The sequence below is a fragment of the Urocitellus parryii genome, chromosome 15 (genome assembly GCF_045843805.1).
Source record: "Urocitellus parryii isolate mUroPar1 chromosome 15, mUroPar1.hap1, whole genome shotgun sequence".
Taxonomy (NCBI): Eukaryota; Metazoa; Chordata; class Mammalia; order Rodentia; family Sciuridae; genus Urocitellus; species Urocitellus parryii.
In genome coordinates, this window is record NC_135545.1 from 6,913,866 (window position 1) to 7,144,825 (window position 230,960).

Sequence of the window (230,960 nt, forward strand, 5' to 3'; positions counted from 1 at the left end):
AATAAAAATAAAATTGGCACATTCGATTTGAAATATTACTGTGAGGAATGTATTCCATAGGAATGCCTGCTCAAGTGAGCAAACACACACACACATACACACACACACATCCCTGCTCACACCCACACTCCTCCTTTGGAGCATTCTGGAGAATATGAGGAATTGCACAGCCACCTGGCTGTCACAAATGATGTGGCAAGCAGTCTGAAGGATGGCTGCCTCTGGGACCAACCCCCACCAAGATAACTGTGCTTTTGTATCATCCTCTCCGCTCGAGTGGGCCACATCTAGTAATTTATAATGAACAGAATATGGCAGAGGCAATGGGCTAGATTAAGGTACAAAAAGACTGCAGCTTCCACCACAGGCACCCTCTCTTGTGTCTAGAGAAACTGGTCACCACATACTGAGCTGCCCTAGAAGAGGCTTAATAATGGTAAGAAACCAGAGATCCCAACCCTCAGCAAGCATGGGACTGGACTCCTGGCCCACAGCAAGTGTGGGACAAGGAATGCCTGTTCTCCACCAAGGGCTTGTGGTGGGGTTTGTCATAAATCAACAGATAACCTACAAAAGTAGGTTGGTTGTAGACTTGCAATTCAGCCATGTAATGGACTATTAATGGCAATCACTTGAAAACAGGACACAGAGCCACAGGTAATGATGTGGACAGGTGACCATTACTTAAGTGGGCCAGGTTGGGGGTGGGGAGCTGAAGAAGAGCATATAGACGACACCACCTATGTAAAAAGATTAAGAAACTATCACATGTGAAATGGTGATACGCCTGTAATCCCAGCAACTCAGGAGGCTGAGGGAGGAGGATCACATGTTTTAGGCCAGCCTCAGCAACTGTCTCAAACTTAAAAAAAAAAAAAAAAAATTAAAGAGGTTGGGGATGTAGCTTGGTGGTAGAGCACCCCTGGGTTCAATCTCCTGTGTCACACACATACACAAAATTATGATGAAAAACAAATTATGATGAATATTTCCATAATTGCATGCATGTAAATTCAATTTCATATTAGTATGTCTCCTCTGGGGAGGAAAAAAGAACCCCTCCCTATGATGCTGGGAGGGAACCCAAGGCCTCCAGTATGCTAAGCACAGCTCTACCAGAGCTACAGCCCACGTCTTTGTTTTTGAGACAGTCTTTCTAAATTGCTGAGGCTGGCCTCATTGAGTATCCTCCTGCCTCAACCTCTGGAGTCCCTGGGAGTACATGTGTACACCACCATGCCTGGCTGTAACTCAGTTATGTTTTAAAAACCAAGACTGTGAAAACACGTACTAGTGACTTTTGTGTACCTCAAAACAAATACTCCTACCTGCTCTTCTTAGGTGTAATTTTTCCTCATAATTTTTCTTTGGGGATGGTGAGTGGGCAGTCATTCACCTGAGATAGACTTAAAAGGATTAATGAGCCAATGTTTTACCATTTTTACCTCAGACTGTTTTCTTTCTAATCATGCCCAGCCACTCTTGCCAGACCTACTCCTTTGGGAGTTTCATGAGTTCCCAGCCTTGCCTTCAGCCACAGGCACATGAACCCACAAGAAAACTGGTCAAATTGGTCAAAAATGAAATGTTTCCAATCAGTCACAAACTCTGTTCTAACCTTCACAGGCCCAACAGTGATTTCTTCTTTTTTTCAACGCTGGTGATCAAACCCAGGGTCAGGCACATGTTAGGCAAACGCTCTACCACTCTACCATCCCCAGGCTCTTTAAAATTTTCAAACAGCGTCTTGGTAAGTTGCCCACTTGGCCTCAAACTTGCCATTCTCCTGCCTCAGCCTCCCAAGTTGCTGGAGTCACAGGCCTGCCACTGCACCTGGCTGTTATACAGATTTCGGTGTGTTGCGGGTAGTGTGGCCCACGTTTTGCTTCTAAGAGTGATTCTGGCTAATGTTAACAATGGCTGCCACCACCTCTCCTGTCAGGGACTGGGGCAGGCCAGAAAATTTGTTTCTTGGGATAATTCTAGGAGATACTCACAATTTGATATATGGGAAAAGTGAGGCTCAGAGAGAGACAGGTCTGAGTTCATGGGTGCAGAAACTGGGGGTCAAGTCCAACTGTTCTATTTCTTCTATACTCACATAGCTTCAGTGGTTCCTTGTGTTCTGAGAACTGCTTCCCCCACAGACCTGTTGCCTCAGTGCTGGCCGGTTTTCAGGGGCTCACTGACACCTGCATGGTGACATGGGGAGAGGAGATCCACATCTGGATCCGCTCTGCAGGTGTTCTTCTGCCTTCAGGGCACAATCAGGCTACAATATCCCTGTGGCTCATCTGAGTGTTAAGGTCAGGAAGGCCTCACTGGCCAGAGATGGCCAAACTGGCAACCGGAAACATTTCTTTTTGACCAAGTTGTTTTGGATCTAATCCCAGGTTTCCCCGCAGGGATTCCACCTCTAAGAAGCAGCACAGGCTGCTTCCAACCCCTCCTCTTTTCCCCTTCCAGCAGATTCTGACACAACAGATCACTCCCTCCTCAGAAAACCGCTCGGCTTCCACAACACCACACTTGCCTGGTTCTCCTTCTGTCTTCTGGCTCCCTGCCCACCCTTACACGTGGGTCTTTCTCAGGGTTCTGCCCTTGTCCTGGGGTCTTCTTCTTCCAGAGGTCGCAAAATGGTGGCCCAATGGCCTCATGAGACCCACAAACAGATTTTGTTTGGTCCTCAGTGTTTTTGTTTTTAATTTGAAGGCCATTAGGCAGGGCAAGCACTCTCCAAGTTCGCCACAGTCCCCATCATTCCCTATTGTCTTACACCCGTCCACGTCACACATTTTCATCACCTGCCTGGTCCCTTAAGTCATCTGAGTTACTATACAGACTGCCTGGGAAGTCTCACCACCTTCATGTCTTAGAGTGTCTCCTACTCCATCTTTCTTATGCATCAGAATCACCTTGGGAGCTTGTATCAAATGTGGGTTCCCAGCCCCCTCAAGGCCCCAGATTCAATCCAGCTGCTCTGGAGCAGGGATTTGGGAAGCTCAAATGCCTCCAGGGCCAGGCGGGTCACAGAAATGAGTGAACTGTCAGGCATAAGAAAAGTCGATGGCCAGAAATATAATCAAATTGGATCTTTACTGAACTATGGTGAAGGCATGGAACAGAATACAAACACGTATGATACTGGAGTTTATATTTTAAATTCAAAATTGAAAAAATACAAATTGAAAAATAGAAATATTTAATTATTAAATTTTTTTTCTCTTTTGTTATTCTTTTGCTCCTTTGAGCTGAGGCTGGGGGGCTGACATCTTCCCTTCCACACCAAGTTGTCGGTGTCAGGCGAGGGTGATGGCACAGTGGGACAGCAGTTAGGAATTCAACCTTGAATCCTTCAACTGGAAGCGGTAGTTTTTTCAGGTTCATAACGGAAGCAGCTGGCTTTTCACACATGTGGGTACCCCAAATATGGACATTCGGGTCAACTTCTAGACAGTGGCAGAATCTCCCAATCTTCCAAAACAACTGCATCTAGGAACCAGTGCCCATCGCACTGCAGTTTAGAAACTACTACCCGATCCACACCCACCAACAAACGCAAACCAGACGGTGTGATTTCATTTTCACAAAGTGTGGATGCAGGAAGCCTCTGGGGACTTGATTTCTGACCCCACAATCTGGGGGGATGCAGTCCGGGCCACCACTTTCAAGAAACCAACTGTAGCAAAGGAAAAGGTGCCAAATTATTCTTTGCCAATGGCTTCCCCCTTTTTGCAGGACTGGGCCAGTACAATCATACATTCAAGGAGTGGTTTGTGAATGTTTCTACAGACACACATTCAGTGTTCAAAGGGTTGTAACCTTGACCAGAAGTCTCCAACTGACCTTATCAGGAGGTGTGGCTTTTGTATAACCTGAAATGAACCCAGGTGATGAACTTCAGCAGTTGGCGTGTTCTTCCACACCCAGGTTGTGGCGCTTCTGTGAAACACACCTGGTCAAGCCACCATCAACCCACCGGTGGCCAAACAGAGGCTCTAAGTGTCAAGGACCTCCGTGGTGGGCTCTACTGAGCTTCTCGGAACTATTCAATGCCTGGTGATTGAGGCAAGGACCTGACCTCTATGTCCTTGCCAAATGCTGCCACTTTGGATCAAGGCACCTGGACACATCGCCCAGTGACAGCTTTACTACAACTGTCTATAGTTGTGCTTAAGAATTCTGACCAGGACATACGAAACTCTTCAATTCTCTCTTTACACAAAAAGTAAGCCATCCCCCAGGGCTGGGCCTGCCTCGGCACCACATCACAGACTTCTTCGGTCACATCAAAATTCTCAACACCACAAATAAATAAAGCTAACTGGATGGTGATAGTTTATGAGCAGCGATAGGAAAAGGCCACAATTGATTCAACTCTTTCAGGCAACTGGACTTGTAAAGCCTTTTGATTTATCTTCAATTCACTGTGCGACAAAAATGCCCATTAGACTCGAGCAACAGTTGGCACAGCGGTGCTGCTGTCCTGGACACTAGCCTGCTCCTCTTTACCAACTCACGATCCGCTGCAGGTTTTAATGCCCAGGTCGTTCTTCTCATGTCATTTCAGAACTGCTCCTGGCAGCCGTCTGCTTCTATTCTTCACTCTCCAAAGCAAACCCTACTGACACTTGAGTCCCTTTTTCAGTTCGCTGAGGATTGCGTCCCGGGTCTGCTCCGTGTACTGGTCGAAGCTCTTACTGTGCCGGGACTCGTAATGGCGTTTCAGGTTGTACTCTTTCAACACAGACATGATTTTTTTGCATATTAAACACGTAGGCATGCTCTTCACTTCCACAAAGAAATAGTCTCGTTCCCATTTTTCTCGAAACACGCGGCCCTCTCCTTCTCTCTTTCGTTTTGCCGCTTTTGACAGAGACATGGGTACAAGAAAGATTTCACTTTTCTCTGAACACTACCACAGAACAACCACAGTGCCAGCCCAGTGACAAAGGCAGTGCCCTGCTGCCTCCTGGTGGGGGAGGAAGAGGGAGTGGTGGGGACTTTGGCGAACTGGAGAGCACACGCCCCACTGAAAGGGGCAGCTCCAGCCAGCTATTGCCGGGCAGAAGGGTGGGCCCCAGGGTGCCAGATCTTCCAACTTATCAAGAGGAGCCAAGACTGCAGATTGTTTGAGTATGTGTGTGTGTGAGAGAGAGAGAGAGAGTGTGTGTAAGAGAGAATTATTCCAATTTTTACAACTAACTCGTAAGAAAAAAAAAGTGCCACATTTGCTAACACAAAGAAGGCCAAACAAAACTCATCTGCAGAGTGGCCCAAGGGCCACCAGATTGCAACCTCTCTCCTGGGACAACCCGTGAACCTGCCTTGCTATGCAGCACTCCAAAGCTGGGTGGCTGTGGTCCAGGCGCGGACCACAATGAACAATTAGCTTCTGGAGTCTGACGATGGACAGCTTGCTCTGCACCAGGGAGACGGCCTGTGCCCCAGACCCTCCTGCATCCAGCTGCCCCCGACAGCTGACATTCTTCAAGACCCTCGCCTCACCAAGTCTCACTCAGCCCTGTTCCTTGTCAGGTCTTCCACTCAGGGATGGCCCCACTTTCTGCCTCATCCGTAACCACAGCAGGTTGGTCTCTGACTGGGGTCCAGGGCCTGCCCTCTCTTCCCATGCAATCTTACAGACTCCTTTTGTGTCAACCACCAAGCACACACTGTCCCTAAAGACATGTACTGAGCTTCCACCATGGCATCTGTCACTTTGACGTCCCTTGGACTACTGACACTCACCACCTGACATCACCCAGGCCTGGCCCTGAGAGCTGACCTTGCCCCTACCCCACCTTCTCAGTTTCAACCTTCCTGGCCTCCTGTCCTACCTCAACACGCTTCGTAGCCCAGAGGGATCTGACAACAGGACCGGCCCAGACTTGCCCCTGGCTCAGAGCCTCTCATGGCCTGGTGTCCCGAGACAAACCTCAAGCTGCCCAGTTTGGAATCTGAGACTCTCAAGTTCTGTCACGTGCCTAGTACTCTAGCTCCTCCCTCCCTCCCTCACACTCACAAACCAGAAGCATCCACTGTCCGGCTCTGCCCCTGCTTCCTCCTACCGCCATATGTGTCCCCTTCTGCTACTCTCATACCGAGGTCCCCCCTAGCCTTGCTAATTGCTGCTTCTCTTTCCAGACTCCACAGGGGCCTGGCTAGGTCAGATGTTCTCCTGAGTGTCTTCTACAACCTCCCCAAGAGCACGTGCTGCCAAGTGCTGCCTGCCTCCAAGTCTCCCCCAGAACCCAGCTGCACCAGACCGTCTCGGACTCACTGCCGAGACAAGACCGGGCATCATCCAGCCCAGGGCCCAGGAAGTCTGCTGAAGTGAGAACAAGGACAGAGATGTCTCCCCAGGTCTCTTCCTGCCCAGTCCTGGGGGACGTCAGTGACGGGAGCCGGGGTGTGTGTTAAAAGGAACTTTATTGGGTGATGGGGGTTCAGATGAGATCCATGAGGATGTCGTCCTCCATGACGCTGGGCTGCAGGCCCGGTTGGGGAACCGGGCCCCGGGGACCCCCGCTCAGCAGCATCTGACCTGGGGGGCAGTGGGGAAGGGACTGCATCTCCCAGTAGACCCTGGGCCGTGGAGGGCCCTGGGCCTGCTTCCTCCCTCCTCCTTTGGGAGCCCAAGGTACTAAAGTATCTAGGAAGTCCTGAGGGACCAATCAGAAGCACCTTCTGACCCCTTCTGGTTGCAAATACACTATTTCCCATAAGCCTTTGGGAGCCCGTCCCCTAAACTACTTCTCTGGCCCCAAGATCATGTTTTCCAGCACCCCCAGGACACTTGAGAGAAGAGCAGGGAAAGAGTTCTCCTCCCATTAGGGCCTTGGTCCCATTGGCTACACTTCCCAGTCGCCCTCAGAGCCCCCAAGGGCCACAGGGTATTGGCGTTCTTGCACAGGGGATGCTGGGACACTCGGTCCAGACCCCTGCCCTCCCCCGGAACCCCCTTACCTGGCAGTGGTGCCCGTGGGGGAAGCTGTGTGGGCCAGGACTGGGTGGGTGGTGGATGCAGAAGTGGTGGCCCCAGTTGGGGCTGCCCCAGGCTCTGATGCGGTGGGGGCAGCAGTGCAGGAGCCCCTGGTGGCTGGAGGTGATGGAGGGAGGCCTGGGGTGGGGGCACCCCTGTCTGGGGCTAGGGGAACACAGAGTGGCTCAGAGGCCCCGGGTGGAAAGCTGCCACCTCCCACCATCCTGCCTCTGCCTGAAAGGCTGCTCGGAGGAGTCTCAGTCTGCAGTCTGGGAGGTCTTTGTCCTGCTGGGAGCCCTCTTGGGTCTCAAACCCTGACCAAAGTCAAAGTTCCTCCTCCCAGAGGAAAGCCCCAAACCACTGGGGCCAGGATCTACAGACCCCGGCTATCCCCACCCCCAAATCTCACCGGTGGTGGGTTGAGGAGGAGGCTCCGTAGCTGAGGGTTGGCCCCAGGGTTCTGGGGTCGAAGAATGGGTCCAGGAGGGGGTGGGCCAGGGGCTGCTCCAGGAGGGCCTTGGGGAGCCCCTGGGGGCGCCTGGGTGGTACCCTGGGGCTGGGGTTGCCCTGTGGCCCCAGAGGCCCCGACAGTACCCTGAGGCTGGGGCTGAGGTGGGCGGAGCTGGAGCTGGTGGGAAAAGAGATGGGGGTGAGGGAGAAGAGCAAAGTCCCCAGACCCTGGGCCTGGGAACCAGTGGCATCCTGTGGGGCCATCCTAACCCACCCCTACCAGCCCTGTCCTCACCAGATTCTGTGAGGGCCTCGCCTGGTCCTCCAGAATGGGGCCCAGACCAGGGGGTGCCTGCTGTCCCCCCATCTGCACGGGGAGAAAGAGAGCAGATCAGTGACAGGGAAGGAGTGGTCCTGAACCAAGCTGGGGAAGATCTGAGCACACATGGAGGTGGGAACTTTCTCTTGGAGCACAGCAGTCTGACAGCAAGTCACACACTCCCAGGTCCCTGAGAGGACACCAGGCACGAGGGGTTTCGTGTGGACGTGGAAGATGTGGGAGGACCGCCAGGAAAGGTGAGCGTGTCCTGGAACTTGGGGGCCATGTCTTGGCAAAAGGACCACTGAGTTCTGGGGCCCGAGCAGAAAGGGGCAGGATGCTGGGTGAAGATGCTGCTCACCCCTCGCTGCTGCTCCAGCTTCTGCTGCTGGACCTGTTTGTGGTTAGTGATGACCTGCCGGATGCCGTTGACGAAGCCGCTCTGGTCATAGGGGATGAGGCCCATGAAGATCTTCTTCTTGGACGAGTACAGGAGCATGAGCACGCGCACCTCACAGGGGGCCGTGTGAGGGAAGTGCACGCAGCCCGCCTGCAGACAGAGGCTCTTCAGAACTGTTCGACCCTCGGGAGGCAGCACCCCATCCCTCCCCATTCTAGAAGGTGCTAGAAGTAGTGAGGTTTCTACCATACATCTGAGGAGGGGTCTGCTGTGGGGTGGCTCCAGGAGGACTTAAGGGGTGAACTGGGTACTCAAAGGGCAAAGCAAGACTGGGGTTCCTGTCAAGTGCTAAGAAGTCATGAAAGAAAGGACCCAGATACAAGATAGGATCCAGCACTCTGACCTTAACCCAGTCACCATGTATGTCTCATTTCCTTGGCCACAAAATGCCAGGGCTGCCTCCTCACAGGGCTTCTGGAAGGAGGCCCAGTGATGAGTGAAGGGCCCGAAGGCGTGTTATGGTAAAGGCAAACCCAAGAGAGCTCAGCGGGCGGTCATGCTGCGCTCTGCCTTGGTATCTGCCAGTGCAAAACAAGGCAAGTGACACTGACATGTCAGGGACATCTGGTACACATCAGGCTCCCTGCCCACCGCTCACCCCAGAGGAAGCACACAGCAAACACTCCTGTCCTCAGTGCTGGCAATCACACTGAGTGTTCCCAGCAGGGCTCTTAGGTTGGAACTGGCCTTAACAGCCTCAGCCTCCTCCTGAGGCAGGCCTGCTCATGCCTACCCAGTGGCCATGGGTCCCCCTTCCCCACAAAGCCCAGTGCTATTCAGGGAAACAATGTGCCCTTCCCCCACTCCTGCCTCCTCTGCAACTAGGGGTCTGGCCCCAGAGATGGAAAGGAGGCCTGCCAGAGGTTCTAGAACATTTTCTGGTTTCCTGAAGAATGGGAAGTACACAGTCGAGGCTCCTCCCCTTGCCTTCCTTCATCAAGTATACAGGATGCCTAGAAACGAGAACCAACCTGTGACCATGAGGGAGAGGCCAAGAGAACCACAGAAACCCTGGTCTTGGTGTCACAGAGCTGCAGAACTAACCCCCAAAGCTGCCCATTTCCAAGGTTCCTATTCTGTGACAAAAATGAACACTTGCTCTTGGAACACTCCCTCTCCAAACCCAGTTGCCACACTGTGAGGAAGACTAAGCCACACACTTGGGCCACGTGCAGATGTACTGACTGATGATTCCAGAGGACAGCCAGGAGCAGGTCAGTGGGCCAGTGTGAACACCCAGCCCAGTTCAGCTTCCAGATGATCAAGTCTCGGCTGCCATGGGATGGCAACCACATGAAGAACCCCCAAGCCTGACCCACAAAATCGTGAAAGGTAACATGTTCGTGAGCCAATGATTTATTTCTTGGGAAAACTATAGCTGAAAGTGTTCCTAGCTCTCACAAACATCATCTTCATGGTTTTTGTGTATGTGGTACTGTGGGATGATCCCAGTGGGTTTGTTTTTGTTTTTGAGATAGCTCTCAATAGCTGCCAAGGCTAGCCTCCAACTTGCAAACCTCTGCCTCAGCCTCCCAAGTTACTAGAACCATAGGCATACACCTCCACACTTGGAGCCTTGGTGGTTTCTGAGAGGCTTCCATGAGGTAGTCCATCTAAAGGCCTCGCTCCTAGGAAGTGACAGTGCATAGGAAGTCACTGGATTTGCTCCTATACAAAAAGGCCCTCCTCCGTGTTAGGACTTGTTGAAGTCCTAATCTTCTAGCACCTCTGAAGGTGACCCTATTTGGAAACAGGTTTTTTGCAGATGCAACCAGATGGGGTCATTAGGGTAGGCCCCAATCCAATATGGCTAATGTCCTGATAAGAAGACAGGCCGAGGGGGTGCAGTCAGTAATACAGTACTTGCCTAACATGTATGAGGCCTTGGGTTCAATCTCTGAAGAAAAAAAAAAAAAAAAAAAAAGGACACAGACACACTTCAAAGCCATGTGAAACATGAAGACAGGCCTGAGTTTGGACAGAATGATGCTGCCTGATGCCAGGGGTTCCCAGCTGGAGGAGCAGTAAGAGGGTTCCCTAGAACCTTCAGAGAGTACGGCCCTGCCTCCCGCTCATCTGCAGCTTCTGGTCTCCAAAACCACTAGACAATAAGTTGCTGTTCTAAGTCCCTCAATTTGGGACCATGTGTTACAGCAGCCAGAGGAAACAAACATAGCCAACGAGCCTCTCAGAATCAATGGCATCCTCCTAACTGATCCTGTCACACCATGGTCACACTGTCACTACGGGATTTATCTCAATCTATAATATAAATATGACAAAAGTGAAGAGTCTGGGAGAAAGGGGGAGCCCAAGCTCACTAAGCCCATCACCCTCAAACACGGCTGCAGGCTGGGGTACACCAGAGGTAGAGCAGCACTTGCCTACCATGTGCAAGATCTGCATTCCATCCCCAGCACCACAAAAAGAGAAGAGCTCCTAGGCCCAGCACCCTGAGGGTCCCTGTCAAAGGCCAGAAGCTGACCGGGGAGCCAGGGCTCAACGTCCCTGCTGAGGACTCACAAAGCCATTGCCCATAATGCGGTAGAGGCCTTTGAGGGACTCCAGGTCCTTGTTGGTGAAGTGGAACTGGACCATCCTCGAGTTCCGGAACAGAGGGCCCAGGGTGGTCTGGGGGACACAGAAGTCAGCGTGTGGGGAGTGAGGAGGGGGTAAGGAGGCAGGGAAGAGATGGGGAACAGGGTGGGTGCCAACCAACAGCTGGGCAGTCCCCTCCTCCACCACTCACCAGCAGTTGCTGGGGGATAAGCTGCATGATCAGCTTCTGGGGCCACTGCTCAGTCTTCCTGGGGGCAAGGCCAAAGAGGGGTCAGAAGGGTGCAAACCCCAGCTGCGCCCCACCCCCACCAACAGTCACCTACAGGTTCTCTCCATGATTCACATAGACCTGGCAGGGCAGTGACCGTGTCAGCTTGGTGTTGGCATCCACCGAGGCAGGCTTGGGTTTCTGCGGGGAGAAGGATGTCACAGTAAAAAGGGCCAGAGCCTCAGTTATTTCCCCCTTCTGTGCCACTCTGGTAGTTCCAAAGCTCAAGTTGTCCCTCAGTTTAGCCCCCACAAACCCTGCGCTCCTCCACCACCCATCCCATGCTCCTCTAACCTCTAAATTCCACAAATGTTAGGGCTCCTCCTCTGGCCCAAACCCCATCATCTATTTTCCTGCAACGTCACACTGCCTGGGGCATCTCTCTGGACCCCAGATCCTAGGCTTTCCTGGGTTCTCCACTTCAGTACAACTCTTAAACTCCCCCAGTTCTAAACTCTGAGCCACAAATCCCATGTTTCCTTGGGACCCTCCGCTGGCCACAGGTCCCCAGGCCTGACCCTCCATTCCACATGCACAATGGACCTGCAAGCCCACTTACCTCCTGCCACTCGAGAACCCCACTCCAGGCCAGGAGTTTATTAGAGACCGACTGTTGCCCACCGAGGGCTGGAGCCCCAAGCTGCGCTGGTGAAGGGCCACTTACTCCACCTGGGGCCACGGTGCCTGCCTGCAAAGGAAAACAGAGGCAAGGAGTGGGGCCAGACCATCTCCTGGGGGGAAAGGCAAGGTGAGTGGGACAAAGGTCTCTTCCTCTACACATGTCCAACAGCACATGGCCACTCATTCTCCAAGCCTGCAGCACACGAGGACTCTCTGGTTCCATGATGCCTGGCCTCCTCCGAACAGTTCTCACACACGTGAAACCTCTCGCCTCACAGCACATAGGACATGCTCCTTGAACCCCAGCAGCCCTAAGCTACAAGGCCATGTCCCTGGACACTATTCAGAAGGTAAATGGCTCCTCTCATCATCCTCACCCTATGCAGCCAAGAGAAATAGAGCGGCGAAGTAGGCACCTGGACACCTACCATGGATGGCGCCCCAGGCTGTGCCGGAGGGGCCAGGCCGGGGCCAGGAGCCACAGTGGAGACCAGGCTGGGCTGGGAAGCAGGAGGTGGCTTGGGAGCACCAGGGGGTCCTGGGGGTAGCGGAGGGGCCGGGGCCTGGCTGAAGGGGGGCCCCACTCCTGAAGCTGCTTGCTGAAGCGGATTGATGGGCGAGACTGTGGGAGAGATCAAGGGAGCAAGTGGAGAACAGAGGCGCAGAAAAGGGCCTGCCCACCCCCTGCCACCATCTTCACCCCACCACTCACAGCGCGGGCCCAGCCCAGCCTTCTGGTTCTTAGCAGCCTCCACTGCGTTCTGGGCAGCCACCTGAGCCGCACTCAGATTCCCAGGGACCTGGGAACAGAGGGGAAGGGGCTGGAGAGGACCACACACCCAGTCCTTGTGGGCCAACAGCCCCACAGAGCACACCACCCTAGCTACAGTGTCTCCTAGGAGCTCAGAACTCCCATCACCAGCCCCAACAACCTCACCCTCTCAATGTCCCAGGCTTGTCCCACCCCACACGCCCCACCATTCAATTAGGTCTATCCCACGAGGCCCTGGCTCCTGCAAAGCCCCAGGAGCAGGCCTGTCCTGGCGACATCCATACCTGGTACTGTGGTGGGACTGGGGGCAGGGACTGCTGGGGTGCAGCGGACAGTGTGGCACCCGAAGGGGCAGCAGGAGGCAGAGGGACCGGCTGCTTGGGCTGGAGGGGGCCTGGGGCTGAGCCACCCCCAACTGTGAGCAGGAAGCAGGATCAGGCCCCCAAGAGAAAAAGTTGTGGAGGTGAAAAGGGGGAAGAGAAATCCAAAATCCCAGTCAGAGTGAGCTGAGAAAAGCTCCCAAGCCCCCACCCTACCACCCTGGGCCTCACCAGGCAGCACCAGCCCCCGAACCAGCACCATGTGCCTCGGGTCCTGGCTCACGTCTGTCGGAGGCTGCAGAGGCTCCAGCAAGGCTGGGGGAGCCGCCTTCTCAAATAGGAGCCGCAGGGCAGGCAGCTTTCGAGGAGACACAATGGAGAAATGGATCCCGCGCTGCAGGAAGAGGGATGGGTCAAGACAGGGCCCCACCACAAGGCTGCAGGAGCCAGCGCCCATGGAACCACACCACGGTGACTAGATGACCTGGGCCCTAGAATTATTAATTCCCACAGGGCTATGAGACAGAAGGTGAGGAGATCTGGTATTAGTTGCCCCAGGGGACTCTGGGATATAATTCTTTCAACAAGCCTAAGTAAATAGCTGGCCAAAGAGTCCCCAACGGTCCTGTGAGCCCAGACCCCAGCCCTGCTCCCTCAGGCCAGAGGTCCTCACCTCCCCAATCTGCTGGACGAGGCTCTCAGTCGTGTACCCCGAGTATGTGGTGCTCTCAACAGCAGGCAGCAGATATGGGGGTGAGTTGCAGATAAGGAGACATACTCGGTGTGTCTGGCCACTACCAGGGACAAGACAAGACATGGAGCAGGCCACAACAGGGGCTCTGAGACGGGACCCAGACCTAGCACCAGCAAGGTTCATACACTCCACCCCAAGAAACCGAAAGTAATACTACCTTACAACTGATGACACTGTGGCTCTGGGAGGTTCAGGAACTGAGACACCCCAGAAAAGGCAGGCAGGAGGAACTCAGAGCTGAGGCCTCCTCTTGATAAGGGGACACATTTCCTCCCTCCCTCCTCCCCAGGGTGAGGCTAGAGGTGGAGTCATGGGACATGCTATGTACAAACAGATGAGGAGGGGCTAGCAGGGGTCAACAGGAGGACTCACATCTGCTCCCGCATCTTCTTGAAGTCATCAAACAGCTGCAGGGCTGTGCTGAGGCCTTCTGCGATGAGGCTACAGCTCTCTCCGCCCCCACCCATGAACCTGCAGGGTGCCAGGCAGTCAGCCCCAGGGTGCCCCCGACACCTGAAGCTGCTAGCATCCCAGCCCTGCACACAGGACTGTGCACCTTGGGACAATGGGACACAGTTCTCTGCTCCATCCCTGGTGCTGGTGGGGTCCCAGGCTGAGAAGAACAGGAGACACTTGACCTTTTAATTATGAGGCCTGGGAAGGAGACCTTCAGTATAGGAAATCATAAAGCACCCAGGTAACCATGCCTGGGCCTCTATGCTGTGTCCCAGTCCCAGTGTGACTAAACCCTATCCGTGTCCTGCCATCCCTCTCTAGGCCATGTGCCTCATCATTAAAGCAGCCCTGGCTTCACTTCTCCTTCCCAACCAAGTGAGGGGGGCTTCCTGTCCACCTAGTCTATGGGTTGAAATGTGTCTCCCCAATGACAGGCTGAGGTCCTAACCCACAGAGCCTCAGCACGTGACCTTATCGGAAACAGGGCTTTTTTGTTTATTTTTTTGTGCTGTGGTTGGAACTCGGTATCGGACATGTTGGGCCAGGGCTCTCCCACTGAGCTATATCCTCACCCTGGAGAAAGGGTGGTGTTGGAGGGAAGTGAAGATCGTCAGGGGACCCTAATCCAATATGACTAGTGTCTATGAAAAGGAAAAGGTTGGACAGACACACAGAGAGACGACGGGTAGACACAGGAGGAGGTGGTACGAAGACTGGGTGGCGCTGAAGCAAGGCAAGACATGCCTGGAAGCAGCAAGGACGGACCCTTGCCCTACAGATTTCAGAGGGAGCTTGGCCCTGCTGGCACCTTGATCTTGACTTCCATCTTTTACAGCCTCAGACAATTCTAACTCAGCAGCCTAGGAAACTCACACACACACTATAGAGTTCCATGCACCTAGACTGCCCCCATATTGGGGTGGCCCAGGGAAGCATCCCACCCAGCACAGCTACTGCAGCCACCATTCTTCAGGCTGACTTTGCCTCAGAGAACATGTGTGCAGACCAGAGGGCACCAGCCCCTGAACTGTGGTCTCGACATCCGTGTCTGCTCCCATGTTCCCCACAGGCAGGAACGGGGTGTCTGAATCTTCGCTTTTCCCCAGCCCTATCCACCACAGCCTGGCATGTGGAGACCTCTGGGAAATGTGTTAAATAAACGAATGGTTACCCAGCCAACAGGGCCTGCCAAGGCTGGATCAGTTGCGCGCCTTCAGCCAAGCACCTAGAGGCCTACATGCCCCGACCCGCCTAGCCCTGCCTTTCCACGTCCTCTGCCTGTGCAGCCTCCAGACCTCTCACACTCCGAGGTCCCCACTCCTGCTCCACCTGCACTAGCTCAGACTCTAGCCTCAACAGAACCCTAATTCATGTATTCTGTGACACTCCGCCCAGCATGCTCTCCTCCAGGAAGCTTGCCAGCTGCCATCTCAATCACATTACAAGTCACCTGACACTATGGCTGCCCTGCTTCCTTCCACAGCCACCCCCTGCCATACCTGGACTGTGCAGTCCTCAGTGAGGGAGTCCACGTCATATGAGCCATCTCTACAAAAATGCACCCCAGAGGATACAGGCTTTGAACAATCCCACCAGCGGCCTGCTGTTCCCCACCCACCTTCACAGGCTGATTTCTTTCCAGTCTCACTTGGCCTGGGAGCTCCGGACCTCAGGTCCTTTCTCCCCATCTCAGGACCCTTGGCCCCCACTGTTGCTCCTTCCCACCCACTCCCTGGCCTCCTCTTCCTCACCTGCAAGGCTGTTTTCCACAGGAATTTTAAGGCCACAGATAGGGGTGGACCTCACCCAAAGAACCAATCCTAGAGTTTGCTGTCTGGATTCCCGCCATGCAAGAAAGCAAACCATGGGGTCAGACGCAGTCACGCCTGTAATCCCAGAAGCTGGGAGGCTCAGGCAGGAGGATCACAAATTCAAGGCTAGCCTCAACAACTTAGCCAGTTCCTGTGTCAAAATAAAAAATAAAAACGGGCCTGGAGGGGCTGGGTTGTGGCTAAGCAGTAGATGCTTGCCTAGCACGTGCGAGACACTGGGTTCCATCTTTAGTACCACATGGGATTGTGGCTCAGCAGTAGAGAGCTCGCCTAGCATGTTCGAGGCCCTGGGTCGATGGTTCGATCCTCAGCACCACATAAAAATAAACAAAGATATTGTGTACAATTACAACTAAAAAATAAATATTTAAAATAAATAAATAAAAAGTATTATGTCCAACTACAACTAAAAAATATACATATTTTTTAAAAAAAGGGTTCTGGGGTTGTAGCTCAGTGGTAGAGTCTTGCATGCCTGAGGCACTGAATTCAATCCTCATCAACACAGACAGATTAGATATAGATAGACAGACATAGATTGATAGGGCTGGGTTGTGGCTCAGCGGTAGAGCACTCGCCTAGCACAGGTGCAGGGTTGATCCCCAGCACCACATAAAAATAAATAAACAAAATAAAGGTGTGTGCCTAACTACAACTAAAATAAATAAATAAAAATATTTTTTAAATAATCTTTTTTTAATATTTATTTTTTAGGTGTAGATGGACACAACACAATGCCTTTATTTTTATGTGGCACTGAGGATCGAACCCAAGTCCGTCCCCGTTCCCATCCGTCCGTGTCGTGTCTCCCCCCCCCCCCCCCGCCCCCCGTGCTAGGAGAGTGCTCTACTGCTGAGCCATAATCCCAGCCCAACTAAAAATATTCTTGAAAAAGGGCTGGGGTGGTGGCTCAGTGAAGGAGCACTTGCCTAGCATGTGTGAGGCACTAGGTTTGATTCTCAGCACCGCATATAAATAAATAAAGGTCCATTAACAACTAAAAAATATCTTTAAAAAATAAATAAAATGAACCCTAGTTTGGTGGTACATGCCTGTAATCCCAGCATCTCAGGAGGCTCAGACAGGAAGATCACAAGTTCAAAGCCAGCCTCAGCAAAAAGTGAGGCACTAAGCAACTCAAGGAGACCCTGCCTCTAATAAAATACAAAATTGGACTGGGGATGTGGCTCAGTGGTTGAGTGTCCCTGAGTTCAATCCCTGATACCTAAAAAAATTACTTAATTAATTAAAATAAATAAAAATTGTGGGATATAGCTTAGTGGTGAAGCATCACTGGGTTCAATTCACAGTACAAAAAAAAAAAAATCAAACAATAACTTTGGGGGAGCCTTTTTAGACTTGAGCCAAGTGCCTTGTCAGGGGCTGGGAGGAATGAGGAGCAATTTTCTCATGCATGTGTTATCTCCTTTTGGGTGATGAAAACATTTTGGATTGAGACAGAGGTGAGAGGTGCACAACATTGTAACAGTCCCAAATGCTGCCAAATCATACTCCTTTAGATTTTTGCTTTGTTTTGTTGAGATACTGGGGATTGAACCCACAGCACTTAACCACTGAGCCACATTCCCAGCCCTTTTTTCTTATATTTTAGAGACAGGATCTTGCTGAGTTTCTTGGGGTCTTGCTAAGTTGCTGAGGCTGGCTTTAAACTCACAAACCTCATGCCTCAGCCTCCCAGGTCGCTAGGATTACAGGCATGCGCTACCATGCCTGGCTAAAATCTGCTTTTGCTTTTTTTCCCAAGAGAATGAAAGAGGCAGAAGTGCCTTTTTTTTTTTTAAGTAGTTGTAGATGGACAGCATGCTTTATTTTATTTATTTATGTGGTGCTGAGGGTTGAACCCAGTGCCTCACACATGCTAGGCAAGTGCTCTGACACTGAACCACAACTCAGCCCCTAAAACCTGCTTTTTCTTAATGAACATTGAGAAGAAATTATGTTACCAGCTCCAAGAGACTGCCAAGCACAAGGAAAACTTGAAAATGGGGAGCAAAATTATGACCAGTTGTAAAATGTGACTTAAATACTGTCAAATTTATGATAAATCTTATTCCCATATAAATCCAAACAGAAAACAGAAAGAGGCTGAAGGTGTAACTTGGTGGTAGAGCCCAAGTTCAATACACAGCACCAAAAAAATAAAATCAAATAAAGGCACCTCTGGACATTGTGGCACTTGCCTAGAATCCCAGCAGCTCGGGAGGTTGATGCAGGAGAATTCTAAGTTTGAGGTCAGCCTCTGCAATTTAGCAAGAGCCTGTCTCAAGATGAAAAATAAAAAGGCTGGGAATATAGCTCAATGTTAGAGCCTCTCTGAATTCAACCTCCAATATCACAAAAAACAACAAAAAAACGAATACTAGCTCCACAAGAGCCAGAACCTGGCCTGTCTTGTGCCATGTGTGCCACAAACATTTGTTCAATTAATGAACAAATGAGCTGCCACAATCCTTCAGGGAGGATATTCAGGTGTACTTTCCTTCTACCTCTATTTTTTCTGACTCTAGGTCAGATTTATTTTTCCTAGGAGAGGGAAAAAACTGTCCTCTTATAAGAATGTTTTTTGGTTTTGTTTTTTTGGTGCTGAGGATTGAACCCAGGGCCTTGTGCATGCAAGAAAAGCACTCTACCAACTGAGCTATACCCCCAGCCCCCCACTTATAAAAATATAACATCAAAAAACAATTTTCCCGAAAAAAAAAAAAAAAAGAAAAAACAATTTTCCCGGTCTGGGGATGTGGCTCAAGCGGTAGCGCAATCGCCTGGCATGCGTGCGGCCCGGGTTCAATCCTCAGCACCACATACAAACAAAGATGTTGTGTCCGCCGAAAACTAAAAAAAATAAATAAATATTAAAAAAAAAAAAAAAACAATTTTCCCAAAGCAAGGACATTTGAAAACTTTCACTGTACCCCTATTCCTTCGGTATCAGACATGCTGGGAGAAGGTACGATTTCTCCAAGTTAGAACAAAACAGGCTGAATTTCTTGTGTTGCCTGTTCTGAACCCACCTGGAATGTCACAGAAAATGAATTCAGTTGATTAAATAGGAGCGATCAAAACAATGGCCATTGGAAACATTAAAAAATGGCTTAAGGGGCTGGGTTATGGCTCAGTGGTAGAGTGCTTGCCTTGCATGTGTGAGGCCCTGGGTTCAAACCTCAGCACCACATAAATGAATAAAATAAAGCTATTAAAAAAAAATGGCTTGGGGCTGGGGTTGTGGCTCAGCAGTAGAGTGTTCACCTCGCATATTGGAGACCCTGGGTTGGGCCTCAGCACCACATAAAAAGGTATTGTGTCCAACTACAACTAAAAAATAAAGATTTTTTTAAAAAATATTTTTTAAAAAATAAAAAATAATTACTTAAGCCAGTTGGGCATGATGGCACATGCCTGAAATCCAGCAATTCTAGAAGGCAGGAGGATTTGAATGTCTGAGGCCAGCCTCCATAAATTAGCAAGATGTGATCTCAAAATGAAAAATAAAAAGGGCTGACCAGGGCTGGGGATGTGGCTCAAGCGGTAGCTTGCTCACCTGGCATGTGTGCGGCCCGGGTTCAATCCTCAGCACCACATACAAAGATGTTGTGTCTGCTGAAAACTGAAAAATGTTAAATAAATTCTCTCTCTCTCTCTCTTAAAAAAAAAAAAAAAAAAAAAAAAAAAAGGGCTAACCAGGTGTGGTGGTGAACACCTGTAATCCCAGAGTCTTGAGAGGCTGAGGCAGAAGGATTGTGAGTTCAAAGCCAGTCTCAGCAAAAACGAGGCACTGAGCAATTCAGTGAGACCCTGTAATGAGTCCTACAAAGTAGGACTGCGGACATGGCTCAGTGGTCAAGTGCCCCTGAGTTGAAGCCCTGGTACTCCACACTCTCCCCCACCAAAAAAAAAGAAAGAAAGAAAAAGGGCTGGGGTTGTGGCTGTATGGTAGAGCACTTACCTTGCACATGTGAGGCCCTGCATTTGATCCTCAGCACCACATAAAAAGAATAATAAAAGTATTGTGTCCATCTACAACTAAAATTTTTTTAATTAAATTAAAAGGGGAGGGGCTGGGTATGGCCCTCAGGGGTAAAGAGTCCCTGGGTTCAATCCCCAGTAAGTATTTACAAAGATGATGATGGGGGCTGGGGATGTGGCTCAAGCGGTAGCGCGCTCGCCTGGCATGCGTGCGGCCCGGGTTCAATCCTCAGCACCACATACCAACAAAGATGTGTCCGCCAATAACTAATAAATAAATAAATATTTTTTTAAAAAAAAGATGATGGTGATGACAATGTCAATGATAATAATAATGGCTTAAAATGTTTACCAGCTGATTAGGGGCCCCTTTGGTAAGAACACATAGTTTTATTTGGTTCTAGGTACAGTGCATTCTGAACAAGCAGGGTGGACATGTGATTAAGGCATTCAGATAGCAGTTCCTGCTTATCTTGCCAATGCCCTTGGGGTTTTCTTTCTTCCTTATTTTGACACAAGATCTCAAAAGGTTGCCCAGGCTGGTCTTGAACTTGGGATCCTCCTGCCTTAGCATCACTGGGATCTCGGGTATGAGCCACCATGCCCAAACAGAATTTTCTAATAAGGAAGTCTGGCTGCTTTTCCTAATACTCCACACCTGTGGAAGGTTTGGTTTCTTGATGATTAACCTACCTGTAGCTTTTACTTATTCATTTACCCAGTGAAAGTCTGCTAGGTCTTTTGGGTGCCAGATGGAAGCAAACCACATGAGAAATACTCAGGGACACTCACAGTCCAGAAGCATGGGGCTGTACAGGGGAACACAGGAGGGCACAAGAGACTGCTTGCAAAAATCAAGGTAGGGGGTCGTTGTGGCTCAGTGGTAGAGCGCTTGCTTTGCATGCCTGAGGCACTGGGTTTGATCCTCAGCATCATATAAAAGTAAATGAATAAAATAAAGGTATTGTGAAAAAATTTTTTTTAAAAATCAAGGACAGTTTCTTAGGCAGGAAGACACTTAAGCTAGTCTGGAAGGCGATGTGGGAATTTCCTGGGGCCATGAGCATGCAGTGTGCTGTGGGCATTCACTCCTTGACTCAAAGTTTTCCTGAGGGCTCCTGTACTGGGAGCTCCAGGTCACAGGGACTCCAGATGCACCAGACCTGATCTTGGTCTCAAGGAGCCTGTGTATAGTATTATCAAGTCTTAACACAATCTAGCCCAGTGGTTCTCAACTGGGTTGGGTTTTGCCCCCAGGGGACATCTGATAATGCCTGGAAACATGTTGGTTGTCCCAACTTTGGAAGGGATGCTGCTGGCATCTAATGGGGAGGAGCTAGGGATGGTGTTCGACATCATACAAAGACTGGGAGGTAGCTCAGTGATAGAACACTTGCCTAGCATGCTCAAGGCCCTGGGTTCCATCCCCAGGACCACAATACAACAAAGGTGCAGCAAACCAGGCAAGTCTCAGCTACTCAGAGGTAGTAAGACACTTACTAGGTGCGGACCATGTAAAACAGTCATGAACTCATTTAACTGCCAAAACATCCCATGATGAGGTTGTGGTAGCCTGCCCCCAAGAGGGCTCCCAAAGATCCTGACTCCTCATATTCACAACCATGGCTGTCGCCCTCTCCATGAGAAACAGTACACACTTGTCAACCAAACAGAAACTGATGCCAGATGCAGTGGTGCAGGCCTGTAATCCCAGCTGAGGCTGAGGCAGGAGGATTATAAATTCAAAGCCAGTCTCAGTAATGGCGAGGCACTAAGCAGGGTGAGACCCTGTCTCTAAATCAAATACAAAATAAGAGTGGGGATGTGGCTCAGTGGTCGAGTGCCCCTGAGTTCAATCCTTGGTAATGACCACCCTCCCAAAAGCCAGCACCTGGCAGAAGTGATGATACATGCCTTGCAAGACTTATTAAGGGGTATGGCGTAGCTTCCTTTTTCATCTCCATACTGAATCACTCACTGTGAAGAAAGGCAGGTTCTCCAATAGGCAAGTCAAGCAGCCTCATGGAAAAGACTTATGGCTAACAGCCAGCAAGGAACTGATGTCTCTAGCCATAGAATGATGGCTGGTGGAAGCAGATCCTCCTGCATAGCCCAACACTGGGATGATTCCAACACCATGAAAGACCCCAGGCAAAACCTTGCAGCTAAGCACTGGTGAATTTCTCACAGACATGCTTAAGATAACAATATTTCTATTTTTTCCTTTACTTTTATCTTTTCATGCTGTACTGGGAATTAAAATTAAACTCAGGGGTGCTCTACTACTACTAAACTACAACCCTAGCTCTTTATTTTTATTCATTAAAATGGGAATTGACTGCGAATATTCTCGCTGTTCTGATTTTTGTAATAATCAGGGCAGGCTAAACATTCGCTATATTAAGACCATGCATGGTGTCCCCAGACCTAGTTCTTTCCCTGGGTCTGGTTTTATAAATGCTGGTGATAAACCCAATCTGATTTACAATATGATCATTTTGTATGACCATATTATGACGATGATCTTGATCCACCTTTTGAAAAATGATAGTACAGCTAGTGGGGTAACTTGCAAATAATCAATACTAAGTTGCAGACTTGTCTAAAAGAACATGTAAACAAAATACAGAAATTTTGTTACTACCAGTTGTCATTAAATGTAATGTAAAATTACTGTTTTTATTTTCTAGGTGATTCTGATATCATTAGAAGCATGCCAGAACAGACTGGTGAAAAGTAAAACGTGTAAAATTTTTCTTTAATAAAACTTGGCAGAGTGTGTTTTAAAAAAAAAAAAAAAAAAAAAAATGGGAATTGAAACCAGAGACGCTTAACCACTGAGTCACAACTTCACCCCTTTTTATTTTTTATTTTAAAACAGGGTCTCTCTCACTAAGTTGTTGAAATGTTGGCTTGGAACTTGTGATTCTCCTGCTTCAGCCTCCTGAGTCTCTGGGTCTGGAGGCATGTGCCACTGGCAACGGGGGTGACCATTTTGCAGGAATAGATAATTAATAGAAAAGAACTAATGCAAGTATTAACATCCCCACATGCAAAATGAGCACGTAGGATCCAGGGACTCTTGTTGTGTAGGGGAGTATATCTATGATGTGACCCCCAGCTATCTGACTCCAGAGTTCACAATATGAACTATCAAAGCACAGTACAATCTCTCTAATGTACCCATCAGAAGGACAGGAGGGGACAGGGAAAGGGTTTAAGGCAGGGAATCACATATGGATTGCTTGGCAGCTGTGGTGATCAACAACACATCCCTGAATGGTAAGTTTTCTCTGTGCCTAAACCAGATGACTACACTGCTGAGTTCTTCCAAGGCCCAGCCTTCTTCCCACAGCCCAAGAGTCCAGGCCCTGGACAAGAGATTTATGGACTAAAACACATCAACCTTCCAAAACACCATTTTCATAGTGCCTCACAGGACCCTAACCCACCACAGTAGGGGGAAAAGCTCACTTAATGCCATCCAGCCAGGTGACAAACTCATAGGCGCTGCTGGTGGGAGCGTGACATTGCACATAAGACTCTGGGGCGCAGTCCACAGTGTTGAAAACCACGAGGCTGTACTGGGTCCCTCCATACTAGGCGGGAAAGGCAGAGAAAAGTTTAATCAGGGAACCCAATTCCTTTTCCCTCAGAAAAAAATAAGGATCTCAGCTTCCTTCTCTTCCCTCAGACCAGGGAGTCCTGGATCCCAAGCCTCCCTCCACAGACCCAAGAATCCTGACCCCAACCCTCCTTCCTTAGACCCAGGGACCCAAACCTCAAGCCTGCTCCCTCAGACCCAGGATCCAGACCTTGCCCTCCTTCCTCAAGATCAGGGATCAGACTCCTGCCCTCCTCCCTCAGACCTGAGAGTCCTGATTCCCAGCCCTCCTCCCTCAGATCCAGGGGTCCAGGACCAGCCTCCTCCCTCACATCCAGGGGTCCAGGCCCAGCCTCCTCCCTCAGACCCAGGGTCCAGCCCCAGCCTCCTCCTTCACATCCAGGGGTCCAGGCCCAGCCTCCTCCCTCAGACCCAGGGTCCAGACCCAGCCTCCTCCCTCAGACCCAGGGTCCAGGCCCAGCCTCCTCCCTCAGACCCAGGGTCCAGGCCCAGCCTCCTCCCTCACATCCAGGGGTCCAGGCCCAGCCTCCTCCCTCAGACCCAGGGTCCAGGCCCAGCCTCCTCCCTCAGACCCAGGGTCCAGGCCCAGCCTCCTCCCTCAGACCCAGGGTCCAGGCCCAGCCTCCTCCCTCCCACCCGGGGTCCAGGCCCAGCCTCCTCCCTCAGACCCAGGGGTCCAGGCCCAGCCTCCTCCCTCAGACCCAGGGTCCAGGCCCAGCCTCCTCCCTCAGACCCAGGGTCCAGGCCCAGCCTCCTCCCTCAGACCCAGGGTCCAGGTCCCAGCTCCTCCCTCCTCCCTCCTCCTCCTCCTCCTCCTCCTCCTCCTCCTCCTCCTCCTCCTCCCAAGACTCACGTCTCCCCCGAAGTCCGTCTCGGCCGGAGGACCACCATTAAAATACCTGCGAGGACCGGAGGGTAAAGGTGGGGTCAGGCAAGAGGCTGTGGAAAACAAGTCGGAGAGCGGGCTGAGTCCCGAAACCGCACTCACTCGATAGCCGGGAGCAGGTAATGCTTACGAAGCCCTTCGAAGTAGGGCCCTAGGTTGGCTGTGCCCTCGATCACAAACACCACGTCGGCCACCAGGCCCCCGGCGCGGGCCGGGCCCTCCGACCCGGGCACCATACCCCGACCAGCCGCCGCCACGGTCGCCGCAGCCGCCCCGGGATGAGCGGAAGTGGCCCGGGCTGCGCGCGCACCTTCCCCGGACCGCAGGTGGCCGCCAATGAAGCTCCGGCGGCCATGTTCGTGCGGGGCACCCAGCGCGTGTTGGTTTTATCTCCTTCCTTGTCTACACCCACAGCGTGAGAGACTCATACAGGACAGAGTGAGCCACTGAGAGGGCTCAGGGGAAGACTGAATTATTGTCAGCACTATCCAGAGCTAAAGAAATTAAAAGCGGCACAGCCGGCCGCCATCTTTGAGCGGGGCGCCTCTTTTGACTCTGGTCTCCAGCGATGCAGGAGACCTGGTTGCTAAGCAACGCGTACGCTGCTTCTGTTTTCTAACCTAGGGATTAAGTTTCTGTTCTTTCTGGCTAGGGGAGAGTGGGGGAAGGACTCGTAAAGGGCCCAATCACGTCGTCCGAGATGAGTTACTAGGCAACATTTTAAGGTTGAGGTCAACTTGGAAGAGAGTGCAGCTGTTTTCTCTTGAAAAGAAACTGAACTCCTACCCAGTGGAGGTTGCTAGGCAACTCCATAGTTGTTTTCTGGAAGAGAAGCCAGGAACTGGCCCAGAACATAAATACACTCCATGTGGAATATTAATGTATTGTTATGAAACTATAATACTATCAGAAGGAAAAAGAAATACATTGTATATAATCCTTAAAACTGGAATAATCTTCATTATAGCAAAGGCATAAAAGGTTAATAAAATTTGCCCGTTAGAGACTCCAAAAACCAAGTTGAAAATTCATACAGTAAACTGGAAAAGTTTTGTAACATACGGACGGACAGAAATTTACTCTGCAAACAAATCTTACTCATTAACAATTTAGAAAAATAGAATCAAAACATTTTAAAAATAAAAGATTCTCAGGGGGGCTTCACATACTAATGTTTCCAGCAAAAAAAAAAAAAAATTATAAAGTAAGTGATAGATATTTCAGTTAGGCTGCTCTGATCATTACACATTGTATACATTGAAATGGCACGCTGTGGCCCATAAATATATACAATTGTGTCAAAATTTTTAAATGAGGGCTGGGGTTGTAACTCAGTGGTAGAGGCTTGCCTTGCACGTGTGAGGCCCTTGCACTTGATTCCCAACACCACAAAAATTGATAATAATATAAAATCATAGCCCGGTGTGGTGATCCATGCCTGCAATTCCAGCAACTAGGAAGTCTGAGGCAAAAGGATCTCAAATTCAAAGCCAGCCTTAGTAATTTAGGGAGACCCTGTCACAAAACAAAAATGAAAATGTGTGAGTTGTAACTCACCACGCTCAATTCAAAATAATTTGCTCCGCAGCTGGGGCTGTAGCTCAGCGGTAGAGTGCTTACCTCGCACATGAGAGGCACTGAGTTCGACCCTCAGATGACATAAAAAATAAAATTAGCAGGTCTTGGTGGCATATGATGTAATTCCAGCGGCTGGGAAGGCTAAGGCAAAAGGATCATGAGTTACAAGCCATCAGCAAAAGTGAGGCACTAAGCAACTCAGTGAGACCCTGTCTCTAAATAAATGCAAAAAAATAGGGCTGGAGATTGGGGCTGGGGATGTGTCTCAAGTGGTAGCGGCTCGCCTGGCATGCTGCGGCCCGGGTTCGATCCTCAGCACCACATATAAACAAAGATGTTGTGTCCGCTGAAAACTAAAAAAATAAATATTAAAAAACTTTCTTTCTCTCTTTAAAAAAAAAAAAATAGGGCTGAGGATATCACTCCATGGCCGAGTGCCCTGAGTTCAATCCCCCATACCCAAAATCAAAGTAAATTAAATTAATAAACAAAGACATTGTGTGTCCGTCCATCAACAACTACAAAATATTTTTTTAAATAATTTGCTCCAGGGGCTGGGACTGTAGCTCAGCAGTAGAGCACTTGCCTTGCATGTGTAAGGTACTGGGTTCCATCCTCTGCACCACATAAAAATAAATAAATAAAGATATTGTACCAACTACAACTAAAAAAATTTTTAAATATAATAATTGCTCCAATACAGTTCAGCACTATATTTTAAGGCAAAAGTGTGCATTCCCTTCAAACACAGCAGCACTGAAACCACTGGAGTTTTGAGGTGAGACTAGATTCCCAACTTCACTAATTTCCTCTGGGTTCTTGTCTAAGAAATTTTGAAGAATAAAAGCCACAATCATGGAAGGGAAGAGTAAACAGAGCAGGATTTATTTAATTAGAAGAGACAGAATGCCTGCCAAGCTGGTGCAGGAGGGCACTGGATAGCAGAAAAACCCATTTTGGTGTGCCAGCTTAGGAATTGGCATAGGATTCTGGGTAGGGCATGGTGCAAATGTATGTAAAGTAGGAACTGAAAAGGTATTCAGGCTATTGCCTTCCGGTAACTTCCATCCAGTTTCACCCCCAGTTTCAGTTTTCCAGGGCTTTTGAAACAGGCCTGGTTGGTGCTGGTGAATATGTCTACAGGCTAGCCTCCGCATGGGAGGCTTGTGTTTGAATAAGACTGACCACTGATATATATATATAAATTTTTAGTTGTAGTTGGACACAATACCTTTATTTTTATTTATTTATTTTTATGTGGTGCTGAGGATTGAACTCAGGGCCTCACACATGTTAGGCAATCGCTCTTCCACTGAGCCACAACCCCAGCCCACCATCGATGTCCTTATTCAGCATCAAAGTATTTTGATATCAAAGCCGTATCACCACTTCTCCCATTTATTTTATCCATAATTCCTTTTGTCTTTCGTTTTCTTTGCAGAAACCTTTTAAAGAAAATTCCTAAAATCATGTAATTTTACCTCCACATGGTTGTCAGGCGTCTTTCAGAATTCAAGGACACTTTCTTATGTAACCACTGTGCCACTATCACCCATTAAGTTGGCAAAACCAGACCCAGTTGTAAAATTAAATTACAAGGGGCTAGGGATATGGCTCAAGCGGTAGCGCGCTCGCCTGGCATGCGTGGGGTCCGGGTTCGATCCTCAGCACCACATACCAACAAAGATGTTGTGTCCGCCAAAAACTAAAAAATTCTCTTTCTCTCTCTTTAAACAGTCTTAAAAAAAAAAATAAATTACAAGAACTTTATCTTGAGAAACCTAATTAACCTAATTAACTTTGGGTCCCCCCACCTTTTGGATTGTAAATAACTATCTCTAGGAGTCTTCCTACTCCTTTTTGAAATGTAAGCAGCCCTGTCTTGTGGCTCTGGAGAGATTTAGCAGGTGCCTGTGAAAAAAAAAAAGTGAGTTTCTCTTACTGCTTTTTGTTTTGTAAACAGGCTTCCCAATAGAAACCCCCAGGGAAGGCCTTCTGTCATGCAGACTAGAAATTATAGGGCACCAAATAGCGGTTAAGTATTGTTTGGAAAGTGGTGCGGATTTAGTTTGTTTTCCTCTGGGCCCACCAACATAAAATAAAGTTTGGAGTTCTTCTCTCCAAGTGCTGCTTCTCAACCAGTCTGTTGCCCGCAGCACTGTAACAAAAATATTTCTTAGTATCATCTAAGGCTAAGTCCATAATCAAATGTTCCCAACTATCTCTTTTTTTTTAAGAGAGAGAGAGAGAGAGAGAGAATTTCAATATTTATTTTTCAGTTTTCGGCGGACACAACATCTTTGTTGGTATGTGGTGCTGAGGATCGAACCCGGGCCTCACGGGCCTCACGCATGCCAGGCAGCCCGCTACCGCGTGAGCCACATCCCCAGCCCCCCAACTATCTCAAAATATCTTTGTTAGAACAAAGAGACCCACTGAATGCAAACTTCACAGATCATTTCAGCTTTTATTCAGGAAGGGGACTACACCTATGGGAATGGACCCACTTTCCTGGTGGAAAATGAGCCACTGAACAAAGGAAGGGACTGGACTTAAGTAGGTTTTCCTGAGAGGCGGTCATATCGGTTTTCTTGGTCACGCAGGAATTTGGGGTTTGTCCTACCAATCTTGAAAGATCAGTTTGAGCTGAGCGTTTAGGAATTTGAGCTCTTGGGTCAGGGGTTTGTGTTCAGCATCTGGAGAGGACTGGCTCCGAGGAAGGTCAATGCCCTTCAGAGGCTATCACTTGAGGTGTGATGAGACACCTCCTTCCTGCCTGCAGCTAGCACCAGGAAAGCATTTGTTCACAGTGTTCTTTTTCACTTTCTTTTCTCAGGCCACATTATCTTGGGGATTTTTCATTTTCTATATCTATTAGTCTTTTTATAATTGTTCTACTTGAATTAGTATCCAATTTTTTTGAGAATTTTTTAATATTTATTTTTTAGTTTTTTTTGGCGGACACAACATCTTTGTTTATACGTGGTGCTGAGGATCGAACCTGGAACCCACACATGCCAGGCGAGCACGCTACCACTTGAGCCACATCCCCAGCCCCTAGTATCCAAATTAACCAAAAATAAGATAAAATTAAAATTAAAATAATCAGGACTATTAATAAGAGACCACAGAAACCAAAGTCAATGGAGCTAGACACGCCCCCCCCCCCAAGTAATACAATAGGAATGGACCTGACCTGCTCCCCCTCCCCCACACACACACACCAAGTTTTCTCCCTTAACACAACCTGCTTTTCTGGGAATTAAACCCAGGGAAACTTTGCCACTGAGCTACTTTCCCAGCCCTCACCAAATTGCTGAAGCTGGCCTTGAATTTGTGATCCTCCTGCCTCAGCCTCCAGGCTCTGGGTGAGCTAATTGCTTATAATGCTAAGGGCTGCAAAAAAAGATTCCAAAGTGCTGGAAATCTTAGGTTCACATTGTGCAAAAGTGGCAGGGAAAATTGTCTTAATTATCTTGTGCCACGTAGCAGATTACTCCCAAGCTCAATGTGCAATACAATAACATTGTTTCAAGGTTTCTGTAGACCAGATGTCCAGCCATGGCTTATCTGGGTCCTGTGCTTCAGGGGTTCTTCCAGGCTGTAGCTGAAATGGTGGCCAGGGTTGCAATCAAACAGAACAAACCACATTCACTCACACAGTTGTTGGCAGAATTCAGTTCACAGGCTATTGGCCAGAGGCCAACCTTGATCTGAGTCTTGACTAAGCTGGTCACAACCCAGCAGCTTGCTGCATAACAGCAAAGGAGAGTGCATTCAAGCCAGACAGAAGGCGACTTTATAACCCACTCTCAAAAGCGACCTCCCATCACTTTTACCATATCCCATTTGTGAAAAATAGATTACATTTATTAAAAATCTGTTCACAAACAAGAAAAGAGGAGAGGGAGTGAATACCAGAGGGTGGACATCACTGCGATCCATTTTAGAAGCAGCTTACTGAAGACACAATCGCAAAACTCAGCCAACAGCAAGAAAATATCAAGAAGTCAGATGCAGGGACCCACCCATACAGTCCCAATTATTGAACGTCTCAAGTGTGAAATTCCATCTCAAAACAAAACAAAAGCCAGGCTAGGTGGTGCAGGCCTGTAATCCCAGAGGCTCAGGAAACTGAGGCATGAGGATCACAAGTTCAAAGCCAGCTTCTGCAATTTAGTAAGGCACTACGCAACTCAGTGAGACCCTGTCTCTAAATAAAATACAAAATAAGGCTGGAGATGTGGTTCAGTGGTTGAGTGCGCCTGAGTTCAATCCCCCCTTACCAAATCAAACAAACAAACAAAACAAAAAAATACATATTGGGCTGGGGATGCAGCTCAATGGTAGGGTGCTTGCCTTGCACATATGTGGCCCTAGATTCAATGTCCAGTATAGAAAAAATAATACACATACAAACACACACACACACACACACACACACACACACACATCTGTATTACTAAAAATGTAAAATTAGGAAGTGAAAAATAGCTTTAAAATTTTAAAAACAGGTCGGGCATGGTGGTGCACACTTGTAATTCCAGCAACTCAGAAGGCTGAGGCAGGAGGATTGCAAGTTTGAGGCCAGCCTTGGCAACTTTGTGAGACCCTGTCTCAAAATTAAAAATAATGGCTTGGACTATAACTCAGTCCCACTGGGCTCTATCCTTAGTGCCACATAAAAATAAATAAATAAAATAAAAGTAATTTTAAATATTAAAAAAAAATAAAAAGGAAACAAAATTGGGCCTATGGGGCTGGGGATGTGGCTCAAGTGGTAGCGCGCTCGCCTGGCATGCGTGCGGCCCGGGTTCGATTCTCAGCACCACATACCAACAAAGATGTTGTGTCCGCCGAGAACTAAAAAATAAATATTAAAAATTCTCTCTCTCTCTCTCTCTCTCTCTCTCTCTCTCTCTCTCTCTCTCCCTCCTCTCTCACTCTCTCTTTAAAAAAAAAAAATTGGGCCTATGGAAAGAAACATTTTATTTATTTATTTATAGCTGTAGTTGGTAGTTGGACACAATACATTTATTTATTTATTTATTTGTTTGTTTATTTATTTATTTATTTATATTTATGTGGTGCTGAGGGTCGAACCCAGGGATTCTCATGTGCTAGGCAAGCACTCTACCCCTGAGCCACAGCCCCAGCCTGGAAGGAAACATTTTATTTAGCAAACTATTTCTTGTAGAAGTTTGTTGCAATTTAATGTGCAGGATAAAGATCTTAACTTTTTATTCCTTAATAAAAATCAAATCCAGAATGAAAACAAAATATTTGTAAAGAAACAAATGTTGCTTATTGGTGCTTTCCTGTAATCCCAGTCACTCCGGAGATGGAGGCAGGAGGTTCACCAGTTCAAGGCCAGTGTCAGCAATTTTGCAAGACCCTCAGCAATTTAGTGAGACCCTATCTCAAAATAAAAAATAAAAAGAGCTGGGGATGTAGCTCAGTGTAGATTATCCCTGAGTTCAATTGCCAATACCATAAAAAGAAAAGAAACAAATTATTTAAAATTTATTGTATGTTTTCAATATGCTTGCATAAATAAAGGCAACTATTACCACAAAGAAAGAAACAAACTGGTGCTGGGGATATAACTCAGTTGTTAGAGTGCTTGCTTCGCATGCAGAAGGCCCTAGGTTCTAATCCCCAACACCACCAAAAAAAAAAAAAAAAAGAGAGAAGAATAAACTGCTAAGTCAATGGAGATTTAACATATCACTTTAAACACACACAGGAAAGAATCTACTATGTGTCAATAGAGGATTGTTCAAATCAATTTTTTACATCCATAAAATTGATTTTAAGACAAAAAACATGAAGCATACATAATTTTTGAAGAGAAAAGACATGAAAATGTTGGTATAATGATCACATTTGTGGAAACATGTATGCATTCTGTACATTTTTTGTTGTTTATTTTAGAGAAAGAATTTGGGAAGTAGCATTTTCTTATTTTACATTGTACACTGTCATATATAAATGTGTTATGAAAGTAATGTAATTTTGATGATTCGGGAGAATAAAGAATTCCCTTTTTCTATTAACAAAAACAACTATCTCCTTCGGTGGTTACTAGGCAACGCTTCCCGGACCAAACCACTTTCAAAAGTGTGTGGGGGTTTTTTTCGATATTGCCCGAAGGAGGGTGCTGGGACTTGGACAAGCAGCCATCTTTGAGCCGGGCTCGGCTGTTTTTCCTTTCACAATGGAAATTAGAGTGCATGGTGGTTACTAGGCAACAGCTTGCCCGGTCGCCATCTTTAAGTGGGGCACAATGTTTATCACCACGAAATGGAAATCCAGACGGAATGTGGTTGCTAGGCAACACCCTACCACCGTCGCCATCTTTGATCGGGGCAAGTTTTGTTTTAATTAGAATATAAGTTATTAGAGCCCGTAGGATAGTTGCTAGGCAACACTTTGGCACTATCACCATCTTCACGAAATCCACTTCATTCTTCTCGTTACATAAGTGAACAACCGCGTCAGGAAGAAAGTACAAAACTTTGCCATACAATTAGCCGTCATCTTTGTTGGGGGTAATGTGACTTCCGGCTGAGGCGGAAGAGGAGCTGAGTTGGATGGAAGGCGGGAATTCAGTCGTCTACTCATTAGCTTCCCATCTCGCCCTCTGGCGGCTCCGGACGGCAGGCCGACTTAGTGTGATTACCACCAAGCTCCCAGACCAGCACTGGGGGCCCCAGGGGGTGATCGCGCGCCACGCCGCCGGGGGGTGGGTCCAAATGGGAGAGGAGGGGACCGGCGGCTCCGTGCATCTGCTGTGCCTCGCGGCCTCCAGCGGGGTCCCCCTGTTCTGCAGGAGCAGCCGCGGCGGCGCCCCCTCCCGTCAGCAGGTGGGATTTAAATAGAAGGGGGTGAGGGTGTGTTAGACTCCAAATCTTCAAGGGAGAGGGTTTGGGGAAACTTCCGGTCTGAGTTCAGATATCCAAGGGGGACAATAAGCCTGGCTCCTGGAAGAGGGGCTACCGGGAGATATGGAAAGGGAGGGGCTCGGGAGCACAGACACTTGGGTATCTAGGAGGAGTCTTGGGGTGCTCTTGTCTAATGCCTCCAACTCTCCCCCAGCTCCCGTTCTCTGTCATTGGCTCCCTCAATGGAGTTCATATGTTCGGGCAGAATTTGGAGGTACAGCTGAGCTCTGCAAGGACCAAGGACACAACCGTGGTGTGGAAAAGCTTCCATGACAGGTCTTAGGAGGGAGCTTGGGGTGGGTACGGGCCTGGGTGATGACAGCCCATGTTGAAGAAGACCCCAGAGGCCTTGCGGCTGTTCCTCTGGCTGTGGGTCCTTGACAATCTAGTTACTCGTGGATACCTGACTGGCTGAGGGAGGATGTAACTAATATTCTAGGATCAAGGATCAGACTCTACCTATTGTCCTGTTTCCCAAGCCTGGACTCATTTTTCCTTCTCATCTTCGGTTCCCACAGCATCACCCTCATTGTTCTGTCATCTGAGGAGGGCACCTCGGAGCTGAAGCTGGAGAGACTACTCCAGATGGTATTCGGGGCCATGGTGAGAATCCCCAGTTCTCTTCTAAACCCAGAGCTTTGAGCTCTTAGCATCCTTCTCCCTCAGACCTCGAAGTCCAAGCTCCCAACTTCCTCCTTCCCCAGAACCCAGGAATTCTGGTCGTTAGTACCAGTTGTCTCTCAGACTGGGGAGTTCAGGTACTGACTCCTCTAGTAGGACTGTTGTCAAGGATTTCCTGCTCTCCTATGTGGTTCTTCTAGGTTCTTTTTGTGGGACTTGAAGAACTGACCAACATCCGCAACGTAGAGAGGCTGAAGAAGGAGTTGAGGGTGAGGCTATAGGACAGGATGGGAAGCTAAGTTGCCTATGTCCTGCCATTTGGGGACTACACTCCAGCAGCCTCTGGAGCAGCAAGACCCCATCGTTTTGGGGGCAACTTGGTTATCTGACCTTGGAGCTAGGCCCAGCATTGCCAGTTTTCTCTGGAGGAAGTAGCAGATCTGGGACCCACTTGGGTCCAGTTTCTCCCTTCTCCCTCTGCCAGGCCAGTTATCACCTCATCGACAGCTTCTTGGGGGACTCAGAACTCATCGGAGACCTGACCCAGTGTGTAGACTGCGTGATTCCTCCAGAGGGGCCTATCCTGCAGGTATTGGCAAGGCATGGAAACTCCTAAATCTGTCCCTGTGGCTCTGGTTCAGTTTCATCCTCTTTCCCTGGACCATTGTCCAAACTCCTATATTTCTGACCCTCAGTCCAGCCCCTGCTTGGCTCCGGAAGAATCTTTATGCACTGAAAATCAGCTCTGCCCCTTCCCTGCCCACAGCTCCTCCATGGCTTCCACTTGGGACAAGCTGCCAGCCCTTCAGCCTGGTTTTTAGGGCTTGTAGAATCTGGTACCTGCCAAGCTGTTACAAAATCCACAAACTATCTTTCCACCTGTCTCTCCAGCCCCACAAAATCCAACATCTTTCCAGCTTCCCAACCTTGGAACATGTTCTTCCTTCACTTGGTGAATTTCTATCTACCTTTCCCCAAATACTGCTTTTGTTCATTTACCTGGTGTGGCCACCTTCTAGCAGTGTGACTTTCCTCTGGTGACTTGACCTCTCTGAGCTTCAATAGTTCATTGATTGTGTCTACTTGGCCCATAATAGGAATCATCAGATGTTAGCTACTGCTGTTAAAAGCATCAGCTTCAGCATGCACAGGTCAGGCTGGTCAGTTTAAACAAGCCTCACAGTGTGAGTTGTGGATTGTGACTGCACAAGAAAGGTGAAGGAACTCAGAGAGGGTGAGACATAAGCTTGGCCACTCAGCAGTCTCTGAACAGTTATGTGGGCCTCCTTCCCCTCCTTGCACGTCGGGGGGTCACTGCTGCCCCTGCTCTTGACTCCTGACTTCCCGTCTGCCTCCCTTCCCAGGAAGCTCTCTCTGGGTTCGCTGAAGCCATGGGAATAGGCTTTGTCAGTCTGATGGTGTCAGGCCGGGTGGTGTCAGCGACAGAGGGATGGTGGCGGCTGGGGACACCGGAGGCCGTGCTGCTCCCCTGGTTGGTGGGATCCCTGCCACCACAGGCCGCTCGGGACTACCCAGTGTACCTGCCCCACGGGAGTCCCACGGTGAGTAGGCAGGACAGCAGGATCTGTGCCCTGGGGCAAGTGCGCCAGGGGTGGCCCCTAGAGCCCTCACCCTATCACCTGCTTCAGGTCCCGCATCGGCTCCTGACCCTCACGTTGCTACCGGGTTTGGAGCTGTGTCTGCTCTGCGGTCCGCGCCCGCCCCTCAGCCAGTTGGATCCTCAGGTGAATCAGGAGGCCGTTGAGGCTCCCCACCTGGTGACACTCTCTACCTGAGCCCCCTCCAGCGGCTTCTTCCCTCCGGGCCCGCCCTCTTCCCAGTGCTCACCAATCATTTTCGCCCTAGCTTTCCCACGCCCCCTTTCCCGGTCCCTGCCTCGCCCCTCAGGGTCGTCCTGCGCTCCTTTCCTCTTCTGTCGCCCCCCACCTGACCACGCCCCCGCCTGACCACGCCCCCTGCAGCTTCTGGAGCGCTGGTGGCAGCCAGTGTTGGACCCGCTGCGGGCCTGCCTGCCGCTGGGCCCCCGAGGGCTGCCCGACGGCTTCCCCCTGCACAAGGACATCCTCGGGTAGGGCTTGGCGGGGAGTGGGGTGGCGGTCCTCATTCCCTCTCTTCTGGCCCTGACATCTCCTTTCCCCCAGACTGCTGCTCCTCCACCTGGAACTGAAACGTTGCCTCTTTACCGTGGAGCCTTTGCGGGATAAAGGTGACCGAGGGAGGACGAGGGCTGATGGGGAGGGCGGGGGGCCCGGGAGGGGCCCCCCATCACCGGCTCTTCAACCCCTCAGGACCTTCTCCAGAACAGCGCAGGCGCCTCCTCCGCCATTTCTACGCCTTAGTCACGAGCACACACTTCCCGCCAGGTGAGAGGCGATGCTAGGGGACACTGGAGAGACGGAGGAAAACCCAGCCCTGCTGGCCGCGGTTCCCCTGGAGCAGAGCATTGACACAGGCAGAAGGGAGGGTGTGGAGCCTCCCTGGCTTCAGACTTTCTTGGCTAATCCTACTAGTTGATGATAATGACCACAAGGCCTTTTCTCTAGTCAGTATTTTTAAATGTAAGGACCCACTCTAGGTGAGGGTCACCTGTTCTGTCATTGTTCCCATGTTGAAGGGCAGGAGGTTGAAGCTCAGCTGGGAAGGGGCCAAGCCATGATTCAGACCCTAGTGGTCAGGCTCCCCTATCCACAGGCTGCGGACACTGCACACTACAGCTAAAAGCACAGCTTTGCCCAGTGTGGGGAGTGGGGCTTCTGCAGACTCGGGTTAGAAAGAAAAGGTCGTCATAGAATCCATGAGGCCCCAGAGAAGGAAGGGACCAGATGACAGTGTAGCCCTGAAGACCCAATTAACTTAGCACATCTGTGCAGGGTCATCTGAGGCTAGACCCCTTCTGAGCTCTACAGCGCCATCTCCCCCGTCAGCTGCTCCATGAAGCTCCAGCCTGGGTGTCACAACCTACTGTCTAGCTGTGGTATCACCTGCACGTTGCTATTTGTGTTACCAAGAGGACTGCCTAGTGCCACACACAGGATTCCTGGGAAAACAAGGACCAAGACTGGGCGGGAAGAGTGTGAGCAGAGGGAGGAAGCCACTGGCCCTCTTCAGGTTAAGGACAGCCAGCTGAGCTGGAAGGCCTGCTCTGGAAGGAGGCCCCAAAGCCTGCGCCGGGGAGTCCACGCAGACTCCAAACCTGGGCCTAGGGTGGGGAGTGGCTTTCAAGGTTAGCACCCTTGCTGAGTCCCACTGGTCGCCTCAGTTCTCCCTGTCCTTCCCCAGAGCCACTGGACAAGGTGGAGGATGATGTCAGCCGGGCCCAGCTGCCTCGAGCCTGCTACCTTGTGTTGGGTCCCGAGGAGCCAGGCACGGGCTTGCGACTGATAGCTCTGCAGCTGGGGCTGCGGCTGCTGCTGCTGCTGCTGGCTCCTCAGAGCCCCACCCATGGGCTGCGAAGCCTGGCCACCCACACACTGCACACCCTCAGCCCGCTCCTTTGAACCACCCAGGACGGACAGCCAGCAAAGACGGACAGCCAGCAAAGACGCAGGGCTGTTAGCGTCTCTCTGTTTATTCGCTCACAATAATACACAGCCCCTGGACGGGGAGGGGTTGGAGGGGCAACGGTGGGGAGGGGTGGGAGGGGAGGAGGCGCCCACTTCCCTGGCCCCTCTCCCCTCTGTGCTTGGGGGGGAAGGGAGGGAGGGGCTCCCCCTTGCCCCCCCAGAATGTAAACAGCAGCAGATGAACAAAAATAAAAATACAAAAGGCCGGAGGAAGGTCCCAGGCATCCCCCTACCCCTGGGGTCTTCCCTGTCGCCAGTGGAGGTCCCCTCACTGCCCCACCCACCACAGCTGCCTCAGTTCTAGGGCTGCCTGGTGATGGCCACATCCCCCGGGCGGGGTCCAGGGCTCAAAACTGCTGGGCCAGCAGCTCACACAGGTGGCGGGAGACAGGCTCCTTGCTGGTGCGCAGGGTCAGCCGATACATCTGGATGGGGACATTGGGGAAGGACTCAGAGGAAACAGAAGCCAGAGGGGAGAGAGCCCAGGAGAGGGTGACACAGGGAAGATGAGAAATGAGGGAAGGATAAAGGAACAAGAAAGGTGGGGAAGACATGGAGAGGCAGAAATCGGGTAAGGAAGAGCAGAGTGTGGAGGAAGATGGAGGAAGCAGGAACACAGGCCGGGTCAAAGAGGGGGATGGGATTAAAACAGCAAGGCTAAGGAGACTGGGGTACAGGATGCACCCAGACTGAGGGTACAGGTCAGCCTAGGAGTCAGCCCCCCTCAGCAAAACGCACCTGAGCCTGCGCATTGGGCTCCAGCCGCAGCAGACAGCCCACCTGCAGGGCTTTCGTCTGGATGATTCCAGCTCCCACAAAGTTCTCAGGGTTGGGGTCCACATTGTCCAGGAGAGCTGAGCCAAACCCCAGAAGCTGTGTGGGGGAGTGGCTGTCAGTGCCAGAGCTCTGCAAGCTCCCAACAACATCCCTGTCTCCCAAATCCTTGTTTAAGGGAACTGATCCCCGTACAGGTGGCAGAACAGGCTCAAGGAAGTCAAGCAGTCACTTTGCGGCAAACGCGTGCCCCCTCCTCACCTTGGCCTTGGTAACTTCCGCATCCATGGGGTGGTTGGCTTTGAAGATTTTCTGAGCCTCCTGCAGCGGGCTGGGAGGCGGGGGAGGCAGAGTCAGGGACCTGGCACCCCCCCAACGCGCCCCCAGCTAAGGCCAGCCGCTCTGCCCCTGCTGCTCACAGGCTCAGCTGCTTCCAGCGCTGGAAGAAGTCCTGGGCCGCCATCTCCGTGGGCTGGAAGAACTTGTTGATGGTCACCGGGAGCTTTAGGGTGAGGGACTGCGGGGCGCCACCATACCTGGCAGAAGAGGAAGGGCTCCGTCAGGCCCGGCACACTCACCCTGGAAGCCCTGCCTTCCTGGGAGCGCTGTGCCAGTGCCGAGCAACTCACCGGAAGCGAACCGACAGCAGGGGTGGCGTCAGGAAGTCCCGCAGACACTCGATGTTGAGCACTTGCTGCACCTGCGCTCCGCCGTCCACCTGCGCGGCCACGCGCTTGGTCTGCACAGCCAGCTGTGTCCCCCAAAGGTCAAGGAAGCCAGGGGTACTGGTGGGATGCCCTAAGGGGATCTTGGCCACAACCCTGGATTTCTGGCCTTTGAGGAGCCCCGAAGGCAAGAACCAGCTCCTAGGCAGAAGCCTTGGAGCCACCTAGCTGCCTCTCTGGACTGGAGGCCTTTATTGTGGCTCTATTACTGGCTGGGACGTGGGGACCCGCGCTGACTCCCTGCTCTCACCAGTTGGTGACTGTGGGCAAACTACTTAATCTCTCTTGTCCTCATCTGCAAGATGGACATGTGTACAATGTCCTCAGGAGTCACTGAGAAAATTTTTCTCAAGTATTTGTCTGTTACACACAGATGGTGGCCATTAGTGTGGTCACTGTGTCATTCACACCTGCCATCATGTCATCTACCCACCTACAAGGCCGGGTCACAGCACTCCCACCCTAACCCATATGCTGCACAGAGCTGCCCCCAGATTAATGAAGCACAAAACTGAAAAGGTGGGCTGGGGATGTGGCTCAAGCGGTAGCGCGCTCGCCTGGCATGCGTGCGGCCCTGGTTCGATCCCCAGCACCACATACAGACAAAGATGCTGTGTCCGCCGAGAACTAAAAAATAAATATTAAAAATTCTCTCTCTCTCCTCTCTCACTCTCTCTTAAAAAAAAAAAAAAACTGAAAACGTGCTCTGAGTTTAGGGGTCTAGCCCCTCTAATTTCACAGAAGGGGGAGAAGACTGGCACCGCCAGACACGCTTCCAGAGTGTTTCAACTGCTCTGATCTTCCAGAGCAGCCCTATGAGAAGGAAGAGGAAGACCTATGCCTTCAGATGGGTTAGGAAGGCTAGGAGAGGCAAAGTGACTCGGCCCAAGTTCCACAGAGAAGTCCCTGCGGGGGGACCTAGAGCCAGCTGTGGCTCCAAGTGCTGGAGGCACTGGCAGTGCAGGCATGAAGCCTGACACAGGACCACATCAGGGCATGGGAGGCCTCATAGGGACAAAATAAGGACGAGGGCAGCTGCAATTCTGAAAGTCATGTCTCCTGCACATCATTCATTATCATCTGTCCCTGGGGGAAGAGATCCAGAAGCCCAACTTACAGATGATGACACCAAATCTCAAGAGATGTAACCACATGCCCAAGGTCTCACAGTACTAGGGCTAAACAAGTCTGGACGTCGGTCTCTCGGTTTCCTAGTGGGCCAGGCCTGACAGGATATGAGTCTGGAGGTCTCCCGGGTGGACAACGGTGGGCGAGAAGTTTTGGAACTGCACTGAGGTCTTGTTGCCATAGAAGAGATACATGCGGCCTGGGGTGGGTGGGGAAGCGGGGCTCCATCTGAGTTCTGACCTCATCCCTGGCACCAGCCAAGTTCTCCCACCAACCCTTTCCCTATAGGGCAGTGGAACATACCCAGGTTCTGCCGGAACTCAGACTTGACTCCAATCTGCAGTAGCTGGTTCTCAAACAGGACCCCGTTATTCTTGCACACAAACCTGGACGGGATGGTGGGGAGTTTAGGATGGCAGGGTGCCTGGCCTGGACTCCCCACTTGTCCCTGTCACCCTTGCCCACCTCTCCTGGGACTCACTTATTCAGCAGTTCATCAGCTTCGGGGATGGGAGGGCCGATGTCCTCAGGACCTGGGCTGGGGATGGGGAAAGGAGTGAGACATGAAGGAAATTGGGGGGCTGGAGGAAGAGGGTACAAGACACAAGCCCGAGAAGGTCAGAACCCCAGAATTCACATGCCCAGCCTCTCCAAAGAACCTCAGAGAACTCTAGAATCAGACCAGCAGCTGCCACCAATGCAAATGGGACCCTGGCAAATGCCTGCGCCCCACCAGGGGGCCTCAAGTTTCACTTTCCTCCAATCCCTGCCTCCGCTGATCATCAGAAACCCCTTGACCAGAGTGCCCAGTCCCCAACCCACCCTGGGACCACCAGAGTCTGCCCCCACCCGGAGTCCACCCCTTACTCAGCAGCTGGAGCTGGGTCGGCCAGCAAAGCCATGGGGCTCTCAGGGGCAGGCGGCTCCAGCTCGCTGGGCCATCCAATCCCAGAGCAGACAGAGAAGACAGGTGCGGCAGGCAGCCAATCCCAGAGAGGCAGCAAAAGGGTCAAGAGAGAGAGAAAGGGAGAGGGAAGGAGAAAAGGAAGAGCAGACTAAGAAATGGTGATGGGAAAGAGAACACAGGGTGGCCAGAGGGAGGCAGCATGGGGCTGGCAAAGGCATCAGGGACAGAGGAGTGTGGGGAGGGGCTGAGCAGAAACGGGGCAGAAGCCGAGGGGCCAGCCCTGGGAGGGGAGAGGGGAGACAGGCAGCAGTACCTGAGGAAGGCCTGCTCAGGGGTGGGCCCCAGGCTGGGCTGGGCAGTCGGGCCATCAGAGAAGACGTCCACCAGGAGGTTCCCAGCACCTGCAGGAGCTGGGGGTGCCGCTGGGGGAGGGGCTGCCCGCAGCCCCAGGAGGTCGGCAGAGGGCGAAGGCGTGGACTGTAAGAGGTGGGGGTGAAGCTGAGCCCAGGCGGCCACTGCAGGACCCAGCCCCAGCCAAGCATGTGGGCCTCTCTGTGGGGCTCACCACGGTACTGGGCGTGGGCTCCACACCCCCATTGATGTCATTGCTGCTGGCGTCCCTTCGGCCATCATCCAGAGCGCTGCCGGCCCCTGGCCCCTTCTTGCGCTTCAGCTTGGCCAGGATGGAGGACTCGCGCTCAGGGAAGGGTGGCATCTCCTCCAGCACTGTGGCCTGCGGGGGGGATGGGCGGGTCAGGCAGGGGCCCTCAGTCCTAAGAAGAGGGAGGACCCGTGGAGGTGGGCAGACGCTGACCAGGACGTCCGTGCTGGCCACCGAACTGAGGGTGAGGTACTCCACGGCGCGCTGCTGCAGCTCCACGTCGGCGTTGCGCAGCTGGGAGCCGGCTCTCAGCACGCCCTGGATGGTGGCCTTGGTCTCGGGGAAGAGGTTGATGAACTTGATGTAGGTGGACAGCAGCAGGGCTCGTGTGGCCACGCTGCACAGGTGGAACTTGGAGTGGAGCAGGGAGAACTGCACTGGGGGGCTGAGCAAGGGGCTGGGTCAGCAGCAGCTGGGCACCACCACCCTGCACAAACCCCTCAGGAGCTGCCTCCCCCGGGAGCCCTCTCCAGGACCACGGGCTGGCCCAAGGGGCAGACACTCCCCAGGCCAGCGGTCACTGCATCATCCTGTCCCAGACTCCTGGGACTTGGGTTCTCTCTTACCGGGTCAGGCGGTTGGAGTGAAAGGCCAAGGGAATTCCTGGCGACCCATCATTATCAGCCCTGAGACTCCTAGAGGTTCCCCAAGCTCTGGACCCCTCAGAAGCTCAGGTGTTCACCCCCCAGCCTGAGGCTCCCTCACCTGGAGCGGGGGTCTCCAGCAATTAGGTTCCCAAACTCCCCGAGGATGTAGCCACCAACCTTCACCATATTCTCATGACAGGCTGGGGCCTGGAGGGCCTGGGGGGAGGAGGCCAAGATAAGAAGGAGAGGGTCAGTGGCTTTGTGCACTGCATGCACCAGGCACAGGACTAGGCCCCGCGTGCTGTTAACAGGTGGAACCTTTGTAACACAGGTGGGACTACAGATAGGGCGACAGGCACAGAAAGGTTAAGGACTGGCCCATGCTTACACAGGGAGGAAAATGGGGCAGCACTGGGCCTCCTTCCCTGGGCACAGGAAATGGAAACTACCAAGACCCATGGATGGAACACTACATGCTGGGCAGCCACAACCATGCCCTGTGGACTCTCTATCAGGCTCAAGAAGCCACAGGTCCTGTGCCTTGGGTAGTCCAGAGGGGCAAAGGCACGGAGCTGGGGGCACAGTGCAGGGGCAGCAGCAGGATGTTGGCCTGGGTCCCACAGCCCAGCTGTCCTTGTTCAGCATCTGTCCTGACATGGGGGTCGCAGTGAAGGATGCTGACCTCAAAAACAGTCTTGGCGGCGTAGCCCTGGACGTCGTCACGATTGGTGACAATCTGCAGCACACGGTACCACACCTCCTCACTCACATAGTCACCAGCAATGCGGATGAGGTTGAGGATGGTGTCCACGTACCAGCTGTAGTCCACCGCATACTTCTCAGCCAGGATGGCCACCTTCAGTACCTGCCACAGGAAGGGAGCAGGAGAGGCTTTTGGTTGACCAGGCGGGAGCAGCTTGGACTCACCTGGGTCTTGGCTCACCACTGTCCTCATCTGGAGACCCAGGAGTCTAGGTCCCGGGCCTTCTCTCTGACCCAGAAGTCCAGGCTCCAGTCCACTTCAGACTCACAATCTCTTCGCGGATGGCGTAGTCAGCCGTCTCCAGGTACCGCAGCATCTCTGACACAATCTGCTTGGCGTTGCTCCGGTCACACATGGCATACAGGAGGTCGGCTGCCCGCTGCCGAACACTGACATCCCGCTCCGTCTGAGGGAAGACAGCAGGGTCAGGCTGGGTTCTAAGCTCCCTTGGGGCACAGCGCTGGCCACTCAAGGGCCACTGAGGTGGGTCAAGGGCCCAGGGCAGGCTTTGCAAGGCCAAACCTTGAGAGCATTGATGACCGTGTCGATGTGGGTCTTGACAGCCTCGTGGGAGAACTCGGAGCTGGCCAGTGTGCACATGCTCTCCAGGGCCAGGTAGCGCAGGTTGGTCTCTCGATGCTGCAGGAACTGGCCCAGCTGGTTGCAGGCCCGCACCAGGAGGTTGGGCTCGCTGGCATCGCAGGCAGAGCATGAGGGAGGATTGGCAGGGGAGGAACGGAGATGGGACGTGAGGCAGAAGTCGTGGATTCTAGGCCTCACTGCTCCCCCAGGATCCAGGTCTTAACTTCTGCCCACCCCTACATCCTGGTCCTGACCTTCCTAGGGACCCTGATGAGTCCAAATAAAGGCCAACAGCAATTCTGCCTCCTAGGCAGAGCCCCAGCATAAATTCTGTGGGGTAACATTTGATACCTCCATCCTTGTCTTACCAGGTTCCAGCCCTCCTCCCTTAGGCCCAGGGGTCCAGGCCCAGCCTCCCCCCTCAGACCCAGAGTCCAGGCCCAGCCTCCTCCCTCGGACCCAGGGTCCAGGCCTCCAGTCTCAGCAGCCCGGTGGACACCTGTCATAGTGGATGATGAGGCTGATGGTCTCAAAGAGGATGGCATTCTTGGCATTGGAGTGCTGCACCTTCTTGGACTTGGGAGGCTCCTGGGCCTTGTTGAGCACGGTCTCTAGACATTCCACCAGCCGTCCCTTCACAGCCGCATCCTCTGGGAAACAGGGGACACACCACACAAAGCTGGTCCTCCTAGTGAGGCAGCAGCCCTGCCATTGCTCTCCTCTTCAGGGGAAGAGCTCAGGCTGTTCTGAGCCTGGGGATCCCTGCAGCTCCAGGCCAGGGCCTTTGCTTCCTCAACACTTCTCAAGTCTCCAGCCCAGCAGGGGAAGGGACAGAAGGCACCCCTGGGACAGAGAATCCATCTCTAGACTTGAGATCAAGCTCTCAGCCCCTCTGCCATGACTCCACTGGGCAAGAGGCTCCACCCCTGCGAGCCTTACTTTTCCCTTGTGCAGCCCGGTGCTCATTAGAATTCTCCCGGGACTAAGAAAGCACTCCCAACCCTAGAGCTTCCCAAGGATCATCTGCGTGCCCAGCAGAAAGCACTGGCCCTCAGCCGCTGGCCTAGAAGACCATGGTGTGCATGCCCAGGCTGTGCTCCTCTCCGGGGGCTAGGAGTTCAACAGTGGGAAAGTGCCCCAGTGCCCCAGAGCTCCCCCTCTGCTGAGACTGAGGGATGCCAGCCAGAAGCCCACAGGAACTCCAGTCACTGATATATCCTGACATGTGATGTGCTCTCAAGTGCACAGAATCACTGTCCGGTGTTCTAGCAAAAACATCAGCCCCAAATCTATTGGGAAATTTACAGAACAGCTAAAAGTCACCCAAAGGCCAATTGGCCAAATGTAAAATGTGGGACACAGAGGGACACAATTGTCCTGGTTTCTCCCAAAAGGGGTCTGTGTGGCAGTGGGGATTAAGAGTAAAAGAAAAGTGGTAGCCAGGCACAACGAGCGGCACAGGCCTGTAATCCCAGCAGCTGGGGAGGCCGAGACAGGAGGATTGCAAGTTCAAAGCCAGCCTCAGCAAAGGCAAGGCATTAAGCAACTCAGTGAGCCTGTCTCTAAATATTAAAGTCCAAAATAGGGCTGGAGATGTGGCTCAGTGATTGAGTGCCCCTGAATAAAATCCCCAGTATCAAAACAAACAAACAAACAAAAAACCCACCCAGGGTCTCACAAATGCTAGGCAAGTAAGTACAGGGAAGTATTCTATCACTGCGCAACATTCTCCAGCCCATTTTACTTCTTTCTTTCTTTCTGTATTTATTTATTTTTGTGATGCTGGAAATTGAACCCAGGGCCTTGAACTCTCAAGGCAAGCACTTTACCAATTGAGCTATATCCCCCTCCTTCCCTCCCTCCCTCCCTCCCTCCCTCCCTCCTTCCTTCCTTCCTTCCTCCTTCCTTCCTTTCTCTCTCTCTCTCTCTCTCTCTCTCTCTCTCTTTCTTTCTTTCCTTATTTTTTTGGTACTGGGAGTTGAACTCAGGGGCACTCAATCACTGAGCCACATCCCCAGCCCTTTTTTGTATTTTATTTAGAGACAGGGCCTCACTGAGTTGCTTAGTGCCTTCCTTTCTGCTAAGGCTAGCTTTAAACTCATGATCCTCCTGCCTCAGCCTCCTGAGTGGCTGAGATTACAGATGTGTGCCACCGCTCCCAGGTACTTCTTTATTTTGAGACAGGTTCTTGCTAAGTTGCTAAGGCCAGCCTCAAACTGGCAATCCTCCTGCCTGAGCCTCCCCAGTAGCCAGGATTGTAGGCATGCGCCACAGACCTGGCTTTTGCAAATCTATTTTCACAGTCGTTTGGCAAGTGTGTGTCTTAGAGCAAAGAGGGGTACAAACAGAGCAGTGCTCTAATGGCCACTGAATCTGGATGGCTGTGCTTGGTGTTTGTGACACTGTTCTCCGAAGCTATCTTTAAGTTCAAAAAGTTTTCATAATAGTAAGGACAAAAGTTAATGTTATGCAATAAATTAGGCAACTCTTTCAGGTAAAAAGTGGGAAATAATACTCAAATTCAACCTTAGGCCTTGATAAGATTCTGCTTTACATCAACTCTGAAAGACATTATGGGGAAAATTAAGTAAACAGTAGAGAATCAGCCTGACGTGTGACAACAGACTTGTAGCTGTGACTGAAAATGCCCACATAGTTTTAACAAATATGTAACAAAACATTTAAAGATAAAACTGTTATTTATTTATGCTTTTTTTTTGGTACTGGGGATTGAACTCAGGGGCACTCGACCACTGAGCCACATCCCCAGCCTATTTTGTATTTTAATATTTAGAGACAGGCTCACTGAGTTGCTTAGTGCCTCGCCTTTGCTGAGGCTGGCTTTGAACTCACCATCCTCCTGTCTCAGCCTCCCAAGCCACTGGGATCACAGGTGTGTACCACCACACCTGGCTATTTCTACTTTTTTTTTAATATTTATTTTTTAGTTGTAGTTGGATACAATACCTTTACTTAATTTATTTATTTTTATGTGCTGCTGAGGGTTGAACCCTGGGCCTCACATGTGCTAGGTGAGTGCTCTACCGCTGAGCCCAACCCCAGCCCCCTATTTCTACTTTTAAGTATTTCAGAAAAATAATTTTTTTCCAGTGCTGGGGATGAAACCTGGGGCCTCAAACATGCTTGGCAAGAGCTCTCTCCCCATTCAGAACAAAACAGAACAGAACCAGATGTAGAGACACAGCAAAATATGAAGTCTGTGTAATGGGATTTTTTCTCTTGGGAAACTTTTCATAACACATTGGAAATAAACTGCAGGTAGCCCAGTGCCACCTGGTGGAAGAGTTGGCACCGGATGGGATTCCTCCAGCCCCATGTAGGGGCAGGGCCACGTGTGCAATTCCTGGAACACAGAGAAGGCAGGAGACCCCAGACAATATTTATCACTGGCCTCACTGCTGGGAAGGGCCTTTGGTGTCACCTGCATCATATGTTCAGTTAGTGACTAACACACACATACACAGGGACGCACATGGACACAGGTGTGCATGTACACAGGTATTCACACACACATGTAGACAGACGTGTGCACACACAATACAGATGCTGATGTGCTCACACCCAGTCATGCACACGCAGGCACGGGCAGATACACACGGGTGCCTCGTGCACACCTGGCCGTGGAGACTGCACACAGCAGCCCTGGCCTGCAGCAGGTGCTGGGCACCAGCTGACTCAAGGGAACTTGTTCTGTGACACCGCCTGTGTGCAAGCACCTCAGCACAGGGTCCCCCCACACTGCCTCTCGAGGCCACGTGGCTGAGGCACTGAAAGCTTGGAGGAGCCTGGCCAGGGGTCCAGGGAGGGGTCAGACTCTGCCTGGGATGGCCACGTATTACCACCAGGCCTCAGTCTCCCTGTTTATATAACATGGACTCTTCTCCCAGACAAGTATTCCTCACAGCTCTACTGGGGAGGTGTGGAGGAGCCCTGCCCAGCACCTGGCTCACTGCCAGGAGTTCCATACAGGACAGCTGTCATGGCTGTGGGCAGTGGGAGAAGGTCCCCCCTACCAGAGGTGAAAACCTCAACAGACCAGCCAGGAACTGTCCTCTGACCCAGTTGTGCGACCCTGGGCCAGGAGCCCTCTAACCCTTGGTCTCCTCCCGTGTAGAACAGGCCTGCTAACAGCCCCTGGCCGCGGCGCTGTAGGGAGCCCAGCCAGGGCAGGAAGCACTGGGGTCTGAGCCGCCCCTCACCCCTGCAGCAGCACAAGAGCTAGAGGTGTCCACCCAGCTCAAGAGAAAGCCCGGGCAGCATTCCAAGCCATGGACAGCAGGCCGCAGTGTTACCTGGAGGAGGGTAGCACTGCAGCAGCCGCAGGAGCTTCACGGACAGCCAGGGCGCGGGCACAAAGTAGTAGGTGTAGTCCTGGAGGTCGGTGGAGGCTGAAGAGACGATCTGCAGGGAGGAGGCCAGGGGTGGGCACAGGCCGGGGTGGGGGTTAGTGATGGGGCTGTCAGCACCGTGCTCTGGGGCAAGTGCCGCCCTCCAGGGGATGCTGAAGGAGCAAAGGTTCTACTGAGTCCCTTGAGCACATGCTAAGACAGTGGGACAGGGACCGCCCAGGCTGTCTGATTTTTCCAAGCAATGCTGGCTCCAGGGGGACAGAAGTCTCTGCTGGTTTCCTTCTGTGACAGTCCCCAGGCTCAGGCATCTCACTCTTGACTCTGAGACTCCCCTGCCCAGAACTCCTCTACTAGTGCCCGTGCCACCTGGCACTACTCAGGGACCATAACTGGGTCCCACACTTCCCTGGGTTCCTGGGCTTGACACAGGGGCAGGATGGAGGAGGCTGGAGGAAGGGCGCAGGGAATGGGTGAAACATCAGACCCTGTGACTTTTTCCTCATGGCGAACTCCTACTCGACCCTGAAAACCCTGTCTCCGGGAAGCACTCTCACAGTGCTCTGAGCCACCCCTATGACAGCATGTGCCCCATCCCGTCTCTGACTTGTGTCTCTCACAGGGGCCTGGCACAGATGTGTGGTGAATGAATGAAAGAAACAGGAGCAGAACGAATGAGTGGTCTGCATCCTTTGCTCAAAAATCCAGCCTTGCTGGGCCTGGTGGCGCATCCCTGTAATCCCAGTGGCTCAGGAGGCTGAGGTAGGAGGATCACAAGTTCTAGACAAGCCTCAGCAACTTAGAGAGGCCTTAAGCAACTCAGTGAGACCCTTTCTCAAAAAATATAAAAAAAGGCTGGGGATGTGGCTGAGGGGTTATGTACCCCTGGTTCAATCCCCATAAAAAAAAAGGGGGGGGGCGTTTGTAGCTCAGTGGTAGAGCGCTCACCTCACATGTGCAAGGCCCTGGGTTCGATCCTCAGCACTACATAAAAACAAACAAATAAAATAAGGGTATTGTGTCCAACTACAACTAAAAAATAAAAATAAATATTAAAAAAAAAAAAATCCAGGCCTCCGCCTATGGGCACAGGGAATAGTTTTTTTAGGAATCACTCATATACTTCAAGCATCAATTCAGAACTACCTCCCCCGGGAAGCCCTCCTGGGCTCCTCAGCAGGTTACGTGCCTCCACCGGGCACCTCCAATACCCTGAGCTCCCTCCATGATGATACAGAGCACCCCTTATGCACAGTCTGACTGAGTCACCTCCCCTGCCACACGCCCTTCTCCCAGCAGGACAGGGAGCTCTTCGAGGTCTGACAGTCTGACTCATACATGTCCCTGATGTCACGCCACAAAGAACCAGGCACATAGGAGGCCTTGGGGTCCTTCAAGGACAGAAGCAAAGGTGGTGAGAGGGACAGGAGAGGCACAAGGGAAAAGCAGCATAGTCAGCAGAGGCAGAAGAGGAGGCAAGGAGCGGAGGAGGGGGGGTAGGGGCAGGGGAGGGGAGGCGGGGGGCATCAGGTGGGCGGCTCTCGCTTGGCAGGCCCCATTCTGGGTGCTTCGTCTACAGCAGCTGTGCTAGGAGGCAGCACTGCTATTCCCACTGAACCTATGGGGCAACCAGGCCCAGAGAGGCAACCACTTTGCCCAGCACCACAGAGCCAAGAAGTGGCCACACTGGTCTGAACCCAGATCAGGGCCTAAAACTGTGACCACAGACAGGGCTGGGCTGCCTCTCAGGGAGGAAGGGAACCAGAGGGCTGTCGGAGGCCCCGGACCCCTCTGCAGCCAGCACGGAGCCCACACCTACCCGGCTCAGGCGAGACACCGCCAGGGAGACACAGGTCTTGAAGTCGTCAGGGTTCTTCTTGCAGAGGCAGGTGATGAGGCTGACAGCGGCTGTGACCACGCCCTGTGGACGGGGAGGGGGCCGGTTGGGATCTGGGGAGGGTCCCCCCAGGCTGGGGCCCTGCGGAGGACCTAAGGGCAGAGGCTCCACAGCAGGGAGGGAGGGTGTGACAGGAGGATGTGAGGCAGTGGGGTCTGCACACGTCATTATGTGGGGTTTTCTACAGGGGGATAAGGAGGCTATGGGGCCTCAGGAACCGCGGCCCACACAGACCTCAGTGTCCGGGTGCCCCTGGGAAGGTCCCCGACATCTCTGTGAGGAGCCTGGAGGGCTGGAGACCAGGGAGGGGCTGGGAGCCCTGGGGTGGTGAGGAGTGGGGTCTCTGCAGGTAGGGCTTGCTGGGGGTCTCTGGGAGTCGGAAACAGGCTGACATTTCCTGAGGGGTTGGGTCAGGGATGGGTGTTGGGTGACAGGGTCATAGGACATGATCCCTGGGTAGCCAGGGGATGTTGGGATGGAGGTGAGAGGGTTTCTGGACAGGTGGGTGGGTAGTGCATACTAGGGACACCAGATCAGGGTCTCCAGTCCCTGGGTGATATCAGGGAAGAGGAGGGGGCTCAGGCATCCAGGTGGGCTGGGGCTTCAGGGCAGCTGGGAGGGGCCGGGTCTTGGGGCAGTAGCCAGGGCCTCACCATGTGCTGGTCATTGAGCAAGTGTACCACACGGGCCGTCCACTCGCCCATGGGCACCAGGTCAGGCGAGGCCTTGTAGAGCCGCAGCAGACACAGGGCCGCACTCTGCTTCACGCTGTCCATGCTGTCCCTGTGGGGACACAGCACAGGGCAGGTGGGGGAGCGGTCAGTGCAACCTGGCTCCCCACATTCCTCCTCTCCTGCTCCTCCCCTGAGGCTGCCGATGGCCAGCAAGGGATGCAGGAAGTCAGGCGGACAGGGATCCAACCTGCGCTGCCCTAACAGGGACTCAGTTTCTCCATCTGCAAAGTGGCTGCTCCTCAGTAACCTCCTAGGTCCCTGCCAGGACTAAGCAAAGTGCCCAGCCTGGCGCTGCGCCTTCTTCCATCCACCACACCTCCAAAGCACCTCCCAAGACACAGGCACTGCTGCAGGCCCGGTGGACAGTGGGGCCACCTCAGTGCACGTCTGTCCTCCTAAGACTTCCCTCCAGCGGGTGGCCCACTGCACCTGGACACAGAAGAGGTGGGCGGCATTCGGGGTGTGCACAGCACAGAGGCAAGTGGGAGCACGAGGCACAGGGATGATTTTGGAGGAGCCTCTCTGCTCCGACAACAGAGGTACAGAAAACCAAGTCAGGGAGGAAAGACAGAAAAACATCTGCAGTGCACCGGGGCGCGGCTGTGCTCCCAGCAGCTCAGGAGGCTGAGCGGGGAGGACCACAGTGCTGGGCCAGCCTGAGCAACTTATCGAAATAAGAGGCTAAAAGGGCCGGGGGGGGGGCATAGCTCAGTGGGAGATTGCCCCTGGTTCAGTCCCACGAGGGTGGGCGGAGGGCTGTGTGGGGGGAGAAGCAGGAAGGGCCAGAGGCTGCAGCCCAGTGAGCGATGGAGGGAGCGCTAAAGACCCCAGACAGGTGACGAGGGAGCTGCTGGGGGTGGTGAGCGAGAAGCAGTGGGATCCCAGCCTGACAGCAGCCAGTCACCGCATGGCCCTTCCGACATGGGGGGCGCTACCCTGTGCGGAAGAACTTGTTATTTCATCTTCTCGATAAACTAAGAAATAAGTACTATTATCGAGCGTGGATCCCCAGATCTGCCATTTGCTCAAAGGTCCCTCTGGCTGCCATGTGGAGAAGAGGACGTGGGAGGCGAGAGCAGAAGCAGGGAGGCCGGAGGAGGGCGCACACCCATCTGGAGGGGAAGGTGCTCAGACCAGCAGGCAGGGATGCAGAGGGCATGGCGGCCCGCTGGGGATCTGCTTCTGACCCAAGGGACGTATGTGGTAAGTGGTGACACCGTGACATGAGTGTGGGGGGGCCTGGGCAGGAGGAGGGCTCTGAGTGGGAACCCAAGTTCAATTCTAGAAGGGTACTGACCCCTGGGAGGACGCTGAGTGGATAGGTGGCACTGGAATCCAGAGAGGCCAGGGAGGGCCCAAGCTGTGTGACATCCATAAGTCCATTTCTCTCTCTGAGCCTCCATATTATCCTCTGAAATGTGGGACCCTGTTCCCCACCTATCAATTACTGTATTAAGCGGAATAATGGTCTCCAAAGGTGCCAACTCCTAATCCCAGAACGTGTGAACAAGCTCCCTTACATTCAGAAGGGTCTCAGGAGCAGGGATGTGGCTCAAAGTGGCAGAGCACATGCCTAGCATGCATGAGGCCCTGGTTCAATCCCCAGCACTGAATAAAACAAACTAACGGCTGAGTGCGGTGGCACACTCCTATAATACCAGCAGCTTAGGAGGTGAGGCAGGATGACCACAAGTTCAAAGCCAGCCTCAGAAACAGCAAGGCTCTAAGCACCTTAGTGAGACCCTGTCTTAAAAGAACAAGGGCCGGGGATGTGGCTCAGGGTAATGCACCCTGGGGTTCAAGGTCAAGTATCAATAAATGAATAAATGGATGGATGGGTGGGTGAATAACAGGGGACATGGAAGATGTGACTAAGAACCCCGAGACAGGGAGGGGATCCTGGATTCTGCCCTTAGAAGAGGGAAAGATGAGGGTCCGAGTCAGAGAGAGACCAGGCGTGAGGGTGGAAGCAGAGGCCACAGGAGGAGAGGCCGCCGCTGGCTCTTTCTATGACTCTGGGGATGAAGCCAGGCCTGGCACGTGCCAGGCGAGCACTGGGCTACTCCCCCGCCTGCTGAAGTTGGCTTTAAAGATGGAGGAAGGGGCCAGGAGCCGGGGAATGAGGCGGCCTCTGGAAGCTGGAAAAGGCAGGCAAATGGCTTCTCCCCTGGAGCCTCTGGAAGGATCAGCCCTGCCCTCAGGTTGCTTTCAGCTCCGGGAGGCTGGGACTTCGGACTTGACTCTAGAACTGAGAGAGAATCAGCTCGGTTTAAGCCACCACCTCGGGGGCTGACTCTGTGTTGGACTATTACCCAGTCCTGAGCAAGACTAAGAAAATGGTGCTGTTCCAGAAGGTTCTCCAAGGCTCTGAGGTCAGACACACCTGCTGGACATTCTGGCTGTGGTGTGTGATCCCGGGGAAAACCACGGACCCTATGATGGGCAAGCTGGTTTCCTCCGCAGGGAAAGAGGACTCCCAGAAGGACTGAGGGTGAAGAGGGCTGGAGTCTAGGAAGCTGGTATGGCCGAGCACAGGGGAGGTGCTTGGGCCTCTGGGGCCTTCAGTAAAGGGTTTCTCCCCAGAAAGGACCCAATAGGTGGCAGAGGCACGCGGCAGAGTCCTAGGAGGGGAGACTGACCCGAGCCAAAGGCTGGGACCCAGCTGCTTCCCCAGATGTGCAGGAGAAACATGCACAGCACAGCAGCGCCCTCCAGGCCCCACGTCTGCAAGGCAGGGAGACGGGCCTCAAGCCTACAGCTAAGGGTGGCCACAGGACTGGCACTCTGAGGAGCTGGGCCACCTCTGGTAAGGGACCACCACCCTGGAGCATTGGGTTAAAACCAGAAGCCAGCTGAAGGTGGGCCCCAGACACCGCGGTCAGTGGTCAGTGTGCTTCCCACCAGCGGCCGGCTCCACCCCAGCGCTTGCTCTGGGGACTCTGCTCCAAGGGCCTCCCTATGTTAACCGCAGCCTCCAAGGAGGCAGTCCTGCATTTACAGGTCAGGAAGTAAATGCAGTTGAAAGCAAATAAAGGAGTAAGAGCTACTCATCAATGCTGTGCTGTTTCGGTCAAGTTTCCACCCAGGGAGGCAGAGCAAATCCCAGGGCAGAAACCCCTGAATTCATGGGCACAGGGAAGGAGGGTGGAGAAGCAAGGGATTCTGTGAGGGACGGAAGGGAGAATGTGGCTCACTGATTTCCCTTTTCAAAAAGGTGTTGATACCAAATACCAGCAATTCCCCTCTTAGGCACTGACCCTGGAGAAGGGAGACAAAGGGACACAGACCAAAGGGGACACAGAGGAGCACATCATGTATAGAAGCCAAAAGGTGCCACCTTTCTGATGCACAGATAAGATACTCTCTTGCTGTGGAGTATTACTTGGCCTGAAAAAGGAACAGATGTTGGCATAAGTGCCACCTGGGTGAAGCACATGATGCCGAGAGGATGAAGCCAGGCAGAGGCACCCTGGTCTGGGACAGGCAAAGCCACGGAGGCAAAAAGACAGGGGCTGAAGGGGTGGGAGGATGGGGTGACTGTCAACAGGAAGGGGGTCTCTTGGTAGAGGTGAGGAATTGATGGTTGTGAAGGATGGACAACATCTTAATTATACATGCTAAGATAGGGAATTGTGTCTCAACTTTTTAAAAAGTTTACCCTTAAAAAAAGTTCCTTCAGGGGCTGGGGTTGTAGCTCTGTGGTTGAGCACTTGCCTCGCAGCACTGGGTTCGATCCTCAGCACCACATAAAAAAATGAGTAAATTGGAGCTGGGGTTGTGGCTCAGTGGTAGAGCACTTGCCTGTGTGAGGCACAGGGTTCAATTCCCAGCACCGCATGTAAATAAGTAAAATAAAGGTCCACTGACAACTTAAAAAATATTTTTAAAAAAATGAATAAATAACATAAAAATATTGTGTCTAACTATCTCTCTCTCTCTCTCTCTTATATATATATATATATATATATATATATATATATATATATATTTCAATGTCCTTCAGTACACGCCTGTAATCCCAGTGGCTTAGGAGGTGGAGGCAGGAGGATTGCAAGTTCAAAGCCAGCCTCAGCAAAAGCGAGGCACTGAGAAACAGGGAGAACCTGTCTCTAAGTAAAACACAAAATAGGGCTGGGGATGTGGCTCAGTGATCAAGTGCCCCTGGTACCCACCCCCCCCAAAAAGAAGTTCCTTCACACCCCAGGTGCTGCAAGGCCAAGCTTCTAGTGCCCAGAGGTCAGTGGAGAGCCAGGTTACCCCACCCTGGCCCCTGACCCTGGCAGGACACTGCCCCTTGCTCACACTGGCCTCTGCCCTTCTCAGGTAGCAGGTGACCTGCTGACTGCCTGTCCTTACCTTATAGAAACTATTAGTAGCAGCTGCCACCACCAACCACTCCTTCCTCCACCAAAGCTCCTAGTGTCCTGTGTCACCGCCTGTGCTTCCTCTTTGTCTCCACCCCACAGCTCAGCCTTCAGGTCACTTCTATTTCCTGTCACATCCCCTGCTCCCAGGGACTTCATCCAGGCTGTGACTTTAATTACCATCTATTCCTAGGTTGCCCAGTGCAGTAGCCCCCAGTCACGTGTCACCTCTGAGCACTTAAACTGAGGCTAGTTCAAAAGGAGACGTGATGCATGTGTACACTACATGCCAGGTTCCAAAGACCCAGCGACAAAACAGGATGTCCAGAAAATGGCTCATGAATAATTTTTTATGTTGATTCAGTGTCAAAATGACATTGTGGAAGGATGAGGTTAAACTGAAGTGTTAAACAGCAGGGCAGGGGTAAGCACATTGGTGGCTGCCACTCACTCTCCCACTCTGGCCCTGACTCCTCAGGCTCCAGCAGCCCATGGACATCTCTGTGCAGATGCCCAACCCAACACTGGTGCTCCCAGCTCAAGGCTCCTCCTCTCCAGGGCCAGGCTCTTCCCCAGTCTCCGTCATCCCAATGCCAGTCTGCTGTCACCCACCTACCAGTTCACCTCCCTCCTCTCCTGTCACTGTTCCAGAGCACACCTGTCTCTAACCGCCACACTGCTACAGGGCTGATCCACCCGCCCCAGCTCCAACACAGCCTCGGTGCCTGGCTGTCTCCTGCTTCCCCCACCCACCCGCTGGACTTCCGTCTATGATTTCCTGTGCTACTGGAATTTGGGGATCAGCATCTTTCACTGATTCTGAAATAGTCTTGGCCATTATCTCCTCAAACAGTGCCTCTGCCACACTCTCCCCTCCTCATTCCAGAATTCCAAATGGCAGTATGTTAACCTCTGTCTTCTAGAACTCTCTTTATGGTGCTGGGGATTGATCCCAAGGGAGCTTTCCACTGAACTACATCCCTAGTCTTTTTTTTTTAATTTTTAATTTTTTATTTTGAGACAGGGGCTAAGGGTTTCACAAGTTGCTGAGGCTGGCCTTGAACTTGCAATCCTCCGCGTCAGCCTCCCCAGTTGCTGGAATGACAGGTGAGTATCACTGTCTGTTTTCTATGACTCTTATCTTTACTAAAAAATAAATACTATAACTCTCTCTCTCTCTCTCAAAAAAAAATTTAAAAAAAACTTTATTCTATTTATTTATTTAAATTTTACGTGGTGCTGAGGATGGAACCCAGTGCCTCACATGTGCGAGGCAAGCGCTCTGCCACTGAGCCACAACCCCAGCCCCTCTTTTTTATTTTTTTTTAATATTTATTTTTTATTTTTATTTTTTTAAAATCTTAATATTTATTTTTAGTTCTTGGCGGACACATCCTCTTTGTTTGTATGTGGTGCTGAGGATCGAACCCGGGCCGCACACATGCCAGGCGAGCGCGCTACCGCTTGAGCCACATCCCAGCCCCAATATTTATTTTTTAGTTGTAGTTGGAAACAACACCTTTATTTCACTTATTTATTTATTTTTTATGTGGTGCTGAGATCGAACTCAGGGTCTCTCACACACTCTCCGCTGAGCCACAACCCCAGCCCCTCTTTTTATTTTTAACAGTGCTGGGGATCAAACACAGATCAAGCACATGCTAGGCAAGCACTCAACCACTTTACCACTGAGCTATAGCCTCAGCCCAACCTCTCTCTCCCTCTCTTTGTGTGTGTGTACTAGTAATCGAACCTAGGGGCACTGTACCACTGAGCTACAGCCAGCCTTTTTAATTTTGAGACAGGGTCTTGCTAAATGCTGAGACTGCCTCAAACTGATGAGCAATTAGTGGCTTATGCTGGAACTGACCTCCTCACACCTCAACACCAAATGAAGCTGGCCCCAGAGTCACTAGCCATTGGTACCTCGCGAGATACATGAAGATCTCCCCGTCTCCTGCCACCATGTGACACAACTACTGCCATGGTCTGGGGACACATCTATCAAAGACAGAAAAAAAAAAAAAAGGCATCCTCCTGCCTCAGCCTCCCAAGTCACTGGGATTATAGGCATGCAGCACTACCTAGCTCCAATTTCTTTCTTTCTTTTTTTATTTTTGGGGTGCTGGGGATTGAACCCAGGGCCTTGTGCATGCAAGGCAAGCACTCTACCTCAGCTCCAATTTCTTTTTAAAAAAATCTCTATTTTGAATTGTAATGGATTCTGCTGTCATATGTAAATAAAAAAAACACATACAACCAGAGATATGAAAAATTGTGCTTTATATGTATAATAAGAATTGTAATGCATCCTGCTGTCATAAATAAAATAAATAAAAAATTCAATCAATCAATCAACCAATCAATCAATCAATCTCCGTTTCAGCGACATGCAATGGCACACAACTGTAATCCCAGCAACTTGGGGAGCTCCTGAGGCAAGAGGATCACAAGTTCAAGGTTAGCCTCAGCAAATTGGCAAAACCCTCAGCTACTGAGAAAGACTTTATCTCAAAATAAAAGTAAAAAGAACTGGGAATATAGCTCAGTGGTAAAGTGCCTCTGCTGGATTCAATCCCCAGTATGTATGTAAGCACATATGTGTATAAAAAGTAAAAATAAATCTCCATCTCTTGATTTTTCTGGGCTATATTCTGATTACTTTAAATCCTTAGTTTTACTCTCTGTTCACTAATTCTTGCTTTGGTTACATCTGCTCTGCTGTTAAACTGGATCACTTATTTTAATGACATTTTTCATTTCTTTTTAAATCTGCTTAGTACTTAGTTCTCTTAATTTCTTGAAACACATTAAGTATATTTATGTTCCTTTCTGGTATTATTTTCTAGTTTTACTGTAGTGTTCTCCTTCACGGTGTCTCATGTCCTGTGTTTGGTGATTTTGTGAATGTGAGCTAATCATGTGACCTGGAGCTTCATCTGTGGAAATCCCTGAGGCCTGGGCTGAAGATAGGATCACTTTAAACTAAAAGTTAACTAAGGGATGTTTGGACTACCAAGGTCATACAAAATCAGGCTAAAAGCCAGTCTCAGGGATGCTCTGGGCCAAGGTTTGAGACAGGTGATTTTACATACAGTCCCCAAGGGGATTTATTTCTAGGTCACTCTCACTTTGAAGTGTGGCCTTCTGGAGTCTCCTCTTGGACAAGCTTGGTCCAGGAGGCTGCAGGGTCCTCAAACCAACACTCAGACCAGCGAAATCTGGCTTTTGCACTCTGTTCATCCCCCTGTGCATGGGGTCTTATGTGTCCCTTATTTTCTGGCTACTTCACGGATCTATTAAAGAATATTTTGGGGGGCTGGGGCTGTGGCTCAGTGGTAGAGCGCTCGCCTAGCACACATGAGACACTGAGGTCGATCCTCAGCACCATATTACAAAAAAAAAAATGAAATAAAGATATTGTGTCCACCTACAACTAAAAAATAAATATTAAAAAAAGAATATTTTCTTCTGGGTGCAATGGCACATGCCTGTAACCCAAGCAACTCCAGAAGCAGAAGGATCATAAGTTTGAAGCCAGCCTCAGAAACTTAGTGAAGCCCTAAGCAACTTACTGAGATTCTGTCTTAAAAGTTGGGTGAGGGTGGGGGGTGCTAGGAATGTAGCTCAGAGGCAGAATACTCCTGGTTCAATCCCTAGCATGCAAAAGGGGGCACACAGAGATAGATAGATGCCACTTCCTCTAGGAAGCCCTCCCTGATCTCCCGCTGTTAGATACATATATATGCCCCTGCACCCCACAGTTTGAAAGATGAATACCACATTTCATTCTGCAATGATTTCACCAATATTCATTTCCACTCTGGCCTGTGAAACTGGGAGAGCAGTGACCATGTTCTGGTCATGTTGATATCAACCACCCATCAGTATGGTGCCTGGCACAAAGTAGTTGTTCAATACATGTTTCTTAAATCAATGGAGAAGCAGCAGGAGTAAGATTATAACCATTTTTATACTAGATGCTAAAGCTCCATATATCAAAGAAAAAGCCCCGTGATTCTGTGGAGAAGCCACCTCATACCTTCCCGTCAGCTTGGTGAGAGAAGAGATAATACAGGGGTACTGCTGGAACCTCTGAGGTTCCAGCCTACTGGCGGTCCACAGCCTGGCTGAGAGACCTCAGACAGGTGACACAACTTCCTTGGCTGCACCTCATGGCACCCAGCCCTCCTCCCCCATGGATCCTCAGTGCCTCACCCAGCCACCAGGATGCGGGGGATGTCAGCAGCGAAGGCTTCGCCCATCTCACGACTGCCCACGTTGGCGATGCAGTGCAGGGCCAGGCACATGAAGGTGGGGTTGCGGCTGGCCAGGTCATTCTTGATGGCGTTGTTGATGAGCCGGATCAGCTCAGAGTTTGAGTTCACCAGCACAGAGATGAACAGGTAACCCTGGGCCGGGAGGAAAATGAAAGGTTGGGAACCTTGTGACCAAGTGGCCCCAGAGCCAACCCTCAGACCCTGGAACTGTACTTCCAGCCCCTCCTCCCTCAGACTCAGGGGTCCAGACCCCTGCCCTCCTCCCCGGACTCACTATCTGCTTCTCTGTGTACTTATTGGAGCTAAGCAGGTTCACAGCTTCCATGTGTCCAAAGTCAATGTCATGGCCAAGCAGGAAGATGAAGAGCAATTTGCACACATATTTTTTCTTACTGTAGCCATCCAAGGCCTTGTCCCCTGGGGCAGAGGAAGGAGTAAAGGAGAGCTGACAGTGAGGATCTCAGGACACATCCCCACACCCCCAGCTCCCAGCTCCTTCCTCCCTCACAGCCAAGGGGTCAACCTACCTTTGAACTTGGAGCGAATGTTGGCCAGTTCCTTGTTGATCCTCTTAATCTCAGCCTCTTTGCTCTTACCTGGGGAGAGGAGAAGGAGGCTGGTTAGGGCAGAGTTTGGCCACCTGCCCTCACTTCTCTTGCTTCTCTGGCCTCTGGGTTATAAGAACCAAATCTCTGCCTGGGGGTCTCTACCTCAGAGGTTTGGAGGGAATGGAGGCTGGCTGATCACCCCGCTGGGCAGCTGTGACTGCCACCCTCTCTTCCTCCTGCTGTCGCCCCTACAACTTGGGGCTCCCTGGTTGGCTTCTCAGGTTCTGAATGCCCAATGGCAGCTCCCCTTCTGATGCTAGCACTGACAGGTCCCAGAGTGGCACCCAACAGACACATGACGGAGAGCTTAGCCACCCTGCAGCAGTCCCACAGCCCTGAATCAGAGGGGCCTCCTGGAGGAGGGCTATCTGAAGTGGGGCTTGTGGGAGCGTCTCCAGGAGTTGGGAGTGGGGCGAGGCAGAATTTCTAGAGAAGAATGGCACATGTGCTCACTCGCTCCTTCCTTCCTTCCTTCATTCATTCACACCTGAGCCGCCTGGGGGCCAGGCATAGGTGGCCCAGATACGGGTCAGAGCAGGTTTCTGCCCTTTAAATAACCAGAGATTTACAGAGCGCCTGCTCATTAAAATGTTAAAATATCAGGCTAGGGTGTAGCTCAGTGGTGGAGTGCTGGCCTAGCACGAATAGGACCCTGAGTTCAATCTCCAGCACCACAAAATAAATAAATAAGTAAAAATAAAGTTACAATATTCATTACATGTTGAAATGATACTATTTCAGATGCACTGGGTTACAGAAACAGTATTAAAGTTAATTTTGTCCCCTTCTTTCTAATGAAACACAGGGCTACTGGGGAAGACATACAGGTCATGGCTATTTGCACCCGCCTCTGTCTCCCAGGCCAGCCTCAAGGGCAGCAGCTCCATGTGCCAAGGGGCAGTAAAGTCCATCAAAAGGTGAATGATGAGCAGGGCGCAGTGGCTACACCTCAGGAGGCTGAGGCAGGAGGATCACAAGTTCAAGGCCAGCCTGGGCAACTCTTTGAGACCAAGTTGTAAAATAAAAATTAAAAAAAAGAGCTGGGGATATAGCTTAGTAGTAAAGCACCACTGGATTCAATCCCCAGTAAAAGAAAAAAGATGTGAATGATGGGTCTTGGGAAGTGCAATGTAGTGATCCGTTCCCCACACTTGAGAAAGGGTGGACAGGCCAGTGCGGTGTGGGCTTGGCTCAGCTCAGGGGGCTGAGGCAGGAGGACTGTGAGTTCAAAGCCACCCTCAGCAATGGCAAGATGCTAAGCAACTCAGTGAGACCCTGTCTCTAAATAAAATTCAAAATAGGGCTGGGGATGTGGCTCAGTGATTGAGAGCCCTGAGTTCAATTCCCAGTACCCTTCCCCCACCACCAAAAACATGGGTAGATGGTTGGGACCAGGGTGAGAGTTCTCTGGGGCCCAATCAAGAAAACCACTACTTCACCACGAGCCTCATGAGGCCACCTGATCCTTTTAACTTATTAATTATAAGTTTCCTGTAGTCTCACAGGCCAGACTGGAATAGGATGACGCCGGGAGCCCTGGTCTAGGCAGGGCCCTGGGCAGTGCTGGCCCGTGAGGGCAAGCATGCAACATGTCAGTCAACCTCAGTAAGACACACAGGGACAGAAGCTGCCCAGGCGCGGCCTGGGGCCTGGGTGGAAGCTTCCAGGGGAGAGGACATTTGAGGAGGCCTTGAAAGATGAGGAGGGCTCCGCAGCAGTCACCAGAGGGGCACGGAACAGATCCTGGCAGGGTGTGCCAACAAGGGTGGCCAGAGTTAGCAACACCTCCCTCGGGGCAGGACAGAGCAGGTGACAGAGGAGGCACACTGGTCACCAGTGTGCCTGCTCTGGTCTATTCCTGCCTCAAGTATGACCACACATCCACTTTGATGGCTTGCCTGAAAATTATTCTGTAGGGCAAGAAAATCGACACGTGTTATAGTTGGGCCACACAGCATAAGATGCTTAGACTCTGCCACCTGGAGATTGGCACAGCAGGAGTGTCCCAGGTTAAGCCCTCTCTGGCTTGTGTCGAAACCACTTTCAAAAGCTTCTCAAGGGGGGCTGGGGCTGGGGCTCAGTGGTAGACGCCTGCCTCACACATGTGAGGCACTGGGTTCGAGCCTCAGCACCACATACAAAATAAATAAATAAATAATGTGTCCATCTACAACTTTAAAAAAAATATATATTAAGAAAAAAAAGGGCTGGGGTTGTAGCTGAGTGGTTGAGCGTTTGCCTCGCATGCATGAGACATTGGGTTCGATCTTCAGCAACACATAAAATAAATTAAGAAAAAAATAAAGATTAAATAAATTCCTTAAGTTCATCTAATTAAAGTGGGTTTAAATATATCTACAAATATGTGTATGTACGTATAGTCTTTTAATATTCCTCAAGTGATACATACTTTAAAGAAATTCTCCAGCGGCCCTCCAGGACCCCTCAGACACCAAACCCAAGGATCCACAAGTCCTTCACACGATGGCGCAGCGTATCCTCTGAATGATTCCGCCTTCTCTACCTGACTTAGAATACTTAAGCTGCTGAACAGGCTTTACTGAGATTTGCTCCCGGGAGAGACCCTCCAGTGCAACAGAACAGAATGGGCCGGGGAATCGCGCCCAGGCTCAGCCAGATTGGAATTGGATTGGACTTAGGGAGGAAGGGAGGGCTTGGGACAGGAAAGGGAGGTTTTAAGGGTCCCTTGTCCTCCTGGGTTGGTCGGGGGATCTTGCTGAGATCCATGCCCTTCCAGGATTAGTCAGGAGAAGCGACTGATTGACAGGTGGCTATCACTGCTTGTCTGTGGGCACCTGGGGCTTTGTTCCCTTCGCCACCTCAAACCGACCTAACAGTAAAAATTACAAAACAGCTGCTAGGCTGCAGTGTTAAGGGAACAGTATCGAGAGAAAAGGCTGTACCTGTTCAGTACCCCACAATTTCTTTTTCAAATATTTTTGGTCCGCAGCTGGTTGAATCCAGATGAGACACTCATGAACAGAGGGCCTGTGTGTGTGTGTGATTTTCTTTAAATTGTCCCATCTATTTGGTACCATCTTCTGCATAACTGACATACTTTGCTGTGAAAATAATCTAGAGGAAGCAAAAGCACAAGGCCTCCCAAACAGAAGACACGGCCTAGGTAAAGATCTAGGGGACCCAGGGACAGCATACTGGGGCTGGTGAGTGACACATGGCAAGATGGGGCTGAACAGAGCTACAATGGACTAGGCTAAATGACAAGGAGGTCTACCCAGCACCCAGGACCAGCCAGCAACAGGGAATGAGCTCCCCATCCTAGGCAGCATGCAAACATGCCAGGGAGATTTAAAGGGATCCTCTCACTCATGAAGAGATTTGTTTTCTCTTTTTGGTACCAGGGACTGACCCAGGGGCACTTAACCACTGAGAAACATCCCCAGGCCTTTTTTATATTTTATTTAGAGAGAGGGTCTCACTAAGTTCCTGAGGCTGGCTTTGAACTCAGATCCTCCTCATATGTGTACTGCGCACCGGGAGCCCCTGGCCCGGAGGGGAGGAGACAGGAACAGGGGGCAATGTTTTGAGGTAAGAACAATGGAGGCTGGGCGGCAGGAATCAAACAGGGGAGGAAGCTTCCTGGTACAGCTCCCGGGGCTCGAGGGTCAGAAGGGGAGGCTGGAATGGACCCAACGAGCCAGGTGTGCTCTGGGAGGAGGACCAGCATGCACCCCGGCCTGGAGGCGAAGGGGAGGCGGAGGTCCGGAGGCACAGCACTCACACCACCGCACTGGGAGTGAGGACAGAGGGGTGGCCAGAGGCCGGCCAGACTGCGGAGCCTCTGCTCTTCCAGTGGGTGCTGGGGAACCACGGGAGGAGCGGCATCTCTAGAGCCTGCGGCTGTCGCTGTGATGGGCGTGCAGCGACAAGGAGGCCACCCCGCCACCACTGGCTGGAGCCGGCAGAGTGGAGGGCGCTGCTGATGCCTGGCGTGGGGCTCCTGGTCAGGGGAGATAAAGCCACCCCGAGCACGTGGGCCACAGCATCTGCGGCATCAGGGTGGGACTGTCACTACCACCGAAGACATCCCGACAAGCTGGCCCCGGCCCTGGAGGAACCAACGTGCTCTGAAGGAGGAAACCCGGGCATCCAGCAGCGCAGCACCACAGAGCCCCTGAAGTCCCCTCGGGGACTGCACTCCACGAGGCCCCGCACGAACCTCAAGGGCCCTGGGTTCTGGGAGATGCTTAGACCCTGGTGACATTTTGGCCTTTCCATCCCCAAAATGGAAGCCACCAACAACAAGAGGCTACTGGGCATCTGAAACGTGGCCAATGCAACCAAGGGACTCAATTCCTCATTTTATTTCATTTTAATTTATTAAAAACTGATCCTAAATTTGGTAACTGAAAAAGTGTATCTAGAACCACTTGGGAACTTTGTGAATCTACATTTTCAACTATACTTTTTAAAAAGTCTTTTTTTTTTCCTAAATGAAGGATTTGTCAGTAACTTTTTTTTTAATATTTATTTTTTATTTTTAGGTGGACACAATATCTTTATTTTATTTTTATGTGGTGCTGAAGATCAAACCCAGTGCCTCATGCATGTGAGGCGAGCACTCTACCACTTGAGCCACATCCCCAGCCCAGTAACTTTTTTTTAATATACCTTTATTTTGTTTATTTTTATGTGGTGCTGAGGATCGAACCCAGTGCCTCACATGTGCAAGGCGAGCACTCCACTGCTGAGTCACAGCCCCAGCCCCAAGAAATCTTTTTTTTTTTTTTTTAAAAGAGAGAGTGAGAGAGGAGAGAGAGAGAGAGAGAATTTTTAATATTTATTTTTTAGTTCTCGGCAGACACAACATCTTTGTTGGTATGTGGTGCTGAGGATCGAACCCGGGCCGCACGCATGCCAGGCGAGCGCGCTACCGCTTGAGCCACATCCCCAGCCCAACCCCAAGAAATCTTAATCCAAAGAAATTGATTCTGTTGTGACTACAGGTCCCCAAATGAGATTCACTGTGAGTATGAAATACACACTAGATTTTGAAGACTTAGTATAAGAAAGGAACATAAACCACAATCAGTAAATCTAGGGTTGGAAGTGAAGCTCAGTGGTATTATGCTTGCTTAGTTAGCATATACAAGGCCTTGGGTTTGATCCCCGGTACAGAAAAATTAATAATAAAAACTAATAAGCTAGGGATGAAGCTCAGTGGTAGAGTGCTTGCCCAGCATGCACAGGCCCTGAGTTCAATCCTCAGCACTGCAAAATAATTAAAATAAAATAAAATAAATTGATCCTAGATAGGCACAGTGGCACACGCCTGTAATCCCAGTGGCTCAGGAGGCTGAGACAGGAAGATCGTGAATTCAAAGCCAGCCTCAGCAAAAGCAAGATGCTAAGAAACTCAGTGAGTCACTGTCTCCAAATAATACAAAATAGGGCTGGGGATGTGGCTCAGTGGCCTAGTGCTCCTGAGTTCAATCCCTGGTACATAAAAAAATAAAATAAAATAAATAGATCCCACATTGAAACAATATTTGGATAAATTTCATTGGGAGTTTTGATTTTTAAACGTGGTGAGAAAACTTAAAACATACATGTGGCTTGCATTACAGCTCTGGATCACACATTGCTCACATTGTCAACGAAGTTGCCATCCCTGAGTGAGGAAATATATTCTCCTTAAACAAGGCCGCGCCCTGTCACTCCCTGCCTAAGCCAAGCTCAAAGTGTGAGGATGCGAGGGTGCTGATGTGCAGACCCTCCCCTCCAGGACGTGGACACCAGCGCCCTGACAGCAGGGATGTATGTGCTGCCTCTGTCCTGGCATGTCCTCAGGGTCTACGCCGCTTGGCACAGACGAGGTGCTGAACTCTGATCTGTGGACCAAGGCCATGAGACAACACCCAGGCGGTGGGGGCGGTGGGGGTTGGGGTTCAGACTCAGATCTCTCTAGTTCCTTGAAGTGCAGACCTGGGGTTGGGTCACCCCAAAGGCTCACTAATGCTGAAGCACCATCAAAGTGGCACTTAGTATCTCTCTGCCCTCTCCACAGTGGCCAGGGGAGCCTGTGAAAACTTGAATGAGCTCTCATGCCCTCCATGTTCCAAACCCCTCTGCAGGGCTCCCAGGGGTTCAGCGTAAAAATAAAGTCCTCTCCACAGCTCATAAGGGCCTGCACCTCTGCACTGGTCCCTCTGTGGCCGAATGTCCTGTTCTGCCACCCATGCCTCTTTCTCCTCATCTGAGCTCTTTCTATACCCAGGCACAGTCCAGCCTCAGATTTTGCACAGATCTAGGCCTGCCTGACTCACCTACCAAGCTGATTCCCTGCTCTAAGACCACCCTTTCAACCAGACTCTGACCAGCCCAGATAAGAACAGGGTACCCAAATTCAGCCCTGCTGCATGCTTAGTCTCCTCCCAACACCTACTGCTACCCATCTGGACACCTCAGAGTTCCTCGAAAACTCGTCCACCTCCGTCCTCCAGTGTGAGCACCACTGCGCCCCTGTTCCCTGCTGGAACCATCCCCAAGCCCGTGCCTGGTGCCAGCTGGTGCTCAGTGAAGGCTGGTTCTTGAAGCCTCCCAAGGGCCAGGACTGCAGAGGGCAGAACTGGGGACCCGGGGAGGGGGGTGGGTGAGACCAGGTCCTGAGCTCCAGGGTCAGGAGAGATGTCACAACACAATGGATCACGACCGGGCTCTGCCTCACAGAGGAGCTCAGGACACGGTGGCATCAGCACTCCACTCGCGTCACTCGCTTGACGCTCAGCAAACTCTCCCGGCCCCTCCAGAGCCAGACTCTGCTCTGGGGAAAGTGGGGCCCTGGATAGGAGGCGGCCTCAGCCCTGGCCCCAGCAGCTCCCTGTCAGATAAAGGACTTCAGCTGATTCCCGCTCAAGGCAGGACAGAACCACGCCCTCAGGCTGGGCTGGCCTCAATCTCTCCCTCTTATCAGCAGAACAAGTATTCCCTCCTCTCCTCAAAGGCAGCCTTTCAGCCCTCCAGAGCCCAGGGCGCCCGCCCTCAGGATGGCTCTGCGCTCTTCCTCCTGCTCCTCTTCTTCCTGCTTCTCTTCCTCCTGCTCCCCACCCTTGGATGGCTCCATGCTCTTCCTCCTGCTCCCTAACGCATACTCCTAGTCCCTTCTCCTCCCTCACACCTGCTTTGGACTTCCCCACTCCCCTGTACCCTCCAAGAGAAACACCAGCCTGGCCTCTGCCCATCTCCCCAAAGTCAAAGCTATCCCTCTCCGTACCAGCTCCACAGGCCTTTCCTCACAGCCTCAAATGGACCTCAGGACCTTTGCACTTGCCACCTCTGCTTTCACAGCTCTTCTCCACTGCCCTTGGCCTGGCTCATTCCTCCACATCCTGCCTACGTGGCTTTCAGTGTCTTGCAAAGCAAGTCCTGGCCTGAGCCCTGCAATCCATCAGAGTCCCGGCTTCTCAACACTGTGGCCCTCTCCTCCCTGATGGGGTTATAACAGTTGCAGTCACAGATGTTCTTCATTTTTTTTGGCCCTGGGGATTGAACCCAGGAGCATCAACCACACCACTGAGCCACATCCCCAGCCCTTCTTATATTTCATTTAGAGACAAGGTCTTGGTAAGTTGCTGAGGTTGGCTTTAAACTCATGATCCTCCTGCCTCAGACTCCTGAACTGCTGGGATCTCCACTTTGTAACTTATTTAACTTTAGTTTTGCACTACTGGGGTTTGAACCTAGGGGCACTCTACCTCTGAATTTCAAATGCTATCCTTTTTATTTTTCATTTTGAGTCAGGGTCTTGCTAAGTTAGTTGCCCAAGTGGGCTCTGAACTTATGGTCACCCTGCCTCAGCCTCCTAGGTAGCTGGGATCACTGGCGTGGGCCACCACACCCAGATGTTTCCCACTTTTTAGAAACCATGTCTACTGTGAAATTCAGTAGTCTGTATATTCACAATGTCGTGCAAACATCACCGCTAATTCCAGAACGTTTCATTAACCCTAAGACTGTACTCTGGAGCTGTCACTCTCTACCACACCCCTGCCACCATGCTGGGCAGTCACCAATCTTCTTTCTTTTTTTGGTACCGGGGACTGAACTCAAGGGCACTTGGCCACTGAGCCCCATCCCCAGCCCTATTTTGTATTTTATTTAGAGACAGGGTGGGTCTCACTGAGCAGCTTAGCACCTCGCTGTTGCTGAGGCTGGCTTGAACTCACAATCCCCATGCCTCAGTCTCCCAAGCAGCGGGGATTACAGGTGTGCGCCACCAAGCCCAGCTCCTTCTTCTTTATGTCTCTGTGGATTTCCTATTCAGGACATTTCAGCTACAGGGAGTCACACACGTATGGCCTTCTGCTTCTGGCTTCCTCCACTTGGCTAAATCATGAAGGCCCACCTGTGCTGTGGCACGTCAGTGCTGTGTTCCTTTATATGGCTCAGTAATATTCCACAGTGGAGACAGGCCACCTTTTGTCTATCTGTTCATCAGCTGCTAGACATTCGGGTTGCTTCCACTTTTTGGCTATCAGGAATCATGCCATGAGCATCCATGCATGAGTCTGTGAGGACAGCTGCCATCTGTTCACAGCATCTTCTCCCATGGGGCTGGTAGCTTCACAGGGGCATGAACACAACTGTCCTATTTGCCACTGTGTCCCCAACGCCAGGATAAGACTGGAAACCTATCAGCCCCTCCACATACACTTGCTGATAAGAGGACAGGAGCGACCCTGACCTTCCAGTAGCTCAAGCACTTCCACTTCTGGAGCCCACACCCAAGCCTCCCTCCAGCCTCAGCCTCAGGTGAGCTCAGGGCTCTCTTCCTTCCTGACTCCCACCTCCAGGACCTGGCAGATCCCCTCAGCTCTTCCTTCACAATGTACCCCAAGCCCAGTGCTTCTCGCCATCCAGCCTACCTCTCTCATACACTCTCCTTGGCTCATGGTGTCACTCCAAACCGCGACAATTTTTCTCACAGCAGTCAGAGAAATTATTTTAAAACATCATTCAGCCACATCCCTCCTCTGCTCACAATCTTCCCGTGGCTCCCAATTCACCAACAGCAAGGCCAAGTTATCCCACAGTCCACAAAGCACTACTGGCGGCTCACCCCTCTGTCCTCATCTCTTCCCCCTCTCCCTTGCTTGGCTCCAGCCACACTGGTCTCCTCCTTCTTATTTTATTTTTTTGGGGTAGTGGATATTGAACTCAGGGGCCCTTGACCACTGAGCCACATCCCCAGCCCTATTTTGTATTTTATTTAGAGACAGGGTCTCACTAAACAGCTTAGCACCTCACTTTTGCTGAGGCTGGCTTTGAACTCACAATTCTCCTGCCTCAGAGGCAATGGGATTAAAGGCAAGCGCCACCGTGCCCAGCTCATCCCTCTTATTTGAACACACACTGACCATGCTGTAACCTCAGGACCTTTGAACACATGGTTTCCCTGCCTGGACCCTCTCCCTCCAAAACCACAGGAACTGCTCCCTCATGTTGGTCATCTCCACTGAGATGTCACCTCTGTATCACAGCCTGTGCTCAGCACCCTCTCCTCCTCGCTTACTTTTTCTTCACAGTACCAGTCGTCATCTGACTTTATATCATTTATTGCCTTCTCTGTTTATTATCTATCTCCCCCAGAGAATGGAAGCTTCCAAGAACAGAGGTTCTTGTTCCCAGCCACAGCCCCAGTGTTGAGAACAGGGCTCAGTACACTGTGGGGATCTCAAGTATTTGCTGAGCGAATGAATGAATGAGCTTTTAGGGAAAAGAAGCTATTATTAATGGAGTTTGCAGACAAAAAGGCTGAGCCTAAAAAAAAAGGTTTGCAGGTTTGCCGAGAGACACAGCAATGGTAGGTACTGAAGCAAGGCACACCTCCCTTTAACAGCTGTCCCACCCCCCAGTCTACCATGCCTTACAGCTCCAACCCTTTTCATAATAACCACATCATCATTCCTCCAAATGAAACCCAAGTTTCCACCCCTCCTGTTCACTGAGCACTTACTAAATGCCAGGTCCCTCCATGACTACTGAATGCTAAAACAATAAGCAGGTACCTCACAAAATCCCCCTTTAAGATCCAGCCGAATAACACAGCCAAGATCCACGGAGAGCCTGACACGTGGAAGATCTCACATGTTACTGCAGTTACCCTCAGGAAGGTGTGATCAGCAGTCCCCCCTGACAGATGAAGAAACTGAGAGCCAAAGTCCCTCATTCAAGGTCACACAGCTATGGGGTGGCAGAGCTCAGACTCAAAGCCAGGTCGGGCTGAGCCCAAAGCCCATGGATGTAGCTCTGAAGACTCCCAGCAGCTCCACACACCAACAGCTGCTTCCAGGAGTTGGAGCTGACTTGCTGCCAGCCGTCCCACTGACCCGGCCACCCTTCCTGGTGCGGATCACTGTCTCCATAGTGCTGTGATCAGACAGGGAAGGGTCCAGACGCAGGCCTGTCCTGCTCCCTGACCTCTGGCCTCCCTCTGAAACGAGGCTTCCCCTACCTGGGTTTGACAGATCTCTCCTCCACAAACCCCTCAGGCTCCCTGACCTGTTCCTTGAGGTCCAAGCTCTCCTGCCTCTGGCACATCCCCCCCAGCTCCCACATGCCTTTTTAGGCCCCTGTGCCAGGTCTCAGGATCTCTCAAGACTCTACGACTAAGATTCTAAAGGGTCCCTCCCTTCTGCACTCCCTGGGCCCCTCCTTTTCCCTCAGTCAAGCCTGCTCCCCACTGTCCTCCATATCTCCTAAGCAATTCCCCATTCTGGAGGCTCTTTATCCCTCACCAAGGCCCCTCCATAGTCCCCCCCACTTCCCATCTCTGCGACGGAAGTCCATGGACTTCCAGCCACTCCTATGCTTCGTTGATGCCACTCACCAGGAGCCTCGATGACCTATCTAGCCCCTTCCCCTCTGTGACACCCCCTTTCCCGGACCCTCAAGCCCTGGCGCATTAGGCTGCCTGTGTTCCACTTCCTCTGGGTCCCCTCTGGCCGTCTCCCATTCCACCAGCCCACAGGGTACCCCCACCGAGCACCCCCTTCCATTTCTGTCTCCATCAGGGATCCCTCCAACCCCGCGGTTTGTAGGAGCCAACAGCTTTTTCATCACTCCCGGGGAACGCCTCTAGGGCCCTATCCCGGGACCTCACTTGCCTCCTGCCCTCCGAGACCCGGCGGACCCCGATAGCCACTCCGTGTCGTCACCCCAGGAGGCACTCTATGACACCCCAAGCCCCTGGATCTCCCCCACCCTAAAGTTCCCACCAGGACTCTCCTATTCTCCCTCTCTTCGACGCAGAGGCTTTCCATGCCCCGGGTCCCTGTGTGACCCCCAAACTCCTCGGTTCCACGCTGCCCCCTCCCCCGCGTCTTCTGTGTCCCCCGGCCGCGAGCTCACAGTTCCGGATGTCGGAGATGAATACCGCAAGCCCCCGCATCCCATCGCCCTTGGACACGGCCGGCATGATGGCGGTGGTGTCGGCTCCAGGCCTGGCCGGACAGGGCACAGCACGGCGGGGGCTGGCAGGCGGGCACTGGGCGGAAAGGACCCCAGGCGCGCCGAGGAGCCCAGCCGGCCGAGGGGGAGGGCGGACTGGGAGCGGGCGGGCTGGGCAGGCCGTGGACCGCCCTCGGTCCCTCCCCCCGCACAGCCGTCAGGGGCCTTCAGCCGGCCATTGGCTGTTCTTTCTGTCTGTCAGGCCCGTCGTCGCCCCTGCTCCCTCGTTCACTGGTCGCAACGCCAAGGCACACCGTTACGATTGGTCCAGTGCCCTGCTATTTCCGTTCGGGAGCGGAGGAGGGGGCGTTGCCCGAGAGACGGGCGGGGTTCGATTACGCACCATGGGACCGCCTCCTCGGAGCGGCCGAGGCCAACACTGATTGGATGTGGCCCCCTCTCCAAGAAGCGAGGGAGGGACGTGAAAGAAGGTGGGGGAACGGGCCTTGGGGGGCGGGACTTGGATTGAACGGGACCAATGGATGGGTAGAACGCCCCCGCAGGCGTCACGAATTCGCAGGACCTGTCCTACTTCCGCCCTCGATTGGGCGGTTGTGGGGGCGGGCGGAGGGCGACGACCCGTAGAGAAGGAAGGAGAAGGGGAGGGTGTCGCTTAGCCGGGCTGGGATAGGTGGAGCGACGCCTGCAATTCCCTGCTGCAGAGAAGGATCTGGGCGGGGCAAGAGAGCGTGAGGAGTCTACTGCGCAAGCGCTCCTCTGTTCCTTTCTCCTTCCATTCCCCCTCCTTCCCTCCTTAAATCCTCTTCCAGGAAGGCTTCCCCTTCATCCCACCCCTTGCAACCTACACGTTCGGACTTGATTTGTCAAGAGACCTAGCATCCCAGAGGGGAGGAACTGTGTTAGGAGACCTAGAATCCCAGAGGGGCGGAGCTTTAATTCAAAGCCATTAAGTAGAGGTTAAAACGAAGGTTCAGAGAGGTTGAGTGACTCGAACAAGGCCACACAGCTCGGAAGTGGAATCTATTTGTTTTTAAGCACTTTTCAATATATATTGCCGCCCCTCATCATCACAATGCTTCTCGCAATTTCCATTATAGAAGATATTGAGTCAAAATTGATTCTCTCCTCCACAGTCTCTGAACCATCCCAGTCAAGAAAGGAACCTGGTACTGACAACTCAGATGCTGTTTAAGAAAGGAATGAGTGGGCTGGGGTTGTAGCTCAGAGGTAGAGCGCTTTCCTTGCCCGAGTGAGGAATGAGTTCGATCCTCAGCGCCACATAAAGACATGGAATAAAGGTATTGTGTCCATCTACAACTAAAAATATTTAAAAAGAGAAAGAAAGAAAGAAAGAAAGAAAGAAAGAAAGAAAGAAGGAAGGAAGGAAGGAAGGAAGGAAGGAAGGAAGGAAGGAAGGAAGGAAGGAAGGAAGGAAGGAAGAAAGAAAGAAAGAAAGAAAGAAAGAAAGAAAGAAAGAAAGAAAGAAAGAAAGAAAGAAAGAAAGAAAGAAAAGAAAAGAAAAGAAAGGGCAGATTTGCTTGGCCTTGGCCCCTCCCCCGCCGTGGGCTCCCCGGAGGCTTTTTGCTTGACTGGCTGCTGGGAAAGCCCAGCCGCCAGACCTCCAACGCCCCAGGCGATTGAGAAATTTGGGGCAAAGGGAACTGGAAGAGTCCATTGGTGTCGCCTAGAGGAACAAAAGGGCCCCCCGCCGGTCTTTCCGAATCTCGGTGGCGAGGCAATCCTGGAGTGGACCGAGGGGGCGTGTCGTGGGTTTGGGAAGGTCCACTCGGACTCGGGGGACGGGAGGAGGTTGAGAGGAGCCTCCTTCCAGATTCAGTGGACCCTTCCTGTGGGTTCCAGGAATGGGGCTCGGGAAAGTCCATCTGGAGTCCGGGAGAACAGACGTGTCTTAGCTGTTTCAAGGACAGGGAGAGGCCTTTCTGTTTCTTTTCTCTCTTCCTTTTCTCCCCCTACTCCCCCTGCCCGCCCCCCCCCCTTGGTACAGAGAACTGAGCCCAGAGCGCTCTACCACCGAGCTACACCCCTAGCCCTTTCCATTTTTTGTCTTGAAACAGGGTCTTGCTGAGTTGCTGAGGTTGAGCTCCAGCTTGAGATCCTCGCGCCTCGACCTCCTGCGTCCCTGGGATCCCAGGCAGCTCGCCCAGCACAGCCCAGTCCTTTTCTAAAAGGGGGTGCGCGGGGCGGGGCTCGTGGGTCCCTAAACACCGTAGACCTGTTACAAACCAAGCACACTGGACCTGAAAAAGTGTTTTTTTTTTTTTTTTTTTTTTTTTTTGCATGAATACAAAAGCTTTCCAAGCACCAGAGACATCCCGTGGTGACCTGGAAAGAAGTACTTTCCCCCGAAGATAGGGCCCTCATCGATCTGTGTTAACCGTGAACGTGAAACTCTTTTTGAGGGGTGTGAAGTAGGGATACCGAGTATTTCAACAGGGAAATTCTAACCCACAACGGGACAGAAAAGCATTTATATCCTGCCTCCATCTTCGCCTGCCCCCCTTCAGCCGGAGTCTGGGATTAACTCTGAGTTCTTGGTGGGGAAAAGGGATATCTGGCCTCTGGGTCAAGGGCAGGTAGGAGAAGCTGGGCACAGTGGCACATGCCTGTAATCCCAGGGATCCAGCCTCAGCAAATTAGCGAGGCCCTAGGCAATTTAGCTAGATCCTGTATCAAAATAATAAAAAGGACTGGGGATGTGGTTCATGGTCAGGCACTGCTGGATTCAATCCCTGAGACCAAAAAAAGGGAGCAGGGGGCAGTTGGAGGAACTCTGTGCTTCTGCCAAACACCCCAGAGCCCACGAATTAGCCACCAATTAAAATTTTTCTTTTTCTTTCTTTCTTTTTTTTTTTTTTTTTTTTTGCGGTGCTGGGAATTGAACCCAGAAGCTCCCAGAATGCTAGGCAAGCACTGTACCTCTGACCCATATCCCCAGCGGCCCATTTTCTTACATTTTTTTAAATATATATTTTTAGATGTTGATGGACTTTTGTTTTATTCATTTATTTATACGTGGTGCTGAGAATTGAACCCAGAGTCTCACATATGCCAGGCAAGTGCGCTACCACTGAGCCACAACTCCAGCCCTCTTATGTTTTAATTTGAAAGGCTGGCCTCAAATTTGCAGTCTCCTGCCTCAGTGGCCCGAGTAGCAGATGAGAGGCCTGTTCCACCACTCCTGGCTAATTTTACACTTAGCCCTAAAACAAAGCCTTCTGAGATCTACCGGGGTTCAGGCTGGGGCCAACCCGGTCTTCTGCAGAACACTGGCACTGTCTGATCCTGGGCCAGGGCCTCATGACACTGCCCACGGGGCTCACAGGCTGACCCCTGTGGAGGGACAGCGGCATTGTCCAATGGAAACCCAATGGGAGCCATTTAGGGACTTTTCCATGTGCTCTAGCCACCTTGGTAAACAAATGAAAAAGGAAATGATGGCTTTGATGGCGTTTAGTAATAGAATGCCCTTACTTACGGTGGGGCCTGAAAATATCAGAACTGAAAATGCACGGAATCCACTCAATCTACCAAACATCAGCACCTAGCTACACAGAGCACCTGGAGTCCAGGTTGTTTCTAAGTCTTGGCCACAGGACTGACAGGGAGCTGTGCCCGCCCAGCCCCGCAAGAGAGGGTCTTATGCTTGGGAAAAGATCCAAATTCAAAACTCACTTTTGAAGAAAGTGATGGTTTCTCCTGTCACTTTCACACCACCGTAAAGTTAAATGTGTGTGTGTGTGTGTGTGTGTGTGTGTGTGTGTGAGAGAGAGAGAGAGAGAGAGAGAGAGAGAAACCATTGTAAGACGAGAATCATCTGAACATTTTCTTTAACTCCGTTATATAGAGATATCAGTTCAGCATCTTGTGTGCTCTGATTTTCCAAAGTCTTTGGAATCTGGTGTTTTATGCCCACAGCACATCTCACTTTTGACTGGAGACTTTGCAAGTGCTCACAGACATGAGTTGCTTTACTTTTTTAAAAAATTAATTTATTTATTCTAATTTGTGAAATATGATGGCATAATGCAATTCATTTCATATTACACATATAGAGCACATTTTTTTCAAGTCACTGGTTGTACACAAAGTATTTTCACACCATTCGTCTCTTCATACATGTACTTAGGGTAATGATGTCTAACTCATTCCACCTTCTTTCTTACTCCCTTGCTCCCTCCCTTCCCCTCCCTCCCCTTTGCCCTATCTAAAGTTCCTCTATTCCTCCCATGCTCCCCCCCCCCATCGCTATTATGAGTCAGCATCCTCATATCAAAGAAAACATTCAGCCTTTGGTTTTTTGGGATTGGCTAACTTCACTTAGCATGATATTCTCTAACTCTATCCATTTGCCTGCAAATGCCATGATTTTATTCTCTTTTAATGGTGAGTAATATTCCATTGTGTATATATATCAAAGTTTCCCTATCCATTCATGTACTGAGGCACTTGTGAATTGAGCTGCTGTAAACATTGATGTGGCTGGGTCCCTGTAGTATGCTGTTTTTAAGTCCTTTGGGTATAAACCAAGGAGTGAGATATCTGGGTCAAATGGTGGTTCCATTCCAAGTTTTCCAAAGATTCTCCATATTGCTTTCCAGATGGGCTGCACCACAACCACGGGCTTCTGACAGTAACTGATCTGACAGTGACCATCAGGTTGAACAGCAAAGAACTAGAGACCTGGATTTGAGTGAGCCACTCGGGTTGGTATACCAAGGTACTCCAAGCGCTGGATGCAACCACTGCTCATGTGGGATTCATCTGGCCCTCCACCAAGGGAAAGCAACTCGTGAGCAGGTTTTAAGACCACACCATGAACAAGTCCACATTTTCAAGTTCTAGATGAGGCCTGGGCAAGTTCTTATTGATTTTAAGATGTCGGGAGCCCCTCCAGGGAATCTTGGGTTGAACTACCAATAGGTTCTAAGATTTGTACCTAGGCAAGTCGACTCTTGATTGCTTCTAGAAGAAGCAGACTCACCCCAAGTCTTTCCATTTTGGCAAAGGGACCCTACACCAATCACCCAGGCAGTCCTACCAGACCCTTCCCCATCCCTTGCCTGTGACCTAAGCCAGAACATATCCTAGAGCTGGCCACTTCCCTCCATGCCACCACCTCCGTGGAGGCCTGCAGTGCTGCCATCTCTTAACGTGGATCACCAAAGAGACACATCCAGTTTCCCTGCCTCTCTCAGCCTGGCCTCCCATAGTCTGTCCTCCATCCACACCCAGTGTCCTTTAGAAATAGCCACCAGGCCAGATGTATGTGGCAGTGCACGCCTATTGACAGTAAGTAATCCCAGCAATTCAGGAGGCTGAGGCAGGAGGATTACAAATTCAAGGTCAGCCTCAGCAACTTAGTGAGGCTCTAAGCAATTTTATGAGATGAGACCCTTTCTCAAAATTAAAAAGAGCCTGGGGATGTGGCGCAGTGGTTAAGTACTCCTGGCACACCGCCCCACCCCACCCCCCCCCCAAAAAAAAAGACAAGAAATTGGAATCAACACAACTCTTACCACTTCAATGAGGACATTCTGCCTGGACATTTTGCTGAAATCATTGTCATCCATGTCCTTGAATTCTGCATCCTCAGACACAACTAACCTCTGGTAGAAAATATTCAGAAAAAAATTATGTCTAGAGTACAGACTTTTCTTTTTTTTTTGTCATTACTTCCTAAATAATATATTGTAACAAGTGTACACATAGCATTTATGTTGCATTATGTATTATACATCATCTAGAGATGATCTAAAGCAGGGCTAGGGATAGAGCTCAGTTGGGAGAGTCTTGCCTTGCATGCACAAGGCCCTGAGCTTGATCCTCAGCACCACAAAAGAGGGGGGGGGATCTAAAGTATACAGGAAGACATGCACAGATTATATGCAAATACCATGACTTTATCACTTTATCTTCCTTTCTTCTCTCTCTTGCTCTTTTTGAATGTTTTTTAGTTGTCAATGGATCTTCTATTTTGTTTATTTATTTATTTATATGTGGCACTGAGGATCAAACCCAGGGCTTCACACATGCCAGGCAAGCATGAGCCACTGAGCTACAACCCCAGCCCCTCTCTCGTTTTTTATTTTAAATTTTTTTTGGCACTGAGGGTTTAACCCAGGTAAAATTTACCACTAAGCTACAGCCATTTCTTCTTCTCCTTCTTCTTCTTCTTCTTCTTCTTCTTCTTCTTCTTCTTCTTCTTCTTCTTCTTCTTCTTCTTCTTTTTGGTACCAGGGGCACTTGATCACTGAGCCAAATTTCCAAATCCCCAGCTCTATTTTGTATCTTATTTAGAGACAGGATCTCACTCAGTTGCTTAGCACTTTGCTTTTGCTGAGGCTGGCCTCAAACTCACAATCCCCCTGCCTCAGCCTCTGAGTCACTGGGATTCCAAGCATGAACCATTGTGCCCAGATATGTGCCATTTTATGTAAGAGACTTGAGCATCCACAGACTTTCATATCTGTGGGGAATTTTGGAATCCATCCTCCATGGGTAATGGAGGACCGCTCTACTTGCTTTGTCACACATTTATGAATTGTGATCAAGTGCAGTGGCAGAAGCCTGGAATCCCAAGGACTCAGGAAGCTGAGTCAGGAGGGTCTTAAGTTCAAGGCCAGCCTGGGCAATTTGGCAAGGACTCTGCAAAAAAAAAAAAAAAAAAATTACAAATTGTGGCTATCAGTATCCTTTACCTCTGTCATGAGTTGAACTGCATCTCTTAAAACGTCATTGAAATTCCAGCCTCCAGCATTTGAGGATGTGACTTTATTTGGAAATGAATTTTTGCTGATGGTCAAGTTAAGGTGAGGTCATTTGAGCTGGCCTGAACCCAACTCACTGGAGCCATTAAAAAAGGGGAGCTGGGCTGGGGACGTGGCTCAGCGGTAGCGCGCTCGCCTGGCATGCGTGCGGCCCGGGTTCGATCCTCAGCACCACATACAAACAAAGATGTTGTGTCCGCAGAGAACTAAAAAATAAATATTAAAAAAAATTCTCTCTCTCTCTCTCTCTCTCTCTCTCTCTCTCTCTCTCCTCTCTCTTAAAAAAAAAGGGGGGGGAGCTGGGCATGATGGTACAAGCAAGTCAGGAAGCTGAGACAAGAATATCACAAGTTCAAGGCAGTCTCAGCCATGTAGTAAGGCCCTCAGTAACTTAGTGAGACCATGTCTCAAAATACATAATAAAAAGGACCAGAAATGTAGAACAGTGGTAAAGTACCCTTGTGTCTAATCCATAGTACCAAATAAATAAACGAAAACAAACAAACAAACAAAAAAACCCAGGGATGTAGCTCTGTAGCTCAGTGGTAGAAGTATACCTGACCAGCATGTATGAGACCTAGGGTTTGAGCCAGGTGCAGTGGCACAAGCCTGTAATCCCAGTGGCTTGGGAGGCTGAGACAGGAGGATGGCGAGTTCAAAGCCAGCTTCAACAAAGGCGAGGCGCTAAGCAACTCAGTGAGACCCTGCCTCTAAAAAAGAATACAAAAGAGGGCCGGGGGTGTGGCTCAGTGGTCAAGTGCCCCTGAGTTCAATTTCTGGTACTGAAAAAAAAAAAAAAAAAGAGGGAGAGAGAGAAAGACCCAGGGTTCGATCCCTAGCACCACAAAAAAGGAGGAAGGGGCTGTGATTTGGACACGGACAGGCAGAGAGACGGTCACGTGAGGATATGGGGAGAAGATGTCTGTCTGCAAGCCAGGGAGTGACTAAAGCCATCAGAAGCTGGGAGAGGAGAGAGGCCTGGAGCTGAGGCCCACCGTCCTCAGAGGGAACCATCCTACCCACACTTGATCTTGGACTTCTGGCCTCTGGACCTGGTAAACATCTGTGCTTTACGGCCCTGGGCCTGGCGCTGTGTCCCTGCAGGCTCAGGAAACCGACGCAACCCCAGACACTTCAACATGCGTGTCCTGACTGCGGGTCAGCGTTTGTGGGGATCCTTTCTTAACAGGCAGCATTCTGGACCGGGGTGAGGAGTGCCATCTGATGTAGATCTAGAATCCTGGACCAGAAGAGTCCACTGTGACCTCCTAGGGGATGCCTTGGGGAGGCAGCTCTCCGTACTCCCTGCCCCCCACTGGGGCCCAGTGGTTGAGTCCTTTGTGAGGCAGGCCGAGGGGACAGGGGACTCTGAGGGCCAGTGGTCAGAGTAGGTGGTGAGTCTCCCCCTGGGAGCAGGCCTCCGATGCCATGGCGAGTGTGGTTGTGAAGACGATCTGGCAGTCCAAGGAGATCCATGAGGCCGGAGACCCCCCTGCAGGTGTCGAGAGCCGATCCCAGCTGGTCCCAGAGGCTCCCGGGGGGTGACCAACCCAGCCAAGGGGATCACGAAGAAAAAGAAAGCCGTGTCGTTCCACGGGTGGGTTTGAAGCACCCTATTGTGCATGATCCTAGTGCTGGCACTGCCTCCAACATGGCACAAGTCCCACTGCGGGTGCTAGAGAGGAGGGGACAGAGGAGAAGAGGAGGGGGGACAGGCAAGAGGGAAAGAAGGAGACGGAGGCAGAGAGCAAGACATAGTGGGCTGAGCTGGTGGTGGCAGTAATCCTGTCATCCCAGGGAGGCTAAGGAAGGAGGATCACAAAATTCAAGGCCAGCGTCAGCAATTTAGCAAAGCCCTAAGCAACTTAGGGAGACCCTGTCCCAAAATAAAAAAAAAAAAAAGAGCTGGGGATGTGGTAAAGCACCCCTGCATTCCATTCCCAGTAGCAGGGGAAAAAAGGTATTGGACTGGCATGGGGGGGTGGGAAGAGTCAAGAGAAGAGAGGAGTCTAGGGAAGGGACTGAAGAAAGCAGGTGGTGAGGGCGAAGAGGAAAGAAAACAGGCGGCGGCAAGGGATGGGTGCAGGCAGAGGGCGGAGAAGGGAGTGGAGGGTGAAGGGGCCCTGCAGGCGGCAGGCAGGCTAGCGGCCCCTGGGGCGCATCCTCAGCCATCCCCTGCCTGCTGCTCCTCCCCAGGGTGGAACCCCGGATGTCCCATGAGCCGATGCACTGGTGCCTGAACCTCAAGCGGTCCTCGGCCTGCACCAATGTGTCGTTGCTCAACCTGGCCGCCGTGGAGCCCACCGACTCCTCGGGGACAGACTCGACCACGGAAGACAGCGGTCCACTGGCACTGCCCGGGCCCCCGGCCTCCCCCACCACACCTTGGGCTCCAGATGACCCGGACATCACGGAACTTCTGGTGAGGGACTCTGGCAGGGGCACACCCGTGTCCTGGCCCTGGTGGCAGGAAATGCTGAGGAGGGGGAGAGGTGTTCTTGGTGTGGAGCCACGGCCTCCTCCTCCTCCGACAGCCAGAGTGAATCTGGGAGTGGTCTTGAATGCGTTGGGTCACTTTGCAATGTCCCAAGTGAGGCTGGAGTCATAGCTAAGAATCACACCAGACCCTGCCCTTGGAGAGCTTCCAGTTGGGTTTCGGGGGGACAGACCCAGACCAGGGGGATGTATTCTGTAATGGAGGGGATCCCAGCGAAGGAACCCCCAAACCAGGCTGGAGGACTCAGGGAAGGCATCCTGCAGGAGGCGGCGCAGAGTTGAGTAGGAGTTCTCTACAGGGTTAGGGCCTAAGAACTGGGTCAAAATGGGGAGGTGAGCAAGTTGAGGGTAATTAGGGAATTCCGGACAGGAGCATGGAGAGCCACAACTTAGACCTTGAACTCTGCCTCCCTCTGCCCCATTCCTGGGCCAGGCTTGGCTGGCTCTACACAGACACTAAGAATTGCATTTACATAGCAGGATCATGATCACGGTTATTGCTCGATTTTACTGGAGCACTTTCTAGTTCTGGGAGCTGACATTTCCTCATCTGTAAGATGGAGATGCTGCATTTGTTCTTTCAACAAATATTTCTTAAATGCCCAAGATGTGCCCGCCAAGCCAGGTGTGGTGGTGCATGCCTACAAGCCCAGTGCCTCCTCAGAAGGCTGAGACAGGGAGAAGGCAAGTTTGAGGCCAGCCTGGGCAATTTAGCAAAGCCCTGTCTCAAAATTAAAAATAAAAAGAGCTGGGGATATAGGTAGTAGCTCAGTGGTAAAGTGCCCCTGGGTTCCACCTGCAGAACCAGAAGGAATATTAAATTAGTAAGTAAATAAATAAGGAAAAGGAAAAGAGAGGGGCTAGGGATGTGGCTCAGCGGAAGAGAGCTGGTCTAGCACGCCCGAGGTCCTGGGCTCAATTCCCAGCCCCCACACGCGCACACACACACACACACACACACACACACAAGAAAGGAAGAAAGAGGGAAAAAAAAGAGCAGAGCAGATCCCAGGCCAGAGTGTCGCATGTCAGAGAGACCAGCTAGAGGGACAGCGGGGAGGGCACTGGCCACACTGATGATGGGGAGCCATGTGGGTTCATGGGGGAAGGCGGCTGAGCTGGGCACGAGGCTATACTGGAATCCTCTCCTTCCCTGAGGCTCCTCTGTGGCCTTTGGAGGGAAGGTAGGGAGGCCAGGGAGGAGGCCAGGGAGGAGGCCAGGCAAGGGTGCGGGGAAGGAGGACAAGGAGATGCTGTCCGGAGACTTCTCCTCCCCCAGTCGCAGCAGCTCTCCCTCCTGCCTCAGGAGCCTCTCTCGGCAGCACTGCAGCTGTCTGCCTCCCACCAGAGCTATTCTAAGTCATGTCCCCCGGTGGCTGGTGATGCCTGAGAAAGAGCCCTGGGCAGCCAGATCAAGGCCTGAGGCATGGTGAGCTTCTGTGGCTGCGGGAGCACCAGCAGGTTCCTCCTCTCAAAATGGAAACAGTAAAGACAGCCGCCTGGGGTTTCGGGTAGGGGCAAGGGACAGAGAAGGGGGACAAGAGCAGACACTGGCCCCTGCCCAGGTCTGAGCTGCATCAAGAGAGAAAGCTGGAGAAGGTGGGGAGGAGGGTGTGAGAGGGGGACAGAGACCCAGAGAGGGGCCCTGGGAGCCAGGAGGCCATGGAGACGCTGGCTGAGAGAGGAGTCCCTGGCCGGAGGGACACAGGTAAAACTGGAAGGATGACTCTCACCTTGGCTACACCCCCTCAGGGGCTGCAGGCTGCTCTTTGGAAGCTCAGGATTAATCAGTGGCAAAGACTGACAGCGTAGATCTTTGGACCTCTGCTCAGGGTCTATTTTGCAATCTGCATATTTTCCTGTGGCCACTGTGAGGGTCCATGTCATCAAGGCCCCTTGCTATAGGTCCTGTCCATGGTCATTTTTAAGGGCCAACACTAGTCACTGTGCTTGGCTACCAATCTATTGAGTCATTGACCCCGATGCCATCAAGCTGTCATTATTCCCATTTTATGGGAGAGGTTAGCAGAACTGCAGAGCTGAGAGTCGGACAGCGCATGGGTGGCCAAGGAGGAACTTGTCCCCAGGACTCTCGCTCCCCAACGTACTGTGTGCTTCTCAGCCGAGCAGGTGGGATCGGCCTTCCCCACTCCCCTCCCTCTGCCAGCAGAGCTGCACCCCACATCCAGGGTCTGCAGCTGCAGAAGTACTGGCCAGGGCCTCCAGGCCAGCCCACCTTCCTCGCGGGAGCAATTCTCCAAAAGTAGCTGTTAGTCGCATCTCCGTTTTACAGGTTGGGAAACAGAAGCACAGGGAGGTAAAGTGCCCTCCCCGAGGTTGCACAGCCAGCGGGCGGCAGAAATGAGTTGAACCAGGACCTGTTCCCTAGGTCGCCAGAACAGTTACGCACACGAGTGTTCTGAGTCTTCAGTTTAGAAAGACGCTCTGTATTGGTTAGCTACTGCTGTGAGACAAATATCCCCCAAACATAAAACAACACACCTGGAGTGGTTTAGTTGAGAAGTTCCAGGGGTGTGTTGAGGTTACAATTAAGATTCTGGCCCAGGCTAGAGTCATCGGAAGGTCTGATTGAGGCTGGAGAGATGGTGCCCTCCCAGGGCCCTTGGGAGGTTTCAGTTCCTTCCTGCCTTTTGGGTGGAGGCCTCACTTCCTCAGGACACTGGTTTCTCCATAGTGGCTGTGTCTGACATGCCAGCTGTGATTTCTCCAAGCGAGACACAGCAAGCAGGACCCACAGTTCCTCTTATGAACGCATCATTTCTTTTAAGTTATACCTTACCACTTTGTGTGTGTGTGTGTGTGTGTGTGTGTGTAGGAGGGTGCTGGGGATTGAACCCATGGCCTTGGGCATGCAAGGCAAGCACTCTACCAACTGAGCTATGTCCCCAGCCCTACTTCACCACTTTTGCTTGACTTTACTTACGTGACCCGAGTCACCTAGTCCAGCACATTCAAGTGAGGGGACTAAGACTCCAAAGGAATGTCAAAGAATTTACAATCATCCTTTAAACCACCGTACTTTGTGAGGTTTTGTAGAATCCTCAAAAGATTCTTCTTTGGAAGTTTTAAAATTATCTTTATTACTAAATCTCTTGACTTATGAAGGAGTCTGTTCATATTCCTTTCATCACCGTGAAGAAGTTCTCTGCCATTCTCAGCTTGTTGGGTTTTTTCCTAATGAAAGTGGTTGGATTTCATCAAATGCTTTTTCTCCATGGACACATCACGATAATGTTTTTATTACCAGGGATTGAATCCAGTGACCCAGACACACTCCCGCCGTTTTGTTTTTGTTTTTGTTTTTGTTTTTCATACTGGGAATTGAACTCAGGGGCACTGGGCCACTGAGCCACACCCCCAGCCCTATTTTGTATTTTATTTAGAGACAGGGTCTCACTGAGCTGCTTAGCACCTTGCTGTTTCTGAGGCTGGCTTTGAACTCATGGTCCTCGGGTCTCAGCCTTCCGAGAATTACAGGCCTGCGTCACTCCCCCGGCAATTCGTTGACTTTCATAGGATAATTCCCACTTGGTCACGGTGTATATTGCCAGAATAAGTTCCAGTATTTTGTTGAGGATTATCCCAGATATATTAATAAAAAATACTAGTCTGTGAATTTCTTTTGTGATGTCTTTGAGAAAGTACTGGCCTATAGAATGAGTTAGGAATTGCCACCATGTGCCACCATGACCAGCACCTCCCTCTTCTATTTTTTAAGAGAATTTGAGATGGATTGTTGTCATTTCTTAAAAAGATTGGCAGAATTCACCAGTGAAGCCATCTGGTCTTGAACTTTTCTTCTTCGGAAGTTTTAAAATTATTTTTGTTACTAAATCTCCTTACTTATGAGTCTATTTGTATTTCCTAGTTCTTCTCGTGTCAGTTTTGGTAGTTTGTGTGCTTCTAGGCATTTCTCTATTTTTTTTGTTGTTATCTAGTTGGCATACAATGATTCATAGTAATGTTTTTGTTACTCAGTGATAGAGTGCTCACCTAGCATGCAGAGGCACTGGATTCGATCCTCAGCACCACATAAATGTATAATAAAGATATTGTGTCACCTAAAACTAAAAAAGAAATATTAAAAAAATATATTTTTTTAGTTGTCAATGGACTTTTATTTTATTTATTTGTATGCGGTGCTGAGAATTGAACCCAGTGCCTCCCACATGCTAGGCAAGCACTCCACCACTTAGCTACAACCACAGCCCCTCAATAAACTTTTTAAAAAATGCATTTCCAACTATAAATTTTCCTTAGAGCATTGCTCTTTATTCATTCCTTAAGTTTTAGTATGTCATATTTTCATTTTTCTTCATCCCAAAGTTTTTTTTTGGGGGGGCACTGGGTGTTTAACCAGGGGTGCTTTATTACTGAGCAACATCCCCAGCCCTTTGTATTTTTATATTTTGAGACAGGATCTTGCCAAGTTGCTTAGGGCCTCACTAAGTTGCTGTGCCTGGCCTCAAACTTGCTATCCTCCTGCCCTGGCCTCCTGAGCCTCTGGGATTACAGCTATGTGCCACCACACCCAGCTTAATGTTGTCTTTCAGAAGTTTATTTATGATGTATCTAGGCACTGTTCCTTTGGTTTGCACTATTAAGGGTCGTTGGCTTCCTGGATGTGTTGAATAATTGGGGAAGTTTTCAGCTATTGTTTCTCTACTCTTTCTACCCTTTCTTCTCCTTTTGGGGACTCCCTGACCCATAGTGTCTTGGCCTCTGTTCAGTTTTCCTCATTCTTTTAATGTTCCTCAGATTAGACCTTTTTTGTTTGTTTGTTTGTTTGTTTTTTGGTACCAGGGATTGAACTCAGGGGCACTCAACCACTGAGCCACATCCCCAGCCCTATTTTGGAATTTGTTTAGAGACAGGGTCTCACTGAGCTGCTGAGGGCCTCGCCATTGCTGAGGCAGGCTTTGAACTTGCAATTCTCCTGTCTCAGCCTCCTGAGCCACTGGGATTACAGGCATGTGCCACTGTGCTAGACTGGATCATCTCAGTGAACTATGTTCTCAAGTTTGTTGATTCATTCTTCTGCATACACAAACCTGCTACTGAGCTCCCTCTTGTGAATTGAATTTCTCACTTCACTTATTGTGTTTTTCATCCCTGGAATTTCTAATTGGTTCTTTCATCTGGGAAGGGGGAGGTTGTATAATTATGTCACTGTATTTATTGCTGGGTATAGTGGTGCACATCTGTAATGCAGGGTGTTCAGGAGGCTGAGGCAGGAGGATCAGAAGCCAGCCTCAGCATCAAAGCAAGGCCCTAGGCAATTTAGCAAGACCCTGTCTCAAAATAAAAAATAAATAGGGCTGGGAACGTGGCTCAGTGGTAAAGCTCTTGAGTTTAATTCAATCCCTAGTACCCAGCCCCAAAAATGAATATGAATATATACCTGTGTGTGGGGGTGAGGTGGGGTGGGTGTGTATGATTTTCTTCCATGTAAGCTGGATCACTTGGCACGTTCTCTTCTTGTTTCCTCCCAGTTCAAAATTTGTGCATCTCTCTCTTTTTTTTAAATATTTTTTTTAGTTGTTGATGAACCTTTATTTTATTTATTTACATGTGGTGCTGATAATCAAACACAGGGTCTCACACATGCTAGGCAAGTCCTCTACCACTGGGCCACACTCCCAGACCTTTTTATTTTACTTTGAGACAGGATTTTGAGAAGTTGCTGAGGCTGGCCTTTAACTTGCAATCCTCCTCCCTCAGCCTCCAGAGTCACGGGGATTACAGGTGTGCACCACAACGCCTGACTTCTACTTGGCTCCTCTTTATAGTTTGTATCTCTTTAGTAATAAGCTGTATTTAGTGAGAGATCATTCTCATATTTTCCTTTAGTGTTTTTTGATATGGTTTCCTCTATTCCTTTGAAAATACTTCAAATAGTTGATTTACAGTCTTCAATTGTAAATCCAAATCCAAGCTTCCTCAGGAACAGATTCTACTGATTGCTTTCTCCTCCAGCACCAACCCGGTGGATGGGCCATAGTTGCTTGTTTTTCTTTGCATGAATCATGATTTTTCTATTAACAACTGGACATTTCAAGTATCATGATGTGGCAGCTCTGGAAATAGATTTTTTCAACTCCTGAGGGTTTGTTTTGTTAATGCTTATTGTAGTTGCCTTTTAAAATTTAAATGTTATTTAATTAATTTGGTGTGTGTGTGTGTGTGTGTGTGTGTATGTGTGTGTTTCTGAGGACTAAACTCAAACCCTCACAGATGCCAGGCAAGCACTCGCCACTGAGCTTTTTTTTTTTTTTTTTTTTTAAGAGACTTCTGAACTAATTCTTGGGAGGCTGAGGTGGGAGGATTGAGAGTTCAAAGCCATCCTCAGCAAAAGTGAGGCACTAAGCAACTCAGTGAGACCCTGTGTCTATAAAATAAAAAATAGGGCTGAGGATGTGGCTCAGTGGTTCAGTGCCCCTGAGTTCAATATCTGGTAGCTGCCCCCTCCCCCAAAAAAATAATAATATAAACTATAGCTGGGCATGATGGCTGAGACAGGAGGATCCCAAGTTCAAGGCCAGCCTCAGCAACTTAGTCAGGCCCTAAACAACTTAGTAAGATCCTGTTTCAAAATAAAAAGAGCTAAGTATATAACTCATGGTAAATTGCCCCTGGGTTGAATCACTAGTACCATGAATGAATGAATAAATAAATAAATAAATAACTGTGATTAGTTTACAAATTTCACTGTTGTGACAGACACAAAATTACAGTTTGCACAAGACAGAAGAAGCCCTCTGAACTGTAAAAGTTTTCACAGGTGTTGGACTTGAATGGGCAACCTCACAGTGTTGAGAATTCAGGTCTGGCTGTCAGCATCTATCTTAGCTGGCGACCTACTGCTGGGTTCACAAAATCTGACTATTTCAGTAACTCAAGAAAACGACAGAGAAAGCACAAAAACACACAGAAGTACCTTTTCAATATTCCAGAGACGGCTTTATGAGCTTAAGGGCCCATGGAAAGAAAGAGAGCCACTGGAATTCTGTATTCTTATCTAGGGAACACACAAGTGGAGGTTTCATGGAACATCCTATCCCAAAAAGGGCAGAGGGGTAGGATTACAACGGAACAGCTGAGTGTAGCTCAACCCCCACGGGTGACACCTACACCTGGAGCCACACCTAGCTATCCGAGCTGGGTCCACACCCAAGTCACTGTGAAATGTAGTAACTGGTCAGATCCTCGGGGCATCAGGACTTGAAGGCATGTTCATCCATGGAAGCTCCTGACACTGGTCTCCATCTGCTGGTCCAAGATAGCTGTCAACTTTGCATTCCAGACAGTGGGCAGAGAGAAGTTTTTACTCCTTTTCTTTTAAAGGCATAATTCTGAAATTGACTACCTATTTTCATCCAAGTTCCGTGGGCCAGAACTTAGCCCCGTGGAACTGACCATACCTAGCTGCAAGGGAGCCTGGGAAATGTAGTCTCTGGCAATTCTGTGTGACACTAAGGCTTCTGTGGCAGTGGAAATGGGAAGAATAGAGCCTGCCACATGCCTCCTTCTTGGAACCATAGTTTGGCAGAAGTCACAAAGCATTTTATGGTGGTATAAAATATTGATGGCATGTGTCTATAATCTCACCTACTCAGGAGGCTGAGGCAGGAGAATCACAAATTCAAAGCAAGCCTCAGCAACTCAGTGAGATTCTGTCTCAAAATAAAAAATTAAAAAAGGGCTGGGGGTGTGATTCAGTGGTCAAACATCCTTGGGTTCAATTCATAGTACCCCTCTCCCCAAAATAAAAAGGATTGGGGATGTCACTTAGTGGTAGAGCACCTCTGGGTTCAATCCCAAGGACCACAAGTTTTAATCCTTTTTTTTTTTAATTTTTTTATACTTTTTTAGTAATTGTTTTTTACAGGGCTGAGGACCAAACCCAGGGCCTTACGCATGCTAGGCAAGCGCTCTGCCACTGGGCTAAATCCCCAACCCCGACCACAAGTTTTTTTCAAAAATCAAGAAATGATGGGGCTGGGGTTGTGGCTCAGCAGTAGAGTGCTCTCCTAGCACTTGTGAGGCCCTGGGTTCGATCCTCAGCATCACATAAAAATAAATAAAGGTATTGTGTCCAACTACAACTAAAAAATAAATATTTTTTTTAAAAAATCAAGAAATGATGATCAGAAGCTACATGTGTCATGGTTTAAAATAAAGTTTCTGAGTTTAAATTCTGACAAGGTCACCTAATGTGTTGTGTAGCTGGGAGTACAGGAATGTCACCCTTTAAGACCCCTTGCAAATGGGGCTGTAGAATCTCACACAGTGTGATTGTGAAGAATGAAAGACCTGTAAATGCTTGGCCTGGTGGAGAATGTGCTCATGATCTGAAAAGTGCTGGGAGAGGAAGTCAGAGCATGTGTTTTAACAGTCTGTTTTTCCTGGTGAAGTCCTGCCTGCCTGTCATTCCAGCTACTTGGGTGACAGAGGCAGAAGGATCATTAAGTTTGAGGCCACCCCCCCCCCCCCCCGCAACTTAGTGAGACCCTATCTCAAAATAAAATTTATGAAAGGGTTGGGGAATCAGTCCCCAGTACTCAGACACACACGAAAGTGTTTGTTGAGACCATCCTCCTTCCCCTACCTATCTGAGCACCCTACCCTTCCCCTCAGTCCCTCTTGGATCCCACTCATTCTTCTGCCAGTCCACCATGAAGAAAACTGGCTCTCCCTTGGGTTTATCAAACAGGTGCACCAAGAATCCAAGAGGTGCCAAATCAGGGTGCAAACAGAGCCTCCACACACCCACTAACCACTGTCTCCCATTCTTCCCTAGAGCGGGGTCAACAGTGGATTGGTCCGGGCCAAAGACTCCATCACCAGTTTGAAGGAAAAGACCACCCGGGTTAATCAGCATGTGCAGACCCTGCAGGTAGGAGCACCGCCTCTTCTCCCCAGACCTCGTCTTCCTCCAGGGCGGATTGCTCGTTAGTCAGACAAGCCTGTACTCTGCTGCATTCCTAGCCCAGTTGGGAAGCTCGGGACTCAGAAAGGAAAGGGACATTCCTAACCCCAGATCCCCCTTCCGTGGGCTGTCCCCCTGTTGACCTCGGTAACCCTCCTCTCTTTGGGCTCCAGAGTGAGTGTTCGGTGCTGAGCGAGAATCTAGAGAGAAGGCGGCAAGAGGCTGAAGAGTTGGAAGGGTACTGTAGTCAACTCAAGGTGAGCCCCTGGGGGCGGGAGTCGGGTGAGAAGTGGGTGGGAGGAAGAGGGAAGGAATGGAGTCCTAGACGCGAGAGAGATGGGAGGAGGCGGAGGAGCAGCACAGCGCAGTTCTGGCGAGGCCAGAAGCATTCCTTTGGTCAAGGGACCAGGACTAGTAAGTGGGGTTCTGCCTGCGGGGTGGAGCCTGCTTGGAAATAGCCAGCCTAAGGGTAGGGAGCGGAACTGGAATGGGAAGGCAGGGCCCCCGCCCTGGTGTCCTGACCCAGGAGAACTGCCGGAAGGTGACCCGGTCGGTGGAAGACGCTGAAATCAAAACCAACGTCTTGAAGCAGAACTCTGCCCTACTGGAGGTAAGGAGGTCCGGAGATTTGTGGGAGGAGGATGGACACCTGAGGGACTTGGGAGACACCGCAGGTGGGACTTCCTGCCCTGCTGCCACCATCACGATGACACTGCCCCTGCTTTCACGGTCACACTTAGAATCTACTAATAAGGAGGATCCGAAGGAGGCTTCCATGCCCAGAATGGGGACTCCAGTCCCAGAGAGAGAGACCTGAGCTGGACTTGGACTGAGAAAGCTGGTCCTGCTCACATGCTCGCTCATTTTCCAACGAAATGCTGAAAAAGTTGCCATTGTTCTTCCTAAGGGGCAGGGACTGGTCTTTGACACCTAAGAGGACTGGAGTTGGGGTGGAGGGGAGGGCTGGATGGAGTCGCGGAGGCAGACAGGGGAATTTCCGAATTGGATTCCCGTGGAGTTCGAATGGCACATTCCCTCCCACTTCACGTGGTACTTCCTAATATTCTCTCCTCCGGGGCTTTTTACTTTCCAGTCTCCGATTACTGGGGCAGATTTGGGGGTGGAGTTCGTATCAGGAGGAGAAGGGTTGGACACCGTGACCCGCTCTCTCTCCGGGTCCAGGAGAAGCTGAGATACCTGCAGCAGCAATTGCAGGATGAGACGCCGCGGAGGCAGGAGGCCGAGCTACAGGAGCTGGAGCAGAAGCTGGAGGCCGGCTTCTCCCGGCACGGCCTGGGCTCTGCTGGTCCCAACCTGGGCTGCTCCGGCCCACCAGGGAGTCCCGAAGAACCCCCTCGGCTGCGCGGCCTGGTGGGCTGGGGAACCGCACCCCGGTCAGGAGAGAGCCCCTATGGGAGCGATCAGGAGCTGCAGAAGGTCTCCGCCGGTCTTGAGGAGTTGAGGTGGGCGGGGCCTAGGGATGTCACCTCCAGGTGATACGCGGGCGGGACCTTGCTGGTGGTCAAATATCTTGGGGGCGGGGCCTAAGTGTTGTGGGGGGTTCCATACCAAGTTAGGACTCTCCATACTGCTTTCCATATTGGCTGCACCAATTTGCAGTCCCACCAGCAGTGTATGAGTATGTCTTTTTCCCTACATCCTCACCAACACTTATTATTGCTTGTATTCTTTTTAAAATTTTTGTTTTAGTTGTTGATGGATCTTTATTTTATTTATTTACATGCGGTGCTGAGAATAGAACCCAGTGCCTCACATATGCTAGACAAGCACTCTGCCAATGAGCCACACCCCAGCCCTCTTGTATTCTTCATAATTGCCATTCTGACTGGAGTGAAATGAAGTCTTAGGGTTTTTTGGTACCAGGGATCGAGGGGCACTCAGCCACTGAGCCACATCTCCACCTCTATCTTGAATTTTATCTAGAGACAGGGTCTCATTGAGTTGCTTAGTGCCTTGCTTTTGCTGAGGCTGACTTTGAAATTGCAATCCTCCTGTCTCAGCCTCCCCAGTTGCTGGGATTGCATGCGTGCACCACTACCCCTGGCTCTTAAGAGTAGTTTTGATTTGCCTTTCTCTAACTGCTAGAGATGATGAACATTTTTTTTCCATGCTTGTTGATCAGTTGTATTTCTTCTTTTGCAAAGTGTCTGTTCAGTTCCTTAGCCCATTTATTTATTGGGTTGTTTTTTGGTGTTAAGTTTTTTGAGTTCTTTATATATCCTGGAGATTAGTGCTCTATCTGAGGTGCGTGTGGTAAAGATTTTCTTCCATTCTGCAGGCGCTCTCTTCACGCAAAGAACTAATTTTTGAGTCAGGGTTGGTAGGTCTACCTCCAGTGAAACCGAGGTGGGCGGAGCTTCAGGGAAGCCGGGCCTAGTGACCAATCTGAGTGGGCAGGATAGAGGGGAGAGGTGTCCTGGAGAGATGGCGTCTGTAGGCGCAGTGGTGGAGATGGGGACCTGACACGGAAGGCCCAGGCTAACTGACAAGGCAGAATTCTGGAGGACATGACCAGAGGCACAAGAGAATTTGGGGACCGGCTGGGTCTGGAGCTCCGGGTGGGTATAGTGCAGCGTGACCTAACCTAATCCCCCGCTATTCTATCCCTCTTCCCCTCCAGGAGGGAGGTGTCCTCGCTGACCGCACGGTGGCATCAGGAGGAGGGGGCTGTGCAGGAGGCCCTGCGGCTGCTAGGGGGCCTGGGCGGCAGGCTCGACGGCTTTCTGGGCCAGTGGGAGCGGGCGCAACGCGAGCAAGCTCAGACCGCCCGAGGCTTGCAGGAGCTTCGGGGTCGGGCAGACGAGCTGTGCACCATGTGAGGGCTGGGGCCGGTGCGTGGGGTGGGGCTGGTGTGGCCACGAAGGGGTGGGGCGAAGCCATCAAGGGGGCGGAGTCTTGAGGGAAAAAAAGGGTGGGCCAATCAGCGGGGTTCTGAGCGGTCCGGATCTGTGACGTTGGGAAGCGCCAATTAGATAGCAGGAAGAGGTGTATGCATATTAAAGAACGAGGGATGGAGCCAATTAGAGAAGGGGTGTGTTCCAAGCCCCAAAGAGATCAAGAGTGGACACCAGGGATCAGGGAAAGTCATCTAGAAACAGGGCAAGGCAGTCCAGATGTTAAAATACAAAAGAAGGAGCCAACAGAGCAAGAGGGGTGGGCAGGGCAGAGCATTGAAGACTTGATGGAGACTCAGGTGCTGGACCAATGGTGGGTGAAGTCTACCACACAGCATTGGTTACACTTCTGCTCAGGGTGGAGCGGTCAGCTGTGTCTGTGGCTTCACTGAGGAGCGAATTGGAGGGGCTTGGCCCAGTGAAACCGATTCTGGAGGAGTTGGGGCGGCAATTTCAGAACCCCCGAAGAGGACCTGACCACTCCATGAGCCTGGATCGATCCACGCAAGGCTCCTGTGCCCGCTGTGCCAGGTATGGGGGTGGGGTCAGCTTCCTGGTGCATTCTGAGTCCCAGGGAGGATAGCGCATTGAAGGAGATGGGGTATCAGCAAGGGGGAGAGGGGTGTTCATTGTGGGAGACAGCGTGTGGTAGAATCAGTCGTGCTGAGTAATGGGAACGACATTTCTTCCCTTCCCACAAGCTAAATATAGCGTTTTGCTACATTTGGAGCATCATGTATGTCCAGTGCATTGCGGGAAGGTCGGGATGTGGTACATGGTAGGAAGCGGGGTTTCTCCCTGCATGGTGCAGAAAGTGAGACCTCGTGTGTGGTGGGAATAAAAGGCTACCACACTGGGTTCATTGTGGGAAGGGGGAATTCCTTGTACAACTTGAGATCAGGTTTAACTTGTGCGCTAGAGGAAATGTGAGTTCTTGATGGCTTTTGGAAGCCAAGGACTGATGGTGCCCTTAAGTAGTAGGAACCAAAGGACACCTGATACACCATGGGGTGTCCCCAGTGCGTGGGTGGAAGGTTGTATGGGGTGCATAATGGAAACAGAGCCAGGTGGAGCCTGGGAAGGTGTGCATGGGCATCCTGAGAATGGAGTTGGTACTGGGCCTCTTTCATCTGGTGACTACCCTTCCCGCCCCCAGCCAGGGGCAGCAGTTGTCTTCGGAGTCCCTGCAGCATCTGCTGGAGCGAGCGCTGACCCCACTAGTGGACGAGGTGAAGCAGAGGGGCCTGGCTCCTGCTTGTCCCAGCTGCCAGAGGCTACACAAGAAGATTCTGGTACCAGGGACCATGGGCTACCATGCCCCACTTTACTTTTCTGTCAGGGCAGGGGACACGGAGTCCTGGGCACGAGGGTACTGCTGGTGTGTGACCAGAAGGGAAGGGCTGAGCTGTGGGCAGCAGTTGTTGGGGGTGGACTTAATTCTGATGCATAGGGGGAGGGGCAAGCAGCTTGGTGGTTTGAGTCATAGGCCAATCATTCTGGAACTCTGGGCTCTAGATTTGGGCCCAAGGCATGATGGGACATTGTATCTGGTGTACCAGGGGACCAGGAGGCAGATACCAGTCTAAAAGTTCATGGGACATTGGCCTGATTTCCCCGGCCAGACCTTCAGAGAGGCAGTGAGATCAGTGATCAGTGAAATCAGCGAGAGATCAGTGAGGCCGGACAGGGCACCCAGTGACTTTTGGTCACCATAAGCTACTGCATCATGGGAAATGGAACCACATCTCTTCTTGGGGCAACAGTCTGAAGCCCAGTACCTGCTGGGACTTGAGTCCTGGTGCATTGTGGGACATGGAGACCCACTGTATTACGGAACACTGACCTCATGGATGATAAGCAGCTTGGGATGTTGATGTGGCAGAGCCCCGGGAAGGGTACAGGGGAGCACATGGGCTTGGTGCACTGTGGGATATAGAGAACCAGAGCCCTAAGGACTGATCTTGTGAGAGACTCTGGTCTTGTGGATAAGGAAACACGGGTTCTTCCGGGATGTGGAAGGTCACAACACGGTGGGCACATGCATATCAAATACAGGATGGTTCATGAGCTTTGGGGGACAGCGTCTTAGATGTGACTTAGTGCTTGCTGAGACATAGGCCAGTGCATCAAGGAATAGACACAGGGTTAGTGCAACCAGTGCCTTGTGGGATGCCAGGGTCGGCTTCAGCCTCAAGGCATGATGGGATACCTGGGGAGGAATGTGGGCCCCATGGGACCCTGCCCCTGGCCTCCGCGATCCAGCTCCCCCTCCACTCCCAGCCCAGTACAGCAAGCCCAGCGGCACCTACACTCCTCTCCCCAGGAGCTGGAGCGCCAGGCCTTGGCCAAACACGTCAGGGCAGAGGCCCTGAGCTCCACCCTTCGGCTGGCCCAAGACGAGGCCTTGCGGGCCAAGAACCTGCTGCTGACGGACAAGATGAAGCCGGAGTGAGGAAGGAGGCTGAGGGCATGGGAGGAGCGTGAGATTTTTGGGAAAGGGCCTGAACCCCTCCCTTCACTCCCACACCCCAACACCAAGCCACCCCAGTGCTGACTCCCCACTGTCTGCCCTTACAGGGAGAAGGTGGCCACTCTGGACTATCTACACCTGAAGATGTGCTCCCTCCACGATCAGCTCAGCAACCTGCCACTTGAGGGGTCCACGGGGACAATGGGGGGAGGAAGTAGTGGGGGGGCTCCCCCAAAACGTGGGGGTCCAGCCCCTGAGCAATAAATGGCCTCTCATGCTGGCATGAATTCTGTCTCTTTTTTGGCATCAAGAAGAGGGGTAGTGAGGGGCTGGGGTTGCGGCTCAGTGGTAGAGCGCTCGCCTAGCACATGCAAGGCCTGGGATCGATCCTCAGCACCACATAAAAATAAAATAAAGGTATCTTGTCCAACTAAAAATTAAAAAAAAAAAAAAGAAGAGGGGTAGTGAGCTGCGCACACACCATGTGCCACCTCTGTGCCCACCAGGATTCACTGAATCCTTAGCTGCATGGTGTCTGGGTTCCCAACATCCAGGTTCCCAAGGAGGTGCTAACAATGGCCCATTCTTGGAGGAGGGGGTGGGGTAGACATATGTTCAGAGGTGCAGTTTGATCCTGTCAGGCCAACAATTTTTAGGGCGATTTTTACTAGATAATTGTAGCTGCTTAAGATAGTATGCACATGTTATCTCACACAATTTCTGGGAGTCAGGAATCCAAGGGTGGCTTAGCTTGGTGGCTGCGACTCAGGATCCTTGTGAGGCTGCCGTCAGGATGTTAGCCAGGCCGGGCATGGTGGCGGATGCCTGGGATCCCAGTTACCCGAGGAGCTGAGGTGGGAAGATTGGGAAATACCGTGAGACCCTGTCGAGAAGGAAAGAAAGAAGAAAGAGAAAGAGGGAGGAAGGGAAAATGTCAGCCAGGGTTGCAATCATCTGTACTGGTTGGAGGACTTGTGTTCTCACAGCACTAACATCTCTGTTATGGCTTGGATCTGGGATGTCCCAAAGGCCCTTGTTTGAAGGCTAGTTCCCCAGCTGGTGGCACTTTGGGAGATGGTAGAAACTTTAGGAGGAAAGAGGTCACTGAGGGCCTGACTTTGAAGAGTATATCTTGTCCCTGATTCCTTCTTTCTCCTCCTCCCACCCCCCATCTCTCTCTTCCTGGTCACCTTGAGGTGAGCAGCTTTGCTCCGTCACAAACTCTCTGCTGTGATGTTCTACTTCACCACAGGCCCAGAATCAACAAGGCCAAATTGAAACTTCTGAAACTATGAATTAAAACACAACTTTCCTCCTTTAAGTTGTTTTTCTCAGGTATTCTGTGACAATATTGGAAAGTTGACTAACACACTCTTCCAAAACAAGAAGTGTAAGAATGAGCAGGAAGCCACCGTGCTTTTTGTAACCTAAATTTACCATCAAATCCCCATGTTAATATTCACTGGAAATGAGTATATGTTAATATTCACTGGTAGTGCACACCTGTAATCCCAGCAACTCAGGAGGCTGAGGCAGGAGGATCTCAAGTTCACAGCCAGTCTCAGCAACTTAGCAAGGCCCTAACCAACTTAGCAAGACCCTATCTCAAAAAAATTTAAAAAAGGGCTGGGAATGTGGCTCATTGGTTGAGTGCCCTAGGGTTCAGTTCCCCGGCCCCATAAAAAGAAAAGAGTCATGAGTCCAGATCATACTCAAGAAATTTAACAAAGAATTATTTACAGACATGTTTGGAAGACAATGCCAATCTTTAAATTTATTTGAAACCACCACAAGGATGTTATTAAACTTATAATTGAAGTATACTATAAATAGAAAAATTCACAAGTTGAAAGTATACACCTCAATGAATGAGAGGAACTTTCTTGTGTAGCCACTACCAAGATTTAGGACATACCAGAACCTCTGAATCCCTCTCATGCCTTCTACCAACCAGGACCTGGAAATGTGGCCAGCCCCAAAGACAATCCCTATTCTTCTGATTTGTAATAAAAAGTATAAATATTGGAAATAAAGAAGACTATCATTGTTCATTTTTAAAAATCAGTGAATTTAATCTGGGTGCAATGTCGCACACCTGTAATTCCAGCGGCTCAGGAGGCTGAGGAAGAGGATGGTTGAGTTCAAAGCCAGCCTCAGCAAAAGCAAGGCACTAAGCAACTCAGTGAGAGCCTGTCCCTAAATAAAATATGAAGTAGGACTGGGGATGTGGTTCAGTGGTCAAGTGCCCCTGAGTTCAATCCTTATTATCCTCTACCACAACCCCCACCCAGAAAAAAAAAAAAGAAAGAAAGAAAGAAAGAAAGAAAGAAAAAGCAGCGAATTTAGCAAGTAAGTTGAGTAAAAAGTGAGTAGAAGACTTTCTGGCCAGGCGTGGTGGCACAGGTCTGAAATCCCAGTGACTCAGGAGGCTGAGACAAAAGGATCTCAAGTTGAAGGCCAGTCTGGAATTCAATCTCACCTCTGTCCAGCTCACAAGCTTTTGCATATATTAGTCTATCATGCAACTTCTTTTTTTAATTTATTTTTTTTTAGTTTTAGATCGATACAATATATTTTATATTTGTGCGGTGCTGGGGATCGAACCCAGAGCCTTATGCATGCTAAGTGAGCACTCTACCACTGAGCCCCAGCCCCAGCCCTGTCATGCAACTTCTTAATGTGCTGAGAAATATAATGATGTGATCTTGGTCACTAGCTTAGTAGATAGCATTAGTTGAAGTCCAAATGGCCTTACTCTATCTCTGAACCAATTTAGTTCAGAATGGGTGATGGTGTTTTTCAAGGCAGGGTGGCCCGACTCCAGGATTTTGAGAGGAGAATTATTACTGGTGTGTGCCAAGGTGTGGTGGTCTCATTCTCCCCACCTGGGATGCCAGTAGCCTGGCGTATTGTACAGGTCAGGTGGAGATGTGTTGAAGAGAAACGGGGGAGGGGATAACTCTGGGAAAAGTGTTTCTTGCTTCTTTTTTTGGGTACTAGGGATTAAACCCCAGAAGTGCTCTACCACTGAGCTACATTCCCACCCCTTTATATTTTTATTTTGAGACAGGCCGTCACTAATTTGATGAGGCTGGGCTCGAATTTATAATCTTCTCACTTCAGCCTCCTGAGTTGCTGGGATTATACCTGGCTGTTTCTTGCTCTTAAAAAAGAGGGTTTTTGTTTGTTTGTTTTGTTTTGTTTTCATTTTTGTTTCTGAGAAACAATTGTTTCTCCTTTTCTGCCTGATATGATCTGTCTACATAGATGGCAGGAGCTTCAGCAACCATATTCAAGTCATGAGGTGGCCAGTCTGAGGACAAGAGCCAGCCTGCCAAGGATGGTGGAGCAGAAAGACAAAAAGAATCCAAACTCTCCATAGACTCAGGACAGAACATTTAACCATGCTTGGAATTACATGACACCCAGACTTCTTGTTATATAAGGCAATATATTTACTTATTGTTTAGGACACACATTATAATTTCCACCTTATTTATTGGTTGAGGCAGTCACCAAACTCAAGTGCAGAGGACATTGACTGCTCTTTTTTTTTTTTAAGTTGTTGATGGACCTTTATTTATTGATATATATGTGGTGCTGAGAATTGAACCCAGTGCCTTACATGTGTGGCAAGCGCACTGCCACTGAGCAGCAATCCCAGCCCTTGACTCTTTCTCTCTTTTTAAAAATATTTATTTATTTTTTTGAGATCTAGAATATTTTATTTTTTTAAAGAGAGAGAGAGAGAGAGAGAGAGAGAGAGAGAGAGAGAGAGAGAGAGAGAGAATTTTAATATTTATTTTTTAGTTCTCGGCAGACACAACATCTTTGTTTGTATGTGGTGCTGAGGATTGAACCCGGGCTGCACGCATGCCAGGCAAACGAGCTACTGCTTGAGCCACATCCCCAGCCCAAAATATTTATTTTTTTTACTTGTAGCTGGACACAATACTTTTATTTTATTTATTTTTATGTGATGCTGAGGATCGAACCCAGGGCCTCGCACGTGCTAGGTGAGCGCTCTACCGCTGAGCCACAACCTCAGCCCTTGACTGCTCTCTTAATGGGGAGAAATGTTAGAGAATCTTGGCAGTTTAAGAAGCAGCCCGTGTGCAACAGACATCTTGAGAAAGAAGACATACAGGTGGCAAGTAAACATAGGAAGAGATGCTCAACATGTCAAAATGCAAGTTTTTAAAACAATGCAATCGTTCCTGTAATCCCACCACCTCTGGAAGCTGAGACAGGAGGACTGAAAGTTTGAGGCCAGCATCAGCAATTTAGCAAGGTTCTGTCTCAAAAACTAAAAGGTGGGCTGGGGTTGTGGCTCAGTGGTAGAGCACTTGCCTAACACAGGTGAGGTACTGGGTTCAATCTTCAGCACCACATACAAATAATAAGTAAAATAAAGGTATGTGTCCATCTACAACTAGAACAAAACAAAACTAAGCTAAAAGGTGATAAAGCATCCCTGAGTTCAATCCCCAGTACCAGAAACAGAGAGGTGGGGGAGTACAGTAGGAGGCAAAGACACTGAGATGAGAAAGTTTGAGATTCTCAGATTTATCTGCGTTCAACTGGTTCTCCCTGCTGTATGTGTCAGGGTTCCAGTCCTCGCAACTAATACCCAAATTTTTGTATTAGCAACTCGGCAAGGCTTTAAATTCAGTTTTGTATGTAATTTTGAAACCTACTCGCTTACATTGGCATATTGAATTTTCAGGGCCTCCCCACCCAGTTTAAAAAGAAATAAATTCTTAGCCAGACACGGTGGTGCCCACTTATGTGGCTCGGGAGGCTGAGGCAGGAGGATCTCGAGTTCAAAGCCAGCCTAAGGAAATGAATCAGACCCTGTCTCTAAATAAAATACAAAAAAGGGCTGGGCATGTGGCTCAGTGGTTGAGTGCCCCTGAGTTCAATCCCCAGTACCAACCCCACCCCACCCCACCCCCCCAAAAAAAAAGAAAGAAAATTTTTAGAATGTCTGTAGAAGCTCTCTGGTTCTCTGTGACTAGATGTAGGAGTTTGAAGACCTGGCTTGCAGAGTTCTTTCTTTGTCCTTGGTTGGCAACATAACGGCCATTCGCAGCAGCCATAAGATCCCCTAAGACACTTGTTTCAGCAGGAACTTCATTTCAGTCAACACTGATGACAACAGGCTTATCCACGACGCCACTGCCCACGGGCATTACCAGCATCCCGCTTCTCCTGGAACCCAGGGGCGCTCCACCACGGAGCTAATCTCCAGCCCTTTTGTTTTTGTTTGTTTTAGTTACGTTGCCCCAGGCACTGGAATTGCAGGTATGTCACCGCACTGGGTTAGATAGGGAGTTTTCAACAGTGTGAGTCCCAGATTCACAAAGTTCAGTGTAGGCAAGTGGATTTGAAGCCAGGAGATTAAATTGGCATACACGCCAAGGACGACGGCTGATCCAATTCTGCACCTCTGAGACCCAAGTGTATATTTTAAAGAGTTAAATACATTGAAAGATGAAGGCTGGGGATACAGCTCAGTTGGTAGAGTGCTTGCCTCACATGCACAAGGCCCTGGGTTCAATCCCCAGTTCCACAAAAAAAAAAAAAAAAAAAAAAAAAAAAAACCATTGAAAGATGAAGTGTTTTCCTGGGTAGATAATATAAATGTTGGTGTTGGTTCTCACCAATCAAATTCAATCAAAATTGAAAAGATTTGGCACAGTTATTCTAAAGATGGTTTAAAGAAAGAAATAAATTGGGCTGGGGTTGTGGCTCAGCTGTAGAGTGCTTGCCTAGCACTTCCAGGCCCTGGGTTTGATCTTCATTGCCACATAAAAATACATAAATAAAATAATATATATATGAAATAAATAGTTGAGTGAAACAAAGGGTTTTTATTTTTGTCAATTAATTTTCTGTTCTTATTAGGTAGACATGACAGTAGAATGTATTTCGTCATTATATATATATATATATATATATATATATATAGAGAGAGAGAGAGAGAGAGAGAGAGAGAGAGAGAGAAAGAGAGAGAGAGTGTGTATAACTTCTCATTCTCTGGTTGTACATGATCAAAGCTCTTATAGAATAAAGAATCGTATTCTACAGAATAGTAGTAACAGGACCTACAGCCAAGATATTAACATATTATAAGGAAACACTAATCGGTGTGGTCTTGGAGGAAGAGTAGAAGTAGAATCAACACTTCATGTATAGCAGTATTTGACAAATATGTCATCATAAAGCAACTAAGGACATGAAATTATTCAAAATACTGTTGGGTTACTGGTTAAAATATATAAAACGTAAAGACCACTATCATATATCACCCTAAAATAATCTCCCACTGGATTTGAGAAAACCAGGAGGGTTGGGGGCTCACTACCGCCCCCCCTGGAGGCCGCGGGAAAACCCTCACGCCCCGCCCGGGGAGAGGCCCGCTGCAGCGGCGGTTGTGACAGCGGTGACTGCTGCAGCCTGGCCCGGGGCAGGGGCTGCAGGGACGCGTGGCTCTGGGGAGGACGGTGGCCGACCAGGCGCGGGGCCACCTCACTGGGGCGTGCACAGCCCGGGGCCGCCGGCGGGAGGCCTCCAGCCACTGCAGGCGCAGGCGCTGTGGTCGCTACAACTGTCCTCAGACAGGAAGGCGTGCGGCACCTGCTGGGCTCAGGGCCCGCTGCCAGCCCCGTGGGATCACCCCGCTGAGGCTCCTATTATGGCTGCCTGAGCCGCACAGGCCGAGGCACTCGCCCTGGTGGAGGACCCCACTGCCCCTCCAGGACCGACGCCCAGAGCATCCCCCAGCACCAGACAGCTAGGATCCTGGCCCAGCAGCCATCCCCACCCCGTGCACCCGACCGGGTCAGCAGGCCTGCAAGGCTACACGGCTATGGCCCTGGATGGATGCCATCTGCCTAAACAACCGGTGTCTAATAAAGACATAGAGCAGTGGGGGAAAGCAAACCTGCGTCAGGGTAGGGCCCCTTCTATTCTATCTCACCTCTTCTTTTAATTCTTTAGGGTATATACCCAGATGTGGAATTTCTGGATCATCTGCTAACTCTATATTTAATTTTTCCTCAAGAAATTAAATATTGCCAGGGGAGGGGGCATATTTCCATAATCTCAGGAGCTCCAGAGGCTGAGGCAGGAGGATCACAAGATTGAGGCCCCGGCTGGGGTTGTGGCTCAGCTGTAGAGCGCTGGCCTACCACATGCAAGGCCCTTATTCAGTCCTCAGCACCACATAAAAAATAAATAAAACAAAGGTATTGTGTTCAACTACAACTAAAAAGTAAATATTAAAAAAAAAAAAAAAGATTTAGGCCCACCTCAGCAATTTAGCAAGGCCCTAAGAAACTTAGTGAGATTCTGAGCAACTTAGTGAGACCCTGTCTCGGAATAAACAATAAAAAGGGCTGGGGCTGATCCAGTGACACATGACTGCAGAATCCCAGCAGCTCTGGAGGCTGAAGCAGGAGGATCTCAAGTCAACCTCAGCAACTTAGTGAGGCCTTGTCTCAAAACAACAACAAAAAAGAGCAGGGGTAATGGCACACACCTATAATCCCAGTGGTTCAGAAGGCTGAGGCTTCAAGGTCAAAGCCAGCCTCAGCAACTTAAATAAAAAAAAAATATATATATATATATATATATATTTTTTTTAAAGAGAGAGTGAGAGAGGAGAGAAAGAGAGAGAATTTTTAATATATATATATATTTTTTTTTAGTTCTTGGCGGACACAACATCTTTGTTGGTATGTGGTGCTGAGGATTGAACCCGGGCCGCACGCATGCCAGGAGAGCGCGCTACCGCTGAGCCACATCCCCAGCCCCAATAAAATATATTTTTTAAAAAGGCAGGAAGACTGGGATTGTGATTCAGTGGTTAAGTGCTCCTGAGTTCAATTCCCAGTACCCAAACAAAAAACATAAAAAAAGGCTAGGGATGTGACACAGTGGTTGAGTGCCCTTGGGTTCAATCTCCATGTACCTAGTAGTAATAATAATAATAATAATAATAATAATAATAATAATACTATTTTCAACATTGGCTGCACCATTTGACATCCCCACAGCAGTGCCCCAGACTGGCACTTTCCCTGGGTCCTGGCCAACACCTGTTATTTCTGGTGATTTGCTGGTGGTGGTTTTATAGTAGTCTCCCTAATAGGTGAGTTTTTTTTTTTTTTTTAAAGAGAGAGTGAGAGAGGAGAAAGAGAGAGAATTTTTAATATTTATTGTTTAGTTCTCGGCGGACACAACATCTTTGTTGGTATGTGGTGCTGAGGATCGAACCCGGGCCGCATGCATGCCAGGCGAGCGCACTACCGCTTGAGCCACATCCCCAGCCCAAATAGGTGGGTTTTGATTTGTATTTCCCTAATGATTCATGATGTGGAAGACTTTTTCATGTGCTGGTCGGCAAGTTGTAGATCTTTGGAGAAATGTCTAAAAGTTCCTTGTTCATTTTTTAACTGGTTGTGCATTCTGCTAAGTTGTAGGAGTTCTTTTTATATTCTGGATACTAATCCATTACCAGAGCTATAATTTGTGGATCTTTTCTCCCCTTGACATGTTGTCTTTTTACTCTGATGTCCCTTGATGAACAGAGGTGTCAAATTTTGATGTGGTCTAATTTATCTTTTTTCTTCTGTTGCCTGTGCTTTTGGTATAATATGAAAAGAAATCCTTGCCAACTCAAATGTCACGAAGCTTTTCCCATATGTTTTGCTTTAAGAGTTTTATAGTTTTAACTCTTACATTTACATAATTGGACCCATTTTGAGTTAATTTTGATATATGGTATAAAGTAAGAGTCCAGTTTTGTTCTTTTACACAAAGATATCCAGTTTTCCCAATGCCATTTATTGAAATGACTGTCCCTCTCCATTGAACTGCCTTGCACCCTTGTTGAAAATTATTTTACCTCATGGGGCTGGGCTGTGGTTCAGTGGTAGAGTGCTTTCCTTGCATGTGTGAGGCTCTGGATTCAATCCTTAGCACCACGTAAAAATAAACAAATAAAATAAAGGCATTCTGTCCATCTACAACTATCAAAAAAAAAAAAAATTAGACAGGAGGATCCCTTGTTCAAGGCCAGCCTGGGCAGCTTAGTGAGACCCTGTCCCAAGATGAAAAAGGGCTGGGGATGTGGCTCAGTGGTAGAGCGCCCTGGGTTCAACTCCCAGTAGCAAAAAAGAAAAAAAAAGTCACTACTCAGGTCACCACCAAGGAGCCCCGTTCTTCCTGCCTGGGCACAGGCGTCTCCAAGTGCATTCTATACTTAGAAATACTCCTCCAACTCTTTTTTGGAAGACTTCCCACTTTGAGTGGCACCCAGACCAGGTGTACACTTCAGCATAAGCATCTTTGCCAATTGGGTCACGCAACCCAGCACACCCGCGTGAGACTAGAACTGCCTATGGATCTGCAGATACAGCACGTGGAGAGTTTATGCCAAGGAGTCTCCTGAGAGGAGCGTCACAGTGTAGACCCCTGAGAGGAGAATCACAGTGTAGACCCCAGGATTCCAAAGCAACGCCATGCACCCTTCCAAAAGAACTCCTGGCAGGGGGTTGAGAAGAAGCTTCCACACACAGGCCATCCTGAGACCTGCTGGCACTGTCCGTGGTGAGCTCAGTATTTAGATCAGGAGGACCCAACAGGGATTCTTCCAACGGTGGGTCCCTGCTGGGCACAGGGGCACGGTAATCCCTACGACTTGGGAGACTGAGGCAGGAGGCTCACAGGTGGTTTGGTTTTGTTGTTCTGGGGATTGAACCTTGAGCTACACCCCTGAGCTACACCCTGAATCCTCTTTATTTTTTATTTCACACGAGGATCCAGAAGGATCGCCAGTGCTGACACCTTGGTTTCAGCCCAGTGAGGCCCGTGTTGGCTTCTGACCTCCAGAACTGTCAGGTAAATCAGTGCTATTTAAGCCGCTAGATCTGTGGAAACCCGTGGCTGCAGCGGGCCGCCAAGCTGACCCCCTCACCGCCGGGCCCTCTGCAAGCACAGCCACAGCATTTCGTTGTATCCAGAAATACTTCAGCATGCATTTCTTGAGAAAGGTTCTTTTTAACATAACCACAAAGCCATTTATCATGCACAGAGAATTAACATGATTCCTTAATATCAGATACCCAGTCAGGTCGGGACTTTTTTTTTTAATTACATTTTTTTTACATTAATGGATGTTTATGAAATGAATACATGAACAAATGGTCTTTTGTCTTATTTCTGCAAGTCTTGTGATTCTCAAATCTGTCGGGTTAGTCACAAGAAGCCCTAAGTACATTTTTAAAATAACATTTTCAACCATGTTTTTCATGTTGAAATAGCTTTTGACTTATAGAAGATTGTGCAAGTAGTACAGTGGTTTTGGGTATCGTGATGTAATCCTGCAGTCTCATCACAGCAACACATGTAAGGACTCTGGTTGGGGACATATACGATAGGGGAGATGGTGAGTTGGGGGGACAGGGGGTCCATGGGAACTCCCTGTACTTGCTGCTCCATTTTTCTGGAAACTTAAAACTACTCTAAAAAAATAAAGCCAAGGGGCTGGAGTTGTGGCTCAGTGGTAGAGCGCTTGCCTTACACATGTGAAGCACTGGGTTCGATCCTCAGCACCACATAAAAAAAAAAAAAAAAAAAAAAAAAGGTATTGTGTTCACCTACAACTAAAAATATATATAATATAATAACAATTATATATGCGAGTTGTGTGAGCCAGGAACAGTAGCACATGCCTGCAATCCCAGTGACTTGGGAGGCTGAGGCTGTTCATGGCCAGTCTGGGCCATTTAGCAAGGCCCTGTTTAAATAAATAAATAAAAATACAATAATAAAGTCTGGGACTGGGGATGCAGCTCAGTGGCACAGCACTTGCTTAGCATGAAAGAGGCCCTGAGTTCTATAATTAGCACCAAAAACAACAAGAAGTCTATTTTTTCAAAGCGGTGCCCAGGGTTCTGGTACAGCCTTCTCCAGCTGCTGCTGCTAACTTCTTGCCTAATCATAGGCCCTGCTCACCCTCAGGAGGGGGCGAGGACGTATGAATCTCCCAGGGTGCCACAACAAAGTGTCTGAACAGCATGGCAGAAACGAGAGGAACACCTCCGTCTCACGGTTCTGGAGACTGCAAGGGTTGGCAGTCCAGGAGGGACCCCCTGCCTCTCCCAGCTTCTGCTGTCTGCGGGAGCCTTGGCTGGACTTCACTGGTCTCTCCTCTTCCAGGAAATCCAGCCATCTTGGGAGAGAGGCCCCACCTCATCCCGCGTGAACACGTTCTAATAATATCTACTATGACCTTATTTTCAAATAAGACCCCGCCCTGAGGTGTAGGGCATTAGTCAACATATCTTTTGGGGGGACACAGTTTGACCCATATTTGCCCCTGAAGGTGGCCACGCCTTTATTCCTGGACCTGTGAGTTATCATGCCTTGCGGTTAAGGAGACTTTGCGGATGGGATTAAGACCTTGAGTTGGGGAAATTATCCTGCTGGCCCAGTCTAGTCCCCTAATTCTGTAAAAGCCAGAGGGATGTAGCAGAGGAGAAGAGGGGGGGTCGGGTGAGGCCGTGACCTGCAGTTGCCGGCGCCCAGCACTAACCCGAGGAGCCAGCTGAGCCCCGCCGTACCTGAACTCCTGACCGTGAGATGATACATTCGTGTTTTATGCCAAGTTTGTGGTAATTCATGATGACAGCAAGAGATTGGCATTAAAGAAGCAGGCAGCCATTAGCCTGTGGCTGTGTGACAAAGGGCCCTGGCGCTTTGCTGGCAGTCTTACTGGAAGTCACCTAGAGTGGACTTGGCCACCCGCAGTTCCTTGTGGAAGACACTTGGGCCGAGAGCCCACAAGGACAATCTGTCACCTCACTCTGCCAGGATGGAGTCTACACGGGGATCGACAACCAATCCCCTCGCCATGGCCTGTTGGTCGGAAGCAGGTTACGGGTCCTACCGCTCTCAAAGCAACTGATTATACAAAGGTGTGGACACTAAGAGTGTGAGGTCACTGGAGGGTCACCTCAGATATGGGTCTGGAAATGGGGTTTGGAATTGGAATGGGCTGAAGGGTATGGATTGTTTGTTTGGCATTTGTCTTAGTTCTCTATTGCTGCATAAAGAAAATGTTACCTCAAAATATGGCGGCTCCAGACAACAAACATTTATCATCTCACATAGCTTCTGAGAGTCGGGAAACTCAGAAGTGGCTTGGCTGGGTGGTTTTGGCTCAGGGTCCCTCACGGAGTTACAGTGAAGACGCCCCCTCAGTGCTTCCGCACAGGCCGTTGACAGGAGGCCTCGCCACAAGGGCCTCTCAGGTAGGTTGATTGTCTTCATGTCTGTCTCCCCCCAAAGAGATTCAGAAATGGGGCAAGAAGAAAACCACAGTGTTTCTTTTGACCTAGTCACTTCTACCACATGCCTTTAGCTAGAAAGTCATTAAGCCCAGCCCATACTCAGGGGAGGGAGATTCGTCCCCACCTTTTAGAGGGACGGATGTGAAAGTGCTTGTGGACAGTGTTGGAGACCACCACAGAGTGGTGGATCGACTGTGGAGACTGGCTTGCTCAGAACTGAGGTGGTGTTGTGGTGGTATCCTCAGGCTTGGTGGAAGCCATGGTGGTTGCAGTCCTGGGTACTGGAATCAAATCGTGGGTTGGAAGGTTGGGGTTTGGTGCTGGTACAACTGTGGTTGGGCTGGTGGGACTGTAGTGGTGGCACATGGGAGGAATAATACAGGTGTGATCAGGAAATAGGAGGTTTAAAGTCCAAAGTTTAGATATGGGAAAGGAGGTTTGGTGGATATGGTGGAGTTTGGGGTAGGATTTTTTCATGTTGATTGTGTGGTTCTAGCTGCACTTGAGTTGCTGGAGGCATGGGAGCGTGGGTCCTGGAGTTATTGATTGCTGGATCATGGCAGAGGTCAGGAGGGTGGACATTCCCTAGTCAGGGGGGGGCAGAATCCACCACAGAGAAGAGGCTGAAATGGCTGGGGTTGGGTTGGGTAGTCAGATTCTCCATGGAAGTGGCTGGGGATGTAGCTCAAAGGTGGATGTTTTGCCTAGAGTGCCTGAGGCCCTGTGTGTCCCTAATTTAGGTTTATAAAGGAGTTTGAGGTGGAAGGCTGGTGGGGCAGCAGGAACCGAGCTCATGAGAACCCATGGGTCTTGGATTGGAGCTGGTCAGGAAGGGCATGGTTAGAGGCAGGAACAGAGCAGGTTGGCAGGTGCTGGGGCTGTAACTGAGGTTGTCACTGGGAATCCATGGTGGGACTGGGTGCATGGAAACTCTTCTCTGGCACCCTGATCCTCACCTCCACCACCCCTGCCCAAGGGCACAGTGGAAACCACACACCCAGCTCACACATCTTTATTGGCCCAGATTTTGAGCTGCCAAACTGGCCGCCCCTGTCCTGCGCCAGCCCAGCTGTGGGGATCTACACACTCGTCCCTGAGGGAGACCAGCTCCCTACTGGAAGGGGTCAGCGGGTGTGGAGGTCCTGGGTGCCTGGGAATCCACAGTCTTAGTGGAGATAAATCCACGTCTGTGTCCCGAGTCCTCATCCCCTGGCCCTCTGCGCCGGCGCTTAAGACGCTGCCCTGCCTGGAACAAGGAGGCCGCGTCCAACAGAGCATCCTCGATGTGCTGCCCCAGCCGGTGGGAGTCCTGGAGGAGACACACGCTGGGGCTCGTGGGGCTGAGCGACACAGGGGGTCAGACTCCCGCTCCAAGGAGGCAGGGCTGGGGCCAGGACCCCTGGGTCCGAGGGAGGAGGGTGGGGGTGGAGGAGGCGGCCCAGCCTGTCTCACCGTTTTTGTGCTTGATTTTTTGCTGGAGATGTGGAAGGTGATCATGTCATCCCCCATGAAGATGTAAGAAACCCCGTACCCATGGTCATCCGCCTGGAGTGGGAGAAAGTGAAGGAAACAAAATAACTCCCTCCCGCGCAGGAGAGCCGCCAGCTCCTCCTCCCTCAGGCCCGGGTCCCCAGCTCCGCACAGGGCCGAATCCGCCACCCGAGGAAACGTAATCTGGGTAGTTGTGGACGTCGAACAGGTGCGTCTGCTGCACAGGGATCTGGCTGGTGGACAGCGGCCACTGCTCCGAGTGAACCTAGGGACGGGAGACACTCACGTGTTCGGGAAAGACAGACCTGCCCTGGGCTCCTCTAGGTCGGTCCACCCTCAACATCCCTCCTGATTCGCTAAGCGGGGTCCCCTGCCCCGCCCCCTCTGGGGATTTCTCCCCCCACCTCCCCTGCTGATTTCTCCGTTTCCAACCTCACCCTTGCTGCTCTGAAACCCCTCCCTTTCCCAGGGTTTCCCCAGCCCCCCCCACCCTTGCCCTACACCCCAACCTGGGCCAGGAAGGGTGACTGCACGTGGAGGAATCGGGACACGATGTAGAGCGCAAAGAGGTGGCGGTCGACCCCCTGCCCGCACATCGCTGCCTTCAGGAGAGCCTGGTGCTTCTCCACCGCCACTCGGAACAGGGCGAGGCACTGTGGGTCCTGGGGTCCCCGGGGAGGTCGCAGGTCATGGAAAGACAGGAGGTGGGCTTACTGCTGGGCCTGTGGCATGCCTGGCATCTAGCCAGTCTGCAACATCCCTGCCAGGCAGGGATATTCACGCCACTTTACAGAAGGAAATCAGGCTCAGAATGGGAAGTCACTTGCCCAAGGTCACACAGCAAGCAAGGCAAAACCAGGTGGGTTCCCAGGTCTGTCTGACTCCGGAGCCCAAACTCCTTCCACTGAACCACAATATCTCATAGATAAAGGGAGGCAGGAACAGAGGTGCCTTGGGGGAGGTTCTGGGCAGAGGTTATGAGGAATGGTGCATCTGGTCACAAGGTTACACACGCTAAATAAGCAAAGAGAGCCATACTGGAAACAGGGCTCCCTCCTGGGTGCTCCCCCAGTGCTCTGTGTGACCGCCATAAGAGCAGGCTATGCGGGGCTATCTCTGTCTCAATCCATGGGTTCTTTGAAGCCAGAGACCAGGTCTGGTTCCTCCTTTGTCCCTGGCGCCCCGTCACAGAGCCCAGCCACAAGTGTGAGCAAATGCCTGAGGGAAGCCTCCCGGAGGCCACACCCACTGTCTTCTCCTGGTCCTCCATGGCTCTCACGAAGTCGCAGGCCTCCCGCGTGCAAGACCGCACCGTCTCGGTCCTGCCTTCCAGGAACAAGCGCGTCATGGCCGACTCGTAGGTCAGGCAGAACTGACCCCTGTCCTGGGGGACAAGGAAGAGAGGAGCCCATCAGGAAGTGGTCACAGTTGACCCACCTGGTCCAGACCTCCAGCCTCCTGCCCCCAGTTTGTGGAGAAATCAAGATGGTGGATCCACCAGGGCAAAGACAAGTAATGGAGGAGGCCGAGAGGCAGGTGGTGGGAGCCCAGGGAGGCTGAGGTCCCGATGGGCTGGGATGGGGGACCAAGACTGACCCGGAAGTGGGCCAGCTGCAGGGCCATCTGGACGAAGCTGTCTGGAGACAGATGGCAGCGTTTGATGAAGCTCTTGCCAAAGTGGGAGAAGGGGAAGACGTGGCAGTCGACGTTCCTGGACAACGTCTCGGCTCCCCGCAGGGCAAGAGAGATGGACAGGTGGACCTGCCGGAGAGCCAGGGAGGAGGGATGGTTGGGCTTCAGACGGGGCTGGTTAGAGCCAGGAATGGGGCTGGGAGATGGCATGGAGTTGGGGGGGGGGTATGGAGGGAAGGAAGGATGAAGTCATTGACGGGTGGAGATGCAGGGATGGAGATGGGGTATGAGCTGTGGCCAGAGACAGAGGTGCAGCGGAGCGCTTGCCTGGGCTGCTGGGCTGGGGCTGGGACAGGGCTGGGGGCTGGGTCAGAGCTTGGGGCTGGTCAGAGCTTGGGGCTGGGACAGGGCTGGGGCTGGGACAGGGCTGGGGGCTGGGACAGGGCTGGGGGCTGCTCTGGAGACTGAACTGAGGTTGGGGCTAGGGCGGGGGAGGGGCTGAATCTAGGAATGGTCCCCGTGTTGGGAATGAGGGGGACTGGAGTGGGGAGAAGTGGGGCTTGGTGACGGGACAGGACTGGGGTAGGGTGAGTTGAGCGGGTTGGGCAGTGGGACGGGCGGGAGTGGGGCTTGAGAAGGAGTGGAGACAGGCTGGGCTTTGAGGCTGGGGCACGTGTTTGAGTGTTAGATCTGGCATGAGGTATGGACTGGGGTTGGCGTTAGGGTTGATTCCAAGGTCAAGGGTAAGGATGGGGAGGGCTTTAGAGCCAGGGCTAGGATTTGGGGGCTTGAAGGAAGCCTGACTTCACCTGTTCTGGAAGGTCCCACTGCAGCCGCTGGGGCTGGGGCAGCGTGGGGTCAGGACGCCCCTTGCAGTGGCCATCTGCTGAGTAGCCCAGCTGAAAGCATTCTGTAGCCAGAGTGAACTGTGGACAACCAGAGGCTGCGAGAGGCCCTCCTCCCTGTGGACTGTGGCCATCTGACCAGGCTGTGTCTCTTCAGGGAAGGGCATTCCCTAAGAACCACCGACCCCCGAGGTTCACGGTGGGCTCCCAGGTTCATGCGCATTGAGAACAGGACTAACGCTTTAGCTGGTGCCGCTGACCCTGGACAGGCTGGTAAATAGAGTCAGCAGCAGCAGCCTACCTTCCCAGGACCCCGCCACCATCCTGGGACTGGAAAGAAGCTGCTGTGAGGCCCAGCTCTCACTGGGATCCGGTGCCGCCCACACCTCGCTGGTGTCAAATATTTTAAATCCGCCCTGACCAGGCACCTGCTGTACCTGCCCTCGAGGTTCACATTTCAGTGACATCTCACAACCACCCTAGGACATGGGCTTGACCTCCCACTGTGACACCCAACACATAGGAGGAGAACCTCACTTGTTTATTTTATTTATTTTGTGGTCCTGGGGATTGGACCCAGGGATGCACTACCCCTGAGCCACATCCCCAGCCCTTTTTACTTTTTGAGACAGGGTCTCACTAAGTTGTTGAGGCTGGCCTGGAACTTGTTGTGATCTTCCTACCTCAGCCTCCCGAGTCACTGGGACTTCAGGTGTGAGTCACACCAGAAAGAACGCCTCATTTGTGGCGTAAGAGTTTGTGTTCATCTTTTTCTTACCCTTTGTTACCTCTCTTCTATTTTTTTGTGGTATTAGGGATCAAACTCAGGCTGCATGCTAGCAAGTGCTCTACCACTGAGCTACATCCCAGCCAAGACCCTCTTTTTTTTTTTTTTTTCTTTAAATTTTAAGGCAGGGTCTCACTGAATTTCTCAGGCTGACCTCCAACTTGTGATCCTCCTGCCTCAGCCTCCTGAATAGCTGGAATTACAAGTAAGTGTCAGCCACCGTGTCCAGCTCACATTTTGCCTTTAGTCAATATGCAGAGATGACAAACTGGCATGAAGTGGTCTGAAGGGTCTAAGGTTAAACTGAATTGAGTTTCACTTAAAGATATAATTAGGCTGGGTGCAGTGGATCACACTATAATCCCAGCTACTCAGGAGGCTGAGTCAGGAGGATGGCAAGTTCAAGGCCAGCCTCAGCAACTTAGAAAGACCCTTGAGTAGTTCAGTGGTAGAGTACCCTCTGAGTTCAAGACCCAGCATATCTCTCCCCGCCCCCCCCCCTCTCTCTCTCTCACACACACACACACACACACACACAAATCCAACTGATTCACTTGAGGAAGGAGACACTGAAGCTCAGAGCAGGAGAGTAGCTTGCCCAAGATTACATAGCAAACCAGAGCTAGAAGATAGCTCTTCTCGGTATGTGTTGGTGGAAAGGCCTTACACTGTGGTGTCAGGGCACTCTGGATTCATGTTCTGACTCTGCAACTCTTTGCTGTGTGACTCAGGGGAAAAACACTTCCCTTCTCTGAGCCCCCACTACCCACATTCAGCAAAGGAAGCCATCATCCCCAACTTGCTTCTCCACCTGCCCACCCCCAGCCTGCAGCAGCTACTGCCTACCTCCCACATGTGTCCTGAGATGGGGCAGTCAGCCCAGGAGTGCTCCACACTGAGGCCCAGCTTCCCGTTGGAGAAGACAATCAAGGTGAAGGACTTGTCAAACCAGCTGTGGGAGAAAGTTCAGCAGGGGCACAGAGGTGGGGAGCAGTGAGAAAGGCTTGGGATGCATCGTGGGACTTGCTGGGGAGTCTCAGGAAGGAACATGTGGTCAGCTGGAATGTTGGTGTGGGGGCCCCTCTAGGAGTGCTGGGGTCTGCAGCAGGTAGCTCTGCAGGGTCCCACAGCCATGTCTAAGATGGAGGGCATTCAGGAATTTTGAGGTAGTTTTTAGACATCCTGGACCTGGGATGTCACAGTGGAGCCCTGTGGGCAAGGAAGTTTTCTGAGGCTCTCCCTGTGTGTGTGTGTTGGGGGGCTCAGGTCTGGGGAACCTGGGTTTGGAGTGACTGCATGAAGATTTGAGGGTTCAGTGGTCCAAGCTCTGAATTTGAGGTTCCCACATCGGGGTTCCATGGCTCTGGGATCTGGGGTCTCTGGGTCTTGGGAATGCTGAGTCTGCTTATGGGTCTAGGGTCTCAGATCTAGAGGTTTCTAGGTCTAGCTCAGGGACTTGGGGTGGTCTCAGGTCTGGAGCCCTAGGGTCCTGGTTATGGATCCGGGGTCTCTGGTTCAAAGGTCTCGCAGTCCCAAGGCACAGGGTATGGGGTCCTCGGCCCTGGATCTAGAGGTTGCCCAGGCCTGGGGTGCAGGGTCTTGATGCCCAGGGCTGACTCACCGGTCGTGGCCCCTGCCGACCAGCAGGGCGTGGGCATAGGCATCCAGAGAAGCGGCGGGGTCCTCCCTGGTGAGCCCGGCTGGCTCCGCCACCAGAGACACAAAGAAAGCGGCCCCCTCCACCGCCTCCAGGGCCTGGGCGGCCTGGGTCTTCAGGGACTTCCGCACCTGGGCCCACATACCCCTGTCCGGCGGGACGCGCCTGAGCCAGCTGGCCCTCCGCCCTGCCCGGCCTCCACCCGAGCCCCACCTGTCCTTCCAGGACGCCAGGCCGGGCCGGGCTCCGGAGCCCCTGCCTTCTGCACCTCACCTGGGAGCAGCCGTCAGGGCCGCCAGGTGCTCCTCGTGGGGACAGGCGGGCGAGGGGTCATCGAGGATTCGCTGGAACTGCTGCTCCAGGGCCCTCGGGGAGAGCAGGCCATTTGGGGAATGGGTCCCCACACGGAAGAATCGACCCCGGTGGAAGACCGCCACGTGTCGGCTGTCCTGGAGGTGGCGGATGTAGTCTAGGGTGGTGTTGGCAGAAGCAGCCGGTGGGGAAGGCCAGACACAGGAGAAGAATAACGACCATTGGTTCAGCACTTCCCGTGTGCCTCGAGCAGTGCTTAACACGTGTCCCATCTTCACCCCCTGGGTACCACTATTATCCCATTTCAGGGATGAGGAAACTGAGGCAAGTTATAACCTGAGTAATAACTTGCCCAAGGCCACAGCGGAAAGATGGAAGCAGGCTGGCTCCGGAGGACCTGTAGTTTTGTCTCATCAGTGGGAGGGGAGCAGGGGGGGGGTCTCACCTTTTTGGACCCCTGGCACGCGCGTAGTGTTGAATATCTTCTCATACTGGGCAGAGCACAAGGGGCGCATTCCCATCAGCAAATTCTGCAGGAGGCCATTCGCTTGTGAGCTGCCTGCTGGGACCCATGGGGTCCCAAAGCCAGGGGACCAGACCTCTGTCCCCAGCACGCAGTGGCTGTCTTACCGGGGGAATCTCCTGGCGGTTCAGACGGCGTCGGTACAGAAGCAGGGCATGGACCGCATTCCCTGCGCGAGCCGCCTGCAGCGGCGTGGGTGTGACATACAGGAAGTCCTGGGGGCCAGAGCAGACAGAGGTGGCAAGACACCCGAGGGGCGCTCCCAGTCCAAAACAGGGTAAAATTATTATTTGAGACCGCAGTCCCAGATTCAAGTCACAGGCCATAAATGCCACATTTTACCCAGGCACCAACCCTCGACCTGGGGCTCTCCAGCCACCCCCAGACCTTTCCGCCCCTCTCACCATCATGTAATAGTTGCTGTTCACCATCAGTGAGTTGCGGGAGCGCAGGTACACAAATTCTTCCCACCAGTCACTGACCTGGGAAGACAAGGAACCTTGAAGAGGAAGGACAGTGGGTTGGAGGAGCCTACTAAGTTTTCTATGTCACATAGGGAGGGTGGAGTCCGATGAAGGAGGGCATAATGATCAGTCACTAGCAATAACCTAGATGTCCATGGTTAGAGGATCAGTTAACTAATCAATGTTACGCTCAGGCTGTGGAATATTACAAAGTTATTAAAAGAACAAGATGCATTGGTATTATTTTTTTTATTTGTTATCTGTGTTTATTGACACTACATAAGCATCAAGACATATTTTTGAATGAAAAAAACCTAGGAGCACAAGGTATGTGGAATGATCAATTTGATTTTTTTTTTTTTTTCTGTGCTGAGGATTGAACCCAGGGGGTGCTTTACCACTAAGTTATATCCCCAGCCCTTTTTGTTTTATTTTATTTTTTAGTTGTAGTTTGACATAATACCTTTATTTTACTTATTTATTTTTATGTGGTGCTGAAGATTGAACCCAGGGCCTCCCACGTGCTAGGCAAGTGCTTTACCGTTGAGCCATAAACCCTAGCCCTGCTCCCCCCAACCGCAGCCCTTTTTAAACATTTTTAAAAAAATGGGTTTTGCTAAGTTGCCTGGGATGGTCTCCAATTTTCGATCCTCCTCCCTTAGCCCCTTGAGTCACTGAGATCAAAGGTGTGCATCACTGTACCTGGCTCTGATTTGAAATTTTAAAAAATACCATTTTTATGTCCATCCACAGATAAATGGACAAGCAAAATGTGAAAAGGAAAAAAAATTGTTTTGTGGTGCTGGGCATGAAGCCAGAGTCTTGTACTTGCTAATCACGAGTGCTATCTGAGCTACAGCCCAGAAACCTTAGAAGGAGCAAAGTTCTGACTCAGCTGCCACCCAGGTGGATCCTAAAGACCTGAGGCTAAGTGGAAGGAATCAGGCTCCAAAGGACAACTATTGTAACGAAAAACCTAAATTAGGCAAACCCAGAGAGGCAGAGAAGAGAATTTACCAGGGATGGACAGAGTTTGTTTGAGATGGTGAGAAAGTTCTGGAAACAGATACTGGTAACTCAATAGATAGATGGCAGCACAACATGGTTAATGAATCAACACCATTGAACTGGAGACTTCAAAGGTGAAAATGGAAAGCTTTATGCTATGTATATTTTACTACAATAAAAATTATGTATATTTATGTATGGACCTATTTCTTTGGGTACAGAATATGCTTATAAACATCTAAGACCCTGGCCAAAGTGTTTCTCACAGGTAATGAGATAGCAGAATTAGAGGGAGGTGGCTGGAGAGGACTTAATGTTCAAGGTGTTTTCCTTTTCTACATTATAGAATCTATCACATATATGTGTTTACTTGCATCTTCTTTTGAGGGGGGGGTACCGGGGATTGAACTCAAGGGCACTCAACCACTGAGCCACATCCCCAGCCCTATTTTGTATTTTATTTCAAGACAGGGTCTTAATGAATTGCTTAGCACCTTGCCTTTTGCTGAGGCTGGCTTTGAACCTGTGATCCTCTTGCCTCAGCTTCCTGAGTCACTGGGATTACAGGCTTGCACCTCTCACCGGGATACTTGCATCTTAAAATTTATGGCATCTTATATTTCCTTATACTTAGAACTGAGAGAGAAAAAATAAATAAATTAAAAAATTTTAAAAAATTTAAAAATTAAAAAAAAAAAGAACTGGGGATGTGCTATACCTTCTAGAAAAATCCAGAAGCTTCTGGCAAATGCTAGAAAAGCTCTATAGTGTGCAGTATAATAAGCATCTGCATACATCAGACTTCCTCAAGCTGTGCATCTTTCTTAAGATCTGTGCATTTTACTCTGTAACATTTTAATATACATATATAATAAAAAATTCTTTTTAATAGAGAAAAAATTTCAGCACCAAGCCTCGCTGAAAGGTATCTATAACTCAGCAGAAAATCCCAGAAACAATAGTGGAGCAAGATTTCAACCTCAGGAACCAAACAGTGTGGGAAGGGGAAGGGGTAGTGACGAATCAGACTGATTAGAAAATCCCCAACAAGAGGGGAAAATTAGGCCAGTTTTACTAAAAGCTGCTTTAGTGCCCTGTGTCAATGGCTTTAGTGACATCACGGGTTCTTCCTGGAAGTGCCACCTGGCCAAGGGGGATGAAGCTGGGTGGCGGCAAAACAGCGCAGCACAGGACGGTCCTCAGTGCCTCAGCCAATTTGCTGCTTTACATTTTCCTCCTTAAAATCTGCTCAGGGATGATTTTTGCTACAAACCTCAATCTCAATGAGCTCTTTTAACACACAGCTGGGTTTTTATCCGAGGTATGTTTCACAGTCCCACAAATGCTCAATGAGTGAATGTGGCGCTCCTGGGAAACACAGGGATGGGCCCTCAAGCTTCGGGTCACACGTCTGTCTCCTGGATAAAACCAGGTGATATTCATCAGAGTGCTTCTGTTTAAAACCATCTTGTTAGCTGTATGCTGTCTGGGCACTGGCACCGAACTCACGACCCACAGCACCTGAGGGAAGCTCATCCAACACATGTATTCTCTCCAGAAAGCAAATCCAGCCTCCTGTGCTCAAGAGCAGCAGCACTTCAGCACCGCACTGGGGACATTTTAAATAGCAAAATCACCAAGAAAAAGCACAAAAAATGCAAAAAAAAAAAAAAAAAAAAAAAACCAGCACTAAAAAAGATACTTGTTTACAGCAGGGGCACTGGAACCAGAAGGCAGAGGATTGTCTCGTTCAACCAAAGCTGAGAAGTTTTTTTGTCCCTCTCTTGTGTCCTCAAATGACCATGAACAAGCTGCAAGAACTGATTTGGGGGTTACAAATAGATTTTAATGAGTGGGCGAATTTGCAAACATAGGATCCCTGGAGAAATCACTGCGGCACCCGCTTGGGATCCCAGCTAGTCAGGAGGCCCAGGGAGGAGATCAATAGTTTGAGGCCAACCTCAGCAGTGTAGTGAGACCCTGTCTCAAAACAAAAGATACAAAGGGCTGGGGGTGTAGCTCGGTGGTAGAGTGCCCCTGGGTTCAGTCCCCAGTACAGAAAGGGGATCACTGTGTCAGACTTTTGCTGGCCTCATTTTGATGGTTGTGCATTAGATAATAGTGTATGTTAAAATTGGCAGTGGTGTGGAGATGCAATAAACATGTCTGTGTATGTTGTGTATGTATATATATATAGGAGCATGTGTGTGTATGTATATAAGAATCTGGTCTAGGCATGGAGGAAAAATAATATAAGACCAGATGCTGGCATCAACACGGACATGAAGACCAATGGAAAAGAAGACAGAGACAAACCCACACACTTACAGTCATCTGATCCTTGACATATGCCAAAAGTAGATGTGGAGAAAAGACAAGGCTTTTAAACAAATGGTGCAGGGAAAACTGGGTATTCATATGTAGAAGAATGAAATTAGATCCCTATTTCTCACCCTGCACAAAAGTCAAATCAAAGTGGTTCAAAAACTTGGGAATTGGACCAGAAAACTTGCAACTGCTAGGAGAAAACATCCATCATATAGATGCAGGCTTCCTTAACAAAGCTCAAGAAATAAAACCAAGAATCAATAACTGGGATGCCATCAAATTAAAAATCTTCTCCATAGCAAAGGAAATGATTAAGAGAGTGAAGAGGAAGTCTACAGATTAGGAGAAAATCTTTGTCAGCTACTCCTCTGACAGAGGATTAATATCCAGAATAAAGAACTCAAAAAACTTAATGCTAAACAATTAAATAAGCCAAACAATGAATGGGCAAAAGAACTAAACAGAAATTTCTTAAAAGAAACACAAGTGGACAAAAAATATGAAAAAAAAATGTTTAATGTCTCTAGCAGTCAGGGAAATGCAAATCAAAACTACACTAAGATTTCATCTCACTTCAGTCAGAATCACACACCTGTAATCCCAGCAGCTTGGAAAGCTGAGGCAGGAGGAGCGCGGGTTCAAGGCCAGTCTCAGTAATTTAGGGAGGTCATAAACATCTTAGCAAGACCCTGTCTCAAAATAAAAGAATAAATAAAAAAGGCTGGAGATGTGGCTCAGTGGTTAAGCACCCCTGGGTTCAATCCCTGGTTTCAACAAACAAACAAACAACAATAACAATAACAATAACAACAACAACAACAACAAAAACCATGAACAATAATAAATTCTGGCAAGGATGAGAGGAAATAGATACACTTGTATATTGTTGGTGGTACTGAACATTAGTGCAACCACTCTGGAACATAGTGTGGAGATTCCTCAAAAAACTAGGAATGGAAACACCATATGACCCAGCTATTCTACTCCTTGGAATTTATCCCAAAGATCTAAAATCAGCATACTGTAGCAATCCAGGCACATCTATGTTTATAGCAGCACAATTCACAATAGTCAAATTATAGAATCAACCCAGATTCCCATAGATTAATGGATCAAGAAGACGTGGTAAATAGATACACAATGGAGTTCTACTCAGCCTTAAAGAAGGATGAAGGAATGGCATGTGCTGGTGGAAGATGGAGCAGATTAAAGGAAAGGAGGCGGGGGGAGGGGATTGGAGATTATAAAGCCACAAGGAAGATCAGTGCAGTAAGAGGTAAGAGGGAGGTAAGAAGAGAAAGGGGAAGAAAGATGGAATAAATTTGACAAAATCATGATATATACATATGTGTATACACAAACACACACACACACACACACACACACACACACACACACACCCCAAAGGGAGTTTCACCTGTAAGTATTTGTAGAAAGTGCCAGTAGAGGAGAAAGAATGGGGAAAGGGGGAATGGGGATTGCAATCAAATTTCTTACATGTATAATTTTGTCAAAATGAACCCAAATACTATGTATAATTATAATGCTCTAACAAAAATGTTAAGGCTAGTAGCCAAGTGCAGTGGCACACGCCCATAATCCCAGTGGCTGGAGAGGCTGAGGAACAAGTATCGAGTATCGGGAGTTCCAAGCCAGCTGCAGCAACTTTGCAAGGCCCTCAGCAACTCAGTGAGACCCTGTCTCTAAATAACATTCAAAATAGGGTTGGGGATGTGGCTCAGGGGTCGAGTGCCCCTGAGTTCAATCCCTAGTACAAAAAAAAAAAAAATTAAGACCAGAGACCTAGGGCCAGTCTCTAGCACTGCATGAAAAAGAAAACAAACCCCGCCCTTCTGCTTCTGTAGACACTTTCCAGTGCCCTTCATCAGGTTCATCTGTTGGACCCTTGATCTTCCCCAAACCCTCTTCACTTCTCCCTCTCATTCCTGTCTTGGATACTCTTACCCAAGCCAATGTTTCAATTACCTTCAACAGACAAGGAGCCCATATGCTGTCTCACTTTAGGGTTCCTCTCCTGGCTTTCCCACACACTAGGGCTCACCCTGATCCTCTCCTGCTCCAAATCCTTCCATGACTCCCTAGTACCTCCCCAGAAAGTTCAGAATCCTCATCCTGAAATTTGGCCTGTCCCCAGCAATCCACTATCACCTCCTAGCCATCCTGTCCTTTGTTCTAGCCACAGTAATGTTCTCCTTGATTCCAGCCCATGGGTACAATGTTCTACTTCTTTTCCTGTGAGCATGCCCTTCCTCTATGCCCTTGTTACCAACCTCGCGGGTTCCAATTTTCTCCAACTATAAAGACTCAGCCCTAATACCTCCATCTCACCCAGCAGTCATCTCCTTCAGTGACCCCTGAAATATTCATACCACCCCATCTGTCTCATCATTGCCATCTTGTCATATGCTTCCTGATTGCTATTTTTGGCTTCCCAGAGAATGTGAGACTGGCAAGTCCTGTTTTGGGTGAATCACTCACTAACTCACTCTGTGCCTCAGTTTCCCAAGGAGCTCGACTGACTGCAGTTAGGGACTTAGTTTCAGAACTCAGAAATAGAAGCCCATTTGGGGAAACTGTCCTTAAGCTCGAAGTGCTGGGCGGGTCTTGGAATTCAAGTTCCAATATTGGAAAGTGGGGGCAAAGCTCAGAATGCAGGGACATTTGGGGTGGAGGTCAGACTACTGGAGCTTTAAGCCAGGGCGCAGACTGTGGAGAGCGGTCCAGGGCTCTGATTCCCAGCGCACGGGGCGGGGCTACTGGGTGGGGAGTGGCTAATGAGCGCACGCCTGGAGCGGGCCTCCAATCATAGCAGGGCATGGGGGGGCGGGTCGCGGAAGGGAACCTGGGGCCAGCGGGGAGAAGGGGCGGGCCAGCGGGGAGAGGGGGCGGGCCAGCGGGGAGAGGGGGCGGGCCAGCGGGGAGAGGGGGCGGGCCAGCGGGGAGAAGGGGCGGGCCAGCGGGGAGAAGGGGCGGGCCAGCGGGGAGAAGGGGCGGGCCAGCGGGGAGAAGGGGCCGGCGGGAACCTTTGCCTTCCAAGGGGGGCCTCGGGCGGGACTCACGTAATTGGATGCCCACCAGGACTTGAGCCACAGGTACCACTGCAGCAGCGACGCCTGCAGCTTCAGGAACTCCTGGGCCAGCCCCGTCGTCCAGTCGAAGTCCTCGTCGGAGAGGACGGGTCGGACAGACTCCAGATACTGATGAGGGAGGGCGGAGAAGACCGAGTCAGGCCCCCGGCCCCCTCCTACCCCCCACCCCATCCCCGGTTCCAGAAGCACCTTGCGCACAGTGTCCTGCACCGAGGGCACCGGCTGGCGCGGCAGCGAGCGCTGATAACTGAAGAGCACCGGGTGGCGGCCAGAGAATATGCGGACCAGGGCCTGGGGGAAGGACGGAGGTTACAAGGTCTTTAGATCGCAATGAGGCCGGAGGGGGTGGTGGGCAAATCAGAGTGAATGGTACACAGACGTAGAAAGGTAAATGTGACAGAGAGAGAGAAGAGGAAAGGAAGAAAGAGACACTAAGTGGGGGGGGGGGGACAGAGATCCGCAGAGAGCGATCAGAGAACTGTGTCCTGAGAGTGCATGGTATATGGGTCCCCTCACATACCAGCCAGGTCTTGGTGGTTGAGGACATGGCTTCTTGGGGTTCAAGAAGCCAGCCGTGGTAGGACAGAAGCAGCCTCAGGGCCACGTGAAGTGTGAAGATCAGGGCTCCCCACAGACACGAGGCAAACAGCGCAGCTGCCAGAACACCCCGGAGCCTATGGTGCTGTCCACCCCTGGAGGGAGAGAGCAAAGCTGGCTTGGGTCTCTTGGCTTCGGACCTGCCTCCCCTCAGCACCTCCTGCCCTGCTCTGGACTTCTGGCTGCGGAGGGGTGTCTTAATACAATTGAAGTCAGACAGAGAAGTCCTTTTTTTCTCATCTGATGTGGGTGGGAGCCTCCTGTGTCCCCTGCCCCACTTTGTGGTGGAAGCAAATGGCTTCCTCCTCCTCCTCCTCCTCCCCTGCCGCTCCCCGTCCCCCTTCTCACTAAGTTGCCCTTTCCCTCTCTTTCTCCCTCTTCTTTTTGTTACTGGGCTTTGAATCTAGGGGCGCTTTACCATTGAGCTACATTCCAGAGCTTTTTATTTTGAGACAGGTTCTTGCTAAGTTGCTGAGGCTGGCTGCAAACTTTGGACCCTCCTGCCTCAGCCTCTTGAGTCTCTGGAATTACAGGCATGTGCCAGTGACTGGTGTCATCAAGCTTCTAAAATCACTTTTCACAGAAAATGGTAGATGCTTAATAAGCCAGACCAATTAGTTCTGTTGAGGGGAGACTTCTCCCTCACAGGAAATTATAGCCTAAGGTGGCAGCACCTGTGAACTCCCAGACCTGGTTGGAAATGCACATTCTTGCACATTCCAATACAGCTCAAGTTCAGGAAACACTGTCAACATTTGCCAAGTTGGAATACACAGGTGAGAAAAATCTCGCCCAGAGGACTAGGATCAAATCACTTCCTCTCTGAAGACTGCAGAAATCTAACCTTCCTAGAAATGTCTACATCTAGCTGGGTGCTATGGCACACACTGTAATCTCAGCTCCTTGGGAGGCTGAGACAGAAGAATAGCAAGTTTGAGACCAGCCTGGGCAATTAGTGAGACTGTCTCAAAATAAAAGAATAAAAAAGGGCTGGATGTAGCTCAGTGGTAAAGCACTCCTGACTTTCAATTGAAAGAAGAAAGAAAGAAAAGACAAATAAAAACAACTTTTTACATCTGATCCTTGATCTGCCCCCTTAGGCCACTTGCACAAAGCCTGAACCTTTTTCCTCATATGAAGACTAATCCAAGTATCAGGATCAGAACCTAGTACCACTTCACCTGTCTCTGTTTTTCAAACCCTTCCTAAATTTGATGACAAGGATAATAGTGCAAAGATAACTTGATTTAGTAGCCTCCTGGTGCTAGCGTATATACCATATACATGATTTTGATTAATTCTTTCAAGAATCTTAAGAATTAATTGTGATCGGTCTGGGGTTGTAGCTCAGTGGTAGAGCGCTTGCCTAGCACATGTGAGGCACTGGGTTTGATCCTCAGCACCATATAAAAATAAAATAAATAAAGATGTTGTGTCCATCTACAACTTAAAAATATATTTTATTTTTTAAAGATAGTCATGGATTTATTTATTTATTTATTCTTTTTTTGTGGTGCTGGGGATTGAACCCAGGGCCTTGTGCATGCAAGGCAAGCACTCTACCAACTGAGCTATATCCCCAGCCCCCACCCAAATATATTTTATCTTATTTTTTTTAATTTTTTAGGTGTAGATGGACACAACACAACGCCTTTATTTTTTTTTTTTATGTGGTGCTGAGGATTGAACCCGAGTCCCGCCCGTGCGAGGTGAGTGCTCTACCACTAAGCCACAATCCCAGTCCAAAAAAATATATTTTAAAAAAGAACTTCAGGTGATTAAATTTAAAGAAAAAAAGAATTAATTATAATCTCTATTTTATAGATGACGATCTTGACCTTGAAAACAGAGAATAGCGAAGTTTCTCTCTCTCTCCCCCTTTTTTTTTTTTTTTTTTTTTTTTGATACTGGGGATTATACCCATGGATGTTTTGCCACTGAGCCATATCAGTGGCAAAACATCTTTTTTATTTTCACATTTTTATTTTATATCAAAGTAAAAAAAATATTTTTAAATTTTGAGACAGGGTCTCACTAAGTTGCTTAGGGACTCACTAAATTGCTGAGGTTGGTCTCAAACTTCCAACCCTCCTGCTTCAGCCTCCAAGTCACTGGGATTACAGGTGGGCATGAGTTCTCTTGACTAAGACTACATAACCAGAGACTGACCGAGCTCATAATTCTATCAGTATATATAACCATGTCTGGACATTTTCTAGTTTGTCACCATCCCTTTTAACAAAAAGAGCCAGAAAAAAAATATGCAGAGAAGAGAAGAAGTCACCTTTTTTACCTGATGCTGTACCTTTAGGAATCTGACCCAAAGTTTCAGGTCACTTTTCTCTGGCAGGCACACCATAATGACAGAAAACTTATGGTAGAAGGAGAAGGACTGAGGAGGTTACTGGGATGCAGGGGGAACCTCACCAGTCTGGCAGCAGTTCTTTAATCTTCTCCATCAATCCTAGAGAAGGATCAAGCTGCAGGAACCAGGCAAGCTGGATGGCACTGAAGAGGAAGAGCCAGCTGAGGGGGGTGGCAGGGAACACACCCGTGAGAAAGTCATTCTGTGGGGAGGAAAGGGCTTCCGTTCCATTACCTGTCCACTCTTCTGAGCACCTGCTTTGCCTCATTCTCAGGTATTTGTCAGGCCCTGGGCTGGGTGCTTAGGATCCAGCCAGGGAACGAGACCTGGGTCCTGGGTTGGGGAGGTAAATCTGGACCAAGTGAGTGCTTGTGGCAGTAGGACAAGAAAAAGGAGCCCCATGGTGGCAGGTTACTGGGACTGTGGGCGTCAGGGAGGTCTCTGGAGAAGGACTCCCTAAGGCAGGACCTCAAAGGTAAACCATCAAAAGAGTAAACAGATCCCTGTACAGAGGCAGGTCTGGAGCTTAGGATGCCGCCTTCTAGAATTTCTAGAACTATCTGGTCATGGGGCAAATGAGGAATGAGTGGCAACCCTGCTGACTAACTAGACTCCCAGGAAAGCAGGGAAGGAGCACAAACTTCTTCTTTTTTTTTGGGGGGGGGTGGGGCTGGTACCATGGATTGAACTCCAGGGCACTTGACCACTGAGCCACATTCCCTATTTTTTTTTTTTTGTACTGGGGATTGAAACCAAGGTTGCTTAACCACAAAGCCACATCGTTTTTTTGTATTTTATTTAGAGACAGGGTCTCCCTGAGTTGCTTAGTGCCTTGCCGCTGTTGAAGCTGGCTTTGAACTTGCGATCCTGCCATGGCCTCCCAAGCCGCGGGGATTACAGGCATGCACCTCCACACCTGGTGGGATCACTAACCTTTTTTTTTTTTTTTTTTTTTGTAGTTGTAGACGGACAGCATGCCTTTATCTTATTTATTTTATGTGGTGCTGAGGATCGAACCCAATGCCTCACACATGCAAGGCAAGTGCTCTGCCACTGAGCTACTGCCCCAGCCCCAGGACCACTAACCTTTAGTGAGTACTTACTACCTTCTATGGGTCGATTACAAGGATTAACTATTATTCACTTATTTATTTATTTATTTTGCAGTGCTGGGAATGGAACTCAGGGCCTTGTGCATGCTAGACCAGCACTCCACCACTGAGCCACATCCCCGGCCCCATTGTTAACTCTTTTTTAAAAAAAATATTTTAGTTTAGTTGGACACAATACCTTTATTTTATTTTTATGTGGTGCTGAGGATCGAACCCAGGGCCTTGCACGTGCTAGATGAGGGCTCTACCGCTGAGCCACAACTCCAACCCCCCATTATTAACTCTTTAATTCCTCTGAACAACCCTGTGAAGTTATGTATCCAGTCCTCTGAATCTGTGGGTTCCACATTTGTGGGTTCCACCAAACCACAGATCAAAAATATTAGAAAAAAAATCACATCTTTATTGAATATATACAGACTCCTTTTTCTTTTCCTTACTCCCAAAACAATATGGTGTAACAACTATTTTCACAGCATCACATTATATTAGGTATTTAAAGTAATCTAGAGAGCCAGGCACAGGGACAAGATCCCTGTGCTTCCAGGGACTTGGTAACTTACTGAGAACCTGTCCCAAAATATAAAGGGGTGGGAATGTGGCCCATTGGTAGAGTACCACTGGGTTTAATCCCCATGTCACTCACACTCACACATACACACACATACACAGATTGAAACTGAAATGGTCGCTTCAGTAAGCCAAGCCCTGTGCCAAACACAGTGTTTACAACAATCCCTGGGGTCAGGGACTGTCACAGTCCCATTTCATGAATGAAGAAAGTGAGGCTCAGTGGTAAGTTTGTAGAACTGTTGCTCTGGTGAGCTGAGACACGGGCCATTCATTGGGACCAACAGGAGCTGCAGCTCTGCAGTGTCTTGTGGGGTCCTACAGTGGAAGATGAAGGACATGAGAGTTCCAAGTAACCATCAGGGGACAGAGGTAGCTAAGGGATGGCAACCAATGTAAGGGTGTTGTGGGGAACTGGGCAGAGAGGACACTGATGCTGAAAAGGGACTCAGGTCGAATGCAGAGCAGCAGTCTAAATAGTTTACAGTGTGACACCAGCACTGCACCAAACTTCCCAGCTTCTGGAGATCCTTCTGGGCTGCCCCCTGAATGAACTTCAGCACCCCCTACCCCACCGCTCAGCCTGGGAGCAGAGGGACTCTGAACACAGATGGTACTAGACTGCTAGAACCAGTGACCGAGGTTCTGGGAAGACATTGGCACCAGGCAAAAGTCAATCTATAAGACAGAAATCTGAATAGTAGTTGCCTTGCAGGCAGGTGGGGATGTGACTGCAGAAGACCATTCTAGAATGGTGGCAATTCCATCCTGATTGGCGGAGTTGCATGGGTGTTACCAAAATGTAAAGAAAGCCCACTTTAAAATATGTGCATCTTTCTGTACATTATTATATGCTGTTTTCTTTTGATATTTTTTGGACCCCCAATGATGCCAAAATCCTTTATATAAAATGCCTGGTACTTGCATGTAACCTTCATACATCTGCCTGTATACTTCACAGTATCTCTAGATGACTTGTAATTCCTAATGCAATGGAAATGCTATGTAAATAGTCAGTGTAGCCTATTCTTCATAGAATAATGGCAAAAAAAAAGCCTATACATGTTCAGTAGAGGTGCAATTTTTTTTTCTAATAATTTCGCATCTGTGGATGCAGAATACAAGGACACAGAGGGGTGACTTGTCTATCTGTATATGTACGTGTGTGTGTGTGTGTGTGTGTGTGTGTGTGTGTGTGTATCTAACTCTAGGGAACACATGGCCATCGTTGCTAGGTTGGCCAGGGGCGCAGGGGTCAGGGAAGGGCTAAGGGGACTCTCAGGGAAGGGCTAAGGGGACTCTCTGGGGATTTAGCTAGAACAGATACCTCTCCATTTAACAACCAGTACAGCCACAGAGATGCAATCCAGCCTGTCCTGTCCAAACATTCCAGCTTCTGGAGATCCTTCTGGGATGCCCCCTGAATGAACATCAGCACCCCCTACCCAGCTTCTCAGCCTGGGAGCAGAGGGACTCTGAACACCAATGGTACTAGACTTCTAGAACTGGCCATACAGGTCTGGCAGACACTGGGCACCAGTAGAGGCAGGGAGTCAGAATTATTTCCAGCACTGGGGTAGATAGCAGAGCGGGGAGTGAAGGAGTGCAGGGCCCAGGCCTTTAGAGGTTCATGCCAGAGGGCTAGTGGGGCTTTAGGATCAGAGGAAGTGGCACTCAGGCCCACTAGGCAAGGGCTGGGGGAAAGAATGGGCCTTCAGGATTGAGGTGTGTGCCAGCCAAGATCTTAAAAGGGCTCTGGAATGAGGAGCACCTTGTCTGGAGGCTGGAGAGGACAGGGAAAGGTGACAAGTGTGCCATAAGAGAGGGGGACTGGACTAGGGTATGGCTCAGCAGTGGAGCCTAACACTTGCCTAGCATGTGTAAGGCTTGGGTTCCACCTCCAGCTACAAAAATAAAAACAATGAGGAAGAGAGAAGTTGTGGAGATGCCAGGGGATTCTGTGGGGAAGGGTGGGGTGGTGATGGGATCCAGGAAGTAAGGACAGGTGAATAGGGGTCCTCAGTAGGTAAGGCTGGGCATGCCAGAGGGAGACCAGCTACGGAGAAATGGCTGAAGGGGTGCTTGAAGTGGACATCCAGGTTCCCAGAAGGGGGCCTTGGGCATCTGGGAGACAAGAAATTGGATGCCCAGAAGGAAACCAGCCAGCAGCCTTCCTCACCCAGAATCTCAAGAGATGCCTCTTCCAAGAGCGCAGGCCAGAGAGGTAGATCTCCTGCCACACAGGGCCACTGAGCTCCACTTCACCCCCGTCCGAAGTCAGCGAGGGCATGAAATTCACAGCCTGGTGGGCCTCAGCCATGTCACACGGGACCTGGGGGAGGGCAAAAAGTCATTCTCTGGATCCTCAATCCCTCCTCCCTAGACCCAGGGGTCCAGGCTTTAAGCCTCCTCCCTAAGACCCAGGGTCCAAACCCAAATGTCTTCTTCCCCAGGCCTACAGGCCCCCAGCCCCTTCTTTCAGCTAACCCTGGGAAATAGGACTGCTCACCTTTTCCTAAGCACCTGAGAGGCTTGAGGGTCCTGGCTGGAGACCTAAAGATGTTGGGGGAGGGACGTCAATTGAGAACCTCTGTGAACGCATAGAGAAGAGGGAAGGATCGCTCACACGAACACCTTTAGTTGCTCTGCAGAGAATGCGGAGCTAGGGCAGTGTCCCCCGCCCCCAGTAAGACTCCGAGACCGCGGGTGGGAGAGGGAAACTGGTCCAGGGTAGTTGGGTCTCGAGGAAAAACAGTTTTAGGTTCATATGAAACGAACACCTGCCGGACGTTGACACGGTCCACCCCATTTCCGCTCCCCACTCCAAAGGGGTGGGCAGGGTCTATAAATTCATCAGCTGCGGGGAGACCCAGCGTCCCTTCCCCCTCCAGGGACTGGAGGGGAACGAGGAGGGAAGAACCTTACTGCGCATGCCTCGCAACCAGGGATGCTGAGGCCGCGAGCGGAGGAGAGCATTGAGGGCAAGGGATGGAGAAGCCCGCACGCCCAAGCCAGGACGCCGGCCTCCAGCCCCCAGAGGAGCTCGGCCCCTTCGGTTCCATACTTACGCTAAGTCAGGGGTCTTCAATCAGATCCTGGGGACCAAGATCGAGAACATCCCCTGCCCCACCGATTTTGTGCTCAGAGCTCAAGTCTTCCGCTGGCATAGGTTCAGTCCGCGTGCGACAAGTACACGACTTGGTGACCGTCGTTCTCCGGAATCCTGCCCAACCCCAGGACCACCCGACACCCAGAAACCACGATTTCGGCCTCGCGTGTGCCCAGCCGGGTATTCAGGTCCCAGATTTCATCCCGCCCACTTCGGCGCTCGGCCTCCGATCCCCGCCCCGTTCCACTCCCTCCGCGTTCTATCTCCGCCCCCTTCAAAAAATAAGGTCCAATCCCCTTCCTCCGTTGGGTACCCAGGCCTGAATTTCCTTCTGCCCAGCCCGATTCGCCACAGTTTGGCCTTCTTTATTCGGCTTTTTTGCTCCGAGCCTGGGGTTCTTAAACTTGGTCCTATGGACTAGGAGTTTTACTTTGCTTTCTCTTCGAAGACGAGGCTTGGCTTAGAACTTTCAACCCACCTCTGGGTACAGCGTGATAAGAGGGAGGAGATGCTTGGGATCCGGTGGGTCCCCCCAAACTACCCACACAACCACGAAGAGATGTATGGGTTGATTTGGCACAAAGAAGGCACTACAGCGGATTGGATTCAAGTTACACAGTACGAGGGACTTCCGTTAGGGAAAAGGAACATAGAGTATTAGAAACCCGGCCCAGACTGAGAGGATAAAATGGGCACAGACAAGCAAAAACAAACATGAAACTCTTTGGTTTATTAAGCTCTGGACGTTAGTGTTCTGTCCAGGCTGGTTCTGGGTACAGCCCAGTCGCAGTCTGGAGAGAGGCTGGGGAAGACGACCCCAAGGGGAGAAGAAACTTGGGGATAGTAGCCTTCCTACACAGGCGGACACACTGAAGCCAGGGCAGGAGCAGAGAAGTGCTGAGGTCACCCCATAAGCTGGGCACTGTCCTGGCCCGCTTGCTGACGGCCTGGGTCCTGGGGATGAAGCAGGGCTCCTGCCTCGCGCCGGCGGCGCCCATAGCTATGGGGGTCCTGGGGCTTGCGGCCAGCCTTCCCCGAGGACTCCTTGGTGGAGGCAGAGCGCAGCCAGTATATAATCTCCGGCAGGCGGTGCGTCTGACATGTGCCCAGGGAGCAGAGGCGGCCGCGGTGCTGGGGTACCAGGTGCCAGAGCCGCCTGGGGAGGGACGTAGAAGAGCGGGCTCAAGCAGAACCCACCTCAGAAATGGTGTGCAGAGGGGCACCCACAACTCCGAGAGTAAGCGGGGCGCGCTTACAGGTCGCCTACCCAGCCGGCGGAAGAGGAAAGCCGACTGGAAGAGGGTGCACACCCCTCGTGGTCTCCTTCCCTCCCGGTCCGGGATGCTACTGGCCTTTCTCACCTGCCTGCGGAGGCCGAGTCCCCTAGAGCAGAGGTGAGGAGCAACAGCATGAGGATGTGGGCGGTCATCGCGGTGGGGAGCAGGTCAAAGTCTGGTAAACTGTGGATTAAGCGGCGTGGAGGCCCCTTCCCGAGCGCCCACTGATGAGTGTGAAATCAGGGCGGGTCCCCACTTCCCAGAGAAGACTAAAGCCAAGTGGCACCCGGCGCTAGAGGGGCAGGACTCCACCCGGACCCCTGAGTGTGCAGAGCCATGCTACGCCCCTTAGACCCTCTTAAAACGCCAGGAAAAGCAGCTGACACCTGCAAATAGTGACAGCGGCACGCAATTCCCGGAAAACGGAGGCGGGTGGGAATCGACTTCACTCTCATCACCTTCAAGGAGCTGCCTAATGCACGCAGCGGAAGGATCCTAGAATCTGGGCGGAATTGCAGAGCAGAAGACCAGCAACCTGGGACAAGTGGAAGAGGCGTCTGGCCCTGGCATAACCCGGGAAAAGGACTTAGGTGTAACAGGGGCTGCAGGTCTGGGGCACCTGCTGCACCTAAGCACGTGTAGCCAGGGCGGTAGAAATTGTTAAAATGCCCTGGCTATCCAGGTGGGGTGGACAGCAGGGGTGGGGAAAGCGATTCTGAATGACATGCAGTGGAAGGGCTGGTGTAGAGTCCACGACCACAGTGAGGCAAAATGGGGAGCTATGAGAAGGAAGTTCCATCTCTGTTAACTGGGTAAGTCCTGCTGGCGACGTCGTGGAGAGCAACTCCCCAAACCCAAGCTCCAAGCAGAGTTGGTGAAGGAAGAAGGGGCACATCCCCTGCCAAGGAACACCCCACCCCCCGCCCTCTTGACTCAGTTTACCCAGGTGGAGAAGGCTGGGCCCACTTGTTTCCAGTCAACCCTGCCTGGCCTGGCCTTGGAGGGTCCTGGACAGGAAAAAACAGCCCAGCCCGGAGTGACAATGTGGTGCTGAGAGGGTGGGGCAGCGTTCTGGGAAGCCTAAGGGCCCAGCTGTGCTGGGAATCCAACCCCACCCTCAGCCCAGCAAAACTAGAACAGAAGCCCTGCCCAGTGCCAGCCCCAAGAGACAACAGAGAAGAGTTGGGACACAGACCCTAGGAGAACTCTGGAGGGCAGAGAGCCCAAGAGACAGAAGCTTCTAGCCTAGAGACAAGAGGATGGGGGCAGAGTCCCAGGCATCAAGTCTCCGTCCTCTCAGCTGCTCAGGCTTCCACCTCAGCACCTGTGAAGAGAACCCCAACCCACTCTGCCCAGGACACCACACCAGGTCCCAGCTGAGGATTTATTGGCGTAAATGCAACCATATAAAAACATAAGTTATGAAAAAACACAGTCACGATGTGCCCTCCCCATCCCCCCAGCCCAGGCCCCTAAAACCCCCTTCTGCAGGAGGGAGGGAGAGAAGGGGGACCCCAAAACCGCCTAAGAACGCCGCAGCCCCTGGGCCTGTGCAGGGCCGGCCCGGCGAGGGCAGGAGAAAGCCGAGTGTCGCCTCAGCGCATCCGGTAGTCGGTGGAGCAGGACAGCTCACACAGCTGTCCTTTGAAGTCCAGGTCAATGGTGAAGTCCAGGTCACGCTGTGGGGAGAGGGAGGCTGTGAGGGGCAGGGCAGGTAGAGCCCAACTATGAGGTGCAGGATGCAGACCTGGCACATTCCTGTCCCCAGTCCTCAGAGCAGGCTGTCTTGTGTACCCTCCCTATGGGATCCTTTTAGCCCACTTCCCTGCAGGTGACTCCAAGTGAGTCCCAGCTCCAACATGTGTCCCAACTCAAGTGACAGCTCCACATGACATCTCCAAATCTGCCAGAGCTTAGAAACTGCAGGTCACCTGAATCACACTTTCCCCCACCCATCCAATCCCATCAGCAAGTTATTTTTTTCCTTTTTTTTTTAATAAGGAGAATTTAAGCCCCCATCCTCCAGCTAAACATTTTTTTCTTTGGAACCCGGTATTGAACCCAGAGGCACTTAACCATTGAGCCACATCCCCAGCTCTTCTGTATATTTTATTTAAAGACAGGGTCTCACTGCTTAGGGCCTCGATAAATTGCTGAGGCTGGCTTTGAACTCATGATCCTCCTGCCTCAGCCTCCAGAGAGGCTGGGATTACAGGCATCCGCCATTGCACCAGGCCCTCCAGAAAACCTGATGGTTCCAACCACTGCCACCACTTTCCCTTCCCCCAAGCTTCCTGGAAGGTCCCACCCGCCCCCAGCTGGCAAGTCTGGCAGGGCTGGGACAAAGTCACCAATGGTCCAAATGACTCTTTGTGTATCCATCACTTTAATCTTGTTCTCCATCTGGGCACCACTGCAATTTAGGGCCAGATTTGTTGTGAGGACTGTCCCAAATACTGTGGGAGTCTCAGCTACATCCCTGGTCTCTACCCATGAGATGACAGTAGCACTTCTCTAGTGATAACCAAAATTGTCTTCACACTGTGACGTGCATCTTCTGGGGGATGAAGGGCAGCACCTAACCTCCCCAGGGAGCATGGCTGTTTTACATTATTGACTTACAAAGTGGTGTGACCTTGGACTGCTCCCAGATCACTGTCACTACCATAGGAGCTCCCAGCCTCATGCACTATAGCCCTGGATGGACACATCCAGCCCTGACCACTCTTTCATCTCCAAATTCTAGAACCTTCATCCTCCCACCCACTTGGCATCTTCCAGCTTCAGAATGGCCATGCTGGGCCTCCCAATGGTGCCCTACACCTGTCTCCAGCCCCAAGTCTCAGCTGATGGCTCCATCTTGCCATACGCTCAGAAGGAAAAAGGGAGAAAGAAAAACCCCAAATCTTCTCTCTTGTACCCCACACTCCAATGGTGACCACTGGACAGCAAGCCCTGGCAGCTCTACCTCAGGCCACCTTGACCCCACACCCAGCTTGACAGAGGCCACCTCCATCTGGGGTGTACAATATCAATCTCTCCCTTTTCAAGAACGGGGCCTCAACCTGATCAAGGCTCGGTCACCAGGACCTGGCTTTATAGAGATGGACTCAGGGGCATAGGGACCCACCCCCAGCAGCTCCCGCAAGCCTCACATTGTTCTTGGCATTGGGCCTCATGCCAATGGTGCCGAAGATCTCCTCGCCCGTCTTCACCGTAAGGTAGTCCTCCATGTAGAACACCGTCTGCTTCCAGTGCGTATACGGGGACTCAGGGCCTGGGGGCGGAGGTGGGTCAGCCACATGTGGCCAGCCTTGGCCTGCTGCCTGTTCTCATCCTGGAGCCTCGGCCTCTGCTTGAACACCACCCCGTGACAGAAAACTGCATGCTGACTGGTCAGCACTGGCCAGGAACCACTTTATCCCCACCAAACCTTGGATACAGGGACTGTTGTCTGTATTTTGTGGATAAGGAAAGGGGGACACAACACCCAGGTCACTCCTAAGCCACATGGCCACTGGGTGGCAGAGCCAGCATTGGAATGGGGGCTAAGGGTTCCCTCTGCACACTTCTATCAACATGAACCTCAAGGCTGGCTGGGGACCACCCGCCTGCCCCCGCCACCATGGGCTCTCACTAGTGGAGAAGCCGGTCCTCTTGTGGCAGCGGGTGAACTCGATGTTGAAGTAGGCCACCAGGGCGTGCACATAGTCGTTCCGCTTCACTTGCAGGCAGAAGGGGGAGGTGAAGGTCAGGTCTTCCACCTTCACGGTGTAGATGTCCACCTCCTGTGTGATAGGCCCTGTGAGCTCCAGCCTGCTCAGCGCCATGCCCCTGGGACTGCGCCTTGGGATCCTTTTAGCCCCCACTGATCTTCCTAGGTAGACTCTGCACTCATTGCTCATCCTGCCTGTTCCTGTCCCCACCATCCAGTCCAGCAGCCAAACACAAAACTTTGGAGCATCTGTCAGATTCCTCGCCCCTGTCTCTCCCACATCCAGACTCCAACTCTACCCATAACCCACACATCCCCTTGATACTACCTGCCCAGATGCCGCCACCCCTCAGCTGTGGCAGCCTCCTTACTGGCCCACTGCTTTTACCCTCACTCTGCCACGGCCAATACAACCCTTTGAAGACAGTGACCATCTAATCACATCAAACCCCTGCTTAGGACACTCTTGAGAGTCCCATTGTTCTCAGGGGCTGGCTGGTGGGGTCCCTGCCTTGATCCTTTAATAAGCATCCTCCTAGTCTACGTCAGCCCCTCCTGCCACTGGCTCTGCCTGCATCATGTCCAGTGCAATCCTGGTATTTCCTCTCTGGTTCACTGTGCGGTCTCAGCTCACTCATGGCCCTGAGCTTCCTGTGTTCCCCATGTGCTGTGTTCTAGCTGCCTAGGGAGGGACGGCCCGCAATGCAGTGCTGTTTGAGGCCCCCGGCATCTGCCTGGCTCACATAGCAGGGCTCAAAAATTTTTAACAGATGAAGTGGCTTCTCTGAGCCTCTAGCACCACCTTGGTGGACAGGTCAGACAGGCTCAGAGATCCCAGGCTGATGGCCAGGTGATGGCCCCTTCTTTGGTTTTAACACTGAGAGACACCCCCCTACCTTTATGAGGCAGGCATTAGTGACCAGCTGCTTAGGGTCCACCACATCCACTAGGGGCTCCTTGATGGCCACATCTTTTATGCAGGACATGTCAAAGCCGTACACGTTCTCCCACCCTGGGGAGGCAGGTGGGGAAAAAGGGTGAGCACGCGGAAGCCCAGGCCCTAGGCCTCACCCGACCCACCCCACCAGCTCCTTGGCCCCGAGCTCACAGTGGATCTTGTAGTCTTTGTACTGTCGGTCCTCGATGGCTGTCACATATAATGTGGCCCGGTCTGGGAAGATGAGGCCATCAGGAGCCTGCAGAGGGGTGGAGTAAGCATGAAGGGTGGGGGCTGTGCGTTGCCCCAGACCCTCCTCTTTTAGTGTCTCCGCCCACCCTGTGCTCCCACCCTGCTCTGAGCCCGTCACCTCCCACCTGGACTCCTCAGTTGCCGTCACTGCCACCCTCATCCCGAGGTTATTCCGATAGGGTCATAAGAGGGTGCCCAGAGCACCCAAGCGATCCTCAGAACCCTCCCAGACCCTCCGAGAGGAAAAGCAAACTCTCATGGGGACCCAAAAAGGCTCTGTAAGATACGTACCACCCTCCCATCCCTCTCCTCCCATCTCACCTTCTTCTGCTCTCTGCCCTCTGTTCTACAGGTTGAGCACACTCTTGTCCCAGGACCTTGCAGCGGCTGTTCCCTCTGCCCAGAATGCTCTTCTCCCCAGATTCATAGGGCTCCCTCCCAATCTTCCTTTAGTCTCCTCTCCTGCTTTGCCTGGGATCACCCTATTCCTCTGCCCTGCCATGGTTTCTTCTAAGTACTAACTTTGTCCTGATGCTCTTTCCTCCCTGTCATTGTCACACTGTTTTGTGCTTTCCAACACATATGCAATCAACCCTTGTATGCAATCCTCTATTGGAAAGACTTGCGTGGTTTGGATTTTCTCCCTGGACACCAGCCTGTAGGACCTGCATCACCCCGCCCCACCTGGGCCTCACCAGCCACTTGTCACGGGCGTAGAGCACTGTGTTGAGCATAGACTCGTAGAAGAGGCAGTAGCCCATCCACTCGCTAATGATGATGTCCACCTTTTCCACAGGCAACTCCACCTCTTCCACCTTCCCCTTGATGATGGTTACCACTGCAGGGTAAAGAGGTGACCACAATAAACCCCAGGAAGGCCAGCCCATGCCCCTCCCCCCAGAGGTCTAGAGCCTGGGACCCCACTGGGGCAGCCCTTGCCTTCAAGACAAAGGGCTGGGGGCTAGCTTGGGAAATCTTCAAAAACCTTAGCAGAACCACAGCATCTTAACTATATTCAAATTCATATATTACTCTGAATTTTTTTGTTCTTTTATTTTGCATTGCTGAATCCAGGCCCTTGCACATGCTAAATAAATACTCTACCACTGAGTTACAACCCAAACATTCTGGACATTTTTGAGGCAGGAATAAAAATTTTATATGGCCTGGGTATCAAGTAAGGAATCAGTGGGGACTTGCCTTAAATGGAAGAATACTTACAAGCTGAGTGATAGGCACTTATGGGTGCATTACAATAGTCTCTTAACCCCCTCACCCCAAAAAAACCCAAGAGCTGTGATGTAGCTCATGGCAGAATGCTTGCCTAGCATGTGCCAACCCTGGGTTCAATCTCCAATACTACAAAAACAAAACAAAACAAAACAACCCATCACTCCAGTTCCCAGAAGGCTACACATCTGGAAAACCTACCATCTTCTCATGTCCCCACCCCGTGTCTCTGCTGGTAGGAATGCCAAGGCATTTGGCAGTGTCAATCCAACACACTAACTCATATTTTAACCCAAGAATTCTACTTTTATAAACTGATTCCCCACAAACACTAGTTTGGGTGTGAAACAACAGTATGTGCTGAGGGGCAAAAAATGTTCAGAGAGGCTTAAATGCCCATAAGAGACTGATTAAAAAAAACTGAGGGGGCTGGGATTGTGGCTCAGCAGTAGAGCACACTTGCCTAGCACGGGTGGAACCTGGGTTTGATTCTCAGCACCACATAAAAATAAAGGTATTGTGTTGTGTCCATCTACACCTAAAAAATAAATATTAAAAAAAAAACTCCACAACAACAACAACTGAGATACATGTGGATAAGAGTAGCTGTCAACATCCTGTTAAACTACACAATAAGCAGGAAAAACACACACACAAAACCCCAAAAAGGAACAGACTTGTATGAAATGCTATATGTGGCCAGGAATGGTGGTATGTGCTGTCATCCCAGTTACTTGGAAGGCTGAGGCAGAAAGATTTGAAGTTTAAGGCCAGCCTCAGCAAGACCCTATCTCAAAATAAATAAAAAGGGCTGGTGTGTAGCTCAGTGGTAAAACACTCCCGAGTTTAATTCCCAGTACTGGAGTGGAAAATGCTATTTGTGTAAAAACTATGCAGGTAAATGCAAAAGCATGTATATGAATAACTGCTTATAAGTGTAGAGTTCTCTGGAAGGAAGTATTAATAAACTCAGAGACAACTGAGGGGCACAAGGGAGACTTTTCACCATGGGCCCCATGACTCTATTTAGAAATCACTTTCTGCCCTAATTTTAAGAATGAAGTGCTAGAGCCAGACAAAGAGTGCAGCAACTTGGGAGGCTGAAGCAGGAGGAATCCTAGTTCAAGGCCAGCCTCAGCAACTTAGCTAGACTCTGTCTCAAAAATATAAAAAGGGCTGGGATGTGGTTCAGTGGTAAACTGCCTCTGGGTTTGTTCCTCAGTATTCCCCAACCCCAAACAAATAAAAACCAAAAAAATAACAAACTCAAGAATGAAGTCCCAACCTTGCAACTTTGAAACAGATTCTCAGGCTGCTGGCAGCCAAGAAAACCACAGGTAAGAAACAGCCATCATCTCCCACTTCTTTCCTGAGGGCCATGGGGAAGCTGAAATCTCCCACTCCATCCCCACAAACCCATTCTCTTCCTGGGCTCACCATGGTCTAACTTGTTGGCTTTGACGATCTTCACAGCATAATCAGAGATACTGGAACACTCGATCTGAAGGCCCAGGAAGAAGGGAGGGTGAGACCCCCCCAGTCCCATCCTTGGTCCCCATCTCCCACCATCCAGTCCCTGAACTCCCATGGGCCCCCTCTCCACCCCCCAGGCCCAGACCTACCCAGTGACCTAGAAGACTCACCCCAATGACCTTTCGGGCTCCGGCTTTGGCAGCAAACATGCAGAGGATTCCTGTGCCTGAGCCCACATCCAGGACCACTTTGTCCTTGAAGAGATGCCGGTTGTGAAACATGGAGTTTCGGTATGTGAGGGTGCGTACCTCATCCTTCAGCATCTCCTGGGGATGGGGGATACAAAGTTGTTAAGAGGTCCACATCCACAGTTGGAAAACAGTGCCCTGGCCTCCAACACACTGACAAGTACACAGGACCAGACCTTAGACCTCTTGAAAAAAATCATTTCCCTTCTATGCACCTGTTTCTCTACTTGTAAAATCAGATATAATGGAGAAACTCCCAGATTCTAGCATTGTCACCTAAGCCCCAGTGATCCAAGGCTTTGAAAATTCCAGAGTAGGGCTGGGGTTGTGGCTCAGTGGTAGAGTGCTCACCTAGCATGTGTGAGGCCTTGGGTTTGATCCTCAGCACCACATAAAAATGAAATCAAGATACTGGATGTCCAGCTACATCTAAAATAAATATATAATTCCTCAGTAAAACTGTATGCTTAAAAAGCAATAATTTTACGTTAAGTATATTTTAGTACAATTTTACTTATTTTTTTGCAGTGCTGGGTATGGAACCCAGGGCCTCATACATGCTAGGGAAGCACTCTACCACCGAACTATACACTTAGTCCCCAACTATAAATTTTACAAAAGGCTGCAGAAGGGAATGGGCATTCGTTAGAATGCCACCTCAGCTGTATTTGAGAACTTCGGTCTCAAAGGAAAGGGACTAGAAACCGGCAGGGCAGGAGCAGTTGGGGCGCAGCTCCACTGCTAGTCACTAGAGGGCGGCAGAGGCCCGAAGGCCCTGACCTCCAGCTGAGGTCTCCATACGCATGCGCATTCCCATCCCAGCTGCTGGAAAGCGGCCTGCAGAGAGCCTGGCTAACCTAGGTCTCCAAGGCAACGGATGGGCGAGGCGACCCGTGTTGTGGGCCTTGCAGGCAGGCGCAGTAGAAGGGTAGAGGGATGTGTGCAAGGGAGGGAGTGTGCATGCATGAAAAATTAACTTCTACCCCTCCCCCAAACCCCCTAAAGATTCATCAGCCTTAGGAGCAGTCCACACTCACCTCATGGATGCCAAAGTGGGCGTATGAGTCAAAGTAGTAGTCTTTGGACGTCATATCCTCAGCATTGGGCTTCTCACTGCTTTCTGCCTGACCACAGGAAACCTGGGAGAGGGCAGATAGGAGCATGGGTCAAATCTGGGCTCACCACAGCCTCTTAAACCTCTGGGTCCCTGCTTTTCCCAGAAGAGTAATATAGAATCCCCAGTCATACCAGGACAACCCTACAGCCCCCGCCTGCCATTTTTCCTCCCCAGGAACCCCCAAACCTAACAACCCCATTTTCCACTTCTAGGACCCACCCCAGACAGAGCACCATCCAGGGGAGTACCCCAATACCTCAGCCACGCCTACCATCTCTCCAGACTCTCTGCCCCCGTTTCTAGCTCAGCCCACAGCTGGGGAGGGGAAGGGAAGGCAGAACTGGGGCAGACACAGGGAAGGGCAAAGGGGGGCTGGAGACGGAGTTAAGGAAGTAGCCACAGTATTGGGGGGGCCAGCTGGGAAGCACCTGGAGGGGTTTGTACTAAGTGTTTTGTGGGCATGGAATAAATTGGTTTGAAGCAAGAGGGATCACGGTTAGACCTCTGGGAAGGGACAGATGTGTGGCAAGATATATTTATGTGGAGGTGGGAAAGGGTCTCACAAAAGGATATTTACTTCTTCAAGAGGCGGCTGGAGGCTCATCCCATTAGCCAAGGTGGCTACAAAATTCTAGGAGAGAGTAACAGGGAGAAAGGATTAGCTACTGGGAGTGGCTGGGAGAGGGCCAGGCCAGGGGACCAGGCTCTTTAGGGCAGTGGGTTTCCTGCAATTTTGCTTTTCCTTCATGGGGAGTGGTAGCAGAGGGAGCAAGCTAAGAGGCAGGACTGTATTCAGGAAGGGATGGGAGAGGTGGAAGGAGAAGTAAGGGGGTCTCCTATCCCAGCTGTGGCTGGAGAGATGGCGGCCCACCCCCATGTTGCCCCTCTCTGGCCAGGCAGCTGAACATGTACCCCACCATCCAGTCCAGAGGAACTGGCACAACCAGGCACATGGACACAGCCAGCTGTCGCTCCCCCCTCATCACCTAATCCCCCCAGATTAAGTGACACTTCCTGACACACACCCCCATCCTGGGTGCCAGGAATAGCTGGAGGGAGGGGTCTGGCAGGGAATGCACTCTGGGCCCCTGCCACCTCTGCAAACCAGTCTCTTATCTGAGAGTATTCCAGAAAAGAGGTGTGGTACTTAGGCACCCCCACCACAGCTGGTACCCCAGACTCTAGCTCCTGCCTTAGATTCAGGAGGCCTAAAGTAAGCCGGGTGGAACCTGTTTCCTCACTCATTACCCCCTCCTAGGAAGGCTGCATCCCAGGGAATGGGAAATGACAGGGCTCCAGAATGTGCCTTGGGAAATCAGAGCCCATCTCCTTCATTCACACACCCACTCCAGGCCCTGAAGTCAGGTGTGGGGCTAAGATTAAAAATCAATCTCTGGATATTTCTGTGTGGATATTTCCTGTATCCATACGGCCTCTAGACCGGTGGGGGTGGGGAGGACAACGAATGGGTGGGCACTCAAAGAGTGACCACCCCTGGGAGCTACCCCCATTGGCATGTGGCATGTATCTCAAGAACTGACCTCCCCATCCAGAGAATGCTACAAGGTAAGGGGTAGAAGGACAAAATCCCATTGGATTATGTCTTTTTGGATGTGACCACCAACTAAAACTTCAAGAAAGGCCAAGTCACCGGCCATGAACCTAGGAGCTCCAAGCCCCTTCTCCAATTCTCCCAAGGCAGTAAGGAGCCTATAAGAGTGGCTGCTAAGGGGATTTCTCCCTGGGGCTCATTTCTCAATACCACCGGTATCACCATCAGACAACCTACAACCGGGCCCGAGACAGCTTGAAACACAATACTGGACCCTCCCTCATAGGGCTGCACAAGAAGCAAACCTCACTGGAAACCATTTCAGGTTTCAGGCTGAGGACCCCCACCGGATTTTGGAAGTGGGAGGTCCTACCCTCACGAAAGCCACAGGGAGAGAAAGGTCTCCAAGAGAAGGCAAAGCCTGCAGTCTATAACCCACCACAATTCCTTCCCTCCCTCTGCCCATCCGAGAGGGCTCCAAACAGAAGGTGGGCTTTGGGCCACGCCCCATGAAAAAGATGTCCCTCCCACATACTCAGAAATGGCCACAAGGGGGTGCAAGGCACTTATCGGGAAGAATCTCCACTGTCTAGATGCCCCACCACCACCCAAAGGGAGGTCACAGGGGCATGCCCCATCCCCCGCAGCTCCTAGAGCCCCAGAATGGGGGAGAATCCAGGAAAAGAAAAAGGGAGGGGCGGGGGACTAATTCTTCTTCCTTCCATCCCACAGCAGGGTACATGAAACATGGACCGATGCCCCAGCAGAAGCCCCCAGACCCAGGAAGGGGGTTTCGGAGGGTCGAGAAGCACTGCCTCTCCCAAGAGACTCCCTACGTCGTGAAGGGCCCCAGATAAATTCTGGTCCAAGGTGAGAGTCCGGTCCCTATGGGGGAGGACTGGGGACTTAAGATAAAGGGTCGCAACCTCCTTCCCGCCCCCCCTCGGGCGCCCCTCCCCCGGCCGGGGGCGGGGCCTTTGTCCTGCACGTGGAGCCCGCCGGGCCACCGGGATCGGCACACCCCCTCCCCACCCACCGCGCCGCGGCCACGTGGGGGCTCTGCCGGAAGCGCCCCCCAGCCCTTCTCCACGTGGGAGGGGGAAGGATCCCCTAAGTTCGGCAGGGTGCTGGAAGCCCCTGAAACCTAAGAAACCCCCTACCTCAAACGATATCCCCGAATCTAGGGCATGCGGCGCCCCCTCAGTAAGGTTGGAGACCTTCAGCCCCAATTCGCCGATTCAGGGCCCCTTCCCCACGACGGAGGCATAAAACACCGACCCCAAGCCTTCTCCCGCCCCCAGCGGTACTCCAGGCACTCACCTCCATGATGCAGTTCGCGGCCTCGGCTGCCGCCATCTTCACCCGCAACTACTCCTCCTCCGGCCGCCGAGACCCCCCCCTTTCTCCTCACTCCCCCGGGACCGCCTTATACCGGAGGGTCCACGGCCCGCCCACGCAACCCCGCCAGAAAGTCTCATTGGTAATGGAGGCGGCTCATCTGAAAATGCCGCCTAGCAATTCGTTGAAGAAGATGCCCATCAAAGGTCAGGGGCCCACCCAGCTCAGCGTTCACAGCCCCGCCCCCTGAAGAGGACTGGGATGGGCAAAACTACCTGTCTATTTCAAGAAGCCCTTCTGGTGGTTGGGCAAAGATAACCAGAAACTCCCGCCCCTTCTCCCTGCAGCACCGCCTCAAAGCTTCCCAGCGGGCTCCGCGCTGAGCGGACGTCTGGAAACAGAACTGTCCGTAGCCAAAACGACCCGCCTCTTGAGCACTGCTATTGGTTTACCAAAAGGTGACGTTACGAAGTCTTTGACCAGCCCTCCCCTAGCTGCTGGCCTCAAGAAGAACATGGCAATTGGTTCACCAGGAGAGAAGAGAGGTCTTTAGGCACCAGCCATTGGCTCAAAGAAACTGTCACTCATCGTCCATTTGGCGGATCCTCGCCGTCCAGGGAGAACAAGGGCCTTGTGCACATTCACCTAGGGGGAAAAACTGAAGTACTGAAAGGCCAAAAGCGAGGGAGGCCTTGTCAGGTGCCCCAAAACATTTCGGGAACGGGAATAAGACGTCAATGCAATTAAACCCAAGCCCACCGCTTACCTTCCAAGTTTTAAAAACCCATCACCTCCTCTCCAGCCGCTTGGCCTTTGCCTAGACCCTCCCCTTGCAGGGAACACCCACCTCCCTTTGTCTGGTCAACTCCTATACCTCCGAGTACAGTTCAGACCCCCACTTCTCCGGGAAGCGATGCGCAGAAAAAAGTGCTAGTTGAATGAAAACGACTTAAAAGGCTGACTTCGTGAACCCTGCCTCTCAAGCCTCCTTATGCACCAGTGTCCTGAGTTCAAACTTTTGTCCAGTTCCAGAATGAGCCCTTTTTGTTGAGCTAGGCCTCTGCACAGGCTATATTCCCTGGCATGCTTCCTTCCTGGAAAACTCCTAGCACAGATTTCCAATATGACTTTGTTGTTACTGTTTGGTACCAAGGATTGAACCCAGAGGCGCATAACCACTGAGCCACAACCCCAGTCCTTATTATTTTTTGTTTTTGAGACAGAGCTTCGCTGAGTTGCTTAGGGTCTCATTAAATTGCCTAGGGCTTCCGTAAATTGCCACAATTAATCTTTCAATCTGTAATTCTCCTGCCTTAGCCTCCTGAGCCACTGGAATTACAGGTGTGTGCCACCTACTCAGCTCAAAATGACTTCTTTAGTAGCTTTTTGACATCCCTCCACTGTTACTTCCCTCACAGCTTTTCTTCCCTGCCCCAAATTGGAACAACCCCACTTCCCTCCCAGTCACTTAGTCAGATCAGTGGGCTATTACTTCCTACAATCTCTCAGTTCCCAGCCCCGCCCCTCCTGCCCCTCTTGTATCACCAGGCTCCACCTGGCTTCTCTGCTTCTGGTCTCCCCCACCTAACTTCAGTCCCCAGAGCTGACACCACCCCTCCTTTTCTCAAGACTTTCCCGAGACTCCCAAGCACCCCCAGATAAATTTTCATCCCTTTAGCTGGGTGTTTGCGGCCCCTTCCTCTTTTGGCTTCAAACATCCCCCAATCACTGCTGCCATCCCCGTTTTGTGGGACCACAGCACATACATATATCTGTACCAATATATAGGCCCCTTTTCTTTGGGAAACTAACTCTTGTCCTTCAAGACAAGCTCTGTTATCTAAGGTCAATAAATATGGCTCATGCCGAGAGTGCTTACTGGGTGCTGGACATTCATGTGTTAGAGCTGAACTAACACATGTAATCACCCTCAGCAACCTACTGAGGCAGGTTTTATTATTCCATCCATTTCATAGATGAGGAAATAAGGCACAGAGAGGTAAAGTGACTTAGAACATAGCTTAAGTTGGGCCTGCTGGCACACACCTGCAATCCCAATGACTCAGGAGGCTGAGGCAGGAGAATGGTAAGTTTGGGCACAGCCTCAGCAATTTTCAAGACTCTCAGCAACTTAATGAAACTCTGTCTCAAAATAAAAGGACTGGGGATGTAGCTCAGCCATGGAAGTATTGCTGGGTTGGGTTAAATTCCAAGTATCCCTCTACCCTAAAAAAGAGAATGAAGCTGAATATGGTGGGTGCATGGCCTGTAATCCCACTTTTTCAGAAGTTCACAAATAGGAGGATCACAGGATCAAGGCCAGCTGAATGGGCAGCTCAGTGAGACCCTGCCTCAAGACAAAATAAAAACAAAAACAAAAAAGCTTTAGCAGGGCTGGGGTTGCAGCTCAGTGGTAGAGCGCTTCAGTTGCATATGTGAGGCACAGGGTTCAACCCTCAACACCAAATAAAAATAAATAACCTCATTATCACATCCATTCACTGTTAAAAGTATTTAAAAAAAAAAAGCTTTAGCAAAATCAGCAACAAAAAGTAGAGAAATTGGAAAAACAGCACAATTAAACTGACAAGAAGGGCTAGGGGCATAGCTCAGTGGAAAAATATGTGCTTGGCATATGGTTTGATTGCTAGCACCACCTAAAAATAAAAATAAATAAATTGATCAAGGATGTTTGTTTCCAGTTTGAGAGTTGATACAAGAGCACCTCAGCTGGGAATGTGCACACCAGGCAACTCAAATTTTTTGCAGCCCTGTATAAGTATGCTCCTGGAGGACCACAAAAGCATTCTGTTAACTCTGGGATTACAGATAAATTTTAGCAAGTAGGTAAATTTGCAAACACAGGAAACATCTGTGAATATCAAGAATCAACTGTATAGGATCTTCTTATGCACTCACAAACATTCTGTGAAGGGGGATATGGTCATAAAAAGGTAAGAAGCTGCTAGTGGCCAAATCAGTGAGGAGAAACCAGGAACAAGACTCAAAGGTAGAAGGAGAAAGACCAGAGGAGGGTGCCCTAGATGTTCTGTGTAACTTTCTTCTGGAACCAGCTGGAAAAACTCCATGACTGTCAATGCAGGACTGGCTGGAATAGCTAAACTGTGCAATAAGAGAAAAAATGTAATTCACTGGAATCATATTTACAAATATCCTCAAATATGTTGCTTGTCCTGACAATAGGTTCCTATCAATGTTCTAAATAAATACTTTCTAGAAAGAATAAATGGGCTCTTTCCTCAATTTATGAACCACAGAGATCTCTAAACCAAATCTCTCCTACTTAGAACTTTAGGGCTATAGGGCTGAGGATGTAGCTAAGTGGAAGACTGCTTGCCTAGCATGAGTGAGGCTCATGGGAAAAAAAAAAAAAAAAGAAAGAAAGAAACTTTAGTTCTTCAGTGAATGAACAGCCATTTGATATTTGTAAAAGTTTTTAATATGAAAAGTTTTCAAACAAATTCTTTTTGGTATAAACAGGTAAGGCAGCCACCACCCCCACAGCCCTGAGTGGAAGAAGAAAGCTTGAAAAAGCAAATGAAGAGGGTAGGGGCATGAGGTCCAATCTTGTAGCAGCTTTTGAGGAAGATCTCAGTCCAAGGGTAAGTTCAAGTCCACAGGTGAAACAGCTAGGATGCCCTCCTGGAGGGGAACAGTGGCAGAGTCCTGTGAGCAAGGAAGGTGGCCTCTACTCCCTAAAGCAGGCACATCAGCACAGTGAAATGATAGACAGGGGATGGCAAGGACCCAGAGGAGGGGGACATACACCCAGAAGAGGGTGGGCAGAATCCTGAGATTTTAATGAGTAAGAGCTGTGGCTTTGTGCTGATCCCAATCGCCTTCATGAGGGACTTTTCCTACTGGCCCCATAAAACAGGATAATGACAAAACCCCATGAGGTTTTTGTGGGGTTTAAGTGGGATCATTCCTTTGAAATATTAGGTCTAATACATGACCGCACTCAAGCTTACCTGTTATTGATCCTGTGAAAAACAAACAAACAAACCCAATTTTAAAAATAAGCAAACGTCATTGCTGATCTCAACACTTATATCCAGTGCCCTTGGAATCTGCCTGAGGTCTGAAAGACCTCTTACATGGACTTCTGATCATCCCCAACTCGTCCCTAAGCTTGCTGCCTACCCCTCTGCTCACCTTCCCATCACAGAACTCACAAATCTCCAAGATAGTCGTCCTACTGCACCTCAGGCCAGCATCTTTGGCCTAGTCCCCACATCCAGCCCATTAGCAAAACCTGTCAGCTCTCATCTCCTTGGGCTTCTTATTTCTCTCAGGTACCTATGGTCTGTCTCCCCATCAGCCAACAGAGGGAGCCGATTAACAAGGAAACCAGATTTCTGGCTCCACTGAGTCCTTGGATCTCTATGAGTCAAAATCCAAGTTCTCACAGTGACCACAGGCCAGGCAGGGTCTGGCTGTACCTCCTGCTCTCATCTCTTGCCATCTCTCACTTGCCCACTCTGCTCTAGCCCTAAAGGCCTCCTGTCCGTGCTCCTGAAACACACCCGACTAGCTCTTGCCATTCTGGGAAGCAAACTGAGACTGGCAGTCCTTCTCCCACTGAATCACCATAGTGACCCACAAGACAAGTAACTGAGATGATGCTTACTGATCCAGGGGACATACTGGTGCTCAAGCAGATGGGGACAGCTGACAAGATCACACTGCCAACATGCCAGACCCCAAACCCATTCTAAGACAGCACTGGAGATAAATCTGTGAGCAAATATAAGGTTAGAGTCCTGGCCTTCTGAAACAGATATGTTAGAGAGAAAGGGGAAGACAACAGACAAAAATCTAGAAGAAAGTACATGCAAATCCATTCCAGCATGTGTTAAAGGTACTGAGTGCTGTGGAAGGACAAGTCAAGACACAAAGGGGGAAGAAGACTAGGGATGAGGGGAGGTAGCTGTGATTTTAAATGCAGGTCATAGGGTGGGGATGTGGCTCAGTGGTACAGCACTTGCCTAGCATGCATGAGGCACTGTGTTCAACTTCCAGCCCACAAAAATAAAATTAAATAAATAAAAAATGAATAAATAAATGAGAACCAAGACAGGCCTCACTGGGGATGATATGGGAGCACACCATTAGGAGCAGGAAAGCCAGTCAGGGGAGGGGTTCTCCAGGGAAGGGCATTCAGACAGGCACCACTGGAGAGACAGATGGTAACCACATAATCACACAACCGCATCAGTGGTTTAAGCCAGGCATAGCATCTGCACTCATCACCACAGTGCCTGGTGTACAGAAGCTGCTCAAAAAACATTGTATGAAATAATGGTAGAGCTAGGAGCTGTGCAGTCTCAAGGAACCCAATATACCCTCCCCCATTACATTACAATTGGGTAAAGTTAAGCCCAGAGAGACTTTGGTGGCTCACCCATCCCCCTTGGGCCTGGATCCAGGGCGCGAAGCTGTGCACGTGCTCCACACTGAGTCCAGCCAGGGTGCCCCCAAGTCGAGCCACACGCCGGCTTAGCTCCATAGCCAGAGCCAGGCGAGCCAGGGGCTCCGGGGAAGGTGGCGGGGGCCCAGGGCACGGAAACGAGGGGCTTGTGCGGCTAGGGCAAGGGCTGCCCTCCCGGCTAGAGAAGAGCTCCACTAGGCGGGCGAAAGAGCCTGCAGACAGGCGGGCCAGCTTGCGGCGCAGGGCTGGGTCCGAGGCCAGCTGTGGGATGCAGAGGGGAAGAGGCAGGGAAGGCCTTAGTGCATTCTACAGTTAGCCAACATGGGGCTGGGGGGGTGGTTTCCTAATTTGGGCCAGTTCTAGATGCTAACACTAAGCCACAGCCCCATCCATCATGTAAACCAATCATAAGCCAGATAATATGGTTTGGATCAAACTGCTCCCAAGAAGCAGATCAGAATCTAAGAATCTAAGCCATACCCTGCCTAGTTCTTAACAGCCAGTCAGAGTGAAGTCCTACTTTAGGGGTTTCCAGAAGGCTAACGTTTTAGTCACACCTCAGCAATCTTTCTCTAGTGTCCTGTGGGCCAGGCTATGGTCTACAAAAACTTCTCTCGCCCTCTGCCATATAATTAATGTTACAGAACCATATAAATTGCCCAGGCTCTCAAGCCAATCAGATTCCAGGATACAATCACAAGCCACATCCCCTCCAGCTGTCCATTTCCCCCCACATTCTAAACCATATTCCTACTGTACTGAATCAGATATTATTGTTATTATTGGTGGAGGTAGTAGCAGCAGTAGCAGCAGCACCACCACCTCACCACCACTTCCTCATCACCACTACCACCACCTCCACCACCAGGGATTAAACCAGCAGTGCTTAACCACTGAGCCAAATCTCTGGCTTTTTTTTCTTTCTTTCTTTAATTTTTAATTTTGAGATAGGTTCTGGCTAAGTTACTAAAGCTGGCTTTGAACATATGATCCTCTGTCTTCAACCTCCCAAGTTGCTGGGATTACAGGTGTCCATCACCATGCCCAGCTAAATCAGATTTTAGATTAATGTGCACATGCTCTTTCTCTTACTTCCCCAATCTGACCCAAATCTCCTAGATGATGTTTCCTTGTTTTACTTGTTTCTTTTTTGGGGAGAGGGGGAGGGTAACAGGGGATTGAACCCTGAGGTGCTTAATCACTGAACCAACATCTCCAGCCCTTTTATTTTGAGACAGGGTTTCACAAGGGTACGTGAGCTTACTAAGTGGCTGAGGCTGGTCTCAAATTTGTGATTTTCCTGTTTTAGCATCCTGAAGCACTAGAATTGAGGAAGGTACCACTAAGCCTGGCTCTCCTGAATCATGTTTCTGATGGCCACATCCCCTGCATTTAGGCAATGCCTTTCTAACAGCCAATGAAAACCACTGTCATTCGACCCTTCCCCTGACCCACTCTACCCGACCTGACCATCCAAAGAAAATGCAGATCTAACTTCTGATCCCAGTGTCCCATCATCCCACAACTCCTGTCCTTATTAAGGCACAAAAAAAAAAAAAAAAAGCCTATCACCTTCTGGTTGATGACCTCTGCCTCTTCTTCCAGCAAGGTCACCAGCTTTCGCAGCAGGACTTCCTTCTCTGTGGTTGGCGGACCCTGTAACTCTGGGACAGAAGAGAATTCAATTCGGGGAAGAACCCTGGCTGTCCTCCCACCATCAGCCTTCTCCAGGGCTTCTCTGTACCTCACCTGGGCTAGGGGGAGATCTCAGTTGCTCTTGGACCAGCTGTTCCAGCCGCTGGGCCACCAGGGCATAGAAGTCTGGAGTAGCTGGACCTGAAGTAAAAAGTCAATGACTCTGGAACTCCAGGACATTGGAAATTTATGGATTCTCTTCTTTTGACTACCTTGTCAGTTAGGAATGATTTCCTTCTTTTGGGGGAGGCAATGGTGATTGAACTCAGGGGGCACTTTACCACTGAGCTACATCCCCAGTTCTTTTTTATTTATCTTGAGACAGGTTCTTGCTAAATTGCTGAGGGTCTTACTAAGTTGTTGAGGCTGGCCTTGAAATTGCAATCCTTCTGCTTCAGCCTCCCAAGCTGCTAAGAATACAGGCATGCACCACTATTCCAGGCTAATGATTTTTACTTTATAATGGGGGTAAAATGAGGCTCAGTGAGAAAACTTGATAATAGATGCCAAAATTCTTATACTTACTACTTTACCATGTCCTCCAACTGAACTTAGAATGTCAGACCTGATCTGAACTTTGAAGATTACTCCATCCAAGGAAAGGACATATATGGCATTCTTGATATTATTACCCTATCCCTTCCCCAGTTCAGACATCATCAATTAATTACAACACTCATCTTCCTAGCTGCAAATTCCTATTCATGCTAGTACTCCCAGCTGCCATTACTAGTGTATCCAGGCTCACCTATGAAAAACAATCTATTGGTCACTCCTATTCAAGTCCAATGACCCCCTACCCCATTCTGACTCTGCCCCTGGAAAAACTGAACAGCAGAGAGGACAAATTACTTTTCCTAATCATACAACCTAATAGCCAGGAAGGTGTAATTGAAAACCAGGTCTCCTGCCTCTCTATTAAGGATATTTGTAGCTACAAAAGGAGCTTTCCTAGGAATCAGAGAAGGATGCATGGAAGGAGGATAATAACTAGCTAGAAAGGGACCAAAAGTTCCACTGAATTGACAAAAATACAGCTGGGAGTTGGGGGAGGACAGGATGGTTAGGGTTGGTACTAGAAATCCCACACCCTTCCCTCTTAGTTGAGTAATCTCAAACTAGTACCTTATCCTATCTACACTTAAGGAACCAAGGCTTTTGGCTGTGTCTCTTTCACAGGTGATATGGGGCAATCTCTTACCAGGCTCTGAACCATAACAGGGGCGGAGGGGCAGAGAGCAAGGCCGGGGGGAATCAGAGGGAGCGGCTCCTCGCCTCAAGGGACACGGAAGACATCTTCGAAGGCGACTCAGGAAGTCTGTTGGCTCCTCTTGGGCAGGGCTTCTAGGAAGGAGGACCTGAGAGAGTGATCCCAGAGATCTCCTGCAAGCAGATCTCCTTTCTCCTACAAAGGACATCTCCTTGCAACCCCAGGAACAGGGAATAGAGCCAGACGTGAAGAGACAGGGCTGAGACCAGGCACAAGAGTTACAGAGGTCCTCAAACCAAATGCAGGCCCTGGCTAAGGACGGCAACTCCTCTTACCTGGGTGGGGTTGGGATGGGGGACCCAGAAGCCTCACCCCGCCTGAGGAAGGCAGCTAGAACCCTCAGCGTGTCCTCCCGGAGCCCCAGCTCCTCTGAGCCTGCCATGGAGGCACCTGTGTGAGAGAGAGCTAGAGAGTGACTCAAGGTTCACCGGGAAGTGGAGGCTCAGACCCAAACTTCTAGTCTTAAATGAAGAGGAAGTCATGACTCATGAATCTCCAAAGGGAGGAGGGTGCTGGGGGTCTGGACTCCTGGGTCCTCTAGGAGAGTTGAGATCTTGGAGCCCCAGAGGGAGAAGAGGGATGAAGCCTGACTCTTTTACCCTGGGAAAGGAAGTGGCTGGGGGCCTAGATTCTTGGATCTAAGAAAGGAAGTGTCTAGGGACTTGGAATTCTGGAGCCCCGAAGAAAAAGGGGGTTTAGAGCTCTGACTCCTGTATACTGAATGAGGCATACACTAAGCTTCTGAAGCAATTGGAGGATCGGGTACTACCAATCCCAGCAGGCTTAGTAGCAAGCGTTCCGCGCTGTCCGCCGCACAGCCTGCTGGGAGTAGTAGTTCCAATTGCCCGAGGCTGGAATCTCTGGGATCCACAAGCACTTGGATGTCGGAGGAGAGAGACTGGCGCGTCCGCTCCTGAATCCCTGTCCGCTCCTCTTGCCTTCTCACCCCAGTCCTTAACAAACCCTGCTTACCTGGTTCCGGCCTCCAGCGGCCGTCGCCGTCCCCGCCCCAGCCTCCGCCTCCGAAGGCACTCACGTTACACACAAACTTTTAGTAGTTCAACTTTCCCGCGCCTGCGCACTGAGTCGATTTGGTAACTGTCCCAACGTAGAAGGGGCGGGGCACTGAATCTCCGCCTAATTTGCATATCGCGTTCCCAGCATGCCTTTTTCCGGAAAACCGAAAAAGGGCATGAGGTGTAATGCCTCGGTTAGTCGGACCGCCCCTTTGACTTTTGGGTCTCTTACCCGAAGAATGATAGTTGTTTTTATCTCAAGAAATCGATAAAAAAGAAAGTTCCTGCGCTTGGAAACTTAGCTGACAGGAAGAGGGGTGCGCAGCTTGGAGTCTAAGAACTACACCGCAGCAACCCGAACGCTCCGATCCTTCCGCGGTACGTAACGCGGAAGAGCTAGGGAAAGAATTGGTGGCCTTCTGTAGTGAGGAACGAGAAAGGAGTGATAGTAGGAGAGGAAGGCTGAATACTCTGGGGAGAATGGGACAAAGAAGGACCTAAATGGCTGACGTTGAAAATCTGCTATGGAAAAATTAGAAAAAGCAGCGAGGAAAGAGGAGAGGAGGCATCCACACTGGGTTCCATAGGGGAGAAAAGGGTGGATTCTGCAAATAGAAGAGAGTCCACTCCAGAAAGTGATTGGTGAGCCCTGAAGGATAGAGGCAGATTGGGGGAATTGGATGGAGTCTCTGCGCTGGAAATGGAGAGGGGTATTTTCTGTGGGGTAATTGAGGAAGGGGGTCTAGACTGGAGTCAATGCAGGAGTAACATCTGTACTGAAATAACTAGCGAAGGAGAGCTGCACCCTAAAAGTTGGGGAACCTGCCTTGGATGATATTGGTGAGGAAGGGGTTTACAATAGAAAAGAGAAGGGTCGACGCTGGCCGAATTGGGTCAGAGCAGCTGCACGCTTGGGAAGGAAAATGGGTCTACACTGATAGTGGGAGCGAGTCCTTGGTGAAAAAGGGAGCCTTCTGGAGGATGGAAGGATAGGAAGCTATCTCCTCTTTGTACTCCAAGAAGACAGGTAAAGGGCCTGCACCGTGGCCCGTGAGAGGGAGGTGGGTCCGGGAGGCTGCCCGCGCCCAGGAGCTGCCTTGTGCGCGCAGGCCGGACCATGGGAACCCAAAAGCCGCGAATCTTGCCCTGGCTGGTGTCGCAGCTGGACCTGGGGCAACTGGAGGGTGTGGCCTGGCTGGACGAGAGCCGCAAGCGCTTCCGCATACCCTGGAAGCACGGCCTGCGACAGGACGCGCAGCAGGAAGACTTCGGCATCTTTCAGGTGCATGCACCAGGGGCGCTGGAAACCGAGAGCTCCGCACCCGGCCTTAAGGCTGAGGGGGCGACTGAGAAGGCGGAGATAACTCCCGGCGGGGGCGGGTAGTGCTAATGATGGTGGGTGGAGTTGGAAGGGAGGGGCGGGACCAGCAGGCTCGGTTGTCTGATGGTGAAGAGCGAGCAATAATGGAACAGGCCGGCCAGGTTCTGGGAATAGAGCTGGGAAAGTGGGATTAGAGCTTTAAGGAAGTGCATCCTGCAAGTTGAGAGATCACTGGGGATGGGGCTTTCAGTTACAGAATTCTTGAAATATTAGACGTGAGACTTGGAGCTCTAAAGACGGGGTTATAACCACCAAATTGACACACTAGTGGTGGTAAATCATTAAGAATGTGAGGGGAAAGGGTGCCCTAGTGGCACGCCTGTAATCCCAGTGATTTGGCAGGTTGAGGGAAGATTGCAGGTTGAGGCCAGCCTGGGCAACTTGGGGAGAGCCTCTCTCAGAAAACAAAAAAGGCTGGGGATATAGCTCCGCGGTAGAGCGCTTGCCTGGCATGCCGAGCCTTGGGTTCAATCCCCAGCGCCCTGGGGGTGATGTGGGGGTTATGAGAAGGTAAGGGGATGTGCCACAATGAAACCTACTATTCTGTATAATTAATATACACCAATAAAAACATTGTGAAGTGTCCGTGTTATCGCAGAGGTACCCTGGGGGAGTGAAGGTCAAGTTAGACAGCCAGTAGGACCTAAAAGACTGGCTTAGAAAGTCAAGGTTTTTGAAGTTGAAAGCTGGAATCGGGAGGTATATGTGGGGATGAGAGAGAAGCTTGTGGGTCAGAGAATTTGGGGATGGAACCTTAGGGAATTGGAATTTATTGTGGGGGGAGGTGTTAGGACTGGAGGAGGCAGGGGTAGAAACCTAAAGGTGAGGGTCTAAATCATCCTTCTCACTACCCTGATTCCACGGGTGCCCTAGGCCTGGGCGGAGGCCAGTGGTGCCTACACTCCTGGGAAGGATAAACCTGACCTGCCGACCTGGAAGAGGAATTTTCGGTCTGCCCTGAATCGGAAGGAAGTGTTGCGTTTAGCTGAGGATCGGAGCAAGGACCCCCATGACCCTCATAAGATCTATGAGTTTGTGAGCACAGGTGTGTCAAAGTCCGGCTTTTCATGGTGGGCTGGGATCTGGAGGGTCTCTCGCTCCCTCTTCTACTCACTCCCTTTCTCCACAGGAACTGGGGACTTTTCCCAGGTTGATACCTCTCCAGACACCAGTGGTGGAGGCAGTACCTCAGACACCCAGGTAAGAATGCACCCAACCCTCTTGCCCCTTATTCTCTTGCTCTGCCCCCCTAGACCCTTCTCCCTCCCAGGCTTCCATTCCTCCCCTCCAGCCCACCCCCTGCCTGTCCAAGAAAAGGCGATTGAAATATCCACTTCTTTTTTCCTCCAGGAAGACATCTTGGAGTTACTCAATGACATGATCTTGGCCCCAGCCCCAGATATGGGCCCCCCAGGTTTGGGTGTGGTCCCTGAGCACTGCTCTCAGCTCTTGTTGAGCCCCAACTTGGAAAACCCCATGCCCTGTCCAAACCTGGCACCTCCTGAAAACCCACTAAAGCGACTGTTGGTACCTGAAGAACGTGAGTACCAGCTGGGGGTGGTAGGGGCTGTGGCAGGGGCCGTGGGCACTCACCACCTCTCCATCTCTCCCCTTTCTGTCCTCCGCTGCTGCTGCTGCTCAGAGTGGGAGTATGAAGTGACTGCCTTCTACCGGGGCCGCCAAGTCTTCCAGAAGACCAAATTCTGCCCAGGGGGCCTACGGCTAGTGGGCTCAGAAGCTGGGGACAGGACACTACCTGGACAGCCAATAACATTGCCAGACCCTGGGGTTTCCCTGACAGACAGAGGAGTGGTGGGCTATGTGAAACGTGTACTAAGCTGCCTAGGAGGGGGACTGGCACTCTGGCGGTCAGGGCAGAGACTCTGGGCCCGGCGGCTGGGGCACAGCCATGCATACTGGGCTGTGGGCGAGGAGCTGTTCCCTGACAATGGGCATGGGCATGATGGTGAAGTCCCCAAGGACAACGATGGAGTTGTGTTCGACTTGGGGCCCTTTGTGGCACGTAAGTCCCCTGAATGGAAAGCAGCTGGGCATGGTGGTTGAAGGCTCTGGGGTCAGACAGTTTGGAATTAATTTCAGACCTTGCTGCTCTGCACACTGGGGCAAAGAACGGGTCTGCTTTGTCAAGGCCAAGGACTGATTGCCAGAGCTGGTTTAAGGCACAGGGCCCAAAACACAGAAGGTGTTCAGGAGATTAGCTGCCGTTTTCATCATCATCATTATAGTGCACACACAAAACAATGGTAGGGCTGGGAGTGTACCTCAGTGAGGAGAGCTTGCCCAGCATACTGAGGCAATCCCCAGCACCACAACAAAACAAATAAACAGGAAAGAGAAAGCCATTAGGACTTCACTCTGCAATATAACTTTCTACAGTGATGGAAATGAACTGTTTTTGTGCTGTCCTGTATGGTATCCACTAGCCACACGTGAGTTTTGAGCACCTAAATGAGCCAAGTACAACTGAGGAATCTTATATTTCATTTTAAATTAAACAATTTAAATATTATAGTCAAGGTGGCTGGCTACATATTGGACAGCATAATTTGGGGATTAAGGAGCAGTCGACACCAACTACCTTCTACTCCACACAGTATCCTTGGGGACATAGACTCCCATGCTCTGGGACTAGTTCCCCTCCTGAATCCTGGGGTACCAGGGTGGGGTGAGGGTGGGGCGATCTTCCAGCACTACCTTGATGGGAGTGGAGGGAGAACACTTAATTTTAACATTGCAGGGACTGTCCCCACTCTGACAGCCCCTTGTCACGGTGGCAGAGGGTCTTGGGTCAGGAAGGTGGTGGGGTTATTACTTGGGTTGAGCACGGTTGGGTGGATAGTGGGTCTTTTTCCCTTTCCTAATTAGGATTTTGAATCTTCAGATCTGATTTCCTTCATGGAAGGAAGCAGACGGTCACCACGATACACCCTGTGGTTTTGCATAGGGGAGTCATGGCCGCAGGACAAGCCATGGGTGAAGAGGCTTGTGATGGTCAAGGTGCCTGGATTCTGTGTTCCTGAGGCTGGGAGTGGTGGTCTTACAAAGAGAAGAGGGTACTCCTTAGAACTATAGCTTGCAGAATCCCCTATGAGGAACTCCTGTTTAAGTGCCCCTGCCATCACCAGTTCCTCATCCCCAGGAGTTTCTGGGTATCCTTTGCTTGGCTTCATCCCCACAGCCTGTTTTGAACTTTCCAGATCCTATAGAAGTTGATAGACAAGTCCTAGTGGAAGTCTAGTGGTTGGGTGTTTTCACTGACTTCTTTCTCCCCTGATCCCACAGGTGGTACCCACATGCCTCAGGGCCCTGTTGGACATGGCCCGATCAGGGGGCGCCTCCTCACTGGAGAATACCATAGACCTACACATTTCCAACAGCCACCCCCTCTCCCTCACCTCCGACCAGTACAAGGCCTACCTACAGGACCTGGTTGAGGACATGGATTTCTAGGTCACTGGGGAGGCCTGAACCCTGACTCTTCACTTTGACCAATAAACCATTTTCCTGCTACAGCCATCACTTGTGTTTCTGGTGTTGGATGTCCCAGAGCAGCCCTGACCTTCGGCTGGTTGTTATTTCTGCTGGGGTCTCAGTTTACTTTTCTGTGCAGTTATCATAACTAAGATGCTCAATGTGTGGAGACCAGGCACCATGCAGGGGACAGCTGACTCTCAATTACCTCTTTGTTTCTTACTAGGGACCTGATAAAGAGATGACAGTCACCCCCATTTTACAAACCAAGACACTGAAGTTTGGAGAGACAAAGGTCACAAAGTGAGAAACAGACTGTTCAGATTCCAGGGCCATCTCCTAGCCTATACTCTATGAAGGACACCCAAAGGCCCTGTCTTGCCTATGAACAGTTTGGGCAGATGTCCCTTCTTTCTGGGCCTAGGGCTCCCCTTTGTTGAGAGCCAGAATGGAAAACTGTGAAGGGGCTCAGCACCTACCCCTGGAGTCTCTGAAACCTGTGTGTCCCAGTGACCCTGGGTCCTTCCACTCCTCCTAGCTGGGCTGCTTTTCTGGGAAAGGGGAATGACAGAAGCCGTAGCAGCCAACTCACCATTTGGCCTACCCACTTTATGCCTCAGTCTCCCTCTCAGGAGAGAGGATTAGATCACCCCAGCCTAAAATGGCCACTGAAAAGAAAATTCAACACGATGGGGCAAAGATCCTGCATTTGGGGACAAATCCAAGGGAGCCAAAAAAGCACCCTGGTGCCCTTAGCTCAGAAGACATTGGGGACATGTCTAGACCCTCCTTCCTATCACCACCACTTTTGATCAACAACTTTTAGGTATTATGCTAAATGCTTCACCTGCTTGTGACTTATGTAATCCCACAATACCCACTTTACAGAAAGGGAAACTGAGGCCCAGAGAGGGCCAAGCCCTTGCCCTAGGTCACATAGTCTGGTCTCTGCTTCCTACACTTACACATAGGCCAAGACTCCTGAGTATCCCTCCCTAACTCTCCTAATTTGTCTCTGGGGGAAAAAAAGCTAAAATAATGGGGATGGGGATAACATTTCATGAAATCTTTAATGAAATTGGGGGAGGGACACGAACAGAAGGGAGAGGCAGTGGGGACAGGCTTGGGGCAAGGGAGATGGGCGGAAGCTGGGCAGGGCAGGGGCTCTCCTCTTCCCTGCAGCAATCCTCCCCCAATCATCCCACTGATGGGGGAGGGAAGGAGGGAGATGGAGCCATAAATATGTCCAGAATCTCAAAGAGGCGAAGGGTAGAAAGAGTGGCTGTGGTGGGAAGGGGGGGTCTCAGAGAGGAGGGAGGGGCAGGCCTGGGCCACCCTTGTCAGGGGGCCCTGGCTCCTTGGGCGGCCGGGGGGGCCCTGGAGGATCCCCAGGCTTGCGGCCGTGTTTGCGGAAGTAGCGGTAGCGCTGGACGTAGGCCCGTACCAGGTTGCTCACCTTCACCGGGTTGATCTCACCGCTTTTGCTGTGGCAGATCTGGGAAGCCAGGGGGCACCTGGAGTCACTGCCAGCCCCCTGCAGCCCCCTTTACCTGGGACTACTGAGCAGCACAGTTTGGGCCTGGGATGGGAGCCACTCCCCCAATGACTAGACCAATGCCCACACTTGGTCCTGCTAACAACGGGTTCCCCAATTGCCAAAATGAGCCCAGGTGGCCCTGAGGAAATCCTGTCATCCTCCTCACCTGCAAAACCACCCCCTCATTCCCATCTCCCCACATGCATACGTCAGTCTGACAGATCTCGTTGCAGCACCTGTCCCCCTGTGCACCCCACCTTGTGGACAGCCTTCCTCAGGATGTCCTTATATTCCTCCTTGGTAATGTCCTTCTTCTGATAGTACGGCTTGATGGCGAGCTTCACCTCTTCCACTGCCCGCTCCTGTGTGTGCAGCTTCTTCAGATACTGGTGCATTGGTGACAGGGTGGGAGAAAAGGGACAGCAAGGCCCAAATGAATGCCTGTGGAACCTCCAGGCCTCCACTCACCTCTGCATGCCAGCTTAGCCTCCTTGACCATCTAGCTAGGCCCAACCACACTGGCCCACTGGACAGAAGAACTAGGAGGTAGAAAGTCCTGTTTAGGGTCTGCCTTGTATTCTCCTTGCCAGTCATACTAGCCCACTGGGCATCTCTACACTGGACCCTAAGCTGTCCCAGGCCTGGCCATAACAGGACACATGTATCCCCTCCCTCACAGTCCAGTGGGGAGATAAATGTTAGCCAAGCAATTACAACCAGAAAAAAAAAAAAAAAAAATGTTGTGGGGGTGGTGCTGGGGATTGAACTCAGGGGCACTCGACCACTGAGCCACATCCTCATTCCTATTTCGTATTTTATTTAGAGAAAGGGTCCGAGTTGCTTAGCACCTCACTTTTGGTGAGGCTGGCTTTTTTTTTTAATATTTTTTTTAGTTGTAGATGGGCACAATATCTTTTATTTATTTATTTTTACGTGGTGCTGAGGATAGAACCCAGTGCCTCACACATGTAAGGCAAGTAAGTGCTCTGCCATTGAGCTACAACTCCAGCCCCAAGGCTGGCTTTGAATTCATGATCCTCCTGTCTCAGCCTCCTGAGCCTTTGGGATTATAGGCATGCACCACTGCACCCAGCCAAACCCTTTCTTTTTTTTAAATATACATGACTTTTCCTAGTTTTTTTTTTTTTCTTTTTTTTAATATATATCTTGGGGCTGGGATTGTGGCTCAGAGGTAGAACGCTCGCCTAGCACGTGTGAGGCACTGAGTTCAATCCTCGGCACTACATAAAAATAAAATAAAGATATGTGTCCATCTATAAATTAAAATAAATATTTAATATATTTATTTATTATTTATTTTTTATATGGTGCTGAGGATCAAACCCAGTACCTCCCAAGTGTGAGGTAAGTGCTCTACCGCTGAGCTCCAGCCCCCAGCCAACCACTTTTAATTAAAGGGCTGTGGTATGAAAATGTCACAAGATCTTCAGCAAGGTGGTGGTGAGTCCCATTGGGTTTTCATAACCCTACCCTGACTCCTGATGGATGGCAAGATGGTGGGGCACTTGGGGGAGCCAGCATTCTGGCAAGAAGCACAGAGTGTGTGTTTGGAGGGCAGGGATATGTGGCTGAACTCAGGTTGTATAGATGGCACACTGGCACTGGAGTCCTGGTCTACCACTCCTGTAGGCAACCAAACTCTGTAGCTTGTCTGTAAAATACCGCAGTACCTATGGGAAGGACTAAGGTGACGTTCACTGAGAACACAGCACAGGCTAGACACAGCATGGACTCAAAGGGAGCTGGATTATTAGAGAATAGGAGAGAATGTTGAGCCTCTTCTATGAGGCTCTGCCCTGGCCAACAGGCTAGAAGTCTACACAGCAGAGCAGAAACAGTGGCACCCCTGCCTCGGTGAAATATTTGCAAAAGTCGCTGGGAATTGCCAAAAGGGGAACAAATTTTGTTCAGCAGAGGCCCCCTACCAAGCACAAGAGACAATCCCTTAGCAACACCACCAGGGAGGTCCCTTTCCCGATCCAGACAACTCTTGCCTCTGCCCCAGGACCAAAACACATGGGAGCAGGCAAAGGATCCTGGGAAGAGAAGGGATAGATGGCTACAGTGGGGCAACATCTTGGATGACATGGCCACAAGGATGCAAACTGATGAGCTGCTGGGGAGCTCTATTGAAGGACTTCTCAGGTTTTCCCAGCCCAACAGAAAGTTGGTTTCTAAAGAGATATAGTCAAAAGAAAGAGAATGTTCCTCCTATCTCAAATGTGGAAACAGAAGACAGGAGAGGACAGACCTATTGTCCCGGCACCACAGCACATAGCACATGCCATGGACAAAGACCAGCTATACCATGGCCCCAATGTTTCTCACATGGGGATTTCTATGGGGCTTCATCTGGCTTTCCCTTTGGCACCCTCTACTAGACAGGTAAGGGTAGGCAGGGTTATTGGATGAGAAAGACATGCAGCTAGACCTGACCTAGCGGTAAATAGCTTCTGAGCCCCAAGAGTAGGAACTGAAAAACCCATGTCTGTATTTGCCTGGCAGCCATTCCTCTTCCCTTTATCTGGGAACATTTTCTTGACTTCTTTTGAAAATAACCCCCTCCCACTTACAAAGAGAAGGAGGGCAAGAGAACAACAAGTAACTGAGTGGCAGACTTGTCTGTGTGTGAATGTGTACATGTGGGTATATTTACATACATACACATATTCATAATGTGCTATTAATGTGATATATATATATATATAATACATATATTACACATACACATACAATTTTCTTTAAAAACCTGCCAGCCCCTTTCCCATTCATCCATTCTAGTGGAAATTTAGTTTCTTATTATTTAATAAGAATTTAGTTTCTTATTATTTAATAACTGATTAATACACTTCTCCAGGGCCCAGCTCACCTTATCTGTGTCCCCTCGTCCCTCGGAGCTGCTGCTGCCCTCTCTCTTGTCAGATGCAGCAGCCAGCCCAGTGGGGGTGGGTGGGGTAGAGCCACAGCCCCCCAGGGGGAGACTGCCAGGAAGCAGGTAGCTGGAGGGGCCAGGTGGTAGACCCAGAGAAGTGGGCACAGGAGCTGGGGCCACCCCCAAACCTGAGGGTGGTTTCCGGTGGCTGAAGATCTGTGGGAAAAGGTGGCGGGTGGGAGGCAGGGAGAGTTGCACAAGATGAGCAAAGAGTAAAGGGAGGTGGAAGGGAAAAAGGAACTTATACCCTCACTGTTCCCACCCTGATTTTCCAACACATCTAGGGCAACATGGTCCTCTTCTGGCCAATACCTTGCCCCAAGGCCTGCTGGGAGTTGTAGTTCTTCTCCTAACCAGAGGCAATGGACAAAGGAAAGGTCTGTGGGGACTCTTCCCTAGGGAAGCCCACCTGGTTGGTGGCCTGGATCAGCTCCTGGGCCTTCGCTCGGCTTGCAAGGTTGGCTTCTTCCATCTTGAAGAGAAGTGCAGTCACTGCAGGAGGTGCAGAGGTAATGACATGGACATCAGGAGACGACAGGAGAGGAGATGGTGAACCTCACCTAGCCACCTGCTACTTTCTCCCACCCTTGGCCCGTAAGCCATAAGGCTTCACATACTTAGAACAGGAAAAAGGGGCCTCTGCCACTAAGAGAATCCACCCTCCAAAAAAAAAAATAAATAAATAATAAAAAATCACCCCTTACCCTGAATGTTCTTAGGACTTAAGTGTGTGTGCATGATTAGGGAGAATATGATACCATGGTTACCAATTGACAAGATGGTGGGAGACTGAGACTGTGCCCTAATCATCCCTACCTTCCACTCATGGAGTCCCAGCCTCTCCCCTTAACTCTGCAATCTGGCAGAGTCAACTGCCATCCCCTAAGGGACATAGTGCCCTGTTCAAACCATCTTTTCTGATTCTTCTATCCTAGTCTGGCTCTAGGGAAACCCCAGATCCAATGGCTCCTCCAGTCTGTGCTGGCTGCCATCTGTTCCTATTTGCCCTGCTCTCTCCCAGAATGCCCTAACACTTAGATGCCTCTGGAAAGACCCTGATGGGTCCTCAACCACCAGCCCATGTCCCTACATTCCTACCCCTCCCAGGGTATCCCTTTTGCCTTTAAACATGTACCCACCAGTTCCTATCCTTGAACCTTTCTCATCTGCACACCACCCCACCCCTGCCAGCTGAACACTCACAGGCCAAGACGCCACTGGTGGTGCAGTCCACACCAGCCGGTAGGTTCCAGGGCATGGGCGGGGGCAGTGTGGGCAGCTGGGAGACACGAGTTGCTGGCCCATCCTCTGCCCCTGAGTCTCCAGCTGTGGACCCTGCACTGGGAGCAGTGCTAGGGGCAGCTGCAGCTGTGCTGGTGGCTGTGGTAGTCGCAGGCTGTTGCTCCTCCTCCTCCTCCTCTTCCTCCTCCTCCTCTTCTTCTTCCTCCTCCTCCTCTGCCCCACCTCGAACCCCAGCCTCTTCAGTAGCCTCTTCAGGCAAAAAGGAGACCTCAGGAGTCTTACAGCTACTATCCACAGTCTGTGAGTCTGGAGTGAGTGCAGGGGGTGGAGGGGCTGCCTTGGGGGGCGGGGTGCTAGGAGCCTTGGCTGCCCGCTCCTCCCCAGACCAGGAAGTCTCCTCTGCCCCCTTGGTTCCAGCTGCTTGACTACAACTATCTGCCTTGGATTTCTTCAGTGACACAGGGCCCCCACTGCCACCACTGCTGCCTCCACTGCGGATCTTTTTCCTGGTCTTGGATGGCTTGGTCTTTCCCTTGGTCCCCTTGGCTTTCTTGGCCCCAGCCTTGGCCTTGACCTTGGTCTTTTTGGGCTTGGTGCTGCCTGGAGCAGCTTTGGCTACCTCTGTGGGAGCCCGCTCATCAGGCTTGAGGAAGGGGGAGCGACTCTCCCGGTCACGGCTGAACTTGACTCCGATGGAGCCCAGGCCACCAGATGCAGCATCCTTAGCTGGGGTGGTGCTGCTGACACCTTCCCGTATCAGAACTGCCACCTTGGACTGCAGCTTCACTTTCCGGGAGGAACAGGAGGAGGAGGAGGAGGAGGAGCCTGAGCCACTGCTGACCAGAGGCTTTGGTGGGGGCCCTGAGGAAGGTGCTGACTCCTTGGGAGGCCGGGCCTTCTTAGACGACCTGTCCCTCTCCCTGTCTCTGTCCCTGTCCCGATCCCGGTCCCCCCCATCAAGAGCCTTCCGCCGAGAGCCCTTCTCCCGGGAAGAGGAAGAGGAGGAGGCAGCCCCTGAGCGCCGACGGTCCTTCTCACTGCTCTTGCCACCCCGCTCTTCCCCACTCAGTCCCTCTGAGTCGTACAGGACCTCACGCTTGGGTGATGAGGCTGGGGCCGGTGAGGGTCCTCGGGGGTCGGGCTTGTCAAGCCGGCCCACAGTGATGGTCCGCTTGATGGCGAAGAGATCATGGTCCGTGAGGTCCTGGATAGAAGGCGGCACGGCCCCCCGGCGGCGGCTGTCCCGTTCTCCGCTTGCCGAAGTGGAGCCTGAGGGCTGCTGGGTGGGCACCGGGACCTTCTCGCCTCCATCCCCAGACCGCTTTTCACCCCGGGAACGTGAGCGCTTCTTCTTTTTCTTGCTGCCTCCACCATCCCGGTGCTTGCCTCGATGCCGCTCACGCCTGGAGGATGACGACGAGGAAGTGGCCGGGGGCGGAGAGGCTGAGCGCCGCCGTCTCCGTCGTTTCTCCCGGGACCGTGACCGGCGGCTACCCCCGCGGCGGCGGTCTGAGCTGCGTGAGCGGCGACGGGCAGAGCGGGACCGGGAGCGGCGGCGGGCGGACGATGAGGTGTGGGAGCCTGGCTTGCGGTCCCGAGAGCGGTGCTTCTTGGAGTCCCAGGGGGAGGCCGGTGCCGGTGGGGCAGGCTGGGTGCCAGAGGAGGATGAGGTTGCCTCCTTCGCCTCGCCCCCGCTGCGCTTGCGCTCCCGCCTGGACTTCTTGCGAGTGGGTGGGCCCACGGCGGAGGCAGTGGTCGCGGTGGCGGTAGTCGGGGAGGGCGAGCGCTGGCGGTAGCGCTCCCGCCGCTGGGTCAGGATTTTGCGGCGGAGGTCCAGGCCGCCCCAGCGCGTGTCGGCAGCAGGTGGCGCGGGGGCCGGCTCCCCTAGGTCCACCTGTAGAGCTCCCTCGCCATCGGACTCCGCGTGCAGAGACAAGAAGTCATCCCCCTCAGGGGCCCGAGGAGCAGGAGGTTGGGGCAGGGGCTGGGTTGCAGGGGTGACCGTGGAGGCCGGAGGAGGCCGGGGGGCCCTGCCACTGGCCCGGAAGAGGGAGAGCGCCACCCTGGGCTCTTCCTCTGGCTGGACGATCTCACCCTCCTCAATCTCTGAATCGGCAGGTGGCAATAGTGGTGGAGGGAGAACAGCTCCACCAGCTGTCACCACCTCCACAGAGACCTTGCCTTCCCGACAGGCCTCTGCCTCTGTCCCTACCACAAAGACACGCCGTCGGGTGGCTCCATCTGCTCTCGTGGAGTCCGCTTGGGGTGGTGTTCCAGGGGCTGGAGTTGGCTGTGGGGGCTGTGGGTCCGGGTGGGGACTCTCATCACCTGGGAAGTCCTGGCTCAGGCTATTATCATCATAGATGCCTGCCAGGGTCTCAGAGATGCGGCTGATGCTCTGGGACAAGCCTTCCTCCTCCTCCTCTTCCTCCTCCTCTTCTTCCTCTTCCTCTTCCTCCTCCTCCTCCTCCTCCTCCTCAGGTGAGGGAGTCCCAGCTGATGAGCTGGGATTGGAGCCAGTGGGCTCAAAGGGATCATACTTTTGCTCTGGAGCAGGTGGTGGGGAATAGGCCTCATCGGTGGGGTGGAAGGGGTCATAGATGTCAAATCGGGGGGCAGGAGGAGCTGGGGGGGCAGGTGGGGGAGGAGGAGGAGGAGGGGAAGGGGAGGATGAAGAGGGAGAAGGCGATGGTGAAGAGGAGGCAGAGGAGGGGGCAGGGGGTGGAGCAGGGCCCCCATCTCCTGTGCCCAGGGTGAGGAGGTGGCGGGCACAGGTGGGTTGAGAAGAGTGAGACTGTGGAGAAACTGCAAAGGAATAGGGCAGACAAGAGACATTGTCAGGGGTACTCCTTCCTATCGCCCGGTGGAGGGGCCTGCAGGGAGGTCTGTGCCCATCACTGGCCCTCCCACTGACACTCACTGCACAACCAGCTGCTACTCAAGTGCTTTTTGTGGGTGCCATCTAGAGGATGCTCCTAATCCTACTCCAAAAGTACATGACCCTTGGGGCATGGGAGGCATTTGAAGGAGAGAGCTGAGTATCATTCCCACGGGCAGGCAATAGAGAGCAGGAACCAACCAGGGTGCAAGCCCAGTCAATAGGGCCCTCAAGCCTGCACTCTCAGGCTGGAACAGCATCACACACTGGCCCTTGAAGCCTAGGAACCACCTTGACCAATAGTGGTGACACCATCACAGCAGAAACAGGCTGGAGCAGGAAAGCCAGGGTTCAAACCCAAGTCCACCTCCAAAGCCAAAACAAGCCCTGGCTTGTGATGCCAACTGCCTGCTGTGGGAGTCTACCCCATTTTTGTGGAGACAAATATGAAGCTGAGAAGGTGAAATGGTGGTCCAAACCAAGGAGGTTGCAGACCTCACGTGCCTAGACAGCTGAAGTCCTCCCAAGCTCTCCATCTTGACATGAGCCCCACCCAAAGGGCCACACCTGCTTCCGACTCAAAGACACCACTAATAGCAATGACTAGAGTTGGCTCCTTCCTCTGGGCCAGGCACATGCTTTGCAGATCACTTCCTTAGTTCACCTTTCTAAGACCCCTCTGCACTAAGCGCTACACTCTGGATGTCAAATGTCACACAAGTGGAGACAGTTAATAGGCTGTGCCAAAAGTGAGGAGCTGAGCCTAGATTCAGGTGTACGTATCTGCACATGGGGGCTGTTCTCTCATCCACACCACCAGGTCCCTGCCTTGCCAAGGGCACCAACATGGTCAGGTGAGGACAGTACCAGGAAAGCAAGGGGCTTACAAGGGCAGCTCTAGAGCCACCTTGTATTCAGATCAAGATTCCTGTCCTCACCAGTAATGTGACCATGGACAATGGCTCAAGCTGTCTGCCTCAGTTTCCTCATCTACAAAATGGAACTTGGTTCATTTATTCAACACATTTTTACCAATCCTTTATTTGTGCCAGGCTCGGTTCCAGTTACTAGGGATAAAAAGCAGTGAGCAAAACAGATAATAATCCCGGCTTTCTGGGAGCTTATGCTAGAGAGGGGAGAGGGAAAGACAGGTACCAAGTCTAGCTCATAGGCTGTCAGCTGCTGAGGTGCCTGGAGAATAAGGAAGCAGGCAAACCTGTGTTCACCCCGCACAGGTGACAGCAGGATTCAGGAAGTGGTGATGGCACCTAGTGCCCAAAGAGGACCTGGAGAGTGTGAGCACCTGTTTGCCCTTGTCGTTACCATCACCTTCAGCACAACACAGTTGAGAGACTACAGTAATCCAGAAACGAAGAATGACACTTTCTCAAATAACCTTTATAACAGGACAGGATTATGATGATTTTGTTCTTTTTCCTGAAGTTTTAGTATTTTTCAAAGGAAAGACAAAAAAGCCAACTGAAATTAAAAAAATAGGGGTGGGGCTAGGCACTGTGGCACACACCTATAGTTAGTTCTACCTACTGGGGAGGCTGAGGCAGGAGGATTGCTTGGACCAAGGAATTTGAGGTGAGCCTGGGCAACACAGTGAGAATCTTATCTCAAAAAAACAGAGGCTGAGAGTATAGCTCAGTCAAAGATCACCTGCCTAGCATTCACAAGTTCCTGGCTTAGATCCTTAACACCACAAAAAATAAGTAAAAGATGAAATATAACTCAGAGCCCCCTAAAAATAACTATTAGGTCTTGGATACTTCTATGTCACTCTTAAGGTCCAGGCATCAAATACAGTACTTTGCCTGTTTCTGGGATGAAGGCTTATTGGAAAGCTGCCCTACCGTTGTTTATTTATCCTCTACAACCTCTGATTTTAAGAGAAATTTCAAAGCACACTTATGGGCCCACAAGAATGACATGGGCCTAGGCACCATGTGTCTAAATGTAACCTGGCACAGGGGGTATATAAGCCACATTCATTAAGGGAACTGGTGTCATGGCTGATATGATGCCACCTCTGAGCCAAATGCACCGTCTTCCCCTCTCTACCTCCTTGAACATGTGTGTGCATGCAGAATTGAAGTCTAAACTAATAGGAGTCCCAGGGATCAGCAGCATGTTGTTAAAAAAGCAAATTCCCAGACTCCCCCTCAGACTGCAAAATCAGAATCCCTGGGCCTAGTGATGTCCATATTACTAAGTATCTCAGATGTAGGCTCAAGTTGGAGAAGCACTGATTTAAACTACTCATGGGGGTCTACTGCCATGTGCAAGGTTAGGGAGCAGATTCTTACTTGCACAGTACACACTGTAGAAATAAAAAGCGTGGGCTTTAGACTCAGGCCCACCTTAGCTGAAGGCCTGGGTCCACTACTAAGCACCTGGCTGTGACGTGGATCAAGTGCCTTCTCACTTGCTCACTGTTCACTCCTCTGGAGGACGGAGACTCTTGAGTTCCCCTCCTGGGGAGAGGAGTTCTCAATGTAGTGACACCAATAGTTAGCACTAGACACCAAGGGTTTCACATGTGCTCATTGCTCCTACTCAGTCCATCCCTACAGCATCCATTTTTATTTTACATATACCTGTGTGTACACATATCTTTTACTGCAATCCCACATGAAAAAAGTTAAGTATTTTTGTCTAAATGACATGATTATCACTACTACTGTTACTAAAAACAGCTGACTCCCACATAACTCCAAGACCACCTGCCCATCTCTGCCCCATCTCACATACCCGTTTTGCCTGTCCTCCAGGCCCTGAGACGGGGCAGCAGGCTGGGCACAGATAGAGGGATAGGATCCCTGTCCCCAATTCGGACCTCGGCCACCAGCTCCAGCATGTCCTCGCTTCTGTAAGGCGGAAGGAGTAGTTGAGCCTCAGGGATGCTGCAGCTCTCAGATCAGGGCGATCCCCATTCCAACAGCCCAATGGCCCAATTACTCACTCGCCAGGCCGTAGGTCTAAGCGGCTGGGAACCCAGGTATCCGGAGGATCCAGGATGCTTACTAGCCCCGTGAGGAAACTGTCTGCAGCCATGTCCAACACCTGGAGTAGGCCAGGAGGGGCTCCATGCTGTGAGAACTCACAAGTATTATATCCCCAGTCCCTAAGCTCTCAGGAACCCAGACACTGAGACCCCAAGAAAACTCAGGGTCATACCTATTCCCTTATACTGCCTGCTATCAGAAATTAAGACCCAGAGATCAAGCCCCAGAACTTCCTGTTGTCCTCTGTCAGGACCCCAGATCCAGGAGACTGGTTGCCTTCCCCATTCCTCCAAAACCAGGAGTGAAGGTACCTAGCCCCTCTTACTCACAGTAGCCGTGTCAGTTCCCCCTGACTCCTGGGGACGGGGCTCTGACCGTGGGCTCCGGCAGCGCCTCCATCGAAGGCCATGACACCGAGAACCATCTAGAAAAAGAGATTTGCATGGGGATTGGAGACAGAACTAGTCACAAAGACCTCCTGGGGGTGGGGGGGGGAGCCTGTTCTAGTGCTTGACAATGGAACCATGCATCACCTCCCAACTCAGGCCCTGGAGGGCTTCCCAACAGCCTCTTCTGGGGCTTCTCATTCACCCAGTTGTTCTCCTCATGCTCACAGGATGAAGTCCACATGCTTCAGCTTGATGTTCAGCCCCTGCTGCAACCCAGTCTCCACAGACTTCTCCTGTTCCCCCTCATATCCTACCACCCTGCTCACACCCTCCTGCACCTAGCCCCAAGGAACCACAGCCAGTCCCTCAATGCCATGCCCTTGTGCCACATACCTATGCCCCCTTGCCTAATAGGCTTCCCTCCAATCAGACAACTCTGATACATTCATCAAGACCCAGCACACCTGTTACCCTCCTAGGAAGCTTTGCTGACCCTCTCCCTCCATGCTAGTTTGGGGAGCTCTCCTGCCTTCTCATAGTGCATCGGGCTACCTCTAGGCTGTGACTGTTTCTCCCCTGCTCTGGACTGTGGGCCCCTCAAAGGCAGCTATGAGGTCCAGCCTATCTTTGGCTCCCTGTGCCCAGCACAAGGATGGTACCCAGTAGTCCCAGGAAAAGCTTATCCAAATGATATAAGGATAAAGAAATCAGAGAAGGTGAGGCTGAAAAGAACCAGAACCCACCATACCTTTATCATTCGGCAGATCCCCCTGCAGGGAGCTTCCCACAGCCTGCTGAATGGCCCGCTGGGGAAAAACGGGGTGGGTGGGGGGTGGAAAAACCAAGAGTCAGAGGTCTCAGGTAAACTACCCTCTGCAACCTCTGCTGCTTGGGAGACAAAGCATTCCAGACACCCCTACCACCAAGCAGGAGTTCACACCCTTCTGCACCTAGCCCCAAGGAACCCTGGTCTTCTCCCCATAGGCCCTGAAGACAGGGCCTGGAATCTGGACTCCCAGCACTTCCTCCTCCCTCAGCTCCAGGAGTCCAGCAGCCTCACCAGAATAAAGGCAGAAGGAGAAAGTGTGGGGTCTCTATCAGGTGGACCATCACCCCGATCCTCGCCTGACTCCTCTGTCTTTCCTCGAGACTCATCTTCTTCCTCCATGGTCACCTGGTGGTCAAGGGGCAACAGTGTGGAGTGGAGGCCAGGGAAGGGGATGAAAGCAGAGGATGGATGTGAAGACCTCAAGGGCCTCCAACAGTGCCTCCATCAGCATCCTCTTCGGCATCCCTCCTCCTTTACTTTATCCCAGTCTATCCTGTCCTTGGGAGAGTGCATACACACATGGACTAGAGCAATTCTTTCTCTTCCTGGCTTTCACCTGTCAACAGGTCTCCTCGGTCACCTATTTCAAGATCTTGCTCCCTAGTTCCCATGGCTCCCCAACATCCTATCCAAACTTAAAGACCTCACTCCTTACCCTCATAGGACTAACACAGACTTTTTTTGTGTGTTGTGATTTCAAACAGTGTGTTCCACAGTCCCATAAACCCACCTCTCCGAAACTGATAATATACAAGTGTACTAGACATCATCCAATGCCAGGTACCACACAGCTTCACAGGGCATCAATTATCCTCGATGGTGAGGGACCAAAGAATTTTTATTTATATATTAAAAAATGTGAGATTAGTCTTCAAAATCTGTAATGCCACTTTTAAAGCAAAACTGCTAAAGAAAGGCATGCTTTCCCCTAGTCTCATGGAGGCACTTGCCTGTTACCTTGTTGCCTATCCTGTAAAGCATGGCCAAAGCCCTGGCAATGCCACAGAAATTCTTAAGATTACAGTGCCAGTTAAGCAGCTGAAAGAGCATCCTTTAGACTGGCAGATGTCCTGATTAGAACTTCAGAAAATATGAATATTACAGCTGTGAGCTTTGTCATAACTGACAAATCCGATGCTCAGAAAACAATACCCAATGTCAAAATTCCTAGAAAGCTTCAAAATCCCTAAGCCATACTCTGTGCTTATCTGTAAATGGCAAAATAGTAGCATCTATCTCAGAGAATAGCTGTGAGAATTAAAAGCCACAGACTCATTAGCACATCCAAAGTGCTCAATACACATTAATAGTAATTATATCATTAGTTCTTAATGTCCAGTTTTCCCCTACATCTGTCTCCCTCACTTCCTCTGCTATAAATCTGTGAAGAAAAGACCTCAGCACTGGTCTCTGACTTACTACAGATTTTTCAAGCTGTGCCCAATCTTCCATTCACATATTTAACCTCACAGTACTCTAAAAGTCTGCCTCTTCTCTAACCCCTCACAGACACATCTTGCCCTGTTATACTGTATCCCAGTTTCTCTAGCCAACATTCAATACCCCTAGTCTTGTGGACAGTTCCCAGCCCCATTGCTGCTCTCCAGCACCTCCTAGGAAGCACATGCTACCTAGAATAGTCACATATCCAAGATCTCCTGCCTACAGACTTGAAGACCCACAAACCCTCTGCAGCATATTATTCTTGAGTCATGCTCTCAGCTCCTTAAATCTTTCAGACATTAGAAGGTTCTGCAGATAATTGTAGTTCTCAAACGAGTTCGGGAGCAGTTTAGTACATCACAAATAGCTTGTTACAAAAAGTAAATAGAACAAAACAAAAATTCTTCACAGTGCTTCACAAGTAGTAATTGGAAATATCAATTCATGGATCTTGAATATTAGTTACATACATATGTTGTTATGCACTGAGTTTCAATGAGAAATGTATTCCTGACTGCCAATCAAGGTTAAAAGAGTTTGAAAAGCACTGTGCTGGGTAAGTGTAGAAGACCTTACAGACCCTCTCAGACTTTCATGGACTAATTCTAACTTTCTTTACAGCTCCAGGACAATGCAAAAATTTTAAGCAATTTTCATGTGAATTACTTTCTGAAAGGCAAGTACATTTGAGCTGGGCAAAATATCCAACACTCTATTTTGCATTATTCTCCACATGTTTATCTGGCCCCCAAAGGCATTTGAGTTTGCTTCAAGCATAGAAATTGGATTCTTGCAATTCCATCAAAGCCACCCTAGATGGTTCCAGGTCCTTCTAACTGCCCCCAGGCTCCTGTCACCCAGATCAGATACTTGGAGACCCATCCAAGATTCTTAATACACCACAATATTTCCCTTCTATCCCTGGTGGGAGTGGGAGGGGAACAAATCTCATTCCTGAGGTGGCCATAAGCGACTTTTCTACCCTCGGAGTTCTTCCAAGCATGATAAATAGTCAGACCTATGTAGATCAGCCGCATCCGCAGACCAGCCCATGTAGACACTTGCCAGTCCTAACAGACATACCCCAGGTGCTGGAGGTGGCTTTGCAGATACTCCTCAGCTCTTGCAGACCTCCTTCACCCCTGGGACACAGCTCAAGATCTCAAGATGGCCCCAAAACACTCAGCAGACCCTATCCTCCGGTCTGCCTATAAAGACGAGCTACAGTGCCTACAGACACTACCCAAGTCAGGTATATGATGGAGAGCAGGCCCTAGGCTCGGTCCAAGCCCTACGGACGCCCCCAGTCCTCTCAGGGACACCCCGTAGACGCCCCCTGGTACCCACAGACGCGTCCAGGGGCCCTGAGAAGGCCCCCTGCTCGGCGCCAGGCTTCGCCACCGCAGCCGGGTTCGAGACTACGCCGCTAAGCCCTCCAGGCCCCGTGGCGTGACGGGGGGTACCCCGGGACAACTAGCAACCCGACTCCGCCCCGCCCACCCCAATAGGCCCGAGCCCCGCGGCCCGGACCGCCGCCGCCATCTTACCCCGCCGCTCGGGCTGCGGCTCCGGCCCCAGCGCGGGGCGGGGCGGGATGGGGCGGGGCTCGAGAGCAAAGGGGGAGGGGGCGGAGCTAAAGTGCCGCCGAGCTTGCCGGGATTTCAAGTACCGAGCACGGTGCCCTGAAGGCGGGCAGGAAGAAAACCGGACTCGGTTTCCCAGCAGGCGATGGGGCACATGGAGCGGGGTACGCGCGACGCACGCCGGGATGCGTAGTCCGCGTACCGCCACCGTCGCGGGGGGACAGCAAGGGGGTGAGAGGTGAAGTGGGCGGAGTTGCTGTGGCTCGCGGTGAAGCCCCACAGTCCCCTGCGCGCGCGGGGAAAGGACGGCGGAATCGGAAGTGGCGTAAAATATTGCTCAGCAGAACAGATGCCAGGGAATTGTAGTTCGGCCGAGTGAGCAGTACTGGCTGGAAGTCGCCCCGCCCACATTCTAGAGATCATAGAATCCAGATCCCGCAATACCCCCTCTAAATTTAGAACCAAGGAGCTGGACTCTTCAGCCTCCTCACTTGGGATGGAAAAGTCGGAATTCTTAATTATTTCACAGCAGGATTTTCCTTCTTCAGGAATCAGTCCTCCTTTCTCAAATCCAAGTCAGGAGCTTCGGCCTTTCCCCCTTCAGATTATTCCAGGTATCAGGCTCACATTTGATACGAACACAAGAGTTCGGGTTCCCTCACACAGAATTCAGGGCTCCCAGCCTCCAACAGGCCCGCAGTTCCCTCCCTCCCAGGAGTCCGTCTCCAGCCTTATTTTCTCCAAAGAACCCAGTGTTGGGCCTTCAGCTTCCCCTTCGAAGTCCCACAAATCTTGGCCCCAGGCCCTTCATGACCCGGGCGTCCCGACTTGGGCTAGCTGGCTCATGGATCAGGAATGCAGTGATCTCACGGCCCCTCCCTGTCCCGTTACTCTGCAGTTTCCCTCCAGGGCCCCTTCTCCCCTCCCAGTCTGTCTTCCGTTTGGCTAGGACAGCGGGAACCGGAAGCCTGGGTCCCTAAGCGGGCGGAGATTCCGGCTTCTAGCTGAGACTCTGAGTACAGAGCTTGGCTAGGATCCCAGGATGGAGGTGGAGCTTCTCTTCGAGACCCGCTTCTTACTTTAAACGCCCTATATACGGATGCGCGCGAGTCGGCAAGCCCCGCCTACCAGAATGAGACCCGGAGGATGGTTCTCAGAGAAGCTGTCACTAGATCCCTATTTGCATAGCCCCACCCCGAACGAGCTTCCCTCCAACCTACCAGAAAAACGAGCTCTTATTAGCATAAACACGCCCACCGACGGCCCGCCAGCTGAGAGCGCGTGGCGCTACTGGGTGGGGTAAGCACAAAATTATATTAGCATAACCACGCCCCACTCGGAATTCCCCCTTGCAGCAAACTTCGTTCTCCTGCCCTTATTAACACAGCTCCTCCTTTTCACTGGTCTTGCCTCCTCCTTAAGTGTCCTGAGACGGGAGTCCTTGCTGCCAGAGCTCATGATTATGCAGTAGCCTCATTAGCGTAGCCCGACCCTGAGTCCCGCCCGGTTTCCCCCCTGGCGGTAGCAGAGGCGGCAGCAGCGGTGGCGACATGAGCAGCGGGGCGGCGTCCGGGACTGGGCGGGGGCGGCCCCGGGGCGGGGGGCCGGGACCCGGGGACCCCCCGCCCAGCGAGACACACAAGCTGGTGGTCGTGGGCGGCGGCGGCGTGGGCAAGAGCGCACTGACCATCCAGTTCATCCAGGTAGTGGGCCCTCACCCGGGAGGGGTCCCCGAGACCCAGACCTCAACCTTTGGGGGCTCCCTGAGATTTCTGTGTCCCCTTGACCCATCACTGAGACCTTCCTATAAGACCCTCTAATCTTAAAAGATCCCCTCAGGTTGCGACTCTAAGCTCCCCCAGGGCCTCCACCCCCTGCACGCGGGACTTCTCCTAATACATCCGGAGACCCACCATCCCTGCCGCTTCTCTGCTGACCTGGCTCTGAGTACCTCCTGAGAGCACCTTAAATAGAGAACAGTAGCCTCATTCAGATCCTGTGCACGCCCAAGGGTTCTCCACACCCTCTGCCCTGTACCCTATTTCCCCTCAGAGGCTCAAGGGGAGAACAGCTGTGTCCAGCACCTTTAAGATTCCCCCAGTGGGGATTCGTGCCCCCTTCTGGGATCTCCCCCAGCATCTAGAAATTTGCCCAGACCTTGGCCCTGAGGTTCTTCTGGAATCACCCAGTCTTGAGACAGGCACCCTCTAACCATTGCTCAGAGAGGATTTCCCCTCAGACCCAAGTGATCCTGTCCCTTAGCTGTTCCTGAAAATTCCCAAGACCCCAAGATCTGGCAATCCCCCATTTGCCAGACCTCCACTCCTCCATGTCCAGTCCTCCTCCACTCCAACTCCTTAAGCTTGTCTTAGAAACTCCATGCAAGAAGCCCAAGATTCTTCACACTTCCAGAAAGACCTGCTCCTTGGGAGTTTGGCCCCATAAATGCATCACAAGGCCTGGAAGACTAGTCTATGACAAAACTTCCAATTGCCGGCAAACCTCCTCCTCAGGGCTGGCCCTCAGTTCTCAAGCCTGAGCTTCTCTGATGTGCTCTGAAGACACGCCCCTAATCCCCCTCAGAGCCACAGCCCCACCCAGGACCTGGTCCCTACCCCAAGCACACCTCCAGCAGATAGGATGCAGCCTTTAGACTCCCAGCCTCCAAATCACCTCTCTCCTGAAAACCATCTCCTGCCCAGGAAACCTCTACCACAATCCCATGGGAAACCCTTCCCACCTCAGCAAAACCCTTGAAAAGTGTATGTCCCTAGGTGCTACTGGAGAGGCCCCAGGGTTGCCGACCCCTCCAGAGACACCCCACCCACAGCAAACGCGTTGGGTGAGCCCCACCCATGCAGAGGAAGGCCCCAACCCTAAGCCTCTTGCACCCAGGGGCAGACCAGAGCTGGCCCAAGGCCTGGCTGGAGGCGGCAGGACCCAGGCAGGAAGGGCGAGGCTGGGGCTGAGGGTGGGGCTGAGGGTGGGGCAGGATTGGAACCGGGACCTTCCCCTGGGAGGAGACACTGGAGGCCGCTTGAGGAGGAGGGGAAGGGGAGGAGAAAGAGGAGGAGGAGAGAGGGAGGGGAAGAAGAGGAGAGAGAGAAGACAGACAGCTTCTCTGAACAACAGCTCCTAGTAACTGCTTACTGTTTGCCTAAGGACATGTTAAGTATCTAATAGAGATTTCCCCTGAGTTTCTAATGCTGAATGAGTGTACTGCTATTCTTTATTCTTAAGCTCATTTTTCAAATTAGGAAACAGGCTCAGAGAGGGGAAGCAGTTTGTTCAATATCACACAGCCAAGATGTAATCATGATATGAAAGATGTACTTCATAGCATAGAGGACAAGAAGAGATGCAGAGAAAGAGACTGGAACAGGGAGCGGCTCAGATACCCAAAGAGAAGGCAACAGAGAAGTAGAGACCTAGAGACAGAAAGGATGAGAGAGAGAGAGAGAGAGAGAGAGAGAGAGAGAGAGAGACCAGAGAGGCAAGTAGAGTGAGGAGGGACCAGGGACAGGACATCCTGTAGGGACACAGAAGTAACAGTGGCCTTTCCCCGCCCCTCCAGTCCTACTTCGTGTCTGACTATGACCCCACCATCGAGGACTCCTACACGAAGATCTGCACGGTGGATGGCATCCCAGCCCGACTGGACAGTGAGGGCGGCTGGGAATGGGTGGGAGGCATGTCACCAGGGGCTCATTGGGGTTGGTTGGGGGAGCCTCGTTCCCATGGTACTCCTCCATCTCTTCAGTCCTGGACACCGCGGGCCAGGAGGAATTTGGGGCCATGAGGGAGCAGTATATGCGGGCTGGCCATGGTTTCCTGCTGGTGTATGCCATTAACGACCGGCAAAGGTGAGAGGTGGCCAGTGGCCGATTAGTATGGGAAGTCGGGGGAATGGGGGGCACCACCTGGGCTGGACTTCATTCTCCCACTTCTCTCCCAGTTTCAACGAAGTGGGCAAACTCTTCACTCAGATCCTCCGAGTCAAGGACCGTGATGACTTCCCCATTGTGCTGGTTGGGAATAAGGCAGATCTGGAGACACAGCGCCAGGTTTGTGATGCCACCTTCCCTGGGGACCCTAAATGGGGTTGGGAGGCTCCGTCCAGTACAGCATCCTCCTCGCACTCCTGCATCTCTGCTCCCTCCCATGCCACGCTTCTCATTTGGATGTGTTATTCCCAAGTGGGACCATCTGGATTGCCAGCAACATTCACCAGAGGGCTTAGCACACAGACATCCCCAGGACGGATGGATGGATGGGGCAAAGGGCACCACCCCCATGCACACCTCTGAGACCTGAATCTCTGCCCCTTGCCTCCTCTTTTCCCACCTAGCCTCTCCCCACAGTCTCTCCTTCTCCCCTTACATAGACCTCCCACTGGCCTAAGCCCTCCCATAGCTCCCCAGTTTTTCCACCAAATTCCGTGGGATTTCCAGTTTTAGGGGGAGCTTGGCCTGTGGCCTCTGCTAAGAACACCTTACATGCCCTACCCCCGGGGCTGAGACTGGAACCCAGGGCTTCACACATGACAGGCAAGCACTCTACCACTGAGCAACACCCCCAATCCACACCCTGCCTGGCTGCTAGTTACCTAACTTGATCGCTAGTTACCTAAAACGTCCATGAAACCTCCCGGTTCCTCACTTGAATGGCACTAACTCCCTCAACATCCACCCAGGATCTTTCTGCAACTTTCCCCTTGAGCCACCAAAGGTTACCTCAATTATAGCTTCCCCAGCTGGGGTCACCCTGAGCATGAGAACCTGATTCGTGTCCATAACCATCCCCACCAGGTCCCCCGATCTGAAGCATCTGCTTTCAGCGCCTCCCACCATGTGGCCTACTTTGAGGCATCAGCCAAACTGCGTCACAACGTGGATGAGGCTTTCGAGCAGCTGGTGCGGGCCGTCAGGTAAACTGAGTTCCCTTCCTGTCACCCTGGTCTCCATCCCCTCCAGCCCAGATTCAACAACTGCTTCCCACAGGAAATACCAGGAACAAGAGCTCCCACCCAGCCCTCCCAGCACCCCCAGGAAGAAGGATGGGGGCTGCCCCTGTGTCCTGCTGTAGCCAGGGTAGAAGAAGTGACCAGCACAAGCTGTCGGGACCAGCTGCCTTGCACCTTGCTGTGTGGCCTGAGGCCCTGGCCGAGCCTCAGTTTCCTCCTCTGGGTCTCCCAGGACACACTACACCTTTTACCCTTATTTCCCAGCCTCCTCTGGGCCAACGCCACTGTGTGCCTTTTGCCAACACCTCTTTTCCCCACCCAAGCCCCTGGTGGGGTGAGGGGTTCCAGGGTCACTGCTGTATATAACTCCCCACCCCCAGAAAAATAAACGTCACTGCCAATGTCAGGAGGTGGTTTCTAAAAGGGAAATGGTGAATTCAGGGCATACTTTCAGTGCCCTGCTCTAAAGCCTTGCCCCATCTAGAACTGTCGTGGGGTCTAGAACCCATTTCTTGGGAAAGGATGGGAATAAACTGAGCCAGGTGTACAGACCTCACTTCCCTTCAACAGCTTGAGCCCAACCTTTACTGTTTGGGTGGGCATTTTGTTAGGATGAAGTTTAATGTCTAAACTTTAATGTCTTTGCAAAGTTCTAGAACTGCACTATTCAGTAGGGTGGCCAGAAGCTACATGGAGCTATTTAACTTAAGACCAAAAATCAGGAACACCAGCAATATTTTAAGAGTTCAATAATCACACCTAATTAGTGGCTATCCTGTTATGGGATGGAGCAAATGTACATCCCTATCAGAAAGAAACCAGAAAGGCAGGTAGAGTGAGGAGGGACCAGGGACAGAAAGCTTTACTGGACAGTACTGTTCTACAACGTTCCAAGACCTTGGAAACAGGCAAATACTACAAATGGTGGCACAGTCTATATTGAGAAAGGTCTTTTGGCTGGAAGAGCAAGGCAGACAGGTGGACAGAATGATATCAGGCAAGTTTTCAGTTCCAGAAAGTTCCCAATGGGTTTGACGTCTAAATCTAAGCCCTGAGTCCATCTTGGGACTCATGTGGAACACCCCATCTGAGCCTCTTTTGGTCTGTGGGGGACAGGAGGTGGAAATACAGAATGTCTTTAGGTCAGACTAAGCAAGTGGTCTTCAGATTTGTAAATCTAAAGCTAATCTGTGTCTTGACCACCACATCCAATCTAAGACCCTCAATCCTGCCCCAGATTTGCTGACTTGGAAGGCTGGAGCCAAGAGACCACCAGCCACCCACCTCCCAACCATCTCTGACTGAAAATCTTTGAACCCCAACACCTACACATTATAACAGGCCAGAAACCTCCTCCGAGATGTCCACCTGCCCTAGAACTTAGGCCTTCACCTGCCACCTGCCATTAGTCAGCAACCTGTTGCCCTGGTCCCTGATCTCTAAATAGCTCATTCCCAATGCAGAGCCTGCCTTGTGGTACAGATACAGTATAGCCTGGCACAGCCTCAGGGGCCAGGCTCCCTGCATTCAAATCCAGCTCTGGCTGGAGATGAAGCCCGCTAGTGGAGTGCTTGCCTAGCAAGTGAGGCCCTGGGTTCCAGCACTACCAAAAACAACAAATCCAGCTGAGGATCCTCTATGAAAGGGGGGTGATCACATAGCTGCTCTGCAGGGTGGGTGAAAGGCTGAGATGATCACAAAGCGGGAAGGATCTCGGTACCTGGTCCACACTAAGTGCTCATGTTTGATGACCATGGCTCACTGTTCTCTGTTCTGCCCCAGAACCATGAATGTCCCTCTGTATTCCAGATTAGAACACTGATTAGTGAATATCCCTTTCCGGGTTTCATTATCACAGAATCCTTGGCCTGTATTCAACCTTCCGCCCTGGGACTAAGCGTGGCCCAGCTGTATTGTGCTAGGTTCACTCCCCGCCTCTCTAAGAAGGGGCCCACCCCTGCTGGGTGGGGGAATGTGAACTACAGGAGGACACATTTCTCTCAGTTTCCAGACAAGGTCTGACACTTCAGCCCTAGTTGGGGGTCCTTTGCCAACTTCTTTCCCCCAGGGTCCCATGATTGACACTCTCCAGTAGATCTGAATCTTGCCTGTGTTGTTGAATTCCTTCCAAACACCCACCTTCTTACAGGACCAAGATACACATTGAGAAGGTGACAAGTTCCTGTTTGTGGCCAGATAAAGGTTAAAAAAAAAAAAAAAAAAAGACAACTGGCAGGCCATTTTTGGAAGGTTCATGGTTAATGCCAATCTAAAAACTTGAGACAGTACTGAACAGGCTGGTATGTCCCTAGGCATGTGCTGGTGCTGAGTTCCTCTGTAAGGTTCCTGCCCTCCCATGCATTTTGGCGAACCCTGACAATGATTTTTAAGTCTCTCCCATTTTGATGTCCTTGTCCTTATTCATCTTTCCTGCCTCCCTTTTCTTTTTGTCACGTCTTAGACCTCTGCCAAGCCTCCTGGGTTCTCCTGCCATGGAGAGCAGGAGCTGTGCACCATCCTAGGTGCTTCAAAGCACTTCATCTTCCCAGTGACAGTAGCCCATTTTACACAAAACAAAGTTGAGGATGGGAGCTGTTAGCCAACTTGCTTGGCGGCAGCCAGTATTCAAATTTGGGCAGTTGGGTTCCAAAGGCCAGCGAATGTTTTGCTACTGCTAAAGGAATAAATGATCCTTGCCCCATCAATCACCTTCAAGATACTCCGTCCACTATGTCTGATCTCTGGACAATGCCAATCCTGGTGCCTTTGGCCCATTTGAGAGCCTAATCCAGAAACTGAAGTGTGTCACTTGCCATCAGTGGCTGCACTTTCACATGCTAAAGGCCACAGTTCAAGGACACCAGTAGTCCACCCTCAGTCCTCAGTGATTCTCTAGGAAGTTCATGGTCCATCAGTGACTCTCCCATTGCAGTTCTTGAATGCTGCTGTCCATCCTGCATTCTGAAGACCCACGTTCTGAAATCTGCAATGTGATTACCTAGACAACACCAAGGTTCTAGAACTGCAAGAGTTCTTCCTCAGTTCATTTGGAAGGGAACCTAGGACATTGATGTCTCCACCCTGCCTCAGAACATGTCTGTAACACCTGTGGTCTGAATTGAAAATGAGCACCCAGGTTCTAGAATGACAGCCTGTTCACTACTTTGTAGACTGGGTTCTACAGTACTGCCAGTTGATTTAAAAATTCTGACATTCCTGTCTTTATGTTGCCCAGGTTGGCCAGGAACTTGCCATCCTCATGCCTCATCTGCCAAGTAGCAGAGATTACGGTAATGTGCCATTGCATCCAGCTAGGATTTTATTTAAAAGTGGATTCTGGCTGAGCATGGTGGCACATGATTATAATCCCAGTGACTAGGGAGGCTGAGGCAAGAAGATCACAAATTTTCTTATGTAAGCCTGGGCAATTTACTGAGACCTTGTCTCAAAATATTAAAAAAAAAAAAAATTAAGAGAACCAAAAGGGCTGGGACTACAGCTCCATTGTAGAGGTCCTAGGGTTCAATCTGTAGTACCAGGAGAAAAAAAAAGAGCCAAATATGTGAATTTGAGGTCAGCCTTAGCAATTTAGTGAGGCCCTGTCTCAAAATACAAAGGGCTGGGGATATGGCTCAGTGGCAAAGCACCCCTGGGGTCAATCCTGGGTATGGGGTATGGCCAAATGAAGAGTACTTGCCTAGCCATCGTGAGGCCCAGGTTTGATCTCCAGCAACAGCACCATTAAAAACAAAATGAAGAGCTGGTTCTGACACAGTAGATCTGAGCCTTAATCTCCATCAGTTTTTTGGGGACACCAAAGTAATGGCTATACTTTGAATAGCAAGGTTTAACAATGCAGGACTTCATCCACAAATGCAGGCCAATCTCTAGAAATTGCAAACAAACCCACCCAGGGACCTTGGTGTTTAAGAGTTCTGAAACAAAGTCATCCTCAAATTAGAAAGTAAGAAAAAGTTTGCTAGTTCCTGAAGTCACTGTAGTAACTTAAAAATACATTTTAAGGGCTGGGGATACAGCTCAGTTGATAGAGTGCTTGTCTCGCATACACAAGGCCCTGGGTTCAATCCCCAGCACCAAAAAAAAAAAAAAAAAAAAAAAAAATTGAATTCACAGCTGGGCGTGGTGGTGTATACCTGTAATTCCAGCAGCTGGGGAGGCTGAGACAGAAAGATCACAAATTCCAGGCGAGCCTCAGCAACTCAGACCCTAAACTTAGCAAGATCCTGTCTCAAAATAAACAATAAAAAGGGTTGAGGCTGTAGCTAAGTAGTAAAATGCCCTGTGGTAAGTCTCCAGTACCAAAAAGAAGGAAGGAAAAAAAAAAAGGAAGAAAAAAATTTATGTACTTTCCCCTTCAAAACGTGGTGTTTTCTCCTGGGGCTGGGGTTGTGGCTCAGTAGCAGAGCACTCACCCAGCATGTTCGAGGCCCTGGGTTCAATCCTTAGCATCTCATAAAAATAAGTAAGTCAAATAAAGGTATTATGTCAAACTACAACTAAAAAAATTTTTTTAAAAAATGGTGTTTTCTCAGCAACTCAGGAGGATGAGTCAGGAGGAGCATAAGTTTGAAGCCAGCCTCAACAATTTAGGGAGACCGTATCTCAAAATAAAAAAATAAAAAGTGTTTGATTTATAGTTCAGTGGTAAAGCAGCCCTGGGTCCAATCCCCAGTACCAGAAAGTTAAAAAAAAAAAAACGAGTTTAAAAAAGAAAAAGTGAGGTTTAATTCCCCTCTCATTGAGTATACATATGTTGAATCTCAAGACTGCTCTAGCAGAGTGTAGCCAAAGTGTTGGGATATGATATCTGAGATTAGGAGTTTAGAATCTAGTGGCCTCCTCCGGCTCTCTCTTGGATCACTACTTCTGTGGGAACATCAGCCGCCATGTTGTTAAGAATGCTCAAGTAGCTCCACGATGGGGGCTCAATGGCAAGGAACTGAGAACTCCAGCCACAGTCACCCTGCAAGTGGATCCTGCAGCTAAAAGCCTTCAGAGGGCTGCCACCCTGGCCAACATTTGACTGTGTCCTCATGACAGACCCTAGGCCAGTAGGGACTAGGCCCCAAACTCCTGATCCTGGGGAATTGAAGACGATTAGTGTTTGCTGTTTGAAGCCATTAGATGTCATACTGGGGTGGTTTGGTACACAGCCCACACCTAACACACCAACCTCACCATTTACCTCCCAGAATTCTTGAAAAGCCCTGTTCCAGACCCTGTGCCACCCAAAACGTCGCAGCATAGACACACTCCAGCCTACAGTAAAGTGTTTGCCGTTGGGTTTTGTTTGGCTGGTTGTGTGTACACAGTGTATACAAGGTGAGTTGTACAGAAGCCCAAGAAAGAGCAAGAGACTAGGGATGGTGGGGGAGGGGAGGGAGGCCAGGACAGAGAGGGCAGAGGAAGGGAAGAGGGACCCATTAAAAAATAGAACCACATCCAGAAGACAATGGGAGGGGGCTGTGGGTGGGGGACAGACACAGACAAATTGCTGTAGAAAAGGAGTGGGAGGGGTAGAGGGTGGGGACATTCTCCCCCCCCCCCACCTCCCCAGCCCCACCCTGCCCCAGGTATGTACAATAAATAAGATTAAAAATAATTAACAAGATGCGTTTTCCCCCTCCCACCCGTCGCTGAATGCCCTGGGGAGGGATGGCCTTTAGCAAAGATCTTGGCCTATATGGGGGGCTTGGGAGGGAGGGGTTCCCCCAGCTCTCTGAAGCCACCCCGCCCCCCCTCAACCATACATAGACTTTTCCTATACATTATGTACAAGGTGGAGGGGGCAGGGCTATGGCCATGGAGGCAGGGGATTGGGACAGGGGGGAGGGAAACCGTTACTAAATAGACATTTATACATATATATAAATAATTTCTCTGTACACCGAACAGTGGGAGGAATGGGGAGGGAGTAGAGTGGGCTCGGGAGAGGGGGTAGTCAAACTCTGAACCCTGCCCGGGGGGAGGGGGGGGGCAGCATGGACACACCCTGACCAGCGACCCCCCCAATCCTGGCAGCAACGGAGCCCAGGGGTTAGCTCCTGAGGACACAGTTCTGTCCCAATTCTCGGTTCATGGAGGAGGTGCCCCCCAAGTGGGGTGGGGTCACCCGCAGCGGCTGTGGGCCTGTGCTTGGGCCAGCAGATCACTGAAGGAGTCAAAGAGCTGCTCCAGCCATGGCTGGTTCCGCATGCACTGCTGGACCACCTCCTCCTGGCCCAGGTCCTCTGCGCCGCCCTCGATGGCCAGGGTCTGCAGGGGGTTAAACACGAAGCTGGGAGGGAGGGGCTGGGGTCTCAGTATCAGTGTTCTAAAGAGGAGGGGCTGGCAGCTGGAATCTTAAGCCCAAGACACATGGGACTTGGGGACTCAGGTCCTGTGGGTCTGAGTGAGGAGGGCTGGGGTCTGGCCTCCTGGGTCCAGAGAGGAGGTCACGAATGTGGGACTCCCAGGGTGACAGGTGCTGTGGGGAAGAGGCTCACCTGGTCTCGGCAGCGCAGGAAGGTGTGGTATTTATAGTGGTGGAGTGAATGGTAGAGTGTGTAGTATCCCGATTTCTCCAGTTCAACCTTGAACTCCTGGATGGAGGGGTAGAGAAGCCTCAGACCCTCTGGTCTGCTCTGCACTGGCTCCCCACCCACCCAGCCCCCTTCCAGCCTGATTCCCCACCTGGGCTCGGACCACACTCCTCTTGAGCTTGCTGAGCGTTTTGCGGTTGTAGGGTTCCCCAGCAGGCCGCAGTCGCACCGCCCCTTCCTCGGGGGAGCCCTCCCCACTCTGCTCTACTTGCAGCTGTGGGAACGTGTGCAGGGCATCCTGTGGGAAGCCAAGGGGGTCAGTGGGCCACCTCTCTAGCTCTACATACCCAACCCAACACCCAGGTCTCAGATCCCCAGTCATTCAATGCCTCAGTTTCCCCTAGACTATAGACTGAAAGACACATGCCAGGGTCTGGGTCTCTTCAAAGGACAGAAATGCCTGGGCCTGTCCAGTGACGCTCACACTGTGATTTCTGGCCCAGCCCAGATATTCAGAGGTACCAAGTTCTACCCAGAATTCTTAGCAACAGCTTTACCATCTATTCTAGGATTCTCCGAACCAGACCAATATCCTACCCAGAAGCATCAGAGGCAAACTAAGATCAAATCCAAGGATTCTCAAGGTCACCCTAATGTTTCACCCCGATTTCCCATCACCAGCCTACAACTATCCCTGAGTTCTCTGGAGTTTTAAACTGATTCTGAATTTGGTGTAGGAGCCAGGCATGGTGGCTTAGACAAGAAGATGACAAGTTTGAGCAAGACCCTATCTCAATTTTTTTTTTTCTTTTGTTACTGGGGACTGAACCCAGGGGCACTTAACCACTGAGCCACATCCCTAGCCTTTTTTATTTTTTATTTTGAGATAGGATCTTACTAAGTTGCTCATGGCCTAAGTTGCGGAGGCTGGCTTTAAACTCAACATTCTCCTGACTCAGCCTCCTGAGTTGCTGGGATTATAGACATGTGCCACTGCACCTGGCTGAATCCCCGAATTCTAAAACTAGGCTAACGTTCCACCCCATCATTCTCAGACCTATCCTAATACTCTGTATAGACAGATGCCAACTTGTGATGCTTGGACTTATGATCTCTTTCACATTACAGTGGTATGAAAACAATAGACACTCAGTAGAAACTCAACTCTGGATCTGCATTTGGATGCTTTCCCAGGGTAGCATTATGTGGTCTGATCCTTTCTAGAGATGCTAGGCAGGGATGGTGAGCCGCAGCTCTCAGACAGTCACTACAACTGTGACATGAAACAGCCGAAACCACACAGCTTGCTGTGTTGCTCAGCTGGGAGTTCAGAAGGTGAGGTAATTAAATTCATTTTCGACTTACAAGATTTCCAATTTAAGCTAGGTTTATTGGGATGCAGCTATAGCATGAGCCAAGCATAACACACCACCCAGAATCCTCACTACCAGAGTAACAGTGAACCTTAAAATTCATAGTCTAGACTAACATCCTACAAAATTGTCAAAATCTAATTCTCCAAGCTACCTAACACTCATCTGAGAATTTTCAAACCCAGCACTGATAATTTAGCGTATAAAACTATTATTATTATTATTATTATTATTATTACCAGGAATTGAACCCAAGGGTGCTTAACTACTGAGCCATATCCCCTATCCTCTTTTATTATTTAGAGACAAGGTCTCGCTGAGTTGCCTGGGGCCTAAGTTGCTGAGGCTAGCTTTGAACTCATGGACCTCCTGCCTCAGCCTCCTGAGCCACTGGGATTTACCATATAAAATTCTTAATATACTCATTCCTAAATTCACAGTCATCCTAATGTACCATCCAGAATCCTGAGCAAAATGAACATCCTACCCACAAATCTCAGGACCAGACCAACTCTTTACCCCATTTTCTGAGTCAGACTAACATCCCATTGTATATCTCCAAGTCAGCCTAACATTCCACTCCAGAATTCTCAGAGTCACACAGACACTGTCCCAGTATTTTTAAAGCCAGATTAACATTCTATCCCAGAACTCCGGAGTCAACCTAATATTCTTAGTGCCAGACTAACACCCCACCCGGAATCCTCAGAGAGGGACTAACCCTGGATCTGGGCGTTCTCAGAGCTGCCCTAATGCACCTGAGGCCACTCCGGAAGGGAAATTACACAGATGACCGCACAGTGAAGCCTAGAGTTCTGAGCGCCTGCATGATGGTTACAGAGAAGCCCAGGGATCAGCTGCTCTAGCGCCAGCCTCGGGTGCAGGCCTTGTTTCTGAGTTCGTCCTCCCTTACTGTGCTCTGCTGAGATTCCCAGCCCCGCACCCTCCAAGGCCTCCAGCCCACCTCTATCCGGCCTCCAGGCCTGCTTGGAATCCAGGTACCTCTTCTGATAGCCCTGCCCTCAGCTTTTCTCCCAGCTAAGCCCAGGGAAGAGATTCCCTTCTAATAGTCCCCCCACAGGTCTCCTCCATGCCTGCCCCCTGGGCTGCAAATCCCCCCTACGTGGGGCCCTAAGCACCTGCAGGGCGGGGCTCAGTGACAGCCGCTTCAGGACTTTTTTCTTGTGCTCATTCAGGAGGCCATCGATCTTCCGCATGGGTGGCAGGTACAGCTCGTCTGTAAGATGAGGTGGTGTCAAGAGAGCCACAGCCCAAGGCAAAGGGGCTGGGGTCCCCAGATTGCCTCCTCCCTCAGATAGGAGTCCAGGCCTCAGCCCTCCTCCGTCAGACCCAGCTCACCATGCGTGTCTTCCAGGGCCTGGATCATGTCCGGGTCGAGGGCTGTGCTCACCAACATCTCCACGTAGCTCCGGTACATCTCGCGCATCGCCCGAGTCTTCAGTAGACGCCCCGGTATAGCCCGCTCTGGGGGAAAAATGGGATGTAGGCTCACTAGTCCACCTTTGCCTGATGCCATCTGTGTGGCAAATACTACTCTCAACACTGAGGATCAGGAGAGCAATCCAAGTCTGCTGGCGGAATCAGAGGCACCACGAGGAGCTCGGAGGAGCTTTACACCCCGCCTGGGTAGGGCAGCAAGGCTTCATCGTCACATGAGTGTTGAAGGGATTTTTCTGTTATTTTGGTTTTTTGGTACTGGGGAATGAACCCAGGGGTGCTTTACCACTGCACTACATCCCTAGTCCTTTTATTTTAAGCCAGGGTCTTGCTAAGTTGAAGAGATTGGCCTCGCACTTGCAGTCCTCCTGCCTCAGCCTCTTGAGTTGCTGAGATTACAGGTGTAAGCCACCATGCCCGCCCAAGAGCTGAGTCTTGAGGGACAAGCAAAAGCATTTTCGGTGTGGCTTCAATTAGGCCTAAAGAAACAGCAAAGCTGGTTTCTAAAACAGTGAATCGAGTCAGAGAGCTCACATCGTAAGGCCCAAGACTGAGGGAGGCAACAGGTGTGGAGCCTGCACAGGTGAGTGCAGGCCACACCACAGTTCTCCAACATGAGGCAGAAAGGGCAAGGGCTTCTTCTGGTAGGTACTAGGGAGCCACAGAGACCTGTGAGCAGAGGAGGGATAGCAATACATATAGAAAATCCCCTCTGATGGGACTGGGTTTGTGACTCAATAGTAGAGCACTCATCTAGCACGTGCAAGATGCTGGGTTTGATCCTCAGCACCACTTAAAAATAAATAAAATAAGGTATTGTGTAAAAAAAAAAATTTAAAAAAGAAAGAAAGAAAATCCCGTCTGAGGCCCCATGGGGACTGAAGCTGCAATCTAGCCCAGTAGACCACACAAAAGGACAGTGGTCAAGCTGGACTGTGGGGACAGGATTCAGAGATCAAGCTGGCATCGAGGCCAGGGTGGGAGATGAGGCTAAACTGGGCTGGGGCTTCGGGAATGAATGGAGATTAGGGTCAGTCACAGCAAAAGGAGCGGGCTGCAGACTGTCCAACTGTGAGGGTGAGCAGTGATTAAGAGGTGAAGATGGCTTCCAGAATGATCTAGCCTTGTGACTGCGACTGCGTAGCTTGGCTGTCCCTACCACAGGGAAACCAGGACAAGGAACTCAGAGGACCTAAGGGTTTTGGGGAGGTCTGTAGGGGTTGCCAAGGGGAAAAAACAGGGCTTGAGCTTAATGCAAAGTTGTGGGAACGGTCAAGTCAGAGATATTCAATAAGAACCAAGGGGATTGACACAGTGTATGAATCGGATCGATGGACCTGCTTTTTAAAGAAAAGACAGAATGAAGTAGGGCACCGTGGTGCACGCCTGTAATGCCAGCAACCTGGGAGGCTGAGGCAGAAGGATCCCAAGTTTGAGGCCATCATCAGCAACTTAGTGAGATCCTCAGCAATTGAGCAAGAAACTTGTCTGGAAATTTCAAAAATGGGAATGCAGTGTGGTGGTAAAGTCAATTTCCAACATATCCCCCTCACAAATTAAAAAATAGAAAAGAAAATTTAGAGTCAAGAGAAGGAAAGACCACTGATTTCTTAGTGGAACAGTCTACCAAGCTAAGAAACTACATCTCCCAGGCTCCCTCTGGCAGCTTCATGTGGTCACATGACCCCGCTCTTGCCAATAGGATGTGAAATGACAGTGCTAGCTACACCCAGACCTGGCAGTTGTTTAAAAGGCCAAGCCATTCCCATGCCCTAGTGCCCCTTCCTACTGGCAGGACTTCACTTGCAGGACTGCTGGGCCACCTCTGATCATGGGTTTGAGGCAAGTACAGGCAGAAGGAAACCAGGAGAACAAACTCAGAGAATCTAAGGGTTTGGGGGAGGTTTGGGGCTGCCACGGGGAAAAATCAGGGCTTGAGCTTAATGCAAAGTTGTGGGAAAGGGCCAAACAACCTTGAGAAGGAGGTTTTTATTTTCCATGAATCTTCTGCTGTATCAGGGCTTTCGTGGAAGGGAATTCTACGTCTCTTTACTCAACCTGCTGTATTTCTAGCCTCTGTTGATAACAACTACCTCTGCAGTACATCTAACAGTGTGTGGCCTTGGGTAAGTCATGTAACCTCTCAGTGCTTCAATATCCTCAGCTTTAAAATGAATTATTGGGGCTGGGGATGTGGCTCAAGCGGTAGCGCGCTCGCCTTGCATGCGTGCGGCCCGGGTTCGATCCTCAGCACCACATACAAACAAAGATGTTGTGTCTGCTGAGAACTAAATAAATAAATAAATAAAATCTTTTAAAAAAAAAAAAAAAATAAAATAAAATGAATTATTTTTCCCCCAGTACTGGGGACTGAACACAAGGGCACTCTACCACTGAGCTAGAGCCCCAGCCCTTTTTATTTTTGAGATTAGGTCTCATTAAGTTGCTGAAGCTGACCTGGAACTTGCAATCCTTCTATCTCAGCCTCACAAGCAGTAAAATGAAGATAATTAGAAAGTACCTATCTCAACAGGTTTTATGTAAAGATAAAAAATAAAGCCGACCTGTAAACGCTCCAGGGGAACCCTGAGTGCACTGAGCATTCAGTACCACTAAGCTGTTACTTTTACTTTACGTATATACATACGTACACCTCCCCCCCCCCCATGTTAGTACGGTTGTCGCTTCTGTCATCGTGAACCAGACTTCTAAGCCCTAGGAGCACAGTGGTGCACCAGGCAGACAGGGGGCTCCCATCAGGTGCCTCCTCTGGGCAAGCATTCTTCTTCAAGCTCTATTGATTAACCCATTTTATAGGCAAGATCACCAAGGCACAAAGAGGTTATGCCCCTTCCTTAGGGTCACCCAGTGAGTCACAGGAAACACCATCATCTCTGAGCCCCAGGACAGAGGCTGGTCCCATGTCCTCCTCAGCCCCGGGGATCTGCCTACACTGAGCCAAAGGAGCACTTCTGTGTCAAGGAACCCAGCCTGGGGCACTGCCATCTGCATGCAACTCGGGTAGGACCCAATCCAGGCTGCGTGCACCCTTTTGGTGCCTCACATTCCTCGTCTGCATTGGGGCCCACAGCATCCACCTCTCAGGGCAGCTGTCAATGGGAAGCAGGTAACGTGAGGCATGTTCTCAGAGAACAGCCGCTCACGCAGCTGGGAGGCACGGGGTGTTGGCTTTTGCCTCATCTGTGGTTTATTACTGTTCCCGTCTTGCTGAGGCTACCTGGAGGCCTCTGGTCAGCACTCAGCCCTGCCTCCTTCTGAAGGCCTGAGGCCCTTGCCCGCACCACTCCCTGGGCCTGCAGCCGCTGGGGGCCTCACCGTCCTCGCTAGGAGCTCCCGGGGATGACTCCGAGTCAGAGGAGCTGCCTGGTGGGCCCCCACCCGCCGAGGCGTTGCCCACGGCCTCCTTCAGCCACTTCTTCCTCTTCTTAGGGGGTGGCTCGGCCTTCACCTTGGTGGGCCGTGCCTTGGGCAGCCGGGAGGTGGTAGGCTGTCCTGTGGCGAGGCTCCGCTCTGGCCGTGCCTGTCGCCCACCGGTGGCCCGCTCGCCTCGTGATGGCCGCTCCCCTCGTGTCACCCTCTCCTTCTCCTTCTCCTTCTCTTTCTCCTTCTCCACAGGTCGTGGTGGGGACGGCTTCTCAGGGGCGGGGGACTCGGGCACAGCTGACTCAGGCATCTGCTCTGGGGGCTTCTCAGATGTCGTCTTCTCAGGGGTCTCAGGTTTGGGAGGTGGTGCTGGGGTCTTGGGCGGAGGTGCAGAGCTGCCCGTTGCCGATGCAGGGCCCTTGGCCTGCCCGGAGCGCCTGGAAGAGTTCAGAGAAGGACTACAGTCAGCAGCCCCCAAGAAACCCCAATTCTCCTTGGAAATCCCCACCTGGACCACGGCTCTCCAAATGCCACCTCCCCTCAAGCTGGGTCTCTGACCCCTCTCTGCCTGTCTCCCTATATGGCTCTCCATACCCCACTCCCTGGATCTGTCTCCTCCCTCTGTCTCCACCCCCTGTCCCTATTTCCCTCTCTCAAATGCCCAATCTCTAGGCACATGGGAGCTGCCTGCCACCTGCCTCTGTTCCCCACTGTAAGTACCTGACTGGCACCGGGGGCCGGTGCCAGGGTTTCCGAGCACACACCCTCACGTAATCCTTCTTGTTGACATTTTCCAGAAACTTTACATAGAGGCGCTGGTACCGGTTTTTCGCATCACCAAAGTACCCCAAATACTAAGGAGGGAAAGAGGCACATGACAAAGTCTGTCTACACTAGCAGGGCAGCCACCACCCAGGCTCCCTCCCTGCCCAGGGACACCAAGGCAGCCAGCTGTCTGCAGCCTGCCGGGAGTTGAAGACTTCCTTGCAGATGCACCTCAGAGCCAGGTTGGGTCAGAGTCGAGCATGAGGGGGATTTTGGTAACAGGCATTCCCCTGGAGCCCCCAAGTCCTTATTCCTCTCTGCAGGCTTACATTGCTGGTAGCACAAAACTGCCTCTGGCCGTCCTTGATCTCGGGAGTGAATTTCTGCAGAAGCGCCTTCTGGACTCTCCAGATGGGTGGGGGCTCACGCCCTGTCTGCAGTGCCAGCTGAAAGGGAGGGGAGACAGGCAAGGTCAGCCCCTGCTCCCATACCTCTTGTTCCCATCCATGCCCCCTGGCCTCCCTCACTATCCCCTTAAAGAAAAGTAGAGTCCTCAAGCACAAACCACCTACTGACAAGTAGCCCTTGGCCCCACGAGGCCCCCAGCCCTGGGCTGCACTCAAATCTGGCCCTGATTTCCCACTGCCCAGCTGATAATTCCTGATCAGGCTGTTTATTCTTTTGCCAAAGGTCTTGAGTTATTCTAGCTTTCCGGTATGAGAGTACAAAGCTTCCTGTGTGACTTAAAGTACTGACAAGCCCTGAGCATCCACCCACCATTGGACAGACACAAACCCTAGCTGGTAACAGGGTTTCAGCAATGAATGAGACCCACTGTCATGAACTGAATCCTCATGTCCCCCCAAATTCACACACGGATACCTCATCACCACTGTGGTGGTGTGAGGGTTTGGGGCCTTGGGAAGCAGCTTTGCTCCTTTCTACTATGTGAGGACACAGCAAGGAACCAAGAAGCCACCACACCAAAGATGCTGGCACCTTGACCTCAGACTTCCAGCATCCAGAACTGTGAGAAATCAATTTGTAGTTTATAAGCCATCCAGTCTAGGGCATTTTGGTACAGTAGCCTGAAGGGACTAAGATACCAACAAAGCCTTCTGTGGGTCCTTCACTGACACAGAGACAAGCAAATTAACAAAACAGGGTGGTCTGCGGATTATGCCAAGAAAAAACAGGTGACAAGTTACTGAGCCCACTTCATCCACCCATCCACAACAGGGAGAACACAGGAATAGAAGGGCTCCCCTTCTGTCCTGCCTGTTCTCTGCCCCACACAAACACTCAGACCCCCTGCCCAGTGCCAAAGGATGTGGGTCAGGCTAAGCATCTGACCCTGGGCATCCAAGGGAACAGTAGAGGAGGCACATGCAGTAAAATGTGCTAATGCCGATTTCCCCAACACGGCAGACCCTGGAGGAAGGGCCTCAGATTAATCTGAATCCAAGAATGTTCCCTGGAAGAGGTGACGCCTATGAGAGTCCCTGGAAGGAACATGTCTCCTGCAAGGGCTTGGTCTAGAAAAAAACGACTAATAATACAAGTAAGAATAAGAACAGAGCAGGAAATGTACCCTGGGCATTATGACAACCCAGCAATGAATGAAGGGCAATCTCTACATGCAAAGAATCCAAGTCAAGTGATCAACAAAATTCAGATGATACTACAATTGATTAGTCATGGCTGCCTTGAGCTTCGCATTCACCAGCAGCAAGTGCTAGGATCCATTAGTGATGTCTGCCATGGGCACCAGCTCCAGTGTGGGGTCCTGAATGCCAGATAATGGCTATCTATGCTTAGTTTTGGGCAATTTGCTTTCACACTCTCAATTCTCAATTTTTTTGACTCTTGGATCATTAGCCAGGAGTGCAAAGAAGGGTTTATGAAGACAGAAAGAGAGAGAAAGATTGATTGAACAATACTAGTGATTCAAATTAAATACATACACACACACACATACACGAAAAGTAAAACAACGGTGGTGCAACTAATAATCTGATGATAGGAGGTTCAGAAAGGCTGGCATCTCATACAGGGCTGAGGCCAAAGAGACAGGAATACAGGCACCCTAACCAAATCCTTTATTCCAAAATACCACAGGGTTCCTATTCCTCCCTTTCAGTGACCTCAGGGGCCAGGTCAGAGGCTCAAAGATGAAGAACTGCATCCTGTCTTGCTGGAAAGCTGTGTAGGGCCCCCAAATGCAGATCCCTTAGCCTGGCAAAAGAGTTTACCTCAGTGTCTTCTCCCTTCTCCTGCACCCTGCCCAACAGGCTATCCCAACCCTTTAAAGCTCAGCAGATAAGTCCCAGACTTAAGTATCATATTCATGATACTTCCTGTTCTAGTTCTCAAGAATCTTCTAGGAAGTCATCAGAGCTAGGGGGAATACCTCCTGTTCAGGCTCCACCCTCTCCCTATCTGCATCCTCTGAGAAATCTGCTGACTAGCTGAGGTGGGTCCCCTCAGTTCACCACAGTGGACAAGGCTCTGTCTTTCCCCACATTGCTCTTCCTCCCAGGACCCCACCTGGCCATCACACCATACCCTGGCATCATCTTTGCCCATTCCCCAATCAAGGCCAGTCAGTACCAAGCCCCTCCCTTCCAGTCTCTCATCATGTCAATCATAACACTGGCCACACCCACTTTCAGTCACTAGGGAAGCTGCCCTGTCCACAACCCTACACAATGGAAGCCACAGCTGATTGGGGATCTGACCAGGGGCAGTCAACAGATGGGCAGATCACTAACCCTATCCTGGCCCCAAATACTGAGCAGGACCAATCAGATTCTTTCTTGAGAATCTGAGCTATGATAAATTAAGCCAGGATTATATGTGACTGAGCTAAAAGCACCCATTTCTTTTTCTTTTTTTTTTTTGTGGTGTTGGGGATCAAACCCAGGGCTTCGTACATGCAAAGCAAGCACTCTACCAACTGAGCTATATCCCCAGCCCCTCCAGACACCCTATTAAAAAGAAAGCTTAGCTGGTCTGGTGGTATGCCTGTAGTCCCAGCTACTCTGGAGGCTGAAGCAGGAGGACTGCTTGAACCCTGGGGTTTGAGGCTACCCTGGGCAACACAGTCAGACCCGTCTTGAAGGGGGGAAAAAAAAAGCTACAACATCCCATCAACAGGGAAGTCAATCACAGGAATTACAGGACACAGCTATGGACAGATGGCCATCTCAGCCTGGACACCTCTCCAGTCACCTCTCTACCTCCCTGCTGTCCAGGGGCACTAGCAGCAGAAGCTAAGGCCTTCAACAACGACCATCAATCTAAACACAATACCCTGAGTCCTACAGGATCCGGCCCCTTCGCAGACTCAGCACTCACGGTCCAGCCGCTTGACGCTTGCACATCACAAACATGCCATGCTTCCCAATAGCACAGGGACTTTGCACAGGTTACTTGCTACCTCTAGGATGGCTCACACCCTTCTCCACTTTACATCCTTGGAGTATTGCATTCTGCTTCATCTTCAAAACATTCCCAAGCACTGGGAATTAACATCATTCCCATTCTACAGAAGAGACACTGACGTAGAGCCGACTCGCCTACTGCCTTTCAACAGCCCCGCCCCCTACACAGCTTTTCAGCCCTGGAAAAAATGATGATGTTCTACAAGCATGAAATGGACCCAGTACACAAAAAAAGAAAGTAAATCAACTTAGCTATTTTATTGAATGATTGATTGATAGATACTGGAGATTGAATCTAGAAGTGCTTAAGCACTGAGCCACACCCCCAGCCCGATTTTGTATTTTATTTAGAGATAGGGTCTCACCGAGTTGCTTAGCTGAGGCTGGCTTTGAACTTGTGATCTTCCTGCCTCAGCCTCCCAAGAGTTGCTGAGATTACAGGCTTGTGCCACCACACCCAGCTTATTTTTGCCTTAATACCTCACTTAATCATATTAAAATGTCATTAATCAAGTTGCTGGGGTCTGAGGACATTGCTCAGTGGTAGAGCACTTGTCAAACACGCACAAGGTCCTGAGTTCCATTCCCAATACCACCCCTCCCCCAAAAGTTTCTGTATCAATTACAGGTTGAAATGATATTTTAGATATTTAGGTTCAGTAAAATATATTCCTGTGGCTAATTTTGACTGTTTTTATTTTTTTGTAAGTGTGGGGATAAGAAAATTTAAAATCACATACACAGTTCTCAAGATTCTTCTCTTGGGTTGTTGTTCTGAAACAAGCTTTGTTTTCGTGTTTTGGTGGTACTGGGGAACTGCAGCCAGAGTCCAGGAGAGCTCTCTCACCACGGAGCTATTCAGAGTGGTTTGTACTATTTTAAAGGACTCTAAAAACCACCACCAACAGCCACAGCAGAGAGTCACAAAGAAGAACGTCACAGAGGCCATCGCAAAGGCTGTATGTGGCCTGAGAAGCCTGCCATGTCATCTGGCCCTTCACAGGAAACACTTGCCAAGCCCCACTCAGGCCTGCCCAGGGTCCCCAAGGGGAGTAACAGCAAACATTCAAACACCTTGGCAGGTCACCCACTGTCGGAGAACGGCAAGCCCTGATCCTCTGGTCCCTAAAAAGTCTGAGAGAGGTGCTGACATGATTGGCCATGATGAGGAAACTGAGGCTCAGGAAGATGGACAGGAGCCCAGCTGGGAAGTGGCTGAGATTCTTTTAAGTCAGGTCAACAGCAAAGTTGGGATCCTAAACACCCTGCCAGCTGGCCCTGTCTCCAGGGCCAGGCATGAACCCGGGTGCCTGCCACAGGGCTCAGGCTTGTGGCTCTGTGCCCCCCACCACAATGCACACTCCAGTTGTATTTTAAGCATCTGAGTCCTCGCCTGGCCCCTTCCCCTGCTCCACACCAGCTGGGAAGTGGTGTCAGATGGCCCTGGCCCCAATCCCATGGAGGCACCTGCCAGTGGAGAGACTCCCACTGTGTGTTGGTGAGCTTCCTCATCTGTGAAATGGGGATGGTGTGAGCCTCACCCCAGGGTCACACTCATCTGGCCCAGGGCCAGCTCTGACACCCCCCTGGCCACTGTTACCACCTTTTGACCAGAACAGACCAGGTGCACAGCTGGGGCTGAGTGCGGGGGCTCCTGGGCTGGCAAGGCTGGGTGTGGATCTCCAGCTGCAAAATCCACCTGGGAAGCTACTTTGTCTCTCTGAACCTCGGCTGCCTTTCCTATAAAATGGGAATAGTAACCCTTAGTAGGAAGGACTTGACCTGTCTGATCTTCAATTTCCTCCTCTGAAAATATGAGGATAACAGTCTCTATAAGGAAGAACAATTAAAAAAGAAAGATAAAACATGGTCCAGTGCAGCAGCGCACAGCGGGAATCTCAGGGACTCAGGAGGCTGAGGCAGGAGGATCGGGAGTTCAAAGCTGGCCTCGGAAACTTAGCAAGACCCTCAGCAATACAGCGGGACCATGTCTCTAATAAAATACAAAAAAGCGCTGGAGATGTGGCTCAGTGGTTTAGCGCCCCTGGCTTCCATCCCTAGCACCAAAAAAAAATAAAAAGTAAAAGAGTTGGTGGCTTTCCTATGGCTGCTGCTTGTTTCAAGTCTTCCTCACCTGTCTGTCAGTCTCAGAAACTGTGATAACAAATTGAGATAATATACACAGAGCACTAAGTACGAGCCTGGGGACATGGGAAGATGGGCCAAGGAGGGACGCCTGAGACTGGAGGCGTAGAGAATGTTCTGGTAGTGGGGTCACGGGCACTCCTTAAAGCATTTTCCTTTATAACTTGTACATCTCTTACAAATGTGTCAAAATTATGCTGGAGATAGAATACAGATGGAAGGATATGATCCCTGGGACTGACAGGGTGGGAGTTGGGGGCAGAAAGCAGAGTGGAAATGGGACAGGCCAGAAGGTGATGCTGGAAGCGAGTACTTTTCCCTCAATAAAACAGATCAACAATAATATAGAATAAAAATAGCTTCAGGGCTGGGGTTGGGGCTCTGTGGTAGAGCACTTGCCTAACACGCCTGAGGCCCTGGGTTCAATTCTCAGCACTGCATATAAATAAATGAATAAAATAAGTTGAACATCTAAAAAAAAATAGGTTCAGCTCACCTCACAAAACACTCACGAAGAAAATGCAGTAATAGTTCTTATTCTTATAATTACTTCACACCATAATCTTTCCATCTGTGTTTGGGAAGAACCAACACCCAAACTCAATTCAACAAAACAACACGTCAAGGACCAAACACTGATGCTGCTCCATTGAGGATACACACTCAATGACGGTGACTGATGAGGAGAATGGCCTTGTTCTTTGGTGCCACCATAAGGGTGACGGCAGCCCACTGACCTACTGAGCTAGGGTTCCTTCTCATGCCCTGTGCAAAGCAAGCACTACGTTGGCCTCAACATCACCACCCTCATCTGGCACCTATCATGTAAATCCTCGGATCCAACTCTACATGCCCACAAACCATACACAGCAAAGTCTGCAACCTTTTCGGTAACAATGCAAAAAGAAAATATTTTTTGGCTTTGCGGACCAGCTCTACGCTGCCACTATACGGGGAAAACAGCCAGAGATGACATGTCAGTGACCAGACGTGAGCGTGTGCCAATAAAACTTTATTTGTAAAAACAGGCAGCAGGCTGGATTAGGCCCCCAGGTAGCCAACCCCTGCTCTAGAGTAACTGGAGTGGCGAAGGGTGGGTCTCCACAAGCACCTCAGATCCCGCCTGGTGCACAGCGCACACTCCAAACCAACAGCTGTTCCTTTGATGGGTCGTGTGTCAGGTGGCTCACATGTGCACAGGAGGGGTGTTTAAGGACAAGAGAAGCATCAGGGACCATGAACAGCATCCTCTCCGCTACTCCTGCTATATTCTAAGGCCCCAAGAGCAGAGCCTTTGCTCCTCTCCGCGCCCCCAGCACCCACTGCACACTGGGGTAAGCATGAGTGATCGTTTTAAATCTTGGTTTTTGGTAACACGTACACATACACTAGTACCCTCTCGGGGGCACCATGGCGCCCCCAGAACATGCTGTCCACCTCTAGGGAGACCAGGAATTTGAGGGGGCCCTGGCAAGTCTGTCTCAGCCATAACTACACCTGCAGTCCCTGAGATGAGGCTGTCACCCAGCGGGTGCTCTGTGAATACTCCAAGTGACCAAATCCGTCAGGCCCAGGTTTGGGGGGCCGGGACTCACCTTGAGTGAAGGGATGTCCTCAGCACGGATGACAAACTCGTCCCGCTCCCTGAAGATGCCCTCCCCACCGCTCTCGCCAGCCTCCTCGTCAGTCTCCCCACACACAGCTGCCGTCTCCTGCTTCTTGGCCAGGTGCAGGGGCCGAGCGTCCGGTGGCTCAGGGTCCTCGGGGGACGGGGCAGCAGGTTCCTCAGGAGGGGCAACTGGTGGGGGAGCAACCGGCGGGGCGGCAACTGGCGGGGCTGGTGGCGGCGGTGGCGAGGGCAGGGCTGGTGGAGGGGGTGGCTGCGTTGGAGGCGGCGAGCTGGCCACAGGGGCCACCAGTGGGGGTGGTGAGGGCAGGGCTGGTGCTGGCGGAGGCGGTGGTGGGGGTGGTGGAGGCTGAGGCTGAGGCTGAGGTGCTGGGGCAGGAGGCGGCGAGGGTGGGGGTTTCTCCTCCAGCAACGGGGGTTCTGGGGGAGAGAAGGACATCAGCTCTGGATGCCATTCACTGTCTCTGAAGCTTCTCTTAAACATTCCTTCATGCACTAATAGCCACACCAGCGGAAGGGGGACCCCTTCCCAGTTCCAGTAGCTACACAGAGCCCTGGAAGTTAGGCTCCCATCCCTACGGCCTGTTTCAGTCCTCAATCACCTGTTGAGTCCTCGAAGCCTTTGTCTGGCTTTTTTTCTTCAATACCAGGGATTGAACCCAGGGCACTTAACCACTTAGCCACATTCCCAGCCCTTTTTGTTATATTTTATTTTGAGACAGGGTCTTGCCGAGTTGCTTAGGGCCTTGCTAAGTTTCTGAGGCTGGCTTTGAACTCAGGATCCTCCTGCCTCAGCCTCCTGAGCCACTGGGATTAAAGGCCTACATCACAATACCCAGGTTTCTCCCCCCCAGTACTGGGGATTGAGTCCAGGGGTGCTCTATCCCAGTCTTTTTTACTTATTTTGAGACAGGCTGGCCTCGGGCTCTGCCATCCTCCTGCCTCAGCCTCCGAGTCATGGGATTACAGGCGTGTGCCACTGTGCCTGGTCCTTCTCTGAAGCCAATCTCTGGGTCTTGTCTTTCACTGGGCCCTTCCCTGTCTTCCCCAGGGTATTCCCCAACCGGGGGACCGACATTGATCTTCCTTCCTGATGCTATTTCTTTGAGCCCCACAGGTGTTTTAACAGTTGCTAACTCTGAGGAGTTTCCAACCCCTAAAACTGCCACTTCTTCGATGCTGTGCCCTCAGCTGTGACCTTCTCAGCCCTTCCAAGGCTCTCCAGACCTTGATATTTTCCCTCTGCTCAGAACTCTCTGGTACTTCCCATGTTCCCCCAGACACTTCTGTTCTGCCTCACCCTCTCATTCTACTCCCCATCTTTCTACAAGCCCCCCGACAAATCTCTGGATTCCCTGACACTCCTGACCCTTCAAGCCCCTTTCATGCCCCCCTCTCATGCCTCTGTTCCCACTAAAGTCCTGTAGTTTCTGTTTATAGCTTACCCCAGACAGAACCCTATACGACACCTACCTGTCTCCAAGTCCCTCTGCTCCACACGCCCTGCTGTCCCTTACTGCACATCACTGCTCTTCAGAGATCCTCTCAAGCCCCATGTTCCCCACTAGCTTCAAAACCTGTCCCCATAATTTATAACCTGCCCTGACCCCAGCCTTCTCCAGGGCCCAGATTGGGACCCATTAGTCCACTTAGCACCTCCAAGCACAATACCACTGCTACGTCCTACACCACCTACAGCGAAACCCCTTAAACCGTCTATAGCCTGAACAACTGTATCTGGTGACCATAATAACCTAGAACACCTGCTCCACCCCCAGACGACCTTCTTGGAGCTCACCAGGTGTGCCATTGCTGTTGGTACTGGGGAGCCCGGGGAGAGGGGGTGGCCCTGGGACTGCAGATGCAGTGGTCAAGGGTGGCCCCTCTGGGGTAGAAGTGTCCTTAGGCCCAGCAAGGGGTGGGTCATCGAGGGCAGAGATGGCTGACGAGATGCTCTCCTGTAGGTCCCGGTTCTTGGCCACAGAGTCTTCCTCATCCGAGGAGAAAGAGGGCAGCGTCTCAAGGTTCCGCTTCAGCTCCTCGTCCAGCCGCTTGCAGGGCGAAGGGCAGCCCAGCCCCAGCCCCTCACTCTCCGCAGCCTCCAGCGCACCCCCCAGCCCGAAGGCGCCAGCAGGTGGCGGGTGTGGCACAGTGGGTGCAGCGGGCGGCTGGGGCTGCAGGCCTCGGGCTGGCACAGAAGGTGGCACACTCTTGGGGGGACTGAGCGGGGGTGTCAGGCCTGCTTGGTACAGTGGCGGGTGGCGCTTGCCTGACTTGAGGAAGTCCAGGAAGGAGGCCATGAAGCCTGACTTCATCTCCGGCTGCTTCTCCTCTACCTCTTTGATCTTGGCCTCGATCTTCTCCCGGGTCAGGCTGGAGTCCAGGCTGTTGTGGTCCACACCAGACATGGCATCGCCTGACGAGGCTCCCAGCCCTTCACCAGCCTTGGGCACAGACAACTTGATCTAGACACGGGGACAGTGGGAAGTCAGAGCCCAGGGGTCCTGGCCCCAGCCCCCTCACCTCAGAACCAGAAATCCAACTTTCCAGACTCAGCCTGCGGCGGGCAAGCACTGAGCCCTGAAGACCCTTCTCAAGCTTGGGACTGCAGTTCTTCCCTCCAAACACTCACTGATCTCTCCTTGCTACCAGCCAGCTCAGGTACCCACATCCTCTTCCCGTAAGAACAGGCTGTAGGATGCTGGACTGCTCATCCTTCACCGTCAAGAACCCAAGCCCCAATCGCCCATTTCTGGTAGACCCCACGTCATTCTTGGATTTCACCACTGCTGCAACACTGGAATCACACTCCTCAGCCTGCCCTATGTCCCCAGTGCCTAGATCAACAACATGACCCCAACCCTTCCCTATCTCTCCGACTCACTCATCCCATCCTCAGCCCCCACAAGACTCAGTTCCCCTCACCTTCAGTGGCTTCAGTGGCTCCAGCCGGGTGCCCCCGCCCTCCTCGGCTTTTCTGCCCCTGCCACGGCCCCTGCCCCGGGGTTTCTTGGCCCCATCACTAGGTGTGGAGGCAGAGGCTGGCCCAGTGGTGGTGGGGACTTCCAGTGGGCGGATCCGGGGCCTTCCCCGGGGCCGGGGAGGACCGTCGCGCTTCGCCTTGGTGGGCTTGCGGCCTCGGCGCCGGGGGCCATCAGGGCCTGGGTTAGGTGGGCAGAAGTCGATGTCACCCAGGGGTGACAGGGCTGGCCGGGAGCGACAGCTGGAAACCAGGTCAGGCAGGCGCCGGGGATTGAGGCGAATGTCCGCAGGCACGTCGGCCTTGTCCTCGTCGGCCTCAAACTCATACTCCTGGGCGTACAGCTTCTTGGGTGTCTGGAAGGGTGGGTCGCGGCGTCGCAGCAGGTGGAAGGAGGACGTCTTGAGCAGCTTCTTTGGCTTGGTTGAGCAGAAGATGGGCGAGGTGAGGCCACCCTTGGGCTCCGAGGCAGGTGGTGGAGGCGGTGGAGGGGGAGGCGGGGGTGGGGGTGGCGCCTGGTGTGGCCCACTCTGGATCAGGCCCAGCGGCTCAGCGTTGACCGTGGAGGGCAGCTCCGGTGGCTTGTTGGGGTCCAGGCCCAGGCCCGGCGTCTCAGGCCCAGCTCCAGATGCCCGACCAGGGCAGTAGGGCCCATAGGGGTCATAGGCAGGGGGGCCTGGAGGTGGGCCAGCTCCAGCCTTGGGATCACCCTCGTCCTCTGGCTGCCCAGCCTTGCCATAGTCATCTGCCGCCCCTCCGCCAAACATCTCCTCCATGGTGGGGAAGAAGCTGCGCTCCTCGTCCTGGAGCAAGGAGTCAGGGAAGCAGATGGAGGTGAGCGGTACGAAGCGTGGGGCCTTGGTGCCTTGTGGGCTGGGGCTTCGGTAGGCACCCGCAGGATCCTTGCCCTCGGAGTTAGGTGGGCCCACGCCGGTGTCACCAGGCCCTGGGGGCAGTGGCTCCAGAGCCCCAAGCAATTCTTGCATGGCACCTGGAGGTTCTAGGCTTTCCTCTGGTCGGAGACGGGGGCTGGGGGCTGCAGGCTCCAGGCCATGGCTGCGGAGGTGGGCCTCGAGCTGGAGGGGCATGGGTGGTGGAGGCGGGGGCGGTGGCGGCTGGGGTGCCCCATCACGGGTGGTTGGCTCAAGAAGGTGGACACCGACTTTGGGGGCGCTAGGAGAGGGGCTAGGGGCATGGCTGAGGACAGAAGGGAGCAACTGTGGTGGAGGTGGAGGCAGCACCAGGGGGAGGTCAGGGCCTCCAGCCTCCAGAAGGAGGCCATGGGGGTTGGGCTGGGCGGGCTGGGCAGTAGGAGGTGGGGGTGGTGGACTTTTCTGCAAGAAGGCCCCCAGCTCCTTGGCACCTGCCCCATAGTGGACAACTGAGGTGGCCAGTCCCTCAGGGGTCTCGCCAGCCCGTTCTGGCCCTTTCTTCTTCTCTTTCAGCCTCCCCAGGCCCAACTCCAGGGCTGCCGTGGCACCTTCATCCAGGCTGGCACTGGTTCGAATAACACTCTGCAAGTGGTACCTCTGGGGGTCTTCCTTGGCCAACTCATAGGGTGTGCCTGGCGTTCCCCCGGCCCCGCCACTACCCCCAAGTCCCTTGGAGGCATCTGCTGCCCCATCCTCGCCCACTAAGCCATCTGCCCCCGAGGTCCGAGGTGGGCTGGGTGCCTGCAGGAGGTGCTGGATAAGGAATTCCTCATCCTCAGTGCGCTCAGCTGGAGGCCCACCAGGGCCTGCCAGCAGCTCAGAGCCATCGCCCTTGCCCTTGTAGCCACCTGCTCCAGCTGCATAGTTACCAGCTCCTGGGGGCGCCAGGAACGGGGCAGAGGCCAAGACTGAGCTCAGGTATTTGCCAGGGGCTCCTGGAGAGCCGACTCCAGGCGGGCGGCCAGTAGCTGGCGGTGACTGAAGAGGACGGATGATGTGGGACGGGCTGGCCTCCCCACCACCTCCCAGGGAGCCGGGTCCCCAGCCACCTCCATGGCCTGAGAGTGCCGGGGAATGGCCAGTACTGTAGCTGAGCGAGGGGCTAGCTGTGGGCAGCCCTTGGGAGTGGGCAGCTGGGCCTGGGTAAGGCTCTCCCTGCACCCCATAGAGCTGCCCCTGCAGCTGATCTGGAGAGTAGCTCTGACATGTGGCTAGACCAGGAGGTGGTGGGCCACCAGGAGGCTGTGGGGGACCTCCTGAGTAGCTGGGTCCTTTGCTCAAGTCCTGTGCTTGACCCCCTCCAAACCCCTGCCCATAGGCCTGTGGTCCCAGGAGCCCTTGGGGCTGACCAGGAGAATAGGCCTGGCCCCCAGCCCCACCTGCCCCAGAGGTCTTCCCCGTGGCATAGGCTGCTGCCGGACCACCCAGGCTCTGACACTTGGGTGTGGCAGTAGAGCGAGGTGGTGGGGGTCTGGTGGCACCCCCAGCAGCTGCTCCATAACCACCTTTGCCTGTCTTATAACCCGGCGACTGAATGATGGGGCGATAACCTCCACCACCACCTCCAGCCCCACCACCCCCAGCTGCCTCAGGGCCCGTGGCCCGACCTGACGTTCCAGCCGTGGCTCCACTGGGACCAGCCTTGCTGGGTTCACCAGAGCCCGGGGAGGGCTCCCCACCGCCCAAGGGGCTGCAGGCCAAGTTAGCCCGGTGGCCCATGGAGGGGTAGCTGCCCCCACAGCTCAGGTAGTGCTGGAGGGCATGGGCTGGTGGCGGAGGCGGTGGGGGCTGGGCACTGGCTGGCCGCTGGTAGTGCTTTATGACGGTGTCCTGGCGGGGCAGGGCCCGCTCAGGGGGTGGTGGGCCTGGGGCAGCACCCGAGAAGTTGTAGAGCTGGGGGGAGGACTGTTCGGCAGCAGCGGCAGCAGCGGAAGAAGAAGCCAGTAGATTGAACTGAGTGGGGAGGTGGCGGGGAGGTGGGGGTGGATCTGGGGGTCCAGGGCGGTAAGGGGGAGTCTGGGCCGGGCCAAGGCCAGCAGGCCCCAGAACGCCGCCTCCTGCCAGGCGCTCAAAGCCCAACGAGGAGGGTACCGTGGGTGCCTGTGAAGGCTTCAGGTGCAGCACATCATGAGGGGACAGGAGCCCATTAGCAGGAGGACTGAATGGGGGGTCCTGGAGGCTGAGGGACGAGGGTACTGGAAAGGGACGGCTGCCGAAGGAAGCTGGGTGCTGGTAGGCAGACAGGGCAGAGGAGGACGGAAAGGTGCTGGAAGCCGGTAGGGCACCCGAGATGAAGAGTTCCGTGGGGCCTGGTGTGTGCATGGCTAGGGATGATGGAGAAGACGGGAGGTCAGAGCAGACCACAAGCTAGCCCCACCCTAACCCTCCAGGGGCAGCACTGCGCTTACCTGTTTGCCAGGAAGGACTACGGAACTGGGAGAGGAGAGAGGAGGCAGAGGGGCCTGGCTGGGGGCCCCGGGACTCCAGGGCGGAAATGAGGTTCATGACGGAGGCGTCGGGCCCTGCTGAGCTTGCATGGTGGAGGCCAGTGTCGAAGAGTCCAGAGAGGCCTGGCCAGGGACAGGAGGGCAGAGTCAGGCAGGTGGGAGGCCAGGCGGGGTCAAAGAAGTCAAATAGCCAAACTAAGTGGTGTTAGGGAAATGGGTGGGGCAAGTCCAAAGAGGACAAAAAGGCAGAATGAAGTTGAGATGGCCAAAGGGAGGGAAAAAGAGAAAGTAAAGGAGGAACAGGTGCAATCCAAGCACGTGCAGAGAGCCCAGATGGGAAGCAATAGTTTTAAAAGAGTAGAAAAAAATCCCAATGTGAAGGAGACCAGGATGAAAGGGCAGAATCCTCAGTAAGGGGGTGCGGGCAGAAGATGTGGGCAATTCGAGTAAGGAAGGAGAGAATACAGACAACAGGAGTCACAGAAAGATCTAAAAAAAAAAAAGTGAAAAAGGGGTTAAGTCAAGGTAGCAGGATCCAGGGAAAAAACAGATGGGGAGGAAGAGCAGGAAGGAGCCCATCAGGAAGGTCAGAGGTCAAAGTGGACGCACAGTCTCTTTGCTGGTACATTTGGGGAAAGGGCGGAGGGGGGAGGCGATATGTCAGGATCAAAGCAAGAAAGCTAATCAGAACCGTGGGAGGCAAGGCCAAAGGGGAATATAAGCAGTGGGCAAAACTAAGTAAAAAGAGGGAGAGCCAAATAATTGGAGGCAATCAGGAAAGAGAATCAGGAAGAATTCAGAGGGCAAGGGAGCTAATGGGATGAACCCTAAGGGAGAGGGTTGGGGTAAGCTAGAGAGAGGCGGAAAAGCCTGGAAGAGAAGGTGGGATTTGGGGGCTGAAAAGACCCGGCCAATTGAGCAAAAGGGGCGGGACCAGAGAGACAGGGCAAACGAATCCGGCGTGAAATTAAGCAGCAACCAGCAGCCTCACACTCAACCAATCAGAGGAGAGCCAGCAAGGGGAGGGCCACGACACAGGGCACGGCCAATTAGGATGGGCGGAACTTTCAGCAGCCAACCAGCTGTCTCCGAGGGAGGGCCAGGCTAAGCCGGGCGGGATGGGGCCGTACCTGCCGGGTGGTGGTTGGTGGCATAGCTTTGCAGTGGGTGGGGGGCCGCATAGGCCTGGCGGTGTAAGATGTCCGTCTCGGGGTGCGAGGTCCTGGAGCTGCCATAGACCAAGCTGAGGAGAAGGGGGAAATGTCAGAACGTCCTCCCAAGCTGCCTTCTGAGAAGGGAGCTCAGGAAATCCCCGGGGAGTTTGGGGGAACCTTCCAGCTGATGAGGGGGTTATCCCAAGGAACCCTGGGCTCTAAAGGAAGAAGACAGGGAAACTGGGCTGCCAATTAAAGACCCACAAAAATGGCCCTCACTCTAGATCCTCAATAAATAAAGCTCAGATAGTCTCACATTTCCACAGGCAGGCACACAGAGACAAACAAGAGAAGAGAGTGCAAGTCGGAGGAAGCTTCCTGAGTTGAAAATATAAAAGGTGTATTCCTTCTATCAAGACCCCCTGCTACACACACATACACACACACACACACAAGTGTGAAGGTAACACAGACAGTGGAGCCAACTGCAGAGGTGCACATGGACAACTTCACTGGAATGGCATAGCCCCTGAACTTCATGGGGTTTTGCAAACCAAGTCGGGAGCGGAGGTAGATTGTTCTCAATAAGGCAGGAGTTGGGGGTGGGGAGGGGACAGGAACGGAGAAAGTACCAGGTACAAGTGTGAACACGAATACCGTCCATCCTCAGGGGTTAAGGTTCAAATGCATGGGCCCATGCAAAGCCAGGTATGTGGGCAAATGGGGAAGAAAAGGTTCAGACGGAGGAGTCACACACGAGAAATTCTGACACACTGGGAAACCCAGGTATGGGGAGGAAGGGTTCGGGACAGGTGAAGAGTGAGGGTACAACACTGAAAAGCAGCAGGAAAGGGAGTGATTCACAGGTGAACACACTGCCAGCCACGCACTCTCAGGACTCATGTTCCCACACACAAACATACACCCGGCAAACACTCTACTGTGCATGCAACGGCCCCCTATCTGCGGCCGAGACTCAAGAAGGCAAACACACTCATGGCCATCAACTAGGATTCTCTGCCTCTGGGGGTGGGGAGTTAAAGGGGGCGTGTCCCAAGTGCCAGACCCCCCCCCTACACACACAGAACCCTAGCTTAAGAAGGGGGCGGGGCCCCATGCCCACTCTGCGCGCGGAATTTCTTGGGGGGAGGGCCCGAGTGGTTCAGCCTCACTCAATCCCGGAACAATAGGACCTAGGAGGGGGTGCGTGACCCCCAGGTCTGCGTTTTAATTCTCCTTTCCTTCCACCTTTGCAAGAGCAGAGCCAGGGGCGCCAGGGGGGGAGGGGTCAGCAAGCTGGGAATCCAAGGATGGGGGGAAGCCCAGGCCTTGCTTCGCCAGTCCCTCCCACCTTCTGAAGGCCTTCCCATCTGAAATTGTTTTGCACCCCTATTTTCCCGCTGCATTTCTCCCTTTGCAAGCCAGAGCTGGCTTTAGCGGAGTTTGCAATTTGCAAACTGGGGCGGCGGCGTTGTTACAAACCGAAGAAGGCCGCTCCCTCGCAAGCCAGAGGGGAGTTTGCAATGCACGCGTCGCCGGGCGGGCCTGGCCGGGCCGGCCCCCACCCCTTGGCCCCTTTCTCCAGGCCACCCTCAGCTCCTTACCTAGCTTTCGCTGACCTCTCGTAACTCCATCCGGCCCCGGCGCCGAGCGGGTCCCCGAAGCCGGCGCTGGGGTAGTTCCTGTCCATGAATTGGCCGCGGTGGAAATTGGGGGGAGGGGGAGGGAGGGGGAAAGGAGGGGGCGCGCGCGCGCTCTCCTCCGCCGCCGCTCCCTCCGCTGCTTTTTTTTTCCCCCTTTTCTCTCGCTCTCTTTTTTTCTTTGCAGCCGCCGAAGGCCCGGGAAGGCCCCGGGCGGGGGAGGGAGGGGGCAGGGACCCAGGGGCGGGCAAGGGAGAGGGTGCAGCCGCTCAGCCAAGAAGGGGGGAAGGGGGGTTCCCCCTGGAGGAGGGAAAGGGGGGGAGGGACCCCGCTGTCTCCGCCTTTGCCCCGGCGCTTGCAAGAGAGAAGAGGGGGAGCACGCTCGGGAGGGGGCGTCCCGGGCGGCCCCAGGGTGGGTGCAGGCGCTGGGTGCTCGCTCTCTCGCCGCCGCCGCCGCCGCCTCCTCCTCCTCTGCGCTCACGGTGCAGCCATCTTTGCACAAGGCGGCTGGGGGAGGGGGGAGGGGAAGGGGGGCGGGCGGCGGGGTGTCTGGCTGCGCTCCGCTTCCTCCCACAATCCCGTGCAAATGCAAAAAAAAAAGAGAGAGAGAGAGAGGGAGAGACTGAGCGACTGAGCGCTAGCAGAGCCTGGGGGTGTAGGGCACAGCGTTTGTACAGAAAATCAGCTCCACCGCGCGCAGATGCGCCCGGGAACGCGGTTCAGTTCATGAGATTTTTATTTTTTATTGTTTCATCCTTTTAAAATTTCCTTTCCAAAGGGTTTTTATCCAGGGGAACAGTTCAAGTCCGGTTTCCCGATACAACACGAGCCTGTCCCCGCCGACCACACTTTTAAATATATCCCCCTACCCTTTCTCTGGATTACGAGGCGTCCCTGTGCGCGCACCGAGTCTACCTTAAGACTCGAGGGTGCACGGGCGGGGCTCTCCGCGTGTGCGTGCCCTGTGGCATCCGAGGGAGAAGGTTGATACACACGCAAGACCACACACCCGGCCTGTCGGACTGGGTCTGAGTTTCCACGCGCGCTTGCCTACACCGAGGGCGGGACTGGTCGACTGCCCCAAGTCGGGAGAGCCTGGGGGCACGCAAGGGGCAAGGTCCTTGACTCCGCAACACGTCGGCCGGGGACGTGCGTGTATCCGTAAGCGGCGGAAACACGTGTGACGGGATAGGCCTCGGGTCGAACGACCCCTAATCCCTCCGACCCCCAAGCTCAACTCCACAATCTAAGAGGCCTGGGGACTTCCGGAATCCGGTGTGAATCAGGGGCACAACTCGGGCAGCAGGGACTCTGTAGCAGATCTTCAGAGAGGCCTCCGGAGGCTACAAGGGGAGGGGCATGGAGGAGAGTCAAGGATCCGGCTGTCCCCACCCCACACCCCCGCAACCGAGACCACACCGATCCGCCCTTGGCTTCTCAGCCAATCCCTGACCCTCTGGGCATAAGCCCCACCCCCTGATATTGCTACTCTCTCACAACGCTGGGCCACGCCCCTACAGACAATTGCATGCAGCCCCACCCCCGCACTCCAAGCCCTGCCCCCGGTGATAAGCCCCAAATTCCAAGTCCCGCCCCTAGACCTACGCCCCTCCTCCGACAGTGCCCTCCCCCTCATCGCCCCGCCCCTTGATAGAAGCCCTCCCAGTACCTTGAGTACGGGGGTGGAGGTGCGTCGTGCACACCAGAGGCTGCTAGCGCCTGCTCGTAGGTGGGGAGGCCTGGGGGTAGGAGTGGAGGTGCAGGTAGGGGCGTTGGAGGGCTCAGAGGGCTGAGGAGTCCGGCCCTGGGGACAGAAAAGGTGCAGTTAGCAGGAGGAACCTACAGGATAGAGAGGAAACAGACTAGGAAACACAGGGGGACGAAGGATTGACCAGAGGAAAGGAGGGTCACCTTCAGCCTATCCCTACATGCAGAAAAGCTCCTGAACAGGTGTACATGGACAAGCAGACACAAATCCAAAACTACAGATGCAGGCTGTCATTCAGACACTGAAACACACCAGATACAGGCAGAGTAATAGAGAAACTGCCTGCAGAGAGGTAGGTAAGTAGACACACACAGAAACAGAACTCAGCAGATCCAGAGAGACACTGGATCACAAATTTCCCAGATAACTCATCCTAAACACCCCCCAAAACCCAGTATACTTCTACAACTTAGGACACTTAGATATCCTCTGAGACCCTGCTAGTGAGAAAGACACACCTAGACAACTTACAGCACACACAACACATGCTGCACCCTGTCACCATGGAAACTGACATGCCATAGACAACCATGGCTCACAAGCTGCACAAAAACAGTCTCATCACGTACAATATTGGAGTGATAATCTCACAGAAACCTGGTACCCAAAGATAGGCAGGCAGCAAATGTTGACAGAACTCCTACTACTAGCCTGACAGCTGCCCGAACTAGACCCGAGCCAGCTGACAGACATGTTCTCCATGTGCCTGTCTCTACGTTTCTATTATCAGTGCCATCCTGCCCCCAACTTCTTAGGTCAAATCTCTCTCTGTCCCCTGTTCTCTTCCCCTGGCCCCTCCCTCCTGAAGCCCCCTTACTCTTGGGAAGAAGATTGCTGACTTTGGCTCCTGCCCTGGCTCTGTCGGTAATGCAGATACCAAAAGACTCCCAGGCCAGCCAAGACAATTATCAGGATGCCGGAGGTCAGCCCCACCGCCAGGCCTGCTATGTCCACTCGTCCATGTCCTGTGGATAGAGGGAGCCACTGCTTCAGAGACTGCTGACCACTCCAATATCCAAATCGCCCCACCCCTACTTCACAGGTTGTGAACACCCTGTGAGCTCAAATGCATAAAAGCCTGTGATAACTTCATCTGGGATTTAAAAAAGGGGAATTAAATCCCTATGACAACATAGACCCTGCTTGGATATGGGTTATCCTGGTCCCCACAACCTCCCATATGATCCATCTGTTCAGTGAGCAGTTGACACATTGAAGATAGGGTACAGAGCTCAGGTGGCTTTAAGAGGCCCCTACACTGAGCATTGCCATATTTAGCCAATAATAATATAGGACACCCAGTTAAATGTGAAATTTAGATACACAACAGATAAGTTTCAGTATAAGACTACCCAATGGGCTGGGGTGTAGCTCAGTGGTAGAGCACGTTCAAGACCCTTGGTTCCATCCCCAGCACTACATAAAAAGGAATAAAATAAAGTTATTGTGTCCAACTACAACTAAAAAATAAATATTAAAAAAAAAGAATATCCAGGGGCTGGGGATGTGGCTCAAGTGGTAGCGCCTGAGGCACTGGGTGCAATTCTCAGCACCACATAAAAAATAAAATAAAGATATTGTGTCCACCTAAAACTAAAAAACAATTTAAAAAAAAAAGAATATCCAATGCAGTATTTAGGATACACTTATACTTTTAAAACTATTCATTGTATATCTTAAGTTTAAATTTAACTGTTGCAGGAAGCACGGGAGTCAGGGGGAGGTGGGGTTCCTATATTTTATCTGGCAATTCTGCCTGCTCTGGAATGCAACCCCTTCTACCAACCAGGCCACCGAGAAGTAAGGCCTCAACTCTAAAGGAAGAACAAAATCTACAGGAAGGTTTCCGAGTTTACCAGACAAGCTAGGAAGCGTTCACTTCATAGAGAAATTTAGGGAACACTTCCTAATAATTATGTGTCCAAAACTCACATGGACCTGTTGCTAATCTGAGGGAGCACAGGGAGACCTCTTTTGTGAGGCTTTGCTGGCACTTACTTCTGGGGGCAGTTTTATTGACAGTGGGGGCTGGAGGGGCTTCCTTCAAACTAAATCACTGGGACTTTTTGACTTCCTTAAGAAAACCCTGCACTGAGAAGGCAGGTCCTTCCAATTCAAGCAGGTTTCAGGTAGATTCAAGGAACCACTAGACCTCCCCAGTACAGTAGCAAAGGAGTTACCTCCCCTAGCAACCAGGCTCCAATGTGAGGACTCCAGCCCAGGCCTAGGGCCTGTTGCTAAGGTGCATTCACCTTAGCAACCAGGCCACCAGGGGGTGGGGCATCTGGTACCCAGAGGGGGATCCTCCAGTGGGCAGGAAGCCTTGGGTCCTCCAGCTAGGCGCAGTTGCTAGGGAGAAGGCCGCCTTAGCAACCAGGCCACTGAAGCTGGGCTGGGGTTGTGGGGGAGGGGAAGCCAGCCAGGTAGTGCTTCAGGCTTCCTCAGTCTGGCCTGACCAGGCCCCGTTGCTAAGGAGCAGCCCCCCTTAGCAACAGCTGCAGCCAAGATGGGGCCTCAGAACTCAGAAAAGGGGCCGGGGGTGGGTAAACTGGACAGGTAAGGATGGCCAAGCCTCCTGCTCTGCCCATGTTGCTAAGGAGCAGCCCCCCCTAGTAACCAGCAAACCCCAAAGGGGCTGGGGCTCAGTGCACTTGCCCCTCTAATGAGCTCCAGGGCTAAGCTCTTCCCTCCATGGCATGTTCCCTTTCCTGGAGACATGGGGCCTCCCCTGAAAGCTAATAGGGTATGTGTGGTGAGTCTCAGACAGGGGCTACAGTGTCAAGGGAGGGGTCTCCTTAATAAGGGTGAGGGCAGCTAATTCTTTTGCCTAATTTCCCATTACTTTGGCTTCCATGGGAAGGGGCTGCCTGGAACAAAAGGTTTCAGCCGGAACTCACCTCCTTTGCCATTGTAGATGTAACTCTCCCAAAAGCGGTCCTTGAGGGGTAGGGGTGGAGAAGAAGGAGGGAAGACAGCAAATCAAGTGGGGGATCCACAACACCCCAAAACTAGTCCACCTTGCTAAGACCCGCAGGAGGAGGAAGTTGAGGGCCAGGACCTCCCACCTCCACCATGGAGAAGACAAAGGGCCCCAAACTCCAGTCCCCTTCACCCCCAGCCCTCACCGTCAGAGTATTGTCCTCAAAGTACTCCCTGGCCTCTTCCCAGGAACACTTTTCCTCATTACACTCCCGCTCCAGGTTAGCTGGTGTGAACAGCTCAAAGTCCCAGTGATTGGCTCTTGGAATCCGCCTGTGGCTACCCAGGAAACTCTGGGCCTCTGTGGAATCCAAGAAGAAGTCTGGTCCTAAAGAAGAGCATAGGGCCCAGTGGTAGGGTGCGGCCGTGCACATGTGAGGCACTGAGTTTGAGCCCCAGAGAAGAAGGAGGGAAGAAACAAGAAAGAAAAAGAAAAATAGAGAGTCCCTAGAGCTGCAGACATAAGATGAGGTCTTCTGGGAGAAGGGGCTGGGAAGGGGCTTTGACGCCCGGGTTTGAGGTAAGACGGGCTGGTTTTCCATTCTGGGGCAAGGAAGAGTGGACCAGCAGCAGGGTTCCTGGGTCCGGCCTCGGCACACAGCTTCTTCCCCCAGTACTCACTTTGGTCTTGCTTTCCATTGGGTGAGTTATCCAGGCAGGTTGTCAATCCCATACAGAGCAGCAGCAGAGAAGGGTGGCCCTTCATATTTTGTGGACACTTGGAACAAAGTACAGTATAGATGACAGGTGCCTCAGTCCCTGGGGAATGAGGCAGGATTTCTCTTCCTGGACTCGTCATGCATGAAAGTAAGAACTGGCACTTAGCTAGCCCGCATTCTGCGGACCTGTATCAACTCATTTTAATTCTCAAAGCAGTCCTATTATTATCCCATTTTATAGATGAGCAAACCAAGGCCCAGAGAGGTAAAATAACACCCATAGTCATACAGTTTGCAAATGTCAGAGCCAGTATTTGGAGGAAGGCCGAGTTCCTCTAGAGATAAGCACAGGAGTGCTTGTCCTCCACTGTGTCCGCAGCACCCAACTGGTTTTGGCACCTAGTAGGTGCTCATAAACAGGTCCGGTGGTGATCAGTTCCGTCTTTCTTCGCAATTTCCACCTACACTTTCCTTTGCCCATTGCCACATCCACTCACAGAGATCAAAGACTACAGGAGTGGAAGGGTTCTGTATTTTGGAGTTAGAGGGCATGAGAAAACAGGGGCTCTGGACTCCTGGGTCTGGGGGTCCCAAACTTCTGGGCCTCAAAGTGGTGGAGAGCAAGAAAACCAGGGTCTTCAAACCAGGTTCTGCCTCTAGGAATATTCACTTACCTGCCCAGACCTGTGAGCACTGCCCCTCCTCCTTAATCGGGATCTCTTCAGCCAGCTGTAGCCAGAGGTGAAAAGGGGTAGGGGAGAGGGGCGGGGGGAGGGAGAAGGGGTACTTGGTTCCCGGTAACCAGACTCGGTTTCTAGCAGAGAGGCGGGGCTTGTGATTACCTGCCCTGGGCGGGACTCAGGTTAGGGACAAAGTATTTAAAGGGACCTTAGGACAAAGGGCCTAAGGGCCAGAGCTCCTTAGAGACCTCCCCAATACCCTTGGGCATTTAGGGGACTGGGTTTGCATCGACTCCTCCCACACCCCCACCCCCACTCCCGACCCCTTAGGGGTCGGCTAGCCGGTGGGAACCTGCCTGGCTGAGCTAGGGAAATAAATGTTTGGTTCTCCAGATACCTAGAATTGACAGAAACGATATGTCTTGGTCCCTGGTATAGTCGGGCGATACCGCAATAAATCACTATTTTCTGAGGATGACTTCAATGGCTTTGACTTACGATGTCTTTATTGCTATATCTATAAAATGGGAACAGAGGTGTTCTCACTTCTCTACCTGTTAAGCTATAGCATGAAAAATAAATACTATATTTGGGGATGTAGGCATCCCAATCTCAAGGAGAGGTGGTTAGTCCTTGAAATCTGGCTTGGAGAGTTTCAAAAGCATTGGAATTAAAATAGGAAATCGTCCGCTCTAGGAAATGCCTAGTATATATAAAGCGTTCGCCATAGTCGCGCCAGTTTCACTAACCGGAACCTTCGAGTTGTCTCTCAGGTTTCCGGAGGGAGGAAGAGAAAAAAGAAAGGACTTACCCAGCTAGTAGAGGCACCCCCGTCGCTAGGGGCACCTTTACTTCCGGTATCTGCGGCCGGGCGGAAGTAGGTGGAACAGAGTGAGAAAACAGCACTTCTTTCCGGTGTAGGGGCACAGTCGGAGCGACTCGACGACTCGGCGTCGATTGTGAGGTGAGTTCTAGGAGTTGGAGGGATAATGTTGCTGCGGTCCTTCTCGGACTATCTCCCTGGGTTTCTAAGGGAGACAGGGGCAATATTTCGAATTCTCGATTCGCTGTCATAACTCGAGCTCTCCCGACGATCCAAGCTGGAGGCTGAACTACATCTTCCAGCATCCTCTGGAAGTAGCCAGCTCTCATTCGGGCAGTTTGGCGGTTGTTGGCGATGGGTCGGAGGTCCCAGTGGAAGGAGGAGCTGGGATTCCCGGGGCTCTGAGAAGTGGGAGTCGAGGAAGGAGGCCTCACTAGGGTGAGGAGGGCGAGCGGGCAGTAGTGGATTGTGCAGTCCACCTGCGGTTGCCTTCTCTGTACCCCTGTGACAGTCTCTTCCCTCTCGAGGTTGGTGTAGGGGTTAACTTTTTCTTTTGTGGAGCTTTGGGATCAGACAGTCCTTGGTTTGCATCCTAACTGTGCTGTCGATTCGGTGTGAATTTGGACCTTGAAGGATCGGTATTAATATTTTGTTATGAGAATGTTCAAGATCCCCCCGCCCCAATACTGAATCCACGGGCGCTCTTCTGCCGAACTAGTCTCCCAGACCTTTTTTTTTTTTTTTTTTTTTTTTTTCATTTTGTTTTTGCGGTGCTCTACCACTGAGCCACACCCCTAGCCCTTTTACTGTTTATTTTGAGACAGTAAAATTGTGGAAAGTGGCCTTGAACTTGCGATTCTCCGACCTCAGCCTTTCCCGTAGCTGGGATTACAGTGTGGGCCACCTTGTCAGGCTTAAATCTCTCAAATGTAGAACAGCCAGCCCCCTCTTCGCTCCACCGTTTTGGTTTTTTTACCCCCTTGGTGTAACTGAAACAGTTATTCTGTTGGGTCATCTCACCATCAGAATTTGGGTTTTTTTTGTTTCATTTCTTTTTCTTTTTTATATTTTATTTTATTACTTTTATTATTATTTTGTACTGAGGACTGAAGCCAGGGATGCTCTACCGCTGAACTACATCACGTTTCATTTTGAAACAGGGTCTTACTAAGTTGCTGAGTCTGGCTTCCAACTTGCCATCCTTCTAGCTTCCCCAGTCGCTGTAATTACAGGGGTGCACCACATCGCCTGGCTCTTTCTTTTTTTAGTTGTAGTTGGACACAATACCTCTATTGCGTTTGTTTATTTTTATGTGATGCTGAGGATCGAACCCAGGACCCCCTCATGTGGGAGGCTACCATGCTCTACTGCTGAGCCACAACCCCAGTCCCGCACCTGGCTCTTTTTGCTTCTTTAGAGTTTCATTTCACTAGTTCCACCATCTAATCGTCAGCTAACTACAGTCTGTAGGGCCAACTCAAATCCAGCCAACCATCTGTTTTTTTTTTTTTTTTTTTAATCAGCTTTAGTGGAATAACATTAATGTAACACAGTTCACCCATTTAACGTGTACACAGTTCAGTGGTTTTTAGCATGTTCAGAGTTGTGCAACTGTCACCATTATCACTTTTATAATATTTTCATCATCCCCAAAAGAAATCTCATTCCACATTTTTTCCCAGTTCTTTCCACTCCACCCCCACCTCTGCCTTAGGCAGCTGCTAATCTCCATTCTATCTCTGTGGATTTCTCTAATCTGCATATTTCACTTAAATGCATACAATATGTGTTCTGTGGGTTTCTTTTACCTGGCATCTGTTTCAAGGTTCTCCAGTGTTGTAACATATAGCAGTACTTCATTCTTTTTATGGTTGAATAATATTTCACTGTAAAGGATAGACCACATTGTCTCCATCAGTTGACAGAGAGTTTCCTCTTTGGGGCTATTATGAATAATGATGCTGTCAGAATTTTTTGTGCAAGTTTTTATGTGGACATACATTTTCCCCTCTGTTAGAAGTGGGATTGCTGGGTAAATACTGACCGTTTAAGGGTTTGAGGAACTTGCAAAGTGGCTGCACCCCTTTTCATTCCCATGGTGATTTGTGAGGGTTCCAATTTCCATATTCTCACCAACACTAATTACTATCTGTCATTTTGGTCATGCTGTACTCATCCTAACGGGGTGTAAATTGGTATCTCAGTGTGGTTTTTATTGTAATTGCTTAATGACTAATGATATTAAAGTCTTTTCATGTGTGTTATTGGCCATTGTGATCTTCTTTGGAGAAATGTCTGTTCTAATCCTTTGTCCATTTTATTTTTTCTTTTAATATTTTTTAGGAGCTAGGGTTGCAGCTCAGTAGTAGCATGCTTGTGTAGCATGCGTGAGGCACTGGGTCCAATTCTCAGCACCACATACAAATAAATAAAAATAAATAAAAGGCCTATTAACAACTAAAAAATTGTTTTTAAATATATTTTAGTTGTAGATGGATATGATACCTATGTTTTATTAATTTTTATGTGGTGTTGAGGATGGAACCCAGTGCCTCACACAGGCTAGGCAAGTGTTCTACTGCTGAGTTACAAGCCCAGCCCCCTTTGCCCATTTTAAAACTGACTTGTCTTTTGTCTTTATACTTTCTTTTTTGGGCATGAAAGATTGAATTCAGGGGTGCTCTACCACTGAGAGCATCACCAGCCCTTTGTATTTTTTATTTTGAGACACTCTTGCTAAGTTCCCCAGCTGGCCTCAAATTTGTCATCCTGCCCCAGCCTCCAGAGTAGCTGGGATTTATAGGCGTGCACCAGAACACCTATTTGGTCTACAACATTCTTGGGAGAAAGTATATAGTATTTTTTAGGTTCTTGAAGGACTTCTGACCCCACCATTAAAGAGCCACTGGTTAGACATTCTTTTCAGGAAAAGGTGGTTAGGAGATAATCTGGGTAATTCAAACACCAGCTGGCCAAGCATGATGTTAAGAAATTAGTACCAGGGGCTGGGAATGTGGCTCAGGCGGTAGCGCGCTCGCCTGGCATGCGTGCGGCCCGGGTTCGATCCTCAGCACCACATACCAACAAAGATGTTGTGTCCGCCGAGAACTAAAAAATAAATATTAAAAATTCTCTCTCTCTCTCTCTCTCTCTCTCTCTCTCTCTCTCTCTCTCTCTCCTCTCTCACTCTCTCTTTAAAAAAAAAAAAAGAAATTAGTACCATGTTTGTATATTTTGGGCATATTGTTAAGAAGTTCTGTCTTAGCACCTTGCTGTTCACGGTGGCCAGTACAACAGCCACTAGGTCCTAAGAGACTGGAGCATTTTGATATGTAGCTACTTTGACCAGTGAGCTAAATTTTAGGGGCTGGGGTTGTGGCTCAGCGGTAGAGTGCTCGTCTAGCATGTGCGAGGCTCTGGGTTCAATCCTCAGCACCACATGAAAATAAAATAAAGGTATTGTGTCCAACTACAACTAAAACAAAATATTTAAAAACAAACAAAAAAACTCTTCAGAATCTAAACACCAATATTTGGTTCAATTATTGAAAAACTTTTAAGTATGGAACAATCAGGGTGTGGGAATCAATGTTTGCAATTCAATTTATGAAATCTAAATGTAGGTCATTTACTGAAACTGGGTGCAGTGGTACACACCTGTGATCCCAGTGGCTCAGAGTATGAGGCAGGAGAATCACAAGTTCAAAGCCAGCCTCAGCAACTTAGCAAGGTCCTAAGCAACTTAGCAAGACCCTGTCTCAAAATAAAAACTAAAAGCTAGGCACGATGGCGCAGGCCTGTAATCCCAGCTCAGGAGGCTGAGGCAGGAGGAGTTCAAAGCCAGCCTCAGCAAAAGCGGGGCGCTAAGTAACTCAGTGAGACCCTGTCTCTAAATAAAATACAAAAAAAGGCTGGGGATGTGGCTCAGTGGTGAGTGTCTCTGAATTCAATCCCTAGTACCAAAAATAATAATAAAAAATAAAAGTAAAAAAATAAATAATAAAAACGTTAGCGATGTGGCTCAGTGGTTAAGAGCTCCTGGGTTCAATCCCTGGTTACCACCCCCACCTCCTGCCCCCCCCCCCAAAAAAAAATAGTATCTCCAGTGAAAATTTAGCATCTGAATTAGTAGTGCTGAAAGAGTAGAATATACCCTGGATCTTGAAGACTGAGTCAAGGAAGAAATAGATTGGCCTTTATTTTTAGAATGGGACCTCCTGGTGGCCTGTACCTGGTTAAGAGGGCAGCCCCAGGGCTGAGATTGTGGCTCAGCAGTAGAACGCTCGCCTAGCACGTGCTGGGGGGACCTGGGTTCGATCCTCAGCACTATATAAAAATGAATGGAATAAAGGTATTGTGTCCAGCTATAGCTAAAAAATAAATATTAAAAAGGGGGGGGGGTTGGCAGCCCCAGAGCCTGGGGTTTGAATCCCAGCTCTGCCATTTCCCAGCTGGTGGCTTCTGTGTGCCTGTGGCCTCCCTGTAAAGTGGGGGCGATGCTACATAATAATTGATGTTATTGTGGGTCCTGCTCTTTTGGCTGTTTCCTCTGAAATGTTGGTGACAGCAGATGGCAGTAGTTCTGTTTTCTATTTTGAAATTGGCCTGACTGAGGAGACAAAAGAATGTAGGAGTGGAAACTCAGTTTCTGGAGTTTCCCCTAAATCCTGCCCTGCTGCCTGGCAGCCCCGTCTACCCTTGGCTAGGGAGTCTCTCCCTTTTTTATCTCAGGAACTTCAGAATCACGAAGGACTTCTAAGAGCTTCAGGTTATGTGAGTTGTGTCAACCAATATTTGCCATATCAGAAAATAAAATAAAATAGATACTTTTAAAAGTTGTTGGTGCTGGAGTGCATACCCTGTGTTGGGCATGGTGGCACACACCTGTAATCCCAGTGACTCAGGAGGCCCACATAGGAAGAGTACAGGTTTGCAGCCAGCCTCAGCAACTTAGTGAGGCCCTAAGCAATTCAGCAAGACCCTGTCTTAATAAAAAGGGCTTGGGGCTCGGGTTATGGCTCAGTGTCAGAGCACTTGCCTGGCATGTGTGAGGCCCTGGGTTTGATCCTCAGCACCACATAGATAGATAGATGGATGAATGTATTGTGTCCATCTACAACTTAAAAAAATGAAAAAATATAAAAAGGGTTGAAGATGTGGCTCAGTGGGTGTCTCTGATAAAATACTTGGTACCAAAAAAAAATGAACAGTTCAATGGGTTTTATTTATTTATTTATTTATTTATTTTTTGAAGAGAGTGAGAGAGGAGAGAGGAGAGAGAGAGAGAGAGAGAGAGAGAATTTTCAATATTTATTTTTTAGTTGGCGGACACAACATCCCCGTTGGTATGCGGTGCTGAGGATCGAACCCGGGCCGCACGCATGCCAGGTGAGCGTGCCACCGCCTGAGCCACATCCCCAGCCCCTCAATGGGTTTTAGTATATTGGCTGTATTGTATACCCCTATCTGTTTCTAGAACATTTACATCACCCCCAAAATAAACCCTGTGCCTACCAGCAGTCACTCTGCATTCCTCTCCTTACCCCCCAGCCTGTGGTGCCACTAATCCACCTTCTGTCTCTTTGACTTGGCTTATTCTGGATACTCCTTGTCAGTGAAATTGTACACTATATGACCTTTTGTGCCTGGTTTCTTTCCATTGGCATAAGAAAAGAACTTTTTTTACTCTGGAGGCTAAGGCAGAAAGATCACAAGTTCGAGGCCAACCTGGACAACTTAGCAAGTCTCCATCTGTAAATAAAAAATACAAGGGGCTGGGGAGGTGACTCAGTGATAGAGTACCCCTGGGTTCAATCCCCAATCCTGGGGGGAAGGAAGAAAAAAGACCTTTAAAACCCAAGACAGAATGCACATAGCACATTCAGTTAGCCACCGGAGCAACGACATTCTTACATAGCTCACAGCCTCCGGAAAACTCTGCTGTATAGGTGTGAGAGAATAAGGAGAATAAAGGTAAATAATGTTTAGTAATATGAAAAAGTAGTTTTGTGGATTCCCTGAAAATATCTTAGGGGCCTTGGGGTCCCTGAGCCTTACTTTGAGAACTACTGACCTAGGCAAATGGTTCCCCTTCTAAGGCTCGGGTGGCCCATTGGCAAAGTGGAGATGCTGATGGGACTGTTTGACGGGTGGTTGAGGTTAGATAATTGATGACAGCAGGGACTTGAAGGGTTGACACGTGTTCAGGGGTCAAGCCTGTCCCTGGTGTTCATTCTCATACCAACCATGAAAGTTAAAAAGGCTCCTCTCTCAGGTCCTCCTACTCATGGAGGGAACATTCCCCATCCACACGGAAACCTCTGTTCCTGGCCACATAACACCCAGCCAGCTCATCTCTGGGAAAGCAGGGTGCCCAGTGCCAAATACCACAGAGGGTCAAGGCAGTTGACAACTAAGAATAGAGCGGGGAATTTGTCCATGAGGTCAACACGACCTTCATGAGTGGCAGTTGGGGGGCTGGGGCGGAAGCCAGGGGGCTGGGCCTGGGGAGTGGGTGGCACATAAGCAAGGGGAGGTGGCAGGTGCTGGCCACTTACTGGGAGGCTTAGGGCCTGGGAAGTCAGAGGAGAGGCCTGGCTTGTATAGTCAGTTTTTCTATAACAAATATTTTAAAAACATGAACTTATTCCAATGCAGTTGGTATATTAGGAGCAATTTGAGCATAAAAAAATTCACATTTGCTTCCATGCATCCATGAGAAAGAGATTAGGTGGATTCAGAACACTACATACAGAGGAAACGAGTGTAGGAATACACAAAGCACACATAATGCGTTTTCCAGAAACATCTACCACTACCTCCGTTCCCTACATATGTTAGGAACCACATCCATCCACAGCTGTAATAGAACTTTCCATCAGGTTTCAGAGAACCCTCTTCCACCACCTCATAACAACTCATAGGATGTCCCCTTCGTTGCCTGTTTCCATGGAAAACCACATGCCTTTGTCAAGGTCAAGTGCCATGTTTTTTGGAGTGCTTATGGATTGATTAACCATTTCATGCCCGTAAAACCACTCACCTCTGTCTTTTTAGCCTCCTGTGTCTTTCAGCATCCTGGACAATTTACAAGTGCCGTGCCACACCCCATATCCTCTATGCACCCCATGATTTGCACTGCAAGTTTTGCATATTGCTGTGAAAGAACATGGCATTATAGTAGGACTGACTATTCCAGATGAGTCCCTTGTGGATTGGAGGCATTACAGTGTCTTCTTGTCTGTCCTGGATGCCACATTTTCCATAGTATAATTTACACCGACAGGGCACAGCTTGGGGGTGTTCACAGGAAATGCAGTGGTGGAGCCGCGAGGTCAGTGGAGCTGCGAGGTTGAGGTTGTTGGAGGCGAGTTAGCCTGTCAGTCTGCATGGAGAGTGATGGGCCAATTCATTTATTTATTTATGGTTCCGGGGATAGAACTCGGGGCCTCCCACCTGATGGGCAAGTCCTCTACTCCTGAGGCACACCAGCAACAAACGATCATCAAATGTTAAATGTACATGCCTTTTGAGCCTATGACTCCACTTTTAAGAATTTATCCTAAATGAGCTAGGCATGAGGCAGGAGGATCATAAATTTGAGGCCAGGCTTAGCAGTTTAGTGAAACCCTGCCTCAAAATTAAAAAAAAATAAAAAGGTCTGGGGATGTTACTCAGTGGTAAAGCATTCCTGAGTTCAATCCTTGGTACCACAAAGGTAAGTAGGTAGGTGGTAGATAGATGGATAGATAGAATTTATCCTAAATGTAACCTTGCATGCATCCTAGATGACATTAGATACAAGGCTATGTGTTGCAGATGCTCAAGTCTATCCACAGGTGTTAAATCAAGGGGGAGCATCATATTAGGACAACATGGTAGCCACAGTGCAGAACCAGAACATGCTTGATGGGCCCCTGGAGAGGAGCAGGGTCCCCCCCACCCCCAGTTAATTTCTTTCTAGAACAAATACAAGGAAGAAAAGAAAACAACCATATAGTCAGTGGCTTTTCAAAGTGAACACACCCATGCCACCTGCAGCCAAATCTAGAAAGAGAGCAAGCTTTCATAGGGCTGCCTGGAGGCCCCTCCCAGCCACTTCCGCTCCCCAAAGGAACCTAGTTTCTAAAGACAACATTACTTTTTTTTTGGTACTAGGGATTGAACCCAAGGGTGCTTTATCACTGAGTCGCATCCTCAGCCCTTTTAATTTTTTATTTTGAGGCAGGGTCTTACTAAGTTGCTTAGGGCCTCACCAAGTTGCTGAGGCTGGCACTGAACTCACGATCCTCCTGCCTTAGCCACTACATCCAGCCCATAATTACTTTTGTGAGTTGTTGAACTCCATATACATGGAATCATATAGTAAATTTTCTTTTGTGTCTGGCTTCTCTCACCCACATGGTATTTATGAGATTCAGCCTGACAGTAGGTTGTTTGCTGTCATTGCTGGGTGTTCCCATTATGTGATTGTGCCCCAGTTCCTTTAATCCATATGCTCAGGCATTTGAGTATTTTCTAGTTTATCAGCAGTTCCAAATAATGCACTCTAGGATGTGTCTTGTGGGAGACAGATGCTCTTCTGTAGGGAAGTAGGAGAGGCGTTGGTAGCTTGTAGGGTGGCATATGTTTGACATTAGTAGGCATTGACATTTCATTTTCAAAGTGGTTGTACCAGTCTGCTCTCCCCACAGCAGGGAAGTATTGCAGTATCATACCTCACATAGCTTCTGGAAAATTCCACTGTACTACTCTCAAGAGAATGAGAATGAAAAAGGCAAATAATGTCTTGATGCTATTATGATAAGAATTTTGCCTCTCAGACTCCCTAGGAATGTCTTGAGGGCCCACAGGGGTCTTAAGACCACACTTAGAGAACTACTGATCTGGAAGAAATTTTGTTTCTTCTTTTTCTTTTCTTTCTTTCTTTTTTGATACTTGGAATGGAATCCAGGGGCAGTTTATCACTGAGCTAACTGAGCCACATCCCCAATCCATCCTTTTTCCTCCCCTTATTTATTTTTGTTGTTGTAGATGGACAGCATGCCTTTGTTTATTTTTATGTTGTGCTAAGGATGGATCCTATTGCCCCAAACGTGCTAGGCAAGCCCTCTGCCACTGACCTATAGCCTTTCCACCCCTTTTGTTTTGTTTTGTTTGGGGGGTACCATGGATTGAATTCAGGGGTGCTCGACCTCTGAGCCACATCCCAGCTCTATTTTGTATTTTATTTAGAGGCAGGGTCTCACTGAGCTGCTTAGGGCCTTGCTAAATTGCTGAGGCTGGCTTTTAACTGGTGATCCTCCTGCCTCAGCCTCCCAAGTCACTCTAATTACAGGCATGTGCCTCTACACCTGCGTAGAAGAATATTTTGACTGAGAACCTAAGGATCATGTGAATAAAAATAAATTTTCTGTTTCCCCACTCCCGCAGTAGAGACTGAGCCCCAGGGGTGCTCTTCTACTGAACCACATCCCCAGTCCTTTTTAAAAAAATTTTTTTAGTTGTAGTTGGATACAATACCCTTACTTCATTAATTTATTTTTATGTGGTGCTGAGGATCGAACTCAGTACCTCGCACGTGCTAGGCAAGTACTCTACTGCTGAGCCACAATCTCCAGCCCCCCAGCCCTTTTTTTTCCAATATTTTTTTTTAGTTGTAGATGGACACAATACCTTATTTTGTTTATTTTTATTTTTTTGTGGTGCTGCTGCTGATCGAACCCTGTGCCTCACGCATGCTAGGCAAGTGCTCTGCCACTGAGCTACAACCCCAGCCCTTCCACGGCCCTTTTTATATTTTATTTTGAGACAGGGTCTCACTAAGTTGCTTAGAGCATCACTTAATTGCTGAGGCTGGCTTTGAACTTACAATCCTCTTGCCTCAGCCTCCTGAACTGTTGGAATTACAGGTATGTACCACCATACCTGGCTTGATTTTTAAATTTTGAGACAGGGTCTCACGACGTTGCTGAGACTGGCCTTGAACTTGTAGTCCTCCTGCCTCAGTGTTCAGAGTTTCTGGGATTACAGGTGTGTGCTGCTATATTCAGCTCCTATTCATATTTTTTGTTGCAGAGAAATAACAAGGTAATCACTAAAATATTTTTGAGCACATAGATATATAACTTTGGGTTAAAGTGAGTGACAGGGAAAGAAGTGGGATTAAAAATGCAAGTTGAGGGAGTTCATCTTTTAAAAAAAAAATGGGTTAGGGGTGGCGGAATGCTGGGTTTGTGGCTCAGTGGTAGAGTGCTCGCCATGAGGCACTGGGTTCACTCCTCAGCACCACATAGCAATAAAGATACTGTGTTCACCTAAGACTAAAAAATGGGTTCCCTGCCTCACACTATATTAAAAATTAACTGAAAACAGAACAGAAACCTAAGTGTAAAAGCTAAGTCTACAAACTCCTGGAAGAACATAAAGGAATAAACTGCATAATCTTGGCTCATGCAACATCTTCTTAGATACACCACCAAAAACATAAGCAACAAATAAAAAATTAGGTAGTTGTTCTTCATAAAAATTAAAAACTTGCCAGGCACAGTGGCACATGCTTGTAATTCCAGTGACTCTAGAGACTGAGGCAAGAGGATTGCAAATTCAAAGTCAAACTGAGCAACTTAGAACTTGTCTCAGAATTAAAAAAGCCGGGGCTGCTGGGAGTATAGCTTGAGGGTAGGGTGCCTTTCTGGGTTCCATCTCCAGTATAGTTAAAAAAAAAAAAGTTTTTGTCACACACCATCAAGAAACTGAAAAAGCAGGGCCTGTGTTGTGGCTCAGTGGTAAAGCACTTGCCTCACATGTGTGAGGCACTGAGTTCGATCCTCAGCACCACATAAAAATAAATAAAGGTACTGTGTGTTCATCTACAACTGAAAAATATTAAAAAAAAGAAACTGAAAAAACAACATAATAGAGAAAATATTTGTAAATCAGAGCTGACAAAGGACTTATATTCAGCATGTATGTCAAGAAATCTTATAATTCAGCAATAAAAAAGGCAAGTAGCCTGATATAAAAATGGACAAAGGATTTGAATAGACATTTCTTTATATGTAGCCCGTCATCACTGAGCACGTGAAGAGGTGCTCAGCACCAAGTCTCCTCAGGCAGAGCCCCACTCCGACCTGCTCTCAGACCCATCATCCTCCATCCATTCATCACTGGCTAGTGGACTGGTGGACAGTAATGGGGCCAAGCGCTGAGACTAGTGCCTTGGCCACAATTGAGTCCATAAAGATGGGAGTGGGAGGCAGGTGGAGTGGGCTTATGGAGCCACAGGGGCTTACCAGCGATGGGCCCCTTACCTACTTAGACTGAAGTGAAGTCTACCTTGGTGTCTGTCTTTATTTTTTATTTTGAGACAGGTTGCCACTCAGTTGCTGAGGCTGAGGCTGGCCTTCAGCTTGCGATCCTCCTGCCTCAGCCTTCCAAGTAGCTGGGTTCCAAGTGTATGCACTGCACCCAGTTGATGTCTTTTTTAAAAATGTGAATGGCACAGCTAGGCCACCTGGTCTGCACCTCTTCCCACCTCCAAACAAATAATTCTTTTGTCATTAAAGGTTATGTTAGGGTGAGTTCAGGTGAGTGTGGGTGGGCTTCCTGGAGGAGGCACCGTGACCGTATGTACCAGCTTTCCCATCCAAGGGGGAGATCAGCTCTGAGGGCCACAAAGGCGGCCTGAGTGTGAGCAGCATCCAGTCAGCACAGCCTTACTACTGTCACTTCCTCCCCAGGATGACACGGCATGGCAAGAACTGCACGGCGGGGGCCGTCTACACCTACCATGAGAAGAAGAAGGACACAGGTACTGAGCTGGGGGCCTGTCACCTTCTCAGTCTGCGCCCCTGATTTTGCCACTGAGCATCCTGCGAGCGCCCTTCCCCCCACACCAGGCACTTGATGGTCATGACGACCTGAGTGACAGCCTCCCTGGCCCAGTGTCCCTGGAGGCACTCACAGGATTTATGCATTCCTCCCAATCTTCGGTTGTGAGAGGCCGCACCTGTTATGGCCTGTCCAAGGGGGTTGGACGCAGCAGTGCAGGCACTGGGTCACGGCACAGCATGGGACTCAGCACAAGCTGTCAGCCATGGGGCCTGTTTCGCCTCTGGGAACCAGCACTTTCCCTCAGGCTGTGCAGCCGCAGCCTGATGCTGACATCAGCTCTTGACCACCTTTCAGCCCAGGATGGAGGTGCCGGGCCTGTTTGGCTCACTCCTGCCTGCCCCAGGCTCTCTGGTGGCGCTCTCTCCTCTGGCACTGGGGAGGCGCATGTCTCTTGTCTCTGCCTCTCCATCACTGTCCAAATCTATCCCCAGCGGCGTCGGGCTATGGGACGCAGAACATTCGACTGAGCCGGGACGCTGTGAAGGACTTTGACTGCTGCTGCCTGTCTCTGCAGCCCTGCCATGATCCTGTGGTGACGTGAGCTGGGGACAAGGGTGGGAGGGTAAGGGAACCAGGCAGAGGGGGCTTCACGCATGGGTCTAGCTGCCCACACGGCCAGGGCGCCCTGGGCGAGCCCCACAGCCTCTCAGCGCCCCAGTGTCCTCATGTGAGGCGTGGGCTGATCCTGGTCCTGTTTCATGTATTTATGACCTTGACCACTGCCTGGCCACGAGGAGGGCTCTGGTACAGGCAGCAAGGCAGTGGTTTCAGCAAGGCAACAGGTTCTGACAAAGATAAAGAGAGCCGATCGTGGCTCAGGGTTCCAAGGCCACCTTTAGGTTCAGTTATTCCCTAAAGGAACTAACAGAACTCATCAAACCTGTCAGATCCACAGTGACAGTTCGTTAGGGTGAAAGGCGGCAGACTACCACAAGCAATAGGAATAGGCACCTGGGGTGTCCAGACAGAGCTTGCGCGCATCCTGTGCAAGTCGGGTGGCCAATGCTAATCCTCCTGTGAGCTGTGTGTGATGACACTTGGGGCATCACCAACCAAGGAAGCTCCCCTGGCCTTGGTGTCCAGGGTTTTGATTGCAGTTGGTTGCACAGACATGGCTGATGGCCAGCTGGCAGACCTTGGCCTCCAGCCACTCTGAAGGTCAAGATGACACCCCATGGCCCACGGTCCCCAGATAAATAGAGACACCCTTATCAGGTAGGACATTATAGGAGCTTAGAGAAGCTCCCAGGAGCCTGTCAAAGACCAGTCCTTTCTTTGGAATTCAGAAGGTCTGGGCAGCCCAGGCCTGCCGGGTTCACCCTCGATGGCACAAGACTTTCCCCTCCAAGCTACAGATGCTCCAAAGCCACGAGAATCAGTAGCGTGGACTAGTGTAAGAATTTACCTCAGAAGTGGGGCACAACCATAATCCCAGCGCTTACAGAGGCTGAGGAAGGAGGATCACAAGTTCAAGGCCAGCCTGGGAAAATTAACAAGACCCCTTCTCAAAATAAAAATAAAAAGGACTGGGGACATATCTCAGTGCTCGAAGCCCTAAGGCCAATCCCCAGTACCATTAAAAAAAAAAAAAAAAAAGGAGAATTTATCTCAGAGAACTGAACTGAGCCAAATACTGTACTGTAGGACCAACAGGGCAGGGAATTAATGTTGGATGGGTGCTTATTGGGCCTTGGCCATATGACTGGGCCAGGTCCCTGGACTCTCATCCTCCCTCTCTCTGCAGCCCAGATGGCTACCTGTATGAGCGGGAGGCGATCCTGGAGTACATTCTGCACCAGAAGAAGGAGATCGCCAGGCAAATGAAGGTGTTGGGGATGGGGAGAAAGGGAAACAGGTGGGTGGGTGATATTGACTCTGGGCTCATGGCAGAGCCACTCTGGGCCTTCTGGTCTCAGTTCCTTCCCCCAGGGCCACTGCCTGTGCTGTCCTGCTGCTCAGTATGCTATGCCCCTCCCCCTCCTGGTGAAAACTTCCCGCTCTCCGGATTTAAATCCCAGACACAGCTGACTCTAACCTTCCCCTGGTCCCCGGCCTTCTGGGTCTGACCTGGTCACCTCTTCTTTAGTTATAGCTGCAGTTTACATGTGCTTTCTCGTGTGTGCTGATGTCCCCCACTAGACTCAGGCTCCAGGGGTAAAGAGCAAGTTTGTCCCCATTGAGGCTGTGGGTGCTTAGTGAAGACTTGCTAAGTGGGTGGATGTCACCTTTTCACTGTGGGCCTGGGTTTCATCATCTGTAAAACAGGTGGACAGGGCCATCAGAGGAGCCTGCAGAGTGCATGGGGGGTGAAAACAGATGCAAATCCTCAGAGCAGAGAGCCAGGGCCAGCCTTCCATGGACAGAGCCACTTGGTGGTGGGAGGGGTCCTTTTTTCACCATAGTTGAGGCATGGTGGGTCTGTACCCTTCCTCCCCCTCCCTCGTTTTCTGAGAGTCAGGTTGATGCTGTACGTACACAGTACCACTGAGCTACATTTCTGGTCCCCTCGTGGAACTTTCTGTCTCAAATGGCTCCCTCCGCACCCATGTCCCCCCACACAGCCCTGTTCCTGACCAGGTTTTCCCTTACGGTGACCATATTGGAAGCCCTGCTGGCACCAGGCACCATCCTTGTAATTGCAGTGATTCTGGAGACTGAGGCAGAGGACCACAAGTTCAAGGCCAGCCTGGACAACTTAGACCTTATTTCACAGTTAAAAAAAAAAAAAAGCTGGGGATGTAGCTCAATGGTAGAGCACCCCAGGTTCAGTCTACAGCACCAAAAACAAGAAGGAAAACAGGCTTGAAGCCTGGAGAGGTCACGGCAGGCCACAGGGTGACAAAGATGGGGTTTGAGCCCCAGCATTCAAGCTCTAGCCAGGCTTGACCATTGACCACTCTGCCGTCAGGGGACAAAGACAACACTAAGCCCCAAACTGGCCAAGTGGGAAATGACCTAATTGTCCCACAGTAGGGGAGGGACAAGCAAGTGTGTTGGGCCATGTGCAGTACAGGACAGCCTGGGGAAGGTGCACTGGGGCAGTGGCTAACCTCTGCCAGAGTGGCCACTATGTGGGTCTCAGTTTACCCACTATGAAGGGGACCCCTACTCCCCTGGGTGGCCTGTGAATACTTGATGCTTGGTTCACTCCCTTCTGGTCTCTAGGCCTACGAGAAGCAGAGAGGCGCAAAGCGAGAGGAGCAGAAAAAGCTGCAGCGAGCAGCAGCCCAGGACCAAGTCCGCGGCTTCCTGGAGAAGGAGGCAGCCATCGTGAGCCGGCCCCTCAACCCTTTCACTTCTAAGGTCATCGCAGGGACTGGCCCAGGTGACAGGAAGTGGGCTTGCAAATGGGTAGGGGCCCCGCAGGCCTAGTGCTTCCCGCGGTACCCATCCGAGCCTCTCCCTCCCCCACAGATGATACCCAACCTGGGCCCAGCGTGGGTCCCCCCAGCAAAGACAAGGACAAAGCGCTACCCAGCTTCTGGATCCCGTCGCTGACTCCCGAGGCCAAGGCCACCAAACTGGAGAAGCCAGTGAGCTCCCTCAGTGTTGCGGAGGTCCCCACCTATCCTCGCAGGCTCCTTGTCATCTCGCCACCAGCCCCCTGCTAACGCTGCCTGCCTCCATCCCTGCAGTCGCGAATCGTGACCTGCCCCATGTCAGGGAAGCCTCTGCGCATGTCGGACCTGACGCCTGTGCGTTTCACACCACTCGATGACTCGGTGGACCGCGTGGGGCTCATCACGCGCAGCGAGCGCTACGTGTGCGCAGTGACCCGTGACAGCTTGAGCAATGCCACACCGTGTGCCGTGCTGAGGCCCTCGTGAGTCTCCTGACTGGGAGGAAGTAGAGTGGGCTTAAGGGGCGTGGCTCTTGGGTTGACCTAGGCACCTTCCTTGCAGTGGAGCAGTGGTCACCCTTGAGTGTGTGGAGAAGCTGATTCGGAAGGACATGGTGGACCCCGTGAATGGTGACAAGCTTACCGAGCGCGACATCATTGTGCTCCAGCGGGTGAGCTGACTGCCCCCTCTTCCACTCCCCTTCCCCTTCTTCCCAGGCCCTGCCTCTTGCCTTTCCACACACCCCTCCCTCCCTTAGAACTCTGCCCAGTCTCCCTCGGTCCCAACTCCACCCACCTGTGTTCTTCAGCCAGGCTCCTGGGTGCTTGGCTCTCCCACGCCCAATCTCCCTGCTGGCTGTACTTCACCTTGATCGATTTTGGAACCCCAGTGCCACCTGGAGCCTGTGGTTAACCTGGGCCACCTCCATCTGACCCTTCTCCCCACCTTTTTCAGGGTGGCACAGGATTCGCGGGCTCCGGAGTGAAGCTGCAGGCCGAGAAGTCCCGGCCTGTGATGCAGGCCTAGCCCGGTGGGAAACCTAATAAAGCGCTGGGTGCACTTGGACACGTGGTCTTCATTTGCATCAGAGGGGGGTACCTGAGGAAGCAGGCCACCTGCGACCTGGAAAATGCAGGCTGAGAATGTGGAATGTTTTGTCACAATGACTTACTAAGCACTGATACCTCCTGTGGTTATAATCCCAGCTACTCAGGAGGCTGAGGCAAGAGGATCGTAAGTTCAAGGCCAGCTTTGGCAACTAGTGCCCTGTCTTAATAAAAAGGGCTGGGGATGTAGCTCAGTTCTAACTGAGTTCAATCTCCAGTACCACAAACAGCAAATTCTGAATTGGATGCAAAAGCATAGCATTAAAATCAGTGGAGATGGCCAGAAGTCAGAGTCTGAACTGGGACCATGTGAGAGCACCACTTTAGTAAGTCCAATAGAAATCCCTTGGGTCCTTTGTCAATACACCACCCCTGTCCCAGCTTCTGACAGGTTTAAAGCACATGCGATGTGCAGGAAGAGCCTTCTCGAGTGAAGTGTGTTGACGTTCAAAGGAGCCAAGGCCCTGTAAGAGGGCCCACGTCCTTCAGTCTAGAAAATGTGGCCTGACCACACCTTCCCTCACACTTGACTGCTGAAGGATTGGAAGGAAGAGGAAACTGCAAGTGCAAAGGCCCAGAGGCAGTGAAGTACTGTGCGGGTTGAAGCCTGGGGAGGAAAAGGGAGAGGGTGGAGGTGAGCAGAGTCATGGACCTGGCCTGGTGGAGTTCAGGCTTGGCCCAGGAGGGCTGTGACCCTTAAAGCTTTGTTTTTGGAAACATTAACAAAAGTGATCCCTGAGTAGTATGGAAAACTGGAACATGCAGTCAAGTGAAATTTTTATAAAGTTAAAGAACATTCCTGCCTCAGAGCA

The 230,960-nt window shown here is 51.1% G+C and overlaps 14 protein-coding genes and 1 non-coding gene across 34 annotated transcripts; 6 read left to right on the forward strand and 9 right to left on the reverse strand.

Moving 5' to 3' along the window:
- Positions 1-2,112: 2,112 nt before the first annotated feature.
- On the reverse strand, positions 2,113-24,655 carry Med25 (mediator complex subunit 25). Of its 6 annotated transcripts, none has more exons than XM_077792849.1 (18): positions 24,394-24,650; positions 24,259-24,304; positions 23,255-23,379; positions 13,881-13,979; positions 13,428-13,548; positions 12,986-13,148; positions 12,719-12,849; positions 12,375-12,462; positions 12,091-12,284; positions 11,601-11,729; positions 11,097-11,182; positions 10,964-11,021; positions 10,738-10,845; positions 8,116-8,304; positions 7,731-7,802; positions 7,395-7,613; positions 6,970-7,150; positions 2,113-2,192 (listed from the first exon to the last, which is right to left on the reverse strand). In XM_077792849.1, the coding sequence occupies exons 1-18, from the start codon at positions 24,525-24,527 to the stop codon at positions 2,158-2,160; spliced, it is 2,178 nt and encodes a 725-aa protein (XP_077648975.1). In that variant the 5' UTR covers positions 24,528-24,650; the 3' UTR covers positions 2,113-2,157. The 6 variants fall into 6 exon arrangements, with proteins under 6 accessions (XP_077648975.1, XP_077648972.1, XP_077648971.1 ...); XM_077792846.1 differs by lacking the exon at positions 2,113-2,192 and adding an exon at positions 3,078-4,866 and having other exon boundaries at positions 6,970-7,102; positions 24,394-24,655; XM_077792845.1 differs by lacking the exon at positions 2,113-2,192 and adding an exon at positions 3,078-4,866 and having other exon boundaries at positions 24,394-24,654.
- On the forward strand, positions 22,119-22,252 carry LOC113195054 (small nucleolar RNA SNORA72). The gene has a single exon (XR_003302362.1). It is a non-coding gene; the product is annotated as a small nucleolar RNA SNORA72 (small nucleolar RNA).
- Positions 24,656-32,448: 7,793 nt separating the features above from the next.
- Fuz (fuzzy planar cell polarity protein) lies at positions 32,449-38,057 on the forward strand. Of its 3 annotated transcripts, none has more exons than XM_026406329.1 (12): positions 32,449-32,735; positions 32,968-33,089; positions 33,332-33,416; positions 33,635-33,703; positions 33,919-34,023; positions 34,799-34,996; positions 35,084-35,179; positions 35,417-35,523; positions 35,597-35,661; positions 35,744-35,818; positions 36,735-37,006; positions 37,990-38,057. In XM_026406329.1, the coding sequence occupies exons 1-11, from the start codon at positions 32,463-32,465 to the stop codon at positions 36,950-36,952; spliced, it is 1,413 nt and encodes a 470-aa protein (XP_026262114.1). In that variant the 5' UTR covers positions 32,449-32,462; the 3' UTR covers positions 36,953-37,006; positions 37,990-38,057. The 3 variants fall into 3 exon arrangements, with proteins under 3 accessions (XP_026262114.1, XP_026262115.1, XP_077648965.1); XM_026406330.1 differs by having other exon boundaries at positions 37,971-38,041; XM_077792839.1 differs by lacking the exons at positions 35,417-35,523; positions 36,735-37,006; positions 37,990-38,057 and having other exon boundaries at positions 35,744-35,828.
- On the reverse strand, positions 37,113-70,996 carry Ap2a1 (adaptor related protein complex 2 subunit alpha 1). Its single transcript, XM_077792838.1, has 24 exons — positions 70,787-70,996; positions 59,315-59,383; positions 59,062-59,204; positions 58,726-58,919; positions 50,063-50,192; positions 49,332-49,433; positions 47,459-47,567; positions 43,645-43,795; positions 43,086-43,254; positions 42,832-42,969; positions 42,483-42,665; positions 41,919-42,016; positions 41,367-41,598; positions 41,118-41,285; positions 40,866-41,029; positions 40,513-40,578; positions 40,127-40,183; positions 39,949-40,031; positions 39,754-39,844; positions 38,422-38,544; positions 38,212-38,328; positions 38,054-38,123; positions 37,757-37,891; positions 37,113-37,443 (listed from the first exon to the last, which is right to left on the reverse strand). The coding sequence occupies exons 1-24, from the start codon at positions 70,851-70,853 to the stop codon at positions 37,366-37,368; spliced, it is 2,937 nt and encodes a 978-aa protein (XP_077648964.1). The 5' UTR covers positions 70,854-70,996; the 3' UTR covers positions 37,113-37,365.
- Positions 70,997-79,062: 8,066 nt separating this feature from the next.
- On the forward strand, positions 79,063-94,729 carry Tsks (testis specific serine kinase substrate). Its single transcript, XM_026406425.2, is given in 12 exon segments — positions 79,063-79,168; positions 79,171-79,231; positions 79,831-80,056; positions 88,952-89,047; positions 89,254-89,337; positions 89,607-89,690; positions 90,263-90,543; positions 91,722-91,916; positions 92,353-92,526; positions 93,152-93,287; positions 94,319-94,443; positions 94,573-94,729. Coding segments are annotated over 12 exon segments (1,725 nt in total).
- Positions 94,730-107,935: 13,206 nt separating this feature from the next.
- On the reverse strand, positions 107,936-128,738 carry Cpt1c (carnitine palmitoyltransferase 1C). Its single transcript, XM_026406320.2, has 20 exons — positions 128,694-128,738; positions 128,135-128,178; positions 127,805-127,957; positions 124,006-124,145; positions 121,502-121,673; positions 121,171-121,272; positions 120,952-121,089; positions 114,476-114,553; positions 114,179-114,286; positions 113,994-114,078; positions 113,510-113,705; positions 113,201-113,383; positions 112,426-112,531; positions 110,757-110,873; positions 109,912-110,076; positions 109,565-109,699; positions 108,825-108,977; positions 108,467-108,580; positions 108,277-108,369; positions 107,936-108,133 (listed from the first exon to the last, which is right to left on the reverse strand). Exons 3-20 carry the CDS (start codon positions 127,943-127,945, stop codon positions 107,936-107,938), a joined length of 2,424 nt encoding a protein of 807 aa, XP_026262105.2. The 5' UTR covers positions 127,946-127,957; positions 128,135-128,178; positions 128,694-128,738.
- Positions 128,739-129,480: 742 nt separating this feature from the next.
- Adm5 (adrenomedullin 5 (putative)) lies at positions 129,481-130,227 on the reverse strand. Its single transcript, XM_026406432.2, has 2 exons — positions 130,096-130,227; positions 129,481-129,890 (listed from the first exon to the last, which is right to left on the reverse strand). The coding sequence occupies exons 1-2, from the start codon at positions 130,161-130,163 to the stop codon at positions 129,638-129,640; spliced, it is 321 nt and encodes a 106-aa protein (XP_026262217.1). The 5' UTR covers positions 130,164-130,227; the 3' UTR covers positions 129,481-129,637.
- A 1,232-nt stretch (positions 130,228-131,459) lies between these two features.
- On the reverse strand, positions 131,460-141,956 carry Prmt1 (protein arginine methyltransferase 1). 4 transcript variants are annotated; one of them, XM_026406404.2, is made up of 11 exons: positions 141,856-141,953; positions 139,561-139,614; positions 138,904-139,005; positions 137,789-137,944; positions 137,583-137,646; positions 135,611-135,753; positions 134,835-134,922; positions 134,623-134,738; positions 133,649-133,799; positions 133,167-133,288; positions 131,460-131,690 (listed from the first exon to the last, which is right to left on the reverse strand). In XM_026406404.2, the coding sequence occupies exons 1-11, from the start codon at positions 141,889-141,891 to the stop codon at positions 131,607-131,609; spliced, it is 1,116 nt and encodes a 371-aa protein (XP_026262189.1). In that variant the 5' UTR covers positions 141,892-141,953; the 3' UTR covers positions 131,460-131,606. The 4 variants fall into 4 exon arrangements, with proteins under 4 accessions (XP_026262189.1, XP_026262191.1, XP_026262190.1 ...); XM_026406406.2 differs by lacking the exons at positions 139,561-139,614; positions 141,856-141,953 and adding an exon at positions 139,240-139,335 and having other exon boundaries at positions 131,461-131,690; XM_026406405.2 differs by lacking the exon at positions 139,561-139,614 and having other exon boundaries at positions 131,462-131,690; positions 141,856-141,956.
- Positions 141,957-145,386: 3,430 nt separating this feature from the next.
- Positions 145,387-151,355, reverse strand: Bcl2l12 (BCL2 like 12). 3 transcript variants are annotated; one of them, XM_026406317.2, is made up of 7 exons: positions 151,263-151,355; positions 150,566-150,680; positions 150,222-150,364; positions 149,075-149,161; positions 148,898-148,989; positions 147,299-147,586; positions 145,387-145,536 (listed from the first exon to the last, which is right to left on the reverse strand). In XM_026406317.2, the coding sequence occupies exons 2-7, from the start codon at positions 150,670-150,672 to the stop codon at positions 145,486-145,488; spliced, it is 768 nt and encodes a 255-aa protein (XP_026262102.1). In that variant the 5' UTR covers positions 150,673-150,680; positions 151,263-151,355; the 3' UTR covers positions 145,387-145,485. The 3 variants fall into 3 exon arrangements, with proteins under 3 accessions (XP_026262102.1, XP_077649246.1, XP_077649245.1); XM_077793119.1 differs by lacking the exon at positions 145,387-145,536 and adding an exon at positions 145,548-146,631; XM_077793120.1 differs by lacking the exon at positions 147,299-147,586.
- A 122-nt stretch (positions 151,356-151,477) lies between these two features.
- Positions 151,478-156,342, forward strand: Irf3 (interferon regulatory factor 3). Of its 3 annotated transcripts, none has more exons than XM_026406315.2 (8): positions 151,478-151,684; positions 152,327-152,588; positions 153,561-153,732; positions 153,817-153,887; positions 154,038-154,227; positions 154,330-154,710; positions 155,590-155,705; positions 155,991-156,342. In XM_026406315.2, exons 2-8 carry the CDS (start codon positions 152,424-152,426, stop codon positions 156,156-156,158), a joined length of 1,263 nt encoding a protein of 420 aa, XP_026262100.1. In that variant the 5' UTR covers positions 151,478-151,684; positions 152,327-152,423; the 3' UTR covers positions 156,159-156,342. The 3 variants fall into 3 exon arrangements, with proteins under 3 accessions (XP_026262100.1, XP_026262099.1, XP_026262098.1); XM_026406314.2 differs by having other exon boundaries at positions 152,330-152,588; XM_026406313.2 differs by having other exon boundaries at positions 152,416-152,588.
- An 888-nt stretch (positions 156,343-157,230) lies between these two features.
- Scaf1 (SR-related CTD associated factor 1) lies at positions 157,231-172,040 on the reverse strand. Of its 4 annotated transcripts, none has more exons than XM_026406244.2 (11): positions 172,009-172,040; positions 169,250-169,363; positions 168,938-168,995; positions 168,130-168,224; positions 167,758-167,858; positions 167,547-167,662; positions 161,873-164,716; positions 161,079-161,161; positions 160,607-160,825; positions 157,974-158,102; positions 157,231-157,674 (listed from the first exon to the last, which is right to left on the reverse strand). In XM_026406244.2, exons 2-11 carry the CDS (start codon positions 169,355-169,357, stop codon positions 157,483-157,485), a joined length of 3,945 nt encoding a protein of 1,314 aa, XP_026262029.2. In that variant the 5' UTR covers positions 169,358-169,363; positions 172,009-172,040; the 3' UTR covers positions 157,231-157,482. The 4 variants fall into 4 exon arrangements, with proteins under 4 accessions (XP_026262029.2, XP_026262031.2, XP_026262030.2 ...); XM_026406246.2 differs by lacking the exon at positions 172,009-172,040 and adding an exon at positions 171,809-171,963; XM_026406245.2 differs by lacking the exon at positions 172,009-172,040 and adding an exon at positions 171,545-171,787.
- Positions 172,041-173,501: 1,461 nt separating this feature from the next.
- Rras (RAS related) lies at positions 173,502-177,413 on the forward strand. The gene is made up of 6 exons (XM_026406247.2): positions 173,502-173,747; positions 175,619-175,706; positions 175,805-175,907; positions 176,000-176,108; positions 176,853-176,971; positions 177,045-177,413. Exons 1-6 carry the CDS (start codon positions 173,595-173,597, stop codon positions 177,127-177,129), a joined length of 657 nt encoding a protein of 218 aa, XP_026262032.1. The 5' UTR covers positions 173,502-173,594; the 3' UTR covers positions 177,130-177,413.
- Positions 177,414-182,295: 4,882 nt separating this feature from the next.
- Positions 182,296-207,398, reverse strand: Prr12 (proline rich 12). The gene is made up of 14 exons (XM_026406266.2): positions 206,862-207,398; positions 205,234-205,346; positions 204,065-204,226; positions 200,670-203,980; positions 199,543-200,209; positions 197,713-198,164; positions 190,859-190,975; positions 190,485-190,618; positions 189,717-190,201; positions 186,282-186,407; positions 186,062-186,159; positions 183,701-183,847; positions 183,514-183,609; positions 182,296-183,283 (listed from the first exon to the last, which is right to left on the reverse strand). Exons 1-14 carry the CDS (start codon positions 206,945-206,947, stop codon positions 183,137-183,139), a joined length of 6,141 nt encoding a protein of 2,046 aa, XP_026262051.1. The 5' UTR covers positions 206,948-207,398; the 3' UTR covers positions 182,296-183,136.
- Positions 207,399-207,677: 279 nt separating this feature from the next.
- On the reverse strand, positions 207,678-213,942 carry Prrg2 (proline rich and Gla domain 2). 3 transcript variants are annotated; one of them, XM_026406414.2, is made up of 8 exons: positions 213,795-213,942; positions 212,978-213,032; positions 212,266-212,430; positions 211,791-211,972; positions 211,563-211,602; positions 209,483-209,630; positions 208,567-208,701; positions 207,678-208,240 (listed from the first exon to the last, which is right to left on the reverse strand). In XM_026406414.2, exons 3-8 carry the CDS (start codon positions 212,348-212,350, stop codon positions 208,222-208,224), a joined length of 609 nt encoding a protein of 202 aa, XP_026262199.1. In that variant the 5' UTR covers positions 212,351-212,430; positions 212,978-213,032; positions 213,795-213,942; the 3' UTR covers positions 207,678-208,221. The 3 variants fall into 3 exon arrangements, with proteins under 3 accessions (XP_026262199.1, XP_026262198.1, XP_026262197.1); XM_026406413.2 differs by having other exon boundaries at positions 212,266-212,362; positions 213,795-213,799; XM_026406412.2 differs by lacking the exon at positions 213,795-213,942 and having other exon boundaries at positions 212,266-212,362; positions 212,978-213,094.
- Positions 213,865-230,107, forward strand: Nosip (nitric oxide synthase interacting protein). The gene is made up of 9 exons (XM_026406411.2): positions 213,865-213,947; positions 225,548-225,618; positions 226,133-226,238; positions 227,446-227,527; positions 228,867-229,026; positions 229,116-229,234; positions 229,337-229,524; positions 229,604-229,712; positions 229,997-230,107. Exons 2-9 carry the CDS (start codon positions 225,549-225,551, stop codon positions 230,066-230,068), a joined length of 906 nt encoding a protein of 301 aa, XP_026262196.1. The 5' UTR covers positions 213,865-213,947; position 225,548; the 3' UTR covers positions 230,069-230,107.
- Positions 230,108-230,960: the final 853 nt, after the last annotated feature.

Bases quoted from the DNA above. Each gene is read 5' to 3' on its own strand.
- Prr12 (XM_026406266.2), bottom strand. From the start codon at position 206,947: ATGGACAGGAACTACCCCAGCGCCGGCTTCGGGGACCCGCTCGGCGCC. The intron at 203,981-204,064 runs GTAAGCGCAGTG...CATCATCCCTAG, and splicing joins TAGTCCTTCCTGGCAAACAG to CCATGCACACACCAGGCCCC. The intron at 198,165-199,542 runs GTGAGCTCCAAG...TCTCTCCCCCAG, and splicing joins CAACAGCAATGGCACACCTG to AACCCCCGTTGCTGGAGGAG.
- Prmt1 (XM_026406404.2), bottom strand. From the start codon at position 141,891: ATGGCGGCAGCCGAGGCCGCGAACTGCATCATGGAG. The intron at 134,923-135,610 runs GTGAGGCCCAGG...ACCCCTCTGCAG, and splicing joins ACGCCCGTGACAAGTGGCTG to GCTCCTGATGGCCTCATCTT. The intron at 133,289-133,648 runs GTGAGAGCCCAT...CTCCGCCCCCAG, and splicing joins GAGGACCGGCTTCTCCACTA to GCCCTGAGTCCCCGTATACG.
- Irf3 (XM_026406315.2), top strand. From the start codon at position 152,424: ATGGGAACCCAAAAGCCGCGAATCTTGCCCTGGCTGGTGTCGCAGCTG. The intron at 152,589-153,560 runs GTGCATGCACCA...CGGGTGCCCTAG, and splicing joins AAGACTTCGGCATCTTTCAG to GCCTGGGCGGAGGCCAGTGG. The intron at 153,733-153,816 runs GTGTGTCAAAGT...CTTTCTCCACAG, and splicing joins CTATGAGTTTGTGAGCACAG to GAACTGGGGACTTTTCCCAG.
- Adm5 (XM_026406432.2), bottom strand. From the start codon at position 130,163: ATGACCGCCCACATCCTCATGCTGTTGCTCCTCACCTCTGCTCTAGGG. The intron at 129,891-130,095 runs GTGAGAAAGGCC...GTCCCTCCCCAG, and splicing joins GACTCGGCCTCCGCAGGCAG to GCGGCTCTGGCACCTGGTAC.
- Med25 (XM_077792845.1), bottom strand. From the start codon at position 24,527: ATGGTGCCCGGGTCGGAGGGCCCGGCCCGCGCCGGGGGCCTGGTGGCC. The intron at 11,183-11,600 runs GTAAGTGGGCTT...TTCTCCCCGCAG, and splicing joins GGGTTCTCGAGTGGCAGGAG to AAACCCAAGCCTGCCTCGGT. The intron at 7,614-7,730 runs GTGAGGACAGGG...TTTTCCCACCAG, and splicing joins CGAGGCCCTCACAGAATCTG to CTCCAGCTCCGCCCACCTCA.
- Ap2a1 (XM_077792838.1), bottom strand. From the start codon at position 70,853: ATGCCGGCCGTGTCCAAGGGCGATGGGATGCGGGGGCTTGCGGTATTC. The intron at 59,205-59,314 runs GTAGGTTGACCC...CCTCTGCCCCAG, and splicing joins CATTCGCTCCAAGTTCAAAG to GGGACAAGGCCTTGGATGGC. The intron at 41,030-41,117 runs GTGAGCCCCACA...CACCTCTTACAG, and splicing joins AGCCCACGCCCAGTACCGTG to TCCACGCCTTCGCCCTCTGC.
- Bcl2l12 (XM_077793119.1), bottom strand. From the start codon at position 150,672: ATGGCAGGCTCAGAGGAGCTGGGGCTCCGGGAGGACACGCTGAGGGTT. The intron at 148,990-149,074 runs GTGAGGTACAGA...CTTCTGTCCCAG, and splicing joins GAGATCTCCCCCTAGCCCAG to AGTTACAGGGTCCGCCAACC. The intron at 146,632-147,298 runs GTGAGCCACCAA...ATTTGCTCACAG, and splicing joins TCCAGGCCCAAGGGGGATGG to ATTTATCTCCAGTGCTGTCT.
- Fuz (XM_026406329.1), top strand. From the start codon at position 32,463: ATGGAAGGCGGGAATTCAGTCGTCTACTCATTAGCTTCCCATCTCGCC. The intron at 32,736-32,967 runs GTGGGATTTAAA...ACTCTCCCCCAG, and splicing joins GCGCCCCCTCCCGTCAGCAG to CTCCCGTTCTCTGTCATTGG. The intron at 33,090-33,331 runs GTCTTAGGAGGG...CGGTTCCCACAG, and splicing joins TGGAAAAGCTTCCATGACAG to CATCACCCTCATTGTTCTGT.
- Rras (XM_026406247.2), top strand. From the start codon at position 173,595: ATGAGCAGCGGGGCGGCGTCCGGGACTGGGCGGGGGCGGCCCCGGGGC. The intron at 173,748-175,618 runs GTAGTGGGCCCT...CCGCCCCTCCAG, and splicing joins TGACCATCCAGTTCATCCAG to TCCTACTTCGTGTCTGACTA. The intron at 176,972-177,044 runs GTAAACTGAGTT...TGCTTCCCACAG, and splicing joins CAGCTGGTGCGGGCCGTCAG to GAAATACCAGGAACAAGAGC.
- Nosip (XM_026406411.2), top strand. From the start codon at position 225,549: ATGACACGGCATGGCAAGAACTGCACGGCGGGGGCCGTCTACACCTAC. The intron at 227,528-228,866 runs GTGTTGGGGATG...TCTGGTCTCTAG, and splicing joins AGATCGCCAGGCAAATGAAG to GCCTACGAGAAGCAGAGAGG. The intron at 229,713-229,996 runs GTGAGCTGACTG...CACCTTTTTCAG, and splicing joins ACATCATTGTGCTCCAGCGG to GGTGGCACAGGATTCGCGGG.
- Prrg2 (XM_026406414.2), bottom strand. From the start codon at position 212,350: ATGAAGGGCCACCCTTCTCTGCTGCTGCTCTGTATGGGATTGACAACC. The intron at 211,603-211,790 runs GTGAGGGCTGGG...CTACCCCTCAAG, and splicing joins TTGAGGACAATACTCTGACG to GACCGCTTTTGGGAGAGTTA. The intron at 208,702-209,482 runs GTAAGGGGGCTT...TTCTGTCCCCAG, and splicing joins CAGCAATCTTCTTCCCAAGA to GGCCGGACTCCTCAGCCCTC.
- Scaf1 (XM_026406243.2), bottom strand. The intron at 168,225-168,937 runs GTATGGTGGGTT...CTCTTTTTCTAG, and splicing joins GGATCTGCCGAATGATAAAG to ATGGTTCTCGGTGTCATGGC. The intron at 161,162-161,872 runs GTGAGTGTTCAG...CACCTCCTGCAG, and splicing joins CACCAGTGGCGTCTTGGCCT to TGACTGCACTTCTCTTCAAG.
- Cpt1c (XM_026406320.2), bottom strand. From the start codon at position 127,945: ATGGCTGAGGCCCACCAGGCTGTGAATTTCATGCCCTCGCTGACTTCG. The intron at 113,706-113,993 runs GTGAGACCCCCC...ACACCACCCTAG, and splicing joins CGTGCCAGGGGTCCAAAAAG to ACTACATCCGCCACCTCCAG. The intron at 113,384-113,509 runs GTGAGGTGCAGA...CCCGCCGGACAG, and splicing joins GCCCTGACGGCTGCTCCCAG to GGGTATGTGGGCCCAGGTGC.